This window comes from Anser brachyrhynchus, assembly GCF_964034855.1.
Source record: "Anser brachyrhynchus genome assembly, chromosome: 14".
Lineage (NCBI taxonomy): Eukaryota > Metazoa > Chordata > Aves > Anseriformes > Anatidae > Anser > Anser brachyrhynchus.
In genome coordinates this window covers 1,441,334-1,685,149 of record NC_137709.1, presented here as the reverse complement: position 1 = coordinate 1,685,149, position 243,816 = coordinate 1,441,334, and the positions used below count along the sequence as shown (strand labels likewise).

Genomic DNA, 243,816 nt, shown 5'->3' with positions numbered 1-243,816 from the left:
CATGGCCTTCACATTATTGTTTTGCCTCATTTATAAAATCTCGGCAACATCAGTCGTTTTTACTGTGCCAACACCGTTTAGTGTTTATTTTTGTCGCAACATCGTTTGGTGTTATTGCCGCAACGTCATTTGGTGTTTTTTTTTTACTGTGGCAACGTCCCTTCGCGTTTATTAATTGTTGCAGCGTCATTTAGGGGGTTTTACTGTGGCAACGCCACTTAGTGTTTTTTATCGTGATAACGTCACTTTGTGTTTTTTTTTTCTCCACACGACATTTTAGGGGGAGGACGAACACCCCTGAGGAGAACACTGCCGCAGCGCGGACCGGAAGCGGAAGCGGCATCACCGATGCCGCTTCCGCTTCCGGTCGGCGCGGCGGCGAAGGCGGTCGCCAAGGTGACACCGCCATGGGCCGGCATTTCGGGAACCTGGCGCGGGTGCGGCACGTCGTCACCTACAGCCTGTCGCCCTTCGAGCAGCGCGCCTTCCCCAACGTCCTCTCGCACGGGCTGCCCAACGTGTGGCGGCGCTTCAGCTCGCAGGTCTTCAAGGTGGTGCCCCGTGAGTATTGGGGGGGGGGGAGGCCTGAGGGGGAAGGGGGGGGCCGTGAGGGGATTGGGGGGGGGACTGGGGGAGGCTGAGGGGGAAGGGGAGAGGCTGGGGGAGGTTTAGGGGGGTCAAGGGGACTGGGGGAAGCTGGGGGGGAATGGGAAGGAATGGGGGAGGCTTTAGGGAATGGGGGAGAACGGGGGAGGCTGCAGTGGGAAGGGGAGAGGCTGGGGGGGGATCAAGGGGGCTGGGGGGGAAGGGGAGGGAATGGGGGAGGTCGGGGGAGGCTTTAGGGAATGGGGGGGGGAATGGGGGAGGCTGGGAGGGAAGGGGAGGGGCTGGGGGGGAAGGGGAGAGGCTGGGGGAGGCTCGGGGGATCAAGGGGACTGGGAGAGGCTGGGGGGGAATGGGAGAGGCGGGGGGAGGCTGAGGGGGACCAGGGGAACTGGGGAGGCTGGGGGGAAATGGGAAGGATTGAGGGATGTGAAAGGGGAAACGGGGGGGTCAAGGGGGACTGGGGAAGGATGGGGAGAACGGGGAGGGTTTGTGCTGGGGGCACTGCGGAAGGATGGGCGAACAGGGAGGGTTCGTACCAGTTGTTGTTGTGAGCCAGCCTGCCGCAGCTTTGCCCCCCCCCCCCCTTCGCCATGCGGCTCCTCAGCGCTCTCCTCTCTTTGCAGCCTTCGTGGGCGCCTACCTCCTGTACTCCTGGGGCATGCAGGAGTTCGAGAGGCTGAAGAGGAAGAACCCTGCTGACTACGAGAACGACAAGTAGCCAGAGCCACGAGGAGATGTTAGCGGAGATGTTAGCGCACCGTGTTATCAGCGTCCTGTTGCTAAGCGTGTTCATGTGATTAGGATGACGGGCAGATAAAGTGTTGTCTAATAAACTTTAACTCTGTCTCATGACTTTGTGTGAAGTCCATGGCTTTAAATGTTGAGGTGAGTCGCATGAAATGGCTCTCCGGTTCACTCTGTACAGAGGGATGATCAGATTAAACTACTCTATGCTCAAGCTACTTTACTTTTTACTTTACTTTTTACTTTACTTCTTATTTCCAGCCTCTTTGCCTCTTGTTTCTTTGAAGCACTTCTCAGTCTAGTTAATGTAGCAAGGGCTGTCCTCAGCTATCATTGGTTAGAAATAACAGTTTGGGGGTAAGCTCATTGATCCCTTTATCTGTCCCTCACCAGCCGCTTTTTCCTCTTGAAATAGAATATATTCCAGCCTTGAGACGCGTGAAAAAACAAACGGCCCATCTGATATTGCCCAAAACTGTATGAGCTGGCTGATGGCTCGGAGCTGAACGTGGACTCTGCCCCACATACACCTACCTGGGTATCATAGTTATTAACGTTAATCAGATGATAAACTGCAATTCTGATGTCTGCTTGGTGTTAACAGTCCAAGTTAGAAGCTTCTTCTTGGGAACTACAAGGAGAAAAAAAAGATTATTTTGACACCTGAGGGTGATCTCAGGAGCTTTATTGCTACTGTTCGCTTTTAAATCTGTGCCTAAGAAATTCACCCTGTAGCTCCAAGTACGACACGCTTTGCTCTCCAAAGTCCAGACCGTTTGGCTCAGTTCTTTATCTTTTTTTTTCCCCTTAGTCTTGAGCTGATTGTCTCAAACTCATGCTCCAAGCAAAGTAACTTATTTATCTCCCTGTTGCGCTAGTCCCGCAGCTGGTACTGAGAATTTATCTTATCTGCAGAGGGAGAGTGACGTTTTCCTGGGGTAGTTGCTTTGTGGGCTCAGGGCTGAGCCGTCTGGAAGACAAAGATGCTCAGTCTCACTTGAGGAAGCTGGGGGTATGCAAATGGTGGAGTCAAATGCTTTATGGTTTTGTACTCGAGCACAGTCAAGAGGCTGGCCTAACCAGGAGCAGTGCAAGTGCTCCCACTGCACCACAAGCTTTCTGTGCTCCAGTCTACGTTTTGGTTCACCGGTACTTGTAGGCAGCTTAAGCAAGACGGGAGCATTGAACTGGCTCCAACAACTGGGAGGTGGCAAAGATGGCCGGGGGCAGGCTTTGCTCAGAACTCTCATTTGCCTCCTACTTACCCCAAAGAGCAAGGGCAGCTGCTCTGTAGCCTAAATAACCGGACTCGTAGGCTTGGCACAGCGGTAGCTTCAGTAAGTGCTTCCTCAATCCCTTTCCTCTCAGGAACTCTAGAGGGTGAGCAGCTCCTCGCAGCCTCTGCGATGAGGTCTCTGCCCCTGTTTCACAGACGGCTGAACTATGGCCTAGCCAGCTGCCAGCATACTGTAAACACTGGGGCACGTTCAGCCGCTGCCGCCGGGTTTACCCACGGCGCTGCAGCCCCGTGAGCACCGCTGCCAGTCCCCAGCTGCCCCCCGGGTCCGGCCCGCGGGGCAGGGATGCAGAACCCGGCGTTTCCTCACGCTGCCAGCAGCGACGGCTCCTGCCCGCTGCGTGGCATCGGGGCATTGGGCCGGGGGGTGTTTCAGCGTCCGAACGCTGTGTTTGAAAGTTTCTCAATCTCATTTGTTTCTGTTCTCCCTTTGCTAAATGTTCACGGGGGCTGTGGCTTCCTACTGGCAAATAGGAGACAGCGGGCTACCGTCTTAATCATCTGATTTATTTCTATTGTCCCTTTGCTAAACGTTAGAAGTGGAAACACAACAATGTTCTGTAACATTCTGGTGTTTAAACCAGCATTTTTGCTGTGGCTTCTGACTAGCCAGCAGTAGACGAGTGGACTGCACTGGATTTGCATACATGGAAACAAGCAGTCCGATTTTTTTTTCTTTTCTTGCACAGAATAAACAGATGGCTGCTTCAAAGGGATCTGCAACTACGAGCTGACACTGTTAGCAACCTAGGACACACAACAGTTCTGACGTATCATCACAAAGTACTAATCTTAGCTAGCCAAAAAAGCTGAGGAACGATGACTTACCGAGGACACGGCTGTCAGAGCTGAGCTGTCACTTCACATCCTGTGCTCCAAATACGCAGTCAAGACTGCCACCGTGGCTTTTCTTGTCTCTGTTCTACTACAGTGCCTAGTGGAGACAGCAGAATTAGAACTCACATACATGTAAGGAAAGGACTTAAAGGGAAAAACATTTGAGAAATTCACAGCCAGATGCAAGAGAAACATTCAAGTTCTGCTATTTGATCTGTCATTATTTACTGTCTCATTTCTTTCCCTATGTGAAACCAAGGAAGGTGAAATGAAGAAGGGTTTTGATTCCTTCCCACAAGGAAGCGAGACAAACAGGGGAAGAGTAAGGAACCCCAGGAAAGGAACAAATCTTTCAATAATAGCTTGCAGGCGATACGCTGCAAAGGGGTTTTATTAAATCCCAGTGAAGTTTGGGCTAAGGGGTAATCATCCGTAGGCAGGAACCTGACAACATGGCAGGCATTATCTCAATCTCAGTAACTTGCCTTCCACGCTGGCACTTATACTTCCATATTAAGCAATCACAGAAAATGTAGTCTATTGCATCTGTATTTAGATTTATAATTTAGCTAAAACAACTAATTATTTTATACGCTATCTTTCTACTTGAAGTAACTTTCAAAACAGAGTGCCTCCAAGCCTCCACGCAGTGCTTGCCATGGCTAAACTGCTATTGTTGCTCTGCAGTCTCATAAATCATTTCCTTGACGATACAGAACATGCGGACAGATTTGGGAGCCAGATGCATCAGACAAGGAGGAGGAGGAGTACTGGCAAGGTGCATCTAGAGAGGAGTGATCTTAGAAACACTTCTCCCTCTTCCCCGTGGGAGACCAAGTGGGAGAAGTGTGTGTCTGAACGGAGACTTTGGGCAAGATGAAAGGTAACGCATAGTTCTTTTGAAACATTTCCTCCAAGCTGCTGCAATCTCTTCTCACTGCACCACGGAGAAGTGCAAGAGTGCTCTTAGCTCTAACCTGCCTGTCCACACCAGTGGGAGCTGCTGTTGGCACCTTCTAGAAGACTGCTCACGAGTTACACTGTAAGACACAGAGGCAGACTACAGCAGAGATGGCTCGTCTAAAGAAACCATGGTCTTGCTACGTGGAGCAACTCAACTCCAGAAAATCCTTCCAGCCATCTCTTCTGCTTTTAGTGTTAGCTATCTAGATCATCTTTAACTGCAGACTGGGATCCTTGAAAGGAGATGTCTAAGATTTATCAGGAATAACATCATTTTTACACTCCAAAACCCATATGGAAAGTACCGCATCCACATTTTAAGCACAATGTTAATGGAAAGAAAGGTCAGAAGTAACTTGCTTATGACTCTCATGTACCAAGAACGAGAAGCAGAACCAAAAGTACAATTTGCTGCTCCAAATAAACTTGTAGGACAATACTTACCTGCCAGCTGGCAAACTCAGAGCTGCACATACTGTGAACATCAGAGAAGTTAAATAGGGTTGTTATAATAAGGCTTTTGATCTTTACCACGCTACTTTGGGCCACCCACCCTTTTGCTTGCAAGTGCAGGATGGAGTTCTGGTAACGTGTTAGATAGGTTTTAAAAAAGGAACAGTTGGCAAACCTGGTAAGCTGACCAGACAAAGTACAAGTGGAAGGAGAGTAAATCATTAGCTAGATAGACAGGCCTTGAACCAGATCGCTTCAGGAGATGCTAACTTTGTAATTCCCTCTTGCTCTGAAATGAACTTTGTTCCTGTAATGACTGACAGCTGATGCAATGATAAGAGAATGAAGTCTATAAAAATCTGGCTGAAGCTTGGCAAGTTCTATTCAGGGCTCTTCCAACCTCCTCCGCCCACAGCTGCTCCTCCAGCCGAAGCAGCAGCCCATACTGTGAAGATGCACTGTTTGAAAGTCATGGCAATCTTCTTATTCTGCTCGCTGCTGCTCAGCCAGGTAAGTAGAGAGAACTATTTAAAATGCTAGCTCAAACAGCCAGGCAGTGAACGAAAGTGTTAGGAGCTACACGAATAACACTAAGTGCCAGAGTCAGAAGTAAGAGCAGAGCTCCTTTAGCAGACTCAACATCCTGAAGAAGTAAATAACTGCTTAAAGCGAAAACTGGGTTACTCTGAGATGTAATTTAGCAAATAATTCTGCCTTCCCTCTCAAGACAATTAAAAATGTTGATTTTTATGATTATTTCTTTAGGGTTAGGATATAAGCAATTGTACTTTAACAGATCACTCTATGATTTGAAAACAAGATTTACAGACCTTCACTTAAAATTTATATGATGATTGACCACAGCATCAAAATGACCAACTGCCTACAGCCGCTGCGTGCTCCTGACAGCTGTGCCACGACTCTGTTTCAGATGCACTGTGCTTCCTTGCACCAGCCACAGCCTCACCTAAAAAGACAAAGGCGGATGACACCTTTCTGGAGAGGAGTCTCACTGAGACCCATTGGAGCCTCCTGCAGGGATAACAGCGAATGCATTACAATGCTATGCAGGTAACTAACCCTAACCAATATTAAGGCTCAGGAATACATGATGTTATACTACGTAGAGAAAGTTTCCACTTATTCTCACTCAAGATATGGAATTAATTCTGTGCATAAAAAAAAAGATAGGAGGGATATGGATGAAGCAATAGATTTAGACCTTTTTTGTAAGCAGTACAAACAGAACAGAGTCCAAATGCCCTTGATGACAAGCCTTTGTAGTTCCATTGCAACCCAGAATAACCATCTTTTCAAAAAAAAAGGACAACCAACCATAGAATCCTGGACAGCTTCTAGGTAACCACTTAGAGGCCTTAAATATTAATCCATCTTTAAAATGGTAATCACTTTAAAGTGATTACTTAAGCTCATCATTTAAAAGCTAAAATACTAAAGCAAACATAAGTTAACCAATTACATATAAAAAGTGATTAGTTAAAATTACTACCTAGTGACTGAAAGCTGATTTTGTGTGGCACTTACTGTACTTACACCTGAAAGCAAAGGGAAAATGGGTAGAATAGATCCATCTACACACAGATACTATAGGAAATGACAGTCAGGTTCCTATTCTGCATGCGTCTGAAATGAATCATTTGGTTCTAGTGATTACCATGGATGAACTATAACAGCAGCTACAGGAAGATAAATAGACAGGAAGGCATTTTTGTTGTGTATAATTTCTACACTAGAGCCTGGCCATACAGCCCTGGGTAATACGTACTTTGGAGTTACTATGCAAAGCAAAGAACATAAGATGAATCGAGGCAAACTGAGTCACGTTAAGCTGAATACAAGCACTGTCGTAATAGCTGAGCGCTGCTAAGGACAGACAGACCTGTTGGAGCCCTACGCAGCTGTCAGTGCCTGATGATGGTTTGTTTTCCAGGAAAAACCGCTGTTTCCTTAGATCGGCCTCCGAGTGACCTGTCGTAATGAAGAACACCCATCACTGTTACTGCTAACAATGCTCCGCTCTACTTGTGAAATATTTATTGACCGTTCAAAAGCTATGACAGTGAATCAGCAACAATTATATTCGACATTTCTGCCATAAGAACTGGTAAAAGGACTTCAGAGAGCTGGAGAGCATTCAGTAACCAAGGCTGTACCTCCGCAGCATACGCCTGAGGATGACTCTCTGGCCAAGCTCAATAAAAGGACCCTGCATCTCATGTTTGTTTTGTTTTTTTATAACTGTTAATATATATTTTTTTAAGGTGTGGATTAAAAGTTTATATTCAGTAAACAACCTGGGTTTTTCCTTGTATCCTGTGAGCAAAGTGTATGCTGAGTGCGCATCAGGCATTTCAAGTAGGAGTGCTTATTTCAAACTGGACTTTAGACATTTATCCTTCAACCTGGCAAGTGCTTAAAGTAGATCACGCTTCCATCTCATTTCAGTCTCAACAGCTGAACTCTTATCAGTACTTCAAATAAAGGCCTGTCGGAAAGAGGGAGCAAACAAACTGATAATAATACTGCTAGCAGATTCAATACGCCAAATATATCTGGTGATAACTAGAAAACGTATTTACTTTTAATTACTTCTAATCAAAATTGCCTAAGTAAAGTCCTAAACTGACCTCTTCCACTGAGGGATCTTCTTATTTCAAAATACATTTATCAAAATCAGATCCATCTTAACTCAGAGGGCTGAGAGAAACAAAGCCACTTTTGATTAGGCAAATATCAACAGGTCTGGGACACACAAATACTGAACGTCATTTTCCTTTGTTACACAGAGAGCATTAAAACAAAGACGAAAACTGCTTTAAAATGCAATACTGGGGAGGAGACAGCCTGTTCAACAGACACGAACACAGTGTTTATGAAGTTTAATACAGAAAATCTATTTGATATTTATTAAACTTAGTTTCTCCAGTTACAGTTTTGCATTGTACAAAGCATTTTAATGACACAGTAGTTAAAAAGATCTTTACAAATTGAAATGTGATACCCTTTTCTCCAAATATTTTAATTGCCATAAATTTGTTTAAAAATACACATTAAACGCATGTTTCAGACACTAAACTTTCTATAATCTCAATACCACAAAATACATAGAATATACTATACAGATGTGGAAAAAATCTAGTTAGTATATAATACTTTGCTCACCATTAACAGCTTTATTACGTGAAATGCACATACTGACTTAGAAATCCTAATTTTGAGCCCCAAAGTACCCTTTGAAATTTCAAATGTATTGCAACAAATAAAATCACAGTTTGTTTTTTTTTTAGGTTTTGGTTGAAAGACAGATGCCTAAATATTTTGATAGAAACAAAATGTAACACATGGACTTGTCATGTACAAAGCATAAAACAGAGACATCCCATTAGTTACTAACAGTACCTTTCTGTATGATTAATAAGGGCTTCATTTATAAGTGACAGCTTAAAAGTTACCTTCCCCCTCCCACAAACCCTCCCCCAAAAGAAAACCCTTCTTCACCAAATAATAATTTCAAATAAGATAAAGGATTTTTAATAAATATATAAGCACTTTATCCTCCATATACAAAATTTCTTAAAACAATTTAAAAGGGGGACCAGATACAAATGTCAGGAACTGTGCTTGCAAAAGTCATGCCTGGTCCTTAGAGTTGAGTGTTCAGATGTATAATGCCAGTGCAGCCGACACCAGCCGCTGCAGAAGTACTGTGCACCCGACTACATCAATTCCTAGGGTTGCATATAAAAACTGAAGACGGGGAACACTGCATTCCAATTTGCCTGTATCAGCCCCGTTAGCAAACGTGGAGAGTTACAACGGGAACGGATACATTTCCGTTAAGTTTCCAGATGAAATTAAAACAGGTAAGCGTTTACATAAAGATAGCCTATATAAATTCTGTGCTGTAACGCAGCATTTCAAATTGCTCAGTATAGTGTATTCGATTGAAACTCAGCCGAGACTGGCAGAGAGCAAAGAGCTAGCGCTGCCTCCAAGGCTGCTCCAGCAAAGACCAGAGCTCCTATCGAGGCAGGAATTCACTCGCTGCACAGCTAACCCTTCCCTCTCCGCCCCCCCGCCCCCAACACCGCCGTTTTCAAATGGCATCAGAGACCAATTCCTTGAAAAGTAATGGAGTTAGACAGAGATCATGATTCCCTGATTGATTGGGTTTACCCAACTTTCATGCTTAGGACATTTGCCTCCTGGAATAGGTCTGTATTTGTCTGAGTTGGCTACCAAAAGCTTTGGCTACTCTTTATACTTAAAAGGTATCTTTACTTTGCTGCTTGGAAACATACAGTTTTCCATAATACTGATTCCTTAGATGGAGTAATTTAAACCCTGACCGAAATACTCGTCAGACATCTAATAATTTGGAAGTTGCTTACTCCCCAATGGGTAATTCAAACTTGACTTGCTCAGGCCCTTAATATAAACACTGCAGTGACAGTAAATATCTGTTAGGTAAGTGAAATATTAAATACAGCAAAGGTAGTCTCTCTTTCCAATAGTTTCCCATTTTGGAAAATTACATAATTATCTGCCTACGGCTTTATTTTACTTGCCCCAGGCAAGCACAACAGTACTTCCATAAAGTACTGACTCTCTGTATGTTGGGGCCATTCGTAAATACATTTCAGGGCTTTTTTTTTTTTGTTATCACAGCAATCAAGCCTCAGCAATCTAAAGGAATATACATTGCACTCCTGTATAATATGCAAGATTTATCACCAGTAAGATGGTGATTCATCACTCAATAAATAATATATCAATATAGTCAGTTGCACCATAATCTAAAAACAAGTATAACATATACTTTGGACAGACTGAGTTCATATATATATACATATATATTAAAAGACACATACAATACAAATTGCATACTGCCATCAAAAGCCAAGAAGAGCCATCCATATGCTCTGCTTTATGGCTAATAGTTTCAAATCAAAATAAAAGTATCGGGCTGTTTTACTCTGGTGTCCTAAAGATTTGTTTATAAATATAAATGGTTGCACCTTATCACCTAGGAACCTGCAAGTTTCACAGCAAATTCAAATAATATTGATATCTGAGCAAGCCTAGTCTGATTAAGCCATTTTTAAGATTCACCAACTGGGACCGCGTTCAGTAAGGGAATTAAAATTACGGCGCTGATATGTATTTAATATACAATCGTCTAGGGAATCATTTAGGAAGCCAGGAGTTAGGGATTCCCTCATTAGTCAATAGTGCGACTTGCCTTAGTGCTGAAGTGACATGCATTTCCACCGCTGTTGTGTAAAGGTTAAAAAAAAAAAAGATTTAGATTGTTAGCCTGCATTTTGACAGAGGGATGGAAGCTTATTAAGTATTTGCATTTTTTTTGGCTATGAAATCTGATAAGTACCTAACTTCTCTCTTCGAAACAACGGTAAATCCCAACATAGATATGCTTTTGGAAGTGTGAAATTTAAGTTTCTCTGCTTGAAATAGCCACAGATGAGTAAGGCATTTCTTTTCAATGAACAAGACCACTGCATATCTCCCAGACAGACAGAAATCTGGGACAGCACTCTTGGAGGGTATTTCACTGTGAAGTACACTGCTTAGGTGGGACACTTTCAACCAGTTCAGGTCCACATTTTGACACAATGTAAAAAGTCCTCTGGTCATTTGAAGACAATTCTTTAAAATTCACTGATCTAGGGATAAGCGATACATTTTTACAGACCAATTGCACGTGACACCAAAAGGTATTTGTGGGACTCTAGTAAAAGAAAAAAAAAAATCCCAGAGATGAGACCATTCCTGCTGACAGTCATGGTAACTGTGCACAAAAGAGCAAGCCAAAAAACAGCCATGCTGGCTAGTGCAGCACTACACAAAAAAATAAACTATGAATGCAACTTCTAAGAAGGTATTTTTTATATAGCGTCAAAAGTGTGCTAGGCACTTTAGAGTATTAAAGGAAAAAATAGTTGACAGTGTCCCATTAACCAGGATGCAGAGTCTGAGGGTACAGAGTTCTGTCTCTAACAGCAAACACTAAAAGAAACGTGATCTTGCACAGTGATTCAATACAAAGGATGCTCCAACAGACCTGAACGGGAAATTCGGCTATAATTGAACAAGTCACAGGTCCGTTACCCACGTATCGGTTTGTATGTAGCAAAGCTCTTCTGGAAGTACAAAACACGCTGGAACGCAAAGGAAGCTCTACGAATATGCAGCTACCTTTTAGTAGGTTACTAATTTGCAAAACTCCTAAACTCTTAAAGCCCATAGGACATACTGCAGTACTAAGTAGCGTAGAATTCTATTCCTTCCGTCGAGGTTGCCATGAGTTTGGCACTTAACTACAGCTACACAAAAATTTAGTGCAATAATTTTCCTGAACATGCACGTTCATATCTGGTACAGAATAAAGGGTTAAATGGGAGATAAAACAAAGCAGCATTCCACAATCTCACTCTAAAGTATTCAGAGTTTGACTCTTTAAAAGGAGACCACTGCGATGAGAAGTCAGTTTGTGTGACAGACACTAGTTTTAAAAAGGAAATGGAATTTTACCAAAGTACTGCAGAAGACCACTGCATACAGTATACCTGGTCCTGCTGTAAAACATCTTGTAAACAGTTCATAAAATCTTCATCTAAAAGTAAGGCATAAGGCACACCAGACATGTTAGGGGCACTAAGCAATACTGAAAGCAGTAGCATTTTAAACCTTTTACTCAGACAAGCACCTTGCGTGGAAAGGTACTTTGGTTTGCACGTTTTGAGAGCAGTCAGCTGCAACTCCACGAACCATTTCTGTTGCACCAAATCGCTTCTCTCAAGTGAATATTCTGCTCCATCAAACACACCAAGCATTAATGGGACCTTCATTAACATGGGGTAAATACAAGTTTCAAATCCATTCCGCATCAAAGCAGTTAGACAGCTTCCCTGTAATAGCAGGCGTGCTCCCCACCCCACAATGGCTGTTGCACTGTCATGCTGTAGTGTCCATTAACCATCAGACCCTAAAAGGAAAAAATGGACCTCCGTTTCTACTTAAGATTCCTGGTTTCTCAGTCAATGGAAAAGATGCAAATGACGGTTCTGGTAGGAATTTAACTCCTGTTGGTTTGGTTTTTTTTAAACCACAAAGTTCGCTGATTTTGAATGTGTCAAAAAATGACAAGCAAGGAAACAAAACTTATTTTAAATGAAGAGATACAAAAAAGCACAAGATTGTCCATTTCAGAAACCTTTCCTGTATGCATCGCACCTTTCTGACTGAAGTTCATTCCTACACCATTACTTTGATATCACATCGAATACAAATTACTGTAATGTTTTGTGATTTGTTATAGTGTTAATCAATGTTTGAAACTGCCTTGAAAGCAACCCAAGTCAGATCCAGCTAAATATTTTCCATATAAATTTCTTTAAAATTCATTTAAACGAAGTATCTTAATATGTAGAAGAATATCTGGAACTTTTCTATTTAGTACAAATTCTGCAATAATAAATCTCTAGCTGTCATTTATTAGTTGACTCATAGGCATTAGGCATGAAAAGTATGGTGTTCCTACACGTTAGAACCTATCAATCCTACTTCCTTTTACAGGCTCTACCACCACAAGACATTACAGAGTAACAAAGCTCACAAAGTCCTTAAATAAAGTGTCTATGTTTAATTTCTGCTAAGTACTTGAAAGGGTAAATTTAGGGAAGAAACAGCTAAAAATTGCCCAAAATCGGGCTTTTCAAAATTAAAATTAAAAAATTAAAATAAATAGGATTTAAACTGACTTATGTATTATGACTGGAATTCCAATGATCCAATCTATCCATGATAGATTAGCAAAAGTACACCTTTATATTTTGCAAATTTTAAAATATTTAAATAACTTAAAACGGGAATACTGAAGAAGTCCATTAACCAGATAATTTGGGGTTAAAACACAAAACACAAATGAGGATGGGAGACATTTCAAAGCATTCCTTGCTCTTAGTGTCAACTAAGCAATGTGTTATGGCAGTCTTCCTTATTGACATGACACAGTGTTGTGGAGATAAATCAGAGGCAGCGAGAAAAATGTGTTCTATTTTCCATTCCTTCAGTTCAAAATATTACTTGGCATCCAGGCGCAACCAATGTAGTCCCTGACGGGTATAACGCACTAGGTCTGTCATGATGCTTGAATTAAAAACCAGAGGGCCCATGACTTTATCCAGTTCAGCAAAGAACTCTAAAACAACAGAAATGCAAGTTAAATTAGGCACAATCTTTCACGTTGGCTGGTGTACTGGAAATACTGCATCACAAAAAAAAAAAAAAAAAAATCTTTTCAACACAAATCTTTCAGGTTAAGACAGAAGAAATGAAAGATGGCTGAATGTTGGAAGAATAAAAATAAAAGAAAAAGATCTTTTCTAGTCAATTTCTTTACTCTTTCCCATAAGACTAGTAGATGAGAATAATTATACTATGGTTAAATGGTTGCAAAACTTTTTTTGGTCTTTTCCCTCAAACGTGTATATTTACTCAAGATAGGAATTTCAGAGAAGGAAGTGCACCAAGTTCCTCTTCCTACAGTGAACAACTTATGGGAAAATCAGGATTTGTTTATTTAAAACAAACAGTAGGAAACATTACATCACCAGCACCATCTGACAATCAAGACAACCAGCCCGGGGAATCACCATAATCAAAGGCATCGCTTTCTGTCCTTCTTTTGCAGAAGACCCAGCTGAGCATCCTGTGAGGTTATAACCTGCCTGTGACGAGCCTTACCTTTCTGTTCTTTAGACAGCTGTTCGGCTTGGTCCCAGATTTCAGTGGCATAGAGGAAGTTGGATGTAACTTGGACATAGCTGGCTGCCATCTGATGGATCCTCTGGGGGATCGTCACCGAAGACCCGCTCCCTGAAGGGTTGGCTGCCCCAGAAGAGTAATTTCCTGAATTCCCTGGAGACAGCTTTGGAGAGACTGGAGACGGCATACCAACAGGCTTGCTGCTTATCCAAAGAGAAATATTAAATTGTAAAATGCATGCATATGTACTTCAGGCTTGTCATGCTGTAAGAATAATGCTCTAAGACCTCTCTTCCTACACCTCAGAATGTGGGATGCTAAAACACCCCCACTTCACACATCAAGAAGTCAGGGTTTGCCCTGCAACAGATGAAATGCACGGGCTGGTAAAATACCAAGGCTCCTCCAGCACCTGTGTTTCAGCTTAGTATCCAAAACCAATCCTCACCATCTTTTAATTTAAAGTCTTAAACTCATTGTTTAAATAAATTGAACCTTAAATAATAATAAAAATAAAACTACATGGTTAATTATACTGCCATACTACTACATTTTCAAAAAACATGATGCAAATCTGAAAAGTTCCCCTAAAATTCTGGGATTTTTAATTTTGAGAGAGTGATCTATAAAAGGTTGGTTGTTAAGTTTTAAAGAATAAAAATAAATTGCTATACTATGGAACAGACAACCCTGAAAGTACTTGTAGCCATCTGGGCTTGCAGCAGTAATAAAGCTATCGTTTTGAGGGAAAAAGCGTTATATAAAACAACAAATTCACTAAGACAAGCACTTTGTATGTTAATGACCCACTACTTTTTTTTTTATTATTATTATTTTTCACCCCCAACAAGGAACTGCCTAAGTTTCAGTACAGCAATATCAAAAGCAGCAGTTTTCCAAACCCTTTATCAGAATAAAATTATCTATTACAATTAGAATTATCAATGAAATATTGTTAGAATGATCTATGATAATTATGTTCTTATTATTCTTATCATAATCTATGATAAGAATCGAAAACTAGACCTTAGAACAATCAGGAATTGGCTAGAAAACAACTACTGCTCTTTAGAGTGAAAAGCTACTCTTCGAGTACCTCAGGCGCACAGTTTATGTAGAAAACTAGCTATGCATTGGGAAATACTGGTACCAACTTTCATTACTTACCTTCCCATACCAGGTGATGGTGCTTGAGAATTGTTATAGGAATTCTGTTGGGGGAAAATAAATTTGTCCTGATTTATGTTTATACTTTAATCACATTTTATCTGCTTAATCAGTCATTTTTAAACAAGTTAGTTCTTACAGCTTTTCTTTTAAGCAATAATCAAAATCCTGAATAATATCAAGCAAAGTACTTTCAAATGTGGTAAAAATATCCCTTTTACTGATGACTAAGACAAAAATCAGTGAAGACAAAGTGAGGTTTCAGCTTTGTTATACCTGCAGAAAGAAAAATCTTTTAAAATTCTCTTTGAAGCTTACTAAACTTATTAAAGACAAAAGCTACATCAAATTATTAATAGATATCTATCATGTTAGGACCAGTGGGTTGATGACATTATAGTCATGCTGAATCTCCCCAGCTTTAAGCTACTCAGCTCAAATATACTTCCAGTTCTAAACAGAGCGTCCTGGAAGTTTGCACGCAGCAGTCTGTAAACTGGATAGAGGAATTTTTAGTGATGTAAAACTTTAATTTGATTAAAAATGAAAAAAATATTTATGCAATTACCTTCAGATGTTCAGTCAGAGTCTTAGAATATTTCAATGCACTTTCCTTTTTCAGTTTGAAAAGCCTTAGGTATAGCAGAGATTGGCACCGAAGACTAACCAAAGACAGAACAGCAAAACATTTACAATTAAAGCCAAGTTTATCGCATCTCAGTGAAGTTCAAAAATCTAGCAGCTGTGTTTTTAAAACCTTTCTCTCCTAACTCTGAAAAGCCAATTGTCAAGTCTTAAGTAGCAAAACTCCAAACCCACTTTTAACTTCTTAAGGAAGTGAAAGCCACAGCTTTCTGCCTTGAGCGGAAATTATAGTTTTCCATGACTTTGCTGATATAACTGATCTCCAGTTCTGAGCTCAGGAGACAACATTAAATTACTTGCTAGATAAGAGTTTCATTTGATTTTTTGCTTATGTCATGACATACTGAGTCTAGTGTATTCTGCTCTAGCCTCCCCTTTCTTTTCCACCTGATACTGGTTGGTTCTGCTCCACTGCTTGCTGCAGCCATTTCACTGGTCCCGAAGGCAAACGACAATTCTTCAGTCATTCTAAATTTTGATTTATCGCTGGGTGAATACACAGGAAGGACCCTCATACTTTCTGCTATTACTCCTTTCAAATCCAGTCAAACACCTTAGTTTCAAGTTTATCTTTGCAAAAAAGGCACAAATCAGAGCTACAAATTCTTTCACATGAATAAGCAGTGCATGTTGATAATCCCATCTTACAAAAAAATAAAACAAACCAGAAAACTGTTTGTTTGTTAATGCAACAATGGTGTTTTCTGAAGCACTTAAGACACCGAACAGCCTCCTATCAGCTGGATACACATCAAACTCAACAGCAATCCATTATTTTTGAGTATTGCAATTTACAAAGCGAAAATGGAGAGGTCAATTCATCAACAGTAATTTTACCAAAACATTAAGGAGGATAAAAGTTCAAAAGATCTCTCCACCATTTCTAGCCGCATAACAACTTTGTTGCATCATTGCTGCTATACATATCCCATCAATGAAATCATGTTCTTAAAATAAAAGCACTAACTGACAATTTTAAGGAAGTCAGACAGAGCTGGAGAAAGATTCAGTAATTTAATTAATAGTCCGAAAACCAGAGAGCCTCTCTGCCCAAATTTATAGTAACCAGATATATAGCATTAATCTTTCTGCACAGTCAAATGGAAAACTCGTATTTTCTTCAAAACCACCTGAGAACTCCATGTAATGCAGTATTTCACAAAGACTGCACTTGAAATAATCAGTGTGTTGTATTAAGTTCAGAACACACGTACCAAAGCACTGCTAGTCTTTTATCTGCAGCTGTAGCATCTGGTGCCAAGTAATTCTTCAGTTTCATAGTGTACCTACAAACAAAGTATCAACAATAAACAATCCATCAAGTAAACAACAAGATAAAGTATTTTACTATCATTTATCCATCACCAAAGTTCCTATCAATTTCTAATTTCAACCATGTTCACCATTTCAGTTACTTCCCCCAGACCCTAAACGAAACATGACTACATAATGATTGAAAAAATTTTGCTTTTCATGTATTACGTATTGTTGAGAGACATCAAGAACCTTGGAACAAAGGATCTCAACATTCATGAAAACACTTTAAGACCCAGCAACTGGAACAAAGTGGTAAGTGATCTGGTTTTACTGGAGAATAAGAGATTTCAAAAGTCAGTGGAAAAACCTTCCTGAAACCTAGAAGCTCTGATTTCCAGACCTCTTTCCCACCCACTTGACTTCTGTGTATCCTCTACATTGCTTACTTGATTAATTCCACAGTTTCTGAATACATAGGGAACGGGGACTTGGATTCCTGAGCATTTTTCTCCAATGCATTCCCACACTCAATGAACGACACTACGGCATCTAGGTAGTACACAGCCTTCTCGAACCTGTCAGACTGAGGAGATGGAAAAAAATTTAAAGACAAAAACCAAGAGGATACACCAGAAAATCCCAGTACAGACACGGAGCAACCCGGCAAAAACAGTAAACAAAAGCCAGTATAATGTGCAAACACTGGAGAAATACTGCAGATTTACTTACCAGTGCATCCGCATTATGCTTTAACTTCTTTGCTTCCTGTAAATAATGATCAGCTGAGTAAGTCCTACAATAGAAGAGATAAACTTATGGACTCAGCACCATCCACAATGCATTTCCTTTTACGATCAAAGTTTCTTAATGCTGACTTTTTTTTTCCCAACTCAAGTTACAGGAGCTACTGTATTCTGAAGCTGTTTAAAAAATACTTGTAATAGTTAAATTGTATGATTATTTACAGTATGATAAAACTGTTAAAAACAGTTACATTCAGTTCTCTCGTTTCAGGTAATTTGAAACAGCATTTTGAGCAAGATGTTTAGTACACAGGATTGCATTTGATAACCAAGCAAACCAAACACTTGATCAACAGTGTGGGGTGGAGAAGGAAACAAAACAAAAATTTGAGGGTGCAACGGACCCGTCAGCATTTAAAACCAGAACAACCCTGAGCTATGCAACTCTACTGCTTGGTCCTGTCTTGCTCTAGAGGAACATACAGGGCAGGCTACTGTTCCTTCTCAAGGACTGCGCTGTCTACCAAGTACATGGCACACAGAGCGGGCAGACAAGCACATCACTGCAGCTCTCCAGAGCACGAGCTTGAACTTAACATCTTTTGTGAAGCAAAAAGACAACGCTTCCCCACAGGAAGGTGGCTGTGCTCTAGGACTAGCATCCCCGCAAAGGGAAAGGAACCCTCTGCTTTTCTTACCTGTCATCAAAAACAAGTTTTGCTCTTCTAGACTTTGAGCTCTCTGTAGATGGAGCAGACACAGGAGGGCAGTTTGAGGAATTGTTCAGAATCTTTTCCTGAAAGGAAAATTGTTCCCAAATCATAAACTTAAAGAACAATTAAGTCTTTTGTCTTCAAATAAAGCGTTTGTTATGTAAGTTTCTCCTATGACTTCACAGCTACTTCACAGTAAGGTCATTTTTGCAGCTGCTCTAGCTGCCATACAGTAACACGGCTTCCACAAGGCTTTCACCTCATGCTGGCACAGAGGACGACACGGAGGCTGCGATCAGGCTCTTAGCTCTAATACACCAGGGGACCTCCCTCAAAGGAAGGAACGCAGCTATGGTTTCCTAGACACACCTAGGTCCAGGAAATCCCTCCCTGAATCTCCCACATTGCTGTTTCTAAGTCCCGTTTTCCCAGCCTAACAAAGATGCTATGAATATTTGAACGACTTCTCATTTTTCTCAACAGTAAACTGCTGAATATCTTTGCTTTGAAAACACTAGTATTTCACAATGATAAGCAACATCTTCAAGGAGAAATGACAACTGTCCTCACAATACAGCCCTTGCTCCCTTAAATTACACACAGCTCAGTGACCCTTCAGGCTAAAGACTGGATACTAAAACATTCCGTGATTTTAAAGTGAATCTGTTCTGCTCAACAGTGTAAAGCAGCTTTCCAGCTTCACATGTGTTTTCAGCTCTTTGGATTTATCAAGACCAAAGGCCACCTATACAGATGTATTTCATAACCTACCTTTATCAGATCATTGCTAATCAGAAGGATCCTGCAGTCAATACCAAAACACGCAGTGGAATGCAGTATACTGCTTTAAGAAAGGCATGACTAAGCATATCCAAGGTATAAAAGGATAAACATCACACAAGTTAACAGCTGGTTTAGGGACAGTTCTGTGCTAACAAATAAGGAAAGGACAGAGAGCAGCAGTCTGTGATGCAACTTCACTATCTACAGGCATCCTGGAAGTGTCTCGACGCACACAACCTTGCCAGGTTTCTAAAAATCTCAGGGCAATGGCATCTGAAGTAACACAGCACGTCTCCCAGTCCAGATATTTCATGAACTCCACCCTGATGACTAAGCTACTTTCTGCCATTGCTAATGGCAATTTGCTGCTTTACTCCTGCCCAACCAATTATCCTTCCTGAACGCTTTAGACCTTGCTTCTAACCTTCTCAGAAACTGCAAACCCAGCCACTGAGGTTAGCAGCTGCTTAAACTACTGCAGTTTCCAGAGCCCATAGGAAGCTTCGGGGCTTTGCTGCAGAGAGCTCACAGACAGACTGCGCCAACATCTTCAGCGTACTTTGGAATCCCACAGATGGAGCTGAAATCCCTCCAAGTTAAACATATTACACTCGAAAATCGGCTATACATTAGAAATTGCTTATCACAGGTATTCAGTGATACATTTTAAACAGTCAGATGTTCTCACAAAGTAATTTCTGTCCAGTAATGCACATTTATATATTGATGAAAAAACACATTACATTTCAATGACTTAAGCGCATCATCTTCCTGTAATATTTTTGAATCCCATCATCTAGGTATCTTCCTAACCTAAATCTCTTAAATTAAAAAGTTTCCTGTATCATCTTTGCACCCATGTTTTTTCTACTCTAACAACAGAGGGCTCTGTACCTTCCTGAGCTGGAGTTAAAGGGACCTTTCTGGAGTCCTAGGATGCAATAAGATGAGAGCCATAACTCTGCATCCTAGCAGTGAACACAGACCCAGCTTCTGTTCTTAAAATTAGGACAGGATTTGTATCTGCTCCGATGACATAAGAGTAACCTCATTATTCTATTTACTGTTGTGTAAACAGACGTGTAGTGATATTTCTCATCAACAAATTAAACAACAAATAAGCAGCATCTGTAATCAGATGTCTAAACTCATTTCAGTAATTAACACAAGCATTTCGTAGGAATAAGCATTAGTATTCCACAATCTCTCCCAAGTTATTTTCTAATTTATCGACTTCCAAGGTACCTAAGCACCACGACATGAAACAATGCAAGTCTAAAACTAATTGCATTTCAACTTGAACTGTGAATCATTGTTTAGATCACACTGAGCATGTGTTTCGCTTTGCAGTTTGACAAGTTCAAGGCAGTCACAGAATAGCCCTTTACCTTGGTTTCTTTAGTACTGCTAGAACCCTTTCCCTCCATCTTCTTCTGTTTAGAAGATGAGTTGCTTTTACTGCCACCACTACCGTCCTTACTGACGTTGCTGCTGGACTTCAAGGATGACGACTGACTGACGGTCCTCTTCCGCGACCCATGTTCCTGCTTGGAATCCTTCTGGAGGACTGGGGCAGCAGGAGACGGCAGTAAATCCTTCTCCTTAGCAGCACTTGGCTTTAGAGACCTAACAAAATGAATGCATTTAGTTTTGTCTTTTATTTTTCAAAACACAAAAAGAGCCCACCTTCTTTTAAATTCTTTTTTTTTTGTCCCCTCCTCCTCCCCCAAAACCCAAGGTTTTTATTGTTAGCCCTACCAAACCAGGTTCAGAGGAAGAGAGAAAGAACAATCACCACAGTGACTAGATGTTACAAAGCCTGATTGAACTGGTTTTTACCATTTTATCTGTTCTGACCTGAAAATGCAGCAGGCAAGTTCTAACCATAAAACCACATCCCTGCAACAGTTCTTAAAAAACACTCTAAACACAACGTCAGAAATTAATGCCAATGTCAGCGCCAGCCTGTCTATTGCAGACTAGTCAGCCTAACAATTCAGAAAAAAGATGGTCCAGATAAATCAGCTCTGGAAGCCGGGGAACTGGAAAACTTCCTCAAGTTCACCTTTTGGTACACTCTTACCTTGGCTGCTGAGGGCTATCGTTACTTATTCCTGGCCTCCCTTTTTGCAGAGTACAGTACATTAAATAATTATTTATACACAGTATTTTAATTAAAACGTAGTTGCATTTAATGAAGTGTCCTGCAGACAACCACACTGGCAATCAAGCAAATATCAAGAATAAAAGGAAAAAAGAAAGACAGAATCAGAGTGGCTCGGGCTGGGACCTTACAGATCACCCAGTTCCACCCCCCTGCCACGGGCAGGGACACCACCCACTAGGCCAGGTTGCCCAGGGTCTCATCCAGCCTGGCCTTGAACACCTCCAGGGATGGGGCATCCACAACCTCAGTGGGCAACCTGATCCAGTGCCTCAGCTCCCTCTGAGTGAAGAATTTCCTCCTAATCTCTAATCTAAATCTCCTCTCTCTTTTAGTTTAAAACCATTCCCCCTTATCCTGTCATTTACAAAATTACAGAAATAACCTGCAATAAAAGGGTATTGAAGGATGTTGTTTTTGCTAAGTCTGCATTGTTTTATTTTTTTGTGTCGCTCACACTTCAGATAATCTGTCAAGCAAATTTGAGGCTAAATCCATGGATCCAAGTCTCAATGCCATCAGCGTCCCACATGTCAGTTAATTAACTTGTTCTCAGTTTACATACTTGCTAAATGGAGGATTACCAGATTAGGTTAATTTAAAAGTATGGATTTTGCAAGATCAAAAAGCTAGATGCACAGCTTATTTCTAACAACAAAAAAAAAACCAACACCATATGTCAGAGAAAAAAAACAGGAAGTGTACTTTCCATAATAAACCAACCCTTCACTTCAGGGTTTACCTTAGTTTTGTTAAGTAAAAAAATGTGCTTGGTCAACGTTTTTGGTTATAGAAATCAATTTCCACCAGCTACTAGTAGAAACTGAACTAAATCAGTCGCAAGAATAAGAAGCATGAAATTTTACCCATCGATTAATAGTGAGGAGACACTTTGTTGTGGAGGGAAGGGAAGGGGGGGAGACGGACATCAGTCTTCTTCATCACCCCGAGCTTTTGTGTTGAAGAGATAAGCAAGATACTCACTCTCTACTGCTAGACGTCTTGTGTCCTGATGGAGCTTTCTCTTCCAGTTTTGTTTTCTTGCTTTCACTGGCTCTGTTTTCATCCTCATTCTGAATAAAGCAAACAAGAAATACATCCAGGCAAACGTCTACATTACTATCTCAGTGAAGCTGTAAAGGTTTCATATTTAATAGATTTAATTTAGTAGGTATTTTGCAGTGTACAGAATAAGATCTGTACAGACCACAAAAACATTCCCCAAAGCATCTAGCCTGCATCAAATATTTGACCAGATATTGAACCCTGAGACTGAAACAGAATGAAAAAGTCTGACTTCTAAATTACCAACCTGTGTAAAAAAAGTGGCAGTCAAATTGTACATATTAGAACAAAAGTATTACCATGAAATACCAGAAAAAAGTTGCCAAAAGCTTTAATAAGAGATCAGGAAACAGATTTTATGCTGGGAGCCTATGAATGCCAGAAACAGTAAAAGTCTTGTTGTCTATAAAGTAAGAGATGCTGAACACCAGGGTTTTATATACACCTAATCCTAAAGTCAAAGGGTTTTGAGGGTGCATTTCAAAGCTGTCTTCAACAAGCACTGGGAGTAGAAATACAATGAATAAACCAGAACTTAGGGCCTCACAGAGTACGTCATCTGGTACAGAACCAGACTCAAACCCAAAAGGTTACACTTCTGTCACACCACTATTGCAACCTTGAGCATCACCATCACGAAATCACAACAGCAACTGACAGTCACAGATTTGCTCTTTATACAGACTGTGTATGTTCTACTGGGTTTTTCCAAAAGCAGTTTAAAATTATTCTAGTAGCTACCCCCTACCATTTTTCTCCCAGCAGTGCTAATTCTGTTCAGATCCCTCATTAATTCCTGTCCATTTTACTGTCTCTGGGGATTCCTTCTTTTTATTTAATTGAGAAGATTAAATGCTTTTCTGAAAAGACACAATATTACGGAGAGAGACTTCCAATCCCAGTAAAGCAGCACCCCTGAGCTTATGGTTTCTCTTCTTGCTGTGCCCCAGGTCTGCTTCTGCCCCGTCCCTTGTCCTGGCAATAGCTCCCATGCAACTGCATCATTTGCTGTTTGAAGGAAATGATCCACATCAAGCCTTTTTTTTTTGGCCAGATGAATTTTCCTTTGGATCAGCTGCCTGAGCTGGCCTGCAGTGCAACAGGGACTAATGGCAGGTGGAGCGGAGGCAGGAGAGCACAGGATGCAGTGCTCGGAGGTACAGAAGCTGTACGACCTCCACGAGCTCTAGCTATGGTGCTCACAGACCTCCAGGTACAACTTTCTCCACATTCCCTCCTCACTCCAAAATAAAACTCTAATAACCCCTAATACAATGACACAGGAATGATCAACACATTCTACACAAAATAGTGGCCAAATTCATCTCCTAAATTACTCAGTGTCTCTACAGCGAGGTATGATATGGGTTGCTGGATTATACACTTCACCCCCGTAGCAAGGCAATAAGGGGCTAAGATAACAGGCAAAATTATATCTACAAAGTCATCACCTGCTTATGTTTCCTTTTGCCTTTTGTAGAACTTTTGTCAGAAGGCTGCTTCTGGGATTCTCTTGTGTGCTTCTCAGGTACGTTTTTCTTTTCCACTTTGGGCGCATCAGCATCCTTGTAAGGCTTCCCTGGTATTCTTGATAAGAGGCTCAGGTCAATCTTCACAATGAGTGGGTACCTTTCATCAGGATCACTGAGTGGTGAAAGAAGCTCTTTCTCTTCCATAGGAGAGAACATTCTATGCCGAAAAAAGCTGTCATCCTCCTCCATGGAAGATTTAACAGGAGTCCTATTGCTCTCAGAATATTTGGGAGTTTGTGATGAAGGAGGCAGGCTTTCATTTTCATCTGAATCAGAGGATGAGGTATCTGTTTCTATGAATTCCCTGGATTTCTGGGCAGATTTGCTCGAAGCCTTGTATTTCTTCTTCTCCGTTGTAGGCCGAGGGGAAGATTTGGGCTCTTTCTTTATGTTAGGTTTTCTGGAACCTTTTGTGGCTGCCTTATGCCTGTTTGAAGGTATATTTGTTGCCATGTCTACTGGGGTTTCACTTTCTATTTTAAGACCTCCTCTAGGCTCTTCAACAGATGTCTTTTCTGCCTTCTTGGGCTGCTTTTTACCTACAGTCCTCCTCTGTGTTGAGCTGTCACTCTGCGCAGGTGATTTCTGCCTGCCACGACTGCTCTCTGAGCCCTTTTGGGTGGGTTTGGAATCTCGCCCTGGTGTAGAAGAAATCGAATCCTTGGATCCACTTTGATCAGCATACCCACTGCCAGTCCCCTGATCCCGTCCCTCTTTTTTGTAGCCTTGTGAGGACGGGATATTGCTGTCCACAGAAGAAGCTGGTGACACTTTATGCGAATTAACTTTGTTCAACCAGTTATCCAATTGCCACTTGTTTGTTGGTGGTGGCTCTGGCTAAAAACAAAATTTAAGAAAACAGCAGTGTTACATTAAGCATTTCACACTTCTTCCATCTTTTCTGCAGGACACCTATACTGTGCTGCACGCCTGAGCAAGAGGTACACCAAACATCTGAGATCAATAATTAACAACAAAAAAAATGAGTTGATGAATATAGTTACAAATAGCAGTTCTCATTTTTCCCCTCATCCAGAGCAGCTGCTACCCACAGGCAATACCTGCTGCCACAGCTATCCAGACTAAAAGACCACAGTTTTTTAAGATACTGTTACTGTACCTAAGGTCTGCACTCCACCAAGTAACTGGTGGTAAAAATCACCTCAAAGTTGAACATCCAATGTGTATACAGCACTGTTATTATATCCAACTAGAGGTGCTTCAGCAAAAGAACACTGAGCAGATGTGGGAATGATTCCACATGTGTCAGTTCAACTTTTTTTTTAACCACTTTGAGAACACATTCAATTTTTCTGCTTTTAAAACTCGGGATGAATGCCAAACTAATGAAGACAGCCCAAATACACGTCAAATCCTACCTCAGGGGATGCGCTCTGTGATGGTTCATTAGCTTCACTATCACTGGAACTGCTTTCACTTTCAGAGTCAGATCCTGAACTGCTTTCGGATCCACTATGGCTGCTCGAGTCATCCCTTGAATTATCTGCTCCTTCACTGTTATGCTGCGAAGGTTCAGAATTACTGAAAACAAAAATGAAGAAAAATAAAGAAATACTACCCAAGCCGCAAACACATCCTAGAAGTCCTTCCATTAGGAAGGATGAAATCTAACATTTTAATTAACATTTGCTTAAAAATTCAACAGAATGCAATGTACCCTGGAAACAAACAACAGCCTTTGTTCCCCCCCCGCCCCATTCACAAAGTGGTTAGTATAATTTGCGGGATAAATGCCATTCAATCACCGATTACATTCTCATCACCTTTTGCTCTAACAGAAGATGAAAGATAAACAGATTTTAGAAATGAGATCAAGTCATGAGTGCTGACTGGGCTGAATATCACTGCTTTACTTTCTATGCTGCAATCTAGCAGGAATGCCTACCTTCCAGGTGTGCTCCTTGGCACTGTCTTATCACAATCCTGCAATTAAGAAGAAGAGCATGAAGCTTCTAGAAGTTACTTTAGGATTGCATACACAGTTATGTTGCAAAGCATCTATTTATAACCTTAAAATTTTAAAATATTTCGCCTGAATAGTGTTTTAATTCAGTACTTGTGAAAGTTTGTCTCCATTTTCCTTGAACAGAAAGAAAAATAAATCAGAGTTTTCTCCAAGTTTTTACTACAGATGTGTCATCTTAGAGTCCCCTGTATTCTGAGAGATCCTATTTTCTCAATCCCTAATAACATCTTTTTGAATCAGATTCTTTGAAATTCTACGATCCTATATTCTAGAGATGGCCAGAGTACTAGTAGGTAACCAAGTAAATGCACTATCTTCAAGTTTTCCATGTGAGAAAACAAATTAAGTAATAGAAGTGGGAATAGGGAAAACTTTTTTTTTTTTTAATAAAAAAAGGAGAGTGGATTACTGCTGGGTAGCATAGACCCCACAGGTATTTTTAATTTAGCATGCCAAATGCCATTTTTAGCAGAAACTGCACAACATTAATATTGACAAAGAAGAAAAATTAGACTTATCTATAGCAATAAAGGTGCTGCTATACTCAGTTACAGATAAAACCTGGGAGTAAAACACACAAACACAGTAGCTCTTATCATCCCAAACACAGTCCCGGCACAGAAATGTTTATGCCACACACTTGTTAGACAGCATGGAAGAACATGAAGGGTTCTATCTTGAAATGGCAGGCCATTACATATGTTATGAAGTACACTCCATTTTATTTTCAGAGAAAGTTCGTTTGAAATCAGGAAGGCAAGAGTCTTTAGGTACAAGCGTACTACTCACACAAAACAGATGATTTTCCCCCAGTTTGCATTGTAGAATACCTGGAGCTTGTTTAAAAACTTGCCAATTGATTTTTGCTTCTCAATTACAAATCTCTGAGTTGCTCAGTTTGCTGTTGGGAGTACTGACCGCTGCTGAACTACCAAATTATCAACGCGCTTGCTATACTTTTCTGAAACTTTGGTACTGAATGAACATACCTGCTCTCCATCACTGTCTTCACTACTGCTAAGTTTTAAGTCATCTTTCAACATACTGTAAGTAAAAGGGAGAAAGTGAGACAAGTTTTTCCATGTACTTTAATTACATTCAAAGCATTCTTCTATATTGTTTATACTACAGAGTAGGCTGCGTGGGTGAAATCTGCAAGTTACCATTCTAAAACATTTAATTGTTTAAGAATGGCGAGTTAAGTCATTCTTTAAAGAAAAAAACAGATTCTAGTACTTTCACTCCTTTGTTCAATCTGTCAAACTTAGAAATGAAATCTGATACATTTTACTAATGCAGGAAGAGCTAAAATCTGTATGTTCAATGTCTCATATACAATGACCAAGAATACTGTTTTAAATAGAATTAAGTGGCTGTTTCCCGTCTCACGGCAAAAGCACAACTGTATTAAGCTATAATTTTTCTATTATTATTCAAAGTTACAATTACTCTATTATTTAAGCTAGTTATAATTATGCACACTATTTCACAATACTGAAAATATGCGAACACTTTGAAAACATATAGTGGAGTATATTGCCTTTGTGCTTATTTAAAAAAAATGGATTAGAAAAATAAGACATCTTACTCTGTCTGGTTCGGTTCACATCTGGAGAAAGAAGATGAGAAAGGATTAAAAGTTTAGTATATCTGAATTTCACAGTATAGTTGTTCTACTGATAATCTGAAAAGAGACACCAACCTCTAGATCTAGTTCCCAATATGTTTTTCACTGCTATCCTTTTCCAAAAGATACATTTAACTCATTTTTTCAGCTTTTTGAACAGAGCACAATCACTTTGTTTCAAAGTGTAGTGCAACAGTAAACATCTTCTAATCCTTCTTCCTGTGCACCCCAGTTCAACTAATGTACAATGCTATGTCTTGTCCTTAAGATGTTCTTGCATTTTGTTTTGGAAATAGCACAGTTCCTTCATGGAATTACACTACCATAACAAAAGCAAAGTCAAACAGTGAACTCCTATTTCTACCACTTGTTGAAATGGCTGCATTATAAGCATCTTCTTAATCCTCATGTTTTCAGGAAACTGACTGAAAGTCTAAAATAAATAAATAAATCGGCCTTCAATTATTTTCTATTTCCTTCCCACAGGTCATTTGCTTTTTAGTCTTGTTAAGACTGTAATATGTACATGGACAAGCAGAAGAACTAGACTTCATTTTGCAACTGCATCACAGCAAATATTAACTCAGAATACCAGGTTTTCAGAATCTATCACTTTTATGAAACATACAATCGGGTGGTAAAAATTTATTTTCATGGACATGTTTGTTTGGAAATTATCTTGAAGCAGCATATAATCAATTTTCAGGTTTGAGAAAGGTGGTGGAGTACAGTCATCTAGAATCTTCCAGTTACTTTTTATTTTTTCTTTCAGTTGTATAATTGAGGAAGTATAATGTTGGGTCTGTGTACCTAACAAAAGCGTTTATTGGTCACTTAAGAGACCACGTAGCATGAATTTAACTAGATCCCAAACACAATTTACTATGTCCTCCAATAACAAAACAGTTCCTCATCCTGCCTGTTTGTGCAACTGCTGCAAGCTGCTCCTAGCTGACAGCTTTGCAATGCACACGTCTGGTATGTCCTGTCCCATCCTGCCCGTTCTTATACGCTCGCAGTTCACAAGCCAGTTCATAGGTCCGAACTCCTGCACACCTACCCTGATAGCTGATGAAAGCAGGGGAAAGGAAAGAAGGCACAGTGTATTTGTTACTCATACCAATACACCGTATTTGCTCTACTGGCCCTGAAAAAGGGCTTACAGGAAATGATCCCTGTTTTCTGCCAGTCTAGTACAAGTATGCTAAGGAGTCTGTGCAAGAACCGACACAGCCAAGTAACAAAACAATCTCTTAAAATTCAACAGTTATTTGAGAAACGTTTTCTCAACAGCTACTTACGATTTGGATTGATGACCATTGGATGTTTTTGATGAAGGATTATATCGTTCTAGAAGAAAAAAGTGCATAGTTTTAAACTCAGACAGGAAAATAGTCACTCCAAGATTGCCAGAAGTAAACAGTCTTAGATAAACAAATCCAGAAGGGCTGAGCGAACAGCAGAAAGGAAGAACCAGCAGACACCAGGTACAGCCTCCCAGAGACCAGCCAAGTGAGTGGATGCAGAGACAAAACACCACGTAAAACAACTAATTTAACTGAGAAAATCTAGAAAGTTATTTAAATCATCACCGTTGAAACCGATACATGCTTAATTTGGTTTTGATGGTGTGAAAAACTGTTTTGCTTCTACCAAGATTAATGTATTGCCTTCCATGTGCTGGGTACGGGATACAGATCAACCTGTCGAGTTCTTGACTTTTTCCAGCAACCCCACACAGCTTTTTAGTGGATAAGCAACCTTTAAATCCAAAAAGAAAGCTCACACACTCAAACCAACTCTTACAGTCAAAATATATACTGATATAATCTGCTTTTCAGTTTGGGGTTTTATTCTTCCCTTTCCCTTCATTGTGGTATATTGTTAAGCATAGTACAACAGGAACAAGAATTGAAGCTGTTAAAAGTTTCCCAGAAAACTCAAGCAGGAGTTGAAAACCAGATCTATGTTTTACTTATCCTGCCTCTCCATTTACATGCAGCGAGATCAGTTGCTCCCAGAACGCACATCTATTTGTTAGCATCAGGGAATTACGTTTTGTTTCCTTAATTCCCCACTGTATTAGGTGTTTAGATTAAGCTGCTTGTGAATATCTAAGAATAAACCATTACGCTTTTACTACTTAATCTGTTTAATCACTTCAACAGGGAGTGGAAAGACTTCTGGAAGACAACAGCACAAATCTAATTCCATTTTTCTAGGTATGTTACCTGGTTAAATTATCCATTTTAGTAATATTCAAATTACAGATAGAATTCAAGAGGAATAAAAGCTGCTTTTGTCTAAAATATGGACATATATTTTGGGACAAGAATTCAAGATTATTAAGCATATCACTATAAGAATTCTTGATTTGTTCTTTCTTCTGATTTTATATCCACAAAGTAAAAACGAACATGGCAACGGAGAAAATGCAATGTGCTTTTTCTACTAAAACATGAACATATGCACTCTATTAGTTTCTATTATGTCCAGAGGTTTTATCTGAGGGTGTTTTGTTTTTAGTACTCAGCTATTTTCAGTCAGATCAACCAAACAGGCAACTTTTCAAGAATTAAAAAATATGACAAAGATACTTTTTTTTTTCCCTAGCAGATACAACAGAGTTGCAAGGCTGTTACTGGCTTTCTAGTTCTCAACAAGAAACTAGAAAGAGAATCAAATGCTATTTCATAGGTTAACATTTGAGAAAGTACAGAAAATCTTAACCTAGACTCCATTCTATGACCAGTCTGGAAAAGCCTCTCTCTTTAAAAAGTCTGACATCTTAGGGGGATACTAAAAATACTGAATCACAACAAAAACATTACACGTATTAAAGGAAGTTTAATATACTTACTCTGTTCTCCAGTGCCAAAACTGGACTGTTGAGACTCCTAAGGGAATAAAAAGATCACAGGAGTTTTTTCAAAGGGAATTTTAGCATACCGAAAAACATGCCATCATCAAGCTATTCTTTGACTTTAAAGGATGGCACCTAACCTTTAAAAAAACAAAACAAAACCACTCCCCCCCCCAGAAAAACACACACAACAACAAAGCAGAAAGAGTGATCCTTTATCTGGGCCCAAACTCCTTTCACCACCCATAGCGGAACAGCAAGCACATGGAAAGAGCGCTTCATGTTCTTCGTCTGGACCTCAGCCATCCCTGCGTGCCGGGTTTTAAGGGCCACGTGCAGTTGTACCACTTGGTATCCAAAACTCAATCTCTATGGAACTTCCATAAATCCTGTCTTCTTGTATGTTTAGCATGACGATGAGCAGTTTGGTACGTTTTTATTTTCCTTATACAGGGGGGAAAGCCTTGCTGTTAGCTTTACGTATTTTCACTCAAATTCCTCTCTTATCTTCTTCAGACAAATACAGCATCTCAGTGGGCAAGCCATGAGCATACTAACACTCAATGAACAATTAATGATTTTACTAATGCTCATAGTAATGAAAAAAATCCCAGCTACAGACGAGCACAGGAGACAATGAAACCTGAAATCCCAACAGCCCTGCACAAATGCTGCGTCCGACTCCTCGTCTCAGAACGCTCCGCACGAGTTCCTGGGGAAACGCAGGCAGGCACAGCTGGCAAACAGATCATTTCCCTTCCTCACCCCCACCCCTGTCCCGACAAACAGCCAAATCCGCATGTCATCAGGCAATTCACTTGTACCAAAGCCAATGAACAGCGATATGTACCTGCCTTGAGACGTAACAGACTTGTTACCTACAAGTCTAGCCTTGAAAGATGAAGCCTTGCAAATTTTAGCACTGGTGTGATCTTTGGTATTCCCATTCCAGAAAACCCACTTCTGTCTCCCGAAACATAGTACATTATCAAACTTTTCAAACACTAACATATTGCTTCAATAAACAAATATGCGGAGTACCGAGTTACCGAAAAACGTCTAAGCCAGTTTGCCATTTCAAACCAGGACCCTCCTGACCTCATTTTAAAATGAGGACAAATGCTGACTTTAAGCATGAAAGTTGAAAAAATTGAGTTAATTCATGAAGTCACACGCGCACACTTTACAACAATGAATTGCAGGGGTTTTGGTATAGCTACAAACCAGTCTTCCCTAACAGCCAGCTCACTGGTGTGCTGAGTTGCTATATGTGCAATTTCCAAATGTAACAAAATCTTTATGCAACAAGGGGTGCTTAGAAAATTCTAACTTCCTTTAACTTTTTCATTTCAAAAGTGGAAGAAGTTGAAATAATGTCTCGGACAAGTATTTTGTCAGTAGTCTAGAAGAGCAGACTGTATCACTTCTCTCAAAGCCACAACTTGCTAGGCGGCTTCACTTTCAGGTGTTCCAAACGCCTCTAATCTTTACCAACTGAATGAAAGAAAGGGACAATAAAAATAAAATTTAACTATACTTAAAAAGGGCAAAGAGAAGACGAAGCTGGAAAAAAAGCGTTGCGACTTCAACAGAAAGCAAAGCTATACTTCCTTCAAAATAAAAACGGATTTTTATCTCTGACACAAGTACAAGGAGCGCAAGCGTGATTCCCCAATTTCCTTTGCCTACCGTCAACTTAGACAAGTAGACAAGACTGATAAAACACAAGTCAAAAAAGAAGTAAAGACCATACAGGAATCAAAATACCACATCTACAGAGCAGCTGTGCTGGGGTGAGCACAAGACGAGGAACTGGCACCCATTCTCACCAGTAAACATAGCATAAATTCTGCAGAAAGCGCCTGCCTCATTGCTCACGTCAGTCAACTTCCTACTTCTAAGGCATAGTGCAGTATTTCGGTTAAGTGCACTTTAACGAGGAGTCATGTTTAAATACACAACTTTTTCCAAATACCTTGCCATCTATTTTGTGTTTGAATACATTATTTAAGAAACTCAGAAATTAATAAGTAAGAATACATACTTTCAACTATGAGGTTACCTATAGCAGTATCTTCTAAAGGTCTACTTCAAGAAGAAATTGAAAATATCTTAAAGGAAGGAAACCTCTTTCACAGAAGACCACTGAGGTTAGGTAGTGAAGACACTTAAACAGGAAATAAAATTGCTGCTTGTAGTTTGCCACAAGAACTGCGGTGAGAAGAACACCTGGTAGCTGATGAGAACAGCAGTGGGGTACCGAATCCCCTCCTGCAGGTCAGCACTCAGGCTGCGTCCACGCTGTGGTGAATGGGACCCGTTTCCATGTAACGTCTGAAAACTCAGGTCAGATCTCATTTTTATTTCTCAGAAGAAAGTTTCTGTATCACAAAGGACCGACACACCTGCCCACTGGCCATTACGGTCACTTCAGCACGGGGCAGACGCTGAACAAAGCTGGAGACAGAACCCACCTCTTCAGAGACGTCTCCAGGTCACTGCACGGGCATGCAGGCACAAAACCTGGCAGTGATGCTTGCTTTGAGATGAAAAGCTCTCACCCTCTAAGAAACAGCTGGATTTTTGAATATATTTTACAAACACACCAGTACTTCCTGCTTTGGAGATTTTGACTGTGAGCCCATGGCTTTTTTTTTTTTATTATTTAAAAAAAAAGCACAACAAAAAACACACATAAGATAAAATTATAGAGTGTTAGGTCACCAGATAACGTTTTTATCAAGAGTCAGGAACCATTTTTTTTTCATAGTATCCATAAAACTTTCCCTGACCTATTTTCACAAAGTTCTATCTTCTGATTCAAAGACTTTCTGATATTAGGTATATTTATAATAATGCAGACGGGCCCCAGTCAGTGGTTTGAGTCCCTGCAACCTACTCACTATCCGCACATAGGGAAAGTGATCTTATCCCGACAGTCTTACAAATAAAATCAACTGGTCCACTAAAACAAGCCTAATTTTATGTGTGCAGGCAAAACATGCCGGGCTTCTGCACACGAAAGGAATACTGTGAAATACTGCAGCGTATCACTTGTAAATAAATAGAATATTAAAGAGAACGAGCTTTTCAGAGCAGCACTGCTTGATTAAAGTAAATCACTGCTTTGTTTTGTTCTCTGAATTCTGCCCTGGGTCCAGGCAGCACAAGCCTATGGCTCGCTGGCTTGCTGGAATTATGCAAAGATCCTGCTGCCAAGAATGACAGAGGGGAGAAGGCAGAGGAAATTACAGACTTTGGATATGGAGAGAGAATTTGACAAAGTTCCATGGCTAAGATGTGCAGCCACAAAATAAAAAGGCTGGCAAAAAGTCGAAAGAGTCAGAGCAGCCATAAATGGAATTTTTTTGCAAACTGGGTGAAGAAACACAATCCAGGTTGATAGATTCAAAAAAAAAAAAAACAAAAAACAAAAAACACGCAACCACCCTTTTTTGTTCAAGCATCAACAAGGCTGTGCAACCTTACGTAGTTTGTCTGGACATGGCAAAGGCCTACCTATCTCTGCACAGCTTCTTTCTCCCCAAACTGAGTCAAATAGATGCACGGAGACAAAAACACGGCAAGACGGGGTGATGACAACAGGACTGTCTGTAGCTCCAAGATATCTAGCCAGTAGGAGAAACAGAACTGTTTAACCTTTCATCAGTCTGTGGGAGTTTGTGGATGTGCACTTACAGAGGCTGGAACTTTTGACCAAGAAGTAATCATGAGCTATAGCTGGAGCCTTTTGGAAAACTGTACTCGTTCAGTGCTCATCTGGGCAAATCACCTACATTAAACCTTTTTCCAACACTGAGGAGAACTATTACAGGTGCTCACAAGAAAGTATTTTCTTATGACCAACCAGTCAAAAAGAGAGAACATATTTCTTTTCAAACGAAATTGTTACAAAGAGTAATCCAACGTGCTTATTTCATGTATTAGAGCTCCTTTACTTGGATTTTCAAACACAGGCAAACTCCAAAACATCTTCATGCTAAGGGAAATAGGGCTAGGACATTGATGTCAAAGCATTCATGTAACAAGACAATCTGTTTAGACAGATTTCATTTAGAGATCTCAGGAAGAAGATCTTAAAATACATTTCACTGAACTGTTTTGGGGAGTAATTTGTATCAAGCAGGAAACTGATAGCAGCAAATGGTCCTCTAGCACAGCAGCCTGGTCAGAAACAGGTGTGAAAGGCCTTCATGATTATTAAGGTAACTTTTAAAAGATGACCAGCATAATTTCCGCAATCTGAAATTATGCCAAATTAGGGACAGAGTACCTCAACCCATTTCAGGTGTATGTTGAGCCTTGAGAAAAATTGTATTCTCAAGTTAAATCTTTTTCTGCTAATCAATAGGTACAAATTCCTAAGCGAGTCAGCCAGCGTAAGCTGAACTGTACTTGCTAAAGTTGCTCCCCGAACTATCTACCCTGCCTACCTACCAGCTTCCAAGATACTTCACATTACAGAGCTGCAGTTCAAGGCAAACAATCACTTCTGCCAGTTTGCCTTAAAACACTGCAGCTGGGAGTGCAAGAGCCAGCCCGAGGGGAAAGGAGCAAACAGTCAAGAGCAAAAAGGTAGGAGAATGCGATCTCCTTCCTCAGAGGTGTCGGCTCAAGCAGGTCTCCTGGAAACATGCCCTGTGCTGTCAGCAGCAGCAAAAAGCAACCAATTTCCCTTTCAAATTAATAGCTTAAATGCTTCAGTAATCATTAAGTACATGGGAAGCTAATAAGGCAAATTTCTGGGCAAGTGATCTCAAAACTTCTTTAGCAATATGTCTCACTTAAAATCTTTTTTCCTTTGTAATTGGAAATGTAAGATCTAACAGAACTACAACTGGACTTCAAAATTGCGAGGAAAATTTAGTTTATGCAGAAAAGTACATTTGAATTTCTTAGCATTTACCAGCCAGTCTCCACTGCTTGCTAGATGAGGTAAATAATGCTTGCTTCTGCACAAAGTGCTGCAAAGTATTCCCCTAACAGGGAAAAGGCTGAATGGCATTTTAAAGCTTCAGAAGTACCCTGAAGAAGGTTTGAATTTATGAAATAGAACTTAACATAAGAATGAACGCTTATACATGTCTTTGCAGACGCTGAAGACTGTTTTATGCATATAAACAAGAGGAAAAACAATTACATTTTTCATAAGAATGACAATGTTATTGTTAAGCAAGATAAAGAGTTGCATAGCACTGAAATGAGCACAGAACTATACAGAATTGAATTTAAGAGTTCCAAAATCCTAATCTTTAATAGGAGCAATTTTTTTAAACAGCATTCGGTATTTAACTACAGCACTGACCTTTGTTGGAAAAGGAAATTTTGACGGTTCAGTTTTGCACGGTGTATGAATAGCAGTCAGTGGAGGAGGCCAAGAATGGGTCATCTCCTGCACCAAAACAAAAAAGACGAGCTATTAACAGAACAAAAGCAGAGCAAAGTTTTCAAGTTAAAATCCTGATTCAAATGGTAAACCTCTCAATTTTCAGTTCATTGTTCACATTTCAATGAGCTTTATATTCAAATCTTAATTTTCCAAATGTATAACAAAAGATTTTGCACATAAACCTAAAACTTAAATTGCTACCCATGAAAACAAATAGTTAAGATGTAACAACAAAACAAGCAGAAAGGCACAAATCAATAAAATTGGTTGGCCTGAACATAAACCGAAGTAGAAGCCAGTGTCTGATCACTTCAGCCTGTGAAGAGCACATGTAAGATAAAGGGGTAGAAAGAAAAATCCTGGGAAAGGGAAATCTATAAAATCTGAGAAAAAGAGGTGAAAATCAATACCTGAAGCTGGAAAGAAAGCATCTTGTATTCAACTCAGAGCATCTCCAAGGACCATGGAGTACTGAAGGTCAGAGCAAATACACTATGGAAATGCTCATGGGGCAATGACACCTTTGTGATAGCACACATATGAACGGGAGGTCACACGAGGGGTAAAAAGGCTTGAGATAATAACGTAGCTAGAGAAGGGTCTGCTGTCGGGTAGCTACAAATACTTATAATCTAAAAAGATATTGGAAGGTAATGACTTTTTTTTGGTGGAAGAAATGGCTAAATTCTGGTTAGATTAGCGGGGACGGGGCTAGAAGAAAAGGAATGCCACAAGGCTACCCAGGAGGTGGTGTGTGCACCCAGCGATGCACAGTGCCCAGCTCACACACAGCTCTGCCTCCAGTTTTCCCCAGTCTACCCGCTTCAGAGGATTAATTGAAGAGCCATCCTGTAATGACTTGCAGTCAAGCCAATTTAATAGGAACTAATCAACTAGAGAGTACTTTCCACCTCCTTAGTAACATTTGTGTTTTCAACAAATAAGTTATGAAAAAAAGCAGGGAGAACTTACTTTTAGAATTTCATCCACACAGCTCACATCGCCAGATGCTGATGCCTACAAATCAAAACTCAAGATTAACATCTAAAGCAGATTTTCTTTAAAAGATCCCAGGAGTTTGAAGCAGTTAAAAATAAACTTCGATCCCTATCACGATTCATATAGAGTCTATATAGATACAAACAGACCTTGTTAATTCTTTCCAACAATATCAATTTTAATATCAGATAGATTCAAATTTTTATGGGATGAGTCACATCCAGTTATGAAAAGCAAATACACCGGATCTATAAAACTGCCACAATAATCTCTTACTTTTCACTTGACAGTTAAAGTGATCTTAGGCAGTTGGGGATATTAAAAACTTCTGGGAAGAGGGGGAAAAAAGAATCATGGCTTTCAATCTTTCCCTGGAAGAAGCCACTGCATAATATCTGAACTCAAATGCATGACCATGAATACATAGTAATGACAAACTGCTTTACAAAGTAAAACAGAGCACAGCATGAAAGTAGAAACAGCAATAATTATGAAACTATGAATCTTCTGCATCCGGGACACTACGAACAGAAAGAAAGCAGAATGACTATACATTTCACTGCATTAACATCAGCATGTCAAGTCTTTCAGAATGTGGAAATAATTTTTTGACTTTCCTTATCTGTTTTCTGAATCTTAACTTGCTATTTATTGAAAACCCAGGAACAAACGTTTTTTTCTAGCTACTGCCACTCAAAGAGCTCATATGAAATGCACTGACATTTTACTATTAAGAAAGGCACTCTCCTTGCAAGTGAGCTGTAGTCAAGGTCTGTGCCTTACCAATTCCAGGATTATTAAACTATTAAAAGTTGTTAGTCCAATAGTATTCTGTATTCAGCATACCTGATGAAAGTTCTGAACCTTTTTCACTTTGGTGTGCTTTGGGGTTAGCTTATGTTCCCTAGGTGAAGGTATATTAATCACATCTAGAAATTACTACAGGCTTCAAAAGAAAACCTGATATACTCAGATAGTATCACTTGACTAAGACAACATGGCTCCCAGTAAAGACAATATATGGATACAGATCTGTCAAAAGACTTGTGAATGTCCTACTATTTTACTGACTTCTGACTTCAGAAGTACTCTAGGAAAATTAGCCTGTCTGGGCTAGCTAAGCCTTTTTCAGTATGTCTCATTGGCCCTGTTTAATGAAAACCACAGTATCCACATGGAATAATTTCACATTTTCCATTTAAAATACAGGTCTTCACCAGGAAAGACGCTCTATTTAACAAAAAACAGCATTTACTATAAACTACGTCTTGGTTACATAGATTGGGATTTTAAAGAAGCTGGAAAATCCCAGACCAAAGGGACTATCGTTTAAGAACCCAGTAAGTAGGTAGGAACTTACATCTAGTGGTTGAGAAGGTATTTTCAGCTTGGTTAGATGTGCTTTGCTGCTGGGCTTCAGCTCATTCACACTGCTGCTGTGAGTCTGACTACTGTAGTGTTCAGAAGATAACTTTGGTTCCATGGATTCCTGCCCATCCATTGGCCTGACATAAGCAGTGGGTTTCTGTAACATTGAACTGGACTTGGACATTAGTGAAGGTGGAAAAGACTGATTAGAGTGTTGTCCACTTGAAAATGAGGGTACGCGGGAGGGAGAGTCCCAGTTGGCATCTGGATCCCGGGGAGATTTTGACCGTTGATGTTCTTTGCTGTGATGATCATTTCCATGAGATCTCGAATGGCTGGAGCTCAACGAAGAAACAGCAGGTGGTTTTCCAGGGCTGGAAGAACGGGATTTGGAGTGTTCTGATCCATGCTGGCTTTTTTTGCGGCTGCTGCTGCTACTGTATGAGTCACGGTCATGCCTCTGGCCACTACCGCTAGTGTTATTGCCACTGCCACGCTGACTGCTGTGTCCGCTCTGTAAACCCGAGGACCGTTTCTGAGATTGCGAGGAAGTGCTAGGTGCTGGTCCTACAGGAGTCCATTTGCTACTCTGATGCGAACTAGTATTATGTCTCTGGTCACCAAAGAAACTTTGGTTTGATTTTTCATCTGCTGCTGATGGTACAGTTGGTTTGGGAATTCCAACGAGCTTCTGTTGCGATCTATCTCCTATAAGATCCTCCATTTCGTCATAATTACCGAGCATGCTCTGAATGCGACTAGACAATTTGTCTTCTTTGCTGGTCTGTGAAAATCAATAGAAAAAATGGAAATGCAGAATTCAGTGTTAAAAGTCACAACTTCGCTTTCAGTGAATTGACTTGACAACTAGTGCAGTTAATCTACATTTCAGGGCTAAGATCGTGGCTAGCACCCCTATCTTTTTGCCAGTGTTTCCTGATCCTAGGTTTACTTTTCAAGCAATAATTTAACACCCTAGAGCATACAGAAAAGATGTGCTTAGGCAGCACTTCTCCTGAGTCATTTTTCTATATGACTGAAAACTAGAAGGCTTTTGTTTTCAATTTCAAAATCTTTGATCTTTAATTTAAAAAATATATATTTTTTAGAAAATAACGACAAAATCCCTACTGGCAGAGAAGGTAAGGAAAAGGAACAAAATACTCTGGAATACTTTACACTTATTTCTACAGCTTACAAAAGAAACCCAAACAGACTTTGTTGCTTTTACTGATGCCCAATCAATATTTATCTTCTAAAAAAACAAAGCCGCTGTTAAAATCTAGATGACCAATAGAGGTTTTAGTCTCGCCATTTAGAAGATAAGGGAAACAGGGAAAAGCAAGTAGCCATGCAAGCGAAAAGAATTAAATGATCTCCCTGCCCTCCACAACAGGTATATTGTATCCCAACCAGCTTTAGTTAACTTCGTGCATGTGGGATGTGGTCGTCAGGCACAGTAAAGTGATGGAAGGACAGGAATCAAACACCCCACAGCTCTTCTCGTTCAGGAGAAAGGTCTTCAGTCATAAGGTTTTACTTCTTGCGAACTAGAAATTGTGATAAGGGAATGGCTCACCTTTTAAGGTGTGTTTTGAACTATGTAATAAAAACCCTAAATGATTAATTACCCTAATGATTACCCTAACGTAATAAAAACCCTACTTTCTTTTTTTCTTTTTTTTTTTTTTTAGCTATCCCAGAATTAAGCTTTGTTTGGTTTTTTTTTGTTGTTTTTTTTCCAACTGCTGTTCAGCAAATCAAACCTGGAAGGAAACTTCGCACAGGTTTAAAGCTGTAAGAGATCATAAACTAAAAAATTAGGTACAAACTAATATCGGCACACTAGTCAAAGCTTAAAGAAACAGGACTACACCAAAAAGCTGATAATTCTATTATGTCAGGTATTTCAGCACTTAAAATTAACTAACCTCCTACTTAAATACTCCTATAAATCTGCCTGTGAAGCTAGTTACTAACTGTCCATCCTTATTTTCAGGACTTGCTTAAATACTGGTTGACATGAGAACTGTAATCTAAAAAGTTTTCAGATAAAAATAAAATTTTAAATACATATTTGCATAGAACTGCCACAAAAAGTGAATTTGTGAAAATGGCATAAACTCACAACTTTGTACGGTTCCGCAAAGAGAGGAGAGTTGGGTGGAAAGGCTTCTTCACCCTGTTGAATTTCTTGATTTCGCCTTTCCCTTTCTTTCATACGCAGCACATTCCGGTCTTCACGGTTCATGTTGCTACAAAAAAACACAATTTCCTGATCACAGAAGGAAATGAGAAAGGATGAAGGCAGGCGCAGTTAGCCCCTGTACCGGTTCTCCCAAACGAGATCTCAGTTAAGAACCCGCTGCTGACTGCAGCTCCTCAAAATGGAAAAGACGTTTTTGTCCAGTTTAAAGAACCTTGCATTTAGAACAGCTGTAACCCACAATTTACAGCTACCTTCTGTTTCTGACTGAGTTTATGCAGGGAAAAAAAAAAAAAAAAAACACAAAAAAAACCAGAGTCCTCAGGCAAATAACTATTTCAAACTATTTCACCTGCTTGAACCATTTAGCTATTTCAACCCACCCTGGACATCTCCTATTCGTTTCTACAATCCTCTTTCTCCTCAACATCCCCCAAGTGTTCTGCAATTCCGTTCTCTTCCCCCACGCCCATTCAGTGCCTGAATTGGGCTGTGCTTTGGTTTCGGCTCTGCTCCCGACGTACCTTTCTGGGCACCCATTCTCCACCACACTCTGACCTCGGGCTTTGATGTTGTTTCCAGGTCTACCTTCCTCCCTCCCTCCTAAAGGACATTTCTAGTCAAAGCGCTCATTTCCGTGAAGTTCTCTCTATTTTGCACTTTTGCCTTAGGCCACACAATGTGCGCCTACTGCAAAAATGCAGATTAAGAAGATGGAAACCTCCCCTCTTACCAATCTTCTTGGAAGTTTGCTCTTGCTGTTTGAGTTAACAGCAATACACCAAACTGTAGCAACACAACAAGAAAATAACGTCAGAAGGGATTCCCTTTGCGCTTGATAAAGCTTCGGGACTCACGCGAATCAACAAAATCCGATGACCGATAAGGCCTCACTGGTTTTGTGCACGCTACTCTCCATATTAAAGAGATCTATAAAAGCACCCTACCGGAATGCAAAAAGCACGACTGGTGCTTCCAGAGAAGAAATACATATTCTTTCACACAAGCTGCAGTCTAAAATGAAAAAGTCACCTACTTAGAAAGGCATTATTTCATGTCTCTAGACAGCTTCCTGTTAAAAATAACAACAACAAAGTTTGCTACAGCACTGACTGGAAAGCTGTGTAAAAGCAGCTATTCCATTCTAGGAAGACTTCTACCCATCACTCGGTCGTTTGTTTGTTTTTAACATTATTCTTTTCACCTTACTAAGATTTTAGCCTTTCATTGCAATTTCTTACTCATTCGGCTTCATTTTGCCTACTGCTCTGCTATAATAAAACCTACAGGGACGTCAAAGCCAGAACAACCCCAGCGTCAGTCTACACATTCACTGCTTTTCAAGGCGCTGGATTTGTTGCACTTCCCTGAAATATTTGCGTTGTAAACAAGGTAAAAGCGTTAGCATAATCCTACTCGATGCTGATACCAAGCCTATGAACGTGACAGTTTTTAACATAGATGTGAAAATTACTTTTTCCCCAGTTACGCTAAAACCAGCTGAGCTCCTGTAGCTGGAAGCACGCCGCAGGCCTGCTGAGGGGCCGCACGCTGCCCCGCCGCCAGCAAACTGCCTCCGCGTTTGCCTATCCATGGCAAAACGCAAATTTCTTCTGAAGGACGGAGGTTTAGGAAGCTTGTTCTTTTTCCGATTTCTTACACACGCAGAATTTAAACAGAAACAACTATCCGGTTTAACTACACTGATCAGTTAAGGCCCACGGGAGCAGCCTGAATCCACGCCACTTTACCAGCAGAGGCAGCGCGTCAGGCAGGGCGCAGCAGGACCCTGACCCACCTCGGAGCTGTTCGCTCACGCGAATACACCGGGGCTGTGACTATACAGCTGTGCACTTAGAACATTATAACGTGCATTTAGAAGTTTACGTCTACGCTTCACAAATGGAAGGTAAAATTGTAAGGTAAAGCTCTTCAGTAGCTTTTACGGAGACGAGCGTCATCCCAGAGCTGTACCGACGTCCTGCAGCTCTTTGGGCTGCGGAAGCCACGGGCTGGCACTTGGTACAACGCTGTCGCACAGAAGGGACGTTAAGGCAGACATCGCTTGGAGCAAAACCAGGCAAGCTGGCTCCATCCGCCAGGTCAACACAAAATTAGGCTTTGGAAACATAAAACCAGCTCAGTGCACTTTTTACCGCTCCTCCCTAGCCCTCTGCAGTACACAGCAAACGGCAAACACCTCCCCGGGCAGCCGCTGTGAGCACGCAGGGACTGGGTTTGGGATTTCTTTTTGTTTTACTGGGGAAGGAAGGGAGGGGAATTGATGATTTGGATCGCGTTCAAACTGGACTTCTTTATCTACTCTTCTACATCTCTACAGGGATATTTTAAGCACCTACAGCGTGTACTAAGCTATTAAAATCACATCGGCATTAAACATGCAAATCAACGAAGCCGGTGCCTGTTGGCACGGTGGGCTCTTAACCCGGCGCGTCAGACAGCTTCCCAGCGAAACGCACCCCGTGCACAGCGCCACACACCACAAGACGAGGCCTGTGCTCAGGGGAAATGGGCAGCGCAGGTACTTTGAAAAGCAAGCGACTACGGCACGCCTGCCAAACCCAGACCGCTAGCAACAAAGGAAATTTCAGGAGGAACTTCTCAGAACGCTCGCGTCTTGCCCAGCTTTAGGGCCTGCTGTCACCAAAACTGCGCAACCCTTCGCTGCTCCTCGGCTCTTCCACCCCACGTCGGAGCAGATGCCGCCTCGCTGAGAGCAGGCTCCAGCCCGGGGGCAGCCGGGGGCCAGCCCTGCCCGGGCTCCCCCGCCACCGCCCCCCAGGAGGCGGCAGGGCTGCAGGGTGCTGCTGCCTCTCCCCCAGCCCTGCCGCTCGGCAGAGTTCAGCCTTTTCCCGTGCGATAAGCGCGGCTGAACTCCTGCCACCCCGACCCCACCCTCGGCGAGGGGACGGCGCCTTCCCTGCTCCTCCCTCCCCGCACGCCGGGCCTGGAAGCGAAGCCGAGGAGCTCGGTGACTTGTACCTGCTGCTACAGAGAGGATCCCGCTGTAATTCCCCTTCCCCTCTTCCCGGGAGGGCTGAGCCAAAGCGTGAACCCCTCGGAGGAGCTGAGCCAGGCTAAGGGAGACGGACCTACCGCCGCTGCAGCGAGGCCCAAAGTCACCTGAACTTCCACATCTGGGGAAAGAGAAGTTCAAAAATTAAAAATAATAAATTAAAAAAAAAAAAAGCGAACAGGCCCAAAGCACAGCACAGCGGTTCCATTTGCAGAAAGCCTCACTGCAGGCGGGTTGGGTTGTTGCTGCTGTGCGGTCGGCCAGGCTGCACCCGCACAGCGCGACCGCAGGGCAGCTCCCCACGCAGCTCACTGCATCCAAATGCCGGGCCTCCCTCCTCCAGCCCGACTTGAAGAGTGGAAGGAAAGAAGGAAACGCAGGCAGGAAATTCACAGAGTCCCAATACCTCTGTGTGCGTTCCTCAGCCACCGCTAACTGCCCACCTAAAGGCACGGAGCACGCCGGGTAGACGAGTGGCATTCACACCATCCCTACAAGAACCATGATTTTCGTGCCTTGTTCCAACGCCTTACTCAATCCCGCCTGGTACTTCTGCTCGTCCTCAGTCCAAAAAGGGCACAGCTTTGGCTACAGACGACTGCAACCTTGGACTTTCCTACAGCGAGGTACAAGCGCAGCGCTCCCCCTGCCCCGTGGGGCTCCCTGCCTCCAGCCCTCCCCCTGGGGCGCCGCCACCAACCCCTGGTACGGGACTTTTGGGCCACGTTCCCAGTTTAAAAACAAAACAAACACACCCCCACATTACCACACAGTACTTCCAAAGAAAAGGGCGCCTGGGCCGGCCCCTGGGAACAGGCGTGGGACGTGCAGCCCCCTCTTCTCACCCCTCCCAAACCACGTCCCGGCGCCAACAGCGGCATCGCTCCGTCGTCCCGTGGGCATCCAGCAAATAAGGACCCCCACCGGGGAGCCCCCCACGTGCAGCATGCCGAGAAGTACCCCAAAACCCCGACTTTTCAGCCAGGCCTCAGCGGATCCTCAAAGTGTGTTCACAGCACCCTCACTTCTTTGAGACAGCCTCGTCTACCTCAAGGGCTTCTTCCCGTCTGAATCGCTTTCAGAAGCAGCAGAAATCCAACAGGTCGCTCACCCAGCACCGGCTAACCGGCTGTGATGAAACCCAAATTCTGTTTGGCAACATTTGGCCGTGAATGATAAACGGGCTTCGGAGAGAACGCAGCACGCGGGCCCCAGCACCCGCGCAGGGCACACCCGGCTCGCACCCCGCGCTGGAAATCCTGCCTCTAAGAAGGAGCAACGCGTCCGCACAGGGCAGCCTAACAGTGCCAGAAGCTGCTCTGGCGCTCCATCCAGCCCCCTCCCACAGATACGTCGTTTATTTCAAATATATTTCACTTGTACCAGGAATGGCAGGTAGCATCTGATCCCTGTCCTCCCAGCTTAGGAACCAAGCGTGGCACTGGTCCTGTGCCTGCCGCTGAACACGCACACACACAGTCCCCAAATGCTGCTCCGACAGTTTAATACAAATGCACTCACAGAAGAGTTGGTAAAGAAAGAAGTTAAAAACAAAACCAGCCACCAAACCCTGCCCCACAACAGCAGAACGAAGAACGCGGACGCACAAAGCAGTAACGCGCTCTGGTGTGGCCACTGACAATTTAACACTTACCAATAAAAGTGACTGTGCAGGCTTAACTTACAGCTTTCTACTCTATGGTAAAGAAAAAGAAAAGTGCAGAAAAAAATGAAACATTTCTTACAAAACCAAGAAAGCTTTGCACAAAATTGTACAAACTCCAGGTACGTTTAAGGATAATCACGGTGTTGCAAATACAGAAGCAGTAACTACAGTCATCCAGGTGTCTTCATACAGCTTTGTAACACTAAAATAAGCAACAACAGCAAAAAGAAGTTTACAGAGAATCTAAATAATAGTCACGTGTTAAAAAAAAAAAAGGAAAAAAAAAAGGCTTTCAGAAGACCGAAGTGCCCCACTTTCCTTCTCTCCCTCTCGCCTCCGACGCCACGGCTGGAGCTCCCCGGCAGCAGCGGAGCTCTGCCTCGGGGACGTATTTAGTTTGGGACGGCTCCAGCTGCAGGCGTTTTCTGCTCCACGAGAGGAGAGAGCAGCTCTACCAGAAGTGTTCAGCAACTCTAACTCGGTATCAACCCACGGCGAGGCACGCTCACACGGCAGGATCACTGATCTGCCTGAGCACGAGAACGCGTGAGCCATCACCTCACTTCGGTATTTTGATGAGAACCAAGGGTTTGGGTTGGTTGTTTCTTGAAAAAACAACCCCATGTCCAGCAGAGAGATCCTTCCTTCCAAGGTTTCATTAGAAGGTCTCTTCTGCTGGTAATCTGGTACAAATACAATTGTACTGGCAGTATAAAACTAATACAAGCCGAGGTGCCCCTTTAATAGGAATGTAAATGTTTGTAACACGTATCTGTCTTGTACTTCTCATCACGGATTCCCTCTGCGCGCTCACCAGCGAGCTGCTAACGAACAGCTGGAGACGAACACCTCTGTACGCACCGTAAGGGCGGCAGAGCTTTTCAAAAAACAAACAAAAACAAACGACGAAGAAAAAAAAGTTGCCCTAGGTTAGGTTAATGTTTGATGAGAGCCGCCAGAGGGAAGAGCTAGCCGCCTTCTCCTTCCCGGCCGGCCCCGCGGCTGCAGAACCCCCCCAGCGCGCCATGCGCCCGGCCCCGGGGAGCACAACTCCTTCACCACCGCTAGCTGAGAAAAACGTCCCCGTACTCCTTGCAAGAGCGGGTTGTGAATTCCAGTGCCCCAGCCAAGATGCAAGTAATTACGTCCTGCTCTTTAATTTTATCTGCCGGATTCCTGCCTTCAGTCCCTCGCCTCGCAGAGGGTTACTGGAGGCCCAAAGAGGCAGCGAGTTCTGCCTGGGAAGGCACCGCAAGGACGGAGAGCGCTGCAGCGGAGCTTTTAACTCAGCGCTGACGGCAGGAGAAGGGCTTTGGGACCGAAGAGGCTCTGTAAGCTCACGTAAGACGTTTTATCAGACAAGTTCAGATGAGATAGGCACCCTGTTCACCATACCCAAGACCCGGCACGCAGATGCAAAGGTTGTGTTCTGATTACGGTAAATGCAGCTCCCAGCAACTGCATTTTAGAACCCAAATTAAGAAGGAAACTTGTAACTTCTGCTGCTGCATTTCAGCTTGCCTAAAACCACGTTTTAAGTCCTTTTCTTAAACATACTACTAAAATAGCTTTAAACTGATTCTGACCAAAAAGAATTTGCAAGACTAGCTTGATGTTATTTACTCAAGGGTTAACAGAGCCCAAACCACCCCTTCTTTAAACCATCATAGTTATTTTGTGCAACAGTATTACAGGGTAGTGAGTGTCCGGACCCCCTTACCTCTCCTTCCCCTGGATTAACCTTACCCAGTCATCAGTTTTATTTTGTGTCACTATCAAGGGCAAGCTCTAAAAATAAAGCAATGATCGCAGCTCGCTCTTGGTTCAGCAAGGAACTGCGCCGCACCAGCCAGACTCTTGTGCAAGGCTGGCAGCTAAAGAGCTGTTAGAAAGAAATACTCCCCGTCTCCTCCGGACAAAAAGAAAACAAAAAAAAAACCAGACCTGAAGCTATCAGTTTTGCTTTTCTTTTCTCTAACCCACTCACGGGCAGGAAGACAACAGCTGCCCGGCTCTCCGAAACAAAGTTCCCGGCTTCCTTTTTCCTCCCAGCCAGGGGAGCGCTCGGAGGCCTGCAGCTCCAGGCCCTCCTTTGTCCTGTCCCTACAGCCCAGGGCACAGAAAGAGGGAAACCCAGGAAATCCAGCAGCGTGCCCTGCTCTCCCCAGGGATGGGAACAGCAGAGGAAGGGCCGCAAGCAGGAAAAGCAGAGCCACAACACAACCGGGCACACGGGGGCACCGATCGACCCCGCGGAGGAACGGCCCAGCCACGGGGACCCTACTGACCCCCAAGGAAAGGAGGATGCCCAGGACCGCGATACGACGAGGCCGTGATCCACCAGAACTGCCACTTGCTGCATCTGCCACAGGGCCAAGCCCCAGGCAGATAAGATGGAGCAGCCTCAACGAACTCTTGCAAGCCGCGACCGGGCCCGAAGCGAGAAGCGGCGTTCGGTTCTCCTGCAGAGCCGAGCGGAGTTGTAACGGTGCCTTCCCCGGCTTCCGCGCCCGGGGGCTTGGTCCTGCCGTACCAGCACTACTTGGGGGGATATAAGGTCTTCTTAGCCGGGCCAGTGACGCTCTGGGGCTGTTCTGAGCCTCACCACCTGACGCTCGAGGTCTGGCGGTCCTGAGTTCAGGAGGTAACAAGGAAGCCAGCGCTGCGGCCCAGCCCCACCTCGACGGAACTGCCATCCCCTGAGAGCGTCGTTTCGGTGCTTACACAAACCCCGCTCAGTCCTGCCTTCAAACAGCCCCGCTCTTCTCCTCCTTCCCGTTCCCCACCACAAGCAGATCCACGATTTGCACGGCGAGGAGACGGAGCAGCACAGAGCTTCCCCGAGCCGTTTGTTCATGCCCGCACAGGCTACGCACAGCGCACCCTAATGCTGTTTCCCAACAACACCCCGCAGTTTAATTGGGCAGACTTAATAACCAAATTCCTGTGCCTACATGTTCTTCTGCTCAAACTTTGAAGCCAAGACAATTGGTGTTTAAATTTTATTAAGCAATAGTTATTCAGACATCCAACGTTAATCTGCCTATTACAGTTCTGACTTCCTCACATTAATTTACTGTCTTAAAAGGCCTCATTACACGGGAGCATTACGAACTCTCCAGCATTAGGCCTCGGAAAGGATTCGCTCTGCAGGAATTCTGTGATAAACACACTCTGTCCAGGCTTTGAAATAATACTGAGTATTTTTATAAAGCGCCACCTGACCTAAGAGGACAAAAGGGAAAACTCACGTTTGTCTGAAGGGTCCCGTCCTTCTCGACTACAGAAAAAGCAGGAGAGAAAAAGCTGATCCCGCACGTTACCCAGGTTTAACTGCCGCTTCCTCCAGCCCTGCTGAAAGATCATCTGGCTGCGCTTCCTCACGAGACATTTATCTCCAGCTTCCTACCGTAACCGGGGCCCAGGCACTGTGCTGCACAACGCACCGAAACGAACGTCAGGTTTTGGGGCCGTAAATTCAGCGGCCGCATAAACCACCGGGGCCCTCTGTAACTGCGCCCAGCAGCAAGGGACAGGGCCGTACACCTACCGACGGCACCTCTGCCTCCTCCCCTCGCTCCTCCGAGCACGGCAGCCTCCGGGGCAGGCCGGCAGCAGCCGCGGGGCAGGCGGGAGGTACCGGGGCTGCAGCACGGCCCCGCCGGCCCCCAGGCACTCGGTGCCTGCTGGGGGGCCAGGGCCGCCCGCTCCTGCCCGGCGAGCCGTGCGGGGTCAAAACACGGGTCCGGGGGCAGGGTTATTTTGAAACGTGGACAAGCCTGAACAGTCCCCTGCCTCCAGAGCAGCCATAACGGCATTAGAGATTAGGAATAAGCATTTTTTTTTTTTAGAAAAAAAAGGAAAGAACAGTCCAGCTGACGAGCAGCGAGGCTTTGGTCGCCCAAACAGGAGCAGAGGGATGCAGGGGGCAGCCCGGCCAGCAGCGAGCAACTTCACCACTTCACCACCTAACGCCCTGCAGAAACACGGGCAAAACCCCTCGAGGCGTGCTACAGGGCCACAAAGCACAACCAAGGGAATTTCCAACAACCGAAGAGGGCGCGGAGAAGCATCAAAAGTCACCTGAGCTCAGGCGTCGGCACGCGAGCACCTCTCACACTTCTTACCCGGGACAGCGCGATCCGAGCGCCAACGGTCGCTGTCAGCTGTTAGGGCACTTCAGGGCTGTGTACGCGTTGGAAGGGGAAGGACTCACACACCTTTTAAATTCCAGGCCTCTGACTTCTGGGGAACGGAGCTGTAATTCTGATTCCCTGGTCTCAGCCCTTAACTCGTACCCAGAGAGGTTCGATTTCACCACCATTCGCTACCTGTCTGAAAGCTGCTAGGAACACTTGGGTGGCACGACAGCTTTGAGACTTCGGGCACTTTCGAATGGCTTTTTTTAAATTTAACTATGCCAAAGATGGCGAGAGAGGTTACCGGCGAAGCTTAGGTAAAACCCACTGGAGAAGAACAGTTAAGATTTGCAAAGAACAAAAAAATGGAACTAAACAGGAAGGGGCCAGAGCTCTCTAGAGAAATAACGTGAAATTCAGCAAGAAAGCCACAGCTCTGATGCGCGGTGCTGCCAAACAAGCCCTACTCAACAAGGTCGGAAAGTTTTAACCTTTTGTCCAACCCGCTAAATGCCCCGTGTATTTTACAATCCCTGTAAGCACATTATTGAGAAAACCATCAAATTCCACGGGACAAAGACACTCGGTGTCGTGTCACGGACTTCGGGAGAAGCTGAAGGCAGAAGGCACGTGGGCACTTGGTGGCGTACCTGGACTCAGCCCTTCAGTTCTGCCTTTGGTACGGGACGGGCGTGCTGCCAGCTGCTCGTGAGCGGCCGCCCTCAGCGCGTTCAGCCACAGCTAAAGGACCTGGCAAACGAGCGCACCACACGCGACCGGAACAGCACGTGTGATTTAAAATGAGCGAGGCTCGATGAATCTTGCCACTAGAAAAAAAAAAAAAGTTAAACTTCTTCTAGTACAGAATTAAGGGAAAACGCAAGCAACCTTGCAAAACTCATGCCAAAATTCAGTTGAGTTTCAAAATCCTTAATGCAACAGCCCAGCTCAGCCCACGGGGCCTCCAGCTGCGTCTGCTTGTCGCGGAGCTTCCACCGCGATGCCCCAGCTGACAGACAGGCAGACGGACGGACGGACAGACAGACAGACGCGCTTCCAGGTGCTGCAGGAACACGGCAGGCCCGCCGCTGCCCCTTTCAGAAGCGCCCAAGGATGCGGCGGACAAACCAGCTCCGCTGAGCAGCTCCGTCCTGCTCGGGCGTCCGGCCCAGAAGGCAGACTCTTAATTGTTTCTGTGAATTAACCGAATTCTATTTCCCGCTCCAAAGCAGTACGGTACACGCTAAGAGCAATTTTTAACGTGCGAGTCGTTATTTACTCACACGCCGTAATTTTCAAAATATTCATTGCATAACACGCTACGTGCGTCGTGCGCTTTGTGCCTGTGCTTAGCGAGAGCTCACCCCGCTACGCCAGCCACAAGACTCAAGTGTCGTAGTTGTCTCGACAAGAAACCGAAATTAAAACCCTCTCATTTTGCCCACCTCTAGTTTTTCAGTCAGTCGGTGAATTGCACCCGAAAGCACCCTAACATCTTTCCGCACAACCAAGGCCGCGCGAGCGCCTGGAGCCAGCCGGGCTGGTGCCGAGGGCGCCGTGAGAGCGTCCTGCCGCATCCATCGGTGCGCGTCGTGCCCCCAAACGCCCGCCTGGTGTGCATCGTGTCCCTGAAACACCCGCTCGGTGCAGATCGTGCCCCGTGCGGCCGTGAGAGATGCAACCGACTTCTTCAATCACAAAACCGATCAGAGGAAATTAAAGAAAAACGAAGCCAGAAAGTCCTTTTCTAGGAGCTTACTAGCAACGAACAAACTGAAGCTGAAGCCTGCTTGCTAAAGCCTCTCTCTCCGGGTACGACATTCCTGCTAGCCATCGGCTCAGGATGCGTCCCAGCACAAACTCCTCGCTTGTCTTTTTCCCCTCATTAAATATAATTGGTGCGGATCTTTCAGCAGAAGTAATCGTTGCTCCAGGAAAGACTTCTCACTAAAACCTTCTCCAGGCTCCCCGCACCACGGCTCTCCGCAGGCCAGACCGAGGCTTCGGCGCGAGGCCAGCGCCCCCCTGCCAGCGGCGCTCAGCACGGCGCTCCCGGGGGCTCGCCAGGCAGCGGTGCCACGCCAGGGCTCGGCCAGCCTCCGGCACGGCGGCCGCACCTCGACACGAAAGCCCCGCTGTAAATCTCAGAAAAGCAACCAACGGAAAAAAGGCACCGCCACCAGGCCTCCCCCCGCCCACACATACCCAGAAATCTCGCTCCGAACAAACAGAACCATCGGAAGCCTTTCCCCTGCAGGACCACCCAGCGCCCCAAAAAAAATGTTATAAGATGGTCAAACCATTAGCCCGCTGCATCGCGTCTTGCCAGTCTTCGTGCTTGAAGGCCCTGAGGTCAGGAGAATAAAGCTATCTCTGTAAAACCAAAGCTTTCTCAAGCACAGCAGCTTCCATCGAGTTTCTATTTTTATTTATGCCAAAAGACGGCCCGCCTGCTACACGGGATTTACAGGGCGCTCCTCCGGCAGAGCCCTCCAACCCGCTGCTCCACATGCAGTTGCTCTGAAATCTTCATGTTAATGAACGTGGGCACAATTTTTCACATCTGGACTTCGACCAAGCAATTTTTAAATTATCTTTAAGTAAGAAAGTGTTTGTGCTAACAGAAATGGAAGACTGGTGGACGAGATAATTGAATTTTTTCAGAAAACGATGGTTTACACTCCTCTGCCCGTGAACATAGGCAGCGTTACACAGAAACCATTCTGAGGTGGCTTTTTTGGATTGGATTCTGCCCTTCCCTGTAGGAAAAATACTATTAGCTGCTCCGTAGCCAAACTATCCAGAGAGAAGTGTGGGCTCTTATCTCCTCATCCCACTTGCTTTAATGATTTGTGCACATCAAAGCCCGGTTAGAGCCATTTAAGCACTTCCACCGCTGAAAGCTCTTTGAGGTCTCTTGGAAATGAAATTAAATGCAGAAACACACGCAAAAGTACGTGTGAACGTACAAAGGTGCTCGTTGTTTTTAATCGGCCACTGAGCTTTTATAGTAAGATGAGAACGGGTGGCGACAAACGGGGAAGTTGGTTCCGTATTCTGAAGCACGGTTTGGATTACAATGTCTTGAGGATTCGCGTGCACCTGCCGCGCGTCGGTGAGATGGCAGAACGAGAGGCAGCGCTCAACACCGTCAGACTTGGCAGGTTTGGGAGCCGAAGCCAGTACGGGAAGCATCCCACAGGGAGCAATTTAACTTTTTCCAGGGGGGAAATTTTAGAATCTGAGCTTTAGGATCTGAATAGAATTTTATAGAGTATAGAATTTCAGAATCTGAACAAGTTTCAACAGCTCCTCCTGTCTGAAGAGCGCTTTTTACCTGGCCGCTGGTTAGAAATACCGTGTTCCCAGTGCCTGCTTGTAAAAATTAAATGTACTGCCATGTCGTCCTCAAACCTGGAAAGCCTCATCTGAGGAGCAAAGCGAGTGCTGGGAGGCGCGGCCGAGAGGAAGAGGAGCAGCACAGCGCCACGGGACGCCCCGCACCACGTCCCCGGTACTTCCCTAGGGTCCTGAAGAGGGGAAAGCCCCCCAGGCTGCAGGGGTCCCGGGGGAGGCAGGGCAGCGGGGGACCGGCAGCGGGCTGCTCGACGCAGGCACGGGCGAGGAGGGAGGGCAGGGGCTGCCGCGGGAGCAGGCTGCCAAGGAAAAGGAGCAGCCAGAGCAGGCTGCAAGGAGGAGGAGCGCGCAGCGCTTGCTCTGACAGAGTGAAATGAGGGCTCACCCACCGCGAAGGCTGGCGGTGACCGCTACCACTCACACATCAACATCGCCAGAGGATGTACGGTCACATTATGACGAGATACCGAGTATTTACGGCTGTTTCCAGGAGACTACAAAGTCGCAGCGCGCCGAGACCTGGATGCCTTCTCCTTTTAGCGCCATATACAGTAAAAGCTTTAAAAGCATTAAGTTTGCAATCCGCTTCAGTTTAATGCCCATCCTCTGACGTTTCCCAGCCCCGAGAGGTTCGCTCCTGAGAGCTTCGGGGGGGGCACCCGCACCTCAGAACTGCCTCCTGTCCCTCCGCCGAAAGGCCACCGAACTCAACAGCCGAGGGAAGTTTCACGTCCAGTCCAAAGGACATCCATTTTAAAGCCACTTTTGGAAACGGCAGACAGTGGGGGAAACATCAGTCCTTTATGGGAAAAGAAACACAGTGCTAACATTTAAGAGCAGCATTATTCGAGCTGGTTGTCTAAGTCTGGCCTGTCTGTCCCCCATCATCGTAGTGGAAATTAATAGCAAGAGACTGCTCTTAGGTTGCAGAGGAGAACTGCCAACAGTGAGGGATGTGGAAGGAAACGGTCTGACCTGAGCAACGTGATCATCACAGGTCTGCGATGTTAGTAAAACTGCGCTCTGTATTGGTTGAATTATAAAACATGGACAAGCAACGCGTTCGAGTTATCAGTAACTGTCTAATAGCAGTAAGTGTAAATAAAAAACTGATCGTCAGTGAACAGCTGTCAACTAAAGGGGCTCAGGAGCTGCCCAGGGAGGCGCTGCTGGGACTGGGGACGGTGCCTCAAAAGAGAGCCGTGCAGGCAAACTGTCCTTAATGAGCTGTTAACAGAAGAAAATGAGTTCAGGACTTCAGGGCAAGAACTTCCCTTATTCGGTGTTTGTACAGCACCGAGCACAATGAGGTTGTTTTTCCTCCTGTTGGTACCTGGTGCTACTGCCAGTTAATAAACCGGGTTTTACATTCATCAGCAAGAACAATTAATGGATCAAGTAAGAACAAGAGACACGACAACTTGAAGGACTGCAACGCACTGGGGAAGAAAATACAGCTCACTACGTTAGGGAAGAGGGAGATCTGAAACAGAAAGCTGGAGAAAGAAACTTGGAAAGCAGCAAAGATCTGAGAGCCTGGGGAGATGGCAGACAGCAAGCGAGACACGAGCGCATGAGGCAAACAACATTACAGCTAAATGGGAAGACGGAATTCTGGGCCGCACGTACGAGGCTGGCACAAAACCAGACAAGGAAGCCCTGCGCCGCGGCTAAGCGCTCGGCGAGGCACCTCCACAAAGTCACAGCCTCAGATTTCCATTCCGGAGAGCAGCAGCACAACCGTCAGACGTGGGAAAGGGCAATTCAGCAGCAACGGCTACATCTAGTTATAAATCACGTAGCTAGGGAGAAAACAAGTCCGGATTACCGAAGGAGAAAACTATAAAGCATAGGCGCAGTACTCCTTTAAAAACGCAGGCTGACTAAACTCAAGAGAAAAGCTTTACGACAGGAAGGAGCACGAGCCTGTGCAGCTATATTTCCTGAGCAGTGGCAGAACCCCTAACATTTCACAAGGCAAAAATCTTCTTGTCGATCTTCAGCAACTGCAGAAAGGAACCATCCTGCAAGAGGAGAGCAACTGCTAGATAAGTTCTTTCCTCTTCAGTTTAGCAATCCTATCAGCCCCAGTTCTTATTCTCTTATTTTAATAGAGCTAGCAGTATGTTGCCTACTTCTAGCACTGCTCTATTAAAGCGTGGTTTCTTAAGGCTTCCTGACCCACTTCCAAACACTCCCTCCTCGCGCTGCGGCCTCTGCACCTCGCCACAACTTGGAGCTTCCCTGCTGTAGCAAAGGCGACATCAACGTCAGCTCTTTCATGATACAAACTCCACGACAGACACTGAAAACGAACGAGACAGAGATGGGAGACAGAGGGCCTCGGGTTCGCTTATTTCTCCACTTTTGCTGGAGGTAACTGTGACACTGCAGCAACATGAGTAAAAAAGAGTGCCTGTAGAACAAACCACAGGTGAGTAACAATCCGAAATTATGCGGCTGACAATTACTGCAGCACAGAAGGAACCTCACAGTCACTAAAATCCCAAGCCTACTCCTACCTCCTCAGACAGGGAGACCCCACGTACGGCTCTGCCCAACTTTCTCCCAGCTCCACAACACAGCACTGCGGATAAAGGCGGCCTCTTGACAGGTTCTGGTTCTCATCCCATGTTCCCAACACGGGCAAAACCTGCCTGTGGAAGTGGCTCACTTCATGCCTCAGCTCTCCGCAGCCAGCCTCGGGTATCCCTTGCTGCTGTTCCTGCCCTCAGCAATGCTGCTTTCCATCATCTGGAGCAAAGATTAAGAGTAGCAACAATTAAAAAAAACACTCTCAAAGCAAGAGGAGGAGCAGGAAGCAAAAGAACGGAGGCACCTGACGCAGTTACGAGCAGTTCTGGCAACTCTCATGACACAGAAAGCAAGGGGGAAAGAGGGGGCCGCTTCACCCCCCCGGCACTCGCTCCGAGTCCCCGTGTGCCTGCAGCCCCATCCCACGGCCCGGGGCAGCCAGCGTGGAAAACAAAGTGCAGCCCAACATCCTTGCCAGCAGCCGTGAGCTAGAGGAGAAAGGAGGAACTAACGCACGCCTGCCAACTTACTATCTGCCGGCTGCGAGGTCAGGACAGATTTCTGCTGCAAGTATTTATTTACAAAGGCCGAACAATGCAAACTGCGTGGTGTTTGCAGATAAAAAAAAATACGTGGCATCCTTTCGTTAATAGTTGGGTAATAACCCCGCACAAACACATTCCAACTCACTAAAACGGCAACCTGGAAATCCAAGAAACGTTTCACCGAACTTTTATCAAGTTGCGATCATTACAGCTGGGAAGAATGCAAAACACGCTTCTTTCCTTGTTGGGTTGCTGTGTGGCTTCCTGCACAAAAGTGTTAAAAAAACCTACCCGAGGCGTTCAGTCTCCCTCTCACAATGTTTGAGAGGGAGGAGAAATGCAAGAAATGGGAACTGGGAAGACGGTTAAAGAAAATATCAGGGATCTTAACCCACTTTTGAAACAAGAGCTGAAATCCACCGTGTTCTGTGATGAGCGATGGCACTGTTCAGCAGAGGAGAACTCACTCTCGCAGACAGCTACATAAACACAGCGCAGCACAAAAATAACCCCGACACATTAAGAAAGCCAAGGTACCAATAATGCCCAACGGCAAAAATTTTCTTTCCTGTTATTGACAAGTGAGAACTCCACGACCATCACTACGAGCCGCTGTACAACTCGTGCCTAACACCCCTACACGGCACCTACAGGACTAGGGCTGTGCGTATCAAGCCTTGCTGAGGCAGAAGGCCTCTTAATACCGAGGGTTTAATGATGTTTCTCTCGTTAGAGGAGATACGAAACGCCACTCCTTCGAATCACTTGACTAGACCCTATTTCACAACAACGCCCCGGGCTGCAAAGCGCTCCGCTTCAGCGGCTTAAGAGAAGCATTCAGGAGTTTTCAAGAAGTGTACGCGGCGAGGAACGTCCTCGCCAGAAGGTCGGCGCTGGGAGAGTCGGCAGGAAGGTGAGAACCCCAAGCAGGCACTTGAGCAGCACAAGTTAAGTTTCAAGGACTACCGGTGCTGAGTAAGTGCCTGCTCCGCTGGCGGGGAGGCAAGCGGGAGGCCTGGCTGACATCACCGGGAGCACTTCAAACCGTCACAGGCCGCCCAAGTCCCCGATCAGACAAGGCCGTGTTCAGCCCAGGTGCTCGTGGAGCAGGGCCCCAGCCGCCCGCGGGTCTCCCCGTGGGCACCGCACGGAGTCGGGTCGGGTCTGAGGCACGGCCACGAGCGCCCAGGTTTCACCTGACCCGAAGTCACGACGCGAGCCACTTCTCTGCTTCAGGAAGCAAGCGGAAGACGCAGCAACTGCGAGCAGCGACGCCTGCCTCGCGCGTCCCGACGCTTTTTTGTCCGCTCGACCGAGGCAGCGCAGCGCTCGCAGCCGGGCTCGGGACCGCTCGTGCCCGCTCCTGTGGTCGCGGAGCTCAGCGCGGCCCCGGCCGCGGACGGCGCTTTAGGGAACGGCCCCCCGGTGCCTGCCCGGCAGGATGTGACCGGAGGACGTGACCGCACGGCCTGACGCCTCCCTCCGCCGAGCGGCCCCGGCCCGGTCCCAGCGCCCGGCGGAGGGGGCAGGAACAAAGCCGTGCCCGCCGCCGGCTGCCCGGGCCGAAACCCGACGGCTACGCGAGGGGGGGGGGAAGCGCCGGCCCCGGGAGCATCCCCGGCGCTCTCCCGGCCCGCGGCCTCCCGGCAGCGCTGCTCGGGGGCCGGGGCCTGCCCGTGGGCAGCGGCCGGGAAGGGGCCTCCGGGACGGGGGGCAGCGCGCGGCCGGGCTCCTCCCTCGCCCCCCCCCCCCCCCGGGACACAGCCGGTGCCCGCGGGCGGCCCGGCCCGGTTCGCCCCCCCCCCCCTCGCCCCCCGCCCCGTCTCACCTCCGCGGGGCGCTCCGCCGGGCCCGGGCCGGGTCGTGGTGCCGCCGGGGGGCAGGGCAGGGCCCGGCCGGGGTGGGTGAGGGAAGGGGGGGGGGGAGCAGGGCCCGAGGCCCGCGGCGGGGGGCGGCTCACAGGCGGGCGGCGGCGGCGGCTCCTCCCCGGGGCTCCCGCCGCTCCATGGCGGGGCCGGGGCCGGGCTGGCGGCGAGTCGGGGAGGCGAGCTCGGGCTGGGCCGGCGACGTCGGGCTGGGCTGGGCGGCCCCGGGCGGGCTGGGCCCTGGCCCCTGCCCCGCTGCGCTCCGCCCGTGCGGCCGGGCCGCGCCTCCTCCCGCAGCCGGGCCCGAGCGCTCCCGGCAGCCCCCGCGCCGCCGCAGCCCCGCCGCCGCTCACGTGACCGCGCGGCGGGCGGGTGGGGGAGGCGGCGGAGAGGGAGGGCACGTGACCCGCGCGGGGAGGGGTGGCGTTACGTCACGGGGCGCGTCGCGCGTCACGAGGGGGCGGGAGCCGCTCTTCGCCTCAGGGCTCCTCAGCGGGCCCGGGGCCTCCCCTCAGCCCCGCTGCTCCCCCCGTCAGCCCAGCCCAGCCCCGCAGCGGGCTCCCCAGCTGCTGAAGTGGCTTTTGTAAAAGCATCTTCCAGAAGCGGCTGAAAAAGTTCTGAAATACATTTTAACCGAACCCGCACAAGCCTCGAAAGTTTACTGAAAAGCACCACCAGCAACCCTGCCCCCACAGCCTGATCTGACGGGCTGGAACCCGTCCGGGCTGGAAAAAAAAAATAAATTTAAACCATTTTAACTGGCAGCTAACTCTGAAGGTCTTTCTGGTACTAAAATGTCACTGCCTTCGCTACAAAATATGGCCAAATGGGAACAGAACCCTGCCTGACAAGTACAAGAAGGCAATTGCAAGTTCCCTACCTCACAGGGGTAGAGGAGGCACAGGCAGCGGCTCTGAGGAAACAGCACTGTACTGCAAATAGACAGAAAATAATAAAAATATCCTATAAATTCCTATAAGGTTTCCACACTGTTTTTAAAATTATGTTCTGCCAGTGACATTTTTGGTACATCGCTTCTCCAAGCTTATATCCTGCATTATGGTTTGTATTATTCCTAACACCCCCCCCCCCACACACACACAATTTTTACACGTCTTGAACAAAATTAGGCTGTGAAGATCTGCCTCCGACACAACTGATGTCTCAGTGTCTGGTTAAAGGCACAGCTTGGTTAAATATAACTTCATAGAGCAAATTAAGCCCATGGGGTTCAGGTATGCTGAATCATTTCTTTATAGAGCAAATCCATTTGATAGCAAAATTCCTATTTATTAAGGACACTTCCTCCCCCCCCCCCCAAAAAAAAAAATCCATCAATCCATAAAAGACTTTTTAATGCAACCTCATTGAGGGCACCCAAAAACCTGTTTCTAGCTGACTGATGTTCGATTTACTAGAATTTAGTAGAGGCCTAGACGAGAAGACCAGGTTGTCCTGTCCCTCCCTTCTGCTCTCCCCTCAGTGGCTGTCCCTCCCTTCTTTTGCTCTCCCCTCGGTTAGCAGTGTTTCTCCTTGAAATGCAATGCCTTTTCCTGAGGCTATTTTTCTACAAGACTGCATCAATTGCTTCACTTCAATTAGCAATGGCAGCTTTGCTTGAAAGAGTGAAGATTAAATTGAGCCTGTTCCAAGCTACACAGGTTTCATGTAAATATACATGCTCGGTAAATAACAATTCCAAGAGGGAGTTGCTTGTTTGTTTTTGTTTGTTTTTCATTAATGTCTTTTTGTAGGTAACCTAGAGCTTTGGAAGACAGTAATCAAAGAAATTACCTTTCCCATTGAAAAAAATGGAATCAAAGCACCTTATAATGAGGTATCAGGACGCGATCTAGTGAAAGATGAGAGGTGAGGCTCTTGACAGGCTGGTGGGCTTTACTCTGTAAAATAAGAATATACAGAGATAAACAGAAAGGGCAATTCACAAAAATTAAACGTATTGTACTTAAAAGTAAACATTAAAACAACGTGAGCATAGGCAGCCTTACGGCTGGTCTCAGACTTCATCAATGGCAGGCAACGTCAGATACGCAGTGAGAACAGTGAGCCATCTCTGAGTCTCTGCTCATGAGCCAACACTGGACCAGAAATTAAATTAATGACTTCTTGATACTACCTGTAATTATGTTACCTTATCCTACCTCCCACTGACAGAACCTGACATGCACAAGCATTTCCTTTTGTCTTTATGAATGGTCCCAATTTGTCTGACTATGGGCGCTGAATGTAAACAGAAGCACGAAGAGGCCGACCCCTGAACAGAGTGACTTGCTTTGCTACTTAGTAGGTGTCTGCCAGTCTTAATTCTTTCTTTCTTGGCAGGAACAGCTCAATGGGCAGCAGTAATAACACTTCTGCGTGGAGCAATACACTTCTGACAAAGCAATCTACACACAAACACCAGCAGCATTAAAGAAACCAATGTACAGCGTGGTCATAACAGCATGGCAAGGACAATTTAGACTCAATCCCCTGTCCTCTCCCTTCGAAACAACTGCCCTTCCTCATCACAACCCCCTTCGCATCCACACTGCTGCTCAGCTCAACATCAACCAAAACAAAAGCCTTTATTCTTCGTAGCATGTCATCTTCACACAGATGGGCTCCACATCCCTCTTCCCGCAGTCCCCTACAGCCCGGCTGCGCCCTTAAAGTGGAAGTTAGGGATGCGAACTTCCAAACACACCTGCTTCAGTCATGCACAGCTTGCTGAAGCTGTTAGAGATGACCCTAAACCCAGACCAATAAAAGTACTATTTTCCAAAGGCCTTGCATTTTGATTTGCAGTAAGCATGAACTTAACAAATACTGTTTAATAATTTATTAACTTTTCCCATTAAATAGTACATTTACTCAAGAAGACTTAAACAACTTTCTGATAATTTTTATTTACAGTCTGCAGTGTTCTGTAAAACACACTAAAACAGACTAAAACACACAACATATATATTTTCAAACATTTAAATATAAGCACAGTTTATTCAAAAGTAATTCTACACGCTACTTTTCCATAAAAATATAAAAAATAGTTTAGTTACTATATTTTACCTAGACCAAGATATTTAAGAATTCTTCCACATGTGATGCCTCCCCCTCAGAAAAGGTAACTCCAACAGTAAGAAATTCAGGAGATGGCATCACAAATTAAAATACTAATGCCAACAGCTCAAGTCCACCAAAAGAACAAATAAGTTTCAATTTATAACCAGCAAGAACTGTTCTGCAGTATGCTTGGATTTTTATTTTTTTGCACTAACTTGATTCTCCCATGCCAGATTTCCACAGACATGTACACACTTCGGTAAAAATAATGAACTGATTATACTGCAGACTGTAATGCCAGTTACCATGTGCTCAACAACATAGATTGGCAATCTTGCATTACGGAACTTTTTTTTTTTTCAAAAATATCAAAATGGAAACACTGTCCTTTGGACTTCTTTTAAAAGACAACTCCACTCCTTACTGAGCATCCCATGAAAATAGCCTTTCTTCTCTCTCCTAAAAAATAGTGCCCGTTTTTGCTCGTCACTACCATTTCTCTGGCTTTACCTACTGTACTCTGTGTGGAAAGCTACTGGAGTTCTGAAAGAACACCCACTCAAGCCCTTCTCTCACTAAGATACGTTTAATTTACAAAAAAAAGGCACAAAGATGAAACTCCTAAGCAGCATCAGTCATAATTCTTCCACTGTGCACTGCTCCTTTCTTACACAGACAATGCTACAACAGACTCCGTTTGTCTCAGAAAAATACTACAAAGACATGAAATATGGAAACAGGCAAAGCTGAAAAGACTAAAGCCTCTGTACAGTACAAGTAGCATATTGATCGGTAACAAATGAACACTATTTAAGGTTTTATGTTGCAATTAAGACTCGACCTGGAAGCATCAGGAAAAGCCATCAGAAAAAAAGCTCAGCAGCATATAATACATTTGTTAACAGTGAGATGGAAGGCCCTCTGTGTGCAACGTTGTGCATTCAATTTCAACAATGACAGTGCTCTACAGCCAGCAGCGTACAACTTTTGCTTCTATCAGATTGGAGGATTTTCTACATGTAAGTGAAGTTGCCATAAACAGAGTAGTAGTATGTGATGCACAGCATGATCTGCAATAAAAGGCTTTTGCTTTCCAGCATGTAAACATCCAGGTTACTGGACCTTAGCTCGTATAAACAAATCTGATGATAGATTTTTAAACTAAAAAAGTAAAATTTCCCATAAAAGGATAAACCACAAAAATACTCTTTCAGTAAGTTTCACGTGCCATTTAATACCTTTCATGTCCTATGAACTATGCAAAACATTTAGAAAGTTTTAGCAGTAGAAATGTTGACCAGGTAAACTGCTTGGCAACCACGTGCTCAAAACATCTTTGAAGAATGTTATAATTTGCTCAGCAACAGTTCTTCGCTACAACATATTATTTCTTCTTCTTTTTCTTTGGTGGCTCATCATCAGAACTACTGTCTGTGCTGCTGCTGCTGCTGCTAGAGGAACTAGAATCTGATTCGAACTCTGAAGAAGAAGTAGTACTACTTGAGGATGGAGACGACGAGGAAGTTGAGGAGCTCTCATCACTGTCACTATCATCATCAGAAGAGGAGGTAGAGGAATCTTCACTGTCAGATGACGAATCGCTAGCTGAGCTGACACTGCTGCTGCTGCTGGAACTCGTCACACTTTTAGATCTGAAAGAAAACAAATACACGGATGAGAACAGGCCTGCTACAGACAGCATTACAGAGCGCTCTTTATACTCTGTTGTAATCCAAAGACCAATTATTCGGCCTGAAAATTTCCAGGCCTAACAATTTAACAATCTTCCTTCCCTCCTGCTCCCCGCTCCCAACCTCCCCTTGTGTTCTGAACAAATTAATTTTGGCCCTTTGAGCAACAGCAGAATGACACCACGCACATGAAGTAAGTTGCCCTGGACAACATGACAGCCCAAATTGGACTACAGGAAAAAAAAGTTAAGTTTGAAAGTTGGCAAGGCTCCTGTTCATAGTAACGACTAGCGTCTTCACCGACTCGCCTGAATAGAAGAACAAAGTTGCAGGGAAAGAAGGGATGTGCCGTACCACTGAAGCCTCAGGGGAAAAAGTAACAAAGATCAGCTCCCTAGCACTGCAATGAGAAGTGAAATTTTGGCAATGTGAGTTGGTGGAAGTTTCATCAGTGAGATTTCACAAACGTCAGAATTGTGCTCAACGGAAACCGTTCTTAGATTACTCCTGGCAGAAGAACCCACACTACCTGCCGCTACAGGATGCTTTGTTTTCGGGGTGGAAGAGAAGGCATGGAAACAGTCCAGGATAAAGATGGAGTTAGGAACACTGTGAAGTGGATTTCTGGAGGCTCTGCATTTTTTTTTTTTTTTGTCCTCCATGTCTAGCTCTTACTGTAAGGCTGCTGTTCTCAAGATCAAGGTCTTTGCTGAAGTGATGTAATATGAATTCTAAGAAAGTACAATTAAGTTCTTCCATAAATCTTTCTCCAAGCAAAATGTAAAGGTACTAATCCACCCTTCTTCCCACCAAATCAACCAAACACTATGCAAAAATGCTAGAAATAATAATGCAGATTTGTAGGTTTTATCTCAGTGTGTGGTTAAGTATAAAAATTCAGGAAATGCCTACATTAAGTCTGTTAGAGAGTAACGTTTTTTCCATCAGATCAGCCACTGTCATGTCAACTGATGAATCTGAATGCCTGCAATAAGCTATGAACCACTGCAGTTTTTATAATACACAGGACATTGGTTCCCTCTCTGTGCACAGACATAATGGCTGTCTATAAAAAAAAATCATAAAGGCCGGTTAAATACAGACATTGTTGGTGAAAAACTGGTGAAACAAGATAAGAAAAAAAAGTGTCTATTTTAAAGTGGAATTTGACATTTTCTGGGCAAACTCCCATAGAAACCAGTAGTTTCAATCTAAACAATTTTTACTGAAAGTGCAGACCCATTTATACGGGCAAGGATCAGAGGATCCCCTGAATGGTAACCGTGACAAAACATTTTTCCCCCCAAAAACATCCATGTATCTGAAACACCAGATACAATACTCGATACCTTCACCTACACGAAAGCAACGGCTGGATCCATGAGAAAAGAGCAAGCAGATACTTGTTTCCAGCTGATGCAATAGGCAGCCTATTAGTAGTTACAAAAGGAAGATGGACATGGGAACAAGCAAAATTCACCTATTTTATCTTGTCCTAATTACGTGACATCCCAGGTGCTACATGTTGGGAGGTCTCAGATTTGTGGGTCTGCTGTACCACTGGAAAAGCACAACATTTCTCCAACAGATAAGCACTCATTCTCCCCAAAACAAGCTCGCAGATGTTAACAACTAATATTATTCCATGCATGATGAGCCACGGAATTACTGCTGCATTTGGTAACACAGGCTATCACCCTTCTCCAAGATTTTACCCTAACTCCATTGCAATCACCTAACAGCCCCAGGTGATTTTAAACATGCTGCTTAAATCAAACCTACAAAGTTGGGCACAATCACCTGGCTGTTCACATGCTGGATTGCCTGAAGGAACAAGTGACTTAGGACACGACTTAGGACCCTTCAGACAGGCAGCATCAAGAGGGCTTCCAATTAATAAACCGAGTATGCCATATAGGAGTGATGAAGCCAACATAAACTCAGAGACAGTTCTGTGCCACCTAAGGTTACAACATTGTACAACAGTAGTTTTGTCTGTTCCTGTTTTTCTGGTTAAGCCTGTAGCTTCCTTATTACTGTTTATATCAAAACAAACACACACTATGTAAAAGGTTAGCGCTCACTGCTGCCAGAAGTCTCACTTTGGCATTTTTTAAATCTGGAACTTACAAATCCATTGCTTCGCTGAATTTTCTGCATTTCTTTTTTCCTCTATCATACTAAATATACAAATGCCACGTGACCTGGAAAGGAATTTACATTGATGGATTCTATACTTGCATAAAAACAGGATAACAATTCAAGCATAGCAAAGTTGTTCAGTTTTAAGGAAACAATGCTCAAACCACCCCCCAACCCAAATTCTTTTGTTCTTTTCCTTTTGGCAGTGGTTTAGAGCTCAACTACTCTGAAAATCGTTATGCCAAGTAAAAGACTGCAACACATGAGAAAGCTGAGGAAGGAAGAGATCTGAACTATATTGTTAAGAAATCGGCTAATTTATGATCTCACTAGCCATAGATAATTCCAACAATAAGTGAACACTACTGAGAAAGAAGCCCTTGATAAAACACATTCTGATAGTAGAAGATACTAATCAAGTATTCCAACAAAGCCATATTGAACATGAGAGCTTCATATAAAGGCATGTTTTAAAAAACAGCTCTGGCTCATTAAATGACTGACACACAAAGCAAAAGGCCTTGCCTTTAAAAAAAAACCACCAGACTGTTTTTAACTGGTCAGATTTAGAGACAGAGGTCAGTCAACTGAAGGCAAAGAGACACCGAGGCGATTACTGTACGGACATCCCCCACTGTAAAACTTGTAACGTGATCAGCAGGAGTCTTACAGAGCTCTAGCTGCTCCTGAAAGGATTTTGCTAATAGAGGCTGAAGTGGATTCCCATGCTAGCATTACTGCATGTGTAAAGGAGGAAGAATGGTAGAAGAACTCTTGGCTCAAATTACTATTTTTTTTTTTCCAGGGATGGAGGATGGTAAAGGAGGAAACGTTTAGTTCCTGGATTTTTTATTTATTATTTTTAAGATAGGTATTTCGTTCTCTAGACAAAGCTCCAGAAAAAGACAGCTGTTAAGAAAAAGGGATGAAAACAAACTGAAGGGCAAGATGGGTAGGTGGAGAGAGTACAGACTAGAAACAGTATGCCGTATGCCATTCTTGCACAACTGTTTAAACTACTCGATGAACGTTGAGGCAGAAATAGGAAGACTTATTAAAACAAGATCACACAGAGATAGGAGAATGACCAGGGAGAAAAGCAGACAACAAAAACTTTAAAGTTTTTGGACAGGGAAGAGTAGAAATTCTCCCAAATATCTGCCATGCAAGTGCCCTCAACAGGCTAAAAGCTTACTAACAAATCCGTATCTGCGACGTTGACTTTCAGTTTCCACACACGCCCCTTCCAAATTGCCCGCTGCAATACCCGGTGCAAGATCGCACACTGAGTAGCCGTACAACTCGTCATCGTTCCCCACATACCTTTTTTTCTTGGTCTTCCTTTCTGCAGTACTTTCTCCAGCGCTAATTAAGAGGAGGGAAAAACAATGCCTTTGATTAATGCAGTAGGAAAATTAAATACATAGCAGCACAGAGGAGCTGAGTTCAGTATTAGTAAACTGGTTTCCCCCTTGCAGAAATCTGCACTGCCCAAAGCTCCTTTGGTATCTATTTTCAGTTGCTATTCAAACTAGAAAAACAATACCTACAAATCCAGGGGGAGAAGCAGCAATTCCCCCCTAATTTTCTGTGTTAAGAGTCTCTGTACTCACCTATACTTTTTTCTTTTGCATTATACAGACAACATCTTGGGATGGGAGAAGCAGGGGGGGAATACAGATACAAAAAAAGTTCTGTGCACCCGTATTTAGCAATAACTGAACCGATTGAAACAAAGGATTAGAAGATCGGATTAGTCTGTAGCTTTCATCATGCACTTCTTTCAGGTACAAAAGACACAAAATCTATTTATATGGATGCTTTCCAGCTATTTGTCTTTCAGATTGCCCTGTATTCATACACTCGCAGAACATTTTAGCAGTAAAAGAACCTTTCTTTTGTGATATTTAACAAACCACTTTAAGAGATTTTTACTAGTCTTCAGTTTGGGATTTTTCAATTGTTTTTAAATATTTCAGCCACTTTTACTGGTCACATCCTCTTTTTCCCCATTGTAGGGAAACAGCACATAATTCAACCTCAAATGAACATATGTGATTAAAATAATCCCTCATCACGTACTTACAACATGATGAATGTGCCACTGATAAGTGAGGAAGCTGTTCTTTTATGACCCAGGATACTTTTGCCTCAACTGAAATTATTACTGAAAGCCATCTTAAGTACACAGAAATAACAGTAACTGTTGAATTAGAAAAGTAGATAGCAGCATGTGCTGATAACATGTTTCTTCTTCTTCCTTTTCTGGAGTTCTTAAGTGTAAACTATATTTCAGTAAAAGTACCCAATGCCATTTGTATGCTGGCAAAATGAGATTTTGCAAGTTTTTCTTTTTCATACCAGTTGTGTGAAAATATTATGATTATTACATAGTTTTCCACACCCCTCACAAAATCCCGTTGACAAGAGGAAGAGTCTTTGATCCTCAAGCTCTGAAGCAAACTACAATCCCTCTGGTACGACTGACCACTGCTCGCATTTCTATCGTTAAGGCCGTATGCCCTTACCTAGGTAGCCAGGGATGAGTACCAGTGATAGCACACAGAGCTACACCCCAAAGCACCTACGGGGAGGCCTGTGACTAACCCAGGCTGCCACGGATAGCCCTGTGCCTCCCTCTAGCGTTTTAACATATGTATAATTCTGTGAGTTTGCTACTTTATGAAACCACCCAACTGAGAGCCGTCAGTCCGCTGCGTGTCACACACAGCTGCTTCGTTACAATTGCCTGGTTTCCCTGTGGCACCACACGCTGCCTCCAGAACCATAAATAAAACTCAGGAGTTCTGGTTTTAGTTAATTGTAGCAGTTTTTACTAAGGAATAAACATCTTCTCACCTTTCCTTCCCTCTCAACTCCTCTAGGACTGAGGAGCAGCAGGCTCTACTAACACCAGCAAGCTAATCAGTGACAGAAAGCCAGTCTCCAAATCCTCAACCTGCTCGCACATGAACTTAAGGAACCAAGCAGCTGAGGAACTTAGGAAGCCGTATTCTATTACAAAGAGCCTCCGACTATTTTAACCTTAGCTCAGTACACTTTATTTTTTGTTTCAGATGCACTTAAAGCTTTTTTGACCCAAAGCAACAAGCAGGTGTTAACGAACAATGCTTTAATTTTGTGGGGTCCGAGTGTACATACACCACGGTTCTGACGCTGAACAAACACCTCACAGCCTGGAAGAAAAGGCCACAGAAAAAGGCCTAGGGCACCATTTTTCCCACCCACCCACAACGTTACCTTTTCATTAACAAACCAGACGTTCTCATTGTGCCAACCTTACCTTTGTTGCAATAACAGTCGCTTTTCTTTTTCTTTCAGAACTTTTGCTAACTGAGCTGTCCTCGAAGGCCTGTGCAGGTATTTTCTCTTCCCTGTACATTCATACGTCCAATGGCCGAACTCCAAACATTTCTGACATCTTACATGCTGCTTGTTTGCCTCCCTATAAAAATGCAGAATTGCATTAAGCGACTGATTCCAAGTCTGTTCTACCTATTGAAAAAACACGCATTTTCTTCAGCACACAAATTCTTAGCAATACATACAGCTATGTTTAAACCAGAGCGATGTTCGTGGGTGCTTTAACTATTACACACCTTGAATCGGGACAAGAACAGTAACGTACACACAGAATTTTGGCAAACCCATGCTACTTCAGTTATCAAAATATTCTCATATCAACTACTTATGAAAGAACAAAGAAACACTTTTCCTCTGTTCCAGAGCTTCAGCTTAAGCCTCCTTCTGCTACAGTGGCTAATGTTGAACTACTGACGTTAACTGTCAACGCGCTGAGCAGCTGCACCTGAATTTCACTGTATGCTTGCACAAGCTCCTGGTAGCCTAGCTTGCAATCTTCATTCCTATAACTTAATATTTAACCCTCAACTACTGAATGCTTCCAAATTAACACAAAGAGCCTGGGATTCTGAGCAAGTAAGACAGAGCTGCTCCTATTTGTAACTTGCTTCAATTTCCCTAAGATTTATTAAAGCCTGTCAGAAGATTTATTAAAAGAACAGGTTCTTGTTTACTTACTACTCTCTACCATCCAAATAGAAGAAGTATAAACGAGCATTTTACATCTGCATTTCAGTTTTCAGCGATCAAATTCTTTGATCATTTTTAGGTGCAAGTTAAGTGAAAAAACCTCACATTTTCATGTTCTAGCATTTAATCCACATTTCTGAAGTTTAAAACCAAATCTGTTTGCATTTCTTCTCACAGATGTGCTCCTCCTTTACAAACAAGGAAACTCATACAGCAGCCAAGTGACTCACTCAAGGCCATATCACAAATTAGTTTCAGAGCCAGGACTTTGTAGCTCTCATACAGCTCACTGAAACTGCTGTAACTTATTTCCACCTTGCATCGTTTTTTCAACACAGACACTAATTTTTGACAGCCAGCACATCTTAATCATCCAAAATTAACAGCCTGGCACAGCTAGGAGGAGGATCCTCAACTGTTCACTTAGTATTTGGAGCATGAAGTGACAGACCAGCAGCGAGCACCTTGCTCTCAGAAAGGGGCGTTGCTTTTCAAAGCAACGTAGCGGTTGTTTCTCCTTCGCATCTCGCTATCGCTTTTCGCGACAGTTCTACCGCATCTCAAAGGGAATCTTATTCTGAACATTCCTTACTCTCTCAACGCAAAGTTTACTTGGCTTCATGATTTAGCTTTAGAAATGTTGACGTAAATCAGCACTGTAAGACTAACTAAACTTGCTACCTACACCGCACAGTTAACTCAAACGTCAGCAGGAAGCAGGAGCTCTTGCAAGGAACGCCAACAAAACAAAAAAATCAAATCAAGGTCTTCCGAACAGTTTGCTTTGTCTTTCCCTGGTCTTCTGGCTCTACCACAGGAGTTGCATGTAAGCAAAACAAGGACACTATCTCTGCTTAGTCAACATAGAAAAACATTCACTTTTTGTTTTTTTGTACCACAAACCAGCCCAGACCTCTCTCCACAGGAAGAGAAGGGCAGCTCAAAGCAACAACAACAAAATTCAGTATTTCCAGGGCTCTAATACTGCTCGCATGACTAGGGCACACAACTTTACGCAAGCTAGGACGATAAGATCAGGCCCTAAAAGCAACAACCAGGAAAACAGATTAAAATAGCTCAGCAACTACAGACCTGTAAGTATATCAACACTAACAAGTTTTAACATTAATGAAAAGCATGAGATTAAGGTAAACTTTTAACACAGATCAACAGCTACAACCTAAAAGCAGAGATTAGCAAACACCCATCAAGCACCTAAAGACGCAACAAGAATTGTAAGAAATCACTCCTTAACCTCTATAAAATAGCAACCTAAAAGAACCAGTACTGTAAAAGTGCTTTGAAATTCCAAGTTATTTTCCACTGGAAAATAAGAAAGAACAACTAAACTATACTAAACAACAAAAAAAGGAATGAAGATGCAGAAGCCATCCATACTTTATCCACCTGTTGTGATAAGACAGGACAAAAAAAAACCACTCTTGAAAAAGCAACCACAAATTGTTCTAAGGAAGGGGGGAAAAACAAGCAAACACGAAAATCCTCACACAAATAATGCCAGCGGGACGCAGGGATTTACTGTACTTAACATCAACAAACACAAGCGTTGGCTTTTCCTCGTTTCGTTGTTGGGAAATCAGATCCCTTCAGTACTGAGGGTACTCCTGGCAAGCACTACCCGTTTCTGAGTAAAGCACCCCTGCTTCCTTCCCCCTACCCACTTTTACAGGTCTGTAAACGTACGACAGGACCAGGAAAATGCCATTTTTATAACTGCACAGCCCCCGGCAGCCCCCCGCCGCCTCCCCCCGGCCCGGCCCCGGCCCGGCCCCGGCCGCGCTGCGGGGCGCTCGCCTGCCGGCTGAGGGCGCCGCGCCCGGTCAGCGGGGGCCCTGCTGCCCCCGTGAGGGCCGAGGACCGGCCGCGGGCCCCCTCCCCCCTCTCCCCCCGTCGCCGGGCCCCGCCGCACTCACGCCTGGCGGCGGGCGATGAGGCGGTGCATGGGAGTCGCCATGTCGGCGGGCGGGCCGCGGGCGGGGCCGCGCTGCATGCCGGGACGCGCGAGGCGGGCCTGAGGGAAGGCAGAGCCGCCCTCTGCCCGGGGCACGGAGGCTCCGAAGGAGCGTTACAAAGAGCTGGATGTCAGAAAATAACAACTTCACCCCCTACCGCATCATAACCAAAAACGTTAACTCTGCTGCGGTGTAGGTACATGGCCGCAGGCCAATAATCCCTCACATATAAATCCCTTTTCAGGGACCGACGCTGACGAGTCAGGCTGACCCCGTGTCCGTGTGGACCCAACGTGCTCCATACTTGACAGTGAGGAAATACACTTCAGAAATACACTTCAGGCATCTCTAGGAATCATAAGGCAAATTCTTTCCCCCACCTCACTAAGCCCAAGGGACTGTAGCCCCCAGCTGTGCCAACAGCAGCTAGTATTTTTGGCTCCTGCATCACCTCCTTACGGTCCCTGGCACAGGGGGAGAGGTCAAGGGACCATAAAAAAAAAAAAGGAGTAGCAGTGGCTGGAGCTTTCTGAGGGCACATACCTGGCAGGCAGCCCCTTGGGGCTCTCTGCCAGCTGGCACAAGCAGAGCGGCCCCTATCCTGAATTCAGGGAAGCCAGGAATGTGGCTTCATACGTTTGCTTTATCAAAACTCTTTGTTATGTCATGGGATCGGTATTAAAATAATAACGTCAATCTCGCTGCAAAAATCCTCAAGAAAACATCCTCTTTAATGTTGAATTGGGATTACTCCTGCTGTTAGTATTCCAGGATATTTTATATCCAGCCATTCTCAGTATTCATCCAGAACTGCCCTACTGCAGGGACAACCGATGGGCAGTGCGTGGGCATTCCACCAGACCTCTACGTTCACCAAAGCAGATGAACCATTCTAGATCCTTAGTAGTTTAGTAACAGCTCTGTGGCTCTCTAAAATGTGCCTCTTGGGAGTGGACGGTATTCATTTATTATATAAAACAAAAATATATATTGTATTTTCTTACATTCCATAACATCCAGCAGTACCAGTTGGATCAGGGCCTTCCTGTGATAGGAAATGTAGGAGTAGGATTAAAGACAGACCTTGGTCAGAGCAGCTTACACTTCCTTCAAGACGAGGTACAAGGTGGAAACACAGATGCATAAGAATAAAATATATGTCACACATAATACAGCAATAAAAATCTGATTTTTTCAGGTGATGATCACCCCACGTCCTGAGGTGTTCTGCCTCTAATGGTAACTTGTGCTGGTTGGACTTGATGACCCCGAAGGTCTTTTCCAGCCTAAATGGTTTTATGATTCTAATATCACAGCCTGGAAATACGAGAGCCAGAACTTCCTGCTGTGTCACACATGAAACATGTCAGAGCAGGGACGGTCACATTTTCTGGGAACAATGGCACCGATTAACTATCACATGGGGAAGGTATGGTACTGAGGAATTCTTAGATATAAGCAGCTCCAACTCATCAGGATTAATTACTGTGTGATGAATTGAATATTGTGGTAGTTCCTGTCTCCAAACTCTGAAATACCAATGTCTAAGGCTAGTGGCTCTTTCTGTATGCATCTTGTTTTCCTCTCTATCTGGCGTTTGTTGTGGTATCTAATAATTGTCCTGTTTTGGCTGATGCTCTGTGGTAATCTGTGAATAATTACGTCTGGCACCATAGCTACGTTCTGCTGTGTGATGCCTGGTAGGTTATAAACGCATCAGAGTCTGGCCTCAATATCTGAATCTTGATGTCTGGCATCTGACTTTAATGGAGAAAGTCAGACAGAAGCATTTCCTGTTTGGGGATTGATCTATTTATAACAATCCATGCTTACAATAAATCCCTGATCCCTTTTTACCTCAGAATCACTTAAAATCTTGGAGTAAATTACACACCGATAGCAGTATCTGTACTCTACCCGACCACATTTGGTGCTGCTGGCAGCTGCGACGCTCTCTGCGTGTCACTGCAGCAGAACCACAGTTCCCCCAGCGTGCCGGCGCAGCAAGGGTTGTGGTGCCACGTGCCAGCACGCTCACGGAGCGCGTGGGCTGTTCCTTACACAGAGACCTTAAAGACACACCTGGTACTCGAGCAACCCACTAAAAATCCTGCTATCCGAGAAGTTTGAAAGAGCGCTCGCAACTTCAGAGTCCGTGGGTTCCTGCAGCCTGCAGCCTCCTCGGGGCAGCGTCTCACAGCCGCTCCTGACATTCGGTAACTCCCCGTGGCACCCCTCAGAGCGGGATGCAACTCCACGGGCCGAATGTGCAGAGTCACGGCGTGGCGCTCAGCTCCCTGCCAAGGGCGGACGGAGCCGGGCTGCTGCTGCTCAATGAGCCGACTGGGACCGTAAATCCTGCTCTTGCACACCAGGCTGCTATTTAAAGTTGCCGTATCATTAACCTATTTCTAAATACGCTGGGCAGGGAAATTGCTTTCCGAAATGTGCCCCTCTCTAGACAGGAAAGGGGGGGTACGCAGACAACACAGGAGAAAAAACCGGAAGGTGCTGAACCTTCGGTGGCACAGACCTCGCGCTGCCTTGTCATGCCATCGGTCGCTCCCACTGTGCTTCCACCTCCCTGAACTTTTCTGTGCCTCTGCATTGCTCTTGAAAGCAAGGTGTCACGGTATTTGTTAAGGGTTTGTGTGTGCAACAGGAAGAACGGAGCCAGAGCTTTCTCAGGAAGGGCTGAGTCAAGGAACAAACAGTTAAACCTCCCTCGCCAAGACTGCCGGTACTAGTACCACTCACACAAAACTGATCAGTCTTCCAAAACGACAAGCAGCTCAGTAGCTGGTAGTGCTACTGCTGAACAATAATGACAAACTGGGAGCACTAGCGATGGTGTCACTTGGCATTTTTTTAAATGGGCATTTTACCTTTTTTTTTCCCCCAGCTCTCTTGCAGAGTAACGCAGAAGGCCCTTATTCAGGCAGAACTGCAGGCTAGAAAAAAAACTCAGTGATAAGGGCTACAGTAAACAGACTTCAATCACGCCCTGTCCAGAATTTCTTGCCGCCATTCAGCTGTACCTTCAGTAACTGGGTTTACGCAAGGTACTCCGTTAAGGCAATAAATACATCGCTGCTGGCCAGGTTGCTTTGCTTCTTCACGGAGGAAGCAGGCTCCTGTGCAACTCTGTGTTGCTAGGTTTGGATATACAAACCACTTCTTTTAAAATTGGCTCAGGTATTTCTAAGAAGCACGACAGCCTAGGATAGAGGAAAGTCTTTCACTCTGTTTTCTGTCACTGACTTACGGTAATGGCTTTCCCCAGCCTCAGTTATTGTACACGGGTGTCAGTCAGAGCAGGATCAAGTCCTGTCCACCCAGGGCAGTGACATGTTGGGCTTAACTAACAAATTAATGAGCAGCGTTATTAACAGGCATACATACTTACAAACATACGTTTTTCAGCATGCCGATAGCTAACACTGGGACATTCAAAATTCTGTGGAAAATCACATTTCCTAATTCAGAACAAAAAGCAAAAAATTCGGCATTGCCTATGAAATAAAATGCCTGAAAGAAATGAAGTGCTATTACCAATGCATGTTTTATTTCTCTAATTAAAAACTTCCCTGATCTGATTCTTTTACTAGAGCATCTGGAGTCTGAATTTCAAAATAACTTAATTCCCAAGCAACAGTGCCCAACCTGTAGCGTAGCTCTAGACTGCAATCCAGGAGCAGGGGATGACGTCTGGCAGTGGTGGAGCTTCCACCAGAACCCTGACAGAAGGTGGTTTACCAGAAAGTCTGGCTTGGTGCTGGACCGCCACACATTTGGGCTGGTTCTGAATCAAATACCAAAGTTGCAGTTACCAAATCAAGTATTTAAAAAACACAAAGGAGGGTTTTCTGAAAGTTCTTCTACCTTTTCCAAACACCAGTTGCCCTAATGGAAGACACTGTCTCGCCCTACAGAGCTTTCCTTAAAAATGTAGCCAACCTAAAATGAAGAAAATCCCGAGGTTTATCAGCATCACAAGGGAAAACAAACAAACAAAAAACCAGCCACGTGAAACTACCGCTTGCTACAGTGAACGTTGAGCACAGAAGTGGTACTCCGCTGGTCCCTTAGAAGTGGTGCAAAGAGCAGAACTCCTGCTTCCCACCAGAGCGTTCTGTGCGTGCTCGGTTTATGTGATAGTTTCCTCCTGCCCTGTCTGATGGGTTTCAGACTGGCCTCAGTCACAGCATGCTGTAGCACACCAGGGCAGGGGAACTCCAGGTGACATCCATCTGTTGTGATATTTCAGCTTGTGAGAAACAGAAATATGGGAAACCCTCCCTATGCATAAAAAAAAAAAAAAGCAAAACAAACTCAAAATATCTCAGCTATGTTTCTCTGTCTCATAACTTCCCAAGCAAGGTGGGTTCCTTCATTCCCTCTTCTGTGTATTTTCCTTGCGGTAGGCGTTGCTGAACATATTGACGTGATATTGGTGTGGTGAAGAGGTCTCCTCCATCAGTCACAAATAGTATTCGTTTCACTACTTAATAGGTAGTGGAAGATGGGACAAGATAGAAATACGGTGTACAGAGAATTAATACTAGTGTGGGGGTAGGTCTGTTCTATTAAAATTGATGCATGCACTGAGAATTTCTATCCGTAACTAAAACCCCAGCCTGGCTCTAGGTAGGAACATTCCCGGCTGGCGGAACAGCAGGCTCCTTTGGTATCCGCCATATAAACAGACAATTAGAGGGAGGACAGAAAGCTGGAAGAAAAAAGATGGGTCAGCTGGAACCGCTACTCAACCTTCGTGTGAAGGAAGCTTCTCGAGCCTCAAATCGGGTTAGGCTTCCTTGGGTCAGCTGTTGTCAAACTACAATGGAAGGGATAACGCACCCCCAGAATCTGTCATCTAAATGGAAGTCCAGCCACAGTTCCATAGAAATTAAAAGAAAAAGTGGGCTTTATTATTACAGGGCATTTAAACAAACTTAATTTATGATCTTAACCTCAGATACCAACAGTCGGAAGTACTGGCTAGCGCAAGACAAAATTCTTTAGACCGAGAAAGCTGGTACTCCCGCTTAGAAAATGCCCTAACACGGTGTCCGTTTGGCACTTGCCACCTTCAATATGCTGCTCTGGATTTTGAATGCTTCCAATCCGTGCCGTGCCGCCTGTGAACCTGGGGCTCCCAGCCACCCTCCTCCCGAGGGAGCGGGGCCGGCAGTGTTACTATGGGGATGTTTTGTTGTCCTCGCTGCACCCTCCGCAAGTGCCTGCGCCGTGACTCTTCCGAGCTCCAGCCTATAAAACTCGGCAGTATTTTTAGCTCCTCGGCTCACATTTCAGCGAACGCGAAGTATCTTTGTGTGTCAACAGATCAGAAATGGCTCCCGACGGCGCGTGAAGCATGTCGACGTAGCAGGGACGTAGTTTGTGCAGATTGTGGAAGCTGACATCATTAAATATATCGCTGGAATGTATTAAATTGATATACCAAAAAATTCAGATGTTTTTCTTCCCCGGGAATGCAGCCACAGCATACAAAGGAGCCTCGGTGGCAGACGAAAGGGACGCGCTGCCCGCGGTGCCTCGCTCCCAGCCCGCAGCAGAAGGGCCAGGCCAAATTTTCAGCGGATTCTTCAAGATTTAGTTTGGTGGGCCGCTATCTAGCTCTCACTCTTCAGTACCTGCAATAGCTTAATTGGTAAACCATGAAATCTAATCGTATTTCAAGCTTGAGGGGAAAGTATGGAAACCAGAATAAGGGGGAAAATTGTCTTTTCAACATCCGTTTCACTGCAAATTCTTGAGATTAACTGCACCGGGGGAAATGGCCCCAGAATAACTTTTCACAGGACGGCAAGCTAGGATTTTCTGAGAACTGCGTTATATGTGGCATGATTCTTATTAGAGTTCGGGGAACACGATACCCCAGCTCCCCTCACTCCAGGAGATCGCAAAGCCCATTTGTGTTTGAATATCCCAGAATAGCACTATGAACCATACATTAGATGACATGCAAGGGCTATTTACAGCAGACCAAAGAATAGCCTGTGACAGGCACCAGCTAGGGCTTATTTTAAGCTCATATTCGTTTTCACGTTTAGCCTGTGCTAATGAATTACAAGACATGCCTCTGTAAACAAAGCCTGAAAACACTGGCCTTACGCTCCTGTACTAGAATGGCAGATCTGTGGTTTGTAGGCACTTGTGCTTAGCATATGGATAATAGGAGAAGAGAGGGAATTTAATCCGCCAGGCCGAGGTTTATTTGTGCAGTTCCCAAGAGAAATAAGTTTCAGAAAAGTCTTGGGGCTGTCAATTAACCTAGATGCGTTATCCTTTTCTCCTTTTCTTTATACCCTTGGCTTTTGAGGAATAGATATTCGCAGTGTCTGTCATTATACAGAGGACCTGTTTGCAACTCAAAGCAGTGAAATGGTGGCAACAGAACAGAACATTATTCCTTCTTCACAAAACACCCATGAGTTTTAGGCCACATATAATCCTTACGCTTTCAATACATTCTCTGTCTTGTCTGTTCATATACACAGCAGTAACGTAAGCAGCTTGGTAGCAACATACACGATACATTCAAAATAACAACAATATGTTCAGGCAGGAATAGGAATAGGAAACCCTGATAGGGTTTCGCAGATTACGTATTTAAATGCATAAGAAAAAGGCAAGTTACTCAGAAGAAGACAATGTCTGCTCAGATGTTAGAAATTAATGTAAATTCATGTGGTTCAGTGCTGCGCTACTTCATAGCTGAGTTTTGCCTTGATATTTCTTAATGTACTGGGACATTTCTAGCAAAATGCGCTAGAAAACAAGTGAAAGGAATGATAAATGTGCAGATTTTCCCCCATAATTTCCACCGTGTCAGATTTATTTACTCTTGATTTTCATGCTCCGGGTCGCCTTGAATAATTAGATCTCAGGACAGAGTTTTTAAAATATAACAGATACCTCTATTAATTGAAAGCAGAAAACCACTGAACTTAAAATCCACAAGCTCTTGGGAATTCTCTTCCAGTAGTAACCCATTTTCAGAAGCTGACGGACAGTTTAACCCCGAAAGGTTTAAACACTGTAACGACCTCAGTGCCCACCCAAGCAGACGGCACGGCCGTGGGACACCGTCCACGTTTCGGACGTAACACATCCCATCCCCAAAGGTAACTGTGGCAAACCTGCATGCTTCAGGCATGCTGCTGAAACATCAGAAGTCAGCTCACTTCCCTCCGACTGAACACCACGATACTGAAGGTACTGGGCATCAGGCTCATACCACAGGGGATATAAAAGGTAACGGAACTTGTGTTTATTCTTTCTTTAGTCCCTTACTGTCGTACTGGGGAATGGATGGAAATGCAGTTGAAGAATGTGCTTTCAAATCAGGCTGCCCGCTATTCCAGACATTTTTTTTCCTCCCACTCTTCATTTCTCCCTTCTTTTGCTCTCATGTTTCAGTTCCCCTCCATCCTTCCCCGTGCATTTTGCCCCCCACAGTGACATAGGCAGGCTTCGTTTCCCAGTTTGGTTTACATAGGAACAGAAGCAGTAAAGAAATTAAGACTTACCTTTTGAGGCAGTAGGTAAAATCCAGTAAGCCGACTTATTCCAACCGGTACTTTGCTCTTCCATTTTACAGTTGCTCTCTCTACTGCAAAACAGCCATCATCAGGTAAGAAATGATAGAGCCTTATTAAAGAGGACGTATTGGGAGAGTTCAGTGTACATTACGTGTTTCAGCCATTATCAAATCCTGCTTATTTCTTAGCAGGATTTATTAGTCTTTTCATGTGCTGTACAGTAGAAGTCTCATTTTTTTTTTTATATGAAAAATGTTGAGAAAAAAAAAAAAAAGAGAGTTGGGAAGACCATAGAATCAGACCCAACATGACAACAGCCCAGATTCTGAGCTGATTTAGGCACTTTTCCCCAGCTGGCTGTTTGTGCTGATCAGAACAGCCTGTTTGGGCCTGTGGGCCCTTCTCCCCCTCTTCCATCTCCAGGGGCAGCAGGATTTATTACAGTCTTTTCATGTTTTGGACAGTAGAAGTCTGATTTTTTATAGCAAAAACATTGAGAAATTAAAAGAGAGTGGGGAGGACCGCAGAATCTGTTCCCTTTCACATCCCAGTGTAACAACAGCTCAGATTCTGAGCTGATTTAGGCGTTTTCCCCCAGCTGCCTGTACGTGCCGGTCCGAAGGGCCTGTTTGGGCCCGCGGGCCCCTCTCCCTCTTCCATCCCCAGGGGCAGCATCTGCTGCTCCGACTGCCCGGCTGCGTCCCAGCACAGCGCCCTAGCAGGGGCCAGGCAGCCACAGGCGAGGACAGCGGGGAGCCGTCCTGCGCTGCAGGCCGCCCTGTGACGCCCGTCTGTCACTGCTCCCTTCGCTGGCAGCTTCTCTCGTTTTGAAAATGAAAGTGAAAAAAAAAAAAAAGAGGAAACTCGATGATATTCCGGCTTTTAATTGTGCCTCGAGCATGTGCTGTGCGATGCTCTCCGCGCAGACTGGTGTCGTTTTGTTGGCACCTTCCCTTACTCTCAAGGACGTCCGAGGTTAAACACTTCATTATTATTCTGTCATTAGCACCATGATGCAATTCCCAGCCCACCTACAGCTGCCAAAGCAGTGTCACTGAGCACGCCGCGAGGAATTGCAAGCACTCGGAGCTGAGGCTACTCAACAGTCTTTGGGGCAAGAGTCCTTCCTGGTTTAAATATTGAATTTCTCTGCCATGTGTCTTCTGTATCATTAAAACCAGGCGCAGCGGTGTAAATTTAGGGCCGGGAATTTGGAAGCGTCCTGTTTATAGCGCCCCGCGCTTCCGTACTTTCAGCACGTTTTATCTCAGAATTAAAAACATTCCCGAACGTTACGTTTCACGACATCCATGGATGTAAGTCAAGTGTCCGAGTCGCGTTCGTGTCGGGACGAACCGGCCGCTCCTTGGCGCTTTGTTCCCCGACCTTTCCCCCTGGCAGAGCTCTCCTTCAGCTCCCCTCGTCCCCCCGGGGCAGCAGCTGGAGCTTTCCCGCGTCGATGCGGCCTCGCCAGGTGACAGACCTGCGCCACGCGAGACAACAGCCTCTTTGCTTTTTTTCCCCCCGAGTGACAAGCCCTCATGGAAAGCGGGCCCCCTTTCTGGTCAATCGCTTACCCGCATCTTTTCTCCCCAATTCCCCGTGACGTCAGGCACGGCCCTGCGGTGCCTGCGGGCTGCGGCCCGCCCCAGGGCTCTCCCAGCACCACGGGGGAACGCGCCGGAGCTCCGCAATCCTGTCCCCACGAAGGGTTTTTATTCCTGCGTGCTCGCAAGGCGCCTGCTGGCCGCGCGCTGCCCGGGACAGCCGACGTAGCTGTGAGTCCGTGACACAGGGGCAGCGGCCCAGGCTCCGAGGATGCGCTAACAGTACCGTTCTAATGTTATCAGCGACTCGCTGCCCTGTAAGGCCCGCTGGATACAGAGGAACCGCGTGTTAGATTTTATTGGTAGCACAGGTGCAAACTGACTGACTGCTGGGCACAGCCCCGCTTTTGTGCTATCTCCCCGGGACTCAGGGACGCAGCCAGCCCCGTGGGACGCCCCAGCCCCGCCGCGTGAAGCCCCCCCCGGGGGCACACGGCGCTCCCCAGGCCGCCGGCACCGCCCGGGCCTGCCGGGAGCCGCGGGGCGCCCCTCACGGCCCCGCCGCGGCCGCCTCACGCGGGGGGGGCGTGGCCAGGCAGGAGGGGGCGTGGCCACGCGCGGGGTGGGCGTGGTCTGGCGCGGGGTGGGCGGGGCCAGGCGCGCTCACGTAGGGGAGGGCAGCCCCCGTGCGTCCCGCCGAGGGGCGGAGCCGCCGCGCTCCCTCCCCTCCCCGCTGCGCTTCCGCGGCCGGGATTGGCTGGGCTCGGCGGTCTCGCGAGAGCTGCCGCCCCCCCCCCCCCACTCCCCCCCCCTCCCAACCCCGCACCCGTCCGTTGCTCTCCCGCGCGGCGCGGCGCGGCCCGGCGGGATCCTTCCAGAAGTGCCGGCCCCGCCCACCCCCGCCAAGCCCCGCCCCCCTCCGGGCCGCGCCGCCGCCGCGCATTTAAAGGGGCCGCACCGCGCCTCGCCTCACCTCAGCGCTGCGCTCCGCCGGGCCGGGCCGGGCCGCGCGGCGCCATGTCGGTGGTGGGCATCGACCTGGGCTTCCAGAGCTGCTACGTGGCCGTGGCCCGCGCCGGCGGCATCGAGACCGTGGCCAACGAGTACAGCGACCGCAGCACGCCGTGAGTCGGTCGCGCGGCCTGGCCTGGGCCCGGCGCGGCGGGGGGGGGGGGGCAGCCCCGTGAGGCGAGGCCCGGCCGGCGGCGGGGGATCCGGGGCCGGCCTGCGTGGGGCCGCGGCCGGGCCTGTGGGGGCGGGCGGCGGAGCTCGGGGCCGCCGTGCCCGGCCCGCCCGCGGGAGGGGAGCGGGGGCCGCGGCCGGTGCCGGGGTGCGGGGCCCGGGGCTGCGGGAGCGGCTTTGTTCCGGCCGTGGAGCTGCCGGGGGCCCGCCGGGCTGCCCTGCTTCCCCGGCCGTGGGGCGCCGTGAGGGCCGGGAGCGGGCAGCGACCTCCCCCGTCGGCCCTTACTGCCCCCGAGAAATACGGGAGCGGAGCGAAGCCCCTTCGATCCGTCGGCTGTGCTGGTTGAGGGCCGGTCTCTCACGTATCCCGCCGGTACGAACAATAAACGCGGGTACACCGGGGCGATGTTTAACGCAAGGCGTTTCGGAGCAGTTTCCAGTAGCTGCGGGTAGCTGGTGCTCGGGGAGCTGGGGTGCTGCCTGGGTGTGCCTGAGACACCTGCACGGGTCCCTCCTCAAGGAGGGGGGTGATACACAAAGTTACCTGACACAGCACGCATTTCAGGCAATAATTGAGTTAGCTTTTCCTATTGCACGTTAGCTTTGCTATCGTGTTCACAGAATCACAGAATATCCCGAGTTGGAGGGGGCCCGCAAGGATCATCGAGTCCAGCTCCTGGCACCACCCAGGTCTACCCAGGTCTACCCAAAAGTTACATTGAAAATGTTCTCAGCAGCGCTTCGCTCTCAAGCGCTGTTCTGAAATCCTTTGTACACCACACTGAGGGCATGCAGAAAATGATGCGGTGAGCATGCACACCTGTACCGAGAGGTGGTCGTAGTGACCAAAATGTCCTGGGAGCAGGGAGCCTGGTTCAGAAAGTCAGTGCTGAGCGTTCCTTCGGAGTGAGCTCTGCAGGGGCCGTGTGAGGTGCTGCACGTGTTCCCTGAGCACCGATTCCTGGTGAGGGTTAGGCGGTGATCCCTGCGGTGGGAGCCAAGTTTTGGGAAGGATCAGCGAGTGTGATGTGCTGTGATCGCACGCAGTACGACAGTGAATCCTGCTGAACGCCCTCCTTGCAGCTCAGTGGCCCAGCTGATGCTCTGACTGAACCTGCTCTCAGCTCTGCTTTGCTTCTCCCAGAACCCTGTGGGGTTTGGAGTTGTGCACCCAAAAGTGGTGCAGAACAACTGTCCTTGAACGTGGTATTATTGAAATGGAGAAGTGGTGGAGATAAAGCTAGAGACGGGAGGAGGATTAAGGCAGTTTCCTTACCCACGAGGAAGAGGGTGCTTGAGTTACACCAAGTAGCTGTGAGCGACCTTAGGAAGCCAGTGCCATGCTCCGGTGTGGAGGCAACGTGCTGCTGGGGGCTGTGGAAGTCCGCCAAGAAGGGACGGCGGTGGGGGCAGGCAGGAGTGAACGTAAGGCAGTGCCTGCAGGTAGCTGCTAGGTGCGTTGGGGAGTTCAGCGCCCTCCCCCAGTTGCTGCATTAGACCTCAGCTGACCTTCACTGTGATTATGTTTCTATTTAAAATGCTATGGTGAGTTACTCAACTTCCAGTAAGTTGTGTAATTAATAGTGTAATTTGTATTTAGTGGGTTACCCTGGCTCCTCTGAAGCCATTTGGGGGATGAGGCTGGCAGGCTGCTCCCCCCCCCTTCAGTTACGGTTCTGCTGCGCAGCCCCGGTGCGGTGGGGCTGTCCAGGGGCACGGCTGCCTCCGTGCCGAGCAGGTGCAAGTGTGGCTAATGTGGATGAATTTAAGTTATTCCAGCTGTCATACAGAAGCCTGCCTATTTGGTCGTGGTGCCGTAACCCTTTTCTCGAGACAAACCTCCACCTTGAGGTACCAGTCTGACAGGGCTGGAGAGCTCTGCCCTACCGAAAGGAGCCGCGGCGTGCCGAATGCTGCAGATGGCTTCTGCATTTAGTAGCTGGATGTCCTTTTCTTCAGGAGAAAGGCACAGATTCATGTTCATGTCTGAATTTCTTTCTGGAGAGCCAGCTAAATTAATAACTAGCTTCCTGCTCAGGTTTCTAGCTGCAGCACTGCAGCTCCCGTCCCTTCCAGCGTGGGCCTTGGGGTTTGCCTAGTGCCAGTGAACCTCGCTCTTCATTAACTAATCCCATGAATAATTGCTTTAGAAGGTTTATTCCCCGAACATTAATTCGGTTGTAATATTTGCTTAAGGGGATGGGCCTTGTTTCATCTGTTAAGGTATTAATAAATTGGGCGCATATATTTTCAAAATGAAAAACCAAGGTAATTATCTTCTTCCCTCCGTTCTGTTTCTGACTGTTTCCGTTCAGAGGGCCAATTCTAAACCTTGGGAGAAGTTGAAATCTGTTTCTTGGGGCAGCCCGATGGCATCATCCTGCTGTAAAGCTGTCTCGATTTGCTGCATACAGATCACTGTGGGCTGTGAATGCTTCATTAATAGCAACGATCTGCCTAATGGCAGCTTTTCCTCTGTAACTTCTCTTCAGTGGTATGAGAAACTTGGATTAGAGGTCAAGGTAGAAAGGGTTGGATTTAGTTTAGGATTTATACAGTTTTCTTGAGTTACATATTTAGCAGCTTAGTAGAACTAGGAATTTCTCCAAAAGGAGGTTTTCTTCTGTTTTCTTAGCTCTGCAAGAGCTAAGCAGAGCTTGGGGTAAAGTATCGTTTTTCCCTGGTAATCTGCGTTTTTATTTCAGTGAGTGCAGACGAAAGCCATGCGCACCAGTCTTTATCTGCATTTTTTTCTTTAAACCTGAAAAGCTTAATTAGCATTTTGTACAGATATGTAGGAATAATTTCTTAATATTTGACTTGCCTCTTATTTCTTCTGATCAGCTGAATGTTTCCTGTATTATTAGCCAACAATTTATCTTTGACTGGCTTATATGCAAGGATAATTATTAAGTTCAGTGTCTACCCCTTTATTACTTAGCTATAAAACTTGAAGTAGCGTGAACAAGTTCTAGTGCAGCTCTTCAGTGAGGAGCAGCACAGTTTCTAAGTTGGAAACTGAGTGCCTGCTTCTTTCCAGAGGTCACAGAAATAGATTCTCTGCATGCAAAGTGACCAACTTTCTTAATGGACCAAATGTTAATTATCAACGCTCTTACCAAAAAGCGTTGACTGCTGATGTTCAGTGCAGAGGTACCAATCACTACCAATCTTCTTGTTCTAGATCATGCATAGCCTTTGGACCCAAGAATCGCTCGATTGGCGCTGCAGCTAAAAGCCAGGTGAGTGTACAGCTGGGGTGAAAGCAACTTCAGGAGTCAGAAATCGGGCTGTCACAGGTTTTTTCATATGTGAAGCTTAAAAATGGCTCTGAACTGGCTTCCTAGTGTCAAACTGTAACAAACAGCTGAACTTAATTCAGTTGTTGAGTTTGTAATGCTGCTCTGTCATCTTGGGTAGGAATGTAAGGGCTGTATGTAATGACATGGTGGAGAAAACATTTTTTGAGTCAAATCTGAAACACTTTGTTACAGGTATAAGTTCTGAAGCCAAGCAATAGTGTTTCATCCTACCTTAGCTTGTCTCTCTGCATTAGGGTAGTTTTTAATTATGTGGCTATATTCTGTACAACTCCTAAGTGCATACCTTTAGTAGAAAGGGGACAAACCTGAGTATCACATATAGCTCCTTGACTCTTCGTGGTTGAGTTACAGCCTAAATGTCTCTTAGACTTTCTTACTCATACTTACAAGTTTCTATTGGTGTAGGCAGGTAAATATGCTGTAAGGACCAAGAAGTTTAGCTGACTTGTCTTGCTCATGACATTTGGGTCCTGTATCGTATCTTGTGTTGCTGTGAAACACCAGTAAAACTTTTTGAAGTGCTCTCCAGGAAGTGACTATTCAAATGCTTGAATTTTTTTTTTCTTAGCCTAAAATACCTAGAGCTGTGTGAAGATTCAGTATCTAGAATACAAAAATGACAGGACACAATCGTGTCATTCAAGAGCAGAAGAACTGCACTAGAATTCAGTGTAGATGTTCTTCTGGAACCGAGTGTTTGCTTAGCTTAAAGAAATACATTGATACAGAGAATCCGGTAGATAATGAGGCTTGTGCAGAAACTAAATTTACAGGAAGTCAAACCAATCAAACCCAGGTTACTTAGGAAATCCATTTCACTGGAACTGAATCACAGGTAAACATGGTGCAGTGCTTGTCTGCGTGAACATTATTGTGACTTTCTTCTCTATCTTGTTGTAATATAAAAAGAATTAAACTAGGATACTTGTACTGTGTGAAACATCAATGATTTTTTCATTTCTACATTTGTACTGATCTTTGCTGTTAAAAGAATTTACCTTTTGTCAGTTAAATCGAGTTGACAGTATCATCTTGGGGCCCTCCTGACTTTTTAAAGCTTCATGACAAGGTCCTTGAGCAGTTCTGTAAGAACACCCACCTGTTGACTGTCACATGCATGTGATGGACCTGATGTGGAATCTGCATCACTATGCTTGTTACACTTGATAACTTACTGGCTGCAACACAGTAGAAAGGTAGGGTGGTAGGAAACAGGTAAATGGGGCAAGACACTTTCTTGTATCCTACGTGTACGCTATGAGAATGGAACGCTAACTGCTTTGTGGTTTTGATAGACTCTTGGCTCAGTTTTCAGGCATACATTTTACTTTAAATCTTTGATTCTTGTAGGTTACCTGAGAGATCAGAGGGAAGCTGCCTTCTAGCATCTGCCCTGATACTATTCAGATACAAATGACAAATCTTCAGCAAGAGAAGCCTGAGAACCAAACTCTGTGTAGCTGTGTAGTCTTCTGTTTGAAATTCAGATGTTCCCCTGACAAGTTGTATTAAAGATTTCTTTTCCTCTAGGTTATTTCAAATGCAAAGAATACAGTACAAAGTTTTAAAAGATTTCATGGTCGTGCATTCTCAGATCCCTTTGTTCAAGCTGAAAAAACGAGCCTTGCCTATGAACTTGTCCAGCTGCCAACAGGTTCAACTGGCATCAAGGTAAGTCTGGAGTATTTTAAAGAACAAGGGGAGGAAAGTGATGCTTCCGTTTATCTCTTGGTTTTGAATCTACCTGCTGCGATTCCTGTTCTTTTGTGACTATAAAAATCAAATCTTAAATAAAAGGCGAATAATGCAGGTGGTCTCTCCAAGTGTGAGACTGATTTTGCAGTTAGACAATTGTTTTTCCTTGCAAAGCCAGTTCAACACAAACCACTTGAGCAGTGCTTTTCTTTCTGTGGTGGATTTGGAAGGCAGCTATTTGACCAACATACTTAGCTGCTGCTCAAATATTGGAAGGATGTAAGAGGTGAGCTTTACATGTCAGGTGAAGTGGTAGAAATTTCCTTTTGAACAGTGCCTGAATTTCTGATTTGGATTTCAGCAATAGCTGGTCAACTTACTTCAGAGCAGCAGGGAGGGAGGGATCCTAGACACTGAGCAATCAAGACTCAAAACTGTGTCCAAAGTAGCATTGTATATATGAATTCTAAAATTCATATTCTAGTATTGTGTATTCTTTACTTGCTGTAAATAAGATAGGCCTGCACTAGTTCTGAAGCTTGCTTTCAGTAAAGACTGTGTAATGTACATATGATTTCTATTTGAAGGTCATGTATATGGAAGAAGAAAGAAACTTTACTATTGAACAGGTGACTGGAATGCTTCTTACCAAATTAAAAGAGACAGCTGAGAATGCGCTTAAGAAGCCTGTAGTTGACTGTGTTGTTTCTGTAAGTATGTGATAACTAAGGCTGTTGTACGTTGTTAGTGTCATAAACTGAAAATGTCTTTGGTAATAGCACTAAATTGCCAATTAAACCTGATTATTCAGGACTTTCTCTTCTGCTTCAGACTGAGTCTTGTTCATGTCTTCCCCAAAGCTGGACTTACTTTGCTAACGACAAAGTGCCTTAAATTTCTGCTGTTTATCAAAATAAATATTTGATACCTGTTTCTTGTTCCGTGCTCCTAAAATGAGTGGTTTGTGAGAGGGAGTGAAGGAAGGTTCGCAACTCTTGTCTTTACATCACTTTTTTTGTCTGTTGCAGCTGAAATGAACATTGGAACAAATTGGAAGGATAACTTTGGGGTGGGGTGTGAAGGAGAACTGCTGTGCTCTATGCTGTCTCTACACGCTTGTGTGACTGTTCGCTGTGGATGGCTCTTTTAAATGTTAATAATGAATGTCTGATCTTCTTGCAGGTTCCATGTTTCTACACAGATGCAGAAAGGAGGTCTGTGATGGATGCTACACAGATTGCTGGTCTCAACTGTCTGAGAATAATCAATGAAACAACTGCAGGTAATGTCTTACTTTCTCTCCCTTTCAATCACTTAACACTAGTTTTATTAGATAAAATGGTTGCTGATTTGTCACTGATCCATGTCCTCTGGAATAGCTGCTGACCGTTAAGTTTCCAAAGCCCGTTTTTCATTACTTCAGAGGCATAAAGATGTTTCTGGAATACCTGTTTAATGGAGCAATATCTCTTCTAGGAGGGGCTAATGCTACTTAGTGTTCTTCCGTGTTATTTTTACATTGGGATTCTGTTTAACAAGAAGATTCTGTAGCTTGAAAAATAAGACGAAATGTTAATGCTGTTTACTGCTGTACCAGTTACTACTTAAAGGAATTACAAACCTGAATGCCCTAACTGTACCGACTCTTGTTTCTGTGTAGTTGCCCTTGCATATGGAATCTATAAGCAAGACCTGCCTGCCCTAGAAGAGAAGCCACGGAACGTTGTGTTTGTGGATATGGGGCATTCTGCATATCAAGTTTCTGTTTGCGCATTCAACAAAGGAAAACTGAAAGTAAACAATCTGTTATGCATCTGTTTTAAGTACCGATAGAAGTATTCATCAGTACATACATGAACTGTTACAGGCAAGCTTGCCTGTCTTTACCTAACCATGTCCAGGCAGCTCAATTTATAGTTTTAAAATTGCACTTTGGAGTTGAAAGTAGGGCAGGGAATGAGAGAGCTTTTTGAATGATACGTAGAAGAAGCAAACATACATTATTCAGTGTACCTTTGGCAAAGAATGAACAGCTTGGATTCAATTTTTACAGATGTTTGGGTGCTGCTTTCAAAAAAAATACTCCAGTCATAAGATCTAGTGTGAAAACAAATTCCTAGAATGGTGCAGGTGCAAACTTTGTTTTGAACACTTACTATGGTGCTCATGTAAGAGCGTTTTTTCTTAATGATGAAGAAAAAAATGGAAGCTAAGCAAGTTAGTGTACTTCAGTGTAAGTTGCCAAGACACTACTGTTTTGCAACAAATGCTAGCATTTCTTAGCTTTTTTACAATCAAGATTTCTGCAGGTCCAGTAGTTTTCCCTCCGCTAGAGAAACCCGAAGTGAAAGTTCAAGGAAGTGAAACGAGAAGGCAAAAGTTACAAAAACATACACTTTGTAGTTGTTTCCTCTTATGGAGAAAGTTAACCTAGTTTGTATTTCTCAAACTTGTTTCTGCTTTTCTGAAGTCATAGAAGTGTTGAAGAGATGCTTTTGAATATAAACAGTGCTGGATAGCAAAGCAGTTAAAAATAATGTAGAAATTGAACCTAGTCTGGGAAATATCAAGCTCACAAGGTTAGAGTAGAATCAGCTGAGGACTACAGGTGTTCTCTAGGTAGTTCCCTCATCAAAAATGAGCATGTGTATATAAGTTAATTACTTAGTTTCTTGTTTTATTTTTTAGCTTGATTTAAGCATGTTTCACCCTTGTGAGGCATCGAATAATAAACTGGGGTGTGATTCAAACTGACAGTAGCTAAGCAGAGCCTGGAAACTGTGGCCTGTTCACAGTACAGGTTACTGAACAGATTGTGTTGCTAAACCTTTCCAGATGTTCTTAAACTTCTTTTGAAAAGTTGCTGCTTTAGTGCAGAAAGATCGTATGCCCAAGGCTGCTTTTTAGCATTTGGGGTAATGGATATCTTTCTTTTGGAGCATATGTGTTTGCTGTCATTTGAGAAAACTATCATTCACAAAGAGGTCGAATACTTAGAGCTGCTAGCACTTGTCTGTTAATGACAGTTTTCTCTGATAGCGTTTTGAACGTATCTAGTACCAGCTACAAAAGTCGTAGGTAAACCTCTGGTTAGATTTGGTAGGCTTTTTAAAAACCTCTTTTAGGATGTGTACGACTACTACTGCAGCTGTAATTCATATTAGACATCAGATGTTAGTGAGGCACCTGCTACTTAGGTTGCCCTGAAATAAAAATAGTTTTACTGGTAGCAAGAATTAAGCTATGTCCCATAGTCATCTCTTACATTTTGTGATATTATTTGGAAAGGGGTTAGCCTTCAAACAAGGCTCATCAAAAGATTCCTTACTGGCAAGGGCAGAATATAGATGAACAGTAATGGATCCTTTTGTTGTGCCTGCGCCAGTATGTTTCATCTGTAGTAATGCTGTGGTATGCTTGCTTTGATTCAAAGCTATGTTAGAAACAGTGCTTTGACATTAACTGCTAATCAGTTTCACTGAAGTCATGATTAATTGCACTATTACTGAAGAGTTCGATTTTCTTAAGGTTCTTGCTACAGCATTTGACACAACACTCGGAGGCAGGAAATTCGATGAAATGTTAGTCGAATACTTCTGTGAAGAATTTGGAAAGAAATATAAACTAGACATCAAGTCAAAGATCCGTGCACTATTGAGGCTATACCAAGAATGTGAAAAACTGAAAAAACTGATGAGCGCTAATGCCTCTGATCTCCCAATGAACATTGAATGCTTCATGAATGACATAGATGTGTCTGGAACAATGAACAGGTAATGCAGATACTCTTACAAAGGTAAACTGTAGAGTGTACTTCATTCAAGTTGCTTCCTTCAGGAAGGAAACTTAGTATAAAGTAGTGGTGTTTAGGATTGGTGGGAGGAGGGAAATGTAAGAGGAGCTTGTGCAGGGGTTCTGCTCAAAATGATGATCTCTAAAGACAGCTCAGTGGCCTTGAATTCAGAGGAAGGGCTGTAAAGGTTACAAGTATGCCTAGACTACTAGAGCAGTTTATCTGGGATAACTGAGTGTAAAACTAGGATTGAGGAAAGTACACACTGCAGCATTTTAAAATGGTATTCTTTCAGTTTTAGCATCCTGTTGTATTTGCAGCTTTAACTTGCTTATGGTATGCTATAGTTTTATTTTTGGTGTCTTCCAACAGGAGCAAATTTTTAGAGATGTGTGACGGACTCCTTGCAAGAGTAGAAGCGCCCCTTCGCAGCGTGCTGGAACAAGCCAGTAAGTGTATCTGCGTTCTGTATTCTGCATGCAGAAAGGAGACGTCCTTAATACAAGCTGCTTCTGGCTGCTGACAGAACTTGGGCAGACTGATTAGCAGCGCTAACCTTTTCTGGCTTAGTTTTAAGCATTCTAGAACCTTTTCATAGAATCTAAGACCTGAAATTCTGACTGCTTAGCAATTTAGAACAAGCTTATAATAACGGTTGGTCTAGTATAACTTAGTTTACAATGTCAGTGTATTCACTTAAAACAGAACAGTTTAATCAATAAACTAATGTCTGACTCCTTTCTAGAGTTAAAGAAGGAGGATATTTATGCAGTAGAAATAGTTGGTGGTACAACAAGAATCCCCGCTGTAAAAGAGAAGATCAGTAAATTTTTTGGCAAAGAAGTCAGTACAACTTTGAATGCAGATGAGGCTGTTGCACGAGGTTGTGCGCTGCAGGTAAAAAGTGCTGTGTGCTTTAGCTGTGAATATTTTTATTGAAATCCATAAATACTTAAGCTGAAGTCCACAGGTAACATGAAGATTACTTCATGTGCATCATAGAATGGATTCACATAAGCTCCAGCAAGGTGGCTGGAAAAAACGAGTGGCAGTTTTAAGTGACTCCTTTGTGCTGTTTGTATAAGCAAAATCAGTGGGTCAGTATAGTTTGCAGTGAAACGTGCACTCTGCTCCAGCGGTAGCTGGAAACTGGTAGTGTGATAATGGTCATATGAGGACTCTTTTTCCTTTCCAGGCTCCTTTGGGAGCCTAAGTTAAACAAAGCTTCTTTACAGGGCTACTGATAAACTTGTCATATGGCAATTGCTTAATGATATGGATGGAAATGAAAACTTGGGTTCTTGCTAATGGAAATCTGTCCTGAGCTGAGACCAGAATCACCAAATGGCTTAAGCAGTAGTAAATTCTCTGTAGTTACTAGCGCTATGATCTTCTGAATGCACATTAATTTTGCTCTGATCACCTTATTTTCCTCTTCAAATGCTTAATATGTGCTTATCTCTGTTCCATCAGTGGTACAAACCAGCTGTTGGAATGTAATCTGTTTAAAAAGGGATTTGTTACGGTTTGTTTAAAAAAAAAAATCAATCCAACAACTGATACTGTCACTAAATCCTTTGGTTTACATTTTCTGATTTCTTGCGCTGGCACTAAAAAAACCTCAATGGCATGATTGTTCTGAATTAAAACATGTATTTGTTTTTAGAGTGAGCAGATCATGACAGCTTCCTGAAAGGGAAGGGTACATAAACACTTCTAGTGTTTACTATGCAGTTCCTGAGTCCATCAATCAGCATTAGTCTCCCTTAACTTAGAGTAATCCTACATGTTAAGCAGCTTAAATAGCTACTTGCTGAATTAAATTACTATTCACCTGAAGCCTGAATTTCTGTAATATAACTCCTTTGTTCTTTCAGTGTGCTATTTTATCCCCGGCTTTCAAAGTGAGAGAATTTTCTATCACAGACTTGATACCATATCCCATTTCTTTGCGATGGAATTCACCAGCAGAAGAAGGGTTAAGGTAAAAATAAATGTTCAGTCTCCTTGCATGATTACATACAGCTTAAAACTAACTGATAACAATTAGAGGATGTAGTACTTAGAACAATGTCCATCTAACAACTCAAACTTTGATACTTTCACTGAAGTTAGTGACAGTAGGGGAGAAAAGGATGGCAAAGTTTAGCGCTTCCTACATTGCTGTTGTGCTTGCTTTCATATAAAATATTAGATCTTTTGTTACTTTTTTAAGCTTTTCCCTAAGGTGTAAAGAGTATCTCGAAACAGTTTAACTTTGTCAGAAGCATCACCTCATGTGCTAAACAAGTACTATTTTCTTTTACAGTGACTGTGAGGTCTTTCCCAAGAACCATCCTGCTCCATTTTCTAAAGTACTCACATTCTACAGAAAGGAACCTTTCACTCTTGAGGCATACTACAGCTCTCCTAAGGAATTGCCTTACCCAGATCCGGCTATAGGTAGTTAAGGCCATTCTGTGGCTTTAAACTTTATTAATAATCTTGTACATCTTCCAGAGTTCCTTTTAATTACATAATTAGACTGGAAAGTCTGATCTACTACAAATGCTGTAGGGACAGGTTTACGAAGTCATGAATCTGCAATAAAATCTGTGGAGTAACATGAAGTTTATGGATAAGTGTTCTAAATGCAGAGAATACTGATGCTGAAGCAAACCTGAAAGGGGCATACTCAGAACTGTGAGGTCTCTTATTCTGACACAAGTAACTCCAGCTTTTACAGCATACCATAGACAATTTCTAATAACAGTATCCTAGTATTGCTGATGAAAAGGTCAAACTGCTTGGCTTGAGTAGGCTTTGATATCTTTTGAGTGCATGCTGGCAATCTGTTGCCAGCAATAGAATTTACTTAATCACTTCATGCAAAGTTAATCAAGTGTTTTTTTTCTTTCTGGGGTTGTTTAGCTCACTTCTTGGTTCAGAAGGTCACTCCTCAAACAGATGGATCCAGTTCAAAAGTGAAAGTTAAAGTTAGAGTAAATATCCATGGTATCTTCAGTGTTTCAAGTGCATCTTTAGTGGAAGTCCATAAATCTGATGAGAATGAAGAGCCTATGGAAACAGATCAGCATGCAAAAGAGGAAGAGGTAATGGACTTCGCTGCTGTTGGCTACTTGGAGGACATATGATGAAGCACAATTGGTCAGGTTCTGGAAAGTTTCTAGAACTTGTAAAAGGATTTAGTAGGTGTGTCTAGCAGCTAAGATACAGGTGTGATTAGGTACTAATTTATTTGTCACACCTGTGACAGATCTTGTGAAACCATGACTTTGAGGTATACGTGAATATACTCTTTTACCTAAAGAACATTAGGTGCAAGTAAAGTGATCAGCCTAAGAGCTGAAGCAGTGATTTGCATATGCATTGGATTAAACTGAATCTCTTTATGATAAACTGAATCTCTTTATGAATTTCAGAAGATGCAGGTAGACCAGGAGGAGCAACAAAAGACTGAAGAACAACAGCAGGCCCAACCTGAAAATAAGGGAGAGTCTGAAGAAATGGAGGTAAAATAAAAATCTGGAAGACTACTTTCTTATAAGATTCTTCTGTAAGATTCAGAAGAATGTGTAGTGTGTGAACCTATCATCCACTACCTTTGTCATAGCTTTGGATGCTAAACTTGTATTTGAAATATTTGTAGTCTTTATTGTGAATAGTTTTAAATACATAAATAGATTATTGGAGGCCTGTCAGGTGGCTTTGTACTGGTATACTGGTAAAATGGGTGAACTCTTTCTCATGGAAGAAATCATAATTTTCAGTACCTGAAATACTAAAAGGGAGCCCCTTGAAGCAGGGCTGGGGCATCGCCCCCATGAATGTAGCTAATGTGCTCAGAAGAGGTCAGCAGTTGCATTAATTCTGACTCCTTTGGCAGCTGGAATGTTAGACTGATAGCTGGTGTGCCCTTCTAATGCTGACATGTACTACCTCATTAATACTTCTATTGCCAGTCATGAATACTCAACTTGAACTAACTGGTGATACTGTTTTTTACTTTGAATATATTCCTTCAATGCAGACTTCTCAAGCTGACTCAAAAGACAAGAAAGTGGATCAACCACCTCAAGCCAAGAAGGCTAAAGTGAAGACTACTACAGTGGACCTTCCCATTGAGAATCAGCTGGTGTGGCAGATAGGGAAAGATATGCTGAACTTATTCATTGAGAATGAGGTAAACTTGTACTTGCCCAAGCTAAAAATGTCACTAGTAAATCTGTGGGGAATTTTGCTGTTCATTGAGCATGGTTAAATGTCAGTAGTGGTCAAGGAGAGGTGAATACAGTACCTTTGGGGTGAACAACAGTGCCCCATAGAGCCAAAAATGTATAATTCTTAAATGCTGTAGCTCTTACTGAAGATGAGTTCTGCAGGAAAGATGGTGATGATGATCAGTGATTGTCCAAAATCAGCTACAGTTAAAAGCTGTTTGGCAGCTGCTACCATGAGGGTGGCTGGTTCTTCATCTGGGGTAGGCTCTGCTGTGTTGGATGTCCCACCAACATTAAACTGAAATTTTGCTTCACGTACTGTCTAGAAGAGTTCTGTTATCCGCAGTTTGACTGAAGATTTTGAAATAAGCTTTTGTTAACAGGTATTGTGAAGACACCTTGTGAGATAATTAGCTTCTTAGCCAACTAATTTGACAACTTGTTCACAGGGTAAAATGATAATGCAGGATAAGCTAGAGAAGGAGAGGAATGATGCCAAGAATGCAGTGGAAGAATATGTGTATGATATGAGAGACAAACTCTGCGGTATTTATGAGAAATTTGTTACTGAAGATGTAAGTATTACTAGCTTGATCAACTTCTAACGTTTTCCTGCAATGACCAATTGTATTTTAATAACCTCTGACTGTATTAAATAGTATGCTTTAGACTGCATCTTTAGTATTTAAAATCTAAAATTGAAGAAATAATCTTTAACCTTTCTGGCTATGAAAACAACCTAAATGTGGACAAGTGGGTGGTACCCAGTTATATAGTGCTCAATTGCTGCATCTCTTTTGGAAAGGAGGCTGCTGTCAGAGCGTATGTTCTGACTGAAACAAACAAGGAACACTTGGACAATCTCTGAGGCAGCCTATTCTACTTCAGCTCTTGTCAGTATTTAGGAATGGATTAAAAATTGAAGAACAGCCCAATCTAGGAGTACAGTAGGTGGGATTTGTCTGACCAAATGTGCTACCTGAACAGGTTGCATGAAAATCCTGTGGTATTAATTAGCTTTCCCTGGCATGCCAAATGAGCTTGTTGTGATCATCATTCTAAGGTAGATGATTACATGTAATCAGGTGAATCACTCCAACCTCGACTGTATCTCCATTGATTATAATAGCAGCTTTGCTGGCAAGGTGTCTGTGGTGCTTGGTAATCTATATCGGCTAAAACTGGGACAAACCAAATGAGATTCATGGCACCTTTGCTAAAGATTGGTTTCACTCTATGACCAAGTCTGAGAACATAATAATGATTAAAAAAAAAATGCAGAAGATTAGAAAAACAGGCTTTTGTGACAATACTGAGCTAAACTCTTCCTTAAGTCTGGTTTCCACCACTAAGCTATACTGAAGAATTTCTATTTTTCAGTGGAAGTAGATAAACAGTTTCAAAGTACTTTACAAGTTCTCCCTCTTCTAAAAAATATAGCAGTTCTGGAAAGATTCCAGGCATCATTTAATAGTCTGCAGTCTACTAGAATTATCTTGCCTAACTATTTTGTATGGATTGCTTCAGGATCGAAATAGTTTCACGCTGAAGCTGGAAGATACAGAAAACTGGCTTTATGAAGATGGTGAAGACCAACCCAAACAAGTTTACATTGATAAATTAACAGAGTTGAAGGTATGTGGTAAAGAGTTTGGAAATGTTGATGCGTCCTTGCAATCTTGCAGCATTGTTGTGATTCTGAATGCTTTCTTGATACCTGTTTTCCTTTGTTTCAGACTCTGGGTCAGCCTATTCAAGCAAGATTTCAAGAATCAGAGGAAAGACCAAAAGCGTTTGAGGACTTAGGGAAGCAGATTCAACAGTACATGAAGACTGTTCATGCATTCAAAGCAAAGGTATTTCCGTGCTTAATTTCTGGCAAATACAAGGAAATAATGCAAACCTATTTTGAATTTTACGAAGGCTAATCAAAAAGATGGTGCAACCTCCTGATTAGCTGCTGAGTTCTGTCTGCCATGTTTTCAGAAGTGGGTGTTGGCTTGAAAATGGCAGCCTAAATCAGATCTTGATCCCTCTTGGAGGGGAAAACACCAGCAGCAGAACTTCAATTTTCTGTCTGATTAGATCTGTGGGTGATCAGGTTAATTGCTCTGCTAACCAGAACTGCCTTCTAGTTCAGTCTTTATGGAACTTTGCATGCTAATTTCTTTGAACTTTTAGCTTCAATTTGCGTATTTAAAGTACTTATTTGCACAGCTACTACTAATCTGTTTCAGGATGAGCAGTATGACCATCTAGATGAAGCAGATGTAGCAAAAGTGGAGAAGAGTGCAAATGAAGCTATGGAGTGGATGAATAACAAACTTAATCTTCAAAACAAGAGAAGTCTTACTTTGGACCCAGTTATAAAAGCTAAAGACATACAAGCTAAAACTAAAGTAAGTCTTTATACACCATTCCCTAGTTTAACAAATCCGTTTCTTGATCTAGTTCTGTGCTAAGAGGAAGACTGGGAAATCTGTAATAGAAGGACAGTGATTAGGTATTGCTGTTGGACAGGTACAAGGGAACATTACCTTTCAACTTTGGATACCTAACTGATGACGAAAGTAGACATGGCAAACATGTTTTGTATATTAACAGTTGTACTTCAACTTCTAAAAATATTTAATTTCCTTTCCAGGAGTTGGCAAGTATTTGTAATCCTATAGTCACAAAGCCAAAACCCAAAGTTGAACTCCCGAAGGAGGAGCAGAAACCACCTGAACCGAACGGACCAGTAGAAGGCCAGGGAGATGGCAACAGCGGGTCCCAGACTGCTGATGAACAGAGCGCTGCAGCTGCCCAAACAGCTACGGAAAAGAAGCTTCCTGAAATGGACATTGACTAACTTTCAGTACTTGTTTATATTATTGCAAACTACAATAAAGCTTTAAGTTGTCGACTTTGTATGTTCTGAATACAAATTGAAGCAAGTGGATACCACAGCACTCTTAGTACTATCTTTGGAGAGGTTTGGTCAGTGCCTAACGTCAGAATACTTAGGTAGCCAACTACTCGATCAAATAAGCAGTATTTCTTGCCATAGTCATTGTAGCTAGAAGCTAGAACTTCCTGGTATTCTTACCAGACCTACAGAAACAGCCCTAAGCTGTCTCCTTTAAGCATGTTCAGGCTGAGTCTTCTTTTAAAGAAGTGAGGCTGCAGAAGCTCAAGTCTAATTTGCTACACTGTTCACATTCTCCTGTGGATCATAGCACATCTTTATAAGAAGATGTCCATTAATATTAGGACTAGGAGAAAATAATGGGGGAGGGAGGCTGCTCTTTTGGGAGCAGCACAGTCTTTCATCTGTTTATCTTAGTCTAGCCCTTGTTTAAGTGTTAACACACAACTCTAGTTTTATTTTGATCTGCACTCAAACAACTACTACTTACACAAGGTATGCAAAGCAGTGGTCTAGTATCAGTACCTTTAGTCCTTAGGTGGTGTCCTCACTTCATGGACAGTCAGCCCAAACTCAGATTCATTTACCTAGTCTGTAGAATAGCAACTGTGTACTCTTAACAGATTGGCCTATGAATGTGCTCTTAAATATGAAAGTGTATATTCCCCAGCTAGTTCGACTACATGATTTCTGTGTCTCTAGCTAAATTAGGTGCTCGTAGAAAGAACAAGGACTTGTAGTCCAGCTGCCTATGCTGAAAGTTGACCGACTACTTCCTAACACTTTTTTAAGGGGTATGCTTGCTTCCTTCATGAGGCCTTTGTTTGGAATGCTTGTTTTCTTTTTCAGGAACAGAAACCATTTTTCTATGAGTTTTACGCAGTAATTTGCTTCTAGTGCTGATTGTCATTAAACTCGCAACCGTTAATTTGTACGTGTTAAAACCGAAAGTTGAAACACCCGTTCAGATATCGGAAGAAATAAATGCACTGGATTCTACTGGATTACGTCCTTAACCTGTCGTTTATCGTGCCAAAAGCGGGTCGGGGCGGGTGTCAGTGCTGTGCGGGGCGGCTGAGGGGCAGGCAGCAGCCCGAGGTACCGGGTGTTTTTTTTTTTGCTTCGTGTTCGGGTGTCTCCTGGGGCCTCCCGCAGCACCGACCGAAGCTGTAAAGGCGGCCGGGGCCGGGCCTGGTTCCTCCGGAGCCCCGCGGCCGTGGCCAGGCCGTGCCCCGCGTTCCTCCGGCCGCCGGGGGCGCTGGGGCCGCTCGGGGAGGCGGGGCCGGGCCGGTGCCTCCCCCTCGGCCTCCGCCCGGCCGCCGCTGCCCGCGGCCGCGCACGGCCGGCACCGAGAGGGGGCCGCGGGCCCGGGCGCTGCCCCGCCGCCGAGGTACCCGGGGCCGTGGGGGTGCCGCGGGCCCGGCTCGGCCTCGGGGCGCCCGGTGCGGCCTCGGCCGGGGGAGCCCCGGCGGGGGGCGCGGAGCGGAGCGGCCCGATGCGGCCCCGCAGCCCGGCTGTGCCCGGGCGGGGCGGGCCTTGTCGTGCTTTTTACCTTTTTTGCCCTTTTTTTTTTCCCTGCCCGCTCGAAGGGCTGCCCCTGCCTCGCTGCCGGCAGCGAGCAGTCCCTGTGAGCGCGGGGTGTGCGGGAAGCGCCGCGCGGGGCCGCCTCGGCCTCGGGGTGCCCGGGGCGGGCTCCTCCCGCCTTGGTCCCGGCAGCAGCGGGGGTCGCAGCGCCCGGGGCCCGGCCGTGGGTGGCGGCCTGGGAGCTGCGGAGCGGCCCCGGAGCGCCGAGGGGGCTTGCCGGAGCGAAACGCGCGCCGTGGGCCATTACGAAATACCGAACGGCCTTCGGTCCCTCTGAGCTTTTCTTGTTGTTGCTGTTTCTGCGCTACAGGCGGATCGCGAATAGCAGTGCCGCAGCCCTGGGCACGGTGACACCGAAGCCAGCGTTCTCCTCGCCTTACCCGAGAAGCCCCCGAGCCGCCGCCGAGGAATGACCAGCGCCTCCGCTCCGGCCCCACCGACGCGGCTGTCCCTGGGCAGTGACCCGCACCTGCAGCTTGTCACTGGCAGCTGTAAATAAAAAGGTAACTCCTCAATCGCGGCTTCACGGCACCAAATCAGAAACTGAAGCGTTGGAGGGGTACGTCTGCAAGGGGCCTGTGGAGGATTGGAAGCTCCTTATTGAGAACTTCAACGTTTGTAATCATAAATGTATTTTCTAGAAGGGTGGCTGAGAGTTACTGCTACACAGCCATTTCTCTTGTTTTCGGTTGTTTTCCCTTTCAAGCGCTAAGGAAACGTCCCTGCGTTACTTTTGCCTTCGGCGTATTTCACTTCTGTTCTTCCAGCTGTCCTTAGCCACTGACACGGTTTGCTTTTGAACTCTTCAACGTTCTGTTGATGTTTTGCATTTTATAAAGTTACCTGTATTTTTTCAACGTGTAAAAAAGCTGAATTATATTTTACTTTGTTTTATATCAGGTATTTTGGTTTCTAAATCTCACTATAGTAGAATAAAGCAGATACTCCAAGTTAACTATTGAATAGGCTGCGTTAACTCAGGTGATCCTGTAGAGTGGTGCTGTCTCCGCAGAAAATTTAAATGTCTTCAGAAGACAAAGAAGCTCAGGAGGATGAGCTGCTGGCCTTGGCTAGCATCTATGATGAAGATGAGTTCAAGAGAGCCGAGTCTGCACAAGGAGGAGAAACAAGAATTTGTTTGGAATTGCCTCAGAACTTCAAAATTTTTGTGAGTGGTGAGTTGAGATGATTTTTGTTACCCTAAATTAGCTTTTTCTGGTGCGCGCTCAGATGCGCTAGTAACCTGTAGGAATGTTTAGCCGTGGCTGACCCTGTCCTGTGCTTTTGCTATTGCTGGGTTCTGGGTCTGAGTGGGCAGTTCCATCCTTGTGCGTGGAACCTCTTCAGTGAGCTTTAAAGGTAGAGGTGAATAATAGTATTTTGTGGGAACAATCAAGTTTGTTTATTTATTTATTTTTTCTTGAGGGCATGTCTTCCCAGGTTGTTGGTTTGTGCACGATCGGGTATTTCATAGTACTGGTATTTACTGATTTAACCTCATACAACCCCATCACGTTTTATGGCACTGGGAAAGTTTGTTACTGAGGGTTGAATAAGTCATTTTAAACCTAGAAATTATCAAGTGAAAAGAGAGATCTTGGGTGCTGCTGTAAATAGCTATGGTTCGCTGGTTTTCATTTTCTTGTTATTCCTCGCATTGTCTCGATTGTCTTTGATTCAGGCAATTCCGCAGACAGCCTCCAGAAGAACGGGTTTGAATACACCGTTTGCTTTCTGCCTCCCCTCGTGCTGAATTTTGAGCTCCCACCAGACTACCCATCAACCTCCCCGCCTGCCTTTACCCTCAGTGGCAAATGGCTCTCCCAAGCACAGGTTTGCAGAGTAATTCTAACATTTTGACCGTTTTGTGGTCATAAGTAAGTTCATAATTAACAGTGCTCTGGTGGATGTTAATGTAGTAGATAAAAGTAAAATGAAGACATACACAGTTACCTCTCTCTTTCAGTTGGCTCTTTTGTTTGCTATCTGTTTTTATTTGGTCAGCCTTCTGAGAGTTGCAAGCCTGCACCTTTGCGCATAGTTTTATGTCTTCTGTGTCTACGTAAAAAATCCAGAAATCCTGAATTTGCGTTAAAGGAAGACCGTGGGAGAGGAAAATGGTAATGAGTTGTCAGAACCTACTGAAATCTGAAATTGTGGTTTTCTTTTGTAGCTCAGTGCTCTTTGCAAGCATTTAGACAACGTATGGGAAGAGAATCAAGGCTGTGTGGTCTTGTTTGCCTGGATGCAGTTTCTGAAGGAAGAAACACTGAGTTACCTGAACATTTCCTCCCCATATGAGCTAAAAATGTGCCATCAAGGGAGTGTGCAGGGTAGGACACCTTTGGTCCCTCTAGATGCTGAGAAGGATTGTGGTGGTGCAGCAGGCTCTGCAGCAGCTGATGAAGACATCGATGAACGAGCTGTGCAGGATGTGGAATCTTTATCGAGCCTGATTAGGGAGATCTTGGACTTTGATCAGGCTCAGAGAAGAAAGTGCTTTAACAGTAAGATGTACTTGTGCAATATCTGCTTCTGTGAGAAGCTGGGCAGTGAATGTATGTACTTCACCGAGTGCAGCCACGTCTACTGCAAAGCCTGCCTGAAGGACTACTTTGAAATACAGATCAGGGATGGTCAGGTCCACTGCCTCAACTGCCCTGAGCCGAAGTGTTCTTCTGTCGCTACTCCTGGCCAGGTAATGCGAGTGTGCAGGCAGTGCTGGCAGAGTTCTGCTAACTGACCAGTAACTGCAGGCGACAAGGTGTGGCTTTGGACGGTGAGCACTGGGAGTACACCTGGGGAATTTTGTTCTCACGTTCTGAGCCACACAGAGGCACCCTTGGTAAAGCTGGGTAGCACGGCACGTTTTGCCCACTGTGTTAGTCCTGGCGTTGGTCAGAGGCCTGAATTCATGTCCCACTGCATTTGATGCTGCATGTTTTTCATTTGATTATTTAACTGTTCCTAAAATAGCCTTCCTAGGAGTAATTTCTTGACCTGTATTGGAGAATATAAAGGGAACTCATCCCAGCTGTAGGTACTTTCTCATCAATTTACCTTTTTCTGCCAAAGCTAGCAAACTTAGAATTTCAAATGCACATAATCTTTCTTTGCTCTTTGCTTAGGTTAAAGAGTTGGTTGGAGAGCAATTGTTTGCACGTTATGACCGCCTGCTTCTGCAGTCTAGCTTGGACTTGATGGCAGATGTAGTGTATTGCCCTCGCCCAGGCTGTCAGACACCGGTCATGCAAGAACCAGGTTGCACCATGGGCATATGTTCCCGTTGCAACTATGCTTTTTGTACTCTCTGTAAAATGACTTACCACGGGGTCTCACCGTGTAAAGTAACTGCAGGTGAGTCATCGCATTTCCGCAATGGATCGAGAAGCAGTTAGGTGTTGTGTGGAAAAGGCTGAAAGTCAGGAATTAAACGAGGACACTCATCACCGTGTCAGCTGAGATGGATTCATTTGGAATAGGTCTGCTGCTGGCAATTGAAAAGTGTTGCTTTCATGGCACTCCCTGACTCACAAAGTCCCTAAACTGCTGACTGCCAGATTCAGAGAGGCCATAGCAAGGGAAGAATAATTCTGTGTGTCCTTTTTCATCCTTTCTTGTGAATCCACTTCTCTCTATTGTCAGAGTTGATGTTGGATCAGGTGAATGCTTCTTGTCTGTTCTGCCTTAAAAACGTGACAAAGTTGCATTAAATGTGTGTTCAGGAGAAATATTTCTGTTTTTCAGTTCATTTTACATTGTAGACCTATTCTAATTTCATCAATTGTTCTCTTTTGTGATGAAACACTGTAAGCCAGTTGAATTCTAAGATAGAGGGGTTTTAATATTCTCCTGTTTTTCTTACGTATTCTAATGTTTTACTTGCTTTTTAATTAAGTTTCCTTTGACTTTTTTGTATAACATAGTACAAAAGGTTTTTTGTTGTTTGTTTTACTCCTCAGAGAAATTGATGGATTTGCGTAATGAATATTTAGAAGCGGATGAGGCAACTAAAAGATTTTTGGAACAGCGCTACGGCAAGCGAGTGATTCAGAAAGCCCTTGAGGAGATGGAGAGTAAAGAATGGCTAGAGAAGAACTCCAAGTCTTGTCCTTGCTGTGGTACTCCTATAGAGGTGAGCGTGGCGGGGAAGGGCTGAAGAATCAGAGTAACTCCTAATGGCAACTAGCATAAATTGTTAAGTAGGGTCTATATTTAGAAGAGATCAGAGATTTACTCCTAGTGTCCAAGTTCACCAGGGAAGGTAAATTTCTAGCAAGTGGTAAAAGAATTTCCTACTTCTGTCTGCGATACACAGAAGAGGCGATCATGTTTCTGGAGCTCAGAGACTTGAGTAAATGCAGCAGCTGACAGTGTTTGGTCTCCAGTACTGAAAAGATCCAGGTTGACTCAACATCCATATGCATTCCTTTGTTTTCCATGTGTTTCAGGCCACTGCTGTTTCAGACTACAACTGGTAAATAAACAGCTTCAGAAAAATAGTGATTTCCACTATTGTTAGTAGCAGAACTGATTTACAGTTCTTGATTCTAGCTCTTAGTTCACCTGAATAGTGAAAAAAAAATACCAGTGTCACTACAGAGTAAGGGTGAAATGCAATTATTAGCTGATGCCATTTGAGGACTGGTATCATCCACTGCCAGGCCTGAAGACTGACGTGGTAGGATTTTGTTATTGCTATTTCTTGTTTCTTTTCCCTGCCAGAAACTAGATGGTTGTAACAAAATGACGTGTACTGGCTGCATGCAGTACTTCTGCTGGCTTTGTATGGGTTCTCTGTCACGGGTGAACCCATACAGGCACTTCAATGATCCATCTTCCCCGTGCTTCAACCGGTACGTATTTACATGTGTTACTTCTCGTGCTCTACCACTCACGTATTTTTTTGTCTCTCCTAAATTATTCTTATCTTGGAATTTGTAGCTATACGGTTTAAGATACGATTTCTTACATTTGCACTTAAAAGGATCTGACAACAAGAAGAAAAAAAATCAGGAGCTATTTTGGTTTTCTTGAGTTTCCGTTTTAATATTTTGGAGGAGTCTTCTGGGCCTGCTCCTGATGCTTTACTTGCTGCCTCTGAGAGACAGCTTGTACTGAAATGTTTCCGTGCAGATGCTTGAGCATGTGATAGTGCAACACAAGGATTTGGGCAAGAAAGTTGCTTCTAAAAAGCCGTAGACTTGGTTTACTTCATCACTGTCAGGGATATATCAAGAGACGGGGCGTTGCTGCTGTCTGGACAAACGAAAGGGCCGGCAGAACAGGGAGGTGTGGTGGCAGCAGGAAGCTTGTGTGTATTCCACTGCGTTAGGGCCCGTCACCGCGACGTACAGGGGTCTGGATACAAACATCAAACTACCAGCGTTCTGCCCAATACTCCACCACTTACTCTGCTTTTTTTTTTTTAAATAAACGTGGCTGACAGGATTGTTTTCTGGTTCTTGAACAAGAATCTTTTTCAGCACTTTTTTTCTCCCACCAGCATTTTTTTCCCTTCCTACCCCATTCTCATTTTATATTTCTCCCAGTGTCTCTTGCTCTTTTTTCTTTCAGTTTAGCTTCACTTCTAGCTCTCTCGACTAAGATGATCGGTTTTACAAAAAAGCATTTTTTTTTCCTTTGTGTTCCTCCCACTTATATTCGTAATTGTTTGTCCAGCTCTGTATTATCTGATAGGATTGTCAGCTGTTTGGAGCAGGCAGGCTTGGCTGCTAATTACGTACTGCTTAACCCAAGTAGGAATTGCAGAGCAGTAGATAACTTTCAATACAGCTTGGATTGTTAGTATTTTCAAGGAGTTCCTGAAACACCATGTTTGTAAGGTGTTGTAAGACCTTCTGATATAAAGTGCTGTAGAAGCGCAAAGTAGCTTATGCTGCAGTCCTCAAAATTGGTTAAAATGAGTGTTTTATGGTATAAAAATTGTGAGCTGTTTTTGTATTTTTGACACTTTTTTTTCTTTCTTCAAATTTTACATTTTCTGTCCTGATGTAAATTCTTGACTGTGTTGCAGATTGTTTCAAGCTATGCATATTGATGGTGAGTTCTGGGAAGGTGAAGATGAAGACTAGGAGCCTTCTCTAGCAGCAGAAGCTGAAGAAACCAGAGACAGATGCTTTCCGTTCTTGTGTCGAGTCTGTTTGATTTTTCAGTACCATTGTGTGATAGAAGAATGATACTACCTTGCACTATGGGAATTTCATACAACTCTTCAGAGGCTGTTGTCAGAACCAAAGGAGACCATTTTACCCATCTGGTGAACAGGGTCACCACTGAAAGTCCCTAGTAATCATACCCAGTGCTAAAGCAGCTGCAGCCAGACAGAAGTTAGAAAATAAATGGGAAAATCTGTATCAAGAGATGCTGCTCTTTCAAAACCAAACCAAACCCCCAAATCATAGAAATATTTTGGAGTTTTCTTTAGGGAGACTGAGCTTTCAAGGATCTTGGCTAGTACCCCTGGGTTTTCAAGGCAGTTTTGCTCTAGCTGCAGTGCTCTTTCTGGAGCTATTTAGTTAAGCCGCTTGGAGAGGGAAAGCTTTCTGAAACAACACAGGAATTTTTCCTGTATTCAGTGACTGAGCCCATTGCTTCCATAGCATTTCTTACCTGTTTCTTTGAAAGCAGCTCCTTGCTCTGTCACTGAGAGTTGTAACAGTGGTAAAGCTGATTATCCGTAACACCCCCTCTTACTGGCTGTAATGCCTGGGTCCTTTACTGAATGTTTTGGCAGAAAATGACCAACAACCATTTCCTGAAATGTGTATCAACCCCATGACTGATCTGCACTGCTGTCCTCTTAACTTACATTGCCTGTCCTTATTTTGACTGTGATGAGTGCTAAAGCAATGAACTGAGTCTGGCCAGTGAGAGGATGAAAGTGTCAAATACTGAAACACATTTTTATGGATACGCAGGATTAATTTGAATTCTTCAAGATACCGAAAATTACCTTGTTTCTCTCACCAGATGAAGTAACTTATTTTTTAAAAAGTCTTCATGTAAGGAATTTGATTAGTTAATAGTTTTTTTTCCTCTGAACTAGATCCCTTATTTCCACTGTTCTTGCCTTTCAAAATATTTCAAAACCCCTTTTTTTCCCCAAAAAGCTCAGTAAGTAGTTTTGGGAGCATGAAAGTAATTATTGGAGGGAACCACTAATTTTTTAGGAGTTTTTTCCACTTGCTGAATGGTCTAAAAATTTATTTTGAAATTAAAACTGCATGTGCTGCGTTTAAAACAAATAGCAGGGTGTGGATGGATAGCTCAGGAGCTTGAAAATTTTTCAGAAACTCAAAGTGAACACCTCTCACTCAATTTTGATAGTAAATAAATTTTACTTAGATATCTGGCCAAAATGAGTGTTGGTTTAGTTCCTTTTGCAGAGGCTGGAAGTCTACTAGACTTGGCAGTGATTAAAAGGGTAAGAGAGGAACAGTGGATCTCGTCTTGGTTTAGGCATCAGGGCAGCGTATAGGGAAAGTTTACATTGTGTATGGTTTAACTTGTATTTCCTGCACCTTTCACATGCACTAAATTCACTTTAAGACAGTAAACGGAGTTGTCTCCCTGTTTGTCTTCATTATGGCACACAGATCTAAGCAGAGGTCCGTGTGGGGCACCCTGGTGTGCTTCTGAGCGGCGATCAGCTCTGGGGCTTGTGCTGAGTCGCTCTCACGTGGGCTCTGTCGAGCAATGCACCCGGCCTGGGCTTGTGCAAAACTAAGCGAGGCTGAGGCACGAAGCATCCTGCTGGTGGAAGCCTGCAGGTCTGCGTATGCAAAGTACCCTCGAAGCAAGGGGATGTGTTTTTGTGCGAGCTGCAAGCCCTTACGTGATGCATGGTGGTTGTCATAAAGCCTGTATGGAAACACAGCTTTGGATACCTGGGACCTCCTCTGGTTACCTACAGAAATTCCCTTTAAAAAATAAATAAATAAATAAATGAGAGGGCTGCTGCCTGGTGGGCCAGCTTTATGGAAAGCCTGCCAGTAAATGCTGGCCTAGGAGGGGAAGCCCTTAAGGTATGGAGCAGCACTAACTCTTTCTCCCAAACTGCTTTCAGTACAGCCTTGGTTCTACGTAACAGAAAATCTTGTTCAAAATAACAGGTCTTTCTTAGGCTTTGAAGCTTTTGTTGCTGTTGTTCAGAGATGGCATTACACATCCCATTCAGCCACATAAGTTGTTCCATTTTTCCCTAGCGCAGTAAAACTGAGCAGCACATCCAGTCAACTAGAAAAAATTAATGTATTTACTGTAGAAAGCTATAGATTAACAGGTCACAGAATTTTTGCATAAAGAAAACAAATCCTTCCCCGCTTGTCTTACATTTCATGAGAGCACTTAACATATCACAACCGAGAATCAAGTTTCAGAACGGCAGGGTCTTGCCAGTACAGGCTGTTTCCCCTCTCTGTGGGGCTTCTGTAATTAAGCACAGGCTGAGGTCAGAGGGAACAGAATGTTTCCTTTGAGGCTCATTTGGCATTTCCTTGTAGCAATGTAAAGCACAGGAAGAGGACAGAGAGAATTTACTGCTTCAGGCTCTGCGCTGACAAATGATGGAGTGCTGAGCAGCACAAACTGAAGTCATTTACGCTTAATGTGAACAGATCTACCCTGCTGTAGACCATAAAGCACCAGTGCATATAAAATTATACCCTGAAACCGAACATGTAAGGCTTCTTTTAGAGTTGTGGCAACAAATAAACAGATGCATGAGCTCACCATTACCTGCATTAATGGCACCGCGCGGGTAAATGCTGTTTGAAGCATCCCTCTTGCTGAGATGGTCTCACGTCCAACATCCAGCTCAAAGCGGGGTTCAGCCAGGGCTGTATCCAGTCCGGTCTTGAAAACCTCTTAAGGACAGAGACTGCACCACCTCTCTGCATAACCTGCCCCGCCGCTTGGAGTGTCCTCACAGGGAAATTTTTTCCTTATATCCAACGTGAACATCTTGTTTCAACTCATGCCCTGTTGTCTCTTCCCATCTTCCCCCAGCGCGCTGCGGAGGAGCGCCTGGTTTCTACTTCTTGACGACCTCACAGCTATGAAGCAGGCTGCTGCTAAGTCCTGCTGATACTTTACCGTCTCCAGGCTGAACAAGAACCATTCCCACTTTAAATCGTTATAATCTAGGAGTATTTTGTGGAGGGGGAATGACGCAATGTATTTATCAGAATTTCAAGGAATACATTCCAAAGCGATTACCCACTGTATTTTCTCATCTTCACAATTGAGTTTTGAGGCCTTCAGTTCACATGCTTACAGTTGCATCATTGATTAAACAACTCATTCTCCCTTGATTTTACCTTCAGAGAACGTTAGGGGTGAAAGTTTGTGGAACACAGTATACCGGATCACATCCTCATTTGGTTAATTAAGGCAGGTGTTTGGCATCTATGTTTTTAATGGAAAGAAGCAAGTACATCATTTTGCTATTTTAAGAACAAATACAAGATGAGTTTCTGCAGCAATTCCCTTTCTTTGCAGCTGGTTTTCAATAGAAAAGACGGCTCAGCATGACTCTGAACAGTGAGAGATTAATCGCTGTAAGGCTTCTTAGACTGGCTGCTTTCTGCTTCTGTCTCCTTCATGCTGTATAAGGGTTCCACAAGCTTGTTATGAACCAGCATTAAACCTAATGTAGTGGGTAGAAAGATGACTTCAGTAGACATAAAGCAAAATCCTCATTCACTGGATGCTAATGAAATTAAACATTGGTAGAATTGGTGCTCCTTTGCTCCCATGGCCACAGAACTAAACCTGACTTTTGCACTTTTATTATTGCTGTACGTTTCAGCTGTCGTATTTAAAGAATGTGCTGTTTGGGGAGTTGACCAAACATTTAACACAAAGCATGGCTTGTGCAACTTAAAAACTAACTACAGCTGCTGCTTAGCCTGCTCACACACTCACCTTTGAAGTATTTCACCGTCTTAACTTTGAGTTCCAGTGTGGCATCTTCATCGCACACAAACACGGTTTTGGGGTGCTGCTGGAAAGCAGATACTGTCCACATGTGGTTGACACCTTCCTCGATGGCCTTGTACAAAGCAAAGGCTTTGTGGGCTCCTGTGATGAGAATCATCACCTGGACTCCAAGACACAGAGTATGGCAGTTAGGGTCTAGAAGACTTGTTGAGAGAGAGCAAACCCACACCCTGCTGAACTAAGAGAGCTGCCCCAGTCCTTAACGGGGGTAAGGTCTGTCATTCTCCCCAGGTGTATTTCACTGAATCACAAATCCTGTTTGCTCTGGATACATTTTGTCAATTAAATCATAGACCGGTGGGTCATTTTTGTGATTTGGACACTTTGAGCTCCCCTGTTAGGCACTTCTACACTGAGACTTAACAAGTATAAATCAAGGTATAGACTCAGTTAAAAGCCATCCCCTATGGCTGTTACGATGTGGTATAACTGTGAGAATCACTGGCTGACTTCATGTTATTTCACCAGATGAACTTCTTAATCAAAGACATTCTCCAAAAGCCTTTCTAGCTCCCTGTGGATCCCAACTGTACTGCAGGGTTACACAAATGTTATTGTTAGTAGGGCAAAACCAGAAAACAGATCCAGGGCCTTTCTGCGGTGGTACAGGATGCAAGAAAGCAGGATTGGGTGTCCAGCTGTCTGTGGCAAGAAAACCAAAGGCTGGCCTCCGCCAGCAGGGTGCACTACTGCTCCAAGACTGGATGTGGACGAGCTACTCCACAAAGCCCTGCCCTAGAGCTATTGTATGAAGTCACTGCTTTTTTCCTAACCTCTCTGGCATCCATGACTGTGCCTACTCCGACTGTCAACGCCATCGTGGGGACTTTAGAGAGGTCACCATCAAAAAACCTGGCATTAGCCAATATAGTGTCCATAGCCAACGTCTTCACTCGTGTCCTGGACACCAAACTTGATCCAGGCTCATTGAAGGCGATGTGACCGTCCGGGCCAATACCTGTGACAAAGACAGTTTGAAAAGTGGGTCATTGGCTGAAACGGTTATCGTAAGAAGCAGAACCAACAGCACTCTTATTACAGGGACATCCAACACTTCCAAGAATAGACAGATCTGAGAAACACACTTGCAATTTCTCTGCTCAAGCTCAAATGTGCTTCTGGTAGGAATGACAGCAAGAGCCTCTTCTGAAGTCAATAGAGATTCTTCCCTAACTGTGCTGGGACAACAATAAGCAAAAGTAAATGGCAGAATCTAAAGGCAAAAGGATGGGAAAAAAACTTGTGTTCAGCTTCTGTTGGTTAATCCTAGCAGCTAGCTGTTCACGCCAGTTATTGTAATACATTTTGTATTCGGTAAAATTCTAGCCCTGCCTGGTTCTCCTGTTAACCATTTCCAGAACAATTCATTTACTGAATTCAAATATTTAAACTGGGGGAGCGAGACATCAAAAAACAAGGCTACCGGCACACATGCACACTCAGTGAAACAGTATATGAGGTGCCTTTCACTGCAAATACACTGAACTGCCTTAAAAATGAACTCTCTAGGCAATACATGAGACAGCTGGTAGAGGAAAGGCAGTGCTTCCTGCCAATCCTTCAGGTTTTCACCTCCAACGAAGAGTTCAATTCCTCCAGCTGCTTTGATTTTATCTTCAAATGCGTCACACTCTGCCTGTAGGTCAGCTGCATTTCCATCCAAAATGTGAACGTTTTCAGCCAAGATGTCAATATGCTTAAAGAAGTTATTCCACATGAAGGAGTGGTAACTTTCCGGATGATCCCTTGGGAGGCCTGGTAAGAGAGCAAGCACAGGACTAATGTCACCTGTAACGCAGAACACTTGTATGCACTTGCATGCCCTTCTGGTGGCTCTGGTAATGCAGCACTGTTTTCTTCATCTGTCCTATGTGACCTCCTTGACTTTCAGAAGTTGTTTTACTTCCCCAAATAACGAAATTAAGTCTGTCACAATAGCTCCTGTAAGGCATGTCCTCATATTAACATGTGATGGATGTTCCAGAAAAGCAGGCACGCACTGTGCCTGGTCTGTTGCTGCCTGTTCAGTCTTCCTCCCAGTTCATATTAGCAAAAACAATTTCAAAACTGTGTACAAGCCTGGGAAATAATTTTTTGCATATATTTTTCCCCTTCGATGTTATAAACCCACAGAACTGTCTGCTCCCTGATGCTGCTTGGTACTGATTGTTCAGAGGAAAACTTCTTGACCAGTATGAAGTTAGCAAATAATTAGCCTGTATGTTTGTCACCTTTGGATCTCTAGGCCTTCTCCACTAATCTCTCTGCACTCTTTCTTCTGAAGAGGCTGTTTCATCACAGCTTCAAAATTAAACAGTCTTCTGCAGTCTCCACAAGCACCTGTATCTGTTACTGAAGGTCACCCTGATGGGTAACAACACATCAGCCCTTTAAGGGACTTGCAGCTAAAGTGACCCCTATAATCCAAGTACAAAGGTGGCAGTTAATAATGCACATCATCTCAGGTTACCGTGATAAAATGGATCCTTACTTGGTCAATACCTAAGTTCAGGTAAAACACAGCAGGCTCTAATGTGTGTAGTGTCAGGCAACACCTGATACTCTGATGTTTCTTATACAGGTTTTCAGATTGTCCCCACTAACTCCCTCTGGTAATACAAGTTTTATCCTTTCTACCTTAAACCTTTTGCAGTTGGGATGCTCCGAATGCACAGTAACTAAGGGGAGCTTTGCGAGTGCAGGCAGCAGCGGGCGCACCAGCAGTGCGTAAATAACACGGCTTTGAAAGAGCGTACATAGATGGGTAATGTGGAGCAAAACAGCAAAACCAAGCTGCTCGGCCACCCAGCAGGGCTGCAGTTTTTGACGCGGGCAGCGGCCAGCGCAGCACCGCGCAGCAGGACCACGCTCCGCAGGCCAAGCGAGGCACCCGGCTGCTCGCCGCGCCACTCACCCACGTACTCGTCCATGTTGAAGGTCTTCACGTACTTGAAGGACAGGTCCCCGTTCTTGTGGTACTCCACCAGCTTCTGGTAGCATCCCAGCGGCGTGCTGCCTGCGGACGGACAGACGGACATCAGTCAGTCAGTCAGTCAGTCTGTCTGTCAGCCCTCCCGCCCCAGCCCTGCCGCCCCCCACCTGTGGGCAGCCCCAGCGTGAAGAAGCGGCCGGGGCCGGGCGCGAAGTGGACGATGCGGTTGCGGATGTACTTGGCCGCCCACTCGCTGGCCTGGCCGTACGTCTCCTGGATGATCAGCTTCATGGCCGCCCCCGCCGCTGCGCCGCCATCTTAGGGCCCGCCCCGCCCCAACGGGCGGCGCTGGGCGCCCCGGGGCCGGCCTGGGGCCGGGCTCTGCCGCCCGGCTGGGCTCGGCCCGCTCGGTACCAACCCGCTCCGTACCGGCCCATTCGGTACCAACCCGCTCGGTACCTCACACGGCAAAGGGGAGCGAGGCGGCTCCTCCGCTGCCGAGCGCTCCCCGCGGGGGTCTGTGTCCTCCCTTCGGCCCCGGGGCGGTCGGTGCAGAGCCGCGGTGAGGCCCCGGCCCCGCAGGCGTTGCCGCCTTCGGTTCCTTTTCGTGCCCGCTCTCACGGACGTTGTGTGGGATTAGCATGTCAAGAAGCAGTTAATTGCACCCGGTAATTAAGTGCGCAGGCTGCCAAAGCTCTATTCAAATGAATCAAAACTGTGAGCGCTGGGAAGGTGCTTTGTTGGCGGCACAAGGCGTTGTGGAAACAGCGTTTTCCCCAGGTACGTTAAAAAGGTGACAGACCTTAAAATGTCCGTGTTCCTTCTCACTTCTGCTGGGATGCCCCCAGTGACTGGGGGGGCCTGCCCGACCCCGCTGCCGCCCGCCCTGGCGGCCTCAGCAGCCCGAGGCCTGTGGCGCGGGGCCAAGGCCGTGTCTGGGGGAGCAGCGCCTCTCACACCTCTGCTCTGGGAGCATTTCGCAGGGACCCGCTTCAGGGCGTCTCGGTGCTGTTCTGGGGCTTGGGCTGCAGGCCAACATCCCCCCCGAGCGGCCCCGAGCTGCCCAGGCACCGGTCCCGGTGTCTGCAACATGTCCCTGCCCGGCCTGCCTCCCTGGGGGCTGCTGGTGCCTGACTGCTCGCACCGTGCCGACAGTGACCTGTGGATGTTTGTGCTGCTCCTGACAGTGGTGGTGTCCCAAAAAGACTTTTCTTCACTGCTCCAGCTCCCTTCAACTTGTGCTGGAAATGTGCCCGACCTCACCGTGCAGCCTGGGTGAGAATTAAGAGGTTCCTCACTGAAACACAAAGCTCTTCAAAGTTAGGCAGCATTTCACTTTCATTAGGAGAAAAGAATAATATACAAATTGCTTTCCTAGGACCCAGTCCATGCAGTTCCTTCCTTTTTGAAAATGTAAATGACCTGGCAAGACCGAGTGCTCCTGATGTTATCTCATCGTGAGTGCTGAGAACTGCTGGCTTGGTTTGTGCTTGGCCGGGGAATGGTGGGTGTGACAGGCCATTGCCAGATGGCTGTGGTCGGACTTGGGAAGAGCTTTAGGCCACAGAGACTAAATAAATGGAAAGTGCTGTGTGTTTCCATCAGCAGTGGTTAGCCGGCAGGCAGGGAGGTATTTCTGTGGCTGCAGTGCTGGGCAAAGAGCTGACAGCAGAGGCTCCTCCATGCTCCCACCACGCAGAACAGCCTGGGCTTTTGTACAGGCTGTGGCCCCCCCTGTGGCTCCATGTGAAAGGACTTTCACACTTTTCCCTCTGGCATCGTATCGGTGTGATACACCCGTCGGTCCCGCGGACACCAGCAGCAGTTACAGCTCCCGTGGTTTCACCAGCACAGGCTGGAGCCAGACAGAGCTGTGCCTCTGCTGAGCTGAGGGACAGCGGGGACCTGGCTGATGTCTGAACGCTTCTCATCTTGTGTCTGCTCTTCTCCAGGTATCACCCACACACAAGGAACACAAATGCCGGAGGTGCAGAGTGCACAGGAATTGACTGCAAGAAAGACCGTGGACTTCCAAAAGCAACAAGCTGCAGGGCAGCAACTGTATGCCCCTCTGCGGTGATTTGCGGGCTGCCAGGTTTGCTGCCATCAGAACAGCCGTGGACAGCTCAGGTCCCCTGCCCCCTACCTGCACAGCCTCCTTTTACTGCACTTTGCACCCCTCAGCTACAGAGAGCTGCTGCGTTTGAGGATCAGCCTTGCCCTACCACGCTGCTAACACAGACCCAGGGTCAGCGCTGGACTCTGCAAAGGTGTCTGGTTTAAATTCAAGTGTGATGGGGCTCTGTGAATTGCAAAAGGTCTTGGCTCTCGTTTTGATCTCCTTTGCAAACGGCTTTGACAGGAGCAGTGCACAAAGACATGAGAGGCAGTTGGCAGCTCCCAGTAAAAGCAAAACATGTTTTGATGAAAGGAAAAAAACTACAACAGTATGAGAGAGCCAGGCACGTGCATCTGCTGCCACAGCTGCCTTGTTCTGCCCACATCCCGTGTATCTGCATACTTCAGGCAGCCTTATGTTACTGAGGAATCGCTCCAGGGCTGGGTTATACGTGTGACTGGCATGCAGGATATTTTTAGGTATGATTATTTATGCATGTTACTGTTTCTGCATTCACAGCTAGCTGTTCAAATGTTGAAGAACTTCCTGGTGCCTGAACAAGCTGATTTTCCTTCCTAGCAAAAGCAGCAGATGGAAGGAAACAAGTACTTCTCCTCTGCAGAAGAAGTTGAAGTTTGACCAGGAGGTTCTAACAAGCACAGCATTTTCTTTTTCTCTGTGTTGAAGTGATTAGAGTCAACAGCGTGCACAGACCAGAGCTTTTGCTTCCAGGAACTGCCTTTGAGCACTGGGATTTTTTTTTCCTTAAAAAAAAAAAGCAACAATTAAAAATTTATCGGCATAAAGGGCCTCTCTCCAAGTCCCATAATTAAAACATCTTTTAAATACCCACCATCTGTCACCGCTTCCTGCTCCCGCACATCCCACCTACCTCCTCACCCCTGTTTATAAGAGAAGGAGAAAACAAGATTCCACGCTGGATGGACCCAGAGGGAGCTGCCCTTTTCCGCAAGACTCAGTCACTGCCTGGCTTCTCCCAGCACATCCGAATCCCTCTTAGGGATTTTGTCAGCCCAGGGTGGAGCCAGCCTGCGAGCAGGCTGTGCAGGAGGGCGCACGGAGCGGTCATTTCCTGGCTTTGCAGATGAGGCTCCCATGGGAAAGCTGGCAGGGCTTCACCCCACACCAGGTTAAGAAATGTTAGTCTGTGCAGGAAGGGATTTCATCTGGGTAGCAGGGGAATAACAAAAGCCATTGGTTACTTGTGTTTTCTCCAGAAGGCTGACAAAATAATACAGCGACAAAGACCACTGGTGAAATCAGTGAGTTAGGCTCCAGAACACGAGCTGTGGCAGAGCTAGCTGTGCTCCGTGGAGGCGTTCTGGAGCTCAGCCGCCCGCCTTGTCCCGCTCGCAGTCCGTCGTGCTGGCACAAACCCAGCTTCCTCCCTCAGTAATCCGAATCTGTGTTGTTGCTGAATTTCGGGAGATCGGAAGTCCCACTCGACATGTCGTCCATCTTAATGCTGCTGCCATCTTCCTTCCCCTTCCGTACAACGCTCGGGGCTTACCGAGGCACGATTCTGCACGCTGGCAAACAGGGCAGTGCTTACAGACAGCTCTGTGCCGGGGCTGCGGGGGCACTTTGTGCTGTTGTGCTCACCGTGTGGCTGCTCCTCCTTAAAGCAGCCTGGGGGGCCCACAGGGGGGCCCTGCTGCCCGAACAGCTCCTGCTGTTGCCACAAGCAGGCTCTGAGGATCGCAGCCGCGTGCAGAGCCAGGGCAGCACGTGCTGTGCCGGGGGGCTCGATGCCTGCAGGGCTCGGCGAGGTGCCGTGCAGCCGGATCTCCAAGGGCCCATCGTGGGGCTTCAGCCTGAGGGCCAAATGTGCTTCTAGAGCCTGACTGAGCTTGTTTGACAGGACGGCATGAAGGTGGATGCATACTGAGGTTTCAGGTGAAAAAGCTGGGGTTCGTGCCTGCTTGCACTGCGGTCATCCCTGATTCTATCTCTCTGAAGAGGCAGTAAAACCAGAAATACCCACTGAGGCCCTGACCTGCTGTCGGTACAACAACTAACATGGTTTTAAAGCAACTCGAGGTGCGAGTTAATGCTGTACTGTGTCAACAGAGCTTTGAACTAGCAAAAAGCTAAAAGAAGATACAAAACGGTACTGAGTAAAAAATATGAAGAAACTGAAGAGCATCGAGGTACCTCGAAGTGTCTCAAAGTGTGCCTTAAGATGAATTTCCTACCAATAGATTGCTAGAAGTAGTTGACAGCTATACCGAAGGTAGCAGGGTATGAGGGGCCCATCTCCTGCTTTTTGCCCTTCCGTCACATTTTCACAGCTGAAGAAATCTTTCATGCTGTTTTGGGGAGGAACATCTCTTAGACAGCAATTGTTAACCCTCCACAGACCTCTTCAGCCTAGTTGTACAACTCTAGCTCAGGACATTCTGTGGCGCATTTCAGTCCGCAGTGTGAGCGAGACACAACACGTATGGGTGCTCGGACTCCATCGTTCCCTTTCTGCATTTGAAGACGCATACCTCTGGAGGGGGGTACAGCTCAATTCGTTATTTATAGCCGATGATAAAAGTTTTTTTCATGAAAATTGTAAGAGTACAGACAACCAGTGAACACCGCCAACAGCTCCTGGAATGAAGGGACACAACCAGACAGCAGCCAGGCTCACAGCACTCCATCGCCGTTCGGAGGGCAGCACGGTGAAGTTTCTGTTGATCCCTGCGCTCTCTGGATGAGGCTTGTAATGCAGTTTCCATCTTCCTCGAGGCCAGCATTGTGAATATTGGGTGGATAATCCAGACTTTAAGTGAACAACACTTCACTGTCACTTTTTCTTAACCTGCAGGTTGCAGCCTGCTTGCAAATGGTTAAGCTGTTAAAGTGGAGAGCTTCAGAGGTATGACATGACCCATTAGCTCATGCGAACGTTTGTTGTTGCTTTTTTCTTAATTGGGTCATTTATCGCTACAAGATCAGCAGAAAGAGCTAGTTTAAATGTCCTGCTTAGTTCTTGTTTAAACACGTCTAGCTTTCAAAGTCCTTCCTTTGAGCATTATTATTTAGTTTTTAGAGCTCAGTATGTATTACAAAGTGTAGATTAAAAATGCCCCCTTTGTCGTTCAGTCATACGCCCCGATTAAAGAACACTTGTACAGCACTAGGATTTCAGAAGGCTCTCTAACATTTCTAACAATGGCTTTCAAATACTTTCACAGCATATCCTGTACAGAAGTCACTAAAAAGCAAAGACTTCAAGCTTCAGAATGTCTCTTGCGAGAAATGACATTTTGCATTGGAGGAAGATTCAAAAAACGCAGAGGCTTGAAGTGATTTGCCTAAAACCATGTGGGAAATGAAAGCAGAACCAGTCATGCACTGTAACCGCAGCATTATCTTTCTACACAGCTTCTCTACCGAAGAAAATAGAATAAAAACACAGAAAGCAGCTGGAAGAAATTGCCTTTATCCCTCCTGCGTTAGTCCTGATCAGTCTAGATGGCGTAATTAGGTGGTGATATGCCTCCAGCTAATGACTGTGGCACCAACTATTTCACCATCTCTTCAGGATACTGTCCAGCATCTTTTCTGAGGATATGCACAGGTTGTGCCTGATTTTAGTCTCCCAGATGTCCAAGTCAATCAGTGTACAGCTAATTACCAGTGCGGCTGTAGCTATACTTAGGGATATAATCCCACCTCGACGGCAAGTAAATCCGCGCATGTCATCAGGACAGCTGCTTACTGCAAAAGAGACTCAGTGCAAATTGTGAATCCTGTGGAAGGGTGAAGCCAACAGTATGACAGTGCCTTCAGCTCTCAACTTCCTCAAAGGTATTTGTGTTGCAAGAAACCTGCGTTCTCTTTGTGTCCCCAGCATTTCTCAGGAGCCACTTTTGGAGGTTATTCCTGGCTAAAATCCATTATGATAGCTGCCTCTCCCTTAGTGCGAGAAGTGTGATGTTCATTCATCTCATCAAAACTTTGGTGAGCTACCTGCTCCTGCAAAGACACAATACAGAACAAAAATCCAGCCTGATCATGGTACCGAATCCTGAGCTGTAAAGCACGTCTGTATGACTGAGCATGCAGTTCAGGAGCATGTCCTCGGAGTTAAATTCTTTCATCTCTCTGAATCGGCAGCTTGGAATCCCAGCAGGGCTGATTCAGCCCTCCTCATCCTAAAGCAGATATATTTAAGTCTTATCAGCCCTAGGGGTTGATGCGGGCAGTTTTGTACAAATCCACCTACAGATGAACCGCACAAACAATGAACAAGGGTTATACAGGCTGGAAAATCTCTCAGCCAACGTAAAATTCAGTGCAAAAATTTCTGAATAAACAAACTTTGTGTGTTTTCCTGTGAGCGCTTCTTCTGGAAGGAGACTTTGAATCTGCGGCACCATCTGCTTGATGTGGATATTAAGGATCTCACGGCACCTCCTGAGGAGTTGGCCAGCGTTTCGTGTTTGCTTCGGCTGCAGTGCAGCACGTCGCGTGCCTCTTGGCTGCCCGCGCGGGCACCGTGCTCGGAGCCACGGCACGCGGGAGGCGTCGCGTTGGCACCTGGCACGACTAAGGGCAGGTTAACCAGGAGGGTGTCGGGCCCGGGACAGGCTCCCCAGGGCAGCTGTCAGGGCACCGAGCCCGTCCGAGCTCCAGAAGCGCTCGGCCAAGGCCCTCAGCCAGCGGGGCTCGTTTTGGGGTGGTTCTGCGCGGAGCCAGGGCTCGGCCAGGGTGACCCGCGTGGGTCCCCTCAGCAGCTCGGTGACCGCGAGCAGGGACTGCACCGGGTCCGCAGCTCCCGGCGGGGTCCCGAGGTAGCACCCATCTCCCCCCAGGCCCTTCCCGGGCCTTTCTCCCTTCTCGCCCAGGCCTCGTTCTCCTCCTCGCAGCGGCCTCCCCCGGCCGGCCGCAGGCGGAGCGCCGCGGGGCGGGCAGGGCCGGGCCGGGCCGGGCCGGGCGTGTCGGGGGGGCGGGAGCGGAGCCGCAGCCCGCAGCGCCCCGGTGCCGCCGCCTCCGCCTCAGCAGCGCCCGTCGGGAGGCGGCCGGGCCGCGCCGAGCTCCCCCCGCTCCGAGCCCGCCCAGCGCCATGGCGGCCGCCGAGCCCGGCAGCGGCCGCTACCAGCAGGTGAGGGGGCGGCGGCGGCGGGGGGAACGGGGGGGAACGGGGGGGAACGGGGGGCACCGGGGCGGCCCGGGCCGGGCTGCGGGCTCGGGGCCTCGGCGGCGCCGCTCCGGGCCCGGCTGGGGCGGGCTCGCGGCCTCCGGTGGCGGCGCCCCGGGCGGAGGCCGCGGGCAGCGGCTGCGGGCGGAGCCTGCCCCGGGCAGCGCCGGGCTCGGGCCCTGCCCGGCCGCGGGGAGCGGCGCGGAGCCGCCGGCGGTGACCTTGGGGGCCGGCCCCTGGTGCGCCCCCCGTGCCGCAGGCCGGGCCCCGGGTGTCGGTTTGAGGGCAGCCAGCTGCCTGCGGTCCCCGCCCGGAGCCGGCTCGATCCGCACCGCCTGGAAATCGGCCTGAATTTTATTTCGTCTTCTACGTGCGGTGCTCCTCGGCTCGGGCTGAAAGCCCCCTAGGCCAGAAACCGGGCTTAAAGAGCTCCCCGGTGGGTAGATTGGGGTTTGTTTTTCCTTGCCCCGGCTCCCGAGGGAGGGGAACGCTCTGTCAGCACCGGGCTGCAGGAGGGGAGCGGGCTGGGGGCCCCGCCGTGTGCCGCACCTCGGTAGCAGAAGCAGAGGCCTCGTTACTTAAAGCAAGGGAGAGAAACTCCTCCGAACCGTAAACGGCCGCCCTCCGTTCCACGGGTGTTGTTAGCAGATGTCACTGGGTCGCGACTTTCTGTTGGTGTCGTGATAGCTGCTGGGCTCGCTCCTGAGATCACCGGGTGCGACTTCCCCTTGGGACAGAGCTTTAATCTCATCCCCGTGACTGGATGTCACTGCTTTTACGTGTTAGATGTGTAAAAGATATGTTAACTTGTGTGCCCCCGCCCCGAAGCATGGCTGTCCTTACTTACAAAGACAAATCTTGTTGTTCTCAGCCACGTTAGGTACAAATAACCAGGTCTCCTTACAAATCGCCTCCCAGAGTCCTGCAATTGGTGCCGACCCCGACAAACCTCTTCATAAACGTCTCTTACAAAGGGATCTGGCTTCGTGTCCTGTCGTCCTGAGCCTGTGGAGATAGGTGACAAAAATGCTGAAGGACTCTGTTGCCTTCTTCTTTAGTGGCTCTCCCGACCTGACCGATAAGAACACTGCTGGTTTCCTTAAAGAGAAATGTGAAAAGCTGTCCTTTCGCCAGCTCCTGCTCACACATCAGGCAGACACATAACAGGCACTGTTATTGCTGTAGAGCATAACTCTGCGTGGTACAGCAGAGATTAGAAAGGCAGTCTGTGCCCCTGAGGATTTGTGCTGCTAAAGACAAGCTCCTAGGAGAAGACGGGTGTAATTGAGTGCGGAATGAGAAACCGGCGTACAAATGTATTTATTTCTGTGTAGCTATTTAGAAGTTGCTTTTCTCCCCTTGCCCCGTTCCAGAACAGGGAATCCATATTGTTGTAAAGTGTGTTACTGGCTCCTCGTCTGTGTGTTGCTCCGAAAATCCCTGCGTGCTGTGAAACTAAGGGTGTAGAGTTGGTATTTACTTGAAGAGGAGATGAGAGTGGGCAAGAATCTCTCCCGACACTGGATGTGTCAGTTTTTTCATACACTGAAGCTTATTGTGTGTACAGATGTACAGCTAATAAATGTCATTTGTGCCAGTGAAGAAAGGCTTGTAACGAATTGATAGCCATAAGGCTAAACACAGGATCCAGCAGATGTAGGTAGTGCGTAGAAATTCAGAACGAGCTCATTTAATCTTAAATTAAATCTTAAGTTACTGGGTTATGGGGCAGTGGAGGAGGACTGAATGTTTGAAATCTGGAGAACTTTTATTTTTGGGAGAAACCTAGTGCACTAGTGGTGTTTGGCACACAGTTAGGCAATTCCTCCCCGGCTGAACGTGGTGCGCTGCCGGCGTGTGGCGGAGCCGTTTGACATCTGCCCCGTGGGTGCTAGTTGTGTATCGACGGGTGTGCCTGGGAGCAGCTCTGAGGGGTCGTGGGCACTGAACGTACTAAATATTTTCAGAATTCCCTGTGCGTGCTTTCAAAAAATAAAAAGCGATAGGATAATCTGAGGACACTAGAAATGAGTAACTGAGCTCCAGCCCCGTGTTTCTTCCTCTACCCTGCTCCTCGGCCCTGCAGACCCGTGCCGGCGGGGGGGCTGTGCGTCCCCCAGCACCTCCTGCGGTGCAAACTCGTCACCTGTGGCTGTTCCCTGACACGTGCAGCGTTAAGGGGTTGCTTACGGCACATGGTTTATTTTCCAAAGCCATTTTTCCAAAATCTCTAGCCCGTGCGCTCTATTCCGGCCATTAGGTAACCTAATAAGAAATAGCCTGCGTTTGCGCCTTTGAGCGGCGTGGCACTGGTGTAAGGCGCTGAGGAAGCGCAGGACAAAGGTAAGACAAAACCCCGGAGAAAGGCCCTCGGCCCCTTTGTGCCGGGCAGCGCGGGCTGGCGCCGTGCGGCCGGGCAGGGTGCCCGCGGGTGTCGGCTCCTGCGGCAGCGCAGGGCTCTGCGCCGCGGGGCTGGGGACGGGAGGTGCTCGGGAGGAAGGCAGGCGGTAGCACGAGGTGCTGCGGTCACTCCGGGCAGTGCCGTGTCCCCAGAAGGGCTGGGGCCGTTGTAGTTTGGGCTGGGGCTGTTGTAGTTTGGGCTTGCCTTGGGGAAGGTTGTTCAGAGGTGTGCTTAGGATTAGCTGGCTTAAAGCCTTCTGAGCATATCCCCTTGGCTGTGAGTTCAGCAGCAAAAACTGTATTTTGGTTTTAGGATCGAAAGGAGCCTCCGTTCTGGAAGAAATACTTAGGCTTTTATTAGGTTTGTGAACGCTCTGTGTTAGCTGCTTTTTACGTGAGGCATTTGGGAATGTACGTGATGTATATGAGTAATGCAAACCCACCTAGGATATGGTGGGTGTGTTAAATAATAAAGACACATTCCTTTTTTACGTGGTATTTTTTTCCGGTTCCGCTTGTTGAAGGCTAAAACGGGTTGTGAATCATTTTGTAATGTGAGGTGGCTATGGAAAACATAAGGAAGAAAGATTTTTCCATTTGTTTGGTTTTCTTTCAGCGAAACCGTTAAAAGAAATGTATTGCAGAAGAGACGCGCGTGCGTTCTGAATCCGTGGAGGGCCGCGGTGCTTGCTTGCTGCCTGGGGAGACTGACGCGAAGTAGGAAGGGAGATGGCTTACCTCAAGCTTGTATTTGACTGTTCAGTTGAGGAGGGCGTGCGGATCAAAACTAAGAGATGAGAACGTGCCGTATCTCTCAATGCCAGCAGTTAGCACTAACGTATCAGTGACCGTCACTTCCTTGGTGAGGTGTTTGTCGGTTGCCGAAGATGCGCTTCCCAAGGATACTCGCAAGTAGCTGGTAAGAACGGTAAGGAAATTCCCGGGGTTGGTTGTTTTGTTTTCTTTTGTGCGTGCAGATGGGCAGAGCTGGAGGTGCCCCTTGACGCAGAGGCAGCGGAGGCTTACCAAAAAGCGGCAGAGCCTCTCGCACCGCCGCTCCCTGGCTCCGCCACGGCCGGCCAGTGCCAGTGCCTTGCGTGAGCTGCGCTGCTCTGTGCGGCACAGAGCTCGGCCCAGGTGCTGACATCTCAGTAAGCGCACGCTGCTTGGCCTACAACGCCTGCGTCTGCACGCAGCAGGACCCGCCAGGTCCGCTTGGAAGGTTTCGGTGGCTCGGTGTGAAAAGGTAATTGCAGAGTTAAAATACATTCGCTCTCTAAAGCTCAAAGGGCTTGGGAAACATGAGTAGCCCAGTACCACCACGTAGCTCATGTAAGAGCAGAAGGTAGCCTTGCAGGCAAACTTCTGAGTTTTAAATGTTATTTCAGGTGTCAGGGTTGTGTTGGACTCTCAGCCGGGCTGCTTTGGTGCCTGTTCCCTCGTCGCTGAAATTCCACGGGGCTCAGCAGCCCCATTGGGGAGGCAGATGCGGCAGCAGTCCCGCGGGCCTTCAGGTTGCCCAGGGACTCAGAGGAGACGTGCCACCTCCTTCTGGGGGGTTGGCAGCGCCTTCTGAAAGTGGCCGTGCTGAAAGCAAGTTCCTAAAGTACTTGCGTGTGTGTGAATTCAGATTGTTTGTCACTGGATGTAAGAAGAAAAAAAACATTATTAAAATATGTCCATTCGTTTCGTTTCTGCCTCTTCCTGTGAAATACCCAAATTTGATAGATGGAACAAGAGGATTTTTAAAATTGAAGGTGCTTAACATTCTTCATGTGATAATAAATTTTTAAAACTATTTTGAAGCGCATGAAATATCCAGCATTCATTCTTCCTGTGCTGTGTGAGTGTCCTGAAAAACGTACACGTGATCCTAAATATTACAGCGAGGCCTTCTGCTTCGTTAAGTGTGTGAAATTTCATTACCGCTCTCAGAGGTGGAAACCTCCTTCTTCTGTACGAAACCTCGGACACGGGAGGAGGAAGGGCCGAGGAGGAGGAGGAAGGGCCGAGGAGGAGGAGGAAGGGCCGAGGAGGAGGAGGAGGAGGAGGAGGAGGAGGAAGGGCCTTCCTTCCAGCCTGCTCCCCAGGGACTGGCGAGGAGCAGCCGGGAGGCTGGGTGCTGTCACGGCGATGCAGTTAAATGAACTGAAAGAGCTTCGGGGAGAAAACAGTTATTTGCTCATCAAGGAGAAGGCTGCCGAGGGTTGGCGCACGTGGGCTGCCGTGTCTGATACTGATCATTATCCCTGCTGATTAGTAAGTTGGAGGAGCCTGAAACAGCACTGGGCGAAGCCAGGATTTCGAATCAGTGCAAGGTTTAGGTGAAGCGTAAGGCGACGGGAAGAACTGTTCTCTCTTTTGGACGGGGCAGAGACTTCCTTTGTCTCCGAAAGGCCAGAAATACAAAAGGAGAAGAGTGCGGGGTGTTGGGAGCGAAAAGGAGCCGTGCTGGGAGCAGGCTGTTCACTTGCTAATTCGGTGATGACATCTTTTTTTTATTACCATCGTGTGTATCGGTTTGCAAAGGTTATGATTCCGTTGTTTTGAGAAAAAAATCAATCCTGCCACCGTTTTAAAACCTATTGATCCTTTCTCTGTTACTAACCTACATAGCCGCCTTTGAAGCCTCGCAGAAACCATAGTAACAACGGGATGAGCTCTGATCGGGGCTGTCTTCGGTCGAGGAGTCCTCGGTGGGATTTCTGGGCAGCTCTGCCTCGTGTGCCAGCACGTGAAACAGGAACTGAAATGCGGAAAACGTTGACGCTGCGCTGCCGAGCAGGTCCCGTACTGACGCGGCACTGCCAGGACAAGGCTCGCGATGATTCCGAGTTACTGTGAAGAACTCCTGCGTGTAGCCTGAGGACTCGGGGCGGGGGGAAGCTTAAAGAAAACCCTGCAAAGCTGTGCCAGCGGCCCGTGGGCTAAGTTCAGAAAATTTCCAGGAAGGAACGAGCGTATTTATTGGAAAGACGTTTGTTAAAAGTTGGGGTGGGAATATTTCAAAAGGTTGTATGAGGTTTGGACGTGGATGCGGCGTGCGTTGCCACGTGATAGGGCCGCGGCTGGGGGAGGTGACGCAGAGAGGCAGTGTCTGCTCACAGCTTCCTGATGGCTTCTGTCTGCTGGAAAGGGCATGTCCCTGGGTCCTACCCTGTTCTGTCAGGCACCGTTCTGTCGGTTTAGCAATCAGGTGAAAACACAATCTCAGCCAGAGTCTTGTTTGGATAGCTGTACACGGTGCTGTAAGCACTGCCCATTCTTGATGCAGCAAATACAAGAGGCGTGCTTTAAAAGCTAAAATCTGTCGGTGAATCAGAGAAAAAATGCCTGCCAGCCTCGGTCAAAGCCTGCCTTAATCACATTCCCCGGGCTCTGAGGCCTTGCAGCAGCAGCCCGGAGGGGCCGTGCAGCTTCCGAAGCGCGTGCGCCAGGTGCCCGCCCCGCCGGGATGCGAAATGGAAGGCTAGTGCTGCCGTAGCAGCGCTGGGCATGTGAGACCTGATGATTCATTCTTCCTGTCACATGAACCCGTGCTGTTCTGCTAATAAGCACTTAGCTGAATTTTAGATGCCTGGAATCATTAAAAGGGCTGGAAGGCAGTCGCGTACCTCGACCATTAAAAGGAAAATCTGCTTTCTATAACTGCGTACCTCACAGAGCCTCCGGCTCAGTTTTAAACAGTAACTACATTTTTTGTGTCCTTGCGTGAATTGTTGTGGTTTGGAGCTAGCAGGAGGTCCGTCTTGCTTTCTCCTACATGATGCAATTGCAAGGAGAATATAGTAAGGATCCTAAATGTAAGGATTAATACTGTACCAGGTGTCCGTGTCCTCTTTTGTTTCCTCTCCTGCAGTGCTCTCACAGCTAGCGCTTTCCTTTCCCCTTCCCTGGGGTTGTACCTTAGGTCGGACGTGTTTTCTTCCTCTCCTGCTCGTGAGCCTCGGGGTGTGATTTCTGCCACCCCGCTGAGGAGGGCAGGGAGCGCAGGGCGTCCAGCGGGCGGTGTCCGTAGCGCCAGAGCCTCCCTCCTTCGTTACCGGGCTGCCTCTCGGGTAGGCGGCAGGAAAACGTGCTCAGGAGTATTGCATTTTCATGGGCAGACCGAGAGTGAGCACGGTGGAGCATTTCCTGAAAATTCCTAGGCTGCAGAGCTGAGGGAGACTGAATCAACTGCTGGGACCTCTCGGCCTTCTGCGGGCTTGTTCCTTAGCTTGCCCTTTTCCCTTCTTGGCTGATCCCCGGGCCTGCGGGCAGAACTGCCCGTGTCATCGCTTGCTAACCCAAGTCATTTAAACATTACCAGGTTAAACTCCTTCAGCAGCAGGCGTGTTTGAAACCTTCCCGACTTCCTCGGCGCAGGGAGCAGTGACCCAGCAGTAACGTGGGGCGGGTGGCAGTCTCCCCTGCAGGAGGCCAAGGGCGAGCGGGGCCGCGGTGCCCAGCCGCGGGGCGGTGAACCTCTCTCTGCCCTGCAGCTGCTCGTTCCTGCGGGCAGGCGGCCCTGCAGCCCATGGAGGTACGCGGTTGTCCTGTTAGTGGCAGGGAAAGCCAGACGGCGCGCGCTCCTCCCTGCCAGCTTGTAAGGCGAGGATGCCTCCCAGTTCGGGCCTGCTGTTGTTAGGGTGCAGCCGTCCCACGAGTTGCACATCTGAAGAAGTTTTGGCTTTGACTTTCGCTGCGGATGTGGATGTAGTGTGATCCTTTGATCTTAGGTATCAAAAGGAAAAAAAAAAACACAAGATACCGTACGGTGATGTATAAAACAAGACCTTCATTTACAAGTCTGAGCTGATTTTTTTCCCCTGATATGCCGCACAAGCAAAGTAAGAACCTCCAGCCCTCCTGAGCTCTCAAGGCTCGGGAAGGACTTGAATGCCAACTTAAGAAGAAGCCAAAAGCGTCTCTCCAAAGAAAAGAAAGCAAATGTCCCAGATGGCTGCAAGTACATTAGCATTAGTATGCAGGAGGAGGAGTGGAGGAAGATGTTAAGACAGAAGTCGCAGGGTTGCTGTTGCTGAGGGTGGCTGCAGAAGAGGTAGCGTCTCTCCGTGCGGGCAGGCGGTTCAGCCCCAGCGTGCTTGTTTGAAATGAGTTGTCTTTCTGCGTAATTTCTTTGTCGATGAGATGATGAGAAATGGAAAGAACAAAAAAAAAATGAGGTGGCAGCTGACTTGTAAGTTCTGTTCTGGTGCGTTCTGCTTTGAACCCATCTGGTTTGCTGTTGTCAGCGTCTGCGATCAAAGCCCGGGCTCGCATACCTTCTTCATGCGAGTGACGCTGTACGGTTGGTAAGCTGCGTGGCTATTTATACAGAGCCTGTGGGAAGCACGGTGCACAAAATAAACTGTCTTCTCTCATACAGTGTGAAAGGGTGAGGGGAAATGGCAGCAAGAATCAAACTTCCTTGTACCATTATATATCCGCTAAAAAAAACCACAAAAACCTTCATTAGCAAAGCCCCGGGCAGCAGTGGAGACTTCTGCTGGCTATCTCCTGCTGTGTCCTCAACCGGGACAGATGCGATTGCAACTCCTAAGCTGGGGGAGCTGAGGGATCTTGGGAAGCGCCAGGGGGATGGAGAGATACCAGAAAGGTGTGTGCTGTGCTGTGCTGTGCTGTCCAGCAGCATAGCCCAGGTGTGCGAGGACACGACTTGAAAGCACATCAAGGCTGAGAGGCCGTGCTGATAATCTCAAGCGGGAGCGCTTTGGAGTGAAGCCAGCAGCTGCTCAAATGCCCTGTGCCATGGAACAGGCTTGTTCCAGAAGAGGCTGCTTGTGCCATTAAAGCTAGAGGGATGCTTCCGCACGTCTGGGGACACGCAGTTAACTTCTCTTGTGTGTGGTCTCTTCAGCTGCAGAATGAAGAGGAGCCAGGCGAGACCGCACCGGTGGTAAATGATGCCCCTCCGCCCTACAGCAGCATTTCTGCGGAGAACACAGGTAAACGTGCGAAAGGAAATACCTAGGTGTGCTCTGGTGTTCTTTCTTACCTTCTTAATTGTTCTTGTAGTTGTTCTTGTAATTGTAATCGGCATTGCAGCATCCTTACTGAGCAGGCAGCAAGGGATCAGAATTGATCAAGAGACACTGTTGTTCCTTGTGGTTTGGGAGATGCATTTTGGCTGCGGTCATCTGAAGTCTTCCATCAAGTGGAGTTCAAGTTACATTTCGCAGCGTTCTTAGTAGATTGAAGACAGTTGAAAATCAAAGTGCTGTGAGCATTTGTGGTTCTCCTCTCATTTGGCATTTGAATGATACTGTGCTCCTTCCAAAAATGACTCGCTGCTTAAAAGGGATTAAAGAATTCATGATTTCTGCAGTTTTCAATAACTAAGGACTTGGTCATAAGGGTTACACTTCTGATTCACCGTGCTGTCACATAACTCACTACTAGCTTTGAACAAAACAGCTTTTTTGTGTGCTGGTTGTGTGTCAGAGTGTTTTGGCGTAGGTAAACCTTACCATTTTTTCTCCAGAGCTTCCACAGTCAACTTCTAAAGATTTGTGAATTAAATGCAACGTGCTGTCAGTCTCTCAAACAGCCAGCTGGCTTTGGACAGAAGTTGGAATATTGTGCTTCTCGAGCGAGCTGTTGAGCATCCTGCCTCGGCACGTAGCTGTAACGATGTCCCCGTTAGTGCCCATTCCTTAGGGTGTCTGAGGCTGTGGGTCAGAAGCGCTGTTTGATTTTTTCCAATCCCTTCTCCCTCCATCAGAAAACAATTTGGAATCCTTTTCTGGAAAAACTGGTCACTAGTGGCCTGAGGCTTGGAGTGATTCTTCTTTGACTAACTCCAACCATTTGGGATTCAAAAATGTGACTCCTTTTGTTTTACTGAAGGAAAGGCACAGCATGTGTTACTGTTTTAAAAATAAGTAGAGCCAGGCATGCTAAACAGTGCTCTGCATATTACTTTGTATTAGAGAAAGTGCTGTCTTGTTTTTTCCTTCTTGTTCTGGGATAACAAGAGGCTAGAATGATGGGTAGGAGACAGGAGGAGGCCTTAACGATATCGGGTATTGGGGTCTTTTGGAGTCTTCTGAAATACGTCTCATTCCCGGCATGATATTATTAAGGAACAGACAAGTTACCTCCTGTATAACTTTCTCATTGCAGCTTATTTTGACTACAAGGATGAGTCAGGATTTCCTAAGCCTCCATCTTACAACGTGGCCACAACACTGCCTAGTTATGACGAGGCAGAGAGAACCAAGGCTGAAGCCACAATTCCCTTGGTTCCTGGAAGAGTGAGTACACTTGGCTGGCTGTATGTCCTTCACATTTCTCGTGTAGAATTTCTGTTTCAAGTCCTGCTTATCAAGCGTCCCGACTTTTCTTACTTAGCTTTTAAGGGCAGTGATATTATACACTCCCGAGAGTTCTGAGGTGTGAGTGTTTTTTGTTGGTGGTGCTTTTTTTTTGATTTTCCTCTAGGCAGCTATGATGATGTAAGACATCTCAGTAATGCCACTATTTGCTATCCAGATTAGTTTGGCAGGCTGACAGAGGCAGTATACTATAGCTCTGTGCACTGTGTCAGTGAGGTTTTTGTTTTTTTTTTTTGCTTTGTTTTGTTTTAAGATTTAGGATTAATTTTTCAGCTGTTTAATGTAACTACTCTTGATACTCCTGCTGCTTACTTAGTTGACTTTCCCAGGGGTCAGTCTAGTTGATACAAAGATGATAAAACCATTCCTCTATTGCATTTTTTTTTTTTTAGTTTTTAAGTATCTTTTTTTTTCAACACAGTTATCTTGTTCAGTCTGTTGCCCCACCCCTGATATCATTAAATTTCCACAACTCCTTCTTTAACTCCTTCTTCATAGAAGCCAAATCCCTTGCTGAGATGAAAAGTTTAATTTTTCTGTTTGAGCAGGGGCATTCTTTATAGTGAGAATAACAACACTCAGAGTCTTGACTGTCTTCAAATAAATAAATAAATAAAAATAATGCCAATGACTTAATATATCATGCCTGCATCCTATCCTTGGGATTTTTTCCTGCTTGCCTTTGTAGCCTTTTGATATTTAGTCATATATTCCCCCAAGGGGGCTTTCCTTAAGCGTAGACTAAGCGTTTTGTATCCCTCCGATGTACGTTGCTTTTTGAGGGCTGTGCAGTTTGCTATCTTGAAGAAGCAGATGCAGAGGAGGAGTTGCTGTGTGGATTGAATTGACTTAAATCCACCCATTCTTTTCTCCTTTTGATTTGCAGGAGGATGACTTTGTGACACGGGATGACTTTGACGACACTGACCAGCTGAGGATAGGAAATGATGGCATTTTCATGCTAACTTTCTTCAGTAAGTACATGGCGAAACTTTATTTTTTTTCCAGACTGTTTCAGAACCCAAAATAGTTATTTTCACACTTAGGTTTATGTAGCACTACGAAAAACCTGTGCGTGCCAATTTTAAGGGTTTGATTTTTTTTTTCCCTTGGACTATAAAGAGGGCTTGATCATCTGCTTTTCTCTTGCTTTCTCAGTGGCATTCCTCTTCAACTGGATTGGATTTTTCCTGTCTTTCTGTCTGACTACTTCAGCTGCAGGAAGATACGGGGCCATTTCTGGGTTTGGTCTGTCTCTTATCAAGTGGATCCTTATTGTCAGGGTAAGTTGTGTAGTGCAGCAACATGTACTGGTACTCTTTTTTTTTTTCCACTTTTTTTCCCCCAACTCATTTTTGTCACTTATACTGAATTTATTTGTAGTAAATTTAGCTTTTTATGCTGAAACGGATTTTGAGCCCCTCACTCGACGAGGACGGAGCTTTTTTGTCGTTCTGTTTATGCAGTTACATGCTGGGATTGTTATTGTAATAAAGGAGGATAAAGATTGCACACCCAACGATGTCTCTCTTTGGCAGAGCCACCGTTTTGGATCAAAATGTGGTTGTGTGTTGAGCAGTAACAATGATCTGATCTTCATAAAACATTTATCCAGGTGAAGCAAGCCCTGCAGTCAGCATAGCGATGTTCCTCTCCAGGATGATGATCTTTAGGTGCTGCTTTGAAAAATCGATATTCTCTAAAATGTGGGTTTGGTGTGAGCATGACCGATGAGAAGAGGGAAATAGGGACTTGAAAATTAGGCAGCGTGAGGTTTGTTTTGTTTTTTTGCTGAAGGAAGACGCAGTGACCACGTACTCACATGCATGAGAGAAGCTCGCTGGTGCCCTCTGGTGAGTTGCGCATGTGAGACAAGCAGCAGGTGATGAGAAGTGTGCTTTTCTATTTTAATTTATTTCCCATAGTAACAGGGTGCATATCCAGGTTGCCAAAAGATCCTCTCTGCTCCCCTCCACCGGATCACACAGGGAAAGGCAGGATGTGACTGATCAGCACTGGTTTGTATTTTAGGAGTCCAGATCCAAAGAAGGGGTCCTGCTGGGCATAGACCTCTGCCTACAGAAGCAAGAAAGGCTGGTGTAATATTTTTAAAACTTGGAGGCGGGGAGAAAGTGAAACCTTTCTGGGGAGAAAAAATAAAGATAAAAGATATACATGTACTGATGCTGTAAGAAATGAGAAAAAATAGTCAAAATACTCTTTTGGAGGGGTTGTGAGAAAATATTTCTGTAAGAAAAGATTTATTCAGAGCCATGGAAAGATGGTGGCTGTGAAAATGGCATGCAGATATCCCTGGCTGTCCCCAGCTGAAATTTTTAATTTCAAGGAAAAAAACCTCAGCTGTGCCTAAGTAGAAATAGACAGCATTAGTGTTAACATGGTCACTTCATACCTAGTATTTGTAGGCTAGGAACTGGATTTGTAAATACAGTATAAATTTTTTCTGTAAAAACTTAAGATTTTGGGGGACATCCTGTAACAGTGGTGTTAAAGACTATTTGCTGGATTAAGAGGTATGACAAAGAGCAGTGACTTTAACTGCAGATTTGATTTAAACTTTGGTATCAAGCTTGCCATTTGTTAGATTTTAAAGTTAGAATAGAAAGAAAGCAAAATTATTGCATTTACCATTGGCGTAGTGAACTTAAGTGCTCTACTAGTGTTGGTGCCTTTCGTTCAACAGGCAGCAATTCTCCCAGTAGAAAATACTGTCAAAGGGTTCCACAGGTATGGGGTTTCTTTTTGACTGTACTTTTGTTAGCTATGCTGTCCAACCTAACAGTGCAATTACATGATGCGCTGCTGCAAACCTGGTACTGGATCTGTTCCATTTCCCTTGGTTATAGTTGGTCAGAGGTGTAGAAAAAAGTTCGTGGAGGTAGTTCATTCCCTCCCGTCTGTGTAGTTAATAAGATGCAGGGTTCTATAAACTCTCTTGTGTGCAGAGGGCTTGAGAATAGATTTGGGTTCAGTCTGTGCTTTAACTTGTATCTTTTTTTTTTCAGTTCTCCACCTATTTTCCCGGTTACTTTGATGGTCAGTATTGGCTTTGGTGGGTGTTCCTTGTACTAGGTAAGTGTTTTGTTCTGGGAGAAAGAGGAAATGTATGCTTAGAACTCTGTAAAGTGCAGTAAGGGCTTTTGTAAGCACAGCTTTACTGGCAGCTAAAATACGTACATGTAGATATAAAACTGAAGTGTAACCCTCAAACTCTTCCTGAGCGCATTCTGTGTTTTGAAGATACACATATGCAATGGCCTTCTGTCATCATGCTTGGTGTTAGTGTCGCATTTATCATCCAGAAGGGAAAAAGAAGAGAACAATACTTGTCTTCAAAGTTACTGATGTTGTCTGTTCTTGTATGGCAAGAACATACTTCTTTCTGTTTTTCTTTTTTTTTTTTTATTGTTCTTTACAAGAACATCTTTAAATGGAAGAGTGAGTTGTAGTCTTGTGGACTGTCTTTTTTTTTTCCCCCTCCTTTGGAAGCGGCTAGGTCTCATTTGGAGTCGAAAGTTTTGTGATTGGCTAAGGAAAGTTTGTTTTTGAGATTGGATGAAATTGAAAGATCGGGTGTCATTGATACAAGAAAAGTTCTTGTATTTAATCGGCATTTACGCATTGCAGCAACTTAGGTCCCTCTGTGCTAGTAACAGTGAGTTGAACTGCTCCTTCTGTAATTGCAGAAGCAAGATCTGCCTTAACCAGACAAATGTGTTTCTCTCGTCTAGGTTTTCTGCTGTTTCTCAGAGGATTTATTAATTATGCAAAGGTTAGGAAGATGCCAGATACTTTTTCCACTCTCCCCAGAACCAGAGTTCTCTTTATTTACTAGAGGTAAGCTTTCTGCTTTCATGAATTTGTTCTGATTTGTTTTAAATTTTATTTTGTGACTAGGCTTTTCTTTGCGTCAATATTTTTAGAACACAAGACAGCAGAAAACAATTGTTTCTTGGTATCCCATACACAGCTCCTGTTTCTACAGATGGGCAAAGTCCAGACTGACTTGGTGGGGGGTAGAGGAATACTTGACATTTCTTCCTGAGTTTTCCCTTTGAAGAATTTTAAATTCGTTAGATTCCATGAATTGAATTGTACAAACAAAAGCTCTGCCCCTTGGTGTTGCACTGTATTTGACAGGTGTGTCTTTCAGAATAAATAATACGCCTGAAACATGTGGTATGTCCTAAACATGAATAAAGGTCACAAAATCTATTTGGAAGACTGTGCCAGTGTGTCTGGCTTATGTCCCAGAAAGAACAATTTGTCTGAATTTAGTGTGCTCTTTGAATTTATTGCCAAGTTCCTGAAGAAACTCAACTCTTGCACGCCGTTTCTCATTGCAAACCTCTCCTGCATACTTGAACATACTGTTCTACCTGAACATTTTGCAAAAGCCTTAATGCCTAGAAGTCTTTTTCTTTAAGGCTGATCCTTAACATTGCTACGTTCCTAATGGGACTTAAAGGGAGGAGATTTAAGTAGTTGAATCCTTCTAGCATAATTTCCTGCTTACAGCAGATAATGGCCTTGCATTAACTGTCCCTCCCCGAGGGGAAGGAAATCCTGTAATAGTTTGCTTCCCAGATGGCGAGTGCAACATGATGCTCCCTTTAGAAAATTCATAATAACACTAGATTTCCCCAAGACAGGGCTCAAGCAGTTGCAGCTGGGACAGTGGTATAAAGAAACCAAACAAACCCCGGCTTAAAATTGAGGTCATTAAATTGTTCAGAATTTAAAACCAAAGCTTAATTTTCCAAATGCATTTTCCTTTTATTAGAAACTGCGAGTTGCTTAAGATTCTGCTTCATTTCTGTTCTGCAATGGGAACATGCTACACAAAATGAGAATTGTGCAATGTTTTCCAGCTCGGGTCGTCCAGTGGTGATAGCGTGTAAAAGTAGTTCTTCAGTCAGTTTATTTAAGTGTTTCTATTCCATTTAATACCGTTACTGGTTTATGGTGGACTTTTCTGTTGACCTCCTCCAGGATTTGTAATATCCTCTGAAATTCCTGCTGAGTCACCAGAAGGATTACTTCCCTCAGGTGTATAGTCACATAGTGAGAGCATTCAAGCATCAGCTGTGTCGTCTGTAGTTTGTTCTCACTGAACAATTTTTTTCTATTTTGCTTCTTTACTGAAACTTAATTTTTCATTTATTATAGGAACTGTGCGGTTTCTTGTTGCACAGGCCTTTCCTGTATTTGGAATTTGAAATTGTAATTCTAGAGACCTTGCTTAACTCCTTGCTTGTAAGGATGGAGGTGTAGTATTTTTTTTAAATCTTTTTTTAATTTGTTTATTTTTTGGACACTTGGGAGCTTTCAAAAAGCACTCTTTTAGATACCTTGAGATAAATGACCAGGGTCACTTCTAAAATCTACAACTTTGACATTTTCATTGGAAATAAATCTTTAATCCTGAATTCTGAGAAGGGAAACCGCAGAAGACTTGGATTTTCGCTATATTATTGTTCTTAAGATTAGATTTCTGCTGCAGGACATAATGAAGAGGGCTCTAAATGATCATTATCATTTTAGAGGGGCTAATTTTTAGAATATAAGAAGGGAAAGAGGAGAGGAATAATTTGTGCAAATAAAAAAATAATAACTGGTGAAAACGAATCTAACTGAAAGCCTGGTGTTTGCTGTTCAATGTGTGTGTACGAGTAACGGACATCATTCTTGACAGTGTCTCAGCAGAAACCACCAGCTGTGTGCCGAGCGCGGGTGTTTTATGTCGGATCTCAGGTCCGAATGGTTCTACCCAGCATGACTGGAACAGGCAATTTGTGAGGGCTGGTGCCTCTCATACTGAAACGGTTGATATAAAGATACAGAAGTCATAATCATCGGGTGTGGATGCAGCAAATAAGACGTAGTACAATTTTGTTCTCTTCTAGTGCAAATGCAGTGTAACTTCATGAACGGATGTGTTTTTATGCCGGAGTTTCTAAGAGCATTGCCTGTTTCAGTGTCTGTTTTTAACTCTTCAGGAATTTTAACTCTTTAGAAGTGTAACATATACACAAAAACTGCACATTTCATTAGAGTCATGTCATTGTGTACTGAGATACTTCATAAGCCTTTAGACATCCTGCACTCTTTGTGAACTACATCCTTCTGTTATCCAAAATAGCAATCTAACTATAGTTTCAATATTCAATATCCTTCTCCAACAGATGTTTTCTGGCAAATGTCTTCCTGCGTTAGTGAATTCTCCCTCAAGAAGTAATAGGACACCTGCAGGAAGTGAATCAAGACTCTGAAACAGAAGAAAAAATAATCACCTGCTTTAAAATAAATAAATAAAAGTACTGTTGAAAAAAGGAGAAGCATTTCTTTCTATTTGTTTTTAGGTGTAAAATTTTAATAATTAATGCAGAATTCTGTAATCATTAAATCATTAGTGGCTAATGTTTGCAAAAGCTCTTGCAATCGAGTCTGTGACGTGCTAATAAAGCCTGATGTAGTCTCTGTAGTAATTTGGGTAGCATGAGCTATGCCCCGCAGCCAGCAGGGGACAGGCTTGCTTTATTTCGTTCTGCATCCTGGGAGCAGGTTTGGACTCCGGTCGTTAGTGTACGGTGTGCATAATGCTGACTGCCCCGAAGGGATGAGCTCAAAAGTGTAAGTGAAGGCATTGCTGTGGTTACATACCTTGCTGCTGCTTAGTTCTCCACCACCTGTGCTATCTACGTCTGAAAGGAAAAATTGGTCTGTACAGTACGGATTCTCAAGGTGTAATTGGGAGAGAGTATTATTTTGCAGGTGGCGCAAGTATTAATTTTTTAATAGTCTATATTCTCAATGTTGTAGTATACTTTTCTTTCATACTACCTACTTTTTGGACTATATAGAGATTTTCACAGTACACCTTGGTAGTGTCAAGATAAAAGGTCACATTGCAACTTTGTATAAAAATTATCTTGCAAAACAAAGGGCCTTTTTTTTCTTTGGCTTGGGACTTTTGAGACAATTCCTAACATACCTGTAATTCTTGCTTTTATAATTTGTGTTAGCAGAGACTATGATGCATTATAAATGTAGATTTAATGTCCACTTTTGTGCTTTCCACCAAGTGGTAATTCACTTTGGAGTTTTACTATGTTAAAACTGTAAATATAGCAGAACATTAATAAATGTCACTTACGTAGCAATTTTTGCTGTAGATCAGTGTTTAATTTAGTTTCTATGCTTTATTGCATCTGGTTAATGATTACAAATGCAGATTTTCTTCAGGAATTTCATCACTTCTGCACAGAAGGTGTGACACAATCGGACTGCTTTCTCCACTTCAAGGTATCCTCCTTCCTTTTTGTAGCCAGGTCTTCAAATCCTGAGACAGTTTTTAATTTCACCCTGTTTCTCTGGCAGTTGAAACAGCAATTCCATAAATTTTTGGGGGCGTGTTGGGTTTTTCTCGGTCTCGCATACATAAGCTATCTGCTTCGTGAAATGGTTTATTCATAGTTTTGATTCACGGCCGAACTTCACAAATGTACAGTCTCGATAAACAAGCAGTCGGGCGGACAGAGACAGATGGGGGTTACATGGCGACTTCCTTTTTAAACAAGAATAAGCGTACACAGAATTATTAAGTTTATCCTGCAAGGCAAAATCTGGAGCATTAGGGAACTCTGAATCATATTTGCCCAAACTTGGTAGATCGGCCTTGTGTTTACTCTCTTGGCATTTGGGCCTTATTTGGTCTTGTATATTCAGAGAACCAGAATATTTGGCATGCCTGTTCCTCCCCGTTTGGTGGCCTGGAGCTGCAGACACCTAGAGCTCAGCTGGTCGTCTGCAGGCAGCAGCTCTGGCCGTCCTTCTCCAGGAGCACAGGCAGGAAGGGATGCCCTGCTGAAAGGGGGTGGGTGACGGGGTTTGAAGAAACCCATGCTTGTATTCAGCGCGGGTTAACACAGGCTCCAAGCTCAAATAATTACTTTGGGTCTCTGACAGCTCAGCCACTTCACACCGCAGAAGTGGTGGGGCCATGGCGATCTCTGGTGACCGAATACCTTTGGCCTGCCTGCCTGCCTCCTGTCAGCCAGGTTGTTTTCTCTTTCCAGCACCGTAAACCTCTGAGCAGGTTCAGGCAGGATTCGCATTTCATCTCCCAGAAACGGATTTTGCCTTTTCCCTGTGAAACCAGCAAATATTTTCCTCCCTGCGAAGGGGAGGCAGCAGGGCTGGCTCAGTGCGCGGGATGGGGGATGCTTGCAGCTGAGCTTTCACTAGCAGAGAGCCGGTACTATTCCTGTAATGGTTACATTTGCACCACGGCTTCCCCCTCGTTTATGTAGGTATGGTTCATTTTACTAATCGATGAAAACTCCCGGAACTTTTCTAACATCGCTAGTTAGAGTTTGGTTTATAAGTAACGATTCGTTAGCAGATGTTGGAGCACCTTAGAGCGATGTCTGGCGCCTTGGTGCTGTCTGCAGGAAATGGAACTTAGGTTTGCGTTTTAGGGCATTTTGTGACTTTTGTCCTGCTCTTTACACCCTTTCGATGGCAGCTGCCCCTTCCAGCTGCTGCTGGGCTCAGCGCTGCAGCCTGCAGAAGCCGCGCGCCGCCTGCGCGGCCCCTGGTGCCTGGCGCCGGCTCAGAGCCCTTCCAGTGTGTGCTCCCAGGAGGTGGGATCCTTCAGGAGCGATCCCGCGGCGGTTTTTAACACGGACCTGCTGCCAAGGGTTCGTGGAGGCAGAAACGAGCAGAGCCTCCCTGCAGAAGGGCCCGGCGCTACGGGTGAAGCCGGGGGGCGGCGGAGCTGCCGTGGGCCTCCTGCCTGCGGCACCGGGCCTGCACGGGGCCTTGGAGGTTTTACACCGTGGGTGCGAGGCAGGAAAGCCGGGCTGTGCTGCGGGCAGATCACTCTTTTCGCCCAAATACCGGAATCGTTTCTGCAATTGATTTTTTTTCCAGTCATTTGAAAGTTGCTCTAAGATTGCTCTTCCAGGCGCTTTCGGAAGCACGTCTTGGGATCGTACTTCTAGTTCCCATGCAAGAAGGAAAAGCGAGGCGAGGGGGGAAGGTTCAGATGCAGGGGGAACACCGCGTGCTGGAGGAAATCGAATCTGCCACGGGAGCGCGGGGCCGCCGCGGAGGAAACGTGTGAAATCTGCCCATTGTCCGCCTCTTCCGCCGCGCCGGTGGGAGCCCGGCCTGCAGTGAAAAGATGGGCGCTAATTGTCCGTGGCATCCATGGGAAAGAGGGGATTAGGCCGAGGAATAAAACCTCTACAGGGGAGACCTCCCACTTACTTAGAGACTTGTTTTTCCTCCGCTCTTGCTCTGACTGATACACGCTTTTGTTTCCAAGAAGTTGATAAATATCGCTGGGTTTTGTAATGGTTTCTGTAAGCTTTTTTTTTGGCCTTACTGCAGAAGTCCTTTCTCACAAGAAAAACGCTGCAATGGATTTATTGTTTCGTGTTGCGGCCACACAAAGCCCATGACTGACTAATTTTTCGTGGCTTCTTCAGTGGAAATGAGTCACGGGCTGCACTGCCCCAGCCCGCGCCGGGGCTGCGCACGCTCCTCGTGGCAGATGCCCGTGGTGCCCGGGGGAATCGGCCGGCGCTGCCGGAGCCGAGGGCGGTCGGAAGCACCCTGAAGGGCCCGAGGCACGGTGCTGTCTTGTCCTCTGGGGTTTCAGGTCATTTCTGGGGCGTCTGGGACTTGCTTCCCTCTCTTACAGGCCGAAGGAAGTTTTCCCGGTACCCACCGCTGTTTTCATTGCGTCACATTTAAAACATGGCATAGGTTCAACTGGGAGGAAAGAGAAACGCGTGTCTTGCAAAAAACGCATACAATGAACCCAAACTGGTAGCAGTTGGGTTAACGAGCATTTTGGAAACCTCCCTGAATGCATACGTTCCCAGGGCTGTTACGGGACGCTCGCTGCCCGTCGCACCCACACCCCTCGCAGGGCTGCTGCCGGCAGGGCCCACCGGGCCCGCTCCCTGCCCCAGCCAGCAAGGCCACATCAATTCAGCGTTTGGCTTCTCAACAGCGGATTAGTGATAGCATATCAATTTTCCTTTGAGGTGTCTCCTTTCTCAAAACAATTGTACTAGGAATCAATCTCCTCACGTGCGTTGCTGCGAAAATACTAAGCTGAGAGTTACCGTGGCCCGGAACAACGAGGAGTTTCTCTGGTTCTCTCTCCTGCAAGTAGTTCTTAGCTGGTTTCTGTGTAAAATAGTAAATGTCATTTTTTGGATGATTTATTGTGTGTAAACAAAGAGCTTTTTTTTTTTTTTAATTATTTTTTAATTCAAATCAACGGAAGTCATACTCAGTGTATGTGCTGGGCACGTTTATTGCTGCAGTTCATCAAGGCAGGTGGGTTTGCTGTAGAGCGACGGGCTCCTCAGAGCAGGAGAAGTGCAGCAGCTCTGGCTCCTGCGGCCGAGATCGCTGGTCCTGTACAAGCGTTGGGTGTCCTCTGGTCTGTGTGCTCTGATGAAGAAACATTAATTAACATCCTGGGCTCGCTTTTCCTTCACACCTCTGATAAGTGTATCGAAACCCAAGAGAAATCAGTAGGTGAGTTCGCAATTTTCTCTTCTTTCAGCACCTGCTGGGTCTTGGCCTTGGGCTGCAGGTGGTTGGGTCAAGCAGCTTTAGGGCATCCCAGCATGTACAGGAGCACTGGGACGTAGGAAGCACACCCAGAGGTTTCCTGAGACGTCGGGTGACGGTGGCACTGCCCCGGCATGGGGCTCTCGCTGCATGCCAGCCCCGTGTGTGTGCCTGGGCTGCAGGGACACTCACGAGGACAATTTCCGATTTGCTGCTTTTCTGAAATTTCTGGGTAATAAACAAAAGTGGGTCAGGGAGGGGAAGTGTTGGAGCTCGGGGCTTAGTCATTGTTTAACAAAAAAATCGATTGTGGGATGTAGCCTAGAAACTATTTTTAAACGGTAGGACTTACACAGGCATGACCCCCATTTTGCTCAGCTTAAAATATGTTAACCCAACCTAATAGCAGCAGATATAAGAAATCAAAGACTGCAAAAGGCAGGAACCTCTGCGCGGAGCATCAGAAGGGGCTGTGCCGGGAGCCAAAGGGTGCTGTGGTCATGGGGCCAGCAAAACGCTGCTCATGTCTGAGAGCCAAGCGGAACGAGCTCTGGACTGATTTTTTGGGGTTTTAACCAAATTGCTCAATACTGAGTAAGAAACCAGCATTTCCGAAGCATTCTTGGCCTCTCAGTGTGCCGCTCACCATGCCCCAGCCTCGCAGGCCGGGCATGTGCCCCTCCTCTGCTGCGGCCACGCAGGGTGGGCAGGAGCATGGGGGAAAGGGAATGGGAACGGGGCTGGGGGCTGCCAGCCCCGTGCTGGCCCTGGGCAGCTGCTCACAGCTGATGGGCAGAGCAGGCGGCCGATCCGAGGGCCGATGAGAAGAAAGCCCATCTTTAACCAGATTTTCTGTTTGTTTTTGTTGTTGCTTTAACCGAAGTGGCTGGAGCACAGTAATTAAAGGCTCAGTGGCTCTAATTGGAATAGGTTTAAACTCGAGGTCAAAATCCCTTCTGGCACTTCCTCTGCCTAATAACCATCAACAGAAATCAAACAAATCCAACTGGCTCCAGCCACTAATCTGCAACAAGCAAAGGTCGCGGCGGTGATAAGAGAGCGGAGCGACCGCAAACAGCACTACTTAAAAACATATGCCGGGACGTGCCGGAGCGCGGAGCAGCGCAGCGCCCCGGCCCCGTGTGGGCAGCAGGACGGTGTGATGCCCACGAGTGGTGTCGGGGACACAGGGGACAGAGCCAGGACCGGGCACCTCGTGCCACAGCGAGCGGTGTCGGTGCAGCGCAGGGGATGGGGCAGGCGGGCGCTCAGCGCTGTGCAGCATGGGCATTTCACCTAAATTCACGTTTCCTTTGCACAGACAAAACAGCTGGGGCCGTGATGGGGTTGGAGGAAGAGTGCTTGCACACGGGCGTTGGTTTTGGGGCGCTGTGCGCGGCACGGGGCTGAGCCCCAGCCCACCCACGGCTGCTGCTTCCTACCCACGGCCGGAGGTCACTGCCCTGCCAGGTCGCCACTTTAACTGCTCTCCTAATTATGGCCTCATCTGGACCTTTAAAGTGCTCTGGGAGGGGGAAAAGAACAGCAGAAGAAAGGAAAGGGGTTGCAGATGTGCGGGGCGGCCGGGGGCCAGCGCAGCATCCTCCTGCCCTGGGATGCTCGGCCGTGCGCCGCAGGGCCGGGATGCGGCTGGGTGCAGAGCGGGCTGTCCCTCCCTGCTGGTGGCTCTGCCCGGCCCCGCTGGGTGCCTCGAGTGACTTTTGCCTATGGGTTGTGTGGTTCTGATGCTCTGGGGCTGTCTGTCACTGCTCCCCTCCCTGACAGCCCTTGCACACACACACATTGCCCTGTGGAGCAGGTCTGGCGGTGAGGTGCTGTGCTGTGTCCCAGCGTGGATGTGGAGGGGTCCTGTGTGTGCCACCAGGCTGCCCTGCTCCGGGACCCCCAGGTGGGGCAGTGCCAAGGGGTGTGCTGCGCGTTCGGGCAAGGATGTGCTCGTGTTACTGCTTTGTTTGTAACCCTGGCGTTGCAAAGGAGATGGGAACCGCCACTGCCCCAAAACCTAAAGATTGGTTCAAGTCTGCAGGTGCAGACAGTAACGCAAGGGAGAACACAGAGCTTGGCTCTGACAATGGTTTAAAACTCCCAAATTAAAAGCAAACCCAAAACACGTCCTGAAGCTGCTGCGGATGCCCCTGCACATGTTTGGAGCAGTGGCGGAGGCAGGAGGGCAGGGGACAGCTCTGCCCGTCCCCGCGGCGCTCCCCTCCTTGTCCCAGCATTTTGGGGACCAGCTGAAGCAGCTCAACGTGAAAGTAACGGTGCCACTCTGCGGAGGGCACGGCCAGCGGGGCCTTTCCACCACGAAACTTGCCTCTGAAAGTTCTGCAAATGCCGAGAGGAGAGACGCAATTAGGAGCTTGCTTTTTGGAGAGGCAATGCTTCTATTAAGCAAGCACTCTGTTTATGTCCCCGCTAATTGAAGTAAATTGCTTTCTGCAATCAAATTGGGAAGTTCCCCTTCCGATCATGATGTGAGCTGTGCTTTAGTTCATGATTTCCAGTATTTAGTCTGCTTTTAGTGCTCTTCCCCTAATTAATTTCATGTACTCAGCCGATCTCTGTGAGCCTGCAGGGCTGTTGTTTGCAGGGCTCTGGTGCTCTTTGGAGCACCCCACAGGACGGAGGCAGGAGGGCTTTCTCTGTCTCTCTTTCCGCATCCCCCAGCCTGGTGCATCACCGGCGTAGAGCTGGGGGCGCCTGGGGACCGGCGTCGCTGCGTCCCAGCCACCGCGGCTGCCTGAGGGTGGGCTGCTGGGCGGCTGCGGGCCACGGCCTCGGCAGTGGGAAAGACATTTCTAATCCGGCCCAGCAGAAAATTGCTGTACCAGATTAGAAATTAAGACCAGCGAGCAGGCAGGAGTCACTTCTGTTTGCTGTGGTCGCAGTTGTTCCCCTCAGTGATCTTACGGCCTGTTCTCACCGTTACACACCAAAGGGAGGGAGGGCTGCTGACTGTACCGCGAGTGCCATCTCCCCCATGCCAGCGGCCTCGACGGCTGCTTGCAGCGCACACAATTGCTGCTATTCCCACTTCTTTTCCTTCTTTCCATTCTGTAGAGTGCCGTGGTGTCGTCACAAGTGTTTTTCAAGAGCTGTGTTGAAAAATAAGGCCTTATCTACAAGCAAATATGCACCATCTTAATGTAACTGGCATCTCCCTGTGTTTCAGATTCATAGCGTTTTACTTTGGTTAAGTTTAAATCGATTTTGAATTGGCATAAAATGTAAAGGAAACGAGCACTCTTGAACCAAAATAAGGACCCACCAGACTGCCCAGCAGTGCGGCAGAGCCGGCTCCCGGTGCTGCTGACGGTGATGTTGCCACCCTCGGGTGCTGGTCCCTGGTGCGGACCTGCCCGGGGTGCTCGGCCCTTTGGGAAGGGCCCACTGCAGGCACCGGTGCTGCACAGGCACGTCCCAGGTTTTTGCTTTCGCTCGTGGATTTGGGTGGCTCGCGGTGACATGAGTTACTGCCTCTGCGGCCAATAGTCGGGGAAGAGGAGCCAGTCGTATTCCAGGCTGCGACGGTTTTGTGCTGTGATGACATGATCAAAACATTAAGGATCCTGCTTCTCGGGGAAATGCAGGAATCCAAAACATCTGGTAAGTTTGTTAGTGCTTGTGTTGCCTTCCTTCGTGCCTTTGTTCAGCCCTTCCAATTACTGCTTCTAAGTATAAACTTAAAACAGAGATGAGGCTGGGCTTGTGGGGAGCATATGGACAAATGGAAAATAAACAGCATCAGGAATTCTTGGTTAATGAGCTCTTGGATGATAAGATACCACCAAAAAAAAAAAAAAAGGCAGAGGTCTCAGCTTCATCCCTGTCATATCATGAGAAGAGAACCTCGCCAACACCCACCGACACCCTGAGGCTGTGCTGGAGCACATCGATCTCACGGTGTGCCCAGACCCCAGGCAGTGGAGGATACGAGGATAGCGTCGTTGTCCGCGCTGGACCAGTGCTTGGTGGCTTATGAGAGCCTCGTGGGGCTGACACCTCGACTCAGGCCGTGGCAATGACCTTCAGCTGCTGGGTCTGCTGGACCGGGGCCTCCCAGTCCTCACGGCAGAACTGGAGCTGAGAAGACAGAGGTGTTACTGGTCTCTGCATCCCAACTCCAACAACACCGAGCTTTAAATTCCCACTGGAATTAGTAGATGAATAAGCAGTTCTGTATCTCCACATGAGAGAGGCTGGAAGTCTTCATCCACAGTATTTTTTCACCCAAAAACCTGAGGTGCTTTGAGAGATGAAATAGTTAGGCCGTGCTCACCCCTCTGTGACCACGGCTGCACCACCAGCACCTCGCCAGGGCTCAGGACCCGCTCCCTGGCGGCGCTGCTGTTGGAGGCAGCTGCGGGCTGCAGCAGGCACGTCCCGGCAGGAGGCTGTCGGGGTTTTATGGATTAACACCGAAACCCAGCAGGACTTCTCCCTCTGCTGTGGGCAGCATGCCGTCCCCGAGCCTGTCCCACCAGCAGCAGCCGGCGGCGCAGGCCCCGCGCTGGGTCTCCGTAGGCAGCGCCTGTTCCCCTTTGGCCCCTCTCGATGTGCACGATATTAATTACCCCAGCTGAACAACAGGAACCCGGCCCTTCCTCCTCAAGTTCAAGGTTCCTGTCTCTCCTTCTTCCTGACAGAAGGATGGATGTTTCCTCACACTCGAGGGAGCAGCCACCCTCCGAGCTTCGCTGCGCGGCTGCGGCGAGGCTGCTGCCTGCATTACTTCTGGTGTAGGGCTGCTGGTGAGCAGCGCGCACCTCGCACGCCCCGCGTGTCCGCCTGAGCCACGTGGCAAGGCGTCCATCCCCGCGTGCCTCGGCTGCCCAGGGCTGATCCTAAGCGCTCCTAAAACTCCCCCGAGTTTCCCCAATGACCGTTAACAGCTCCTGGAGTAAACTGACGGCCAGCGTTTCACGTGTGCACGTAGATATTATTTTTTCAGCCTCACACCAACAGACTCGTTGGAGGACGTGGTGTGTTCCCACCCAGACACGGCCGGGAGCAGTGGCAGACGGACGCAGGGGCACTGGGGCTGTGCCGGGGCTGCCCACACACAAGAGCATCACGCGGGGTCCCCGCTGCCCCCCGGGGGTGCCCGGGACCCTTGGCTCACGGGGCTGCTGTCTGGTGAGGATTTACTGAGGGACAGACGGACAGACATCGTGTCGGGGGGGGCGAGGGGGAAACCCGCAGCCCTCTGGTCGTGCTGTGTGTGAAGGAGAAGAGGAGGGACGCGGAGCTCTTTGCTTTTCACACGCTGTTTCTGTGCACGAGCGTTGAGGATTTCTGTCCCAGCGACGGGGCAGGAGCACCGGCCTGTGCTGGGCATCGCCCCGGGGCTGCGGGGCACCAGGGGCTGGTCGGGGCCGTGCTGCGAGCGGCTCACCTGAGCCAGGACAGCCGCTGGGCACGGGCAGCCTTACGCCGTCTCCTTCCAGAAGCAGCGGGAACGCAGCGCCAATGCAGCCATCGCTTCCTCTCCCGGGCCAAAACGCTACTTAAGCATTAAACCTCGCTGACCAGCACGAGGTGACAGGTTTTGGTCCAACTTGGAAGCGATTAGTTAGAAATCAAAGAAGCGAGCGCATTGTTTGTTACCGCTTTATCCTTTTTTTTCCAGGGGAAATTGGGATTCTTTAATTGGCTCAGCTGGAGAAAAAAAAAAACAAAAAGCAGATCAAACAGCCAGTGAGCTGGAACAACAAAGGAATGTCCTGGTATTTCTTTTTCCAAGTTTAGAAATGGAAGTCAGGGCAGCCTTGGGATTTGTGGAAATTCCTCTGTGCATTGTTACGAGGTGGAGGAAGTGGTTTCGAGTGCAGCTACTGGTTTCGGCGCTGGGAGCGGGGTCGGTTTCCACCGGGGGAGCCGCTGCTGCCGCTGCTGCCCGCACCGGGTGCCCCTGGCCGTGCTGGCGCGGGTGCCGCCTGGTGCCGGGCGCAACGCCACCGACATTTCCCCGCTGACCCAGCGCACGGGGCCGACACCTCGCACGGGTGTCGCGGGGAGCCCCGGCCCCCCCCCCCCCGCCCCCTCCCAGGGCTTTTTTGATGGCACGAGGCCTAGGAAAATAAGTGGAAACATTTTTCCATTCCTGCTGGTATTTCTTTCTCGCAGCTGCTTGGCACAGTTGGAGCTGGAGCGGGGTGTTTTCAGTGCACTATCAGCTTCTCAAAGAGCCGTTCCCATTTCCACGCGGAGCTGTTCCTGTGGCCCTGTGATATAGATCGCGCTTTTAAACTGTTACTGCTGGTTTTCAAATGCCAGAGGGTCATTAGTAACAAAACGCCTACCATTCCCCCAGGTAGGTTATAAATACATTGGAGGGGAGAGGAGAGGGATCCTGCTTTAACACACACATGCTGTTTGTTTTCCGTGTTGCAATATAGGGGTTTTGTTGTGTTTCTTTTTTCCTTTGGCAAGCACGTCAGTGCGGCTGGAGGACGAGCCCTGCTCCCCGCCGCCTGGAGCTGGGCTGGAGCCGAGCGGGGCTGGGAGGCAGGAAACGGACTGGGACTGGGACTGGGACTGGGACTGGGGCTGGGGCTGGGGCTGGGACTGGGACTGGGGCTGGGGTTGGGGCTGGGGCTGGGGCTGGGGCTGGGACTGGGGCTGGGGCTGGGGTTGGGGCTGGGGCTGGGGCTGGGGCTGGGGCTGGGGCTGGGACACACGTGCCATGCCGCAGTGTCCCTGGGGGCGAACCCCTGCTGGGCAGGAGGCAGGAAGCCCGTTGGCTCCTGCCAAAAACCAGCCTCCTCCAGAAAGTCCTCGTGGCTCCACGGAGGCCGGCCGAGCTGCGCCGTGCCCCAGGAGCTCAGACCCTGCCCTGCTGTGGGCTCCTGCTGCAGCAGGCCGTTGCTGCAGGTGGGCCCCTGGGAGCACCTTGCGCTTAAAATTCCGATTTTTCTGTTTGTGTTTCAGGGAAATTACAGCTCTGCGGTAGGGGGGCAGCGGGCAGCCGCATGGGGCTGCGGAGGGACAGAGCCAGCGCGGCACAAAGGTGCTGTGAGAGCACCAAGCGCCGCCCACGGCGATGCAGTCCTCCGTGTCAGCTCAGAAACAGGGGATGGTTTTTAAGTGGGCATTTATTTTTTCCATACTTGACTGCTTTTTGTTCTAATGTTTTAATTCAGTTTCTTCCTGCAGTCACAGAAGTGCTCTGGAAGTTAATATAAAACAGTATTACATTTTTGTGTGTTTTGGGTTTTTTGTCTAAGCTTTTATTAGGCTTGTCATGCAAGTCATCACGCAAAAATGTAAAAGGAAAAATGATGTGTGTGTGTGTGTGTTCGTACTGGCGACCAAACCCAAGCCCCATCGATACACGAGGCAGGGAATTGTTCTTTGTGTTTCAGGGAAATTAAGTCCTGCCCGAGGAAGCCCTCGGGGCAGCGAGTGGTACCGATTGTTTTATTCGTGCTCTCCGATGAGATGTCACCCTCGTGTCCCCGAGCCCACCGCAGGCTCTCGGATATTAAGGTGCTGAGGCAGGGCTGTGTCGGGTGCTGTGTGAGAGGAGCTTGAGGACGACAAGAAGATCATCCTCTTCTGAGAACATGCAGATTTACAAGGATTGTCTAGGCAGTTTAGCTGCAGGAAAACAAGCCTTCAAATGTTTTTTTCTTAGGCTTGGTTCAGTCCCTTGTCACCCCAGCGGGCAGGAACTCTGTCGCTGGGTACTCTGGAACTCACACTTTCTTTCATCCCACTTATTCCCTACAGAAACGATCTTTGTTTGGCAAAGAGTGGAGAATGCAAGGTGAACCGAAATGCTACAGGGAATGTCTGGCTGGAGGGTGCATCCTTGGCCGGTTGTACTTCATCCGGAAGAGAAAAGGAAAAATGCGAATGATTCTGCTACCTGACAGGCTATGCAAGAACCGAGAAGCTAAATATTTAGTGGTTTTAATTCAGGGGAAAGGAAAGGGATTTGGAGAGCCAAGGAAGCAGGTGCACGTGCGCGTGCGGGGCAGGGAAGCACCACGCAGCGGGGGCTCGCGAGCTGCAGCAAAAGGCTGCAGAGACCCAGGGCTGGAGGAGCTCTGCCAGCGCCAGCGATGTGCGGCACAGCCCCGTGCAGCACGTGCCGAGCTGGATGGGGGGGGAAACAGTGTAAATATACGTGCTGTTCTTAAAGAAAAACATCCTCTGTGTCCTTGAAAAGTGGAAATGTAGGAGGAACAGACAAAAAACAGAGTGAATCGTATTAAAGCGATGTCCCCCTCTGTATCTACCCTGCATCTGACTTCTCCACTGCAGTTTGGGGTCTGATGTTTTCTCGCTAAACTCCAAAGTCCCTTTTGCTGAGTATTGTGCCCATTAACAGGGATTAACTAGAAGACTTGACACAGATGTCTGATCTCCCTGTCCCCAAACCATCAAATACAGAAGTGCCACGGGCACTGCAGACGCACCCCGCTCACTCCCCACGTGCCGCACAGCGTCCCGCACCGGCCCCGCTGGTCGCACGGCTGCCCGCAGAGGACTCGGCTTTGTTGGAGGCAGGGGACAAAAATTTCCTGAGGACTCCTTTTGCCGGTGCCGTCAGCTGTGGGGCAAACACCGTCCAGCAGTGGGGTCCTCGCCTCTGCTCCCAGCCGCCCCCCGCCCGGGGCTGGCCGCCTGCGGGGCTCCGTGGCACAGTGGGGCCGGGGGCTGCTGGTGCGGGGGCTGCCGAGGCTTGTTCTGCACTTAGCGCGAGCATGGAATTATAACACTTATGGTTATCCCAGGGTTTTTAACTCCCTTGTTTCTTCCAGACTATGTAATTTTGGGGGTAGCCTTTTTGTTGTAGCGTAATGGTTATTATAATAATTTTATTTCCAGTGCTCGTGGCACGGAAACCAAGAAATCCAGAGGGAGCAGGGAAACCGTTTCTGAACTGACAGAGCGAATCATGTGAATCGAGCAGGAATTTAAGTAGAGGTGAGCTGTCGAGAGCAGCCAGCACGGAGAGCTCCCGGTTCCTGTGACTCCTCCAGGCTGAAAAAGCAGCCGCCGCCTGCTCTGCTGTGCCCGGCCACCTCCAGAAACCGCGGAGCGGGCCAGTGGCCAGCGGCGCTTCCCCAGGAAAAAGTCAACGAGGGACTTTTGAGAGTAAGCACACGGGAGCTGATCTCCCCTGAGCTTTCGGGAGTGCTCGATGCTGTCACATCAGGGCGCTTGAACACCGCTCTCCCAAAGCCTGGGTGTTGTGTGCTAGTATCAAACCCCATTTTAGAGCATCTTGCACTTTTTATTCATATTTTTGTCTCTACACACAATGCTGGTACTGAAAGTCCCTAAATACACAGACGTGTTTCATCACTGCTTTAAATGCAGCCTGGATGGGATGCTCAAGGCTGGCCCTGGTCGGAGAGAGCCTGGGTGGCTCCCCTTGAAGCCAGCTGAACTCCAAAACCGTCTGAGCGTCTGTGCTGGGCGAGGCGCTCACACGGACACCAGCGAAGCTTGCCCTTCCTGCCAGTGGGAACCTGGTTCTCATTTGTGGATTCCGGCTTTTTTTCAGGCAGAAACTGTAAACCCCGAGCGAGTTTCAGCCAGGAAGCATGGGCTGAGCATCCTTCCCTCGGCCTGAAGGAAGCTTTTGCACATGCTCTGCTGAACCAAAGGGGATGGTCCCTGCTCGTGGCAGTAAGCAGGTGCCCTGCCGCTGTCCTGCAAGTCCCACCAGCAAACTGGAGGGGAAATCCTGGCCCTCCCGTGGCAGCGTGGGCAGTGCTGGCGTGTGCGGAGGCGGAATGCGGCGCTTGGTTTCCCAACGCCCCGGCACTGAGAGGTTAAAGTGGCTGGGACTTAAAAAAAAAATACGTGCAAGAAAGAAAATCCTCATTTGCTGAAGAGAGAAAGGAAGGGGGGGGGGGGGGGGGGAAGTTGTTTGTTAATAATAAAGAATGAGCTTCTACAAAGACCTCGTGTCCAAAGCTCTTTAACTTTTCCTGGCATTTCCCATCCATTCCATTGTTAAGCCCTCCGCTGTCGGAAAGCAGCGCCGGGCCAAGGCGCTCGGTGATCTCATCGCCAAGGCTCGTGCAGTCGCCTCTGTTTACGCGCCGCGCAGCATTTGCTCCTCAGATTTGGTTTCCTACTTTGAAGAAAAAAAAAAAAAATTCTTTCATTTGTGCAGCGGGCTCCCCCCGCCCCGGGCGCTGGGGCTGTGAGGAAAATAGCACCTCGGTGGTTTTCAAGGAGAGGATGGCCCACAGTGGATTCCCACAATTTATAAGAGGAGACAGGAAGGCCTTAGTGACTCATAAACACCAGCAGATTCTGTGTATGAGTTTCTCTTTGTTGTTTGTTATCCTTAATTTCATGGTTTTCCTTCTTTTGAGCGTGTTTGTGTATTTTAGACGATGCCGTCGTTCAGTCGGGACGCCGTGCGTGTGGTTCCCACACAGGAGCAGCGCTGCCTGCCTTACGGCGCCGCTCAGCCGAACGCCAAGAGCCGCCAGCGGGAGCCCCTCAGGGCTCCGCTCTGTGCCACGTCCCGACACGCCGACCGTGGGGCAGGGGCGAGGAGCGAGGGGGACGTTTCTGTGGCCTGTGTCAGGACCTGGCCGACAGGAGCGGCCCCTCCTGCAGGCAGGGTCACGCTGCCCAGCACCGCTCCGCAGCGCCCAGCCTCCGGCTCCTCAACCGAGCAGCCCCGGGCCCAGGCACCCGTGGAGGTGGTTTCATCCTGCTGGGAAGCCAACGCGTTACGAGGCGAAGCCCCTTTTCAGACGAGGCGTTTCACCTGCGTAAGGCTTTATTTCACCACGCAGCCTGGCTGTCAGCTGTTGGACTGCCGAGCCGCAGCCGCCGAGTGCCTGCGTGCTGGGAGCGGCTGTCGGCTGCGGGTGCATCTCCGTGCAAGAGGTGGTCTGAAAGAGCCTTTCATGCTCTTCTCTGGACTTGGGGACAATAACGGAGCAGCTGTTTAAATATGCCTGAAATTTCAGAAACACACAGGCAAGCAGTAAGCTTTCCCAAGGTGGCTGAGTAATCTTGTTTGCTTTAGCATTTTAGTCCCCCAATTACCCAAGTGAAGGATATTGCCTCTTTAAACAGAGTTCAAAAAGCCCAAGAATTTTTTATAAATAGCTCACATCCTCTTGATAACAACCAGGCTGCTATTTATTGCCCACTTCCCCTCAGACAGACAGGTCAGAGTATTTAAAATCGCACTTCCCATGAAATCCAGAGGAACTTGGTTTTCCAGGTTCCTACAATTGTTTGTCATTCTGGGTTTCCTTTGCAGTTTACAACATTCAGCCAGGCTAACCCTGAAAGGAGCTGGCCACGGGACTGTTAAGGTATATTGCTGCTTAGTTGGAGTCCTAATACACATTTTCCGCTTGCTTCTTTGGGACTGAAAGACAAGCCCATCACTTCCCGGCAGCATGGGGTCTCTCCAATCCGTTTTTTTATTATCCCAGGACCCCACTGAGTGCTCTCTGTCCCTATTTCACATCCCCACCTCCTGCTCTCTCAGAAGCCACGTGGCCGAAGCCCTCTCTCCTGGCTTGGGCAGGTGGGCATGCAGCAGCTGCCACTTTTGTCCGTTTTGGGCGTCTCTGACGGGACAGATCTCCGCTTCTCAGCTGGGGCTGGCTGCTTCCAGCATCTCGCCTTTCAGATAGAGCATTTAAGCTCTTGCAGAAGATGAAGATTGGTAAAAACACATTCCAATCTCCCCTCTATCCAGGTGTGTTTGAAAGTAAATTACGCTGCCCCGCTCCCTGGGCGGCCGGCGGGGTGAAATCCTGGCTGTGCTGCTCTGAAACCTCGGCGAGCTCCGCTGCTGTTCTCCAGGCTGAAGGTGCAGAGGGTGGGCTGGGCTCCGGGCTCCGGGCTCGCAGCCTGGCGACCCCCAGCCCCACGCTGCGGCACGCGGCTGCTGCTGGCTGACCACCAGCTGTGGGCATCTTCACACCAGGGAGACCCAAAGGCTGTTTTTTATTATTATGTTTTTTTAATTTTATCCAGGCTATCTCCTCCAACCAAGACTTTCTCAGTTTGCTGTTTGTTTTTCAGCTTGCACCCAGCTTGAGCACAGACTCCCCGGGTCCTCCACTTTGCAGCTGAGGTTTCCCCACTGAGGCGCTACCCGCACCGTCTCCGTCCTTCCCTGCAGGCGGGGGCTGGATACGGCCCGGGGCTGGGAGGGGTGGCCGCAGGAGGGGGCGGTGGGGGCCTCAGCACCCGACACCGGGGGCTGTTGGCATCAGGGAGCAAAACAAAATGCAGAGGCAATTTATCGCGGCCATTTGTCCGCCGCTCGCAAATTGCCGACCCTCGCAGGTGTGTGACCCCCCCCGGCACCTGCGTGCCCGCGGGAGCCAGCTCCTGGTGGGGACGGGGCTGGCGGCTGGCCGAGCGCTCCGGCCCCGATTCTCGCTGCGTGAGCGCTGCCTCGTGCACCAGAAACCGCTCGTCACTGGGAGATGCTGACTTGCATGCGTGGGAGCGGGTGCCCCGAGCGCTGCCCTCGCAGCCCCTGCACCTGGGAAGCCAGGCCTGAAAGCGAGCTCCTGTGTCAGCCGTGCAGTCAGGCATGTGGAGCTGCTGCCTCTAAAACAACTGTTTTTTTTTTTTTTTTTTTTTTTTTAAAGACAGGCCAAGCAGACCTTGAATCTCCTACCTCATTTCCATGCAAACACAGCAGAGATGCTCATTAGGGGAGCTGCTCTGAATAATCCCTCTCTCATTTCGCATGGGCGTGCACCTGCGCACCTGCTGGCGTGCGCACGCACGGCGAGAAAATGTCTGTGTAGCTGCAAAGGGATAAAATAAAATCCCTTACTGGAAGAAGGCTGCTCAGCACCAGGGCCACCGCTGGGACACAGGCAGGCGGCTGGGAGCAGGCGGCACGGGAGGGCCGGATCCTGCCCGCTGCTCAGGGGTGCGGGGCGGCCCCAGCCCGAGCCCCAGCCTGCCCGTCGGGCAGCCGATGCCTGCTGCAGCTGCTGGCTTTTCCTGGATCACGCCGCTCCTATTGTTCTTCTCCTTCTTGCAGAGGCTTCTCACCACGGAAAAATGTGTCACGCTCCCCAGCACAAAAACAGGCTCGGGGCTGCCAGTAAACGACAGCCCCACCGTCGGCGCTTTGTTTAGCCTCTGCGAGGAGCCGCGTTATCGCGGGGTTTGTCTGCAAGGATGGATGCGGCTGGAGGATGGGGGTAACTGGAGGATGGGTGGCCCAAAGCCGCTTGGTTGTCTCCCCATCCCACCCTCCCACTGCCCGCAACACCGAGAAACCTCACACGTCCTCAGGGCTTCTTCTTAACCTTGGGAAAATCTCAGCGTATCTATTAAATGCATATCTAAGTGAAATATTTTCAAATGAAATATCAAAATTAGCTTTTTATCTAATTTCTGGAAGTTTCTGCCCATTTTCTCAGAATAAGTGCATTGCTTAATAGGTAGTTTGCATGCTTTGATTCGCCAGAAATTCCCTTTTTGGTCAGAACTCCAACAGCTGTGGTTCCTCTTTGGACCTGCCAGTGAACCACGGAGTCAGTTATTCCCAGCTCTGCGTCTCACTTTGCCATCTTATAACCCGTGCTCATGGTGCTGGAATTGATTTCCTTTGATGGTCAATTATTGAAAATTAATTTGAAAAAAAGGTGATGATTTTGACTGAAAAAGTATTACTTTTACATCTACCAGTCAAACCAACAAGACGGTGCTGGTCTGCTTCCAGCAGAGACACGGACACTGGGTCGATGTGTTTAAAGCTTTATGCACAAGACTCCAACCAGTGCTGCCAAACTCAAGTTTACATTTACACATCCTGGCTAGGTATTTTTTAAAAAAACAAAACCAAAAACTAAACAACACAAAATATAACGAGTTCAGCACCTTTCCCCCATTGCAAACCTTTCGGCATCAGGCGTCACGATGCGTACAGTGCAGTGATTGTCTCTCTATCTGATGCAGTGACTAATGCAACCTTATTTTTCAATAATATTCTTTGAGGCCAGGTAAACCACCCGGGCTACCTGTGTGGATGACACAAATCATGGCGTTTCTTTCAGTGAGTCACAGGCTGAGCTCCACAGCTCATGCAAATGAACAACAGGAAGGGTAACAAATAAAGCAGGCCCTTTATTTTTAGCAGCCTGGCTTGCTGCTGGTGACACGGGAGGCAGCTCTGGAGCTGGCGGGAGGCAGCGTGGCGAGAGCGGGGAAAATCCGTGCCAAGGGGCAGAAAAGGCAGAAGCCTGAAGAAAGGAGGCTCGGGAGGAGTTTCTGCAGCAGAGAGGCAGTGCAGGAGGCACTTTCTAATGCCTGGGGGGATGAGGAGAGCTCTGCACCCCCTGACGCGGATGCACCCAGCCTCACGGTGCGGCAGACCTGGGGGCCGCGAGAGGCTCACGCCGCCACGCACGGGCGAGATGCCGTCGGTCCTGGGAAATACAACAGGGCCTGCAGCTCCCTGCCTGTCTTGGAGACTCATAAATGAGGAGGACGACACCTGCCCGAGGCCACCACGTGCTGTCCAAGGCAAGGGCAGGCTGCGGAGGTGGCAGCGGGAGGCCGAGCCCCGCGGGCTTCTCCCTCTGACCCCGTCCCCGTCCGCTGCCGGCCGGACCCCGGGGCAGAGCGGAGCCCGCCTCTGGCTGACTGGCACTCAAAGGCACGGGCGCTTCTCCTGGAAACGAGAGCACGGCAGTGGGGAACGGGGGCTGAAAGGCTGGGAGAGGCTTTGTAGGACGCGTGTCAGCAAAATCCCTCCACGTATTGGTACCGCTGGCTTTATTTTTCATTTCCAGCCGTGTTTTCAAACCGGGGGTCGAGCTTCAAGCTCTGAAGAAGCAGCGTGACTCCACTGCGAGTTTCTCCATGGTTTGTCAGGGCAGAGGGAAGGAGGGAGGGCAGAGGGCAGAGGGCAGGTTACCCGGGGGCTGGCTGTGCTTGGGGCGCCCCAGCGATGGGGCCGTAGAGCTCAGCGACCCCCGGGGCCATGGGCTGCGGGCACTGGGCCCCCGCTGGGCTCGCTGCTCCTTCCATCGCCCCTGCTGTCCTTGCTATCGAATGACTGATCTGGGGCTGCTCCCTGCTTGTATTTTTAGAAGAATTGCTATCAACATTCATTGGGATATTTTTTTATAGAAAACCACAACAGCCATTTATATATTTAACAATATATATTTATATATATATATAATTTCTAGATCAGTACATTCATCAGTACTTGTTTTTCTTCACAAACAGAAGAACTCTTACAATAGTAGACTTTCTAAAATAAATACTATTAAAATAGAGCTTCAAAATAAATATTCTATACAAAGAAAACCTTCTGTGGTAACTTTTCAGGGTACACGTGTGGTGGGGGTGGCAACAGGAGGGGGGGGGCCTTTACCAGCGTGGGGAGGGGAGAGGGAGCCCCCGGCGCTGCGGCGGGGTGTGGGCTGCCCCGAGGGGGAACGCCGGTGCCTGGGGAGCTCGGAGGGGATTTGGGGGCTGCTCCTGGTACGCGTGGAGCTGCGAAGAGCCACCCGAAGCCCCCGCTGCTGGCCGCCGGCTCCCTGGAGCGCCCGCTTCGTGCTCCGGGCCTTCGCTTGCGTGCGCGGGCAGCGCTCACCGAGGCTGCACCCAGCCCTCAGGGACGAGCCGCGGGGCCCTACGCCACAGCCGGGCGGCGATCCTCACGCAGGGGTTCTGCGCTAATTAGAAGCTGTTCGTCAGCTTGGCGGAGCCGCTCGCGTGGCTCCGAGTGCCCCCGTGGCTGCGCCCGCGGGATGTCTCGGGGTGGCAGGAGACCCAAGTACCTTCAGGGGGAGAGGGGGCTCAGGGGCGTTGGGATGGGCGCAGGAAGGGAAATAAAGGCGATATAAAGCCCCACGGCCCCGGGGCAGGGGGGGCAGCGCCAGCCAGCTCCTGCCACCCCCGAGCTGCCCTGTGGCGTGGGGAGCCCGAGGGTCGGGGAGTCACTCTGCTACATTTACCACTGCTCTAACACATCCACTAACGCGTTACAGTCCGCCAGCAAGTGATCGGCTTACATCATAGCAGGATTTATACAGGAAAAGAAACCAACAGAGAACTAGTTTACAGCTATGTACAAGGAAGGGCACAGCAGCGGGAGGCGGCGCGCGCGTACGCGCCTGCAGGCCGGCACCGGGGCGACCGCTCCGACGTTGCGTTTGCTTGCAGGAACCATGCGTCTACACAAAGGGGTTTGCTGTCGCCGATTTTCGGTACGGATCCCCCACGAATAGGCGAGGACAGAGGGTCGAAACGGCACGAAGCTGAAGGTGGAGGCCGTTTGGGTACTGTGTACACCGCCAGTAGAGGAGGGCATCAGGCAGCTTCCTCTCCTGCTGCGTTTTCTGGCCTGATTGTGTCTTCGGAAAATGATTTCTCTTATTAAATACGTATACCTTATACATTCAACCGGCAGTTCAGCTGTCTGGGGGCTGGTTTTCCTTTTCCCTTTTCCCTTCTCATTTGTGCAAGATAATATGTACAACCCTTGATCCCCACCTGCTTCCTTCTTTCTGGTGTCCCCATATGTTCAACACAAGGATAAACCATAGGAATTGGTATCTGGTAACAGACGTCGTATCCCTTTTCCTGTGATTTATCGCATACAAGCTAGCACGTTATAAATATAAAACCTTTTTTTTTTTTTTAATTTTCCATTCAATAAATATCTACAACTAAACTTAACTAAACCCCAAGTCATTCAGGGTAAATGAATTCTTAAAACAAAAGACACCAGAAGTCCCATCAGCGCGCTCCTGCCAACCCCTACGCAGCAACTGTATTGCAACCAAGCAAATGGGATTCCTGGAAGTGCTACATGAGCTCTGCCTATTGCTTTTCTAATTAGAGATGACATTTCACTGTCACTGCTGTGCATTTACTGAGGAAATTTCCTCTAGTTAAAAAAAAAAATAAAGAAAAAGAGAAAAGAGAGATTAGATCAGTTTTCAGCATGCAACAAGTACCTACCTACTTATTACAGTGTTGCATGTTTGGACAAATATTTGTATTTAGCACCTTGGAGTTGTCAAGAGCAAGGGGTTACTGCATCTCCGGGGAGTGCAGAACAGGCCCTAGGATGAGTGCACAGAGCCGATGATATTCACTTACTGAAGACCACGGGCAAATTCTTTAAATACGCTCCCTTCCCTCCCCTGGCTTTCCCTAGCATTTGTTAACACTAAAACAAACATTAAAAGCATTCTCTACACTTAAAAAGACACTTTTGTACAGAGGAGGCAAAAGTAGAACAGCAGCAATAGAAATGGGGGAACGGGATGTAATTCAAGCAGATGCCATTCTTCCCCAGGATGAAAAAAAAATAATCTTAATATTTAATAAGCAAAGAAGAGCTTGTTCCAGGAGAGGAGGTACTGGGTTGATATCCTTATAAAAATACATCTACGTGTATCCTACACTTAGGTTTATGTGACATCTTAACGTAGCTCGAGAGCCTCAGAGAAACAAAACCAACACCGAACATCTCAACTTCATGTATTACGCTGAAATCGCCCTCACTCCAGCATTTGGGGAGCAAGCACACGTGGTGGATGGGAGCTGAAGAAAACCCTTTTGCAGGAGGTTTGTACTGTTGATTAAAATCAATATTCCACTGGCCGAAGCCTGCTGCCGCAGCTAACTGGCGGGCAGAGCAGCACGGTGTTGGCACAACGCGCCGAGCCCCGCCGGCCTTCTGCTTGTACGGCCCCCAGCACACGGGCAGGTGGGTGGGCACCAGCCGGAGCAACGTGCTGAAACGTTGCGAGACCCTTGCACAAACGCACCGCACGTTGACTTCTGGCTCCAACCCTCTGAGGGGGACACAGAAAGCTTTAGGGAAACTCGTTGTGTGCAGCTGGCCCTCCTAACGGCGAGCAGGTGGGGAGAAGGGAGGCGGGAGCGAAGCCGCCACCCTCAGCAGGCTGCTGGTAGCAAATCGGAGGTCTGAGGAGGAGTGAAAACAGGAGCCCCACGCTGAAAGTGAACCCAGTGCAGCTCTCTGCGAACGGGAATGGTATTGCTTGTGGTGACGCCTGCCCGGTGAGCAGTTCATGGTTCCTGTGGTGCGCAGGCAGGGGGGCAGCCGGCCGGCCGAACCGGGAGTCGGTAAGCAGCTGGGCTTTGTGATGGACGTGGATTTTCAGCCTTCGCTCCAAATGATTGAGATTCCTCCTTTGGCCCCATCTAGTTAGATTCTGGCCGGTTCCGAAACCCTGAACGACCCAAAGTGCTTCAGTTTGTGGAAATAGTTGCTTCTGCTTTCTCCGAAGGCAAAAGGCTAACGTTATCCTCAGAACACAGGTTACGAAAAAGACAGAGCTCCACCCTTGGGGCATGTCCCCCCCCTCCCGTCTTCCCGAGTTATCAAAAAGGCTTCTCTGGCCTGCTGGCTTTGCTCTCCGGCAGCGCCTTGCAAATGACACTGTTTGTGTTTTTGCATCTGCATCCGGGCCGGCTCACTTGGTCGTAGCATCGCTGGGACAGCTTGACGCAGCCGGTGGCGGGCAGGTAGCAGAGCAAGCAGGGCAGCACCAGGGAGAGGGCGCTCATGAAGGACCAGCGGGCGCAGCAGTTGGAGTGGGAGCAGGAGCAGGGGTGGTCGGCGCACGTGCCCTCGTCGTCCTCGTTGGTGCAGTGGTAGAAGACGCCCTTGACGAGACACATGCAGGTGGAGTAGTTGACCAGGTTCTGTGCCGAGCAGAGGCACTCTTGGTTGCACACCCAGCAGGACGGCAGAGTCCGGGGCAGCGCGCACTCCTTACACTTGCATTTCCCACAGGCTTCGCACAGGAGAAAGTGCTTGTCCAGTTCCTGAGACACGGGCCCCTTCAGGTCCAGGGGTTTGCAGTTAATCGCCTTGGGCTGAATGCGAACCGCTCGGGGCGAGGACTGCTCCGCCACGGGCACCGGGGCCATGTGGTCCAAGAGCCTTTGGTCTGAAGACGTGCTGCTGCTGCTGCTGATGGAGCTGGGGCGCCCGCTGAACGAGATCCAGGGGTGGGTGACGTCCTGCTCGCACCGCTGCAGGTGCGGGTTGGTCAAGACCAGTTCATGGGGGCCCCGGGGGCGCTTCTGGGCTGCCAGCTGGGAAGCGGTGGGGTTGTCGGTGTAGTCGTTCTCTATGTGGGTCGTCTTCATTTGGTCAATGGGCAGGATGGTGAGCGGGTGCTGCAGCCTCCCATAGGGGATCCGACTGTCCAGCAAGGGCTGGACCATCACAGAATTGGGGACAACGGTGATGTTGTGGGGAATCCGGGGCTCCATTGATGAAGCAGCCTGATTACTGGTGAAAAATCTGCTCATAAGTGTCCTGGGGGGAGGAGAAGAGACAGAACAGGGGCAGGGGAGAGAAAGAGCGCATCGTTATTGAGATAGTCTGCAACCCCAGTCCAAGCAGGGCTCGCTGCAGTGACTGGTTATCGTTCAGAAGCTCTTATCAAGACTACAGCATGTGGCAAAGGGAGTCAGAGCACTTGCCCAGGTACAAAGTGCATCGCTTTCGTTGCTGCTGCTTTCCTCTCCCTAACCTTGGCCATACATTGCTCCAGCCCTGGTAGGGGTACCGTTACTGCATGCTCTCAAAGTGCTTGTTTATCACTTCTACTGATGGAGAGCACACCTCAGGGTTACCAGTGTATATAAATATGTGCCGGTTTGTCAGCACAATACCCAAAATGAGTTATCTGAGGTCTGGGGATTTTCCCCAACTGACCTTGACCTCTATCGTGATGCAAAAGGGTGACCTGTAGGAGTGTTGGCCGGCTACAGAAACGCTTTGGAGAGCGGGACAAAGCACTCGTCCTTGCTAACCCAGCGCCTGAATCTGCCTGGGGGAGGATGGCTTGGCTTCGGCGAGGAAGTGTCCCGTCTCCATCGGGAGCTGTTGGTTTAAAAGCCTGCTTTCATCCCTCCTGCGGGAGGTGGAAGTTCTCGCTTAGCAGCTTGTCTGCTCGCAAAGCAGCGTGAGAGCGGATGGGGACGGATTACGGGCAGAGCACGCGCACAGGTCAGACTGGCTCTCGGGAGCTGATATGTCACCTCACGCAGGTAATTAGGCTCCCTCCTTCAACACGCTAAGTGGACTAATATTTAGTTTAAGTGCTGTTTACTGGCTGTGCTAGCTAAGCCATCTATTGCTGCAGTTTCTAGTTTCATTGAAAGAGTGCAATTTATACTGGAGTAGATCCAAAGATTCAACAGCAGCGTAGGACAAGAAACCACAGGAAGTAACTAAACTTAAATCAAAGAACGGAAACTACTTGGTTCAAATTTAGAAAGTGCACATTGTTTTCTAGTAGATGTGCCATTTCCTTGCTGAGTGACCTTTATTCATAAATAATATAATGTTGGAGATCGGTATAAAGAAGTGGTGAGTACAGCTTCAGAGCAAGTTGCAGGAGGGGAAAAGCTTCTGGTATCAAGAAAAAGGAAACAGGGAACTGCTGAAGACATTTCCAGTTCTTTGTGTTCAGGCAAATAAATTAACCTTTTCCAACAGCATGAAAGATTTTAATATTACAGCAGACTGAAAAGACTGAAAAAAGTCAGGAAAAAACTGCATCTGATTACAACAATTAAAGTCACACATGAGAAATGTGTGCGTGAGAGTAAACATATGTGCTGCTCCTATATGAGCACATCCCCACAACTTTAACGCATTTACAGAAACTGGAGCACGAGCTAATTATGCATTTTTGGAAGGAGAAAGAGAAGTACACTTTTGCCCACTTAAAAATGTTACTAGAGTCCACCGTTGTATTTGTAAATTGTTGCTGTGATAGATTGCTTGGCATTTGAGGGGCTGAAAATCTGCCAGTTCCTCCGAGATCGATAGGAGACGGAGCTCAGGGGGGGGACCTGGGGGCCGGAGCCGCGGTCAGCGCAGCGCAAGCCTCCTCTGGGACGCCAGCATTGCATCCTGCCCACCGTGCTGCACAGGCTGAGCAGAAACAAGGGCTTTATCTATCAGTAATGGCAATTACTGTCATGCAGTCCTGATGCTGTTACTCCTCACTAGTTAAAATTCTCTGCTGGGTCTTAATCATTCATCCAAATTTTTTTTTTTTATTTCATTATTCATAGTTCATTGACACCCTGGCTCTAGAAACAAGAGTTCTTAAAGCATCCATTTCCTAATTACTGCATTTCAGAAGTAAAAATAAGCAATGATCCTGACAACTGTGGGGCATGCAGAGAAGGAAAAAAAAAAAAGCAGATTTATTTTGTACATCAGAATCCAGTGTCATGATAAAAAAAAAAAAAATACTTGCTGCAAGTCAGAGCTTAGCAAAATAGTTCATTCTGCATTGGCTAGGTGTTATGTTTGCAGGAAGACTTCGATCTCACAGCTGATTTTTTTTTTTTCCTCCCAAGAAGAGAGGCAGCTGTTCTGGCTGCTGAGAGACAGTGCAGCAGAGCTGGTGTCAGCTGGGAGGTAGCAGAAGGAAATGGTGGCACGCTGAACGGGGTGCCATGCCCGTCTGTCTGGCCTTTCTATCACTGGCAGCGCTGCTGCCTTACAGCTCCGTAATTTGTAAATCACCTCTGGCATGTGGCTCCGTGCCCTGGTCCCAATTCAGTCTCACTTGCTATCAAGTCTCTGGAGTCTGGTCCCTTTGCAGGAGGTTCAGGCTGGATCTGTAGATCATGACTTACTTTAAGGCACCGCATGCCAGCATTGAGCAGAGCTGTTTACCCCCAAGGCAGCGTCCACTGCCTCTGTCAACGCAAAGGGTCTGATCTGATGCTGATTTTCCCCAGACAGCAGCTCTGGCCCTTGGCAGGGCAGTGGAAGCGCCCTGCAGCGCTCGGGGGCTCTGCCTGGGGTGGGAGCGCAGCAGCAGCGGTGGCTCAGGGTGGCTTTCCATCAGCCCTGGGGCCGCATGGTCAGCGATGGCATCACACGGGAGGTGGGTCATTGGGTTAACCCGCAGGAAGATCATAGCCACAGGTAGCAAGCATGCGATCCCTAAAACCCCCAAACCTGGCAGTGCTCGGTGCTCAGACATGGCCATATGCAGGCATACGTTAAAAGAGGGCTTAACTGAGGTAATGCTAATCAGGATTTCTGAGTTAATTATCACAGAAAAGAGATGAACCCTGGACTAAGAACCACGCTTTAGGTTAGTTAACGTTGAAAATTATTCATCATCTTTTTTTGTTATAATACTGCTCCGAATTGTCCTTCTATCAGGCAAACTCATGCTGCAGAGCATGGGGAACGAAGCACTGACGCTGCAACCAAAGCCCAAATTCCTGCTGCAACCAGTTAAGGGAGACGTTAAAGCAGGGGCAGACCCCGCAGATATTTGGGCGCAGGATCTCCTTGGGTAAAACCTCTGGAGCCAGATAAGACCCAGCTGTCCCAGTTCCCAGACCCCTGCTCCAGACAATGTCCCTTACTGCAGATCACCTTCAAAATACCGCAGGTTCACACCCCACCAGGGTTTGGTCCCTTAGCTTCTGCCCTGCCTTCTCACTCCTGAGCAGAGCCTTTCCAGTTAACTGCTCGCACTTTGTGAGCTACGCTTAAGCAAGGCAAATTTCTGATATTTATGGAATTTTCCAATTTTCTACATTGCTGCTGATGGTTTTGTCGCCGAAAGTTTCAGTGGCGCAGTGAGATTGCTGGTGACAGATCCAGGACAAACATCTCCAGTGCTGAACTCGAGCGTGAGCCGGGTGCCGTTGGTTCTACGAGGAGGCTCTGCCCTGCTGGGATCTGCCTGACGAGAACAATGACGGTAATTTATGGTGCATTTGCTTTGGGTTTTTGCATCTGTGTGCTTCCCCTGGCACACGCCTTAAGCATGTCTTTCCCTGAGCTGTCTCTGCTTTAAACTCGATGTCTGCATCCCACGAAAAGAAAGCTTTTGGATTTGGTGGCAGGCATCAGCCAACCTTACTGAGAGCCTCCAGCAGGCTGACCTGTGAGAAATCTGTGCCACAGCGAAGGGCAGGGGGTGCTGCGTTTGTGTGGCAGGAGTGGGTCCTTCTCTCCCGGCAGAAGAGAGGGATTCATCCCACGAAGCTCTCAGGTTCAGGACTTGTGCTGGAGCAGGAGCAAGTCAAGAAGCAGACTGCTCCCATGAATTCTTGCAGGCTGAGGTGTGCCTGCCACGGTGCGTTCACGCATCCTGATGACTTCCCTGGAAGACCCCAGAGACATCAGAACTTGGCCTTTTTTGGTTATTGTGCTCCCCAGGGGGAAAAACACAGCTGCAACCGGTCTGAAACAGTTCCAGGACGACTGAACAACACATCAAGCCATCCTCTGAAAGGCAATCAGCTCGCGGGGAGACAGAAGGATACAGGATCCTCCTGTGGAGCCAGGAGGGATGATGTGCACTCATTCTTGTTCCAGAGGTGGACGTGGTGCCCTCCCTCACCTCCTCACTAGCGCTTGTCAGGCAGGATGACACTGCTGCACACCGTGACTTCGGTGCCTTGGTCTGCAGCCTCTGTTGCAGCCACATCTCCGGTCCAAATGGTGGTCGGGGTGACCTGGCACAACTTCAGACCTTGAACGAGGGTGCCCTCCTGCCTCCCCCATCTCTCCCCCTTAGGCGAGGCCCTGCAGCTGCCTGGTGAAGTCCTCAGGCTAACTGGGAAGGGGCTGGGTACAAGAGACGAGCTGCAAATGCCAGAGCCCTTAAGGACGAAGGGTTCTGCTCCGGCTCACCTGCCGGGATGAGGCAGGCCTGGATTTTGTGAAGGCAGCGTTGTGAACAGATCTGCTCCTTCGGGCAGTGTCAGTTAGGCACCGCTCGTGGATACTGAATTAATTGCTCAGATTGAACAGATTTAATATAATGAGATGTGCCATTTACAACTGTAGGTTCAGGAAAACAAAAAGAAAAATAGGAGAAGAAATAAAGTGGAATAGGAGATTTAAGATACTTAAGCACCGTACCTTCACAAAAGCTATGAAACTTTCTGTAACGCCTTTGTAACACACTGTACTAATTCAGGCCAACTGAAAATTGCATTTTAATTCTGAGGAAAAAAGTGCCATACACAATACTTATAAACAAAACCACTTAATCTTTGATCATCAGTAATTACAATATTATAGCATTAACATGGGCACAAATTCACTGGATGCATTTGTACAGGCAATTTTCTGAAAGTAGTTACAATAGGAAGGAAAACTCATGAGTATGTTCTTGCGTTGGGATTTATTCATTCTTTAGAGGCAGGTGAAACAATGAAGCTCTTTTCAAAGCAGAAATGTCAACAAAATCCCATGTAGAGAAAATTTCTCTTCCCCCATGCCATCCAGGGACTGTATGGCTGCTCACCACATGCAATTTTGAAGTCAAAATATATTCCCTTCCAAGGGAACTATGTCGGATTTGAAGACTCAAGTCCATAAATGTGCTGTAGTTTGTTTCATCTCTTCATCTAGGTATTGCCAATTTAAAATTACTATTATACAAGATAATTACAAATCCTAAAGTTGTAGGAAACCAACTGTTATTTTAAAGTGTTCGGGTATTTTTTCAGACTCAAAAGTTTTGTAAGATTCTTTAGTCATATGAAGTTAAAACAGAAGTGATCTTATGTTTTAATAGGATTTTGGACTTGCCTGCATAATTTTTATAGAAAGCTACATCCTTGTGGGCAATTCAGTGAGAAAGCCATATAAACCCACAGGAAAGCTCATGCACATTAATGTCTTCAGAACAATTTCTGCAGTTGAAAGCAATAAGGTTCTAGTGTTTTTATTCTCAAAGTAGAGTTGGATAACTTGTCTTCCAGCTACTGAAAAACAAAATGGACCTTGGATTAAATATTTAATGAGTGCAGACGCGCATAATATTCATAACTGTTCCTATTACCTATTAGTTACTAGTTTTAATATGTTCTCTCTCATATGTTTAACAGCTCTCTAGATGTGTGCAGTAACAAATAATGAGAGTAAAGAACTCTGGTGTCCCATGCCCTGCATGGGAGCAATCCCGCTAAACCAGGCCCTGGAAGGCACCCGTGTGATCCTGAAACATCCCCAGTGCCCCCAGCCAGCTGAAGTCAGCAGGAAGGTGGGGCAGCCCGCTGCCGTGCCCGACCTCCTGCCCATCCAGCACCACGTGCAGAGCATCCCAGTTCAGCCCCAGCCACCTCTGAAAGCTGCAGAAATGCTCACCAAGCAGATGCTCGTGTGCCTGCACCTGAACTCGGCCTTAAGCCTCAGAGAAAAGAAAGGCCAAACGTGCTGCCTGGGGTCTATTTGCTAACAGGGGGACTGCCGTTATGATCAGGGAAGTAGTGCAGCAACTGAAAACTCCTGTACTTTATAAGCTGCGAGTACCAAATCAGGGGCACTTTGCTTCTTTCTGATGCATTTAAGCCTTAATGACCCCTCACGTGCAGCCTGTCCCTTCCCTTGTGTCCGGTTGGCACCAACGGCACAGAGCTCCTCACCGAACCGGGATTTCTGCTGGGATTGCTGGCACTGGGTCATCCCGTGCACCTTTGTACCACGGCTCCTGCCCCTCTTCTGAGCCTGGCCCCGTGTCCTGTGTGGCTGGGAGCAGCTGAGCCCGCAGGGTCTGCACGGCACTGCCCGGAGCCCCGGGGACACCTTGCCCTGCCGACATCGGTGGGGAGGTAACGGCACCCAGAGAGCTTTCTGCTTCCTTGCCATAACTAGCGAAACATTTTCAGCATAGTAAAACAAACTTGACTTTTCAGTAAGAATTTGTATCGCTATTTTCCAAGAATTTTCCAAAGAGTGAAGCATCGCAAGCTTTTGTGAGGTAGGGATGGAGAAATTGCCCCAGAGAAATGAGGCCAAATCCTGGTGACGTCAGGGGGAGCCTTGCAGGGGCCGTGGTAAGGCCAGGGCTGCCCACCTGCAGCTTTGCTTTGCTCGGTGATGGTGAGGAGACACCAGAGCTCTTGGAGTCTTGTCACCTGGCAGCTGCATCGCACCTCCTCTTGGCTACCGTGATCCTAGACCTGCTATCATCCACACAAAAGCTGAATTTCCTTCTCAGGGAGAAGTCACAGTCACCTAGTTAAGATTAAAATATTTGTAGTAATGGTAGCAGTAAATGTACTGTAGAAATGTGCTCATTTTCTTTGCTCCACAGGATGCGTGAATTTCTGAGGCAATGGGGCAAAAGGAAAAAAATCAAAAAAGCAACAATGTCTTTGTAGACATACCAGAATACAAAGAAGCTATCAGAATTGAAATCAATACACTTGAAGCAGTGCAGTGCCAAGGGAGGGCGTATATTCCAAGGCCTGTGCAAGTCGGCACCACTCAGAATCGGTGGTAAGCCATGTAAAACAGTTGCTCCTCTAATTTATCACTACTTTTATAACAACCATGACTGTATTCTCTCTCTTCTGTCACGGTTTGGTTATACAGTCTAGAAAAACTTGTCTTGAAAGCTGCACGCAGGGCTTTTGGGCAGCACAGACGCCTCCTGCCCCCATCGGCTCCCCAGTCCCCAGCTCCTGGCCGAAGCTAGGTGGGGAAGGGGGAAACGCCTCGGGTGTGCTGACAGCAGAGCCAGGACATGTGGCCCCAGAGCTATCCTTGATAGCAAGGAGGACTTGCAACGGGGGATCTGCAGGGCCTGGCAGACCAGCGGTGCGGGTGGGTCCGGCCAAGCCTGGTCCTGGGCAAGTGCCCGGGGAGGCCACACGCAGAGGGACAGTCCTTGTCCCGGCCGAGGGGCTGCTGGTGAGGGGACAAAGTCTGCCGCTGCCTTTGTGTGGCGTTGAGGACATCCTCTTGCCCAGACCGGCAGTGACAAGGGACACGCTGCTGCCGCCTGAAGTCAGAAGGTTCAATAAAAGCTTTTAATGAAGGAAGACTACACTTCCGAGTTGGAGGAGGCCCCTCCGTAAGCACATCTTAAATGTGTGATTAAGAATCATATATAATGTTGGAGTTCATTAAGACTCAGTTAGGCTGTCTGAATTTTGAGTTAAGCTGTGAATTCTCAAAAAAAAAAAAAAGGGAAAAAGCTCCTTTCCACGAAGTGCATTAATATTAACAAAATATTTGTGTTGATTCTTTTTGTTCCCCTCCTTATCAGCCTTATCTGTCTAAGAAAGGCTAGAATTTTCTCTACAAGTAATAAGGAAAAAAAAATAGAAAGCTTATTAGGGAAACCTGCCATTTTTAAAACGAGACACTAAATTCTTGCCAGAGCTTGGAAATTCAGAAGCTGGGAAATGAGACCCGTTGACTTCCAAGAAGCTGTCTCTGTCCAGCTAAAGGCTGTTCCTATGGTGTGAGTGAATAAAGCACATTTTGGCCCATGAACATTCAGATCTCTAGGGACTCAAATTTCTTAGTCAAGGCCTTTTACTGGATAAGAACACTTATTTTAAGGCCAGAAAACTAAGCTCAGATATAATCTATTAAGCTAATGGTACTAAATGATGACCATATTAGAAGGATTTTACATTATCTGACGGAAATATGTTGTATTGGATTTAAAAAGAATAAACAACATTGTGTGACTTTGCTTCTAAAAAGGCAATTGTAAGTACTGGGCTGAATTTGGAAAACTGTACAGCAATATGACTAATGAACTTTTTGCTTTTACAGTTAGTATTTGGAAAACTATCAGAACTGTGAATTAATTATTGCTGTAGTATTGCAAGGGTGGCAAATTTCATTTCACTGAAGTCCGATTACAGTTTTATTTGTGAGGTGGTGGTGGGGAGATTGCTTTTTGAGATGTAGCATTTCCCAGTATGATCCGGGAATTAGTCATGATTCCATGAAAACAGCTTTTGTTTTGCTGTTTCAGGAGGAGAACAAATAATTTCTCCCCTGCACATACCTCACAGAGAATTTCAAAAGGACTGCAGTATTCAGAAATAGTCCTTTTAATTTTATAATACCAATATAGAGTCCCTTCTAGCAACAGAAACACAGTAGCCCATGGAAAATGGCACATTTATCAATGAGACATCCCCAGTGGGGTTCCAATAACTGAGAACAGCCCCTCCTCCTGCTATCATTCATTTTTATATGGAGAAGGGGGAAGCTAGTCATCAAGATCATTGTGATTCAGTGCACAAATTGTAGCTTTATTCTTCAACCCAAAATAAAGAGAGAGGGAGGAAGTCTTAATATTGGGAAAGCTGGGTTTTTCTTCACTTAATTAAACAACAATTCCTAAGCTGGTTTTCTGACATATTGTACCCTTTGCATGGTTTGGAAGAAAGGGAGCAGCTAAAGAAGTTTTAAAGAATCTAGAACATGCCTTTTCTACTCTGGACTAACCAGTGATGTTCTTCATTTTTTTCTGCTTTTATCTCCTACACCCTTTAAAGAAAAAGTTGGATTTATAAGGGATTTAAATGAAGAAATCAAACCCATCTCTTGGTCACTTCAGGAAAAAGCGTGAAGCCTTTTCCTCCTGCTGATTAATGCTGATATTCATTTGCACTGCCATTTCCAAGGTCTGCATTTCCAGCCCTGCTTTCCTCTAAGACCTTTGTGCCTTTTATATGCCCCTGTCTGTTTTTTCCATTCCCCTTCTGATAATGAATTTTCAGAACATGTCGTCTCTAGGCTTGTCTTTCTCCTGTGACGCCAGGACTGGTACCAGAAAATAAAATCCTGGCTTATCTTTGCTACGCAGTTGGGAGAGAAGAGCAACCAAGACAGGTTTTTCCCACAATATATAATATATTTCATATATCTTTATGAAATTATTCTAGACACACATTTTTATTGCTACTAGCCTTTAAAATATATAATCCATCCAGATTTAAAACTGAAGCAACCAAGTGTACAGCAAGACAGGGAACAGAACAGCGATGGAATAAAGCAGTAAGGCCAAAAACATCAAAAAAAATAAAAATAAAGACAGATGTATGAAATAAAATGCTAAAGAGCAAAGGTCGTGCAGGAAAGATCTGACACACCAGTGGCTGATCTCTGAAGTGTCCTATTATGGAGACAGCTCAGAACTACTTGACACTAGCAAGACGTATGGCTTTGGAAAAGAGAGAAAATATGTAAAATCAGCGCTCTTATTCCAAAGTAAGAAATACCCAGTTCTTCTTTGTCAGCCCAGGTGACCGTACGTTTCTGATCCCTTGCGGAGAAAGAAGAAGAAGACATCCCTCCAGCAGAAAGAGGAGCCTCGTTCTGTTATAAAAGCCCTGCGAATAATCCCGACGCAAGTGTGGCAAAACCTGCCTGCCATATACGTACATCAAATGCAGATGTTGAAAGGACGTAGAAGAGAGGCATAAATAAGAATTACAGGCACACAAACGCGAATTCTGAAGGAAGCCGGAGATTTCCCCAGAACGCCAAGTCTCCTCTAGGTTGCGAGGCACCAGCAGCCATCTACTACTCCGCACGACCGCAGATAACTGCTGCTGGAGAAGTCACCGCGCGAAACGCGCTCCTGAGCTTGCCTTGCAGCAAGGGGACAGGCGAACGCACGCAGCCGGAGCGCACGGCTTCCCCTCGGGGAGCTGCTCGGGGAGCTGCCCGCCTCGCCCAGCCCAGCCCAGCCTAGCCCAGCCCTGCCGAGCCCCCGCGGGGCGCGGACCTACCGGCAGCAGCGCGCCCAGCACCATCGCCCGGCCGGGGCCCGCGGCAGGGACCTGCGAGCGCCGCTGTCAGCGGCTGCCCCGCTCCGCCGCCGTGCCGCAACAGCCGCTGCCTGGGAAAATGGCTATTTTATGAATGGGAGGGCAGCGCGCCCCTCTGCGCAGGCGCGGCCTCGCGGCTCTATGAATGGGTGGGCACCGGGGCGCCACGGCGCATGCTCGGCTCCCTTTTATGAATGGGGCTGGCGAGGCGCTCGCGGCGGCCGGGCACGGCCGTGGCCCGCTGCGGTTTGCTTTTATGAATGGAGGGCAGCGGCTGCGCGTGCACCGCGCCCCCCGCCCGGGGCTGGAGGTAACGGCGGGGCGGGGGGCGCCGGCTCCTCCTCTGCCGCCCCCCTCTCCCTGCGGCTGCACCCCCCGGCGGGGGATGCGGGGTGGCTGGGGGTGGGCGCTGCCTCCCCCCCCCCGTGGGCGCTGCCCCCCGTAGGCGCTGTCCCCCCACCCCCCCCCCGTGGGCGCGCCGCGGCCCGGCGAGGTGGGGAGGGGGCGAGCGGGGCCGGCAGCTCCCGGGGGCGAGCGCGCGTCCTGTGGGGCCGCCGGCCTCTGCCCTGCCCGCGGACCTGCCTCGCTCCGTTTGCCGCTGTACCGGCACGGCCGTCTCGCTTATGCGGCAGCCCGCGTGTTTTGCTGGCGGTAGCTACGTGAAAATGCCGGTAAAACCTGCAGCTGTGTTTCCGCATGGTATGTGCAACGTGTAGATTTATTTCGTGGCTCTTCTGAGAAGATGAAGGAGGTAGGGTAGAGCTGCGCAGCTCCCATGAAACCACCAGGAGCAAGATGTCCTGCTTAATGGAAGTGAGGCGTTTTATGTTGCTGTCCGCAGCTTTGCAGCTTATTCCTCGTTTAGCTTTTCGTAAGCCCCATTGGATCCCATCCTGGCTGCACTGCAGGCAACGTGAGACAGGCCCTCGGGGTCAGATTTTCAAATGATCTTTAGCAAGCAACTGCTATTCTGCTGTTAGATATTGGGCTCCCTGAAAACCTTGCCCTAACTGTGTGCTGAGAGCTCTGCAACATCCTTGTATGCTTTGGTTTCTGTTCAGCAAATGGAGATTCTCTCTTAATTCTCAGCTGGTACAGAAATGGCTACAGGCTGGGGCTTTGTGTGCATGGTCCTTCAGGATCCAGGCAGGCAGGTTGCTTTACAGTGAAAATGGATGAAGAATAATGATGTATTTTTAATACATGAGAACAGTAATCTTCAGAGTACAAACCAAATCCCATTTCCTGTTATATTTATGGCACATATTTAAAAGCTTGCACAACACTGAAAAAAAGGGTCCGTGTTATTTATTTAGTGCTAACATGAGCATTGTACGTTTCTGCCTCACAGAAAAGATTTCTCTTCAAGGGTGTGTGCTCAGAGACTGACTGTTTAGTTATGCATATGTTTGTCTCTGAGGGCAGTGACCTTTCCAAGTGGGAGCAGTGTTCATGGGTCATGGGCAAATGCAATTTAACAAGGAAAGGACAGAAGAAGGACAGCCTCTAAAGAACAGCTTATCTGAGTGGTACACAAAATATTAGACATCAAATATACAAGACTGATGCTTTCTTTTAAGACTAAACAGAAAATGTTTGTTGAGAATGTTGCTTTGTTATTGGTAGTATTCTTTACAATGTTGTTTTTGAAGGTTGGACACGCCTAGGAATTCCGTCTGATTTTGAAAATTAGCAAATAAATGGGGAATATAAGGAAAAGCGATTTTAAGAAGCTTATATAAAGGGAAAAACCACAAAAATAACATCTTGCTGTATTTAGTGCTGGAAACCAGCTCAAAGCTGAAAGACTCAAATGTCTGAGCAAAAAATCTGCTCTGATTTTTTTCAGTGTGTTTTTCAGCAACAGCATCTGCATAAATTTTAAGCCTTGATTTGAGTTTTGCAAACGTGCTGTAACATTGCAGTAATGTGAGAGTCAAGCATCTCAGAGCTAAGGCTTTTATATCTGAATACTGAATTCTCTACTTCAGGGTGATACGTACAATAAACGTGAGGGAAGACCTCAGCTGCAGTACAGCAATCATCTCCCCGCGAGACCCTAACTGCCTGCATGGCAGTTGCAAACTACTACGTAGTAGCAAAGAACGCTGGTGGGCTGGTGCTATAATTACACAGAAGTTACAGGCAAAGCCCAGCTAGATGGTATGCTCTTAACAAAGCACTAGCTGTAAAACAGCAAAGAGGAAATAAGAATTATTATTCATCTGGGGGGGTGGAGGGGGAGGGAATGGTGTCTAGCCATGATTCTGGGGAGAGAAAGTTGAAGCTGCAGAGCTCAGAGTATTGCTACATGTTGCATAAAGTCTGTAGGCACGGAATTCTGAAATGGTGAATCTTTCTGAGTTAATCCATGTCTCCTTTCTCCCTCTATTTCTGACTTCCCCTATTGGGCCAGTTCTTCCCTATGGACAGGGAGGTTTCTTGCTAGAGCTTATCATGTTTGCTGTGCTCAGGCACGTGAGGCTGCTTTGCGCTGGAACTGAGCGTGGATTCCTCCAAGCTGCCGTCCCTGTTCGTACCAGCTGGCCCTGGTTTGGGTCAAGATTCCCAAGCTGCACTGTGGGTCTCTGAAGCAAAACTCCTTGGAGAGGGCAATGTGCTCCTGCACCGGAGCCTCCTGGTGCTTTCAGCTTTCCTTTGCTGAACGTGATTTCTTTGCTGGGATGATTATAGTGCTGCCACAACTGCATTGCCTGTAGAGTAAATTCCTTGATTCTTTTCTTGCTTATCCTTAGAAAAGCCAAGAAGCTGCCTATGTTTTGTGATAGAAGCTACATCCTTATTTTCTTTAGGGCTTTGCATTACTTTGGCTGTCAGGTTCAGACCATATTATTTGTTTTACTGAAACTGCATGTAGCAACAAAATATTTGTCCAGTTTATGCTGCCTGCTCCTGGAACCTCCAAAATCTTTTTCCTTCCTATTGAAGACAGAAACACTCATCATCTAGCTGTTTGCTTTGCAGTCTTTTTGTCCTGCAATTAGTAGATCTATGATGACATGCACATTGCAACCCAGAGTTAGTTATTAGGGATGTGGATTTGGTTATTTGGATGGAAGCCAAATTCGAAGAGGTGCTGAGACATTCAGCTCTCTTTGGTAGTAGCAAATACTGAGAAATGTTCAGGATTTCCTCTTTTAAATCACGAGCAGCAGAAATACAACTCTCCTCATGTGCCACCACCTTATTCAGTGCTCTCTTTGGATTACTGCTGCCGCCCCCCAGGTGATAAGGTTTCACCCGTTGTTGGTACCAATTAGTGCTGATTAACTCAGCAACAGGCTACAGAAAAATGACATCTGAATCGGGCGTTTTGTGTCCCATGCTGTTGATTCCATAGAGTAGATGTTACCAGTGACCTGTGCACGTCACAGGGCAGACATCTGGGGTGTCTGCGTGTGCCCAAAAGAGGGGAACGGGGCTGACTGGGGCTCTGGGGTTGCTGGTGGCTCGTACCTTCCCCCCAGCTGTGTGCAGCAGCGATAACGCTGCATGAAGGAGCCACGCGTGTAACCCAGCCCTGCACAGGAGCCTTCCCTGGGGGCTCAGCGTGGTGCACACACGCAGCCCGCTTCTGAGCGCACGTGGGGCTTCAGGGCTCAGGAGCTGGGTCTGCCTTAGAGGAGCGTCCCTTGCTATCCAGGCTTTATTTGTTTTCCTGGCCTTAAAAAACTAAATAAAACCACATTTCCCCTTCCAGCTGGGTGTGTTAAATGGAGCACTCTAAGTGAGTGACTTCAGGGTTTTTGGTGTGTGGATCAGATCTCGTTTTCTCCTGCATGCAGGCAGAGCTCCTCGAGCCCTCTCTGGTGCTGAGGAAGCGAACGCTGCCACAGCTCGCTGTGGGGAGAGCGATTTTCCTCTGGGCTTTCAGGTTTGTGCTTTTCACAAAGTTATCATACGGAGACTTAACAAAGGTTATCATACTGAGACTTAACAAAGTGGCATAAGCTAAGTCCTGGGGCTCGCTTGTGCTCAGGGGGCAGGCACTCGCTGAAGGTTTCTTCCTCCCCGCTGCTCTGCTGCTATCTCGGACCTGGGGCTGGGCTGGTGGGGAGCAGCCGAGCGTCGCCCGCAGCCGCTGCCTGGGCTCGCTCGCGGAGGATCGCGCTGCACCACGGCGCTCCTGCCCTGCCTGCGCAGAGTGCGGGCTGGCAGGGCTCCAGGGTGGGCGTGGGTGTCCCGGCCAAAGGCTGGTGGTTTAAGGAAATGCAGGGTTCCTAATCTGCCATCAGAAAAAAGCAAATATGCAGGCAATTTAGCAAAGTGAAAGTGCAATTCCCCAGGGAATGCATAAATTAAGCTCCTGAGACGTTGTGAATGTTTAGCCATGTTAAATCTTTGGTCACTTGGCATTTTACTATCTTTAAGCTGGATCAGGAGCACATGTGTAGGCTTTATCTGCTGAGGTTTTCGTGTGCCTACAAATCCCTTCTGGCTGACGTTCGCAGCCGTATGGTAAGACAGCACACAGGCAGCACCCCTGCATGGAGCAGCAGCTGATTCTGTATCTAAACTGACACTGCATGTGCAATTTCCTAATTTGCTTGCAGAATTGCAGTGGTTTTAAACTGTTACAGAGGAGGTTTTTAAATCTGGCCTTGCCTTGTGAAATCAGAGGATGCCCTTATGGGTAGTTTGGTAACACAAGGAGGAGAACTTTTCGCTTCTTGTTATTTACTTAACCATTTCTGCGTACATTATAAGAATGGAAGCTGTAGATTAAATTTTCCTATTAAAATAAGAAAAGGGAATTGCAGTTTCTTTATCACCTAACTCTTAGAAATGGCTCATAAAACCTGAATGGCCGGATCTTTGCCTTTTAATCCACCGAGATGGTATTTCCCAAGCATGGAAACGCACCGCTGCAAATCAATCCTGGGCAGCATCGCGTGTTTCTGATGCGTTTGCCTGTGATGATTTTAACCATAAGCAGAGTAGGAAAAGTCAGGCCTACTGATGTATCGCATCAAATATTGTCACGTATGCCAGGTAATTTGTGTGAATGTTGCTGTAAGAATACTCCTCCTCTGGTGCATTGCTAACAACAGTTACGGGGCCTGGTCTGTGATACCTAGAAGTAAATAAGAGGGGGTAGGTGGGGAATGACAAAAACATTGGCAAAATGGTGATTGCTACACTGACAGCTCGTGCTGTCGCTTACCACAGCCTGCACTAGGGCTGTGTGGAGATGCCAAACTGAAAACAAGTGCCACGAAACAGATGCCAAACAAAGTAAGGTGCCTGCTTAGATGCAGGGATAGGAGGATGGGGTGCAGCTCTTGCAGGCTGTTTGTGAGCCTTTTTGCCTGGCAGAGCTGGGAGAATCGGAAGTGATTGAGCCTGTTGCTTGCCCAAAAGGTACTGCTTCTCATGAGTCCCCTTGTGTAGCCCAAAGAGGGATGGGTGGATGTTGAAGCAGGCCCTGTATTTCTGGTGGGCGAAGGGGAGTACCGGACCCCTTCCCACAGGGAGCACGAGAGCGTTCCCGAGCTTTATCTCGCTGTTATCTCGCTGCCTTGAAGCGCCGCAGCGTGCAGCGGGGGCCTCTGTCCGGAAGCCCGGCTCCCTGGCACGAGGGCAGCGGCATCCCCTCTTCTTCAAATTACTTCATAAACATTGCAATCCACCCTGGAAGTGACTAGGCATCATTATCTCAGTTATAAATGGGGCTATCGCAGTTGTCCGCTTCTGCGGCGCAGATGAAAGGTCTGGGTTTCCTCCTGCCTTATCAGGCACCTGTTGCTTGCATCCAGACATTACTCACATCCTTTAAGTCACATCTTGTTTTGCATAATTAACGCTGGCTGTGCTTCATTTCCTTCCTTCCCGTGCAGTTTTGCTCTGTGGCCTTACCTGGCTATGGAAACATTCAGTTTTATTTCTAACCCAAGGAATGGGAAGCAGCTTTGGCTTCTGGGGCACGGGCCCATGAAAGATGAGGACGTCTCAGTCTGGTCTAAAGGATGCGCTTCAGTCTTGAACTGGTGTTGTGGCAACAATCTGCTGTGTGAAGTTCTGTACCAGTTCATTCAGAATGGTTTAATAGAAAATAATGAAGCAAACCTAACCAACATTCTGTGCAGCAAACACCTGACGCAGTAGGGAAGCTGTGCCTTCCTTCCCAGAGGGAACACGGTGCCTCAGGAACGTGATGGGTGCACCCCAGGGTACCAGTGAGCTCCCGAGGTGCTTTGGGATGACACCAGTGGGAAAGGAAAGATTTTCCAAAGCGTGTCCTTGTTGGTTGTTTTCAGGTGACTTCCAGCACTGACACCTGCCTCGTAGCAGCAGCCCGTAAGTGCGGTGTTTGAGATGGGGACCATTACGCCAGCACTTTTGCTTTCTGCAGTAATTCACCATTGACTTTTGTTTTGTAATTCACTTCAGCTTTTAATATCTATTGACCTGGTTCTACATGAATAATTTAGTGTTTATGAACAATTGTAGTAACTGAACCCACGCCATTAACTAAACCATGAGCTCAGGGAAGTAGGATAAAAGTTCATAAAATGTAAAATGAACACTAAGGGGCCCACCACAGACCTGAGCAGAATTGTTATTTTACCTGTAATCCCAAAGACCGTTTAGCTGCTCGGTGTTTAAGTGACAGAATCATGTCGGCACATCTAGGTCTCTGGGTCCATGCAGTTAACTGGCGTTGGTACAATAAGATTCCCAGTTACAGCACTGGGATTATTGGTTTGTAAGCCTGAAGTATGCAAGTTTTCTGCAGGATCAGGTGGTATAGTTCTTTATTTTTTGCAATTATATCTGACTTGCCTGGCATCTTTAATTCCAGCTGAGCACACTGTCTTTTGCACTTGCTTTTCAAAATGTTGCCAGTTTGAAGATGTTTGCTGATTCGTTTCCTTTCTTTAGAGGATACCAGGCTGGTTAATGTTTGCTGCGTGCTGGCTGTCTCCTAGTATCAAAATCTGACCTCAGTATATCAGCAATTTGCAATTCACTAAGATGAAAAAATCCGTTGAGGTAAGTGCAAACTCTGAAGTTGGTACCTCACCAGAATAAAGGTTTTAGATTCATGGCTATGTGTAACTGTAGTTTGCACAGCTAGAAGTCCTTGGGGGTAGAGAGCAGATACGAGCTGGTTGTAATGAATAAACAGGATTCTCTGCTGAAGCTGCTGTGATCTTTCCTGCTGTCCAACTGGCAGAATAACAAAGCGTGTTATCAGACAGAGACTCTGTAAATCTTAGATATGGATTTTCCCATCATAGGCTCCAGACCTGAAACTGGATCCACTCAGCACCGGCGGAAGGGACTGGGGGTTATTTAACAACCTGCAGGACTCAGCCACTTGAGAGTGGATTGGTGAGAGCCCCATGGGAAATCTTTCCAAGTGTTTCGGGTTGAGTAGATCATCTCAAGGACCATAAATTGTGAATCTTTCTATTTTTTTCCCAGAATATTTATTTACAGTTCAGGTCAATAATCTCCAGAAATACAATTCTGCTTACAAACGAAATTCCTGGGCTGCATTCCCAGGCATTCCCATGTGACTTGAGCATTTTTAGCAACAAAATGAACAAATGCAAACATATTTTCAGGGCAGTGGAAGTGTTGCTATTCCCATTCTCTCTGTGTGCCTGGGAGCCTCGACCCCAGGTCTTATGAAACTCAGCAGCAACGAGGTCCCTTCTGCAGAGATGCATCCCGCATCGAGACGGAGCCTGCAGCCTCGTGGCTGGTCTGTGCAGGGCAGTCGTGGGGACATTGGCCACCCAGGTTGTGAGAGCTGATGCATATATATTTAAATGCAAAGGAAGAATTGAAGCCATCAGCCGGTTACCTGCTAGCACATCTTTCTCAAAAACCTATCAGTTTACTTGTGACTAAGAAAATGAATTTTCATGTGGAGGAAATTGTGTTCTCTGACAAACAAAGCAACATTGTGGAAAATTACTGGTGTTAAAAGTCATAGTGACCATAAGGCAGTGCTTTACAAGCCTTTTGGTGTTCATCTTGCTATAGCAGGCCAGTTTGATTGTGAAAAATCCAAGTATTGGGATTGTTCTCACTTCAACACCGGCCTGTAAAGAGAGCTAGAAATTAGAGAAAACGGCCTGATAAAATACTGCCTCCTTCCCTGAAATTCTTGTCAATGCTCAGTTATGTTCTGAACAGAAAGCTAGAACTCCTTCCTGAAAAGCTGTGTGAATTTTCACTGCAAGGCTCCATTTGGACCTGCTGTAATTTTCACAAACTTAAGTTTATGAAAAATAAGCTTAATTTTCGTAATTTTCATAAGCTTAAGTTTGTGAAACTTAACTTTATGAAAGTTGTAGCAAAAAGGGAGGTGTTTAATTCCAACTTAGCTACTGCAGTAGTTAGCAGCATTTCCGTTAACTGGTTTGTGTTGCTGCTGAGGTTAAGGTTTAAAATGCGAGAGCTTTACTGGGGATGGTGTCGGCGCTCTGCAGCTAACTAGGTGGCAGGCTGATGGAAAACAATATTTTTGTGTACTGTAGAACCATTCTGTATTGCAGTTCTCTGCTGCTTCCACAGGACTGCTGATGATTAACTGTATATCTCAACCATCACTGCTCCTGCCCTGTAACACTAATGTGGTTTGGTGTGGCCTCCGTTTCCATCTCCATGCAATATTTTTTACTTTTTTTTTTATTTCGATGTGCATATATAATACATATTATCATAGAAAAAGGATGAAAATGTGACCTTTCGTTAATTATAACTTATAACTTCTGAAATACATTTCAGGCTAAAATATTCCTCCAGGTCAAAGTTCCTCCAGGAAAACAACCTCGCTCAAGCAACTGGTGAGGGTTTGTTCCGCGTTGCCGTTCCGCAGGCTGACCGGTGTGCGTTCTCCTCCTGTCCTTCGGCTGCCCGAGGAGCGCCGTGGCAGGCGGGCGGCCTGTTACAGGCTGCAGCAAACGGCTCCCGCAGCGAGCGGCCGCTCAACGCGCAGTGCCTCCTTCCAGCTGCGTCTCTCGGTCCGACCACCTGTACTGCCCGTGGCACCACCTGGCTTTGGCACAGGTAGTGTTGTGCCGTGAAGCCCAGCAGCACCCCGCTGTCTTTAGGAGTATTTTTTTCCAGCTGGGCTGCTTGGGGGAGCCGAGTCCTTGCGGACGCTGATTTAACTCGTTTACAAACACGACCTCAAAGTGAAGCAACCGAGGCGTTTTGTCCTCCCGGGGCTGCTGCTTGCTCTGCCCTGTGCAGTGCAGGGAGCCCCAGCCCAGGGCCAGCCTGTCCCCGCGGCACTGCTCCGCTCCCCTCGCTGCCCGTCATTGCCTGGGGTACGGCGGTGGAATAAAACTAAGCCAGCCCTTCCCTCTTTGAAGCATTGCTGGGCGTTACGGAGTCACGTACTTGTACGTAATTACCATATTCTAACACTTAAATATTTTCCTGTCTACTTTCCTCCTATCCCTGCTTTGAAAATACCCAGGTTATATCCGTTAAAAAGTTATAGACTGGAAAACATATGATTTCAAAGGAATTTTTTTTAACACTTAAAAAACACTTTTCTTTGTGGCCTTAACCTGTTACGTTTCACAGAATTTACTTTTATTTTGTTTTTTTTTTTAGGAACATCTCCGATGCTGTATATCACAACGTTATGACAGCTCTGCTGGACCACGGCCAGCAGTCCGTGCTGTCAAAATGCCCATCAGTTCCAGTCATTTTGCATAGTGAATGCCATGGTAATGTGGAAACTTCAAACAGCAACAGGAAGAAAAGTAAATGTTTAATGATTTGTCTTTAACAGATCTTGAAAAGCTTTTCTGTCTTGCTTTGTTGCTTATGAGATCTTCTTTGGACACCTCCATGTTCTTTTTTCTCCCCGGTTCCTGGTTTTCTTCAGAGTTTTTCTTTTTTTCCTGCGAGTCAGTGATCTTATTGATGTTAGAGACTCGCTGCCCGAAGACGAGCAGTCTGGGCAACAAAGTTCAGGCAATGTATTTCCTCTGCCCAGTGATTAGTCCTGCTTACTGACAAACAGAAGCAGATAGCATTTGAAATTAATATTAGCTTGCTTTTGCAAGCCCTGTTTTCCTGACCTTGAGGCGGAGAGGCTGGGAAGCACCGCATCGATCCGCGGGCGGACGGCAGGAAGGAAGGCGCTCAGGAGCGCCTCTGTGCTCAGAGAAACCCGAATACGAGCGAAGGGCTGCGTGGGGAGCCGTGGTGCAAGCTGCTACCATTTGGAGGTAGGAAGTGGTCAGCTTTGTATCTCCTTGCCAGAGAAAACTGTTCAATATTTGAATGCAATATTGACGTTAAGGTTCGGAGGAGGATGTGCAGAAAGGAGGAGACGTGGGGCTGCAGGGGCAGTGGGGCGAGCAGCCAGGGGTGCCTGCAGCCCCCAGCTCGCTCAGCTTTGGAGCCTCCCTGCTCAGCTCCCCTCGTGCTGTGGGTGTTTCCTCACTGTTACCAGCAGCTCTGCTCCCAGGCCAGCTGTGGGTGTCCCTAATGGGCTGTCCTGCCCTCCCCCTGCTCTCACTGCCAAACCCTTCTCAGCAGGTGTAAGGATTTCCCTGCGCCTTACAATCTGTGTCCCTTGCTGTGCTTAACACCGCTACATCTTGTTCACCTCCCACTGGCTAGCGGAGGCGATGGTAGCACCCTCTTGTTTCTGTCCCTTGTTGGTTTTCTGGTTTTTTGGGTGGCACACGGGTGGTTTGCACACAGCTTCCTTCTGCAGCGAGAAGCTCGGGTGGGCCAGGGTGCCCACGGGGGTGGAGGGAATGAGCAAGGGAGAAAGGTAGGCACTGCATGGGCAGACAAAGTCACTGCATGGGGCAGACAAAATCTGATGAGGACAAGCACCGAGTGATGCACATGGGCAGAAATAGGCCAAATTTCAAAAGTAGTGGGATGTTTAGCAATATAATAGAGTTCACCGTTTGATACAGGAGGGCTAGAACTTGATGAACTGAAGGTTGGAGATTTCAGTTTCAGGTTATGTACTTTGTTGCGTGGAGATGGGAAGGCCCAAGACTAATAAACTTTTGTCTCACTAGCCCTTGAATAACAAGATAAAATCTCCCAGGAGAAATGGGGATCTGATGCCACTCAGTAGACAGACTCAAGTTGTTGCAAGGTAAACTGATCCTCTGCTTTGTCTTAGCCAAAACCAAAGTCGAGTCCCGGTCTTTGGCCCTGTTAGTCACTTGTAGGCTAGGAAAGAGGTTTGTGGTGGTTGGAAGTCAATCTAATAAAGCACATTTTTACAATTAGGATGGATTACTTTAAAGAGAATGCATGTCAACATGACCTCTTCGTCTGTGTCTTTTTGGAAGAAATGCTGACGCCCCTAATTAAAATGTTCCCGTTCATAGTCACACGTGTAGTCAGAGCGTGCCAATAGCCAGGGATTTAACGTGTGTGCTGCTTTGATCTGTAGGTTTCAGGAGAGCAGTGCATCGCTGCCACAAGAGGAGGAGAGGATTTCCTATGCGCGGCTGCGCTCCGCTTTTCGGATGAAGTGTTGGTGCTGTAGCTGTGAGAACTGCAAGCCGCTGTGAGCTGTGTGTGACAATGGAATTACTGTACAGACAGGGCTGGGTTCTTAATGTAAAAAAAATGCAGCAAGGAATTTTTAGCACGTTGTCATGCAGCACTCTGTTTCCTGGCTTGTACGTTCAAGCTGTGTAATAATATTTATATACAAATGCTGACTGTGATTTTCCACCCCGGAAAAAGGAGATGTCATTTAAAAGTGCTGTGCATGATGTAAAGCAGAGATTTTTGACTTGCCTACTTGCATATGGTGTGGGTGTGTATTTTAATTGTTTGAAAAGGGATCATTTAAAAAAATATAACCTTCTTGCTACATAAGCACATTCTACTGAACTAAAGGTCATCTTGCTCTTTAAAAGTTGCTCTTGGAATAGAGGGAAGGTTCCTCATGTTGTCTTTCCCCTGTTCCTACCTCCTGAAATTTTCTGAAAAACATTAAGTAATTGTTGGGCTGAAACAGCTCTTTAGGCCATGTTCAAGCTGGGACCCAGTAACATGAGAGCTGCAGTCATGACTAAATGTGTGTTGGCACATAGAAGAGCATTTTTTTTCCCCCAAAGAACCATGCTATTCGATCTCCCCAGAACTGACACCTGCATCTTGAAGCACGCATACCAGTTCTGTGTGAATGATCACATTGATTCTCTTAAGCTTTTCTGGAGCCAGGATTTATAAACAGTTCCAAGGCAAAACCTCTGCTTATCAGCTCTAGCCAAGGAAACTCTTCAGAAATCTTTCCAGTTACCAGCACGTTTCTGATCCTGGTGTGCCGGGGCCTTGGTTTTCGTGTTGCAATCTGCGCTCCTGAGAATCTCCTGGGGGATTGTGCGTATAGAAAATAATGACACGCCGAGCTGAGATGTGGAAGTTCATCTTCTGATCTGTGCCTGACCAAAGAAGGCTGGATCACAGCTTTGTTTTATCCTATTACAATGACAGAATCCAGATGTCAAGAGCTTAAATCTTTAAAGTTCCTGTTTTTCCCCTCTGTAAATGCTGTGAAGCCAGGGCTGTCGCTCCGGCCGTGTGGCTCTGCAGGAGGGGAGCGACCGGGGGGCAGCAGCGGGCCTGAGCCAGGCTGTGCTGCTGGGTACCCCAGAGACTGATGCTCTTTGTTGACAGCAAAATGGGCAGATCTAGAGAATGATAAGGTATTGAAATAAATTAAACAGTGGGTGGTATAAATAAATACATTTGTATAGATGTGTTTGCTGATTTCCTGTGAGAGACCTGCAGGTGACCCGCACCAAGGCTTTCAGCTAGGACCTGGAGTGGATGGCAGCAGGAACAGGTTATCCAGGGCAGCTGGAGCCTACTTTGACTCTTTTGTTGTTGCGCATTCAAATTACTGATACTGCTTGGTACAGAGTAAGTGAGATCCTGGTTTCTCTCTCTCCTCTCCCAAAAGCAAGGAAGCTCGGAACTGTTTGAAGGAATGCAGTCAAGCGTGCCCTGGCCTAAGCGTGGCTCATTTTAACAGTACTTTTGTTTTTCTTTAAACTCGGGAATTCTGCATTCTGGTAATTTGTGTGACTAGACATGCGACTTTGTCACATTAACAATAACAGCGTTTGTGCCCCCGTGCCACGGCAGGCATGCGGTTTGTGTTTTCCTTGGCTTGCCTGCGGACATCTCACAAAATTTCCATTTTGTGAAGAATAAGGACACTTTGTGCTCTCAAAACAACTTCGCTCATTAGGCTTTGCCGTGCACTGCCTGACGTTAAAGCCCTGCTGCACTGCTCGGAGCTGCAGAGAACCAAGCGGCCCTGACCCCCTGCTCCTCGCGTGCTCCCCACTGCGGTGGCGAGGCCAGGGGAGCGGGACTCCGTGCTGCAGCTTCTTGGCCGTCTTGGCAGGCTGTGGTGCTGCCTGGCCCCAGGAGCACGTCTGCTCTCTTCCTCGCCAAGGGAAAGGTGCGGCAGCGTGGCTTGGTGGCCGCTTCTCCACCAACAGCGGGTGCTGCTGGCCAGGGCGCTGAGAACATCTCTGCAACCAAAACGTAGCATCAGTGCCACCTCCTGCTGTTCCACGAGGGAGGAGCATGACGGACTGCTGTCAGAGGGGTAGCTGTTTGTTGTGGCCAAATACCCAGTGATTTGCTTGGAATATTAATATATAGCTGTAACAGTTCTGTGCAGGTTGCTTGATACCGATTCTCTTGATAAGGTATTTTGAAAAGAAAGTAGAAATAGTTTTATGAGCTAAATTCAGCGTAGGTTAAGAAAACCCAGAAATGCGTTCCTCCAGATGTGCGTTACAGAAATGCTGTCCAGTGATGCAGGAGCTGCTTGTTGCCGTCGGGATGGCTGCACGCAGGGCTGGGATGTCAGCAGGACTCGCTGCAGTGGGGCTGGGGGTGTGCCAGCCAGCCTCGGTGCCCGGCCCGCGCCGTGCACCCTCGTGGCTGTGTAGGTGCCTGCTCCAGCAGGCTGCCAGGCTCTCACTCCTGGTGGCATTCCTACCTCCGTGACCTGAGGAGCATGTTCAGGCACCAGTCATCCACGCGGTGCTCGGGCTTCCTGATGTGTCACCTGCTGAGCAATTGTCTGGCTCCAGGTTATTTTCACGTCTCTACCGGCAGCTGTTGGCACAGAGCAGCCTTCTGGCCCTTAAACCTGCAGGTGAGAGCTCAGGTACCAGGGAGCTGCCCAGGTCTGCGCAATTTCATGAATTAATGATCAGTAGAATCATGAATTTTCATGAATTAGTGATCAATGGAAATTGGTCAATTCCTGCGACGTTGCCAATGCAAGTATTTTGTTCTCTTTTTGAGGGATTCAAGATTTTCTGGAATATCTGTGCGTGCTTACAGCCTGTGTATCAGCACCAGGCACGGGCTGTGTTGACTTCCCTTTCTTCCCCCATCTAAGTGTTAGAAAGGCCAACAGCGGAGGTGGCTGACCTGTTAGAAAAGCCTGCTCCTGCCCCAAGGACATGTGCAGGATTTCCTTGCCCGGGGCCTGCTTGCTTTGGAGATGTGAAATGCAGCATGAGACACGGGCAGGGCCCGGCTGGAGCCGTCCTCTGCCATTGCACCCGCCTGGGCTGGGGTCACCTTTGCAGGGAAAGGGATCCCTTCTCAAGGGAGAACCCAACCCCAGAGACCTGTTCACTGCCCACTTTAAATGAGCTTTATTTCTCGATGGGTGTTCTTCAATTCAGCAATCCTGAGAGCACGGTGCGGGTTTTTCCCAGGCAGAGCAGCGTGGCTTTAAAAGCCCCGGCTGGATGGGGCACCGACAGCCAGCACTTCCTTCCCTAACATGGTCAAAAGCGGTCTTAAATCGGATTAGGATTTTAACAAACACTTCATGGTTTACTCTCTGCAGGGAGATTTAAAGCCCGGGGAAGATTCTTCAGCTGTTTGCTTTTCCTTTATGGAGAAACTTTACCGTGGTTGCCCTAAAAACCCCACCAAGTACAATAAAAAAAAAATCCCCCCTCAGAAAAGCAAATTACTTGACCACAGCCTAAAATAAGGTGTTCATTATCTGCCTACACTCTTTTGCCCTCTGTTTGCAGCTTTTTTGCCCAGCTGAACTCAGCGGGGAACCTGCCTGACGCCGCAGCAGGCGCTAGTCCGCGAGCTCGGCGCTCGCCCCCTGGGAGGTACGGCGGTGGGTTCAGCAGCCGAGGGGCTCTGCCATGTTGCACAGGTGAGTGCATGGCCTCTTTGGCTTTTTTGGTGGCCTTCTGTAATTTTTTTTTAAATCAGTTTTTGTGTGTGTATCTCCACTCGGAATGACCAGGGGCTGCTTGTACTGGGAGGAAGCTCAGGGAACTAAAGCCAGTTAGCGGTAAAGTTAAAGATATAAATAAATAAATTTTTGTTGTTAGAATAACCAAGTGCGGCCCTCTGACTTTTTTTCTATTATTGCACCTCAGGCTTTCCTGATACAGATCTCCCAGGACCGGTCGACCCGAGCACTGTGAGCCGAGGTGCTGCAGCCACGCATACCCCACCTGGGGGTCCCGGGGGCAGTGGGGGCCTTCAGGCTGCCCACGGGGCTCTGCGGGCTGCTGCCAGCCCAGCCTGGGACCTGCCCAGGAGGCTGCCATTGCCACACGTGTGCCTGAGGAGAGTGTGAGCCCAACTGTCTGAGCGGTGCCGATGGCCCAGAGGTGCTCGCAAGGCTGCGCGAAGATGCCCGTCATTTACTGGGAGGCGAGTGCCTCTCTTCTCCTCTCCGTGCCCTGTGGTTTAGCTCGGAGGACGAACTAAATGCAGAATGAGGACTGAACCATGCGAGCACTGATGTATGTTTTGTAGGTAACGCTTTGGAGAGAAATCATTAATTTGAAACGTTGGAATAGCAAAGAACATTTTTCAGGCTTATCAGGCATAACGTACTGTGGAAAAGAGGCTCAGAACAGATGTACTCGCAGTTTATTCCATTTATCATATTAAAAATAAAGAAAAGACAATTTCAGCTCATTTACTGCTTATTAGTTCAAATAAACAGCTTTTCTAATCAATGTGTATGGCAAACACAATGATTTCATAATTGGCAGTAGTGGTTCCAAAGCTAATGCAACTGCCCTTCTTTATTGTCTGGTAACAAGTCAGACAGTTAATACGTTGGTCTAATCCTACCCTTCGCTTATTCATTTTAGTTCAGGAAAAATTATGCTCTTATTTAAAAATTTTAAGTGTTTGAGGGATTTTTCCCCCATCCGTTTGAGAAAATGCAGCTAGGAATGAGAACGGCTGCACAGGAAGTGTTCACAAAGGCAGGCATCTAAACTACATCTGAGGGAGTCTTTTGCTCTTATTTATCTAGAGGTCTTTATTGATTTTTACTTCCCTTCCAAAAATACTGATTTAATTTATGAAGTGATAGAAGAGGCTGGGAGAATAATTTTACCTATGAGAGTGTAACATTGTCTAAGTAATTGCCCAGGAAAAAGAGAAAAGATCTGATCTGCTGCTGCAGATGTTTCTCATCTGGAATACAGACCAATTTCAGCCTTTTTTTTGGATTACTGTTTATTTTGATGCTTTATTATACTGCAATTACCAGGAAGGAAGCAGTGCACAGAAATCCAAGTGCGATGCTATTTGTACTTTAACATTTATTCAGTAACAATTTGGGAGTTTAACCCCTTTCTCCCCTTCTTCTTTGGATATTTGTGAGCCCTCGGTTCAGTCCTTTCATTGGAAACGATAAAACCTGCCGATGGGTATATGGGCCCTGCTGACACCCATCACAGCTGCTGTTGAACAACCTGAAATTTTGTAGGTGCGTTAATGCTCATTTTCTGAGTGCAACTAATGAGGACCTGCTGGCTTTTTTTGCCACCTAGTGCTTCCGTCCCTGCATTACTGTGGAAGGTTGGTTTGTGCAGGGAGTGAGGAGCCCTGTGCCGCAGCCTTCCCAGCCAAACGCGCGGGTTTGACTTCTCAGAGGAGTTTCCCTGCATGAGTGGAGTAGACTTAGACCTGCTCTGTTTTGCTAGAGGGGTGCCAAGGGCTGTAGCAAACCTTTTGTATGCCGAATGGGAGGAAGCAAGCTTATATAAATACCTTTGGATCTGGGGCTCTTTGTGACCAGGATTTAAACCTGGCAAATCCTTTCTAAAAGATGCTAAACTTGCTGATAGGTATCCCCCTGTGAAACAAGTGATGTTCCCTCTGTGAACAAAGCTTCAGATCTTTTAGCTGTGCTCAGAGAACACCTTTGTCCTCTGGACCTGTACTCTTTGATGCTCTGATACACCTCAACAATCATTCCGTGTGATTATAAACATATGGAAATTGAATATAGGTGGTGGTCAAAAAGTTAATGTGCAATGTAGTGGCTTTGAAGCAATAGCCATGCTGGCTGGAGCTGGTTTTGCAGCACACACCAGTTTCTGTTCTGCTCCTTCCTCTGCCTGCCCCCCTCTCCTCTCTCTCTGTATTCAGGATCCTCCCAAAAGAAGTCTGAGGTTCAGATGAACCAAAGCAGAGCCAACGATCCAATTGCATCTTACTTCTCCAGATTTCTCTTGTGGATGTCAATACGGTGAGTGTGCCGACATCTGTTGCACGCACATGCATTTACACCCGCACAGATACACGTTACAGGGCGATGCTGTGCTTTATGGCCGAGCATGGCCACAGTCACGTCTGTATCCCAACGGGGTGGCTGCAGGAAGCCAGCCCCGGCGGGAGCTGTGCTGATGGGCAGCAGGAGCCCTCCTTTTCCCGCAAGGGCTCCGGTTCTGGCCTGAGCAAACCCCGTGGTACAATGCAGCTGTTCTGCTCCGGAGGGGAGCAGGAAGGTGGGTGGATTAGGAAAAGTTTAATATTAGTAATTTTTTTCCACTGAGCCATGTCACGCTTGAGTCCCCCTATGGCTTCATGGCTCATGGTCACCCCTGGGAGCAGCAGCCCCACCACTGTCTGTCCGTCTGTGGCTGTGGGTCTGAGCAGCGAGACTGGTCACGCTCGGGGGGCTGTGTGGGGGAGAGCTCTGTGGGGCTTCACGGCGATGGTAACTGTGAATTAGAGCAACACCTACAGAGCCATGCAGTGTGTAATGTGGTACCTTTTGGTACCTGGCTATGGCATCCAGACCTCCCAACATTTCGTAATCCACAAATGGAAAAGTGGCACTTAAAATTAATTTATTCAGGTGGGAGCACTGTAAAACTTAAAATAAGGCTTTTGAATCGCTGCACATGCATTGGAGTGTCAATGGAAAGCTTTCTGTTTGGTTTCACAGCCAGATTTCAGGAGCGATGTGTGTTGTAGCAGGTTGGGACGGGGCAATGAATGGCGAGGGAGCACTCGTGAAGCTGCGCCTGCTGGCAGGCCAGGCGCCAGGAGGCATTCGGGCACGTCGGAGGAGAGCGTTTGTCTGGGGAAGGCTGGAAGCTGAAAGGGGAGAGGAGGGAGGGGCAGAACCCAAACAGAGTCTTGTAAGATTAATATCTATGTTTTATTTTGCACGCTGCCGTTTCCCTCATTTTCTCCCTGGCACGCTGTGTGCTTGTCGGGGTTTGTGTGCATCGCCGTGGGCAGGAGTGCTGCGGGCAGTGCTGCAGAGCAGCTGCCTGCGCCCTGAAGACAAAGCAGAAGGGAGCTGTAAAACAACCACAGGGATGCAGGGAGAGCGAGCGAGCGCACTTCTCCTTTGCTTGTTTAATCTGACACTGTCCTTAAACATAAGGTCATTTTATAGCCTGCTCGAGGGCTGCCAGGCAGAGGAAGTTACCTTGCAAAGGAAGGAACTGGCCCGTACTGTCCAAATATTGCCAATTGTGTATTGAATGGAGGCCATAGCCCGGAGAACCCAAATAGTAGCTCTTTGTGTCCGCAGTCGCCTCCTGCCAAAGTACTTTCCATAATTAGGCGTAAAACATATTTACATTCCTGTTGTCTTTGGTCTTGGGCACACACCTGTATGTGTGTAAGCGCACGAGGTGCAGGCATATCTATCCCTGTGCATTCAGAAAATGTCCAGCACTTCTGAGAGACTTCTGAGAGCAACCGTAGCAGCTGATGTGAGTGACTGGGACGTGAGCTTTGAGCAAGTTGGGGATCCCTCAGGGATCCCCCATGTGAGAGACAGAAGTCCATTGGGCTCATCCCTGTGCCGCGCAAGGGTACAGTCCCCACCTAGAAGGATGCTGTATTTTGCCTGAATGGGAAGCTCCTGGCTGAATGCTTCCTTTTAAAATTCATTGACGTTTGCAGGGAAACCAGAAAAATGGGCTTAAGTCAAGAATGCAATAACCTGACTTAGAAGTGCTCTCTGTGGCAGACACTCATCGCTCGCAGCATTTCTGGCTGCATGAAGATAAATACAATAGTGTGCAATAAAGTACTGTGTATGGCTGTATCTCTAGTGTGTTCATAACACAGCGGCTGATGTACAACAGCTTCTCAGTGTGTGTTTCTCCCTTTCTCCATGATAACTAGTAGCCAGACATTGATTAGTTCAGTTTTTTTGGGGAAAAAATGTCACGCAGGACAACTGGATACTTGAGAGGAGAGATTCCTGACAGGCGTCCAAGGGAGCACGGCGTGGTCACGTGGCACTGGCTGCTTGCCTGCTTCCAGCTGCACAGTTTCATTAAAATGCAGCCAGAAATACATTAATTGCTATTCTAACATAACTGTCCCGTGCAGGCAGCGGTGCAGCTTTCACATCCACATGCTCGGGGCAGAGATGGGAGATGGTCGTTGTGAGGCATGGGCACAGACCAGGCGAGGGGCGCTCTCCTCCTCCCACGAGCCCCCGTTGTGCTCTGCCGTGCCCCAGGGCTGCCCTGGGATGCGCTGCCCACGGGGGACCCCGGCACACAGAGGGGGGGAAGCAGGCAGCAGCCAGCGTTGTGCTCCGGGCTGGGGCAGCCGATGCCCAGGTGCCGATGGAAGGCCCGGCTGTGTGAGCAGTGCGGGATTGAGCCGTGTTGGCAGCTCCTGCTCAAGGGCCCTGCACGTAGCGTGGTTCTGGCTCCTGCTGCTCCTGCCTGGCCTCCAGCAGCGTGCCTGGTGCAGGTTTCTGCCAGGCTTGTGCAGCCTTCGGCGCAGCCCCAGGCACTGCAGGCGCTTCCAGCCCACCTCTGCACGAGGGCTCCTCTGACAGGTGTTCCCAGCGACAGCTCCAAGCAGATCTCAAACGGCCGAGCGTGGGCTCCTCGCCGTGTGGCAGTCACAAAACTCCCCGGTTTGCCAGGGTGACCCCTGCTCCTGGTGGGAAACTACTTGCAGTAGTCCTGCGGAAATTTTCAAGCCCAGGATCGTGCTTGCTCTGCTCGGGAGTTTGCTTTTGCTCCGGATGCCTTCTGCGTCTTCAGGCGCTTAATGGAAACGCCAGTGCTCGCACTTGGAGGGCAGGCCGGAAAGTTTATGTGGACTTGTACAAGTGCCAGAGTGACATTTTTGTCAGCCGGAAGCCTATTTCCATTATGCCTTTGTCAGACTTTGCCTCAACAGAGGGGAATTTGGGGCTTTCTGTGTCAAAGTGCTGTACAAATGTTATCTGAGGCCTTTACCACCCATCAGTGCTGCGGTTTTGTGCCGTTCTTGGGAAGCATCCTGAAGCATTTGAGCAGGAACAGGGCAGGTGAGGGTCAGTGCTCTCGCCCTGAGGGAAATGCTCAATAAGGTTTTTTTAATTCTTTCCTCTCTGTGTGTTCACTGCTTTAGATGCACACTTGTGCATACGCTCTTCTATTTAGCCCGGTTTTCTTCTATTTCTAGCTCCAAAATTTCTCATCTTCTCAACAGGGGAGATGCCTGCTCTAGCAGGGGAGCGGGACTTGAGGAGGAGAACCCTGCAAAAACCTCGGGCTGGGGGCTGTTCAGACCCGGGCTGGCTGGACGCCGGGCTTCTCATGGTGCCAGCTTCCACACTTGCAGCTTTGGTTGTTTGAGCACCTTTTAAAAAACTTGCTGTAGGTTAGTAAAACAAAATACCCTTCACAAAGCATTCGCTTTTTGTTTACTACCTTAAACTTCTCCTCTTTGCTTGCTCTCCCAAAGCCTGCTGGCGGGAAGAAGCAGGCGGCTGCGGCGGCGTGGTGGTACCACGGGGAGCCCCGGCCACTCTGCCACAGCTTGCTCGCCTTCTGTGACATCTTCTGGGCAATAAAACTGCTGCTTTGTTTGGGTGTTGATAGTACATGGCACCTCCAAGTGCCTGGCCTGTCGCTGGAATGCTCTAAGGGTATTGAATGTCTATAGACATTCAGTTGTCATCCTGAGCCCTGAGTGACTGTCACCCCCACATCTCCTTCCACTTTGTGTGTATCCACCTATACAGAAGCTTGGCTGCATCACTTTTAAAAATCCTTTATGCAAGAGTGAGATCTGCAGACGTGTCTGTGTGCTAGTGTGTGGCTTTGGGCAAATTATTCCACTCTGTGGACTGAAATTTTGGTCCCACTGATGGTGGTGGGGGCAGTAATGTCTAAAATGCTGTAGGGGTGTTGACCAGAACTTCCCATCCAGTGCTGGGGTCAGTACCGTGCAGCTCCTCACTACTTACCTACACAGAAAGTCGCACAGTTGCTGATAGAAACACCAGCAATTTTGCAGGGTTGACTTAAAAACACGTCTTCAAGCAGTGCAAGGTGGCCTCTAGTGAAATGAATTGCCACACATGGAGCTCTGAATAACTCAAATGGAGGGTTTCACGTGAGTGTGTATATTATGCTCATACACAGCTCACGAAGATGGGATGGCCAGATTTTACCTCCAGAGACCTGCTTTGGCTTGAATTGCAGAGCAAGGAGTTTGAGATCATAGCATAACCAAGAGATGCCTTAAGGTTAACAAAATCAAAAGAAATAACCCTCACATGGGTATTTCAGTGTTTTTTCTCACTTTGTTTTTGTTTTGTTTTTTTAGACCAAGCAGGAAGAAGTGTGTTAAATAGGGATAATTTAATAAACGCACACTGGAATCATAACACGTCTTTACATTCTGCTGTTTTTTTGCAGTACTGGTTTCTCAAGAGCACTGTGGCTTGGCCCCTGTGGAAATATTTGTCCTTTGTTATGGGACATCTGTCTTTAAAACAAGTTCTCTCTTTATCTCAAGTTTAAAGTGAAAAATTCCCAGGTTTGGAAGCATGTTAGAATTTCCTGTTCCAGCTGCATCTGCACTCAGTCCCAGGAACAGACACTTGGCTGTAATAAAATAAGGAAAAACACACCAAAAAAAAAGGCACTAAATCAGTGTTGCAGGTAAAAAGGAGCAGCTGAGGAAAAAAATAAAATATTCAGAACATAATGTTTCGGAAGTCCATCAAGCAGTTTTCAGGATAATTTTCACTTATTTCAGAATAGCTCCTACCACCGGGCAGCCTCTAAAAATAACAAGCCCAAACCTCACCCCTGCTGATAAACACCACGGACTTGCTTGTGGCTTATCTAATGCCTGAACATCTGTTCCTCCATTGCTGAGAGGTCCTCTTGTGCTGAGCTAATGCAATTCCCTACACAAAGGTTAAATAAAGTTGAGAGGCTCTGACCAGTGGCTTCGTGCCGCAGAGGCCAGCTTTGCAAAAACGCTTCCCTGAGGAAGTGTCCAACTCTAATTCAGAGAAAAACTGAGGAGGGGAAAAAATGTCACCTAACCTGGGATTCATCTCCGAGCTTTTCGATATGAGAGGAAGATACTTTAATATGGAAAGCACGATTCGAGGAAGGTAGTTCCCCCAGGTCTGAAGAGTTGGTGATGGTGGTATGCTCTGTATTCCCTTTCTCCTGCTGTGGCAGCTTCATCGTCTGCCTGCTGGTTGGATTCCAGGCCAAAGACCTGTTTGTGGAGAACGTGCAGCACGTCTGCAGGGAAAAAAGCTCCTTGTAACTCTGATCAAGACGAATTACACAGTCTGCTTGATTCAGGAAGTATCAAATGTATATAATCCTGTAGCAGCAATCCAATATTTAAGGAGCTGTACATGCAGAATTATGGGATTACCTGTAATCCTGTCTTCGGTCTTTCTCTGCTTGGCAGACCCAATAACATCCTGGGCGATCCCCAAACACAGCCGATACCTATCATGGAAAATAGGTCGTGTTTGAACCACCCATCTTCAGAAGAAAAGGTCTCTTTCTGACACATTTGGACAGGGTGGTTCACAAGAGCTTGCCCAGCCCCGTTCCCATCCTGCCTGGCTGTCAGTGGCTAGGGACTGTATGTCTGTAAGTCTGGCTGGGGGGCAAAAATATCCAGTACTGCCTGTGGTGGCATTTCCACATCAAATGCAGTGGGTTGGGACATATCTCAGTGTCTGGGGAGTGGGTTAGAATTCAAGGGTTAGAGTTCATAAGATTTAAACCTGCCATGTCTTTCTATTTGCTTGTGTTGGTTCATCTTTATTTATTCTTTTTTCTTTCAATTAGTTTTTGGATTTTGGACAGTTTAATTTCGTTTGTTCTGTTCTAACCTTTATGGATAAAAACATTTTTAAGATTTAGATTATGATTTTGTCCATATCATGGGATCCCAGCTTTTGGGACTTTAAGGGACTTCTAGGAATGTCTCCACCCTGAGATTCAAAATAAAATTATGAAAGAGGGCAGTAGGATTTGTCTAAATGCAAGTGATGTAGAACTGAAATAGAAGAACCAGAGAATAGACTTAATAATATGGTAAATCTTGCATCTAGCAGCTACTTCAAAATATCTGCATGTCCTGTTGAGAACCATTGTGTTATCTGCCAAAGAGCAGTTCTTGCGATGTGACTAATTTTGGCTGGACAGCTGCCTTTGGCCAATCCGAACAAATTGGGCTGTGTTGTGTTTCTGCATGTGGAAAGGCCAAATTAAAGATCCCAGGTGAGAGGCAGGGACAGAAAGCGGGTGTGAGCTGCTGGCCCCTTTCTCTCCCCCAGAGAGCCTCTTTTTTTCTGCCTCTTTTGGCGTTTTCTTCCTAGGTTTGGTCTTTCCACTGCTGCCACCTCCTGAGGCAGCCCTGCCCTCCAAGCCCTGCGTGCACCCATGTCTCTGCTGGGGAAGGAGGGAAAGGAGTGGGCAGGGGAGGTTGCTGCAGGGGGATGTGAGGCCACCCTTGGGAGGGGATGCCGTGAGGTCGGGTGGATGTGGCAGATGGGGGAGCCTTTGGGACGAAGGACCTGCCAGCCAGCTGCCCTCTGCCTTGGTGCCACCTTCCTGGCAGCCCGCTGGCTCCTTGGAGGAGCAGATTTGTTGTAGTTGCGACCAGGTTTATATTTCTCAGAAGTCAACACGCTGAAGAATAAGGGATGCTGTGCCCATGTGCACGGCTCGAGCGAGTTATTGACAAACAGTGTCCACGCTTTTACTTTTCTGCCCTGTCTTCCCAGTGTCAGCTTTCAGCTCCTCTGGCTGCCACATCCTGCGAGGCTGCAGTTCATACAAAGTAGCAAGAGCATCAAAGAGGGGATCATGAATAAAAAACTGCTTTATGACATGTCTTCAAAGTGCCTTTTTAAAAGTTCAAAGGACATAAGGAAAGGAGGGGATCAAAATCAAAGGAAGATCAGGGGGAGGGAAATTAAAGCCTCAGAGGAACTTTATGGCATGTTTTCTGTAACACTTTCAATGCCAAAATCAGGCGTGTTCCAAGCACTGGCTCCCCTGGTTCCTTCTTCCCTGGCACTGGTGTCAGCGCCGCTCGGCAGCCGCCAACAGCTTCTGTCCTGCTCACAGGCACGAGGCTCTCACAATTGTACTTTCTTTCATTAATTTCATTTAAGACCAAAACTCGCAGTTCTGCTGCCTCCAGGCCAAGAGGAAGATACTGGTTCTGTACCAGACGGGAGCTCTGGGGTTGGGCTTAAATAACTGCTCCACTCCCGGGGAAGGACAGCTACGAGAGGTGGTCACGGTGTGTGATCTGCAGGTAGCTCAGCGGGTCTGAGATGGTCTTCTCTCCTGAGCTCCCGGTGCCTGTCCCTGACAGAGCTCAGCTCCTGGGCAAGGACTTTATTTGCCGTCTTTGGGAGCCTCCTAGGCTACGGGGCTTATCGTTACTGAAAAACTCTTTTTTTTTTTTTTCCTTTTTTTTTTTGTTTTCTTGGTCTCATCTCTTCCAGTCTTCTACTGCAGAGCCCAATTATTTAGTCCACGTCTGGAAAATTTTCATCCCTGTTAGGGGAAAGGGACTTTTCCTTCTGAGAAAAGGCTGTGGGGGTCTGTCTCTAAGTTAGAAGAGAGAAGCGAAGCACAGCTGTCGGTATGAATGCCCCAGGTGCCATCTAGGGACTCTGTACTTATGAAGACGTGGAAGAAACCCCAATGAATGAGCTGTACACTTAATATTCAGTAGGCTCTTAGTTTGATCATTTTCCTGCTTCTCTGTGTCTGTTCTTAAACAGTATAGAAAAGCAATGCACTGAGCAAGGGAAAGGAGTCAGGCTATTCCTGACCCAGGATCAGACCCCCCCCTTTACTGATGGGCACGTGCCCACGGGATGAACTGGAACCTGCTGGGGGAGCAGGGCATAGCCTGGGGCAGGGATGGTCTCCGGAAGGGACACGGAGCAACGGCTTTGCCAGTTTGTGTTGCAGTTTTGGGAGTTTTCAGGCTTGTGTGTTTAAATGGAAGTGGAAACCCTGAGAAGCAGAATTAATTATCTGAGAAAAAGTAGGTGTCTGTGCAGGGGTGAGAGGTTCATGCTCAAGGGAGTCGTGGCGCTGCCTCCGTGTTCCTGTGCATCGCAGCAGAGCAGCCCTTGGGGTGGTTTTTCTTGCTGACCATGTCTAAACCATCAGCCAACAAATGCATTTCACACTTGGGGTAATGGCGTTTCCTCCTTTGACTGCTGCTGGAGGATTTATGGAGTCATCGTGTGTGCATTGTTTCTGCAGCAATAGTCAGTCCTCATCCCACCCAGGAAAACTCACCACATGAAGCTCTTTTAACACAGATGCTTTCCAGGGCTGCTGCTCAGAGGAAGTCCGAACCCCCTGCTGAGCACTTCTCATCCTACCTTTTCTCCATACACTTACTACGCACCTTGCTGTGCTCCCTGGTTTAGGCAGTCATCCAAAAATAGTCGGTAGCGATGCATGTCTGTGAGATAAAATTCAGTGTGTGCTGTGCTGTTGTGGAGGTCTCGAACCTCGGTGCGTGGGCGGTGTTCTGGAGAACAGCTAGTGCAGGGAACAAATTGAATGGCTTGTCTTTCACCCAGAGAGGTCCCAGATTCACTAAATATCCCTGGGAAGGGCACCACAAGGTAAAATTCAGTAAGTTTTTAATATATCTCAGCAAAAAAAAAAAAAGGAGTTGCAAGTTTTATTCATTTGTAACTACAGGGGGGAATTTAAGGCATACTGAGTAAATAATCAGACTGGAATTTGCCTTAGAAACTGGGGCTAAGATCTGTAAGGTTTGTTTGAAGGAGGGAATTTGCATCCAGGCAAGATCCTTTCATACGAGCTCTCTATATTCATTGGTAGGAAGAGGGCATGTCTAAGTGACCTGGTGGCTTTATTTCCCCAGCACTTGCTGAGCCCCTGGGGCAGGATTTCCTCGTCCAACCCACCTCCAGCGCTGCAGGCAGGTGCGCGGCGGTGCCCCGGGTGCTGTGCCTGGGCAGCGCGGGGCAGGACTTACGCACCCAGCGGCTCCTCTCCCGACAGCCCTTCATAGCACGCACTTTAGAGGATGTGACAGTGTTTAGGAGGTTATTAATGGCTTCCCATGTGAACCGGGAGCCTCGTGATTTCCATCCACCTCACCCAGGGTCTGGAAATAGAAAGGGGTTTTAGCCGCGCTTCCCCAGGCCTTGCTGCGTCGCGGGGTTCCCGGCAGCAACGTGGGCTGCTGTGGGAAAGTTCTTGGTGCTCGGGCTTGTTTTCCCTGCGGGGGGAAGAAGCAGTGAGTCAGCAGAGCTAAAGACGTCCGTCACTGATGTCAGCGCTTCCCTTTCGACTGTCCGACGCTGCTCCTCTCTGTTGTCGCAGCTGGTGGAACCTTGTGCTGGGCACTTGGGCCGTAGGGCGAAACCATTCACCCTCAGGACAGCAGTGAATGAAGACTTGGTGCGCCACGACCGCACAGTGGGACTCCTGGAAATTAAAAGGTGGATGGGCTGCTAGTTGGATGGATTTAAAGCAGTTGTTGTGCCTGCCAGAGTGAGGGGCAGAGAGTCAGCAGCAGCCTGCAGAGGGTCCCTCTCAGGGTCATTCAAGTACACTACAAACAAGTCCATAAAGAAGAGGATCTTGATGATATTTTTTCTTCTTCCAATCTAAAAGTCAGCGGCTGTTGGCTTGTCTCAGTGTCCTGCCCTCCACCTGCTGCAGGTGGGCTGCTGCCTCGCATATCCCGCAGCTTTGTGTTTTTATTTTATTTTTGCGAGTGTTGCCAAGGGGTGGAAGCTGGGAGTTCCATGGAAGTTCCCCACGGAAGCTGCTAGCCCTACCCAGGCGCACAACTGGTGTAAAAGGGAGGGGGGGGCTCCCTGAAAGCCAGACCACCAGCAGCACAAAGGAAAATGCGGGAGTCCTCCTCCACTTGTACGTGGGCACGTGCAACAGAAACGCAGTTTCTTGCTATTTCTTGGTGAAGCTCATGGGCTGCTGGAGCCAGGGGCAGAGGGAGGGCTGGGGCTGGAGACGCGGGGCGATGCTCGCTGCACCTCCCGGCACCGCCGCCTGCTCGACGCGTTCCTTGTCCCGACGCTGTTTTTCTCTGCTCTGCTCAGACTGCAAATGGCTATGCAAATTCCTGAATATTTTCCTACTTCCTTTTTCAGATGTCTAACATTATGTATTATTTTCTGATACTTACCTAAGCCGGGAAATCTGTTTTCCATCTCATTTCAGCCAAGGTTTTCTTTTCAACCAGTCCTTCCCAGCATTTTCCTGTAACACTTCTGGTTTGCTGAGTGAACTTCGCAATATGAGGATAAATGAAAGTGAAAATGTAGTGCTTGTCACATACTTGCTGTTTAGAGAAGCTTTTTTTTTCTTTTTTTTTTTTTTTTCCTCTGGGTTTGAAGAGAGCAATATAAATCATTGATTTAAAAACAGGGTAATTTAACAAGATTATAGGAGAGAGAAAATCCACTTCCTACCCAAAGTAACAGTCTCTTAGCTTTCTCCACCTACACAAGCCATATGCATCCACTGCGCTGCCTGAGATCCTCTTTTGTGTTTTTCTGGCAAGACTGTGGTATAATAATTGAAGTCCATATGCAAAGCTTTCTCTGTGGAGCCTACACTGGTCTTTTAATTACTTTGTAATTGGGCAGAGCGTTACCATCGCTCAGCCCCCAGTCTGCTCTGCCACATTAGGGATGTTAAAATCTCAAAATCCCAGCTCAGAGGCATTTGCTAAAGGGTTGCCTTTTGTTACTACCTCCCCTTTCAACATCCAGAGCAAACACTATGCTTCTGAGCAGTAAGGAGTGGTGCGTGCCGGAGCCGTTCTGTTCACATACACGGGTGCGATAAGGGAAAAACTCTCCAGAACAGGGCCGTGCAGTTTTGTGGACACCTAAAACCCAGCCACCGTTCGGACTTGGTCGCATCACCCCGTGTGCTTTGTCCCCGTGGCTCTTCCTTGCAGCGCTGGTCCCTCCGCGGGGCTGAAGCGGGGTGCCCCTCCGGGTGGCCCCACGGGCACCGCCTGATGCTTCTGGCGGCCAGGCTGAGAAACAGCCACAGCACTTGTCAGCACGGCCTGTCGGAGCAGGTATCGCACAAACGCTGTCAAACCGATGTACGTCCAGTTGCGATTACCTCTCTCACTGGGAGCTGGGCCCCCCACCAGGCGCGGAGGCTAGAGTCAATAGATGTTTTCAATAGATGTAGCAAACCTCACACGAGCACCGGATTCTAGGAGCCAAAACTCCAGAATAAGTTCTTGTAAAACAAGCATCAGCATCATTTTGGTTGTCAGTTTACCAGTGACAAGCACCAGAAAAAAAGTGTCTTGGAGCCTGCCTCGCTCTGAGCTGGAGGACAGGGTTCCAGTAATGAATTTTCAATGAAGCGTTTTTCTAATTATAGCAAATTATTTTTACAAATATTTTCCTAGGAAGAGAGTCTGAAATTAGAGCCAAAAAAGTGGAAGACCGAGATGTAGACAGTTCTTGAAAAAAAAAAAAGACTACTTGCTAATTCTTGTATTATTATCAGGCCAAATACTTCTTCAAAATGCAGAACAACAGACTTCTGAGCTTGCTGAATAAAGCCAGCAAATGCTGGCAGAAGGCTATAACTGGTCGTGTGTGCATTTCTAACCTGCACATCCGTATTCATGGGTTCTCATGAACATCTTTTATATGTGGTCTTTGAGTCCTTGAAAAATTGGAACGGTGACATCCAAACCAGCTCTGCCCTGCGGTGCGGGGCAGCTCCCGGGGGTGCTCCAGGCGGCAGCGGTGGGGGCCAGCGGGTGCAGGTGCTCAGCCAGCAGCAGAGGACAGAGGACATGGCCCGAGCAGGAACCCAGGCTGGCCTGCCCCGGAGCAGAAGGATTTTGTATCTGTTTTTCTATCTAAATGTCACGACTGACTTCTATTATTTTTCCAGAGCAGACTTACTTTCCTGGTTGCAAATGCTCTCAGTTTTGGTGCGGGGGAAAATGAGTTATTATTAGTTATCACTAGCAGAAGTGTAAAAATCCGTCTCTGGAGGTACTATGGTACTATGCCATGCGAATGTGAAGGAAGCGCATGTTTGTGCCGGTGGAGAGAGCTTTGCCTGCAGGCAGGCTCAGTGCCACCTGCTTTCCAGGAGAGATTTCCAGTGCCTGCTGCACTGGAAATGCTGGGGCTTTCAGCACCATAGCATGCTGTTTGTGTGCATGCCATCGCTCTTATGCTCAGCTGGATAATTTAATTAGAAGTTAACCATGGAAAAATCCATAATACTTGGATATAGGTGGTGTGGGCTGTGAATAACCGGTGAATAACCTTAACGCAAACCTGAATGTAGGTTATTGTTCATCAAAAAGGAGTCAGTTAACTGTTTCTAAAACAAAAAAAAAATCCCACCGCAAATCCCCAAGCCCCAACAACAACCACCACGTGGTTTTCACAGCCTCAGCACAGGCAGCCCTTGGCAGGGGAGGCTGGTGTGGTGGATGGTTTTGGTCGCGGGCTCTGGTGGTTTTCGAAGCAAGGACCATTGGCCCTCCAGGCAGGGCACAGAGCAGAGGTGGCTCTGGGAAGCCTTGGAGTAATACAGGCAATGGGTATTTTATGGCATGCATGTAGTTGTTTCATGAGGAATTTGAGGTAAATCTGTCCTGGCTGTCGAAACCTCATCTGGAAGCCGTGGTGACCGCAGTCTGTTAGCAAACTCTGCAGTAGCTCGCGGTGAGCGCGCTCATGAAGCACCTAAGGGTTAAAGACGGATCGTTTCCCTCTCTCCCCCAGCCAGTAAAGGTAATTATACCACCATCTATTTAGCTGCTGAAGAATTTGCCATTGAGTAGATAGGGCCCTGCTTCACCAGAGCCCTTCAGCAGTCCAACAATATCGCATTACCCAGATTGTATAAAGAGCACGAACGATTTCCGCTCGCGGATCTATAATGGAGGTATCTCTTTACAAAGCCCCTACTTCAGGCCAGCTGAATGCCTCCGCCGTGCCTCAGAAATCCCGCAGCCCTAATCCCTTCAGCAACAAAGATCTGTTTCTTTGCTTAGCATGAAGTAGACCTCAGAGGCCGGTGTGTGCCTTGGCCTGTAGGCCAAAAGCCTCCTGTTTACAATTTCCCTATTCCTGTTTTTAATGTTGTTCTGAGAGCAGCCACAAAGGGCCAGTTTTGTCCAGCAGGAACAAGGGAGCTATTAGAGAGGGACGGAGGAAGGAAGGAAGGGAGATCCAAAAGGAGCAGCCCAGGAGGGATTAGCATACACAGCTGTTCCCTGAGGGACAGAAGCTTTATGCTTTTTATAATTTCCCTCTCATTTACATTTTTTAATATCTTGTTTCCTTCTTTCTGCCCTCCTCCCCCCCAGTTCTTCAGGACCATCTGCCCATTTTATTGGATTTTTGTTTTCCAGGCGAGCGCATCCAGCCCAGCGTGCTCGCTGGCTCCGAAGTTAAACCCTACTATTTGGATCAACTTCAGCTTTTTTCCTCACTCTAAACCCTCTCTCCTGCATTGTTCACCTTACATCCCTCCACACGGCCCCACTGTCCCGTCCCGGTGGCAGTGGGAGCTGCGGGTCGCTGCCCATGGCCGGGCCAGCGATGCCGAGCGGTGCGGGTTAGCGAGCATCCGAGGCTGAGGGCTTGTCCCCGAATGCACATTGTTCTCGAAGCTCCCAAGACCAGAGGGGAGAATAGTTGAACTGTTTACAATATTGTTTCATAGGCTGCTAAAAAGCGGCCGTCTGTTTTTTCAGAAGCGCAGCGAAACGTTTATGAGCGTGGGACCTGCTCCAGCTCTCTGCCGCGGAGCTCTCGCGGCGGGGCCGTGGCCGTGGCCGTCCTGCGCCACGCGCCAGCCGGTGCGCGCTGCTGACAAAGGGGTTGGTGGACACGCACACCTCAGCCTTTCCTCCCTTCCCCCAGATGAAGATCTTCCAGGCACCCTGATTTACAGAGCACGGAGCTGGCAGCCGGGCTGGGCTGGGCCAGCCCCGTCCTGCTCCGTTTGTTGAGCCGTGGCGGCAGCGCCGAGGGCACCGGGCACGGCGTCCGCGCGGGTCTGCTCGCCAGCTCCGCGTTGCAGCGACTGCTTCTGGGGAGCCCCAGCCCCTTCCTCTATTTCTGTACTGCGTGCATGCCCCTGTGCTGCTGCAGAGCTACGAACAGCTGTTCCTGCCCTTACCTGTGGTAATTCATGTTCGTCATCCTAAGTATGTACGTTTAATTGAAAGCAAATTAATAACACGGCAGCTTTTTTCTCTCATGCGAGAGGAGAGGTCATATATCTGCCTCCGTACTTTTACGGCTTCGTGTCGGTTATTTCCAGCACTGCAGGCTGCTCCTCATGTGGGAGTTACAGCAGGTCCTTCCAAATAGTGACCTGGTTTTTTCCCATGAAGAGACTTTGACGCAGGATCACTCCAAAGCTCATTAAGGTCGTTAAAAATATTTATTTTAGGCAGATGGATGCTCTAACCAGAATTGTAACCCGGTTGTAGCTAAATGCAGGAATAAATCAGAATTTGAGTTTTACTGTAATGGCTATGAATGTTTCTCTGTATCTTCAGCATAAGGGAACCCATTGTACAAATTTAGGATGTCTACAGCTTTTACGTGGTTTCATCTACATTTCTTAGGATTTAATATTTGAAGTTCCTTCTAGGGATGCATCAAAGGAAAAGCTGGATTTAAACTATATTCGAAAGTTTTCACATATTCAGAATTACTTAGTGCTTATAACAGTAATTAGCTTCCACGGAGTACATTTAATACATGAATCTCCTGGAAATGGGGTGTTTTGTCCTGTTCAGCAGGGGCTGCGCGTTGGACCCGAGCAGAGCAGGGCTGTGGTTAACATCCTCCCGACTCACCCGGGGACGTCCAGCCTAAACCCTTCCTTCCTGCCCAAAGTGGAATTATCATTAACTCATAACTCGTTTTCAAGAAGAACATTTTTTTGTAGGCTGTGGAGTTCTTCCAAGAATTTTTCAATTTTTACAAATGAAAATATAGTCTAAACCAGATGCCAGCTGAAATGCACTTACTTTATACCAGCTAGCCAAGGCAATGCACCACAAACTCAGCAATGTGACCTTTAAAATAGCCTTTCTAGAACAAGCTGGTAAGAACACTTTCTAAAAAGCCACAATTGCAGCTACTCTTATTGCTCATAATATCCTTGATGGAGAGGAACTTAAAAATAATACTTAAGGAACTTAAGCTTCAACAACCCCAATAGACTTAGTTTCTGTGCAGCACAGGCTTCCTTCGTGGGATTATAGATTTGAGACTGTGATTATAGTGTTGATGATAATGTTCGTTTTCTAAATCATTATTTGTATAAGAATAAAACAAAACAAAACAAATAAAATAAAATAAAAATAAAAGGAGTGAAACCTCTTCAATTTTCTCATGAAAAATGAATAGTTCTGTGATCTAGCCATTTGTTTCTAAAAGTGGATACATATTTCTATGTTTTCTCCACATATTTATTAAACTAACAGGTATTATATACATATTTATGTAAAATGGAATTGGACAATGTATTTCAAATCAATAGAGTATTTTGATTCATCACTCTAAATGATGCTTTGTAGACGCATATTTATATATTACTTTCTGGGATTTTTGGAATATTCCAAGCTGTGCTGAGCTACTGTTTAATTAAAACTGTCACTTGGGATCCAATTTCTTTAGGTTTTTGTGTCAGGAGATATGAACCTAGTTTACATATTGCCATTAAAGCCGTGCCCGGGCGCTGTGGTGAAGCTGCCCGTGGGTGCAGAGGAGCGCTGGGGCTTTAGTCCAGCTGACAAAAGACTTTGCACCAACAACTTTAGACTTGATGGAACGATATTTTTCTATCATTTGTGAATTTTCTGTTAAACTGATTCCACTCAATGTGATGCTTAGAGCACAACTTTTCCTGCCTCTTTAACTTCTTTCATGCTAGGCAGGGTGGAAATGAGGTATGTTTTCCTTAAAAGCCTTTATTTTTGCCCGCTTTTCTACTCGCCTTGTTACAAAGCACAGTGGTGTTCAGATTTGTCACCTTATAAAGCCCCGGTTCTGCTGAGCCTCTCCGGTCCCTACCGCCAGCGGCAGGATATTGAAGGATTTGAGCTGCAATCTCTAAGCAGCAGCAAACTCGCCACTTTAATCCAGCTCATTTCCATGCTAGATATAACTCGCTCAGCCCTACACTTCCTAGAGGTAATGCTTGATTTCCAGAAGCTGTTGTTTCTGGCCGTCCGGGCTTTTCTGGTGGAGTTTTCCCTGACAGAGGAGCGAGGGCAGGGCGGGTGGCAGTGGGGGGCTCGCCCCTTCCCTCTCTGCTGGCCCAGGGCTCCCCGGGACAGGCGCTCTGAGCCCCTGCTCCTCCTCGCCCAGCCTCTGCTCCCTCCTGGGACGAGCGCTGCTTCACGCCGCGTGGTGACAGGGCCGTTACTGCAGAGCGACCGGATGGGGACCACCAATTTAGTTCTCACAGACCGTGGCTTCTGGCTCTTCAAGAGCATTGTTTTGACACTGGCAGGAAAAAATTAGGCCATTGTCTTTGCTCCCATGAAATTTCCTGTCCTCTCTTTATGAGGTGTACGACTGCACAAAGTGCCTTTCTGCTCCCACAGCGGCGAATCTCGACACCCACGGATTGGGCTGGTGTCCTGGGGTGGATTTTCTTTAAGGGCTGGTTTGGGCCGTTTGCCCATACAAAAATGAATGAGTGAATAAATAATTCGCAGCTGTCCGAATAGCTGTGACACCTCCACGCTCTGGCCAGTGCTTTGGAAGCGGGTGGGGAGAAGGAGCGTGGAGCTGAGCCCGTCTCAGCCCTGCTGAAGCTCCCCCGGCCGGGGGCAGCTGAGGATGTGGGGGCAGCCCCCCGGGTCCTGTGCCTGGCCCTGGGTCCTGTGCCAGGGAGCAGTGGGGCTGAGGGCTGGGACACCAGGAGCAGAGGGGAGAGGCTTCTCCGCTGAGACAGCCCGGAGGAGAAAGTCGAGCAGGGAATCAAATAGAAAAGCCGAGTACTTGTTCTCGAGGCTGGAGAACAGGGTGAGCCTGGAAAATCTCGGGGTGTCTGGTTGCCTGACAGGGGAATAGGGCTGGAACAAGCGAGGGTGGGGGACGACCAGGGCTGGGACAGTGCCAGCAGGACGGGAGAAGGGCAGAGACCGTGGAAAGCAGCTGGGGAAGGAGCCTTCGTTGCAGGAAGCCGAAATGTTATTATTAGTACTCAGTTTCCTGGACAAAAGAGTCTTGTCTATTTAAATACTTCTGCTTCACAGAGTCGTGGTTCTCCAGACACAATAAAATTTGCCTTTTCTCCCTGGTGTTTTCATTTTCCGTTTGCAGCAGGTGGTGCAAGCTACTGTGCACTGCCGAGCAAGGCATCCGCGGGCTGCTGCGTGTGCTCGTTTTGCTCTGGGGACCGGGGAAAGACAAGTCCCATCGACGAGGTGCTTGTTCCTCGTGTCCCATGGCAGGTACCGGGGGAGATGCTGCTCCTCCACAGCAGTACTTCTGAAGTGCTGCTGCCGGAGAGATTCAGATCTATCAGATCTGAATAAAAAACAGAAAAAAATATAAATGCATGTTTTATGATCTGGCAGCAAGGTGCAGAGTCCCTGCTGATGGCCCTGTGTGGGACACCCTGCCCCATGGTGAGCACGGGGAGACAGCTTCTGCCTCTGGGAACTTTGAGGGTGTCAGCTCTGGAGACCACCGGGACCTCGCAGAAGATAGTGACCAGCTCTCAGGACAAAGTACGTTTTGGGATGTAGCCCCGAAGGAGCTGGCATCCCAGCTGTGTGACTTTCTTTTTGAATGAAATTTACTGGCTTGGGCACTCGCCTTCTCTGCAGCATGTGTAGAAAGCTCTTAGGCGTCATGATTTAAAATCATGCCAGTCTTTTTTTTTTTTTTTTTTTTTTCCATACAACACCCTGGTCTCAAGTGAAACTACACCCATTCTTCAAACAATAAATACTTGGGGAATGCACGAAGAGCTGTACATGTTTTATGGGCATGGATTTGGTTTATTCATTTTTTTTTCACAATAGGTAAAGACACAGATTTATACATCGTGTGCATAAAATTTAAGAAAATTTTGAGTAAATTTTGAATATAGGAGAATGCTTTGAGCTTACCGGGTAAAGGCAAGATCTTTTATTAGACCCGGTGAAGGAGCTGGACGAGGTCTGAGCGCCCAAGCACTCAGCGGGCCCCTGATCACCACCCAGCTGGAAGCACGCACTGCCACTGAAATGCCTCTGCCAGGCTCCTATCTCCCCAAAGTGCACCGGCTAAATGCCTTTTCTATGCAGCTTTGTACTTTTTCTAACACTTGTCAGGGCGCTGGTGGGCTCTGGCTTCTCCCCCAGCTGTGGGTAAAAGCAGGACAAGCGGCACGTTTGTTCACAGGTGAGGATGTTTGGAGGGGCTGAAAAAGCCCACGGTGTGCTGGGGGTTGGGGGCTGTGAGGGCTCAGCACCTGGGGTTGAGGAGGTGCTGCTGTGCTGGCTGCTTCTGGGTGCAGGAAGGAAAAGTTCACCTTCTGCTGATGGTCCTGGGGAGGGGAGGGGAGGGGATGAAGGGGCACTGGGGAACTTGTGACATGTGAATGCAGCCACCCCCTGGATGCACACTGCTGAGTGTGAATGGGGAAGGGGTCTGGCAGTTGGAAGGTGAGCAGGCATTTCATCTGGAGGTGTGATTTTTGCTGTCATGAGGTTACACTTGGTTCCACAAAAAGTCTAATTTTCCTTGCCCATTTATTTCTAATTGTTCTTGGTTGCATAAATGAGCACCAGCAGCAGTGGCATCTGCAGGCAGAGACCTGGAGAGCTGTGTGTAAGCTGCTGTAATGATTTCCTCTGCTATGTGTAGGGATAGCTTAAGCCAGCAGGTATGTAGCGTAGGTGAGTGCATTTAGGTGAAAGCCCATGTGCAGATCTGCTGTGCTGAGTAATTGTGGCTCACTGGGTTGTCTCAGAAAGGTTTTACTGCTTAGGAATAAAAAAACCAAAGTAATGGGTATTTTCCTTCTTATCCATACTACAGGCATCATTAAGGATTTAATTTTGTGTAAGGTTTTGTATAGAACTTTCAGTAAAACTTTAGCAAAAGCAGCCTTAAACATTTGCAAAATGTTGTAAGAAATGAAAACTTCCCCATGCTGTTCTCTCCTTCCTTTTAACCTTCCTGTGCGATTCCAGACAGGAGCGTGACGGGGGAGGGATTTTGCACAAAGGTAGCGCCACGATCAGCAATTCAAACCTCTGGGCATCCTGCTTGGAATTGCCTGGCAATCTGCTTGTCTCCCAGCTGTGCCTGCAACAGGGAGTGCATCTGACGGAGGGCAATTCGTCTTGCACCCCCCTTCCTAAACAAGCCTCCCGAGTAAGGAGTCTTAAGACCAAAATATTTCACTCTAAACTATGCCTCAGCTTCCACATGAATAGGGGAGTGATAATAACACCCTGCTATCTCCTGTGAAGTGCTCGGAGAAACACGGATAAAAGCATCCGTAAGTGTAAAGTATCATTACTTGGCAGCTGCTGCTATCCTCCTCCACTGCCTGCGCTCTGTCGGCCGCTCATTAGTTTAAAGGCTGCAAATAACCTCCAGAGCTTCTCGAAGCGGAAACAAGAAATGCTTTGCTAGAAATGATAGCTCTTTGTGCTTTTTTTTTTTCTTTTTTTTTTTCTTCTTCTGCTTTTGTGATATTCACGTGTGAGCCAAGGCCTGTGATTTGGAAGGAATGTTGCCTGGAGGTTTGCAAAATTGAATGTGGAAATGTTCAGGAAGCATTGCATAAAGATGACTTTTGATGTTGCTGTACAAACAGCCACGAGCCCGAGCTCGCAGCCCCAGGCTGTGCCTCTGCCCAGAGGTCCGCAGCCGGAGCGCCGGCCCCGCGGAGGCAGCGCCGTGTTTGCTCACAGCGTCTCATTTGCCTTTTCATTTAGCAATTTGTCTGCTCTCTTTCCTCTTCTGCAGTTTCCTCCCTCCCTTGCCTTGTAAAGTGATCGTCTGCTACCTTTCCCGGGAATGGCAGCGCTCCCCGGAGAGCAGCAGAGGGAGAGCCAGCCTAACGAGCACACGCGGACCCGTAATGGTGCTTTTCCCTCTCTTTTATCCCGAGCCATTTGTTGGGTGGTGTGGCTGACGGGCTGCTGCGGGCATTAGGGAGACGAGCACGACACCACCTTTCTTTAGTTACTTTTCTGTTCTCTTTTTCCCCTTTTCCCTCTGAAAGGTAGACTCTCCCCCACCATTCTCCAGCTGTCCGGCCGAGCTCCGTGCAGGCACCAGGAGCCCTAATTGCCCTTCCTCTTTGCGCCCTTGTGCCTGCTGAAGATGCAGATGCCTGATTTGGGGGCAATTACCAAGCAAGCGAGAATTACTTGGGTTTGTTTTACTTTAGTTTTGTTACTTGTGACGGGGAGTGGGTCCGAGCAGCATCCGGCTGGTGGCCGTCCTCTCGAGATCCACGTCTCAGCCCCTTCAGATGCTGCCCGGGTCAAACCTGCAGATCCGTACATCCCTGCTGCAGACTTGGCCAGTTCTAATGTCTCTGTGCAAGGAATGGGGGAGTGACGGCTCTTTGCTTCAGATACAGGAGGGATCTGGACTCAAACACGAGATTTGTCCCGCTCTGCTGACCGAATACCTGCCCTTCGCTGAAATAAAATAAGGGCATGCATAGAATTACTGTTTTGTTTTTCTTCTGGAAAGCGAATGCTTTTACCTTTCCCCACCTTCCGTTTCCTGGGGATACCGAGCTAGCTCCCGACAGAGCCTGCCCGTGGTGGTGATAGGAGCCCCAGGATAAGGGACTTTGTTTGCATTTCAGGCCAGCTCGGTCTCTCACCGCTCCAGGAGGGATCTGGTGGCCATGGGGACAGCGGTGGCTCCTAGGTGACTGTGGAGTGCACGCTGGCCTGGAGATATGCTGAGCCGCTCGAGCAAATCGTCTTAAAATAGTCTTCATATGTGATGCAGAAGAACCCAAGCAAAACACAGAAACCAGCCAAACCCAAATTTATGCTTGTGGTTACTGAAGCTTGTGAGATCAATTTTTTGTTTACTTAAAACTGATTTCAAAGAGTTCTTCTCCTTTAATTCTCGTTCTTGCTCCTCGGGCTGGGGGATGGTCGTGGCGGTGGAGGCTCAGCGCCGCTCCAAGGCACCGGGGCTGGGCTGGTGGACGAGGGGCAGGGCAGGGGCACCCGGAGCCGTCCTGTCCTGCAGGACGCCCGGCTGGCGGCGGGCATCGCCCCCACTGACTGAGCTGGTGACGGCAGGGACATGCGAACGCGGGGTCCTTCTGGGAAGGAAATTGTGCTGGGCAGTCAGCGGGCTTCCGTGAAGTCAGCTGCGGAGGAGCTGCTTATGCGAAGTGCTCCTGTGCTTAGTTTTGACCCAGGACTAAATTAGGGAGGAGGAGGAAAAAAAAAAAAAAAAAGGCAGCTCACTGCCAGGAACTTGCAGATGTCCTGAGGTACCTCTGCGCTGCGGGGGTGTTTTGGAGCTGGTGTCTCACCCTCATCCCGCCCTGTGACAAGGACAGGGTGCTGTCTCTGTTTTACAGTGCTCACGTCCGTCCCATGGGGATGCTGATGCTGTGCGGTGGGTCCTGGACTGAGGATTCTCTCCGGAGTCCTGGCCTAGGGTCCTACATGCTGCCTCCTGCTTCCTCTGACATGTCCCACAAGGGCACTGCAGAACACAGGCAAAACCAGGCGGAGGGTAGAGAAACGCCTCCTTCTGGTCTCAGCTGTGTAAGTAAATCCTCGGCCTCAAAACCTGTGGGACTAAGGGGTGGTGGGGCTGGGGAGCACTGTTGCACCCCATAGAACAGGACCTGCGGTCACGGCCGTGTTTGCACGCCCCAGCAGTCACCGGAGCGATCCTCTCACCTCCGTGGGACTGTGGAAAAGTAGATCTGGGCAGAGCTTTATTTTCATTTCTGACTTTTTGAAAAGGTTGAAGATAGCAAGTGTTTAAAGCACCACTTCAGTTAAAAAAAATAAATTCAACAAGCAAACCAAAAAAAGAAACCCCAGCCCGAAACCCCCACAAAACCTCTGCAGAGCTGGCAGGAGCCCAGCACAAAACCAGCAGCGATGGCTGATTTCATCTGCCGTGTCATCCCACATGCGTCGGGTTTACCCCAGCGGGACGGAAAAGCCTGGAGAGTTGCACACTGGCATATTTCAGGGCAAACCATATAGAACATGAGACGTGGGATAACCAAGTGCAGGCAGGAAGCAGCGGCTCACCCGGAGGGACACCAGCGGTGGGTTCTGCAGCCCCCGTGCCCTGCCCGCGCTACCTCGCGCTGACCCGATTTTAGGAATCCGAGCTGTGTGGCCCCCGCTTCAGCTGGGAACTGGCTGCAGCCCTCGTCCTTTTAACCGGCCGAATCCCTCGGGGTTTGAGCCAGCCCCTTTGCTGCTGCCCAGAAGCGACCGTCCATTTTCGCAGCGGCGTGGCGAGCACCAGCAGATGACGTGCCCAAGCGGAGCCGTTCCCGGCATGCCTTCCTTCCCCGGGTGCCTCTCTTTCTTCTTTCCTTCTCCCTTTTGACACTTGCTTATTTGCAGGCTTGTCAGAATTAAAGGCTCGCACCTGGCCCCCTGTGGAAGTTTTTGTTGGACCTGCAGATAAATGCCAGCTTTGCCCTGGGCTGCTGGGTGCAGGGAAACGGCACCAAAGAGACGGAAGGAGTTTCTAAACAGCCTGAATTAAATCTGAGCAACACTCGTGAGGATGGCTGAGCTGTTCCTGTCCCTGGAAAGCACTTCAGGCAAGCTCGGCATTGCTGCTGTTACTGGTCTTGCTTCAGCAGGTCGGGTGGGTACCTCCCCTGCTCCTGTGGTGGCACTGGGACCGGTGAAGCCCCTCTGCCGCTGGGGATGGTTTGGAGGCTGGGGGGTAAGGAAGGGGGAGCGCAGGCTCCGTGGTCAGCGTCAACAGCTTGGGGAAAAGCACTGGAATCGAGGTGACGACTGGGAGTGACTTTATCTGAAAGTCACAGTGACTTTCACAGTGGGGAAGTGGGGGGGGAAGCAGAAAAAGTCTTCTACTGGTCTAGAAAAATCAAGGATTAAAACTGTGGTTCAGGCTGGGAGGAAAAGAGAAGGCTTCGAAGGTTTCGGGGTAATGGGATGGGGTAGGCCTGGCCGAGAGCTCAGGATGATTCCTGAAGCCGTGGCCTGCGCTCTGATACCTGCAGTGTGTACAAAACTCAGGAGTGTGCACAGCAGGCACTGAGAGGGAAGTCAGCGAGCTGCAGGCAAGCAGCACGGCCCAGGGCAGGCTGGAGGGGCTGAGGCGTTTGTGGCCGTGGGGACTCTCGTGGGGACAGCGTTAATCGGCCGGGCTTAGCCCAGTGCACGGGCGTCGGGGAGAGCAGAGGGGCTGTTAAGCACGAGGAAATCGCTTGCTGTCTGGATGGGCTTAACACGATATAAACGACATGCACACGTAGCAAGTTAAAGCTTGAAACGGTGAGCGGGCTGCAGCTCCAGGGCACGGCGGCGGGGACGTGAGCTGAGATGACGATGTTCGGGTACGGCACTGCTCGGAGCCTGGCTGCAGCAGTGTCCGTGCACCAGCCTTTTCCTCTGGGCACAAAAGCATCTGTTAAGTTTCAGAGTCTGCAGGATGGTTGTGTTGCTTTTCCCTTCCTGCTACTTTGTCACAATCTGTTTTTCCATAACAGGATTTCAGAATGGAACAAAAACATACAGAAATGAGCCTGGGAACAGCGATGACCCCAGCTAGTGCAAACATACATTTCTACTTACGCAATTTATTTCTTTGTTCTCTGTTAAAAAAGCACCCTGCAAAAACTCCCATCCCTAAATTCCTCCTCTTGCTCCCACCAGACTCTGCCAGGTGTTTGGAGGAGCCTGGGTGAGGAAACCCAAATTGTCTGCGTGTGTTTTCCTGAGGCAGGAGCGCTGGTAGAGGCAGACGCGGTGAGGGTTTGGTCTGCCTTCGTTGTGAATGCCCTTCTCAAACTCTTGGTTAGAAAATTTGGCTGGAAAAAAAAATACCAGTATTCTCTGTGGAGGCTGGGGAGAATCAGTCCAGAAACTCTGAGGAAAACTAGTAAAATGGTATTTTGATTATAATTCATGGCCTTGGGACTGCACCTTTGACCAGTACGTATCTTGCCAAGGAGTGCGACAGTGCCCACAGCCTTCCTGTTGGTTTTCATTTAGTTTGGTGAGGTAATTAATGAGGGTAAAGATAACGAAGCAGCAGCGATACCGGCTCTCTTTGCAAGAGTAGAGAGTTGAGACCAAACTTGCTTCTTTGAAAATAAACAGAAGTTCATTTTTTGTTGCAAATTCTTTTTGTATACTGACTTTCCATGATCAGTGACAAGGAATAGTCTGCCCGGGTGAGTAATGACTGCACTCTGACGCCTCTGGCTTGCAACTGGTTGTGCTTTGGAAGCTGGAAGTGTTCTTGGAGATGGATGCTTGGGCCTGAGGCTGCAGCCGTGCTCTCCACAGAGCAAACACCTCCAGCCTGAATAATTCACACGGTGAACTTCTCACAGCTGTGCCTGGACAGTCTTCTCCTCCTTCCTTTGTCCTGTGTTTAAGGTGTGATTTTAATACGTGACCGACGGGAAACTGCACTCATCCTTCGAACAGGCTGACTCCTGCTCTCCGGTGCCCGCACGCTGCCCAGGACGGGCACCTCGGGGGCTGCTGCCTTTCTCTGCAGGTGCTGCCAGCAGAGCTGCCTGTGCCACCGTATGCCCACGCCGTGCCTGTGGCATCACTACTGTGCCCGGGATGCTCTGCTGGCCGGGCTCAGCACCACCGGCCCCCCTCACTGCTGTCCCTCCGTCCTTATTCCCCATTTATTCCCTGCAAAGCCCGCAGCAAACAGCCCAAACGCACCCCAGCACAGGCTGTGGCTGGGACGGATTTGGCACCGAGTTAAGTCATAAACGGTAAATACGCTTTATAGCCACATTCAGGATATAGCTCTAATGGCTAAATAAAAACATACCAAAAGCCATGGAAGCTGTCAGCTGAGGCCCAAGGGAACCGTGCTGTTGCACAAGCAAGCTGTGGGTACTGCAATTCACTGCGCAGAGCAAGGGGAACGGACTGAGCTAAGGGAGTACAGAAAGAGGGGAGCAAGTGGTGAGAGTGCTGCTGAGGAACATTTACAACAAATTTAAATCAGCCGTGAGGAGTCCCTGCAGTCACCATGAGCGCAATTCCCTCTGTGTCCCACTCTGTCCCCAGGTGCGGAGGGCAGGGCAGTGCCAGAGCTGGCTGTGGAGCCTGGGGGGGGCTTGTGGACATGGGGGGGGGGACATGGGAGAGGTGCCTGGGAACAGCAGGCGATGGGGAGGTTTCCACCCCTACGTTCTCCCCTGCTCATCCACATGTTTGTCACCGAGGTGGGTCCCTGCGTGGCCCCGCTGTGGGGCAGCTGCATGGGAAGTCCTGGGAGCCCGGCACCCAAAACCTCCTGGCTGCTGCTCTTCGTACACGGACGCCGCAGGCTCCTCGTGCGGGCCGGCTCCTCGCCTCACGTGTCCGGGACAGAGGAAGCGAGGAAGGAGCCTGCTGCCAGCAGCCGCTGTGGACCCAAGACGTTTCCCTAATAACATCCAGATGGATCCGCAGAAATTGTTCACATCTCAGAAGAAAAAAAAAAAAAAAAAGCACGTCAGCTGCAGGATAAATGAGATTCGGATGGCTGAGGCAGGGCAGCCTGGAGGAGAAGCCCACTGCCAGGACCACGGGTATGTCTGAGGTACAAAACACAGCGGCGGGAGCACCCGGGGATGGGGCTGCACAGCCCTGGTAGCAGCGACTGGCCCAGCGCGAGCAGCCTCCTGCCCAGCAGTGCCTAAGGGAGCCCCTTCCTCCAGAGTTAGCCCAGAGCTCACTGACTGGCTCTGAATCCAGCAGCACCTTTTCTTTGTGAGGCAGGCTGCAGAGGCCGGCTCTTTCCGCACGTCTGGCGGCAGGTGCCGTCCTCCTCCCCAGCCCCTTCGCCAGAGGGAGGGAAATCAGTGCTGGAAAAATGGGGAGGGGGCACTCTGCAGTGAAACGGCGGCTTTGGGGTGCTGGGCAGTGCTCTGTGCTTGCCCCAGGTGTTCCCACAGCTTGGGGCCTGTGGCTGTGCCCTCGGAGCAGGGCTGGGCAATGCTTCGGAGCCTGTTGCCCGCAGCAGGGCCCTGCGTGAGGCTGCGGTGGCAGCAGAGGGTCCGGGGCAGAGCCTCGTGGTGGGGGCGTTGGGGACGCTCCATGCTGGGGGTGATGAATGCACAGCAGCTCCGGAAACGGGGCCGGGGAGGATGTGAGAGGCAGAGGATTCACATCCCGGAAACTCCGCGGTGTAACAGCTCGGGAATTCGGCGTGATAAATGTATTTGTCTGTGCTGGTGCAGGCAATCCGCTTAATGTGGGAAGCAGAGTTTCCTGCAGCACCAAGTCAGCAGGGAAGGGAAAACCCTGAGAGCCAGGAAGGGCCTTGGAGAGGGAAGCAGGTATGGGGACCACGGCAGTGCTGCAGGGCGAGGAATTGCAGGATCTTGCTCAAGCTCCTGCAAATTCCCCCCCCTCTTCCTAATGTGACCCTCACCCTGGAAATCGCTCCTGTTTAAACAACCGATCGGCACTGCCTCAGCTCCCCGGCGGGGGTTTGGGGTGGCGTGGTGGGGGACGATGCTGGGGACGGGGGGTCCTGTGTCACCCCATAGCCCCTGCCCGCACGGAGACGACGCTGGCGGCACAGCGGGTGCTGCAGCCCTGGCCCCGGCCGCCCACCGCCGAGATGTGTGTGTCCTCCGGCAGCCTTTCCAAAATGCCAACCGCAGGAAAGCGGCGGAAACCCAAAGCCTTCCTTTCGCTCGGATTCCCAGCAGCTCCCCGAGCTTAATCACAGATCATTTCGGGCTTCCTCGCTCCGCCTGCTTTGGCTTTTCGGGCCGGGGCTGTCCCCCGGGCCAAGCACCCCGCTGGGCAGCAGGGAGGGGAGGCCGCCCTGCGGGACGCGTGTCCCGGGGGAGCCCCGAGCCCCCCCCCCCCGGTCCCAGCGCCGGGGGTCCCGGTGCGCCCCGAGCCCCCCCCGCGGTGCCCCCGCCGCAGCCGCGCCCCCGCAGCTCCCCCTGCCGGCCTCGGACCGGGAGCGCACGGCGGGGGGGGGGCGGAGGGTCCGGCAGCGGGCAGCGGGGGGTCCTGGCACCTCGTGGGGTTTTTTTGGGGTCTGTCCGCCCCAGCACAGCGCTGCCCGACAGCCTGGAGCCAGCCGGACCCGATCGTGCTGGGAGCGGCCGGGGGGCAGCAGGTGGCCGGCCCTCGCCCCCAGGATTCGGGGTTTTGTCCCCAGTTGCGTCCCCCAGGTGGTCCCCAGAGCATCGGACCACGCTGCCAGGCCGTTTGCAGGGGCTGTGGGGGGTTTTGTGGCGCACAGCAGCCTTCTGCCACCCCTGGTCCCCGCGCCCCGGGTCCCACTCCGCAGCAGCCCCAGCGAGCGCAAGGAAGGCAGCGCCTCGGATGTCAGACAGGTCCCTTCTGCGGGGAGTAACGTCCCCAGGGGCACAGGGACTGGTAAGGTCAGAGCGGGCACCCCCTCGCTTTTAAAAGCAGCTCCGTTGGACAGAAGGACCGGGCAGTCCGTCCGTCCCCCGGGGTGCTGCCACCCTCTAGCGTACCTTGCGGCGAAGCCCCGCGGTGCCACCCGGCCCTTCCCGGCGTTTTACCTTTCATGGGCATTTCCATGTCATCCCCGGGGAACATATGGGAGCCATTAGACCCAGATTTACATTCTTTCCTAACAAATGGCAGCGTGTCAGAGGGTTGTTTATTTAATGTAAAGTGTGATATTTTTAAAAAATAGCTCCAGCTCTTCTAGCGCAATAGTTTGTGTGACTTTTCATGCCCTTCCTGGTGCAGGATAAACATTTAACAGGAACAAGCAGCCGGGTTTTAAATCTCGGCAGAGGACTCCTGAGCCAAACAAAAGCCGGGAGCGCCCAAGATTTAGAGCTCTGCGGTTTGGTGCTGTGCGTGGCTGACGGCGTGCTGGCCGAGCTCGCAGGCTGCCGAGCTTTCAGTGGATTTGCGGATCTGGCCGGCCAACCTGCCGCACCACGCAGCCCAGCGGAGCCGTGCGTGGACGTGAGCAGGAGCAAGAGGGAGCGCGGGCAGAGGGGGCCGTGGGATCCCCCGGCACCGCACCTGCCCTGCGCCGCCTCCTCCCGCGCTGCAGGACGCTGGAAGAAGCCTCAGCGTGGGATCATCGTCGTGCTGGGTCGTCGTGCTGGTGAGCGGCTGCCGTGGTGGCCAAGGGGCGGCACCAGCGGCGGCCCCATGCAGCACACCTGCCCTCTCTGCGCGTGCTGGGGAAGAGCTTCAAGCGTAATTACGCTAATACATCTTATAAGTCTTTTTTGTTTTCCCCCTCACCTCTCACCCTAAGGACAAAACTCTCCGAGCTGAGTGTGGTTTCTCTGGGTAACGTCATCCTTGCTTGTTCGTCTGTCTGAAGCAATTACTGTGGCTTCCTTAGGGATTATTTTTCAGACAAAGTGTTGACATTTTCCCCCAGTTGGGCGTCAAGTGCGTATCTGAGGTGGTAATTTCTGAGCGTAGAAGTCTAATGAGAGGAATGCCCTGCGGTTAATGAGGTGTTGGAAGGCAGCACAGCTAAATCCAGTATTACATTTTCCAACTTTCCAGTTTAATTAGAAACCCGGATCTCCTGTTCATGCACTCACTCATTTCTTTGGTTGAGTGACAGCCCGGCATTTCACGGGGAAAATTATCACAATATTTAAGCAAGCTGTTGATGTTGCTTGCTGTCCACATCGCTCCATCTTGTTCCAGCTTGAATCTTCGTGTCTGCCATTGCAAACATCGTCTGCAGCATTTCCCAAGCACTGGCAGTGCCCTGGCAGCAGTGCCTGGGGCAGGGCAGGTGGCCGGGCCCTTCCCTCGTCCCCGCTCCTCCTTCAGCTCACCGGCCTAAAGCCGGGATTTTAGCAGATATTGGGTCATTGCTGGGTACTGCTAAGTCCTGGTTTAAATGCCTGGCTTCCTGACTCTTATCCCTTGCCATTAAGGAATAGTAAGTTTGCAGGAGCAGTGAGAGGAGAGACTGCAGGGCTCAGCCTGGTGGGGAGCAGTGGCACCGTCTCCAAACCAGTGCTGCTGCTGCAGGACCCGCAGTGCCACAGCCTCACAGTACCACCGTGATTCAGAAGGGTGCATTTCACCTCCCTGCCCAGGTAATTAAGAACCTGTGCATGGTTTGTGGTGGTGGCACAGCTGATAAATCGTTAGTTGTTAGCCTTTTGTAATGGGGTTGTGTGCACCTGCTATGAGTTAAGGTGCATGTGCTGGGATGTATAAAATAAGGGAGTGCTGCAAAATGGCCCCAGGTATTTGCTAGTTTAGGGAGAGCCACCTTGCTTACCTGTGACACCAGAATATTGATAAAACCCCAAGATACGCTACTGTCATTTAATTTTTTGGGGGTGGAGGAAAGGTGCTTAAGCTGAGTAGATTTTTACAAGTATTATTTTCTTCTTCCTATTAATTAAAATGTTTTAACTGGTGTACAGAGTAAAAATGTGCCTTTTTGGTTGTTAGGGATTGTAAGTGAAAGCTGCAAAGTGGTACCTGTAGTTCTTCAAGCTTTAAGTGTGCAGCCCAAGACCCTGCAGCCGACCCTCCCCGTGGGCAGTGCATGGAGGCTTCGCTACCTGAAGGTGACCAGGAAGAGCAGGAATTGCCTGGTAAGCTGGTGCTCATGCAGTCCCCCTGAACAGATGTGGGGCACAGGAGGGACATGGAGGGGACGTCTGGGGAGGGTGCTGGTGCTGGCCCTGCTCTGCCTGGCCCCGCGGCGCTGGCACCGCCACGCTCCCCCTTCCCATGGCAGCGCGCCGTGCGCTGGGAGGGTGGGTGGGGACGAGGCTGTCAGCGCTCGGGGAAGGCTTCAGAGCCAGCGAGTGCAGAACTTCAGGAGTGCAGTAATTAGCAGAGCAATGCTGGAGTGCAATAATTAGTGGCTAATTACTGCCGCAGAAATACGCGACCCGTAGCGCCTGTTGTCTCCACCTCCCACGTGGAGATGGCTTGCCCGGCCGTGCCAGGAGCAGGCGGCGCCTTACCCACATCGCCGGGGCCTCGCTGCGGGCATTTCTCCTTCCTTGCACCCTGCCAGCTCGGCTGCCCAGCCTGTTCGGGGTGGTTTTGTGGTCGACAGCCCCCAGTGCCGTTTGTCATTATTACTTGTGAATTGGGATGAGATAAGTGATGAAAACGTCCCGCTGGTTTCAGAGCGGGGGCCCCTGGGTTTGGCATGCCCCTCGCCGGGTTTGGGGGCTCCCTGCGCACCCACCCGTGTGGGCAGCACCCAGTGGGTCCTGCGAGGAGCAGCCTGCAGGTGAGCACCAGCCCCGCGGAGCCAGGAATCGGCCCCAAGCTGTGCAGGCAGGAAGGCTGTTTGTTTTCGCTCTTCAGAAAGTTTTGTATGAAAACATTAGGTCCATTGTTCAGCTCTGCGAATATGCTGCGGATCTCACCTAGTGGTGTTCCCACTGCAAAGAGCTGGAGAGAGCGGCTGAGCTGCTGCAGTGCTCCTGCCAAGCACACACTTCTACTGTTTCCAAGGACTTATTATACAAAAACAAAGGTAAAATAAATGTGATTACCTGTCTTTTCCCATCCGAATGGGAGTGCTTTCCACCACTGGCCTGTAATTATTATTCAACGATGTAATATTTAACAACCTTGGTTACCCTGGGTACCTAAATGCCTCTTTTTCCCTCTTCTTCTTTTGCTGTTGACTAAGGAAAGTCAGGCCCTGACTGCAGGAAAGGAAGCACTGGAAAAAGCATTTAGGAGTCATGAGGCTCCATGGCTCTGTGCGCGTCCCCAGCCCAGCTCCTGCCCAGGATGTTCACCTCGCCCCTCAGCCACCTGAACGGCAGCAAGTCCTGCTGCTCCTGGATATTTTTCCCCCGTAGGAATTGCACAGTCGATTCTTTTCACATATGCTAGAAATAGCAAAATGCTGATTATTGCTGTAGAGGCCATGAAGAGCATTGCCCCCCTCCATGCAGTGGGAGCATCCGCTCGGACTCTTGGCAGCGCACCGGGTACCTCGCTCTGTGCCGGGGCCCTCACCGGGGGAAGCTTCTGGCTGCCCAGTGGTACTGGGACTGGGTAATGGTCCCCAGTGCAGACTGGGGAGTCCTTCCAGCCTTTCCCTGCTGTTCCTTGAAACAGAAACAGAGCCTTGAACCTTGTGTATCGGCTGCATTTCAACCACCACAGGTGGACCCCGTGGTCTCTGGAGCAGGAGAAGCACCTGCAGCGCAGGACAAGGCTGTGTCACCCTCACATCCCAGTGCAGGGGTCCCCGTGCACGTGTCCCTGCCTGGGTGCTGCCAGCTGAGTGACTGCCTTTTGTCATCTCATCGCAAAACATCCCTGTGGTAAGGCACTGCACTCCATTCCAGCTCCCAGAGAGGTTTAGGCATTTTTTATCAAGCTTCTTTTAACTGAAGACCAAACGTAGCCTGTTCCAATATTTCATATCAAACTTTATTATTCTGCCGCTGTACCAGCACGTTTTATTTACAGCTTGAAAATTCCATCTACGATGGAGAGGACTGGCCTTAACTTGGGCCCCAGTGCATTGCCCTGCCGTGGTGCCAGCGGCCTGCCTGGCATAGCGTTGTGACACGGCTGCTTTGCTGCGACACGTGGGGCTCCCTGCAGCTCCCTGCCTTTGTCCGTACTCAGTTCAGTCCGTTCAGTGCCCGGCCACGTCTGTGTGTGGGCCTCAGGTGCGGCGTGCTGGGGAGCACGGGCTGCATCGCGCCATGGCCGAACCCCAGACTCACCAAGGGGCCCCGGTGCCTTTTCCACAGAGCCCCCAAATCAGGTTTGATCGCTCCCGCTCTGCTCTGTCCTCTCCAGGATAACATCGGCGTGTTGGTGCCTACAAGCACTTCTGGACAGGTTGCGTAAGAGACAGATTTACTTAATAAATAAATACAAATAACATATGGTTGATATTAGCATGAAATATAGCAGTATTCATGTTGGAAGGAAGGCTTAGATGTCGAGGACTCGGAGCTTTTGGCTGCTGTTAGTTTAGCTTAGCACGACGAGGCTATCTGCAAGCGTCTCACCAGGCGTTGACTCGATGGCATGAATAACGGTGCGGTTTGGAATGGCTCGGAGGGCGTACTAGCAGCGACGTGCTGAGATGGATAAATACGTTAACGCAGTGCCTGGGGAGGTGCTGGGTCAGGAGGGCAGCCGGGCTGGGAAGGTGCACGTCCCCTGTGCCCGGCTGTCCCGGGGCATCCTCAGCCCCCCAGCATGACCCCAGGCAGCGTGGTGAGGCCGAGGTGCCGGGGTTCTCCACCACCTCTGCGAAGCGTCGTGCGGGGCTGGGTAGCTCTGGTTTGGTTTTGTTAAAGCCTTTACCTAAAGCTCGGAGCGCTAACGCTTGGTTGGCTCTGCCAGACCAGCCAAAGAGGGGCAGCGAGAGGGAGGGCGGCACGGGGGGCTCGGGTCGGGGTCGGGGTGGGGGCTCAGTCGGCCGACACGGGCAGCGGGAGGAAGAGGATCGCCTTCTGCCCGTAGTGAGTCCGTGGCCCCAGCTTGCTGTTCCCGTTCTTCTTCAGACCGACGAACCAGTTCTTATCGGCGTGCTTCTTGGAGACGTACGTGTTGTAATGGTTCTCCTCGATCCGCTCGAGGAACAGGCACTCTTCGCCCAGTAGCTGCTGGAAGAGAGCCGTGGGCGGCGGCAGTGAGCACCTGCCCCGTCTCTGTGCCCTGCCGAGGTGATGTGAAGCGTGCAGGTACGGGGCCTTGATTTATCTCCCTGGCCTGCTCCTGGCTCACCCGGCAGGGCCCTGTCCCTGACCCGGGCATTTCATTTGGCAACGTCTGAGCCGAGCACCGCTCTCTGTAAGCTGGTGCTGGCACATGCCCCTGCTCTGGCAGTGATCGGTGCTGGCTGCGGGTTTAGGGGCCGAGCATGGGGAACAAAGCAGCTCTCTGGCAAGGCTAGGAAGCGTGCCGACAGGATTACGTGACGCGCACTTAGCTATAAATGGGCTATTCTCAAAGACCCGGATTATTTTTGGTGACGCCGTGTCCTATGGCTCCTGGGCACAGGAGCTCCTTCCCCACACCATCCTGCTCACGCCGGTGCTGTCACCACCTCTGGTGCGGCGCCAGAGAACTGGGGATGCAGAGGGAAAACCCAGGGAGGCTTCTGCTTCACCCCAGCCCTGTTGGCAGCCCCCGGTCCCCTCACAGAGCCCTGGAGCTGGCACAGCTCGGGGTCTGCGGGGGTCCCGGTCCTGCAGCCAGCAGCTGCCGAGCTGGTAGGGAGCAGCTGCTGCTCCAAGCACGACTCGTGGTGTTTGTCAAGTGTTCGAGGCAGGGCTGCAAATGGTGCTATTGGGTTGTTTGTTTATTCCTCCCGCCCCCCAAAATAAAGCTGGACGAAGAGTGGCCGTCCAGCTGCCAAAATAACAAACAGAGGCTAATTGTTGCTTGCGGTCTGCATTACTCAGAGCTACGAGATTTCTGCAGACCTCAAAACCTCTCGGTGCCCGGTCCCACAGGAGCCTCGTGCTTACCGAGCCGTACAAGAGCCCGTTGGTGTCCATTGCCAGGTACTGCCCAGACTTGGTGCTCTTTATATAAACCTCACCCACGCTTTCCGCGCTTAGCTGGAGCTGAACTGAAAGTAAAAATAAAACAACAACAACAAAAATAAGAGGAAAATAGGAAAAGGGGAAAAATAAATGTGAGAGATAATGTCTAAGCTGCTAGGAAAGTTAGCAGGGTATTTTGGTGCTGAAGCTTGGGTTATAAAGAGTTTATAAGAAACAGTACAGAGTGTAATGAAAACATCTCCCTGTGCCCTCCCCTTCAAAGAAACCCCATAGCCATGTTTTAGGAACCAAAGACCAATTTTTTCCTTATTTTACATCAAAGGAAGGGCAGCCTTTTGGTTAAGACGCTGGAATGGGACACAGGAGATTGGGGTTTTAATTCTGGCTCTAATTTACAAATTTCTCATGTGGTTTTGACAAGACACTTGAGGAGTGACACATGAAGAAGTATTTTGAGAGCTAAACCGGGGACAGACAGACTTCAGATGCCGGCGTTTCGAAACCGTGCCCCAAAGCATCCCGTCGGAGGCCGCCTTGCCAGGCGCAGTCGGGGAGCTGGGGAGCTCCTGCGCGCTGCAGAGGGGCAGCAAGCGCCGCCCTTCACCCTGGAGAACAACCCGGGCGTCCTGCAGATGTCCGTGAGCCGTGCCTGTTATTGCTGCAGCTGATGTGAGCAGGAGGCACGTGTTCGATAGCGATTGGGATCTGGGCCTGCCGGTGCAGAGCGATGGGCTGCAGCGCGGCCGCCGGCACAGCCCACGGTGTCGGGCTCCCTGAGCAGCCCTGGGCTCGGGCCCCCAATGCCAAGGCAAAAAAACCAACCAACCAAACAAAAAAACCCCTCCTGGTTGTCCTCCTGCTGTGGGAGGCGAGCTGGGTCAGCAGCAGGCCGAGCGTCTGCGCCACCTCCCTCCCCAGCCCGCTTAACCTTCCCCTTTGTGCGGTTACTTATTTTACCCCTGTGGGTTCCTTTCTTCCTTCCTTAGCTAATTACAGTGATTACAGCTTGGCTCTAGCTCTTGATCAATGAATTTGTCAGGAGAAGGCAGGGGCAGAGGCGGTGTGGGTGCAGCCCGGGGGGTGGCTCTCCCGCACGCGGTTCCAGCAGCGCGCGCATCGCCGCCGTGGGCACGCGCTGAGCGGCCGCGTCGGCACCTGCGGGGAGCTGCGGGTGTACACGGGGTGACGTGCAAAACCCCAGCTCTTCCAAACTATCGCTCCCATCTCCAAGTCAGCTTTTTCTCCTGATCTTTTCCTGTAGAGATTTGTAACAGAAATGTTGGGGTTGGTTTGAGTGAAGTGTGGGCAGACGCCTTCGCTCCAGCTCCTTCCTTTTTTTTTTTTTAATTTTCTTTATTTAATCCTTTCCAGAACAGCGTGCAGTGTGGCCTCTCAGTGTGGCAGAAGCCAGGTCCCAGGGAAATCTTTGCTGCGACAGGTCTGTTCCTCGCTTCTGGTGCTCCCTGCTCAGCCGGAGGGGCTTGGTGGGGGCACGGCGGGGCTGCAGCCCCCGGCCCGCCTGGTGCTCCTGCGGTGCTGCCTCCCACCCGCCCGGCCGGGGAAGGGGCAGTGGGACCAGAGCCACGGAGCTGCACCCAAAACTGTCCAGGGGAGGGTGCTTCAATTCTTGCAAGTCCTTTCACAGCTCTGTACAGAGAGTTTGCTCCTTCAAGTAACTGCACAAAGCAGAGAAGGTAAGGCTGGTTTTGGAAATGAGTTGGGCTTCATCCTCAAGAGCCTAAAATGCTCTGGTAAGGTTTTTTTTTCATTTCACGATGAAAGCTTGGGATGCCCGAGTGCTGCAGCAAAAGACCAGGGAAGGAATCAATACGTAGGGCTGGGTGCTGAGAGCCCAGGACGAGTGACTTTTTGTTTTCCCATTAGGTATCCTCCTTGATTTTGTGCCCAGCACTTGGTGAGACAATTTCAGATGCAACTGAGCATTTATCTGGAGCACCACGCGCATGGGCGTGGGCAGCTGCTTGCAGGACGGCGATGCCAGCTGCGATGCAGCCGCACACACCGGCCCCTTGCTGGATGCTGGAGGGTGGCTGTTCCTGAGCCTGGTCCCTCCCGGAGCATCTCCCCCTTCCCGGTGCCCCCTCCAGGCCCTGCCCGGCTCGGAGGGCACATCACCCGCAGGGAGCTGGCTTTCTGCGTGCCACCTGGTGCTTGCAGCAGCTGTGCAAGCAGCAGCCAGCATCCTGCTCTGCTCCTGTTACACCCCGCGGGGGCACTTTGGCCAAGGAGCAGCGTTGGTGCCTGCAGCACGCGGGCAGGGACCCCGGAGCACGCGGCGTTCGGTGCCCAGAGGCGTACCTCCCGCTGGCACGCCGCCCTGCGCGGAGTTTCCTCTGTAAATATTTGTACGGTCGGATATCCACGTTTATGGGATCGTTTGCAGGAGGTTCCCTGCTGGCAGAGGTTCCCAAACACACGGCCAGGACGGCAGCCGGCGAGGTGCGAGCGTGCCGGGGCTGGCACCGGTGGCCGGAGGGGAGATGCTCGCTGTGGGGGCAGTCCCGGGGAGGGGGTGCTGGGCTCGGGGCTGCAGTGCTGGGCTCTCCCTGACACTGCCAAGGGTGCTGCGAAGGGCAGGGGAATGACGTTTGTACTTGAAACTCTGCGCAAACTGCCTCTTCTTGAAACAGCAGTAACATGAGGAAAGGTTGACTTTGGGGGAGAAAGCCACGTGGACGCTTGTGGTTTAAAGAAAAAAAAGTGCTTTTCTTAGAATTTGTAAGGCTAATTGGGCTCCTCCCAGTGCTTCTTTCTAACCAAACAGGAGCCTGGCAGATCCCAGCTATATTCCAGTAAGCGCCGGGGGTACGGTGTACACAGGCTGCAGAAAGGTTGCTGCTGAGCATGGTGAGCAGGGAGGGGCAGGATCCGGCCCCAGCCCTAACCCCTGTGCCCCAGGAGCCGCTCTGCCTGCCCCGCTCCCTCGGGCACAATTTCCCAAATCCTCTCAAGCACTTTGAAAGCGCAATGAGGGCGGGGGGCTCTGCGTCAGGCCAGGCGTGCAGCTCTCCTCTGGTGGCTTGGCACAGCTCGGTCAAAGCCAGAGAGCTCAGCACCTCGGCCGCGGGCTGGCTTGGCTCTGGTGGTGTGAGCTGTTGGCAGGGAGAGGGAAGGAGCCATCAGTGCCGTTGATGGCACGGGGAACTTCTGGAAAGGGCAGATGGGCACCTTTCCTTGCCATCCCTGCATTTTTAAAGCCGCGAGTCACAATATAACTCCCTTTTGGCTGATTCTTGCTGCTGTTGGACTTCTGTATCCCACAGGAATTTAATTTGCTACATTAGGGGAAAGGGAAGGTACCGAAGGCAAGAAGACACCATGTGCACAGCACAGATAAAACGCGTGCTGCACGCAGAAGGGTCGGGGCCCTGTGCGCAGGGAGCAGGGCGGGGGCGCTGCCAGCAGACACCACATCCCTGCCGAGCCTTCGGGCCGAGGGGCAGCACCGGGGGACGTCCAACCAGGTGTGGTGGCCGTGGCCATACACAGCACGTGCAGCTCCTCCTCAGCCCCTTTTTCCAGCTACCAGCTTGCTCGTAAGCAGCCGAGCTCCCATTACTACCTCAGTCGTGCCCTGGGCGCTCTGCCCGCCCATGATCCCAGTAAGGACCAGTCAGCCTCGCTGCCTGCCCCGCTCCCAGCCGCGTGCCGGGATGCTTCCCAGGGAAGAAGCTAGCCAAGGCAGCGCCAGGCACAGGAGCAAGCAGGAGAGCCGAGCAGCCACGCCGCGCGTGCTTACTGTGCTGGTCGCTTCGGTCCCGCGTCCCGTCCACCTTGCCGTCGGGAAGGATCCGTAGGAAGTGGCCCCCGTTGCTGCAGTACAGGAGCTTGGGCTTCTTGTAGTTCCCCAGGGGCAGGTTGAACTTCTCGGTCAGGGCGGTGAACGTGGTTATCTCCCCCTCGGCCATGCCTCAGCCTCTGCCGGCGGCTGGTGCCCAGGCTGCAAGAGATGGGGAGGTGAGAGCGGGCGCGGCGAGCTTCCTCGCGCGGTGCCACGCTTATAAAGGGGCAGGCAGGGAGGGGGCCGGGGCAGGTGATTCACGTGGCCGTGGTGGTGACACAGCCCGCGCGGTGATGCTCCCCGGAGTGGGAGGGCTGGTGGTCGTCTGCTCACCGGCGGCAGGGACGGGGGCCTTTTAATTGTGTCGTAGCGAACGCTGTTTTCTTTCTGCTTTCTATTGACGTACGCACTAAAATTACACACTCGAGAAAAAGTCTGAAAACACCCAGCGTCTGATTGGAGCCCACAGGAGGCAGGAAGCCCAGGCTAATAACTCTCTCCACTATTATACCTCTCAGTCATGATTATGACTAGGACTGCACACACGCTGCTAGATAAGCAAACATTTCTTCCTGTCTTGGCATTCTGCATCTCACCTGGCTGAGGCACAGACGTGCTTAGGGTCAGGACAAAATTTCGATGTTATGGGCGATAAGCGAGGGCACCGGAGGCTTCCGTTGCCTGGGCAGTGAGCAGGAGATTTACCTGCACGAGTGTGGGTGATCAAATGCACGTGAAAAAAAGGAGCTTTGAGGATAGCTTATATTATGTTTGTGCACCCTGGTATCCCAGCTGAAACAAAGCCAGATGCCTGGCCTAGAAACTGCATTTAAAGTCTGCCTTGAACACGCTGACCCTCATGTGCAACATCCCCTAGTGCTTACAGAGAAGTGGATTTATGAACGGGAAAAGACAGGGCACAGGATAAACCTAGATAGAGGAAATTACTTTAAATACCATTTATTCCCAGAGCTATATATGGGAATTGTTATATGCTCGCTATTTATATGTATTTATGTTGTTTACAGACAGTGAAAACATCTATTTAGCACTGAGTTGTGTCACTGTTGAATTAGGATTGAACTGGTATCATAGCGTGTGTGTTTCCCAGTGACCTGGGAGATAACCGGGAGTGCAACTCGCGGCAATACACGCGCACACACAGCTATCTGCTTCTCGATGTGTGTGTATAATCTGTAAACATTTGGCTGTAAGCTCCTAACTATTTAACTTCACAAATGCAGCTGCAAGGAGGGGAAACTATGCCTCCAAGTGGATCCCCAAAGTCTGCAGAAGATAAAAATATGTGAAACTGCCTTTTTTTTTTTTTTAAAGTTTTGATCACTTAAAAACTAAAACCTTGGAAGTAAAGACATGGTTGCTGTTGTTGAAGACATGCCCAGCCGTTTCGACCGACTTCGGTTAGCTCACAGGCTTCATCCCTTTCTTTCAGACGCGTCCCTTTGGGGTCGCTATTAGAACAGCGAGATTTCCTAGGGGAGGAAAACAGCCGTGGAGGAAGAAGCGTTCTCTGTCATCCGAGGCCTGAATTCTTTCTGGCAGCAAGCAGTTCAGGACGGGCCCCTCGCCAGCCGACCCGCGGTCCGTGCTGTGCCGCAGCTGGAGGGGTGAAGTCACGGGGCCGGCAGCGGAGCACGGGGTCAAAGCGCAGGGGCCCGGCCACTTGTTATTTTAAACTTTTCCCCACTGCCCTTTCCGCAGGATCACTCTGATCTTGTTTCAGGAGTCACGTTTTCTGGAGCGGCGCCTAGCGAGCCGCGCTTTATCAGACGAGAGCTTCCCCAGCTCTTTGCTGATGTGCCCAGGGAGCTGTTTCGGTGCTTATCTGGTTCACAAAACCGGCTGCCGGCCAGCTCTGCCCCGTATCGCGCATCTCCCCGAGGCGTGGTCTCGCTCTGCACCTATTTGCAAAGCCAAAAGCATTAACCTTTCTCTGCAGAAGTCAGAACAAGTTCTACGACCATCTCTGTTGGTTTTCTTGCTGCTTAAATGAACAAAAGCAGCGTCAGGCTCAGAGCTGGGACGTTCAGATTTTGCGGGTTTGGAAGCAAGAGCCCCTTGCTGTCCCGTCTGACACAGCCCGGTATTTCTGGAAATGCTCTTTGGTGGTAAGCTGATAGCTAGGTGGCAGGCTGAAGGTGCTAGCACTGATGCCCTGCAGTGAGCTCGGTGACGAGGCCCAGGGCTGCTCAGGAGGAGCTTTATGCATCCTGGTGGCCTTCCAGGGCAGCTGGTGGGCTCCTGAAGCACAGCTTTGAAATCCTTTTTTTAACACAGTTGTCAGGCAGCTGGAATTAGGTACTTAGAGTTTCTGCTCCCAACACTTTTTTTTTTTCTTTTGTATTGAGAAATCATAATTTTCTTGCAGTAGTTCAGATTTAATACCGATAGTCTGCCATGCTTTCTCTGAATGAAAACTTTCAAGTCACTCAGCGTGGTAGATAAGGCTTCAGTGCTTTGCCGAGCATTAATCAACATCAGCAGTGTAATTTGCTGGAAATAAAGCTTTTCTTAAACCTTCCTCTGAGGGCAAAAGGATCTCAGAAATCTCCCGGGCCGGTGGTGGAGAGAAGTGAGAAGCAAACCTCCCGCAGCCGAGGGCTCAGAGCAGGAGCTCAGCAGCGCTGCGCCGCAGCCAACGTGGGTGAGGTGCAGACTGGTGCTTCCCTTGTTTACTTGCGTGTCTGCACGGCTGAGTGCATCTATGGATAGCTTTAACAGAGCAGCTCTGCTGGAAATTGTTTCTTCATTTTCATGTATTTCTTTTAAGGTTTTTTGCTATTTTTAGAACACCTTCAGTGCTCGCCAGCTGCCTTTGACTCCACAAGAGAAGCTGAATGAACACAATTTTCCACTCCCATTCTCTCCTTGCTAAATACTGTTGCTGTTCTCATACTTTTATGACCGTGTAGTTGGTACTCTATGCACAGTACCACTCCTGGCCCTACTATTATACTTCTGGCAAGAAAATGCTAGTTTTTTACGGGAATTTTGTGTAATCCGGCATCTGGATTTACCCCATCTAATAGTGGCAGATGTCGAAACCTCCCAGGTCAGAAATGAGCCTTCTAGAGATAAAAAAAGGACTTAAGAAGACAGTTGAACCCAGATGTTAATTCTGACCATGTTCCACTGACCTGCGGCCGCGTGCGTGCTCCCTGTAGCAGTGGGGAGAGGAGCCGGGCGCGAGGCCCCAGGAGCTGAGGGATTCTGAGAAGTTTGGGGTCGGTTCCAGGCTTTATCACCGGCTGCTGCGGCTGCCAAACCAAAGGCTCTGATGTGAAATCCCAAACTCTGAAAGCATCCGAGCGAGTGCTGGGCGCTGGCCACGCTGCCGGCACCAGGCGAGCTCCGCGCGAGCTGAGAAGCCAGCGGGTGCGCTGGGGCAGCGAGCAGGGGGCTCCCCGTCCCTTCCCGTTTTAAAATCAGTGCAGGTTCACTGGCCAAAAGGCACGGTTTCCCCCTTTGCTCCCTTTACAAAGATGGTGCTGGCAAGAGGTTGGCAGCCTGCAGGATTGCTAGTGATCCCTGGATTCAGGGGCGGCCAGGTAAGGTGAGCCCTTTCTGTCTTCATTGCAAAGCACCCGGCTGCTGCTCATGGGAACCCAGAAACGTCTCACTAACCGTGGCCTAGAACAGCTCAAATTCATTGAAACGCTTCTTGGCCTTGGATACAATCCTTTTATAGGGCTGGGAGGAAATGTTCTGGATGGGCTCTGTTGAGCATCCCTTCAGAACAAGTTTGGAGGCGTTGGTGAAAAGTGCAGTTAATAACAATTGTCGTTTAGATGATCAGATGATGATCGTAGAGAAAGCTCCAAACAAAAGACAGCCAAACTCAGGATTTGTTAGGGTTTTCTCAGACTCCGCTTAATGAGATCAGTGTCCTCAGAATTAGGCCCTGGTGAGTTCAGTGGGAACACTGCAATTGGTTTCACTCTGGAACGTGTTATTTTCTCCATTAAAACAGAAATCATATTTATCCCAGGGTGCCACAAGACTGCGCTGCCTCCTGATGGGCTCATTTCCCAGTCCCGCTTTTGGCTTCAGGCAGCTCTCTTCCCAGGAAATTTAGATAGGATGTATGAGAATGGTTACAACAGGTAAAATATTTTAAATAATTTAGGCTCTGGCTTTCCTCCATGCATTGTCTGCCCTGGTGGATTCCTGAAGCACGAGGGCTGACAGATATGGCTTCAGGGAGCTGGCTGGGGCGATCCAAGAGCTGCCCGAGCCTGCCGAGGAAAAATTGCTTGGATAAACAGGGATTTTATTAATTGCAAGTCTTAGAGATCCGCTGTGTGGGACGGATTTCCTCACCCAGGAGTAACAGGCCATGCCAGATGCAGGCAGGATCAGAGCTCAGCGAGAGGTTTCCTCGTGCACGGGTGGCTCCAGGACCTGCAGCGTGGCGGAGTCGGGGCTGTGACGGGCACAGCCAGCGGGCTGCGGCGGCCCAGGAGCACGGCCGGAGGTGCAAGGCACGGCCGTGGTTCCTCGGATCCTCAGAGGAGGACTTAATAAACGAGTAGGCAAGGCCTACGGTGAATACATAACAGATCGTTTAGTGCATATCAGCAGAAAGCATTGGCTTGTTTCTAGTCAGCGTTTACGGTAAGGTGGTTTTATTTCTAGCAATAGAATTAGCAGCTTAATGGCATTTTTATCAGTCAGGTTTTACCCTTTGTAAGTGGAATTTGTGCTCTAAAGTGTGACCAAAGCTGTGGGAATTAATTTCACTTCTGCCCACAGTCGCCATCTCCTGCTCTCCACCCTCAGCACAGCGCTGGGACGCTGTAAGGTCGGCCTCGCCATGGTCATGTCAAACCCTCCCGACACTGCCTCAGCTCCCGTCCCCTCTTTGTGCCCCGCGGGGAAGCCCTTGGAGAAGCGTGCACGTCCCAGGGACAGAGCTGCGCGCAGCCCCGTGGGAAGGCCCTGCCGGCAGCCGAACGTTTCCCTTCCAAGTCGTGTGTGATGGCTGCGCTTCTCCGGGCCGGGACGTCCCCCACAACATCTCAGCAGAGCGGTGGCATCCGTGGGGAGACAGGAAAACAAAGTGATGATCTGCTTTCTAATTACCTTCCAGCCTCTCCCACCTCCCCACCCACACCCTTCTGCAATCTGGTGATTAACTTAATTACAGCCCCAGCTCCTGAAGTCGGTCCAGCCGGAGAGCAGGAGCTCTGCCAGGAGGGTCTCGTTCCCTGTGGCCTGCCTGGGCTCGGACCAAGCATGTGGACACGTCCGTGAGCAGCGCCGGCTGCAGATGCAAATCCCATGGCCTCGTGTGCGGGATTTAATCATTAATCTCGGTGCTCGCCAGATGTGTGAGACCTGTCTCATGGAAAGAACACCCTGGACAGAGCACAAGAGCTCAGTTTCTCCAGCGAAGGAGGAGGTGGGAGATGTGTTGCAAGGGGGCACCTTTCACCTCTGGGCTTTGGAGCCGGAGGCGATGCAGCTGCCTGGGGGCCGGGGGGAGCCGGGGGTGGCTGCTGCTCCTTCCTGCTCCCGCGGCGTGCTCCCTCCCCGGCAAGGGATCTGCTCCTCTCCGTGCTTTAAGGTGCTGTTTACAGCATTTACCAGAAATTACAAAAGGTAATTGGTGTCGTGCGCATACCAAGGGTTTCCCCTTCCCTCTAGCAGAGGGCACGTGCTGCCTTTTACAGGACCCCCGCGCAGGCTGGCACTGGCACCCTCCCATCCTCCCGTTCCTTCGCTTTCCTGCAGCGCTGCCCCCGGCCCCTCGCTCGCACCGACTGAGACCCACCCGCAGGTGGGACCGGCTGCTGAAACATGCCACGGGTCACCCAGCCCTTGTGGCCTCGACTTGGGTGCCCAAGGATGAAGGCTCTGGGCTGCCGGGGCTGCTGATGCCCTGGGGGTGGCGGTGGGTGCCCCTCTGCACCCTGCTGGGGACCCGCTCCCCCGGCCCCAGCGGGCAGGGAGGTTAAGCTGGGTGACGCTTGCCCGGCTCGCAAATGTCACCGCCCCCCCCTTGCCACCCGCCCCCGGTGTCCAGGCAGGACGCTGGGCAAAATGTCAGACCACAAAGCCGGGAGCTGTCTGGGCTCAGGTGTGGCTGCCCCGCGGCCGCTGGCTCCGGCCCCAGGCGCCCACGGACGGACGGACAGACGGGCGGCAGCCAGCCAGCGCCGCACCTGGCCCCGGGCAGGCTTCTCGCGGCGTCTGGTTGTGCTCCGGCTATGGGCACTTTTATCCAGCTTTTCCCTTGGAGCGAGTAGATGCGGAGATGAGAAGCGTGGCTGCTTGCAGCTGGGAGCTCGGCTGCTTGCAGACCAGCTCTGCCCAGAGAAACCATCAGCCGACCCCAAATGACAGATTCTAGCCCCAAAATTTTACTCTATGCTGTGCTCTTACGCCAAGGGGCTGATGTGGTTCTCCTGCTGGGCTGAGTCCCCGCTGACCCTGTGCTCCCAGCCCAAGCAAAGCTCCCTGCCGACGGCCCCGTTCCAGGCCGGTGCCTTGTCACTGCCCCTCTCCTTCGCCCTGCTATCAGCTGCGGGCCCGTGCCAACCTCTCATCACTCAGACGGGTCCAAAATGTCAGCGTGCTGTTGCTAATAACGCATGAGGCTTGAATTAGGAGCGAAAAGCAGCAATTTGCATGTGTTGTCAGATGTAACACTTCCTTCAGCTGGCCCTCTGAAGAACGGCCAGACTTAATCAAGGGTTGGCTCAGGCTTCAAAACTGGGATTGGCGTTTGGGTTCAGACTTTATACCGTGTCCTTCCCCCTAGAAGAGGAGAATGCTGGAAGTGAGGGTTTCATCTCCAGGCCAAGTGAAACCTCACAGCCATACTCGTGGTTAACCATCAGTAGACATATCATCACTCAGAAATCAGGCTTCCTCCGGCAGAGTCTCAGTCTCCGTTGTTCCAAGGAAAATCACTCGGTTTCTGGGTTCGCTATAAGCTTAGCAGTGATTTACTGCCCTGAAAATGCACAGGGAGTTAATTATGTTCGTTCTAAAATATTTGTATAAGGGCTATATGGCTTGTCGTGTTACTTTCTGAGAAAAACTGCCTAGGAGAATTCTGTTCTTAATTCTGCTGCTTAATATCTTCCTTTAAATGCCGTGTCTAGTAGCTATGGGTGCCTGAGTAAACAGCCTGGGCTGTGTTTTGCCACGCACACTGTTGCTCAATAACTTAACAGCAAAACAAAAGCTTGAGATAATAATTACAGGGAAAATCCTCCGATAAATAATAATTTTCTTATCCGCGTGCCTTGAGGGCTGGAGAAAATGCCTTACAGTGTGAAACCGTGGTGCACAAGAACATGCAGGGAGAGTTTCAGATGAGAGATCTTTCCTTCTGTTGGAGCAAGGCAAGCTCCAAGCTGAATCTTCGTTAATTCGGGTGAGAGGCTCAGCCACAAAACAAACAAAAAAGCCCCACAGGAGAGTTAACGGGGGGGATAACGCCTCTGCATTCAGCCAGTGAGCCCGCTGCGTGCTCCCCTCCTGCTGCCGGGAGAGCAAGGCAGGTTGCTTCTCTGGCACATGGCCTGAGGCCAGATTTGGGGTTTCTCAGCTCAGCCCCAGGGACCCCGCGCTGCCTGCTGGGCGCCCCGCTGCCACTCGCAGAGGAGCGCGACCGGCGTGCTGCTGGTGCCAGCCCGCGGCAGGAGACAGCCCTAACCCTGGTCCTCCCGTCCCTGACAGCAGCGTACCAAGGCACCTGCGCCTGCGAAGAGGTCGGCACCAAAGCGGTCCCCGTGAGACACCTGCCCCGACGGCGGAGTGGCCGCGGTGCCAGCAGGCAGGAGCACGCGGCCGCTCTGCACCGCTCCGGGGGAGACAGAGCCCGGCCCCGGCCCCGCTGCACTCCCCTGGCAGCGAGGCGAGGCAGCGGCGTTCTGCAGGCTCCCCTGCCCTTCTCATCCCCGTTACCAGCTACCACCACCAAGGAAAGTGCAGTTTTAGATACCCGCACCTGGTGGAGGAGGCACCAAGGGGTCCTGCTGGCCCCCAGAGACCTGGCCAGGGCTGCCGGTGGTGACGGGAGGCAGAGACACACGGATCTAAGGGAAAATGCCAGCAAACTAAACCAAGAATGTACCCACGTGGGTAGTCTTACATACAACATGAACGTGCGCTGTAAGGATGTGCAGCTGTTAGAAAATTCACGAATGACTTCTCTGGGGGAAAAAAGCCTGTGAAAGGCAGAGCAACTCCGGGCAGCTGCCAGGCCACAGGCAGGTGAAAGGGCTTTGTGCAGGGAGCTCTGGGAGGTTTGGAGATGTGCGGAGGGGGCCGGGCGGTCCCTTTCCTGCTTGGATGGCACAGGGGCTGCAGAAAGCCCCTGGAGCAGATGGCTGCTTGTGGGCGACTGCCCAGGGCAGAGCAGAGTGGGGAGATGTGCAGAAAAGCAGCCGGGCTGCCTGGCGCTGAGCGCCAACAGTCGGCAGCATTTCCAAGGCAGTTTGTGGCTCGCAGAGTGCCCCTGGTACAAGCAAACAGTGCGAGCGTGGAGTTCCCGTCCTGGAGCACAGGCTGGGATTTGTTACGGTAAAGATCTCCCCCTCCTGTCCGCCCCGGCAGCACCGGGATGAGAGCAGAGAGAAACCGGGCTCGGGGCGCCTGCCCTGGGGCGCTGTGCCCCAAACACAGCCCGAAAGGGCTCAGGGCCACCGGGGCCACCCGGAGCAAACCGCGGTGGCCGTGCCTGGAGGGTTGGCTCGCGGGCTGGGCGAGCTGCCCGAGCCCCGTGGGCTGGGGATGCTGCGGGGAGCCGAGCCTGCGAGGGCGCCTGCACACCTGGCATGGAAATAATAGAAATTTTGGCAGAAGGAAGGTCCCTGCAAGGGTGAGCGCTTGGCCCGAGGTGGGACCAGCGGTTTGCTAACGCCAGAGGCGTGGGAAGAAAAGCCCCAAGGTCAGGGCTGACGCCCAGATCTCTCCTCTTAGAGCACGGATCTAAATTAAGAGCCAGAAGCGGGGACAAACGTTTTGAGCGCAAGAAGGCCGTGAGTCATCCACGGCCGTGTGTCTAGACCGTTGTGGGCAACCAGCGGGGCTTGGGAGGACGGCTCGGAGCAGGCAGCCCCACGCCGGGAGTCTGGGGGACAGACGGGGCCGGGACGTCGCCCCGAGGGGCAGGCGCAGAGCCAAGGTGGGGGCTGCGGGGGCAGCAGGCTTTAAGCTGTGGTACAAAGGTGTGTTAAGATGCCGTGCTGGACTTAAAAGAGTAATATTTAGCACTGGCTGTGAATTAGCTGTTCTTCAAAGGAAACCATAGATATTAACCGTGGTGCTCTGAGGGCTTGTATTGGCCTTCATCTGCCAGATTGAGCAGCCAGGAAAATGGAGTTATTTTGTTCCGCTGTTTTCATTTGCACGTGAAATTTCAGAAAGGAAAGATGGGCTGGTGGCAGACAGAGCCGTGCCAGCTGCAGGTCCCGGGCAGGGCTGCTCTGCTCCCTGCTGCCCGGGAACTGCTCCGCGAGGCTGCAGCGTCTGCTCCTGTCTGCAGCAGCAGCATTCAAATAAGATAATCTGGTGCTGGATGCAAGGCAAAAAATAGTAAGTGCTATTACTGAGAACCACTGAGTCAGGCATCTTTCTTATTTAACAAATGGAGAGAGGAAGGGAGGATTATTGCATCTATTCAGGCCACACAACATGCTGGGGCTGAGAGAGCATGACGAAGCAATAGCTCCTCTCTCTCTCGCTGAACTGGTTTTCAACAAATTCTTCTGCAAAGAGATTTCTATTGTGAGCCGTTTAAAAAGCAAACCCGGCCAGGCCGCCAGCCCAAACGATAATCATTCACATGCAGTTGCACAAAATGAATATAAGACTTCTAAAAAACGCCCCAGCCGTGAATCACTGCGCGCTGTGTCACGCAGCGCTGCGCGCCGTGCCCAGCCGGCCGTGTCACCGGGGGGCTGTGGGACACGGTGCCAGCGCTGCCCTTCCCCGGGTACCCAGGCTGTCCCGTAGCTTTCCGTTGGCATCCTGCTCGTGGCTCCTAGGAAGGGTTCCCCTCCCTCTGCGCAGGCTACGAGCTGCGGGGGGCTGCGCCCCTCTCTAGTGGGTGAGCCCCCAGCTCGGCCGGGGCTGCCTGCTTGGGCTTGGTGGGGCTGGGGCCGGCCGGGCTCTGCCTGCTGAGATCTTGCTGGGGCTGCTGCTGGCTTTGGCTTGACCTGTGGTTAATGACCGCATTTTGGGTTGACCTGTGGTTAATGACCACCTTTCTTCGCCATTCCTCGCAACCTCTTATTTCTGAGCCCTAATTCAGAGAGGAATGCATTCATCTCATCCCAACTCCTGTGATTTTGGGGGTTACGAAATTAAGGATGATTAAAGGGGGGGTTAACACAAGAGGCAAACATACTTGGTGTTACTGCGGCTGGCGCCCCGGAGGCTCTGGGGAGGAAGGTGCTGCTCTGGCAGCGGGGGAGGCCGGACCAAGACAGCCCCAGCCGCACTTACAGAGGTCGCTGTGCAGTTACCAGGCGGGTGTTTAAGCACTGCAGGGCTCCGGCACCCCGCTCTGATGGGAATTGCCCGGGAGCTGCAGGGGTGCCGGGGGCCAGGGCAGCACGGCCGCGCGCACTGCACCCTGACACTGTGCCAGGCTCAGCGCAGCAGCCTCTCCTGATCATCTCATTTATTTCCTGCCAGGGAGAAGCCAAAAGCTAACGGCAGTTTCTGTAAGATGTGTGTTCCCCTGCGTTTATTTCTGTCTGCTCAGCCTGCTGCAGCAGCAGTGCTCGTGCCCGGGTGCTGCCAGGCCGGTGGGTCAGCCCCTGCCCGGCCGGAGCCGGGGCTCCAGCACCCGACTGTGGCAGCTCCGGGTGGCTGCCGGTGGCGTTTGGTGCTGCACAGGGAGCGGGGTGGTCGTGGGGGGCCGCGGGGAGGACGCAGCCCTGCAAAGCCAGAGCCTCCTCCAGGGGCGAGCCTGGGATGCGCAGGCAGCACGAGATGGGAGCCGGCTCAACCTCCAGCTAGCAATTATTGCACCATTAAAGTGAAAATTGGTGATTGCCTCCTCATTGAAAAGTTACAACTTTCTTTAATTAGTACCCTAAAGCGAGGCTTATTTCCTGTTGAAATGTGTGTGCTTGTGGTTCAGGATTGCAATGTCTCTTAAAAATCCTTTTTCATGCCTCCTCCCACGTACTGTTGCTCATGCGAATATGGGCATGCTGTGAAACGGATGGGGCCACTTGCGGTTTGGTTGGGTTCCTGCACTAATTAGGGGCCTCATCCAGCCCCTAGGAGCTGGTGAAAACTGCACGGAGCCGAAAGGAGATTGATCGCTGCAGGAAACTGGGAGCGGCGCTTCTAAAATGACCTCGGGAATTTTCCTTGTGACAGGTATGCGCAGTCCCTGCGAGTTCAGAGTGGAAAACGCAGGCACCTGCGGGCACCTGCTGGGCGGCCGGCAGCAGCGGGAGCTGAGGACCGGGGCAGGGCTGGCGGTCACACACCTGCGGGCCTGCACCGAACCACGGCCGGCCCCGGGCAGCGTCTGCCCCTGCAGCCAGGAGGCGTGGGCACTGCTCCTGCCTTGGCCTGCCATCGCGTTGCTCCAGAGCAGCCACGCTCCCTGGGTCACAGCTCTTCTAGGCAGAAAATACCCGTCTTTGTTACAAAGGAAAGAAAAGGGCCTTTCTGACTGCTAAGCTCTGGTTTCCTCTTTATTTATTTATTTTCTGACTCGGCATCAGAAGAGAAAACAAACGTTTTGGAGGGTCTGCTTTTGGTCTGCTCTATCAGCGCGTCAGCAGCACACTGAAATAAGAGGGGGCAGACTGGAATGAACCTGCTGTGGTTAATGTCATTACAGACCCTGTCACTTAGCCCTGACTCCTCACCATCATGATGCTTTGAGCTGCTCACTGCTGTCGAAGCCAAACCAAAGACGCCAAATACAAAGAAGAAATGCCGCAAGCTCCGATTGCCTTGCCTGGGAGGAGCAGGTGCTGAGCATGGAGCTGGGGACCTCCTCTGAGCCCCCGCTGTCCCTGCTGCTCCCCCCCACATCTGTGAGCATTTCAGCTTGCTCACGCCATTTGGCAGAGAGGAAAACACTGGCAAAACAAGCGCAGGGGGGCCCGAGGGCAGGTAACTGCTCCCAGCACAGGGCGGAGGACGTGGGGCTGCAGCCGGGGGAGCAGCGGGCAGGCAGAGCCCCGCCGGCGGGGAGCAACGTGGAAGGAGCCGCGTCCAGCTGCATGAGGAGCTGCCGCGGCCCGGAGGAAGATCAAGGTCTCAGGAGTGGGAGGAAGGCCAGAGTCATTTGGGGAGCTTGGGAGGGAAAGCCTATCCCCTGGGCTAGGGTGGAGCTGGGAAGGAAAGTTTATCCAAAGGGCTTGCGAAGCTGGCTCTGGCCGGAGACCTCGGTGGACCCGAACTCTGGTCAGCCCCACTCCAAGTGCGCGTTCCTGCACGCCCCGAGCCAGTGGAGTGCTTGCGGCGGCAGCCGGAGGAAGCTTCGCTGACCCCGTCTTGTGGGGAGAACAATCGGGCATTGTCCTGCCCTACCGTCACCAACCTGAGTCCTGCCCTTAGGAACCCATTAAACTTTAGACCCCTGGTTGTGCCGACCTTCCCGTAAGGCTCGGGCGCTCTCCAAGGCGATCGCTGCTGGGGCCCCGAGGGCCCCGGCTGCCCGCTACCAGCACATCACCCACAGCCGTGTGGGGCTGGGAGCCTGCAGGGCTGGGGGTGGTGCTGGGGCACCTGCCTGCACCCCCCCCAGGCACGGGGAGCAGAGCGGGGTGGCGAGGCGAGGCGAGGAGCTGCTCCCACACAGCGGCTGCAGCAGCGTCCAGGCAAACCCTGGGGCTGGAGGGGGACTTGGGTGTCTGCTAGGGCAGGCCCGAGGATTTTTTTTTTTTTTAAAAAAAGGAAATTATTATTATTAACAATTATTATTAAAAAAGGACCATTTTATAGTGCTGTATCACTTGAGCAAATGTCCTATTTGGGAGAAAACTTAAAACGCTCCAAATATTGCGTTTTGCAAAACAAAATATTTTAAAGATTGTGATTCAGATTGCGATACAAGCTTCTGGTCAAAGCCTTCGTTTCACTTGCAGTCAATTTGAAATCGCAGGGGGAAATCCCTCTCTCCCGGAGGCAGCAGCCTGGTGACACTTGCAAGGACTGGGGCTCTGGGCGCAGTCAGGTAGGGAGCGGTGCCTGACATCCCACATCTGTCCCTTTTCCCCCTCCCGGCCCGGCTCTGAGCTCCTAAACCCCCCCCCCCAAACCCTCAGCACCACGGGGTGCTGAGCAGCAGGCGGGGAGCCCCCGGCCCCGCGTGGCCCCCGGCCGCTGGGAGCAGCCGCAGGTCCCGGGGGGGCCGCATCCCGCCCCCTCCCCGCCGCATCCCGGGGGTACCGCGGCCTCCCCGCGCCCCCGCGCCCCCCGGGCCCCCGCAGCATCCCCGGGGGGGGGACGTACCCGTAACGGTGCCGCGGAGGAGCTGCCGCCGGCGGGCCCGGGCTTGGGCTGGTGTCAGAGCGCAGGGGAGAACCGAAAAATAAAATAGGGAAAAAAAAAAAACAGAAGGGAAAAAAAAAAAGGCAAACCGGAGCCTATTGGTGAGGCGCTGCGGTGGGAGGGGAGCGCCCCCCCGGCCGCGGCTCCGGCCCGAGCGCTCCCTGCTGCTGCTGCTGCTGCCGCCCCGCCCGCCGCACGGGGAGGCGCACCGGGCACCGGGCACTGGGCACCGGGTACCAGGCACCGGGCACCGGGCACCGGGCACCGGGCACCGGGCTCCGGGCACCGGGTACCGGGCACCGGGCACCGGGTACCAGGCACCGGGCACCGGGCACCGGGCACCGGGTACCGGATACCGGGCACCGGGTACCAGGCACCGGGCACCGGGCAGCGGACACCGGGTACCGGATACCGGGCACCGGGTACCAGGCACCGGGCACCGGGCAGCGGACACCGGGTACCAGGCATCGGGCACCGCACACCGGCACTGGGTACCGCACACCGGGGGCACCGGGCTCTGCACCCTGGGTGCCCAGCTGTGCCGGTGGTGGGCACCTGCCGGGCTCCGGCCGCAGCAGGGCAGGCTCGGCTCAGCTCGGCTTGGCTCAGCTCAGCTCGGCTCGGCTCAGCTCAGCTCAGCTCGGCTCAGCTCGGCTCAGCTCAGCTCGGTTAGAGCCTGCCGCTGCCGCGGGCACGGGGCGCTGCGGCACCGCGGGGGCAGAGGGGAGAAAGCTGGCGGAGGAGCAGCGGTTCTTGCGCTCTCTTTTCTCGTTCCCATCCCCACAGCTCTGCCTGCGCCCTCCCGGGATGCAATAAACCCCTTTGCCCCGACGAGTGCCAGGCTGACCTGCAGGGATGGGGGCTCTGCACCCCCCCACCCTGTGCTGGCAGTGCCGGGGTGCTCCGTGGTGGCAGAGGTCGGCCTTAAAAGCCAAGGCGCTCTCAGGAGCCTGATAAAGTATCCCCCTAAGCCTGATACCTGTATCCCCCGGGACGTGGGGATCCATCCGTGCCTGGTGCAGGTGTGGGCTCTGCAAAAGGGTGCTGGGCCCGCGGGCTGACCCACGCGCACGACGCCGGGCTTGTGCTGGCTGCAGCGGTGACGGAAGCAAGCGCGATGAACGCGGAGCTTGGCCTGCCTCCACCGGCGTTCTGCAGCGTTGTTTGACCAGGGTTATCTGAGGCTTGCTTAAAATGCGCTTTCCGTCCTGGTTCACACGGAGTCTGTATGTCTGGGCAGCCAAGCTGAGTCCAAAGCCCAGACGTTTTGTTAAAAACATGTCCCAGTTCACTGCAGTTCACAGCAGTGAGTGGGGACCGTTCTTAGCGCATCTGACACAGCCCGGGTGGGCCCTGGGCCTCCCCGGATCTCCGTGCTCTCTGCCGTTTGTCTGTGTGTTGGAACAAGCCCGCACAACATCTCCTCCTGCCATTGTAGCCCCGTGCTGACAGTGGAAGGGAACAACAAGCAAGACGAAGCCGAACTTTTCTGACTCCCCAGAACGACTGCCCTTGAATTAGGCTGAGCTTTTCCCGGACAGCAGGCGTTCGGGTTATTCGTGAAGGAGTGCTAGGAAACGCAGCCCTGCCTTCTTACAGAGCTGCCTTCATCTGTGCCCCCCCGCCTGCCTCCCCCTGTGCCAGGCGGCTGGCGGCTCTGGGCACTGCAAGTGGCACTGCTCACCTGCCCCCCCCCCAAATTTAACGTCGTGTCCTCCCTGCCCAGCCTGGACGCAGCCGTCTGTGGTGAGAGCAATCGTCTGGCAGCCCTGCGCAAGGCGCAGAGCGAGCAGTGGCTGGAAGCTCTGCAGCAGTCCCCGTGCCGAGGAGCGGCTTGGCCAAAGCCCAAAGGCTGACGGTGCCGCCGCGGCCCCGCGGGCCCTGCAGTGCTGCCCTCCCTGCCCGGGCCCCAGGGCGAAGCCCGGGTGGCAGCAGATGCCCGCGCTGTTTTTCTAGGCTTTCTGGACGGCTTTTGAGAGCTGGCTCCTGCTCTTGCCTCAGGTAAGGAACCCCCTCACCTCGCTGCCTTGAATATCTGCTGACCTTCTTGGCTACGAGTCCCATAAATAATATACATTTCTTGGGGTTGTTTGGAAGCACGGTAAATAACCATAGAGTGGCTTTTTCCCTTGAGGAAACACGAGGTGCTGCTTTCTGTTCAGCACCCAGGCAGCGTGTGTTGCTGCTCTTCCCCCAAATCAGGGTCAAGCAGCACTGACAACAGGCAAAACTTTCTGCAAGTCTGGTTTGAAATGAGCCCCTCAAGATGCCCCAGGTCCCGGGTTTGGGTTCATTCCTCTCCTCTGAGCTGTGCTGCTGGAAGGGCTGAGCAAGTGCTGCTCAGTCCAGTGCAGCCTGCAGGCAGCACTGAAATGTCCGCCCCCGCCTCCCCTCCCCATTTTCTGTCCCTGAGCCCGGAGAGAGGACAAAGAAACCCCAACTGCTCCCCAGCCACAAACACCCAGCTGAACTGCAAACCGATGGCGGATTAGGAACCACGGAAGCTCGCTGCAGACCTTGTGGGAAGGGTTTGCAAAGCCCAGGGCAGGGCAGTGGCTCTCCAGGGGCCATGGCCCAGAGGGGACACTGGGGGGGAGCTGCATGGGGCGCCCAGCTGCCGGGTCAGGGTGCACGGTGCTGTGCTGCTGGGGGTCACCCTGCCCCTCGCCCCTCGCCCCGCTGCCCCCAGGCCGGGCAGCTCCCGGCGCGATGCCCGCACGCCCCACACCCACACCACTCACGGCAGCTCGTGGGAAGAGCTCCAAGGAGAAGCGGTGTCCCTCAGACCGACAGCGGCATCGGGGCTGCGTTGGCTCCGGGCAAGATCCAGCTTGGGGCAGCGCGCGGCGGTGCGTGGGGCTGAGACGGCGCTGCCGTCACCGGAGCATGGGCCGCTGCGCTGTGCCCACATAGGACAAGGAAGTATGGATAATCCTTCGCCTTGCTATTTTTTTCCCCTCATGTGATCTTGCTTTTGGACTGCTATTTTGGGGCTGGACTCCAGCCCAGGTGAAAGACAAGGATTTAATCCAGCCCTCCTCCCCCATGCGCCCGGAGCGCTGCCAGGGACCTCTGCCTGTGCCTGGGTGGTGGGGCTACCCCTGCTGCCGGTGCTGGTTCCCCGTGTGCTCCCCAGCCCTTTCTTCTCTTGCTGCAAGGCCATTTCTGTCCCCAGAGTGCTTCTGTGCAGTCAGGGGGTGACTGCAAACAGGCTGCAGTGCGTGCATGGTGCCCGGCTGCCCCATCCCGCAGGCACCCTCTGCCCCGTCCCACAGGCACCCTCTGCCCCGTCCCCCCAGGGCTCGCACCGGGACGCGGCGTAGCGCCAGGGCTGGAGTCTCCCCAGCACCATTAGACCTTTTTCCGCTCACTTTCCCCACAGAAACAGCCTGCCAGGAAGCTGACAGGAGATAAATCAATTAAAAAATGCTGGCAGCTTGCAGCAGCCTTGACATAAGCCGATGCTGGGCCCTGCAAACCGCTCGCCGTCCCCGCGGGTGAGCTGCGAGCATCCCACCTGTGCTTGGAGATGGGTGCGCAGAGCCGGGGGGAGGCAGGGGCTGCGGGGCTCCGCTGCGTGCCGGGGGTCCTGCGAGCAGTGGGGCCGGTCCCTCTGGGGACTTCACGCACCGTAAAGCCAACGCGGGGCAGGACAGGAGGGGACGGGCTCTTTGGAGCCCGGAGGGTGTGTGTGCACACAGGGGCACCTGCACCCAGACAAGCCCAGGGAAACCTGCATTTCCCTCGTCATGGGAAGTCTCCGCAGCGCAGCTCTGGATGAAACCATTTCGGCAGCCAGCACCGGTCGTATGGCTCCAGGGGCAGGCCGCGGATGAGGGATGGGGCCCACAGTGTGCGAACCTGTAGTCAGAGGTGGGACCTGCTTTGCAGAGCAATGGCTTATCTCAGGCACGTGCTGGATAAATGAAAAGTTAAGGACCAAAAATTAGAAAACCCACCCCTTTTCAGGCTATTTTGCAATATGTAGATAACACACGATTCTATTTTATTTATTTATTTATTTTAAATATATATAAGGAATTCCTCCCTGGCACTGAGTAAATGTGCTGTTCCCTTCTGGGGAGGCAAGAAATCCTTCCTTATGAGCACCACCAGGGCAAAAGCTTCTCTTCCGCGCTGCCTGCAGCTCGGGCTGGCGGTCGGGGGCCGTGTGCCGGGGAGCCCCGGGGAGCCCCGGGGGGGCTGCGGGGAGCCCCGGGGAGCCGCAGGGGGGCTGCGGGGAGCCCCGGGGAGCCCCGGGGGGCTGCGGGGAGCTCCGGGGAGCAGCGAGGAGCCGCGGGGAGCCCCGGGGCCGGCAGAGGGCGCCGAGCGGCCGCGGGAGGCGCGGCGGGGCGCGGGGCGCGGCGCGGGGCTGTGCGGGGGGCGGCGGGCTGCCCTTTCCCAAGGCCGGTTTCCCGGGAGGGAGCGGTGCCTGCTGAGGAACGGCTCCCGGCCTTTGCTCCGTAATGGATGACCTGGGGTATCGGCCCAGCGCTGTGCACTTGCGCCCTGCACTGGCTCAGCGCCGGGAGCTGAATCCCGCAGGACTCTCCTGGACGCGCTCTCCAGATGAGGGATCTGCTCCTGTAATTGCGTTTCTGGGGCATCAGGCATCTTCTGATCCATTTAATATGTGCCATGTTGCGTTTGTTGCAAGTCAGATACATAACAGAAGCCCCATTACCCTAAAAGTACTGCTATTATCAAGTACTGACTTAATTACAGTTTTATCTAAAAATAGATCCGGTTAGCCTGACAGAACCCATTTTTCCCCATCCCCTGCTGCTGGGCGTTGTTTCCTCCCTTCGGTTCCTGGCTCGCCAAGCCCAGCATCAGCTCCTGCATCGTTTTCCTGAGTCCGACACCAGGCTGGCAGCCCATCGTTGCCCACTGACTCTTTTGCTTTTCCTTGTTCCCTGAAGTTATCCCGATCTCCCCAAACTGACCCCCATGTTCAGGTGACCCGGGTCTGGCTGCCTGGGGCACCTCTGGCTCGGGGAGCTGCTGCCACCCAGGTACCTCCCTGGGCAGGGAAGCGGTGCATCGAAGGGGGGTTCTTCAGCAGCTTTCCATGGCTGTCTTTGTGTACAAAAACCACCCAAGGTAAGGCCTGTAGCTGATATCTACTCATTATCATCACTTTCCTCTGATTGTTATGCGGTTTCCAAAGTTTTTATAGCTGGGAGCCGAGCAAAGGCAACTTTCTTTCCCCTTTGGGAAACTGCTTTTTGTCAGCCTTCGCGGTGTCGGCGAGCGGCAGTGGCGGCTGGCGGAACCACGGACGAGTCCCGTTTCCGCACGGCGCCGTCAGGGCGCGGGGCCATCCATGGGCAGTGCCATGGGCTGACGCTGGCCCCGTTCGCTGCCCCGCTGAGGCTCCCCGGGGCATTCCGGGGGAGCAGCAGCTCTCAGGGCGCTGGCAGAGCCCAGTGTCTGGACCAGCCGCCTGCTCCTGGCGCGCCGTTCGTTTTTCCCCCAGCCTGGCAGCATCTGCCATCTGCCAGAAGAGGGCTGCTGCAGGCTGCTCCTGCCTTTGGAAAGGGCTCGCTCGGTCCCACAAATGTATGGGATGGAAGGAGTCCGGGCGGAGGAGCCTGGCTCTCCAGACGTGTTGGGAGATGTGTCCAAATTAATTCTTTTGCCCTGCTGCCTAAGAAAGCTCTTCGCTCCTCACCGGGTGTGCGGGAGCAGAGGGAGGTCAGCCCAGGCACCGCAGCACCCAGCTCACTGCAGACAGCCGCCCCGGTCGTTGTGGTGTGGGGTTTTCTGATCTGAACCCCAGGAGGAAAAAAATAATGGGGCTTCAGTGCTGTCTCCAGGAGATACCTCACTGCCCAAAATCTCCAAGAATTTCTTATGTTCTCTTTGTCAGCTCGGCCATTTGTGCAAATAGTGTCAGCCAGGGCTGGCCACACAAAGCAAGGTCGGTTATGAGCCGTTCTCCTGGAACAGAGGCACTTGGAGCCGGCACAAAGAAATCTCTGTCTCTCCCCTTCGCTGGCATCCTGGCAATTAACCCAGAGAATCGCAGCTTGCCCTTGTCTTGGGCACTAAGTGCCCTCCTGCAAACCTGCCCTGGTCTCTGCTGCATGGCCTGGGGCTGCCGAGGCCGCCTGCCCCCGCCTCGGCTCCGTGCGGGGTCTCGCCGTGCTGCCCGAGTGCCGGGCACAGCGCCCTGGTGGGTGCGGGGGCGCAGGGTGCCGGGGGACACCGGCCGTGCGGGAAAGTCACGCTGCTGGCATCGCACCGGGAAATGCGACACGGAGGAGGAACTCACCAGCTTCCAGAAGAAGTGGTTACCGAAACACCCAAATGTTTCCTTTTTCTGCACTGAATTATTTGTAAGCAATGATGTCCAGAGAACAGCGAAATGTGGAGCCGCCTCAGATCGAACATGAGTAATGCGATGTAAAGTACGCATGGACGGTATTTTTCAGCGTGTTCAGTTTTCCCCTGGAAACCTCTCAGGCAAAACCTGCGAGCAGGTGCCACAGCCCCCCAGGGACCTGGCCCGGGGCAGGGCTCGCTGCGGGCTGTGCCGGCTCGGGCAGCGGGGCCGACCTGAACGCCGACCGCACCAAACGCCCCCCAAACTGCCCCTCCTGGGCATCGAGGCTTCGCGGCTGCCGGCGTGCCCTCTCCCTGACGTGCTAAAGCAGCCGGTATCTCCGTCTGCAGACGAAGACATGGCTGACCCGGGGGACGTTTTCCTGTCCCCGCAGAACAATGCCTTGCAGAGGCTGCTCTGGCGCTGCAGAGGAAGCGGGGTGCGCACCAAGGCGGTGCGGTGCCCTCGGAAACCCAGCCCTGCCCTGCCACCGCCCTTCTGTGAATAACTGCGCGCCCCAGAGCTACGCAAGCGAGATGGGAAAGGGTTGGTGGTCCAGATAATCTGCTGGCAAAGGCTGTGACGGCCC

At 48.7% G+C, this 243,816-nt stretch overlaps 11 protein-coding genes and 3 long non-coding RNA genes across 30 annotated transcripts; 8 read left to right on the top strand and 6 right to left on the bottom strand.

The window, feature by feature from the left end:
- The first annotated feature begins 335 nt into the window (after positions 1-335).
- UQCRQ (ubiquinol-cytochrome c reductase complex III subunit VII) lies at positions 336-1,458 on the top strand. Its single transcript, XM_080555387.1, has 2 exons — positions 336-561; positions 1,230-1,458. The coding sequence occupies exons 1-2, from the start codon at positions 408-410 to the stop codon at positions 1,322-1,324; spliced, it is 249 nt and encodes an 82-aa protein (XP_080411513.1). The 5' UTR covers positions 336-407; the 3' UTR covers positions 1,325-1,458.
- On the bottom strand, positions 1,386-5,233 carry LOC308177720. Its single transcript, XR_013939360.1, has 4 exons — positions 4,892-5,233; positions 3,476-3,581; positions 1,885-1,981; positions 1,386-1,523 (listed from the first exon to the last, which is right to left on the bottom strand). It is a non-coding gene; the product is annotated as an uncharacterized lncRNA (long non-coding RNA).
- LEAP2 (liver enriched antimicrobial peptide 2) lies at positions 5,228-7,211 on the top strand. Its single transcript, XM_080555388.1, has 3 exons — positions 5,228-5,410; positions 5,832-5,971; positions 6,852-7,211. Exons 1-3 carry the CDS (start codon positions 5,243-5,245, stop codon positions 6,886-6,888), a joined length of 345 nt encoding a protein of 114 aa, XP_080411514.1. The 5' UTR covers positions 5,228-5,242; the 3' UTR covers positions 6,889-7,211.
- A 579-nt stretch (positions 7,212-7,790) lies between these two features.
- On the bottom strand, positions 7,791-57,705 carry AFF4 (ALF transcription elongation factor 4). 3 transcript variants are annotated; one of them, XM_080555373.1, is made up of 24 exons: positions 57,345-57,705; positions 43,241-43,395; positions 40,160-40,286; positions 38,024-38,815; positions 36,637-36,681; positions 35,581-35,667; positions 30,252-30,288; positions 29,045-29,152; positions 28,693-28,741; positions 27,353-27,373; positions 26,754-26,808; positions 25,684-25,721; positions 25,157-25,319; positions 23,697-24,614; positions 22,165-22,253; positions 20,405-20,642; positions 18,219-18,316; positions 17,507-17,570; positions 17,224-17,360; positions 16,735-16,806; positions 15,444-15,537; positions 14,876-14,919; positions 13,688-13,908; positions 7,791-13,142 (listed from the first exon to the last, which is right to left on the bottom strand). In XM_080555373.1, exons 3-24 carry the CDS (start codon positions 40,280-40,282, stop codon positions 13,024-13,026), a joined length of 3,612 nt encoding a protein of 1,203 aa, XP_080411499.1. In that variant the 5' UTR covers positions 40,283-40,286; positions 43,241-43,395; positions 57,345-57,705; the 3' UTR covers positions 7,791-13,023. The 3 variants fall into 3 exon arrangements, with proteins under 3 accessions (XP_080411499.1, XP_080411498.1, XP_080411500.1); XM_080555372.1 differs by lacking the exon at positions 43,241-43,395; XM_080555374.1 differs by lacking the exons at positions 29,045-29,152; positions 43,241-43,395 and having other exon boundaries at positions 57,345-57,704.
- Positions 55,198-60,802, top strand: LOC308177721. The gene is made up of 2 exons (XR_013939361.1): positions 55,198-56,429; positions 59,725-60,802. It is a non-coding gene; the product is annotated as an uncharacterized lncRNA (long non-coding RNA).
- ZCCHC10 (zinc finger CCHC-type containing 10) lies at positions 60,268-70,442 on the bottom strand. 3 transcript variants are annotated; one of them, XM_080555384.1, is made up of 4 exons: positions 70,286-70,442; positions 67,582-67,743; positions 65,601-65,642; positions 60,268-62,096 (listed from the first exon to the last, which is right to left on the bottom strand). In XM_080555384.1, the coding sequence occupies exons 1-4, from the start codon at positions 70,360-70,362 to the stop codon at positions 61,829-61,831; spliced, it is 549 nt and encodes a 182-aa protein (XP_080411510.1). In that variant the 5' UTR covers positions 70,363-70,442; the 3' UTR covers positions 60,268-61,828. The 3 variants fall into 3 exon arrangements, with proteins under 3 accessions (XP_080411510.1, XP_080411511.1, XP_080411512.1); XM_080555385.1 differs by lacking the exon at positions 70,286-70,442 and adding an exon at positions 69,860-70,103; XM_080555386.1 differs by lacking the exon at positions 70,286-70,442 and adding an exon at positions 69,902-70,102.
- A 9,808-nt stretch (positions 70,443-80,250) lies between these two features.
- HSPA4 (heat shock protein family A (Hsp70) member 4) lies at positions 80,251-97,564 on the top strand. The gene is made up of 19 exons (XM_080555349.1): positions 80,251-80,563; positions 83,806-83,863; positions 85,475-85,615; positions 86,227-86,349; positions 86,822-86,921; positions 87,300-87,433; positions 89,168-89,412; positions 89,805-89,881; positions 90,178-90,329; positions 91,310-91,416; positions 91,741-91,874; positions 92,343-92,524; positions 92,855-92,944; positions 93,463-93,615; positions 94,102-94,227; positions 95,180-95,287; positions 95,389-95,508; positions 95,890-96,051; positions 96,297-97,564. Exons 1-19 carry the CDS (start codon positions 80,457-80,459, stop codon positions 96,501-96,503), a joined length of 2,526 nt encoding a protein of 841 aa, XP_080411475.1. The 5' UTR covers positions 80,251-80,456; the 3' UTR covers positions 96,504-97,564.
- A 228-nt stretch (positions 97,565-97,792) lies between these two features.
- On the top strand, positions 97,793-105,724 carry RNF14 (ring finger protein 14). Of its 2 annotated transcripts, XM_080555350.1 has the most exons (9): positions 97,793-97,950; positions 98,455-98,647; positions 99,157-99,319; positions 99,826-99,977; positions 100,318-100,842; positions 101,273-101,501; positions 102,107-102,279; positions 102,870-103,000; positions 104,182-105,724. In XM_080555350.1, the coding sequence occupies exons 3-9, from the start codon at positions 99,166-99,168 to the stop codon at positions 104,237-104,239; spliced, it is 1,422 nt and encodes a 473-aa protein (XP_080411476.1). In that variant the 5' UTR covers positions 97,793-97,950; positions 98,455-98,647; positions 99,157-99,165; the 3' UTR covers positions 104,240-105,724. The 2 variants fall into 2 exon arrangements, with proteins under 2 accessions (XP_080411476.1, XP_080411477.1); XM_080555351.1 differs by lacking the exon at positions 97,793-97,950 and having other exon boundaries at positions 98,645-98,758.
- A 675-nt stretch (positions 105,725-106,399) lies between these two features.
- On the bottom strand, positions 106,400-117,987 carry GNPDA1 (glucosamine-6-phosphate deaminase 1). Of its 2 annotated transcripts, none has more exons than XM_080555354.1 (6): positions 111,559-117,987; positions 111,082-111,183; positions 109,740-109,922; positions 108,941-109,125; positions 108,093-108,267; positions 106,400-107,814 (listed from the first exon to the last, which is right to left on the bottom strand). In XM_080555354.1, the coding sequence occupies exons 2-6, from the start codon at positions 111,095-111,097 to the stop codon at positions 107,717-107,719; spliced, it is 657 nt and encodes a 218-aa protein (XP_080411480.1). In that variant the 5' UTR covers positions 111,098-111,183; positions 111,559-117,987; the 3' UTR covers positions 106,400-107,716. The 2 variants fall into 2 exon arrangements, with proteins under 2 accessions (XP_080411480.1, XP_080411479.1); XM_080555353.1 differs by lacking the exon at positions 111,559-117,987 and adding an exon at positions 111,267-111,449.
- A 144-nt stretch (positions 117,988-118,131) lies between these two features.
- Positions 118,132-135,294, top strand: NDFIP1 (Nedd4 family interacting protein 1). The gene is made up of 8 exons (XM_080555355.1): positions 118,132-118,337; positions 126,634-126,721; positions 127,899-128,029; positions 128,997-129,084; positions 129,269-129,393; positions 131,137-131,203; positions 131,863-131,968; positions 134,317-135,294. The coding sequence occupies exons 1-7, from the start codon at positions 118,299-118,301 to the stop codon at positions 131,964-131,966; spliced, it is 642 nt and encodes a 213-aa protein (XP_080411481.1). The 5' UTR covers positions 118,132-118,298; the 3' UTR covers positions 131,967-131,968; positions 134,317-135,294.
- Positions 135,295-153,869: 18,575 nt separating this feature from the next.
- Positions 153,870-170,969, bottom strand: SPRY4 (sprouty RTK signaling antagonist 4). The gene is made up of 2 exons (XM_080555352.1): positions 168,272-170,969; positions 153,870-158,039 (listed from the first exon to the last, which is right to left on the bottom strand). Exon 2 carries the CDS (start codon positions 158,030-158,032, stop codon positions 157,094-157,096), a length of 939 nt encoding a protein of 312 aa, XP_080411478.1. The 5' UTR covers positions 158,033-158,039; positions 168,272-170,969; the 3' UTR covers positions 153,870-157,093.
- Positions 156,891-163,838, top strand: LOC308177709. 5 transcript variants are annotated; one of them, XR_013939354.1, is made up of 5 exons: positions 156,891-157,030; positions 157,200-157,397; positions 157,509-157,726; positions 161,335-161,472; positions 163,616-163,838. It is a non-coding gene; the product is annotated as an uncharacterized lncRNA (long non-coding RNA). The 5 variants fall into 5 exon arrangements; XR_013939355.1 differs by having other exon boundaries at positions 161,934-163,838; XR_013939356.1 differs by having other exon boundaries at positions 161,831-163,838.
- A 7,372-nt stretch (positions 170,970-178,341) lies between the features above and the next one.
- Positions 178,342-230,941, top strand: LOC308177708 (uncharacterized protein). Its single transcript, XM_080555368.1, has 12 exons — positions 178,342-178,533; positions 179,347-179,426; positions 179,730-179,846; positions 183,370-183,503; positions 183,733-184,113; positions 185,753-185,852; positions 205,887-208,698; positions 209,617-211,674; positions 212,326-214,202; positions 215,531-215,676; positions 220,966-221,288; positions 228,170-230,941. The coding sequence occupies exons 2-5, from the start codon at positions 179,392-179,394 to the stop codon at positions 183,933-183,935; spliced, it is 489 nt and encodes a 162-aa protein (XP_080411494.1). The 5' UTR covers positions 178,342-178,533; positions 179,347-179,391; the 3' UTR covers positions 183,936-184,113; positions 185,753-185,852; positions 205,887-208,698; positions 209,617-211,674; positions 212,326-214,202; positions 215,531-215,676; positions 220,966-221,288; positions 228,170-230,941.
- On the bottom strand, positions 217,474-240,164 carry FGF1 (fibroblast growth factor 1). Of its 7 annotated transcripts, none has more exons than XM_080555361.1 (4): positions 239,641-240,164; positions 223,355-223,555; positions 219,556-219,659; positions 217,474-218,685 (listed from the first exon to the last, which is right to left on the bottom strand). In XM_080555361.1, the coding sequence occupies exons 2-4, from the start codon at positions 223,521-223,523 to the stop codon at positions 218,494-218,496; spliced, it is 465 nt and encodes a 154-aa protein (XP_080411487.1). In that variant the 5' UTR covers positions 223,524-223,555; positions 239,641-240,164; the 3' UTR covers positions 217,474-218,493. The 7 variants fall into 7 exon arrangements, with proteins under 7 accessions (XP_080411487.1, XP_080411483.1, XP_080411485.1 ...); XM_080555357.1 differs by having other exon boundaries at positions 217,474-218,688; positions 239,641-240,163; XM_080555359.1 differs by lacking the exon at positions 239,641-240,164 and adding an exon at positions 237,879-238,071 and having other exon boundaries at positions 217,474-218,688.
- Positions 240,165-243,816: the final 3,652 nt, after the last annotated feature.

Bases quoted from the DNA above. Each gene is read 5' to 3' on its own strand.
- HSPA4 (XM_080555349.1), top strand. From the start codon at position 80,457: ATGTCGGTGGTGGGCATCGACCTGGGCTTCCAGAGCTGCTACGTGGCC. The intron at 89,882-90,177 runs GTAAGTGTATCT...ACTCCTTTCTAG, and splicing joins CAGCGTGCTGGAACAAGCCA to AGTTAAAGAAGGAGGATATT. The intron at 94,228-95,179 runs GTAAGTATTACT...GGATTGCTTCAG, and splicing joins AGAAATTTGTTACTGAAGAT to GATCGAAATAGTTTCACGCT.
- AFF4 (XM_080555373.1), bottom strand. From the start codon at position 40,282: ATGAACCGTGAAGACCGGAATGTGCTGCGTATGAAAGAAAGGGAAAGG. The intron at 18,317-20,404 runs GTAAAGGGCTAT...TTTTCCTTTCAG, and splicing joins GCAGTACTAAAGAAACCAAG to GAAAAGATTCTGAACAATTC. The intron at 15,538-16,734 runs GTACGTGTGTTC...GTCTTTGGTTAG, and splicing joins AAAAGACTAGCAGTGCTTTG to TCTTCGGTGCCAATCTCTGC.
- LEAP2 (XM_080555388.1), top strand. From the start codon at position 5,243: ATGAAGTCTATAAAAATCTGGCTGAAGCTTGGCAAGTTCTATTCAGGG. The intron at 5,411-5,831 runs GTAAGTAGAGAG...ACTCTGTTTCAG, and splicing joins GCTCGCTGCTGCTCAGCCAG to ATGCACTGTGCTTCCTTGCA. The intron at 5,972-6,851 runs GTAACTAACCCT...TTTGTTTTCCAG, and splicing joins TGCATTACAATGCTATGCAG to GAAAAACCGCTGTTTCCTTA.
- ZCCHC10 (XM_080555384.1), bottom strand. From the start codon at position 70,362: ATGCAGCGCGGCCCCGCCCGCGGCCCGCCCGCCGACATGGCGACTCCC. The intron at 67,744-70,285 runs GTGAGTGCGGCG...GCATTTTTATAG, and splicing joins CTCATCGCCCGCCGCCAGGC to GGAGGCAAACAAGCAGCATG. The intron at 62,097-65,600 runs GTATGTGGGGAA...GTTTTCTTTCAG, and splicing joins AGGAAGACCAAGAAAAAAAG to ATCTAAAAGTGTGACGAGTT.
- SPRY4 (XM_080555352.1), bottom strand. From the start codon at position 158,032: ATGAGCAGATTTTTCACCAGTAATCAGGCTGCTTCATCAATGGAGCCC.
- FGF1 (XM_080555357.1), bottom strand. From the start codon at position 223,523: ATGGCCGAGGGGGAGATAACCACGTTCACCGCCCTGACCGAGAAGTTC. The intron at 219,660-223,354 runs GTAAGCACGCGC...TTTTACTTTCAG, and splicing joins GGACCGAAGCGACCAGCACA to TTCAGCTCCAGCTAAGCGCG. The intron at 218,689-219,555 runs GTAAGCACGAGG...GCTCTCTTCCAG, and splicing joins ACGGGCTCTTGTACGGCTCG to CAGCTACTGGGCGAAGAGTG.
- NDFIP1 (XM_080555355.1), top strand. From the start codon at position 118,299: ATGGCGGCCGCCGAGCCCGGCAGCGGCCGCTACCAGCAG. The intron at 118,338-126,633 runs GTGAGGGGGCGG...TGGTCTCTTCAG, and splicing joins GCAGCGGCCGCTACCAGCAG to CTGCAGAATGAAGAGGAGCC. The intron at 129,394-131,136 runs GTAAGTTGTGTA...TTTTTTTTTCAG, and splicing joins AGTGGATCCTTATTGTCAGG to TTCTCCACCTATTTTCCCGG.
- GNPDA1 (XM_080555353.1), bottom strand. From the start codon at position 111,390: ATGAAGCTGATCATCCAGGAGACGTACGGCCAGGCCAGCGAGTGGGCG. The intron at 111,184-111,266 runs GTGGGGGGCGGC...GTCCGTCCGCAG, and splicing joins CACGCTGGGGCTGCCCACAG to GCAGCACGCCGCTGGGATGC. The intron at 109,126-109,739 runs GTGAAAACCTGA...TCTTTGTCACAG, and splicing joins AATTGAACTCTTCGTTGGAG to GTATTGGCCCGGACGGTCAC.
- UQCRQ (XM_080555387.1), top strand. From the start codon at position 408: ATGGGCCGGCATTTCGGGAACCTGGCGCGGGTGCGGCACGTCGTCACC. The intron at 562-1,229 runs GTGAGTATTGGG...CTCTCTTTGCAG, and splicing joins GGTCTTCAAGGTGGTGCCCC to CCTTCGTGGGCGCCTACCTC.
- RNF14 (XM_080555350.1), top strand. From the start codon at position 99,166: ATGTCTTCAGAAGACAAAGAAGCTCAGGAGGATGAGCTGCTGGCCTTG. The intron at 99,978-100,317 runs GTTTGCAGAGTA...TTTCTTTTGTAG, and splicing joins AATGGCTCTCCCAAGCACAG to CTCAGTGCTCTTTGCAAGCA. The intron at 103,001-104,181 runs GTACGTATTTAC...ACTGTGTTGCAG, and splicing joins TCTTCCCCGTGCTTCAACCG to ATTGTTTCAAGCTATGCATA.
- LOC308177708 (XM_080555368.1), top strand. From the start codon at position 179,392: ATGCCACTCAGTAGACAGACTCAAGTTGTTGCAAG. The intron at 179,847-183,369 runs GTGAGCTGTGTG...CTCTGTTTGCAG, and splicing joins TGTGAGAACTGCAAGCCGCT to CTTTTTTGCCCAGCTGAACT. The intron at 183,504-183,732 runs GTGAGTGCATGG...ATTGCACCTCAG, and splicing joins GGCTCTGCCATGTTGCACAG to GCTTTCCTGATACAGATCTC.